Here is a 288,358-nt window from a genome sequence, read left to right on the forward strand (position 1 = left end):
TTAATTCACACTGTTTTTATTTATTAGTAAAACTGTGAAAATAAAAAATGTGTCAGCAGTTTCATTTTTAACTTTCTGCTGAGAGTCCCACAGTGAGCCATTGCCGCATTTATTGTTGCATGCTGCCCTTCATCCCAATATTCCTGCTGGAGCCATTTTTCTATTTTAGTGCTCAAGGTCATTGGGTTGAAACGTCACGATGACGCTGCAGGCCCCCATCCCCCACACACACACCTAACTATACTGCAAATAAAATATGTCTGTACTTCTACTACATACCACTAGAGGACCCTTTTTTTAAATCCCTTTGCTGTTTTTTTTTTTTTTTTTTTTTTTTTTTTATTCAAGTCCTTCTCCCTCCCTCCCGCCCTCCCTGCCTCCCTCCTTCCCTGCCTGCTTTCACTCCCACCTCCTCTACCTCCCTCCGCTGGACTCAAATGCTAGTAACACCGGTAGGTTAGCTATTGTCGCTCTGTCAGCCAAAGACACACAGTAAAAAGGCTTTGATTTCACACCACAGCCACACCAGGAGAGATAACGACAGCGGCTCTATGCGGTATGTAGATAACGGGATGCAGTCAACGTCTGATTCATACAGTATGTGTGTGTGTGTGTGTGTTGGCTTGAAGCCGTTATAAACCTTTACCTGGGAATAACGTGAAGGCGACACATTTAGCTAAATTTCAGATGTAACGCTAAATAAATTGAGATAACGGTCGCGACGCGTAAAGATAGCGACCGTTCAGACTGGGATGTGATGTGGTTTTGTCGATACATCGTTAGAGGCGGCAAATTATTTTCCGTTATGTGACAAACCTGGCATTTTTAATATATATGATGGTTTTAATTTGACGTTAATTACAGGCCTGTTGCGAAAGATCAATTTAAGCTACTGCGATGTCGACATTACCGTTAAGAATCACGTATAATGGTCACGCAGGGTTCGTTAATATGCGTTGTCATATTTTGCCCATCAAACCGTGGAGCTGTTGGGCACAGGTGTAATGGTTATTCATTACCATTATAGAGACAAACACGTCATCTCACGTTTCATGGTTTTACTTGGCTTCTTGGTTTTGGATGAGTAACCGGACCAGTTACCGAATATCCCCCCAGACCCTGTGAGGGGGCCACTGCGGCCGCCCTCTGCCGGCTCCTGCTCAGTAGTGAGGGTGTAACTGTTATCATGTGGGCTGGGATGTTGGTAGTGGAGGGTAAACCCATTTAAACTGTACCCACCTCCTTCTTCCATTGGTAGCTGCTCACCTCAGGCAGGCAGACTCTAGCTAAACATTAACATGCTGTAACTTCTTAGCACAGAATGAAAGACAGGCAATAAATTTCAATAAGATAATTTCGTGGAAGCCATTTTTTATTTTACCCACCTTGCTGTTCTATTTACACCCTCATCTCTGCTGAGGCATCAGACTGCTCAAGATGCACACTTTAGAGGAGGTTTTACTGCTGAGCAAGCTATTGAGGACTTGTAAACTTACAGCAGTGCATTCTTTTAAAGGGACATTTCACCCCTCAAAAATGTCTGTTTGCACCATGCCCCCTAGGTCAGCTATAAAGAGCAACAAAGTCTCTGGAGAGAGGAGGTTGTTGTTGTGAGTGGGTTAGACACAACCCCGAGAGTAAAAGATGTTGGCTACTGACACTTGGGTGCAAATAGCATCTGCCAAATCAAAAATAGATGTTTTGAGTGCTGTATCAGTCTACACTGTTTTGGTGTGAGAAGCCCAATTTTGGAAATTTTGGATGTAGAGATATATTCCTTATCTTGAATATGATAGATGTAGATGACATTCTGCTTGTGATGCTCAGAGCACAAAAAAAAAAAAAAAATTAAAAAATCCACAGCCATGTCTCTTTCCAAAAATCATGACCCGGTTACTCAAGATAATCTACAGACCTTGTTGTGAGCAATTTCATGTCAATCATTTCAGGGTTGGGTAATATGTTGATAGTGTGATGTAAGACTAGATAACAGCTTAGACTTTGAATATTGTTATATTGTGATATGGCGCAAGTGTTGTCTTTTCTTGGTTTTAAAGGCTACATTGCAGTTAAGTGAATTAATTTTCTGAACTCACCAGACTGGTCTAATTCTATTTTTGTTATTCATCCTACCCACATAATAATAACATTCACATTATTGATGATTATTTATCAATAATCCCGCTGTGTTAATATTTTGTGAGGGTGTTTGGTCAAAAACATTGTGATATTTGATTTTCTACATATTGCCAGGCCCTACTGTAGTATACTTTAAGCTACAGCAATGCACCATATTCTAGAAGATCATTATGTTTATACTATTTAAGAATTTACTGTATGTTATTTAAGAGAAAATGTGTATATTGAGATATATATTGTATATCTCAGCATAGCAAGCCATATTGTCTAACATTATTTCACGTAGGAGCTATTTTCTTGCTACTGTCTGCCAATTATATCGTAGATCCACTCATGGATATTAATGGTGGGCTCCTTGACTGAACTGTAACTTCTTGTCTGTGAGTTGATGCACACTTCCTTCTGCATGGCCATGCAGTTGGTAGGTATAGTTAGAGCAGAAAGAAAATAGTCCCTACATGATACCGCTCACAACAAGATCTGTGAAGTATCTTGAATAAACGGGACATGACATGTTGAAAGAGACATTGCATCTAAGTTTTTCAAATGTATTTTTTTTTTGCTACCACAAGCCGAGCGCCATCTAGTCCCATTCTTCTCTGTTTAACTTTCACTTTAAAAGAAATAACTTCTTTCCAGAGTTTCCAGTATTTTGGATAGGTTATGCTGAGGCCAAGCAGTGTAATCAAACATTGCTGCAGCCTTGAAATAATTGATGAGGTGAGTCATTCATGGGTGTACGGTGACATCCTATGCTTTCCATTGGAACTGTTGTACCTTGTGGCTTTCATTCAGTAAAAACATCGTCACTGTGTTAAATATTAATATAATCTGCTAGAAAAAGAAAAAGCTAAAATCCTTGAGCCAAGGACTACTAAATGTCATTGGTATATGTGCACTGAATGGAAATGTTGTATAGTCATGCTGGTGGGAAGATTCTGTGCCGTTGTGTGAAAGTTACCAGTCTGTTAGACCATCCAAAGCCTTACCGTAATCTGTAACCAGATGCTTCAATACTGCATTTGGGTTTCTATCCAAAAAAAAGCAGACACACAGTGGTTTTATTATTTGCTTATCAAGGCCGCAGGAAAGCTGAGAGGGAGGCACAACAGAGGAGATACAAGAGAAAAGCCCTGGGTGACTTTAGAAACTGGGCCACCAGGGATACCTGTGGTGTCAGAGGAGGGACTAAACACTACACCACCTCTCTGAACTGAAGGAGCACTTTTGCCCCTTGAAAGCTGAACTGTTATTTCTGATCTAAGCCAGGTGATTACAACAATGAATCACTGTGCACATTTCATGGTTGCAATATGAACTCGGTGTAGAGGACCTGTAGTGGTGGAAATGCATCCACCATGCCCAGATCATAACTCTCACTCCACTGGTTGTAAATGGAGATTGCGAGAGAGCTTTCATAAGTAGGTATTAGGTTTATAATCCTGATGCTGGAGGGAAGAGGGAAATAGTAATCAGATTTATCTGTGACACCACAAAATTCATCCCTTGTTTCCGCAGTGCTACCAAAAATAGACTGCATCTTATAAATCGGTGTTTTAAAAAAGCGTGATAACAGCATCATAACAGCTGTCAGCTTTACTGTGAAGAACAGTGGATATACAGATGTCAGTATAAAGAATTATTATTTCGAAATAACTGATGCAACAAATATAGATAATATAATATAGTAGACTGAAATTATACCCACAATCCTCCAAAAATGGCTTCAGACAGAATGTGAAAGTGGACAGATTGGGCTGTATATTAGATCTGGTCTTTGTGCTCCTGCAGCTGAGAAAAGTACTTGACATCTGATGAAGGATTGCAGGAACAAACTTGTGTCTGAGATAGTCCTCAATGCAGCTCCCGTGTTGATGGCTTAGAGCTCACAGTTCGTTAATCATACCAGTCCATGTGAGACAGATGGACTGGTGACAACAGCCTGCTCTAAGCTAATGAGGAAGGACCTTTGTGATTTTCCTTTCTTTGCTGTCTTTTCCACTAAAGCCACAGTCACGTGAGAAGAGTGCTGACTATCACAGTGCTTTGCTTTATCACGACAGCCACTCACTTCCTCCTATCAGTCACCCAAATTCACTGTCATGTAGTCAGCTAGACCTTTGCTCTGCTTGGCACTCGGACAGAGAGGTAGTCCAGGACCTGAAAGGTATAAAGTGAATTTTCTCTGGTTATTTGAATGAAAGGAATATAATTTGCATGTTGTTTTGCATAGGAAATTAACTGGTGTGGATTTGTCTCCAGATTTTCCGTATCTCCATGATTATATTTGTCTTTTTGTTATTTTTTTATGATTGAGATGTGCATTAGAGCACATTAGTTGAAGCAACAGGTTACAAGTATGTTTGGAAAGAAAAGCTTCTCATCTTCTCTGTCACTTATTTTATTTTACTCTGTTAGACGTTCCCATTACTCTATCAGATGTTACCAGCTTTTGTCCCAGCAAGTGTTAAATCAAAAATTTCCAAAACTGCACAGCAAGTAATTGATCTTATGAAGTTTAAATCCATAAAGATTCCATAAAGACTCAAGAGCATGTGTTATGAACATTTTATTTATAACCCAACTGGTACTGGATTTCGGGTGCTGATGCTGATAATGATATTAGAGTGGTAAAAAATCTGATATTGATACATCAGCAAATTCTTTTTTTCAAAATGGTATCTGGGCACTGAAAAAGAAAACATTCACTAGTATTTTTAATAACTGTAAATAAAATGTAAACTACAAAGGAAAAGACACGAAATTATATTAATATAGACCGATATAGCTGTGATAAGCCAGTACCAAGCTGAGAATATGGGTTGACCGATATTTTGGTTAGGCTCTAAGAAATAAAAACAATCTGCATCATATTCTGTAAAAAAAATATTGAGCACATATATGCAGATTCTTTTATAGACCAATCCTAGTGTAGGCCTGATATCAGACCAATAATATTGGCCAACCATGATAACTGTCTGGCTTTACTTTTATTTATTGTATTTGTCCACATATTACCTTAGATACATAATACTGCAGTTACATAATAATCTGCTTATTATGCAATATTTGTTTTTAGTTATTATTATTTAATTAACAACTTTTCAGATGAGTCAAAAGTCTTAAGAAATCAACTTTTCAACATCAACATTTATGCTCATTTTTATTTAATATATTATTCTGTTACATGGCACATCATATAACATGTGGTGTCATTCATAAATAGTATGTAAACCTGTATACTGACACACCCTGTACCCCGCCTCTGTGAGATTACATGAACTGGATCATTACATACAATATCTGTAGGCATTTAACATTAAACATGGACTTGTAATTATGTATTTTAAAAGTTTAGGAATTTAATATCCTAAATTCTAGCAAAGGAAGATTGCTTGCTGCTTTACTGATAAGGTTAAATATAAGCGTCCTTGTCAGTAAAACGCTGTTTATTGCCTCATTGCTCAATTTGAAAAGATGACCAAGGGTCAAAAACCGACCTGTTATCTGCCGGTGCCCGGACTCTTAAGCAGCTCTTTAATCAAGTGTGTCCAATAGTTGCCTTAGAGGGGGCTGGGTTAAGTTATAAGGTAAATGTTCTGCATGGCAGCTAAGTTGCACAATCACTGTGTCTATTGTTTACTCATCAGTGCTTATCTCCTCTAGAGGTACAAACTCAAAATATGACCTCTGTGAACGTGTGTGTAAGAGATGATCAAAGTCACTTGTACTTGGTAAAGAATTCACTTTTTTCATGTTTATCAAGTCTAGTCAGCAGTAACGCTTCTCTTTAATAGTTTAGTGTAATGAAAGTGACTTTACATGTTTTCAAGTGATGTTGGGCTTTGGTTATGTGGGATTTAGTGAGAAGAAACACCAGTTCCCCTGCAGTGTGTCCCCTTGTTATTTGTCTCTTGCTATGACAATAAAAGGAATTCCTTGGAGATTTTTGTTGATGAGTGATGCCACTGTGCTGTGGACACTGCACACTGAGGCTGGTTGTTTCCTGACAGACTCTGATTGTCATGACAAGGCAGTGCAGCCAGGCTTTGACTGCGGGTCAAATAAATGTTCTGGTGCTGCAGACACAGATGTATGGTGTGTGGATGAACTGAAGTGGACGAGTAATGCCGCAAGCATGGTAAAGGAGGAGAGAGATGCCAGTTTGATGGGTGACTCATGTTAGACTGCAGTGCGCTTTACAAACGCAGAGCATACATGTATAATCTTCTATAAAAGAAAAACCAGAGTGCTGACTGTGGAGCTCAGGAGGAAGTCAGTGACAGGAAATAGGGAAACAAAAGTAGCATGCAGCACTGTGAGAAGATGGGCTGCTGGGTGAGAAAATGGTGAGGACGATGAGAGGGAGACGAGAGATGGAGGAGGGCTGTGAAGTCGGCTGTGTGAAGCTCCAGGGAGCAGAGAGGAGCACACCCAGCTGACATAGACCAGAGAGGCGACTGAGGCTTGCTGACCTGCTCTGATCCCCCCCCCCCCCCCCCCCCCACCTCCTCTTCTCTCCCACCCTCCTCCACCTCTGGAGCAGCCAGTGAGGGCCTCAAGTCCCCATCCAAACTAAATACTCCAGACCACAGCCATGCAGCATTCATGGCGAGATACAGTCAAACATGCAGGCATGCCGCGCGTTCTCTCTGAAAACGGAATCTGAGGAATTAGTGATACTTCCGTCGAATGAGTGTGTACACAGTTGAACTTCACAAAGAAACACACAAGTCAGCAAAGATGTGAGACGGAAAAGCTGTGTTTGAGAGTCCTGACTCGTGACTGAGAGGGAAATGATGGGGGAGGGCTGGTGAGGAGGAGAGGTGGAGGAGGCGGGTTGCACATGCACAGGCAGGTTGTGATTGGTGGATGGAGGGGGTGGAGAGAATGAAAAGGGGAAATGGGAAGCATCTCCTCACACTGAGGGCATTCTGTACCAGAAATAGAGAGCATCTCTTGGCCACATTAGATATTTTTCATCTGTTTGCTCAAAAATGACTGTTACAGCACCCAGAGGATAGAGATTCTCCTGTATGACTGCAGTTTCACAGTGAAAGAGCTTATGCATAAAACATGAATGTTCAAGGACATGTGTGACGCACAGATGTTCCAGTGGTGACAGATTTGTTTAACAGAAAGTAATCCTTCTACAGTGATCGCTAAAGCTCTATTTTTTAAGAATCTGCCAGCAATATTGCTGAATTATGCTGGTTAGTGATAAACTATTGACACTTAACATGTGCCATTGTCATTACTTAGATATTAATAAGTGACATGCAGAGCATCTTTATTAAATTCTGCTTTTTATTGTTTCCTTAAGAGAAATGTCTACAGCATCCAAGCCAGGAAATAGTGTACTATGTATGTATTATAACAAGACAACAGATGTATATTGGAAAAGCAAAATAATCTACAAACAAAGGTGAAAAACAATAGAATAGAATAATGATGCTGTGCACATATTCTATGATTATGACATGAATAAGGCAAATTTACAGAAGAGAAAATAATAGTTGGTAGTTTGGAGGATAACTCCCATTCCAATGTCTTAGAAAAACCACCTAAGTAGTGCTAATGGCAACTTTGAGCCACTTCAAACATTTAGTGCACACGTCTTTAATACCTTTTGTAATGCTCAAGAGGCATGAACTTGGTTTGATAATATGAATCATACCTATTTTAATAGGCCTATGTCATTTCTAAACATTTCTTTACTCCAGCTTCTAATTTGTGAAGATTTTCATATCTGGGATTGTTTTTTTTGTCTTACTGTTAATACTGTGGCTTTTAAAGAGGCCTGCCTTGCACTTGTCTGTAGTGCACTGTGAGGTGCTTGTTTTAACATGGCTTAGTTTCAACTAGCATAGAGCAGTACTGTGAACTCTTTGCTGGTGTGTTGTCAGTCAGTCATGCCAGACATGCCACCTCACTTGAACCGAGGGCTGTGTTTGGTTTTGTCCAAAGCACACCTGGGAGTAGAGTCAGAAAGTTCTTCTTACTGAGGCCATATAGCTGAAAATGTATCAAGATAAAATGTTTAATTTTACTTCATATTGATAATAAAAAACAGGAGAAAAAATGAGAGAGAAAAAACTTTCATATTGATGAGTTGACCTGTGCTTTTTTTAAATTAACCATTTCACCACCATCTGAACTAATTTTCTCACTCTGCCCTGTTTCTCTTGTGTCACATGTCGAAGGTGCAGCCAAACAACACACCTTTTAAATGATTGGCTGTTGGTGTGTCGCTTATAGCACACTTCATTATCAGGGATATGATTGGCTGAGTATACATTATGTGCTTTCATGGTGGTTTGCATTTAATTTAAACTAAAACTATTGAACGTTTTATCAAACAATTTTCGTATTACTACTGATGAAGTGTTTTCCTGATATACTGTATATCACTATTGTTTTATTGCCCCTCGCCCCTTAAATACCAAACCATTTTAGGATTTATTTTAGGATTTATGTACGCTGACTTTTAGAAAAGCTAAATTTTGGGTGAAAAAATGCTTTTTTTAATGGACAGAAGGATGAAACAGATTGAGAAAGATGCATAGTTAAATTTAACAGCTCAGTGAGGACATACTCTCAGTTTCTGTCAGTGCTAAGACATTTTCTTGATCCTTTGTGGGTTACACGTCATTAGAATGAAGTCCCCACTGATTTTTTAGGTTACACCTCGACACCTCACGCTGGCACTTACTGTCTCGTGTCTCACTTATGATGCAGATCTCTACAGTGCTTTTAGCTATTTATTCAAGAGACTTGCACTTCCAATTTCTGATTACCTCTAGGTCTCACTCCTTTGGACAGAAGTGTCGGCCAAATGGACATAATGTAACAAGACAAGCAAATTAATCACACCACCTTGGGCTTTAGTAAACTGTGATGGATATATAGCCCAGAGACCAAACGAATAATAATTGATGATGAAAATAACTGTTAGTCACAGCCTTACGTAGGCTCTAAGGATTTTTTGGGGTAAACCTAGTATTTGCAGTTTTTGCAGTACAATTTAGGTGCATTAAAAACTAGTCGTGTGGGCCACATTATGAGAGTGTTAAACCTGAACAGGTCCTTTCTGATTTTTTTTTACAGATATCCTCTAACTTGAACTAACAACAACTGCAAGGAGACAAGTGGACAAAGTGTAATCAGACTGCATAATCCCACTTGGAAAGCACCACACTACTATAACAAACACCAAAAGACAAGGACAACCTACTGAGTGTCTAGCTAACTGACAGATTGACACTTTGACCAGCCAGGGCTTGATATAAATGGCTGACAAGCAGATCAGGTAAGGCTGAATGTTAAACAACTATAAATACAGCAGCGGCCTTGTTTTTATCCATTGACATGTCATATTTCATATTTTTTGTCTCTTCCTCTGTGGTTGTCATCCAGTTTGCCTGCCAAATTGATCAATGGGGGGATCGCTGGGCTTATTGGAGTGACCTGTGTGTTTCCCATTGACCTGGCCAAGACTCGCTTGCAAAACCAGCAAAATGGATCTCGCCTTTACACCAGCATGTATGAGAATTCTGTATTTGACTTTTACATATTAGCAGAGTGTTACTCACTGTTGCTTGACTGTAGTCTGAACTAACCAGCAGTGTCACCCACCTGTCATCAGATTCTTAGGCAGCACTTTGACTAACACACCACGTTTTGCATTTGTGTTTCAGGTCAGATTGCCTTATTAAGACCATCCGGTCAGAGGGGTATTTTGGGATGTACAGAGGTAATTTTTCTTCCCTCTCTAGCATATACCTAATTTTTGTCATTTTTAGGTGACATAGGGATCTTTAGGGGGAGATTGCAGGATACATGTTTCACATCACCTGAAAGCTGGGAACCTGAATTAATTTGAGATGCAGCTCAACAATGTGTATGTAGGTTTTTCTAGTCATAAATCTGTATTAAAAAACATTGAGTTTTCTTTGGGCACCTATTCAAAAATGAAATGTTTAGAGTGTATAAGGTCTTAGAACATTATGAAAGTATGTTATGACCATCCCCATGCTCCATCATATCTCATAAATTGTTGCACCAGTGTTGATACCATTTATTACACAGATTTGATGCATAACCTAAACATTTTTAACCACCCGAGAAAAATCCCTCTAAAATACACATTCTGACAATAAGACCATGGGGAACAGCATCATGCTGTGATGTATGTCAGAAACTTTTTACATTTGGAGATTTCCCTAAGAATGATATTTTTCTTCAATTGGATGGCGAGCAGCTCTATTCTGGGGATTGCTCAGAGACCCCATATTGTGAGTATGCAGAGGAAAGCCATATATTCTCTAAATGCCCCAGGTCTCTAGTTCTTGGTTGTGAAGTTTCATGAAGCTATGATTATCTGAGAGGTCACAATGGGTAATTTTATACAGTAAGGTCAAGCTACAAAAATGGTCTCAGTATAATGAAATGTTTATTATGGAGACCAACATCATCACACATGAATATAGTTGGGCTCGTTGAATCCACAAGAGTCTCAGCTTTCCAGTCACACCCAATTTATGTAATGCCACTACTGTTTAGAGACCCCAGTGTGCAGATATATTCAACTAGAATAGGTGAAAATAACACATTTATACTGCATGCACGTTTTTTGCTGCAAACTGTATGACATTAACACAAGCGTGTGTCTGTAAGGAAAGACTTTGTCTACTCACAGAACCAATTTTCATTCAGATATCTTGAAATTAGAAGTCAAGGGACGCGTTGGGAAATTACAAGCCGGTTTTATCCTTGCCGAAATTTAACTTTGAATCATTATTTAGGCATTTTAGCTTCTCCATGACATGCTAGCATGACATGGTTGGTACCAACATATTCCTCCAGTCTTCTAGTTTCATTTAGCCAGTAGCTTTAAAACTGAGCGCACTACAGCCTTTGAAAGTGGACATCCTTGCAGAGTTGAAGAGGTTAACTTTGCCGGGATATCCTTGTGATTAAAATCTGTTGAGCAGTATAGGATTCTTACTCTTCATAGTGAGGGTACAATCATCAAATTACAGGGATCTGTGTCTCTCTGGTACAGACAACTATCTGGAAAACAATCCACAATGGACTGACTCATTCTCTCCCTCCCTTCTCTGTTTCTTCCTTTCTTTGTCTTCTTCTCTGTCCATTTTATCCTTCCAGGAGCGGCAGTGAACTTAACACTAGTCACGCCAGAGAAGGCCATCAAATTGGCTGCCAACGACTTCTTCAGGCATCACCTCTCCAAGGATGGGTGAGGCATGAAAGTGCTGACAGTCTGACTGACATACACACCTACTCTCCTCCTTCACACTCTGATTAGCTGGTGTGTTTACTAATATGTAATCTGACACATTAGCTGTCTGGATTCTCACCAAGCCTCCAGTAAATCCTCCACCATTCTGTCATCTCCTCCAAGTATTTCACAGTGGTTTGTTAAAGGGTTAGTTTTATTTACTGTGGGGTTGCATGAGGTACTTACTGATAGTCAGTGTATTAGATACATTAAATGGTGGCTGACATGCTCGCAGTTTAAAGAAGCATAGAGGAGCACCAGCGTGCTAATCAATGTGCTGCTGTGGACAGGGTCAGCAGCAAAAGCCACCCAAAAAAATCAATATCACATTTTGGCTAAAGAGTTTGGTTGTTTTGGCTTATATAATGGCGGGTTCCTGTTGGAAAAGGCTGTCTGGCAGCAAAGTAAACCCTTTAAAACATTCTAAACATTTTGTACATTTATGCTGATATTGATTTTTTTTTAGGTGGACCTTTTTTAAGTTTCTAAAATACCTTTTGTTGCTGACCTCGTCCACAGCAGTACATTGCTTAGCCTGTGTGTTGGTGCCCCTCCCTGCTACTCCAAACTGGGGCATACTGAATGGTATCTTCTGTAGCTAAAACACTGACAATGGATAAGTACCTCATACAGCCTCACATTTAATAATCCATATTATCCCTGTCTGGTTTAAAAATACAGAGATGCTTGTATGTGTGCCATCAGAAGTCCTGTCTGAGCTCAAGTTACCAAGTAAAATTAGCACACAGCAGTGTTGCAACATTGTCCAACATTAGCATCCATCGTCTGGTGTTGCTGAAATCAAGCGCCATTGTCCCCCATGAGCACTGTCTGCAAAGATAAACCTGAAGGTTTCTGGGACATCTGTCTCCATCTCTATGGTGACAAACATGCCGGCTGATGAATGATTGACTTGTCTGGCCCAGTTGCTCACCTTGTGAATTATTAATCTGCCCTTGTGCCTGACATGTTGATATGGAAGACAAAGATTAGCATCACCAGCACAGGTGGTGACAACTCCTTTTCCAGAAATAAAGTTGTCTGGCTCTCACATGGCATTCTTAGGAATAAGGGTTTCAAAATGGCTCTTCCTGAAAGGCTAAACCATTTGCTTCAGAAGAACCATTTTTTGAAGAAAGGGTTTGTCAAGGGTTCTTTATAAGACTAAGAGTTCCATTAAGAACTATTTTCATCCAAACCTTTTTCAGAAGAAAGAGTGTTCTTACTTGTGTTCTTGTGTTTTTGCCTCATCCGTAGAATAGAATTTGGTTCTCTGTAGAATCCTCAGAAGGCAAGAGCATTATATGTGAAACCATTATTTAAAAAAAGGATATTCTTGTTCATGTTTTCATCTGACCTTGCTGTTCTTCTTCTTCTTTTCCAGAAAACTCACTCTGTTCAAAGAGATGCTGGCTGGGTGCGGGGCAGGTACATGCCAGGTGAGTGAGTGAGGTGCTGCTTTAATTGCATCCTCCTGTTCGCCATCTGGAACTGCTGCCATTGTCAGCTCACGCGCAAACCACTGGGCCTCAGCCATCGCCTCATTTGTCTCTGCCTGCAGCCAGAATTAGCAGAGACCACGTCTAAATGAGATGTGGTAGCTGCAGAAACACGTTCGCAGAGTGTATCTGCAGCTTGTCCCCTGTTATCTGTGATCTGAGCGTGACCTCTAACGTTCCATTTTCATGAATGATTTTTAATCACTGAAATGTTGTCCCGTTAGCAGGCGATACACTGGCAGCTAGATTTGAGTGATCAGATAAGACGCTGTGAGAGTGCTTGGCCATGTGCACTGAGTGAGTGAGTCACAGGGAAATGCCTGTTGTCAATGAGGCCAAAGGCTTCAAGCCCGAGGAACGTGATTAGATTAAGTGTAGCAGACCTTGGATTAAGATTGCAGCTGAGAACATGGCCATCTCACCCTTAATCCAGTTAACTAGTTACTACTGTGTGGATTACAGAGGAAAACAAGAGTTGACATTTAGCTAACGGATGCCAGTAGATTTACACTGGACACGGGTTTTCCCTGACACAGCCACTATGAATCAGTCCTAAACTGTAACTTTATTTAGCTGATTTGTTCACACTGCGCATATGTTGACATTGATTCTTTATCTTGTTTTGCTCCAGGTTATTGTCACAACTCCTATGGAGATGCTGAAAATCCAGCTCCAAGATGCTGGACGAATTGGTAAGAGGAAATGAAATCCAGATGGTGGTTTAGCAAAGAATGAGGAGTGTAACTGGAGAAACAGTGGCCTCATGTGGTCATGCCAGGGATTACAACAGCTTTATGCTGCTTTCTTCCTATTGTTATGAATTCAAAATGTCTGCCCATTTGTCTATTCTTAGCATTGTGTGATTCTAGTAGCTTTATGTGAAACCTGTGTTGTTGTTAAGGTTGTGTTTCTTTTGCTCCCCAGCGGCTCAGAGGAAGCTGATGCCAGAAACTGTGGCAGCAGGTACCGTGGAGACCAAGTCCCCAACAGCCATGCAGCTCACCCGAGATCTACTGAGGGAAAAGGGAATTGCTGGGCTGTATAAAGGCCTTGGTGCCACATTGCTCAGGTAAAAAACATCTAGATAGATTTAGCAACTGGGGCTGGGCAGTATATGAATATTATATCATGATATGAAACTAGATATCATCGATTTTGGGCATCATTATGCTTTGATATGTCATAAGTGTTGTCCTTTCCTGGCTTTAAAAGCTGTCTGTCTTTACCCACGTAGTCATTATATCCCCATTACTGATGATATGTATATATCAAAAATCTCATTATGTTAATATTCTATGAAAGCAGAAATATTCCTTACAATATTGTTGCAATATCAGTTTTACAGGTGTCACATTTTTCCAAATACACGATTCAATTTCACTTTCAATTTTCAGGCCATGATTTAATTTAATTTCCCGATTTAAGTTTTTTGTTCTGTTGGACTATACAGTCTTGATTTGTAAGGTTCAACAGATTAATGGTTTTAAATACTGATATTGAGTGCATCTGATCAAAAATACGGGGATATTTGATTTTGTCCATATTGAGCAGCCCTGTAACCTATTAACTGTAATGAGCTTCACATGACTCACTGTGAACATCTCGTCCTGTTTCTCTCTTTTCGTAGGGATGTTCCTTTCTCCATCATCTACTTCCCCCTTTTTGCCAACCTGAATAACCTGGGCAAAAGAGGCGCAGAGGGGCCTGCTCCTTTCTACGTGTCGTTTATATCAGGCTGCGTTGCGGGGAGCACAGCGGCTGTTGCTGTCAACCCTGTCGATGGTGAGCTGTGGGACGTTAATGCAGCAATGTGTGCACTGCCGTTAGTTGATGTTATATATTCACCGGAGCTCTGTGTGTTGCAGTGATAAAGACTAGACTGCAGTCGCTGAACCGAGGAAGCACAGAAGACACGTACAGTGGAGTGACTGACTGTATCAGGTGACCTCATTATGTCTTCACTGCTGCAGCATGTGTGATGGTGCATGTAGAGTCAAGTCAAAATGTATTTAAGAGTAACAGGAACACTTCATAATAACCACATCACAGGTAATAGTTTATTGTTAACAATTAAATGATATGAAAATAATGTTTACAAAGTTTTACTAATGCTATATTTTATGTCATTTTATCATTAGTTTTGTGTAACTAAAATAATTTGTTTATAAATTAGATATTTTATCAGCTGATACAAGGTGATAACAATTACATTCTCATTACATTAGGAGAGATCTGATAACAAATAATAGCAATAAAGGTTAAAAAGTGTAAAGGTGAACTTTATTGTCACATATGCAGGGTGCAACTTCTCTGCTTTTAACCCATACATTATTAGGAGCAGTGGGCAGCTGCTGTGGAGATGCAACTCCAGATGTTAGCCAGTGCCTTGGTCAGGGGTAATGTCAGGAGAATTAACCTAGACACATGTTTTCGATTTTAGTGGGGATTGTATTGTCTCACTTAGTTTTTGTAAAGTTTAGTTTTTATTTTTATTTCTGTTAAGTAAGATGCTTTTTCATACACAGTTTTAGTTTTTAGTTTAATTTTATATTAGAATTATAATAACCTTCATTCAAATTTGAAGATTTATGCCTTCTATTATTAATACATTATTATTAAATGTTAAAAGGGCCTTAAGGGCCAAAAGTCTTAACAAAACAACGCTCAACTGTCTGTTAACAAGAACAGTTTGCTAATCCCTTAATTATTTACATTTATAGTTAGTAACACAGTCAGTCATATCAGCAGCTGCACCTACTACAATAAAACTCACTTTGTCTCCTCTACAATGTCCGGATTTCTGACGAGAGCTTCTTTGATTATTTGCACAGATTTTTTCATCACTGGTTAAGGATTCACTCTCAACAGGCTCCGTCTTTTCTGCCAACCTGTTTAAATTTTTGATGCATGCACAAACTAAATACAAGTCCTTGGTCCATCTGCCAGGTTCCTCCTGAAACAACACCTCTAGCATTGCCAAAGTCAGGCAGTTTTTATTTGGCACTTAATGCTGTAAAGTCAATTGCCTTTGGGGATAAACAAAGTTGAACTTAAATGTGAACCTGAACTTCAACTACCTATGTTTTGAAAGACAAAATTGGCAACGAAAGCAGCAGGAGGAAAGCCACCATTTGTAATAAATAGTAAACATTGTCATGTATTTATTCTTTTAAATAGTGAAATACTATTAACTAAAGTTTAGTTAACACTCATTTGACCACTTATCAATAATTGTTATTATAAAATGTTAGGTGAAACACCAACACTATATCTACTGGTACATACTGAACTAGTGCTGGTTATGTGTTTCACTTATAATAACAAGCTTTTATTTGCTCTGTAGGAAAATCCTGCGTAATGAGGGTCCATCAGCCTTCCTGAAAGGAGCTTACTGTCGAGCCTTGGTCATTGCACCGCTGTTTGGCATCGCCCAGGTGGTCTACTTCTTGGGCGTGGGTGAATTTATCCTCAGCTTCTTGCCTAAGAGAGACAACTAAGAAGCATTTCCTTTCTGCCTTTCCCTCCCATAATGCATCACACCAATTGCGTGAGGATTCATCTCATTCTGAAGTGAAATTTGTCGATGGGTCAAAGCATGACCAATCACTACATTTTCTTTTAAATTTGTTGTGTTGAATGTTGAAATAGTTTAGGAGAGAGCCTTTGTTTGCCAAGCTGCCTGTGGTGGCACACAAAATTCCAGTAGGCATGCTCATGCTCATCTCTCTGGAAATGAAGCCACAAATATCAGTTGAAGTTTTAATGGAATATTGCTTTATAATTACATTTTATTGCATTTTTGAATATGATTGTTGAATTTTCAAAGTAGATGTACTGCCCTTGGTTGCTGCAATTCTGCAAGCCCCACAGTACCTAATCACAATTAGGTAGTACTAATGTTTAATTATAAACTGTAACTACCATAGCTAAATTAAATGCACATACTTTAATTAGAAATATTTGTTAACATTAGATCTGGTAGAGTATTTACTAAAAATGCTTTTCAAAGAATCCCCCCAGACCTTATGTCTTAAAGGACAAACTACTTAGAGCAAAATCTATGCCTCTGTTTCAGACAAAGACCCAGGAAATGTGTTGATTTGATATGAGCACACTCCCTGTGATCTTTCCTGAGAAGCCACATCCCTTCCTGTAAGTGGTTGTAATGAACTCAGCCATTCAGCTCCGAGCAGACTTTGATTGCCTTGGCTTTTTAAGTAGATCAGGTTCCATCTGATATTTAGTGCTACCACAATGGTTCGACTGTTTTGCCCCCGTGAAAGATGTCTCATGCTTTGTAGTCGCACACCACACTGAAGAAATGGTGTACAACATTCGGGCATTATGCATGACCAAACTACAAGTATACATTGTTTAACGTCCACACCAAATCATAAGAAAAACTGCTTCTATATCATCAAGCATGTTGTACTTATGGCCACGCCCTAATCAGCAATGTCACAGCGGGAGTTTTGCCTCCTGCTGTGATATCACTGATTGTATTGTGGCCAAAACTGTAGTGCGCTTTAACATTTGAGTCCACGGTGAGAGGTGCGGTGGCAGTTTTCTGCCTTGTGTGATTCATTGTGGATTCAGATGGAAGCATCAGCTGTGAACACTAAATGGACTGAAAGTAATTTTAATAGAACTTCAGATTATTAGTAGATATTCAGTAATTATCCTGACAAATGGTCTCACATCACATGTCGAGGCCTCACGACTCACAGTCACCCATTGTGGAGCCATTAAGACCGTAGCTGGGGTAGTTCAAACCCTTATATCCACACATGATTCTTATTGTTTACAGATTTAAATTATTTCTCCGAACTTGAATCCAGTGGCAGGACCCAAAGAGCTAATGAAAAACATTTTTTTCTTTATCAGAAAATTAAACCAATGTGGTTTCAGTGTTCTATGAGTTTTACCAAACATCTCTGCTTGTTTGCTTTCAAGGTTTTGTTTGCTTTAAGCTGCTAGGGAAAGCAGCCCCTGTCGTATCTTGTTTATGCATCACAACACTGAAGCCCTGCCATTGGTTTATCTCACCGGAGATCAAGGTGACTTTGATGTGTATTATCCAATCACATTCCTTCCTCGCTCCCGCTGTTTCAAGAAGCTCGTCAGTTGTACCGTTGCACTGTAGATGTGCAGTGCAACTTCTCAGTGTATTATCATTTGTGGGAGTGAGATCTATTTATCAATATTCTTTTCGATAGGCAGTATGGCACTAAATATTTGTATGTGTTGTTTTTTCTGTGTCAAAGTGTCCACCTTAACTATATTGTACATATGCAGATGATATGGACTTATGTTTTAGGATTTTATTGTTTGTTTTTGTACATGATGGCTTATTTGCACACCTACCTCTCCAGCTCCCCCCTCAGTCCATATTGTGGTGATTTTATGTTATGATGATGTGGACATATCAAATGAAGGAACATGTTTTAATGCAACTAGCATCATTTGAACCTAAATGCAGCATACTGACAGGGTTTTCTATGGTATGCAAACACTAGTGTAGATCTAGGACGTTTTTTTTTGGAGGTGCCATTTTTCCCAAGCTTTTGGTTAAAGGTACAGTGTGTAAGATTTAGGCAGATCTATTGGCAGAATATGAAGAAACTGAATATAATATTCAGAGGTTTGCGTTCATTAGTATATAGTCACCTCAACTAATGAATTGTTGTGTATTTGTTACCTTAGAATGAGTTTTGTAGCCTCTGTAGTTTCTCCTTCACCCAGGGGAGGGTGCGGCAAGCGGTATTCACTTAGCTGTAATCTACAACCTCCCTGCTAGATGCCACTAAATCCTACACACTGGTCTTTTAAGTTGGGTAGGCCTATTGTCCTGTTTCCTACAGTTTTACCAACTAGGACCAAATGAAGCATCAGGTGATGATGATATAGGTATAGTACGTTTTTGTGTATGACCTGTGGCACTAGAGAGACTGTCCTGGAAATGAAATAAAACGCACCCTAGACGAGGCCAGTAGGGACCAGCTGACATCAGACTGTAAATTTAACATCTGTCTTTTTGAATGGTGCTTCTTTCATGAGGTTGCTGCAATATGACGACCAAGGCTGTATCGACTGAATCACATGCTAGCGAATCTCAGCATTATCAATGTCTTAACTGAAAGCCATAGGTCAGGGCGGGGCAAGAGAACTGCTAGACATCGACTGGCACCTCCAGCCATGTTGACAGATGACAGCTGAGCCACAGGAAAATGGCAAAAAAAAGACCTGCCTGCTCATGTGAGCTCGTCTTTATAAAATTCCTGTTGTTTCAACATTCCGATTGCCAGTTCATCTCATATATAAATATATATATGCTGTTATTGTGATGATCATAATGCCTATTTTTGTGTTGTTGAGATTATTGTTATGATTTTTGAACCTTCCCACCCCTCTGCTCCCTCGTTCGTTTTCAGATTTTATTGTCTGTTCTTGGTTGAATCTTGAAAATGTTGTGCAAAGTCATTTTGTTTTACACAGCTGTGAATTTTCACTGACCTTGTGCATTTGGTTCTGTATGTGTGTGTGTGTGTGTGTGTGTGTGCGTGTGTGTGTCTGACTGTGTAGTGCTGTAGTTGATGTGTAGTTGTTAGTGCAACACTGCGGTATTTTTCTCTTTGATTGTCAGACCCCATGCTCTCTTCCCTCTTTCCTTCTACCTGTCACACTCCTCTGCCATGGACTCCCCTCAGCAGCCACACAGCTGGGGGTGCAGCAGGTTACTGCAGAGGAGCTCTAAAACACCAAATGTATGACTGATAGTGTATACAATCAAAGAAAGCACAAAGGATTATTAGGCACAAGAGACCACACGACCCGCTTTGATTATACTCAGACAAGGTCCTTTTCAAAACAGTGTGCTGCTCTGGCAGACGTGGATTAAAGTCTGATTTTTTTCAGTGGAGATGTTGATTGAGATTAACTTTTTCGTCTTGTATGAAAGTTTATCTAATGTCTGTAAAACTTGATCCATAGGGCTGAGACGACAGGATGAGAGACCCATGTGATGGTGTCCACTATGTTAGCCATCAGCAGTTATTCACAAAATGTATATCGCCTACATATTCTAAATGAATCAGATATAAGAATGTAACTTAGATATTATGAGATGTATTATAATTATAGTGAAGAGTTTATTAAGTTTTAATCTAAAGATTTGTGCTTTACACATTCACTGAAAAGTCCATGAACCAGCTCACTGATATGCAATAAGTAGAAGCCACACACAGACACACAATTAAAAGATAAATAAAAAAAATAAAATAAAAAAAAAATCATAACACAACCTGTCACTGACAAAGTCACCCAATGTATGGTGTAACTGGGGACCTTGGAGGCCTTCTGCACTGTAAAATTAAAAGTTGAGAGAACTTAAAAAAAAGTAACGCAACCAGCTGTAAAACCTTGTTTGGACTTTACTCAGCTGAGGGCTGATTTAGAATAAGGTCGACTTAGGTTAAAAAAGTGCACATTGCTATCGTATGTTCGGCAAACTTAACATTGCTATTCAGATCTACTTATGTTTTTAGGTTTACCCAAATTGCACTCTTGAGTTTGTCTAACTTAGCATTCTTTACCTTAAGTTAATCAAACTTAACATGACTATTCAGGTGTGTTGGCTACCTAAATTAACTCAAATTGCTACCTTAAGTTTGTTAAATTTGACATTACTACTCTGATCTACTCATGTAGTAAATTCACTCAAACGTTATCCCTTTGCTATTTTTAATGCAAAGTTGTTAAAGTGTGATTTCAACCTAGAAAAACACAGATTCCAGTCCATCAAATGCAATGATTTAAGTTTTCTTAACTTAAGTATATGAGTAGATCAGAGATAGCACTTTGAGGGAACTTCTTAACCTAACTTCACACAACAAGTTACCCCTTAGTGAAGGCTTTGCAGGTGGTTGCTTTACTTCTTTATGTTTTCTCAGCTTTGCTTTTTTACAGTGTGGGGTCTGAGCTCTCTTTGTGGCCTCTGTTGTCTTCCTCCAAGAGGAATTGTGCATTACAGCACTTTAAAACAAGGACCCACCCACCCCACTGTCCATCTTCAAAGTCTCTCTCTGTGACAAAGAGGGTGTTTATGACTATATGTGTGGTGAATGGCACAGTTGTCCTACACATTGTTGACAATGCAATGAAAAAAAAAAAAGAAATATTGTGTTCCCTGTCACAATTTGCTGTTCAATAAACTGACTGTCCTCAAATCTCTTTGAGTTTTTCTTTTTTTTTCTTACCACGTTCATCTTTGTGTCTGCTTTCAAGGTCTAATAGTCGTCTGACAGAATATAAAACTGAACTTTTTTTTCTCTGTACTAGTGCAGTGAAAAACCAAACAGAAGGGAGATGTTCTGAAGAGTGTGAGGATGACATTGTGGGTCCTCGGGGCAATGAGAACAGCTGAGACTGTTGTGTAGTGATGATTTGTTTTCTCTTAGAGCCACCAGGTGTCAGTGTGGGGTCGCAGGAGAGCTGTAGTCCTGATGGTGGTGGAGGGAGTGGGAAGGGTGGGTGAGCAGCAGTGCTACATACTACAGGTGTATGCCAAGCTCGGGCGGTGTGACAGTAAATCACGCGCTCCAATCCAAATCCCGGCCTATCTTATTGCCACTCATGCAAGTTTGTATCTCGTGCAGCTGTGATAGGGCTTGTATACAGATGTGTCTTTCTTCCTTGTGATCTGCATGGTTTCACTTGATAAATAGGGTGTTTCTGTGTGTTTATAAGTTGCATGATAAGAATATGTAAATGCTGTTTTCTTGTGGATTTCACTGAATGTTTGAGGTTTATAAATCCCTCATGAGAACTGATGTTATGACAGGGGTTTATTCATTATTAATCCCCTGCTGTCTGCTATGTATTCAACATTACTGTTTAGAGCATTAGTTTCAGGGTGCTATTTTGCAGCATAATTACATCATAGACCCTGCACACACACACACACACACACACACACACACACACACACACACACACACACACACACACACACACTGCTCTCTTTCTATACGTCTTTGTCTTTGTACCCAGGTCTTATTTCAGCCAGTGTCAGATATCGTATATTGAATTTGGTGCCTCTTTTGAGAGATTCCTTTCATCAGATGATCTACTCCAGTGTTTACACACACAACAGATTAGCCAAAGGCTCAGTTTACCACAATGACAAGACTTTGAAATATAGAAAATGAGCACCAGCCACTGTTCTTATCCTTATTCAAAACCCTTTCATGTGTCATGACTTAAGCCTCCACCGTGAACTATTCTTAGTCTTTCATGCTTTCTAGCAAGAGGAGGAGAGAAGGTGGAGGAAAAAGGTAGTCTGAGTTGATCTTAAAGGCAGAGGGTGATGGAGAGAGTAAAGGACCATCGATATAAGGAGCAGAGAGCCGGAGGAAGGAAGGGAGGGGATAGTGTTGATGTGTATATAGGTCACTAAATCAATGGGAATCAGGTTTTTGAAGGGGAGAGAAGGGGGTATTTATAGATACCAGTGGAGACAGATGCATCAGTGACAGGCACAATGATGCTGGGAGCACAGGAGGGGAGAAAATCTGGGAATAGACTGTGGTCAAATTAGTCTGCAGAGAATTCTCCTAACAAATGGCAAAAGATTCTCAATAGTGAACAAATAGCACAGAGCGCAGTGCAAAACAAAATATAATCAAATGGAAATCGCTGCAGGATGCTTTGAGCAAATGACCTTCCCAGCTCTATTGACAAAACGCAGGCAAACTGTTACTTGCCGTATCGCAAATGCTCGCAGCATTTGCATCCACAGTACAGCTCTGCTCATATCCTATTGAATTGTAATCTGTGATATCAGAGAGCCACATGATTGAATGGAATATTAGCTTTCTATTTTGCAGGCTTGTAAAGAGAAGCTGCATATTTATTACTCGGGCGCACTGACAGCCACTGAAAGGCTGTGAAGTACAATAAAAACATTACAGACAGAAGACATGGGTGTATTGTGGAGATTTCAGGTCAGAGGTTATTGGTTGATGGGCGTGCACTGTGGGGATTTCCATTTTAATATCATAGATTAATTACACATCCATTTCTACCACATGGCAAAGTGGGGATACTAGTTTTAATAACTGTCATGGCTTATCCCATTTATTTTATAATGTCCCACGCCTCAGTCGAACCAAGAAGTTCCATCACAAATTGGAACAAGAAGGAAAAATAATTGAAGAAATTGTTTTAAATTGCCTTCCGACTGGATTTTTCTAGGACTGAGTCAAGGTCACGGACAAATTGTTCCTTCGGCACTTACTTTCAGGGCTGCTGTGTATGTGTGATGTAAGACAGGCTGAATACTGAGTGGTTAAATAATCTAATTTCTGCATCTAATTTGGAGAGTATTTGCATAAGCAGTCACATCACCTTGCATCAAAAACTGCTGGCAGAGGACATACAATCACTCCTTTAGAGCTCTTAATCTCTGGCCTGTGCCTAATAATGCGGTCAATAAACTCACGCAGGACAGTGTCCTGAATACGAGACCATCTGACCAGCATTTGTATACAGGGTAAGGATATGGATATGCAACAAGGATATGGATATGCAGCAGGTGGGACATGGCTGAAGTGACAGGGCCAGATGGGTTCCTCTTTTCCTCTCCTTATATCAGTGTTTACTGACACGAAAGCAGGATGTTCATGCAATTTTACAAATTGAACCATTAAAGTGTGTAACTCTGAGCACAGGATGGTGTTGCTGTACCTTTCCATTTTTGTCACTTCATAATTCTACTTCATTATGACATCTCAATATTTTTGCTCCACAATTTTTATTTGACATTTTCTGTGGATCATTTTTTCCAACTAATCAGGTCATTGTTTAGTTTACACATTGTCACAGAAAAGTAACAATGTCAACCTGGAGCACAAGATGACATCTTCAATGTCCGTGTTCACTTTAAAATGAAAATGAATGAAATTGAAAACAAATCCTCAGATTGGAGACACTGGAACTAGTCTGTTTTTGGCCCTTTTGACTCGATAAATGATTAATCAATTACCAAAATAGCTGGCAATTAATTTTCTGGTGATCAATTAATCATTTCAGCACTATTTTACATACATGTCATGTGATCATCTCTTACAATATGATGTATTTATATGGGTTTAACTATTCAACAGTGTAATAGGCAGCTAAAAATAGCTCTGCATTGATCAGGTAAGACATTAAAATATTATACTTGCTACTCTTTGATGCATTAATGAATCAGTAATAATAAACCAATACTATATAAGGCTACAGCTTATTCTGTGGTGAGATGTTCATTTTTGTCATATGTTTTGTGACTGTCTATTAAGAAGAATATAGTATATATAATATTATAACATCTGAAAGAACATAATGACGACTTTTACTCCTATGAGATTTGGCTGATGTTATATGGAAGACCATAATGGCCAAAATAAAATAAAATAAATAAATAATACAAACCAAGTCACATATAGTCCATCTGTGCTCTGATGTCAGTCAACCACCAGGCAAAAAGTTGAGCCTATAATATATGGAGGACCATAACCGCCAAAATCAAAACTAGATAAATAACTAAGTAAATACATGGATTAGTAAATAAATGAATCAATAAATAGATTAAGATGCCATTAAAAGAACCATGAAGCATTAATTACTCTATATTATTTGTAGTATTATTCTGTAATATTAGCCTTTGCACCCCCCCCCCAACACTTGTTTCCCTCTTTGTTTGTTTATTTGTTTATTTATTTTTGACTTTGGCAGGTACGGTCCTCCATAACGACAGCCCCCTCATTTGCATTAAAAAAAAGGAAATAAAATAACGGGGGAAAAGCAAAGGGAAAAAAATATGGAAATAAATACATGAGTAAAGTAATTAGGCAAGTAAATAAATACAGAAGCAAATTAAGACAGAAATATCAATTTATGTAATATTTTAGGAATTTATTAATACACATATTCTTATTTTTAAAATAATTTTTGGTGCGTTTAGTCGAGTACTTTGGTACTTATTGGGGTATTTGCACTTTTGCACGCAGGCCAGACTCCTTCTATCACTGAGACTCCCAATTAACCCTTGTAACTCGGGTGTCTAACTCCCAAAGGTGCAACAGCAACATGCAAAACAATGTCTTTAAAATGACAAATGAACGCACACATATAATGAAGAACCACATGTGGCAGAAGACTTCTGCACACAGCAGCTGCAAAAAAGTCACTTTTTTTTCCCCGTTTTGTCCTCGGAGCCACAGTGAAGCGGCGCTTATTAGACGGAGAGAGAGTGAGGGAGAGGAGGGAGGGAGTCAGAGAGAGAGAAGGAGGGAGAGGAGAGGAGAGGAGAGGAGAGAGGGAGGGAGAGAGTGAGTCTCAAACTGGTTAGCCTACCTATCCACTAGGAGGAGAGGAGAGGCTGTTGAGGAGCAACAAAACAATAAACAGCTACTACTACACAGCGCATCAGCAGCGTCAGGAGTTCACGATCCACGCCAACAGGAGTACCCACAAAACACATCATTATTACTGAGACAACAACGCCATCATCACCGTTATTTATTATCAACCTCGGAGTGAAGTCACAGCCATGTATCTGAACAGGGAAGAGGACAATACCAAAGGTAAGAAGAAATCCCCCTGTCACTCTTTGCGAAGGAGCATCCTGACAGTTTCAAGGTGTTTCGTTCCTGACCCGCTGTGACTGCCTCTCATGAAGAGGTGGGGACGCACTGTCACCTCGTTTATTAGCGTGTACAGATATTTATTTGTATTTAAACACAGCTTTGTCTTTGCACCGGTGATGTTATAGTGAAAAGTGTGGGCTGTCATTATGTAATATCAGTGCAGTTAATTGCCTCTAGGAAGGATGCTTATCATTCAGCACAATCCTGCTTTTATTCCAAGCGATTAATTGTGAACCTGTTGTAGGCAGAGACACTTTATCTTATGCATATTTTTGCTGCTTTGCATTGCCAATATTTTGTGCATTTATAATACCTACTTAAGGGCAGTATAACACAAGGTCAAAGCTTCTAGCTACAATGAAACCCAAGTGTATATAGGTTATTTACGCTGCTCCGACATCCTGCAAAAGAAGCACTAAGAGACAGGGCTGCAGCTTGTTGAGATGACCGTGCAGCAGCAGCGGCAGAGGGGTAAAGAGGGTACAAAGGAGGCATATTTGAGTAATCTCTCCCACGTGTTTTTGAGGCGTGATTTCTCCTCTCATCGGGCGCCCAGAAACACTCCAAGACTCGTGTCCCCCCCGCTGCTCACCACGAAGCATAAATAACTCTCTGGGGGCTAAGAGGTAATGCTAATTACCACCTTAAATCTTCAGGTTACACGAGAATAACACCTGCTGCTACCGAGGAGGGGAGGAGAGGAGGGGAGGGAAGGAGAGGGGGGGTGTAAAAGAGCAAAAAGGCAGAGTAGGAGGAGCCATTTTTTTTGTTCATTTCCCTGTGATGTGAGATAATGTGAGCTCACCACACACGGACAACAACATGATAGGAGTGTGCGGGGATGTGTGCGAGCAGCAGCAGCAGCATCCGTGGGAAGGAGAGGAGAGGAGAGGAGAGGATGGGAGAGGACGGTGCATGCAATAAAGCAGCAGCTCCTCTCTATGTGCTGTCAGAAATACAAACGTATCAAGCCCCGAGGAGGAAAAAAAAAAAGCTGCAATAATTCTGTCATTTAAAAAAAAAGTGTTTACACAGTATTTATGTCCAGAAAAGTTATTTTGATGGCTTTTTGTTCTATTCAGGAAGGAAGCTCGGTAAGGTCACTTTAAACTGACCTCCACAGGAGTCATGGACGCCCAGTAGGAAAAGTAAGGGAACAGGAAGGCTTAAATTCCATCTATGATCGGTGCAAGGCATTTTGAGGTGGGATGGCATCCCCGATTAGCAAAATCAGCACAATGCATCCCCCTTGTTAATAGAGACGTTCCGATTCCTCCCCCCGCACACAATACTGACTCCAACACCTTTGAGCATTTTGATACCAGGGCTGAACAGTTTTGAAAAGATATCTAATTGCAGTTATTTTCACTGCAAATGCAAAATGTGGAGGGCCTCCACCCTTAATAAAGAGCCTAGATCTGCTCTGCTTGTCAGAGTTGTTATGTTTTCCCTTGATGCAGTGCTTGTTCATGGTGGGAAAAACTGGGTTTATGAAGAGCACAGCCTGGATGTGCTCTATTTGACAACTGTTTTGAGATAACTGCTGCATTGGTTTGGCTCTATACAAATAAACTTAAACCGAACTGTGCTGAAACAGTTGCAATATGATTGGAGATATTGGGGGGAGTTGATTTTTTATTTTACTTCATTATTCTCATTTTCATTTAAATGATATTAAGATGTTTAAGGTGTGATTTTTGCAGGGTTGTGTACCAAACTAAGAAGTTTACTTAAGTCTGTAGACTATGATGTGTAGGCCAGAACATCCCCGCAGCACAATATTTAATTTAAAATGGTATTTTGACACACATTTCACATGTAACAAAAATTGCGCCATACATGACGTTGCAGGGAAGTCGCAACGTCCCAGTTTGGGCTTTTATAAATAACGTGGTATCAGATCGGTGCAGAGACTAGGGTACTCGCTGATACCAATTCCAGCATTTTAGGCAGTCACGGAGGCATTTTCTAATACAGGTGTTATATTAGAACAACCTTGCTTGTTGCATGCCCTCCCTCTGTCCAGAGAGAGTTAGTCTAGTGTGGCTGACTCACTGATGGTTTATTTGACTGACGTTTGTGAATCTTTGGTCCCGACCACGGCTCTGAAACATCAGCAGTCTAACTGTGCTGTATATGGATGAATCCATGGTGTTGAAGTAGCAGATTTCTAACAGCTAAATTCCACCAGGCGTGGCTGGGCCACATCAGCCGGAGCTGATCGCAGACATTCTACACAATGCTTGTGATTCCATCAGGAGTATCTTGGCGTGTCCAAGAAGTAGCACTCCGCTCCATTTCAAATATGCACTGAGTCTATTTTTGATGGATGCCACATCAGTTAGCAAAGAGCAGATTGAATGGGCAGGAAGTCAGATGCAGATGCAGACTCATGATCATAAAGGCAGACAGAAAAGAAACTATTTAACCACATACCCTGCTTATCCATGGTAGAAGTACAAAGAGCTAATCAACAAAATCTGAGCAAGTAAACATAATCAGTTAAGCAAAACGCTACGTTGCTGAAGTGCTTCTGAAACACTGCCCGTGGGGCTCACAGCTGTGCAGAGGATGGATCAAAACCGTGGCGCAGATGTCCCGTGCTTGGTGGAATCAACTGGTAACACATCAGACTGGTACATGTGGCTGCTTCGCAAAACATCATGGCCACACCCCCTTTCACCACAACTTGCAGGTGAACTAAATGAACTTGGTCCACCTCACTGAACAAATCGTCTCAGACTGTAGATCTACTGTGGCTTCATGTAACGTGATTTCGTTAGTTGGCTTGGTATATGAGCAACTTTTAATGGTTGTGAGTTGTATCTAACTAACAATAGCCTAGCTTTCTCATTTGCTACTACTCATGTTTCAGTCAGGGTATTATAGGTGCTAACTGAACCTCTAATCTGCAAGTTCACCACTAGATGCCACTGAAACCTACACATTGGCCCTTTAAGCAGCTAGCTGTGTTCCAGTAGATGCTAGCTTAGAATTTCACTTTGTAAGTAACAATTTTGCCAGCATACATTTTCTGTTATTTGTCAAGATGACAGAATTGGACATGATTTTATTTGCAGAGTCCACTCACAGCTTAGGGAGGTGAATAAACATCTGAATTCTCATATTTTTAACCAATGACACTGCTTGCAAGCAGCTTTGTACAGAGGTAGCAGTTTTCTTTGGTCGGTGTATCAAGTAGTTGTTGGTCTGTTGGCCCATCACCTGGGTCTAGACAACTTTTACGTGGATTGTCATGAAATAAAGTACAGATGTTCATGTTCTCAGACAAAGACATGATTGAACAGGCTGAATTTTTTGGGGCTTCAGTGGGTCAAACTTTCATTCCCAACACTGACCAAAAACCTGCAAAACTAATGACCTTACGATTAGCCTCAGCAGTCCTACATTCTTAGTGGTAATTAGCAAATGTGCTATACTAAGATGAAAAGGGTCAGTATTCCTTGTCAAGCATCAGCATGCTCATTGTGAGCATGCTAGCACGCTCAAAGCACATTTGTGTGTAAGTGCATCCTCACAGAGCTGCTAGCATGGCTGGTCTTGTTGAAGGTCAAAGAGGGATACAAAGGGAAATACACTGCACTGTGAACGGGATCTCATGATGCAGGAGGTGATGTCGGTTAGTAGCAGGTGTTGGAAGAAGAATCAGGTGTGAACATTAGTATAAATTGAAACCTGCTGTTTGAATTGGTGGTTATTGGCCCAGGCTGAGACTAAAGGCCGTTTTCAAGGATTAATGGACTGCAAGTTAAGTAGTAAAGTTATGACTGGGCTGACTGCTAATGTGTTGTGGCTACTCTTTTAAGTAAGGAAGTCAATACTTGATTGACGCGCCTCTAATTGATTTACGTGAGTGGGTGTTCCTTTCCGCCGGGTGTTTCCCTCGCTGCACTACTGTGGCCTTTAAATTCACACCGCGTTTCAAGGTGGACTGGCAGGGAGAGGCAGAATGGTCTACCAGGGACTTATCGATTATGGCCTCAGAGGATTACAGGGGGGTGAGGACAAACAGGTTGATCATATGTGAGCCTGACAATCACACAAACTGCCAGCTACTGTCAAATAAACATCTGAAATAAGACTGGATGTGAGCTCAGATCAATACTGAACTTAAGAGAAAAGTAGAAAGTAGAAATGGGGGGATTCTGGGGGATAAGTGGCACCCTATTATTGTCTCTTCAGTGTGACGGCTAAATGGTTCGTTATTTATACCCGCTGGAAAACATTCAACAACTATTTAGACTACTTAGTGATGTTCAAAATGCAGCAGTGTTGGCTCCTGCAGGGTTTGATTGTAGACCATTAACGGACAACTTGGGGATGTTCAGACCAGCCAGCCCACTTACAGCCAACTTTTCCCAATTATGGAGAAAATAAGATACGTTAAATATTTAATTCTTTAATGGGGAATGTAATCATCAGATTCAGATCCTGTTGCTGATGGGTGTGGCATTAAACTCTTTATTGTTGCTCTTTGAGACTAAATGCTTTGGGGCAGTTTAAACAGTTTGTCTGACATGCACTGAAAGATGAAGAACTAGTCATGATTTAAACACACAACAGCTGAAAGCCCATGCATGGTGAGTCTGTTAGTTGTTAAATTAAAAGTAAAGAGCGAATTAGAGGTTCTAAGGTATTGGTTCTTATAGAGCAGGGGTTCACAGACTTACCAATCAAAGGTCTGCATCTGATTTTTATTCACGGTGAGAGGTCTGGAACAATTAGCAATAAGAAACAAACATTTAATCAACTCAACTTTTTAGCAACATACATTCACATCAGTCAGTCAAGACAGTCATGATAGTAAAAATACATTAGATCCTAGTGGGAGAAAAGGTGATGTAGCAGCTGTTTAATGTTACCAACAATTTAGTGATCAATAGAAGATGTATTTCAAATAACAAAGTGTTACACTTCATAATAATGTATTGTACTCATACCTGGAGGTTTGGGCTGGGTCTGGACTGACTTGCTGTTCAATCCGCACTTTGAGAGGTTATATCTTTGTAGGCTGGAACTAATTATTGTGTTCAGTATCTGCCAACTATTTTCTCAATCGATTGATTGATCGTTTTAGAGCTGTGACAATCATGAAAACTAGTGTTTTGATAATCAAACGGAAAAAATTCTAAACTCTCTGATTCCAGCTCCTTAAATGTGAATATTTCCTGGTTTCTTTACTCCTTTATGACAGTAAACTGAATGTGTTTGGGTTGTGGACAAAAAACAAACAAACAAAAAAAAAACAAACAAAAAAAAAAAAAAACATAACTTGGAGACACTGATTATATGACATTTTATAGACCAAACAACAAATTGATTAATTGAAAAAAATAATAGACAAATAAATTGACAAAATAATAATTAGTTGCATCCCTAGATATGCAGTTTATTCCCTAAAATGTAAAAAAAAATAGCAACCCTAACCAAGAGCAACAGTCCAAAACCCAAAGGTATTCAGTCCACTGTCATATTGGACAATGAAAAGCAGAAAATTCTCACAACTGAGAAGCTGAAAGCAGCGAAGATTTGGCATTTTTGCTTTAAAAATGTTCTGTTTCATCTTTTCATCTCTACATGTTTGTATCTAGATTACAATCTTAAGTCACTTTAAAGACAGATTTTCTTACATAAACGCCTACTTTATCTCAATTAATCATAATTGTGCTAACTGACCATTTTTTTCTCTTCCTAATTATTAATTACTAGACGTCTGAAGCGGGCTAACAATCATTTTACACCAGTGGATTGGGTTTGTATGTGGCTTACATGTGATAGTATGTGTTTCTCCTTTTCAGCCATCACTGGCAAGTGTGAGAAATCTGTCAGGCAGGCGGCATCATCACCCCGTGCACGAGTAGAGGACCATCCCTACTTGTGAAATGTCTGTGCTGCACATAATGGGGAGATTCATTTCTATCCCCACTTCAGCAGTGTGAATCTCAGCTGCAGCCAGAGACTGAAGAGTTTCTTTCTGTGGTCAACTGAGACACGGTGCAGTTTCCAGCTTGTCAAACAGCGGGGGACCAGTAAATGAAGAGCTTTCCAGCTTCATCTGTTGATGACTGTTTTGATGAACTGACTGTAATAGATTTGTTGGGCGGGAGCTGATGCCTCCATTGATCGAAGGAAGGAAGGATGGTTCAGGTACAGGTTAGGTTTGGGGAGACGTGTTCTGAGAGGGAACCTGTGGTTGACTGACTTCATGTATTATGCATGTAATCACCCTGATCTGTATAACTGACAACAAGAGGTGGATCAGTAATGCGGCTTTATGGCCTCTCGAGGAGCAATGTCACCTCGGGACATTTTCCCCTGTTGTTTTATTGCACAGTCTAGTTCAGTCCAGATCAGTCTAGTGCAGGGTGGTCAGTACAGTGTATAATAATCAGGGTTGGAAGGATTACTTTAAAAGTGTATTCTGATACAAATACCTCTTCAAAAATACAAACTAACACCTGTTTGTACAAACATCTGTTCAGAAATATAGTTAGTGACCCAATTCAAGTATCACAATATTTAAGTAATGTAATTTGACGCTACATCAAATAGATTTTCAGTAGTGAAGCTACTTTAGTGATCAAATAACGCGGTAGCGTCCACAGAAGCTACATTTCCCCACGCATTTCTAAACCCTAAATGCGTCTCATCCATCTGACGTCACGTACCTGCCCTCCTGCTGATGCCCGCCATAGACGAGCTAAGATGGTGACATCAAGTACGCTACTGTCCCAATAGCAGAATGACCGTCCTGTGTCCTCCTGTCCTCGAGAGACTGTACTCCCAAGTCAAAGTTGCTCAGTCCGAACTTGGCGTACTTGATATTGAGAAACGGCTTGTTTGCGCGCGGTGCGCGCAGCAGGAGTCGGTGGCAGAGACGTGTATGTGTGTATGTGAATCGCCATGGCCAAACCTTAACAAGTTCGCGTTACTTAAAGAGTCCTCACAACACAGTTACACGTTCCGGTGTTTACTGTGCAACCCCAAAAGGAAGCTGCTGTCAACATCAAAGACGTCCAATACAAATTTAAGGACACATTCAGGTATTTCCCAAAGTTAACACAACAATCGCTAGCTAAGATAATCATCACAACTCAGTCAGCAAACACCAACAGCTAACATGGCGCTAGCTAGCAACATGTCCTTTGGCAGCAAAGAATAAAACGGGCGCGCGCGCGTGCATGTGTGTGAAGGAACTTTAGGCAGGAAGAGGTAGGAAAAATGAGAAGACAGGAGAAGCTGAAAAGTATAACTTTGGGTTATGTTGCTCAGAAATATTACTTGTGCAGTTTTTTGTACTTCTTTATAAAACCAAATTGTTGTGGTCAATTTAAATAAATAATTTGATATTTGTGTAGATGGCTCCTAATACAGAAAACACAGACAGTCAGATACATAGATACTTTATTTTATGTTTAAAAAAATAGCTTTGATGTAGTTAAGCTACTTTTGTCATTTTATTGTAGCTCAGCTTGCTACATTTCTCTGGTGGGTAGCTTCAGTGTAGTGAAGCTTCATTTAATGTAGAATAACTTGTAGCTTAGCTCACTACATTTTCCAAGTAGCTTGCCCAACACAGGGCAAAAGTTAGCGGTTTGTCTTAATGTTTCTTTAAATGAGATGTCCTTTAATGATAAAAGTATTTTCACAGCTGAATGCATAACTGTTATTGTACTGAAATCTTTTATGATTTAAAGACAAAATAATTTCACTAGAGTCCATGGTAACTGTAAGATTAGCTTTACAAGACTAGAGTGATGCTGTGAGACTTGTTAAGTGCTGTAATGTGTGCAAAAATGTCATTCTGCGAATAATCCCCATTTTCACTAAATGTATTGGTAATCAGATTACCTCTTTTCTGTGACTGTAATGGAATACAGTTACCTTTTTTGTATCCTTATGTAATCCCATCACGTGTAATCCATTGCCCCCCACAGCTGACAATTATACATCCAAAACAATGAAGAAATCAGTGTAGCGCTTCATTGTTTTCTTAGCAGCATAAAGAATTATCCTTCTGTGTGTCGACATTTTGTTATCTCCCTCCTCTTTGTGCAGCTAAGTCTGGAGACAGAGTTTGTGCATCTGGGACAAATTGCCCTAAATTTTTTTGATGTGTGGTCCTGTACTCTGTCTGGCACCCCACACTATCTTCCACTTGAATATGATATATAGTGATACCGTCAGGTTCACTATTGATTTAGGCTGTTGCTGGCCTTGGCTTTGGACTGTAGTTCAAATCTCCAGCCAGGGCTACCAATCTAAATGACGCAAGTTTGGCACGCAGAACCTGCACTAAGAGAGCTCCTTAGAGTTTATTGTTTTGGCATCTAAAAGGGTTTTGATGTGATTAAAAGTGGAGGAATGCCATGAAAGTTAAAAAGATAAACGTTTAAAAAATATATTTATGGACATTTTCCTCTGACTGACTGACTGACCCATTTCTGGATCTCTGAAAGACAATATTGTCCTGTTTTAGCCATGCTAGAGGTGTGGCTCTAGAGATGACCCTCACCCATAGACTGTGAAGTAAACAGTGGACAGAACCTCTGCAACATCACCCGTAAATTTTTGAAAAGCTGTTTTGAAGCTGACAGTGTGGTGGCTCTTGCTGTCACCATCTTGGCAGTGCCAAACCCTGTTAACTCCCAGCTAATGCAAAAATGGGTAAAGAGGTGGAGAATGAGTGGAGCTGAGGTGTCCAACTGAAGTGGGTAGCTAGCAGCTAGCCAACTGTAATGGTACCCATCTGTCATAGGGACCAAAATTGTCAGGCTGTAAGCATGTTTATTTCTGCTGTAAAGTTGAACATTTTAATATAAGATACGGGGATGGACTTGCTTTTGGAGTCAGTCTGAAGTGGCCACTCAAAGAGCTGCAGTTTCGGCACTTCTGCATTGACTTAACTTTTCAGCCCCAGAGGTTGCCCCTTGCCCTAACCCTGTGATCTAGATTGAATTATCTTAACATCTATTGGATGGACTTCCATGTAGGTTTTTACTGACATTTATGTTTATTTTGGTGACCCCATAAAGTTTGAATCAAGTATTGCCAAGTAAAAAATTAATTTGGAAAATTCTTTGGTTTATGACCAAATATCTGCCAAACTAATGACATTCCCATCACCCTTATCTGTACTTTGTTTTTATAGCTAATGAGCAAATGTTAGCATGCTAACATGCTGAACTAAGATGGTGAACATTGTACCTGCTAAACATAAGTATGTTAGCACTGATGATAAGAACATATTAGCATGCTGACAAATCATCACTGTGCTTATGTACAGCCTCATGGAGCCACAAACATGGCTGTAGACCAAGTGTGAACCTACCATGACGACACCCGTTGATTTGTGGACTACTGTTGTTGTGAATTGTTAAGTTCAGCATCACGGAGGTCGTCAGCTTTATTTTTTTGCAACAGGAGCATGCGCAGTAGTCTACTGACGACCTACTACAAGTTGAGCGTTAGTTGGTTTTGGTTGGTCATTGGGTAATGATGGCAACCTGCCTGGCCACACTAAAATATGTTTCTAGGCAGCCACAGCCTGAAGCATACTCTGCTTTATGGTCTGTTTTACTCTAAACAGGACCATAATTAACAAAATAAACATGCTTTATTGAAGAAGACTGGAAAGAAAGCAGTTGAAGCCATAAACTCATCAAACTGTTTGCTGAGGCCATAAATCATGCAACAAAGAGGGTCACTTTGCCATAAGAGTACATACAGTGAGACTTCTTTGTGAAACAAGTGGTTGCCCCGTGCTGGCCATCAGTTACTGTACAGTACAGTACTGTAGTTAATGCCAGGGCTCGCCTCCCCATGTGCAGATACTCCACCAAAGCAAGTTCTCCTGATGCTTTTGCAAGGGAACTGTTCCTGCAACCTGGGCTTTGCACCATGCAAGACCATGTACGTCTGAAAAAAAATGCCTCCATTATGTCCCGAGTTGTGACAGCTCTCAGTGTACGAGCTTGGTGGTGTATCACAATTCTTGGTGGCCTTTGCATCAAAGGATTTTAACTGCTCTGGAAATGAAATGGAAAATGGAGGGAATTTGCGGAGAGTCTTTAACATGGTGTGAAGTGTAAGTGTCAGCAGAAGACTGAGTTCCTAACCTCTTTGTTATTATTGCCCTGTAGAAATTGATGATGTCCTTCTACTTCATGGCTGTTTTACTAATGTGGGATGGGAAATTATTTTGGGGGATTGCTGTGGCAGTCTTGTAATGTCCATGCCTCTCAGAGCAGGATGAATTAAAAAAGGTGCTGGATGCTGGGAGAAAAGGTGTCGCTACGGGTTTTAGCAGCTGCATTCAACAAGTCTATATTTGTGTGATCAAACTTAAAAGGAAGATTACTGGAGATATTCATTCATGATGTTCTCTCTTTTCTCTCCTAATATTGTTTAAAGCGTAAAGCTGCCGCGAGCTATTCTGTTGTCCTGCCAGCCTGCTGTATTGATATCAGATACAGGGTAGATGAAAATGTCACATTTTACTGTAAAGCCTGAATTAAACACAGTGGAGCATCAGATTGGTGAACACAATTGCAGCGGAGACCTTTAGATATGTAAGCTACATAAACTGGCAGAGGAATAACGTAATTGTAGAGAGCGCTTAATCAGCCTGTTTGACATTTAATAGATCACCCCATCACTTGAGCTTAAGTTTATTTAGCTTTGAATGGATAGTCAAATGGTTAACAGCTCCAATTTATTATACAGATGGATGTTGTGAGCTAAGCCATGGAGTCAGAGGAGCAGGCGACAATGCTGAGATGCAGGCAATTAGATGCTTTTGTGGGAACACCTGCAATGAAACAGGGATTTGGACCTGCTGTTTCACTGTTCCTCTGAGAGCGCTCATCATCCTCCCCGATGAAACAGGAAGACGTATCAGCTGATTAGAACAAAGTCTAATCATCAAGCAAATATGCACTGCAAAGAAAGAAAATCACATTTGTAAAGAAAAGAAAATAAATTTGTACTGAATGATTGAAAATATCCCACTTACATAATGTAAAGTTTGTCCTAATGTTATACAAGGTAATGCTAGATATGAGAAGGTTTATGAATTAACACGATTTATTAAATTACACTTTTTTGACCTCACTATAAAGGAGAAATATGTAACACACAGGAATAAATAACTTCTAACTTGTCAGAACCAAATACTCACAGACTTATCAACACGATGGATCATGCATATACTTAGAAATTAACTGGCTCCTCTCCTGTCTTTGGGTTGTGCAGTGGTATAGGGAATGTGCGAGGGCGTTTATTTGTGCTGAGAAGCAATCAGAAAATAACATGACATTGGGTTGTGTTTCCCCAAAAGTTGACTCTGTTTTAATTTTTCTGCTGCACCCTGCTGTTTTTTTTTATCGGCTTCCCCTGCGGTCCCCACCGCCGCAGCATAAATGGACTATCCCCGTTCAAATTAATGACATTTCTGGCGTTTTTGTGACAACGTCTGTTTCTGGCTAGATGCGGCCTCAGGGTACCGCTACAAACATACTTTTCAATGACAGGCAATGAAGAGTCCTACACTGTAAAATGATCAGCTGTAACTGTCAATTGTGTGCCAATGTAAAGCTAAGCCTGTTATCCTGAAAACAAAAACCCACTGCTGTGAAAATACAGACTCTGGAGTTGGAGTTCATTGACTGCTTAATGCCTGTCAGACTCCATTAACATATTGCTAAATTTTTAACTGTTACAAACATCTACTTCTTCTAAAAGATTATTAATATTAGACACTAACTGATTCAGCATAATTCTGTATAAATCTTAGCTTCATGTGAAGGGAATAGAGCGTATGCATGTGCCATTACAGTATGTGGAAGTCACTGTCACACCCGCTGAGTGGCAGCACTAGTGTTCAACTTGATTGTTGCAAAAACACACACAAAAAACCATCTACAGTAAAATTGGAAAGAGCTTTGATTGACTGTACAAACGACTTCAAAAAGAAATCAGAGTTATCTTTTCACAGACTGCCAAAAGCTGAAGAATGAATCACTGCAATTCACAGAAACAACTGGAATCCAGGCACTGAAATGTAGATGTTTTGTGTCAGGTATGCTGCAAGCTTTGGGAAAATCATACCTTTAGTTATGTATGTATTGACTTATGTTATTCATCAATTAAATATTTATTATCTCAAAACTAAAAAAGGTGCATCGTGCATCCTCATTAAAGATATTAGAGCAAACATAAACACGGTTAAATGCGAACATATATATATAAAATAAAATTATCTGTACAGACTTGTCCACATGAAACCAGAATATCCACTGGTGACCTTGTGACTTTAATTTCACCAACAAATCCCACCTTGAAATAGTGTTGTGACCAAGCAACTAGATTTTCGTGCTTGATTTTCTTGGCTTTGTGTCAGGTACATATAAAAGACAGGAAACCCAATTCTTGGCCAGATGTCAGTGTCCATGGACCACTGTTTCTTTGTTGAGTTGTTAAGGATCACTGCTGAATCTAACAGCCTTTCATTTAAGCAGATAATCATTTGTTTTACTCCCAGTTTCACAGTTTCACCTACTAAAGCCAGCCTATTGCAGGATGTTTTGCCACTCAGTGTATACCCTCTGTAAAGTAAAAACAAGCAATGTGCCAAAACAAAAACAGATTTTAAGGACCGGAATGGAACTTAATGGTTGTTGTGTTCTTGTTGTTCTTGGAAAAGCCATCATTTAAAAAAACAGCTTGTTTTCTTAATCTCTGATGACAAATGATGTCATTTTATGATTTAGTCCAGTAAATATATTACAGTTTTCTCCCATAAATTAATAATAGAAGTCCTGTATTCTAATATATACAATAAGACATAACATAGAAATCATGTACCAGACTTGTTGATACAGTTTCAGTGAGCTGCTGGAGTTATTCTTATGTTGGACTCTCCCTCAGCTGACTAGTCTGCGGAGGAGGGGGGGAAAGAAGTCTTTCACTTCTCCTCTCTCTGCCATCTTCTGTCCCTTTCTCCTCTGTGTGCTGGGGAAGAGGAGAAAAAGGACAGCGCCGGTTAACATCAACCAACCCGGCCGGGGGAAGAAAGAGTGATAGAAAGCAAGAGGTAGAGAGGCAGACAATAGAGTGGAGGCGAGCGTGAAAAGATGGAGAGAGCAAGAGAGACAGAGGGAGAGGCAGAAGCACAAGAACAAGCCCTGGAGTGCTAGCCAGTCAAGGTCACACAGAGGAGAGGAGGCCCTGCGTGTATATGTCTATGTGTGTGTGTTTAGAGGGAGAAAACAGTGGGGATGGGAGGCCTACATACTAAAGAATGAAGGGTTAGTGACAGCGGATTGGTTTAGTCTGGGTGGGATGGAAGATTTTATGGGGGAGGGATGAAGAAAGGAGGCAGAGGAGGGAAAGAAAGATGAAAAGAGCTTGTAATATGGCTTCACAACACTTAATATTCTTTTCAATCCTGTATTCATGACAGGAATGTCTTAATAAAGTGTAACTTTTAAGATGTTGGACTTAAAGGAGAAATCTGTAATATAGTTATTTATAAATGATCATAGAATGATTGTGATATGTCAGCAGAGATTAAGGAAACATGCTAAATTGAAATGCTTGTTTCTTCAACTCCAGAGTGTGCATTTTCAGAGCAGCAGGCTTTTGTTTTCAGGATAACAGGCTTAACTTTATATTGACAGACAACTAACAGTCATGAACAGCTGATCGGTTGTCAGTGAAGGACTCGTCGTTGCTTGTAATTGTCAAATTATTATATTGCGCTCATCCTGCGCTCCTGCAGTGTTCCTGCACCCTGCTTGGGCTTCCTCAAGTCTGGAGAGAACAGGGCGGGGGAGAAAATCTACATTATAAATATACATTCTGTGGCTGCAAGTAACTATTTGGACTGCAGTGCTAATTTTGGACACACAGTTGTTAGTTATTCCTCCTTTAAGCTCAGAGGCAGTGCTGGAATATTTCCGTGTTTACAGTATGTTAAATAGGTTTAAATCCTATTTAATATACAATCTATGGTTGAAGTGAGTTGTTTCCCCCTGCCGCCTCCTCCCCATACTCAAGGAAGCAGGAACACTGCAGGAGTGCAAGACAAGCATCATTGTAATGTGACAATAAAAAAGTGACAAGTCCTACACCGTTGATCAGCTGTTTGTAACACTATATACGTATATATAACGCAAAGCCTATTATCCTGAAAACAAAAGTCCACTGCACACATTCTGGTTTTGGAGTTCGGTGACTGCCTGCCAGACTCCATTAACATTTTGCTCAATTTATGCATTATAAACATCTACTCCCTCTAAAAGGTTATTAATGATTTCTTACAACTCATAAGAAGACACCAACTAATTCGGCGAACATTCTGCATTCATTTAAACTATAATTAATGCAAAACAGGCAAACAATAACGCAAGTTACAGGCTGAAATAGAAAATTTGAAGGACACTGCATCTCGCTATTTGGTCTGCAGTAGTAATTTCTGGATGTGTTTGTATGGGTTTGTGTGTATGCATTTGTAATGTTTACAATCATACTGTATCTGTGTATATGTGGAGTGAATTTTTCCATGTATGCTGTTACGTAACTGCCCAGTCCCGTCGTGTTTATCCGTGTTCTCTTTGGAGTCTCTTTCTCTTATTCTCTCTGGTGCTTTTTTCTCACTCTCACCACTCGATGACCTCTGCTGTCTCAATGCAGCTCCCACTTTCAGTAGGTGCCATGATGCATTCTGTTAAGAGCATGTGCTGCGAAGATTAAAAGCAAAAAGCTCTGCAGGTCTATCCTACCACCTTTCTGCGTGCTGAAGGCAAACAGACGAGGGGAGGAAGAAACCGTTAATCCCAGAATCCAGAGAACTTGCGCCAGTTGTGATTAGTGATGGAGAAAAAGGGAGACTATTGCATAATGGATAGCCCGGTGCTTGTCGTCTTAGGATCAAGTGTTTTGAAAGCGGGATTGTGGTTTGCTCAGAACATTCTTTATTCAGTTATCCTAGCAGGATGCAAGGAGTCACTCGGAAATGTGATCACTGCTGTCTCTTCAAACATATTAGCCCTGTTTGCATCTCACACCCAGGAGAGATTACGTGTGTGCGAGCAGTTGCCATAGTGTTTTGGAGCACCAAGGTGCTGATGTGAAAGATCTGAGGTGGCTCGGGTGCTCTGTGACATTATCTCTCTGGAGCAATGGTGTGTGGAGTCGTGATAACGTATGATGACTTTGTTTGCAGGAGGTCAGGAGTTCACCCTGTGGGCGGCCCCCTGAGGTCACGCCCAGGTCTTCGCTGTTATCTTTTCAGATACTCTCTGTCTTAATGCATTCATGCACCGCTGATTGGATTTTATTTTACTTTTTATAGAAATGTCCTTATTCCACACTGTCGCAATCACCACCACTAATCCTCACATTAAACCTCCAGTGGTCACACAATCGCATTCAGTTTAAGACTCCCAGCGAATTCCTGGCAAATTATCCTGTTGACAGACATCATTACCATTCCAGAGAGTAATTAATCTTTCCACACCATGATTTTACACAGATGAAGAGTAATAGCTTCTGAAGTAATGGTTTCAAAGCATATTGGAAGACGCTATAGACTGTAATTTTATTCATCTTAAACACTCCCTGCGGAGCTGACCTGCAGTATATGCTACTGTACAAATGACACTCAATTTATGTATTATTGTACTAGACAGCCGATTGAATAGAGACGGTCCGTTAACTAGAGGAGAGATTCAGGGATGTGATGAGCCAACTGGAATCAAACCAGGGACATTTCTTCTATATTTTATCTTCTTAACCATCATACATTCATAAAGGTGTCCCTACCCTTAGCTTTAACTGAGAGTAAACTGTCTTCAGTCATTAAAGCAATAGCAGAGTGTGCCTTTGCCCTTATTCTTGCCAAGAGTGAAATGAGAGTATTGATATCAGTTTCATATCAGTCTGTCTAGTCTAGATCTGCAGCTGGATATCTTAGCTTAATATAAAGTTTGGAAACAGGGAAAAAACTAATCTGGACATGGACAGATTAACGCGTAATAAATTTGTCTAATTTCTATTTCTAATTTCTAATTTTCTAAAGAAAAACAGAGGTATAAACATGAAAATTTTTCTGTTATACAGCATTTTGTTTGTATTCTTTTGACAGAGTGAGGCAACTATTCCTCCGTTTCCAGTCTTTGGGGCCAATCTTATGCTGACCGAAAGCGCAACTGGAAAGCATGAGGCGCAGTGGATTTAATTTATTCAAGGTGTGTCCAAATCCACCTTTGCTGTCTTGCACCAGGGGCATGAGTGATATTTTGCCCTGCCCCGCCCTTTGTGCTACCAGTGCAAAGCAGGATACACCTATCAGATATGCCCAAGTGCCCTCATTAATTCACAGGCAAGTTTAGGCCGAACATGCAATAAACCAATCAGAAAGTCAGCTCTCATCACTTTTAAGAGGCAGGAGCGCCAGCAGCGCATGCAGTGGTAGCATGATGGTAGATTTACCAGGAGGAAACAAACAGAAAAGTTTTTCAAAGTGAGGAGACAGGTCTCTTGGTTTGAGGAGTGAAAGCATGAAAGTGCGCAATATATGGAGACGGCAGGACAAAACAGCTTCATGTGTACATAGTTTATTTTACATTAACTCCTGCAAAAACCAATACAATAAATGAACTGCAAATGTCATGCAGATATGTTATATATATGTTATATTTTACACTGAAGCATCTTGAAATTGTGTTATTTTATAATTAATTGTTATCATCATCATTATTATGCAGCAGCTCTGCTGGATGAGGAGTGGTGGAGAGAGATGGTGCAGTAGAGAGGGGAGGCGAACTGATCCAATCTAGCTGCAAACCTGCCCGCTCCACTGGTCCACCTGAGCCGAGTGGAGGAGCAGTTATGCGGCTGTCCGTGCTCCGCCTTCTCCTCTCCCACCTAATCCTCATCATCTCCTCCCACCCTCGCTCCTCTGTCCCACAACAAAACAATCAGCTGTGATCCTGTCCCGTGTGCACTTTGCAGGTCAGTTTAGATTTATTAGGCTTTATAATTATAAAATAATTTCTTCTTCCTAAATAGTGAGTTTATCTTTTAAGTCACACGCGCAGGGCTATTTTACATTAATGAAAAGTGTTCTGGGATTGTTGAGACGTGTGTGCGCCTCAGCCAAGTGCGAGACACACGCTTTTAACTTCAATATTTACACTTTATTGCTGATAGAAAATATGTTCAAATAACATTTAACTAATCCACACTCCTGAGTGAGGAAGACAATGACTATAAATGAAGGTGTTTTGTGATTGTGAAGACGTGTGTGTGTTTCGGGACTGGCAATTTAGGGTTGCACTGGCTTGTGTGTCCCAGTAGCTGGGGAGCAAATCAACGTACAGTATCTTGCCCAAGAAGACTTCATCTTCAGCCAGAGGATTGATCTGCCGGCCCTGCGATCTGCCGATGACGCACACTATGGTTGAGCCACAGCCGCCCCAAACTATTCCTTTAAAATGTAAAAAATATCTGGTAAAGGAACAAAGGGAAAAGTGATCTTTTCACCTGTGTTAAGAAAGGTGCGTAGGAGAAAAGGTAACAACTTTTAGTGCAAACATTAGCTCCCACACATTCCCAACACTTAAAAAGCTGAAAAGTGCAGGTATTTTCTTACAAAGTGGATGTTTATGCCGGAGATGCATCACGCTGTTTGTTTGAGTACAGCATGTTCCACAAGTTGATGTGTGTGCTCGAGCGCTAATGTGTGTGATTGTGTGTGTAGCTGCACTGTCTCTTGGTATTTAGCAAAAAGTGTGTGATTTTGTGTGAGCCACCCTGTATCTGGCAAGGTAGTCAGACTGACAGATTGGGCTGTATGAGTGCCATCTCCTCAGCTTGGCTGCGTGAGCGTTTCTCCCTCGTTCCTGCTCCCTCTCTCCTTCCTCACTCCTTCCCTCCCTCCGCCTCATCTTCCTATTACCCTGCTTCAGTGATGACCAGCAGGGTGAGGGATATTTTTCCTTCATTTGCCTTATCTAGCTGGCTGTATAGGTAGGCTCTCTCCCTGGATTAAGCCCACTCACTGTTCCATAACTGTAGCTACAATACCTGATGGATCAGCCGCCCAGGTCTGTCTCCCCTGAGCTCGAGCCGAGGAAGAAGCTGGTGACGGTGTGAGGTTAAAATGCCAGACTGTGTCCTTGCATTACTCTCTTCCATTAGAGCTTTACTCACTTTGTGGCTGCATCGGGACTAGTTAGGAAATAAACAGATCCTGCAGATGAACAGAGCTATTGTTCTGCCGAGCTGAACAGAGGGTGTCTGGGTCACGAATAGGATTCAACACAGTGATTGTGTGGCGACTGTGTGTGTGGGGAGAGTTAACACAAACTGTTTTCACACTCGTGCTTTTACTAGAACTATAGTGACAATAATAGAAAGATAGATTTTCAGCAACAGCTATCAGTATGTCCTTATTTTGGTTAATGCTGTGTACTGAACTTTGATAATTTTATTGCACCAACTGAATTGCTTTGATCATACTGAGTACTGAAAATTGTATGGAAAGCTTAAATAAATAAATAAAAAGAGCTAAATTTGACATTCATAGGCCCTTGAGCAAATGCGAGGAAACGTGTGCATTTGCATAGTGTCATTTTATTATTGCCATAATTAAGAAAAGTTATTATTATTATTATTATTATTATTATTACTTGATCAATCAACTTTTCTATCTTGAAGGATTTGAGATTTGCCAAGACAGAAACAGCAACAACACAAAAGTAATAATAAGTGCAATAAGTAATTTGTAAAGTGATTATAAAACTGCTGCCTGCTTTAGGATGACAGTGTGGAAAAGGGAAATTCATGGTTAATTAACAAGGTTATTTTATTGTTATTGTTATTGTTTATTGTTTTAGTGAGACATTTTAACATTTGAAACAGTTTGCCTCTGACTCCTGCGGACTTCTCCCAGTAAAATAACACTGCTTAACCAGGGCTGGAAGAGTTGAGGCAATAAAATTCAAACTATAAAGTTTGAACCCAAAATTGTGTTTATTTTTATGGATAATGTTGATGTCAAATTCACAAGAATACTGTTGACATGTGATGCCGTATATCTTGTTTTTATAGAATAATATTATGTTACAGACACATAAGGAATTGTTAATATGTCATATTTCTTAAAGGAAGTTAGATATATTTTGGTGTAGTTTGGCTGGCTAGGAGTTTGTTTATATAAAGCATGATAAGGTTGTCTGACGTTGACTGCTGTTAGTGATTGGTTTTTAAAAATGGATTTATAATGTGTGCATCAATTACAGATGCTGACCAATCAAGTTAATTATCAGCTAACTGTGCTCAGTGTCCAACAGCAGTATGCAGTAAATTGTTACTCTTGGTGTGTGTTTATTGGTCACTCACTGCTGACAGTACAGACCATAATGAAAAATTAATAACAGTGCAATATAAACTGAGCTATATAGTGAAAAAGCAGCTTTGTATTGCAGGAAATGTCATTTTCAGGTGAATTAAAGCAAAAACCTCTGCAGGTCTTTCAACTGTGTGCACCCATGGACATGATTACACAGTTATTATGTTTCACATCTGCTTTAGGTGTACCTAACCATTTGGGCCGATGAGATATTTTGAAATTAGCATCTTTTGTTTGTGTGCTGTGCCACTAGGGCTCCTTGTGGAGAATGGGATGAAGGGAGCACAGGGGAGAGGAGGAGGAGCAGGAGGAGGAGCAGGCAGAACAGGGAGCAATGAGCCTAGACAGGAAGGACAGATGATGTGGGAAAACCTGACACAGACAAAAGAAATACACAGTCGCACATCTCTAAAACCAAATATGGATTCACACGACTGATGAGGAAATGGATTGGGGGGCTTGGCGTTCACTAGCTGAACGTTTGGCTCAAGAAAATGCTGACCCCATTTTCGCTGTAACTGAGCACCTGTTATGAACACAAAAAGATCAAATTACCGATGGCAACAGCTGGGAGAGTCTTGTTGTTGTTCTCTCTCCTCCCACTCCATCTCTAAAAAAGATCTGGATTACTGTTTTCGCTGCTCCTCTTGATTCTCCACCAGTCATCTAACTTTTGCCGTTCGCAGGCTTATCATCCTATGTTTGCCTTGGCAGCTGCATGAATTGGTGCAGCTGGAAGAGCACAATGAATTGGATGCAAGCAATTGTGCATGCATGGGAGTGAGCTGAGAGAGCTGAGCTTTGCACTCAGTAGAGCTGAGACGCACCAGATTGGGCTGGCTCGTCCAAGCAGTACATTTCTGATTGGTCTGGGCTACAAAGCTGAAATGTGCCTTTTGTGCCACTGGTCCACAAATCTGACATGCTGTGGAAACCTCTCTCTCTTTTCTCTCACGCTAATGAACAGCCGCGCTTTTTTACGTCCACAGATCATTTTTCATGTGTGCAACATTCATTGATTAATGCCGGACCCGTCTTTGTGATTATGGCTCGCAGGCTTGGGAGGGGCCACTGATACTCTTAATGAGTCATAAAAGCCAAAGAATTATACACTCCAATAGTCTTGACATTGGGCGATATTTCAATATTTGGTCACTCACTCTCGGAGTCTATTTGCACACAGAGCTGGCACTCACTCAAATGCCCTCAGACACACATTTGCACAAGTAAACAGAGAAATCTTGACTTTCCAGTCCCATGATGTGTCCCATGCGCTCAGGATATTTGGGTACAGGCAGGATCCTGCCGCACAGCCCGGAAAAACAAACATGCAGGTCAAACAGAGAGCTCCCAGAATGCACTGTGATTTTGCTCGGCTCACTCACCACCAAAATAAGCATGTTGATTACATAATCAAAACAAGAAGCCTGGATGCCAAAAAACACTATATGGTAATTGTCATGCTATCATTCAGTACGCTGACTCCACACAGCATTCTGCCCGCGGTGATATTCTTTCCGGGTGGTAATGTTTCCGAGCTTCTACGATAAAGGCTCATTTGCACGAACAAGGATTAATTTTTAAACCTGATTCAATTATGGATTAACTTTATTATTATTTTGCACATTTTTTTTAAACTAGCTTAAATAAATTTAACCCTTTAAACCTCAGATTAAATTTAATTCTGTGGCTTCAAAATTTAAAATGTGAGCCAGTATTAACCTTCAAACTTGCACTTGAGGAGGTTTAATTTTTAAAATGGCTAACTTTTTGAGATGGATTTAGCAAGTTCTTTGAAAAAAAAAAAAATTAAGGGACAGACTGAGCTCTATGGATTTGGGCTAACTAGACTAACTAGGTCCTGACAGCACTCAAATTTATTATTTATTTATTTGAACTTGGTGTCAGAAGGCATCAGTACTGTTTAAACTATTTAACTTCAGTTTACATCAGTAAACTTAGATTTTCTAAACTGATATTAGTTTTGAATTGCACAACAGGGCTCTGCTTAATGTGAAATCTGGATTTACTCATTTTAAACCTATTTTTGCTAAACTCTAACTCCAATGTTAGATTAAATTAATCTTTGTTGATGCAGCTTGGTCTAATGGTGCTAAATTATGTTGTCTTATGTGTGATTATCCACTTGATAAGGACAGTGTATTGTTTGCCCACCGGTGACGGTCATCACACACTCAATGAGATGATGGAGGTCTTCACTTGTTAATTGAGCTATCATAGAGGGATAATGCATGCATAGGATGTCATAGAATCTGCCTCTCACACCATCCTCCCCTGGGGTATATCTGTTCCTCCCTCATCTCTGAGTCCAGTGCCCTCTAAAACACACTGCTTAATTACAGAGCAACAGAGGGAGGAGGTGAGGACAAAGTGGGAGAAACGAGAGAAAGCCAGAAATGCGGAAGAAGAGGCTTTGAGCGCGTAGCCTGAGGAGGTAAAATGAACGCATGAGAACAGCTGTGAGAAACTGATGGCGGATAAGGAGGGTGTTCGTAATTAGGATTGTTTTAGAAGTAGCATTTCTTAAAACATTACAGTTAATATTTGATGATGGCTGCACTCTGAGATCCCCTGCTGCACAGGCTCTGACTCTGAGGCAAACACACAATGACTGCACATCAGACATGGCTGAGGATTGACAGGCATGTGGCTCCCAGCTTCTTCCAACAGTCTTCCTCCTTCTTAAAGCGCCTGACAAACCTCATTAAGGACTGTTCACGCGGGCTCTATTGACATGAGACATACCAAGAAAGGGTCATGTATAAAACATGAATCTTCCAAGGTTGTATAGAAGAGCCTATGGATCTATAGTTCTTTGTGCTGTATGCATAAGCTTGTATAACTGTAAACACAGCTGCTTGTGTGATGCAAGTTTGGTATTTACCATCAGACCCTTGTGCTGTATTACACGCTGGTGTCTTAAGGGGAAAAATGATGGGTCCTGCTTTAATAACAGTGGGAATATTATCATTCTGTGCAGACCGATTTTGCAGACACCTCTGTTTCAGTCCAAATCCCAGAGCCACGTTCATCCCCTCTCTTTTACTCCTCTGAAATATTAATATAATGTAATAGGCTATTTGTATTAAATATTTAATTCTGTGTCATATTTGCATCTCATAAACCGCTGGTCAGTATTACTTTGGATTACCTTTGAAATTTTAAAACTTGCAGGACTGGGACAGAATTAGAATGGCAGAGGAGGAGCAGAGGAGAGGAGGTGTAATGTGTAAGAGTGAGCTGGGAATCGCTTCGGGAAGTTCAGTGAAAATGTTTCTTGTGTCCTTTCGGCTGCTCCATTTTCCCCGTCTTCTACTTCTAAACACAGCACGCTCTGCTCAGTCTCCCTCTGTTTATTACCCAGTGTTTGCAGCAGCACTTTGTGTAATGTGCTCCAGACAGATTTGACAGGCTGGACGTGGACCATAAAATACCTCCTGTTAGAGTACTATCTACCGAGAGATCACAAGCCCTGGTACATGGAGTCTGGGAGATTTAGGTATAAAAAATACTGAGGGATGAAATGACGAACGGAGGGCAGCCGAAGCCACACAGAGATTGGAAATAAGGTTGAAGCTTTTACCCTGACCTTAAAATCATAACTTTTTTGAAATATATCAGTGTTTTCACATAGAAACCTTATTAATTTTAAATACACAACACCATAACATTTTGTTTATTCTGACTTTCTCTTTACATTAAAAATATTAGTTAAAAATGCACCAAACACACATAATTATTTGCTGCTCTTATTTATAGGAATAACCTATTCAAGGATTTAATAGGTCTGAGTGGTTATATTGAAGCATGTGTCTGTCTTTATAGTGCTGACCTGAGGTTATTACTGCATGCAGTGAGGGGAAAGGAAAATCCATGGCATGTAGCCATTGGTGTGCTGTTTCAGTGGTTTGAGGGAGTGCTGTTGGACCTTAAGGTGTAATATCAGACCTATCTTATGCACTTGATGCTCCACCTGTTGAAAACTGCTTTGCAGTCTGATTTAGGGATGGAGACCTGCAAGTCTTATTATGCCTGCTCAACCACCTGCACTATTTTGTTGACAGATGTTGCACTCTGCTTTGTTTTATTCATATTCTACAAAATATTTTGCCACACGGCTGGACTGTAAACATATTATCTCTGCCAGGTGTAAGCCAGAGGGAGCTCATACAAAAGGTGGACTGGAGCTACTGTCCACAGCTAATCCCACATACCACTGGTCCAAGCAGCCTGATATATTTTGTGCACATTTATGCTGTAGGACTTCTCCTGGAAAGTATTTTAAATGACTGCACATCCAAAAAAAAAGAAAATGATTGCTCACTCCTCTTAACCGGTTGTGAGGAGCCACAAGCCATGAACAACTGCTATGCTAAAAACAGTGCTATTCTGTTGTAAACCCCAGTTTGGCCTTTGTCATGGCTCAAAAACTACATCCATTGAAAAGGCTGGTCTCATCTTGAACTGGAGCATGTGCTGATTTCCATGGGAAATTCCATGCCTGATATGATTTGATCCACTCAAGTTAGGCAGGATACGAGACGAATAAGCCCCTGTTTTATTAGCTTTGCTGCGATGTCTACTGTACACCTGCACAGTTGTTGTATTGGAGTGTTCAAGGTCCGCTAGTAAGCAAGTGAGATGCTGACTTCAATACAAAAAAAAAAACCCAAAAAACAAAATTACTGTAATTTGATGTATTCTAAACATATTTTCATGAAATTAGGCATGACACTTACTTGTTGGAATTAACATTAAGTTACTGGGTCTGATCTAATCAGCTCTGCCAAAACTGAATAACCACAACTTCCACTGAGACATGGAGGCTCAGACCTATAAATATGTAACATCAAGTGTAATTTTTTTAGGGATTTCAGCATTAATAAGTATCTCTAAAACTGTAGATTTCTATTTCTATTGTTGTAAAGCTGCCTGGTTGCTTGTAATGTTCTAACTAGATGACAGTGTTTAATTGAGAAGTTTGCACTTGAGCGTCCCGTATTTTGTCTTCATTATTTTTATACAGTGAAGTGAGCAGCACTATATCACACATATCAAGTGGGTTAACAAAGAAAAACAAGGGAACCAAAATGCAGGATGGAGGCAGGGTATGTGCAGTTCAATTGATTTTTTTGCAAAAAGTCAAAGTAATAAAAGTCTTATGGGATGGTCTGGCAGGTACAGTTCAATATCAGAGAATCACTCCAAATAAGACAACCAAAACCAAGGGAGAAGGCAAAATTCAGAGTTCATAAAAACCCAGCAGAAAGTCCAAAACTCTAAGGAAAAAACAGAAAACAGAAGGAAAAACAACACTAGGAAAAGTCTTGGACACTTGACGAGAAGATGAAGAAAAACAGGTGCTGAATTACGTCTCCTCTCTTCTCCGTCGACCCAGCAGTCTTTTTCCATCCGCCATCATGAAGGCTCTTCCAATTCCTTAAATATACCTGGAGGAAACAGGAGAGAGGACAGAGGAAAGAAGAGACTATTGGAGGAGCTCAGAGTGAGGGTACACCGGTGTATCCTACACGGAAGTCTTTTTTTAAGAGATGTGTGCTGATTTTATAGTTTTGGCGATTGTCATTCAGCATCATCAGGATGCAGGGAATCAAATTTTGACTGAAAGAAGTTTCTACAGCACTTTAATGCTTCTGATGTGTTTATTTATGTTCTTTGGTGTTGCAAAGAGCTAATGAAGAAATAACTGATGATGAGTATATATATTAGTATTATTAAACTGCAAATGAAAAAAGGATAGCTCTTCTACAGTAATGACTCATTACTGTGAAATCACTGTCACACATTTTTTATTGGACTAATTGGGGAATCGGGTTTCTGTGGACATTCATACCAGTCAGTTTCACAGCTGATACAGCTGTGCAGTTTGTCATAACTGTGTTGCTTCAGACTGACGCTAAGGATCGAGAATTTCTCATTTCGCAGTTTCTCTTCCTCACATCTTTCTCTCATATGCTTGCTGGGTGGGGCTAAGTTGTGAAGAGAGGAAGTGAGTGGAGGAGACGAGGAGATGGATTTTCTGAATGAAAATCACCCGCACTAAATACTCTAGTGAGAGGAGAGGACAAGACGGCAAGATGCAGGTGAGGGCAATCAGGAGGAGGTGAAAACAATCAGTAATCAAAAAAGGAGGGGAAAAGACAGACTGGAAGTAAAGCCCCAGAAACAAGAGCGATGGCAAGAACTAAAAAGCCCGAACCGTGACACATTACGCTATTGTGTGAATCCCACAGAAAACCAAGACCATACTATACAAAAGAACTTTATTAAAAACTTTGCAAATATCTGATGGTTTTATCTCTCAGTTGTGGTGACATTGCAATAGGTGCTTCACCATTTGTTGTGTGGCAGAGATCTGTACTTTACTAAGTGCACTCTTCTAGTTTTAGCATGAGACGCAATTGAAAATGTAGTATCTAGGTAGATTACCGTAATAACTGCATTTCAAGGTCGTATGTGTGTGTTAACCAGCAACAGTTTCATCGTAGTGTTAATGAGGTTTGAAGAAGGTGTCTTTGTTGAACTACATATCATAGTCTTCAGTGTGGATGTATGCAGTCAAATACATCGCCAAAAAAACAAAATATTCCTGCAGACCTGCTTCCTGGCAAAGGTGAATTTCCAGAAAAAAAAATGGGATTCCATTTCCTGGTATTCTAATGGGTATGTCCCAAAGATAAGGGCTGTGTGACCCACCTAAGTGAGGCTCCAAAATGCATCTTGGCTGATCTGATCACCAGCGAGCAGCTCTAAATAAACCTACAGGTGTAATCGCAGCCACACAGCTTTGTGGATCTTCTGAGATTGAATCGCTCAAACAGCATCCAGAGGTGGTCAGTGATGCATGTGACTGAATATTCAATGTAGTGTGAAAGCAAGTGCCTCCTCGACTGCATGCAAGGGCCTTGGGGTTAACGTCAACTTTGTACAACATGCATATAGCACGACAAGTTGTTTGTTTGTGGAAAACAGCGTGGACACTGTTTTGAAGTCGATTGATGGGGGGAGGTACCGAACAGCGTTTTCTTGTCCGTCTCTAGCTCTGTGGCTGAGCACAAATGTGTTTTTCTGTTCGGCAGCGGTTGCAGTTTCCCACAAACAAAATCAACCGTGAGCCAGGAAGCAATGTAGTCACTTTTAGACACATTCTGATGCCAAGTGTGATTTGCAGCTCAAGCTTGACACATTCTGGATGCAGTCGGTCTGAAGAGGGCATGAAACACATGTGGAAGGGCTATTCTCTGACAGGATTATGGGCCACCAGCCACAACAATAAGGCCAAGTAGGATTTGTCACAACCCTGGCCAGCTGGAAAAGATATTAATTATATGTCACATAAAACACTATTGCTCATATCTCACTATCTGTATCAAGAAGCTGTTTCAAATGAGAGAAACTCCACCCAATTTGAAATGAATCACCTAAAGCCATTGCATTACAGGCAAAGGAATCACTCTATACACTAGGAGAGCAATGACAAATTTGAAACTATGAAAATGTATTGGAGAAACACTGTACAAACAGTGCTGCCATTGTAAACAAGAAAAAGTAAAAACTGTTGCAGAGATTGAATTATTTTCATCAGCCCATCAAAACATTATTCCAGCTTTCAAAACTTAGTTTCAAACTTGCAAAACTTCATTTTTTGGATGTGTAGGTTGAAGGTGATTTGGGATGGGGGTTTTTTTGTTCGATTTATTTTGATGATTTTCTCTTGCTGTATTATGAATGTTTCCAATTGTTCTATTGATTTGAGTTGTGTAATGTGAAAACTGGGGCAAAAAGCTGCAATATTCAGGTATTTCACAAAGTGTAGGGCTGCAACTAATGATTAGAAGTGTAGTGTGGATGATTGTGTTCATAAAAGTCCTACAATTTCTAAGTAGTTTAAGTTATTTCATTATTTCCAATGTAAGTCCTGTCCAGTCCAATACATCAGAGTCCTCTGAAACTTCTAAACTGACTAAAATAGTCCCACCAGCAGTTCAAATATGCCCACTGCAAGTTGAAACAGCTATTTTGAATTTTGACAATGTCAGAAATGTATTCAGGATCCTCAGTAACCCTCCAAACCACTGTGTAACAATATTGTCCAACTCAGGCAGTGAGTGAAATATTGTCCATATGGATGATTATGCTAATGAATGCAGTTTGATGCTGATTGTGTAAATATCCCAACATGTGCAAATTAGTATCTGGCAGTTTCTATGCTGATGACCCATACTTTACATTTCTTACATCAAGTTCATAATGCTGACAAGTACACTATAACTCAAAGATAGTCAGTTTACATTTACAGGGGAGTAAAGAAACCAGAAAATATTTACATTTAAGAAGCTGGAATCAGAGAATTTGGACTTTTTTCTTTAAAAATGACTCAAAATAAATTAGTTGACTATTAATATAGTTGGCAGTTGATTCAATAGTTGACAACTAATCGATTTATCCTCTAGCTCTAAAGGGTATCAAGTAAACAGAGAAAAGGGGGCAAGATTTGTAAAGTATTCACTTCTTCTTAATCCTTTTCAAACATGAATTATTTAGCTCTGCTGAACATTTGCTGTTAAGGGAGAAATGTGATATCTCCTCTGATATCTCAGCAGATATTAAGGAAACATGCTTACTTAAAATATTGGCTTCTCTGACAACAACGCTCTAGTCACAGTGTCGTCCTCTGAAATTTCTATTCCAGGCTGGAGAAACTGTTTTTGTTTGCCTGTTTCATGTCAGTTAGAGTTCAAATTAATGCCAAATGTTCACTGAATGAGTAAGTATCTGTTTCTGAGTCATAAGAAATTATTAATAATCTTTCAGAAGGAGCAGATGTTTACACTGGTTAAATTGAGCAAAGTGTGAATGGAGTTTGGCAGTAAGGCAGAAAGTCACTGAGCTCCAACTCCAGAGTGTGTATTTTCAGAGCAGTGCTTTTATTTTCAGGATAACAGGATTAACTTTACATTGACAGACAGCTGACAGAGGAGACGGGGAGGGGGGAACAACTCGCTTCACCAATACGTTATATGTTAAATAAGAATTCAATCTATTTAAGTTACCATTTATGGCTCCAACTCATTATTTGAACTGCAGTACTTATTTCTGGATGCATAATTGCTCCATAAGTTCATTAGTTACTCCAGTTGGTTTTTGTTTTTTAAAATTGTATATATATTTTTTACATTCTAAATAAAATGAAATCTAATCTAAATCTGACCTTCTCAGACTGTAACCTACTTTGCACTCATCACTGCCAGCAACAAAGTACAAAAAGATTCACAATTGTTTTAGGGGGTAAGTCAGTGATATGAGTAATGAGTAAGCCCTGCTCAGTCCTTTTTGGCTCTGCAGACGAGAGCAGGCTAATGAAAAGCCCTGTGCATCTGTAGGCCTGCGTGCCCATGCTGGCTCACTGTCTTCCTCCAGCCAGCCATACGCGTGGTCTCCTCTCCCCCCTCCCCAGCCTTCAGCCTGCCAGCCCCCAACTAGCACAGCCTGGAGGTAGGGCATGCTGGCAGTCCTCTGCGTTTGATTTTTTTTTTTTTTTTTTTCACGTGCTCTGGACTAATCCTATTTTGGGTGCTGCTTTTTGAGTCAAGGTTTGCACAATCTCTCCAGGCCAGATGCAGGAGGAGGAAGGAGTGACACTGCAGACCCCTCCCCCCCTCCAACATATTATTACATCATCTGTTTATGACCACTCAACCGTTCAACCATACATCACCCAGGAACGCTGTGGAAGTGGCACTTGTCATTTCACCAGTCGTTAGAGACAAGGGCACGAGGGTCCAACAGGGAGGCACAAATCTTTGCGTCGCGCTGTATGTGCTGTTCTCCCCCTCTGCTCTTCTTCTCCCCTTTCTCCCCGTTGTCTCAGGTCCCGTTCTCCACGACTGTCAGCCCACACAGGAATCCTCCAGAACAGACTGGTGAATCACCCTGCATCCACAGGCTAAGAACAGCACACAATTACACAAATAGGCATAGACTCATACCCACTCACTCATAAAAATTCCCCCCTGAACCTTACATTTCATCCGTGCATCAATTAGTGTTTTAAAATGGTATAGTGCTAGCCACTTTACGCATATCCATTAGATAACTGTCAGGGATTTGTGTTAAACTAGTCAATTAACTTGTGAATAGCCACTGATTTTCAAACAGAAGTGGTGTGTTTAGGCACAAAATGTCCACAGTGCACTTAAGTGCTTCATACAATATTTATTTTACTTTTCTAACTTAATTGCATACTTTGACTTTCTGCAGTTTTTTTTTTAGTTCACAGTGTCCATGATATAATGTTTGAACCATATTTTTAAACGAGTAGGAGTCTACAGCCATATTGTGAGGCTGTACTCAGACACAGAGGTGCTTTGAGCTGAATGCTAATGTCAGCATGCTAACATGTCCACAATTTGTAGTTTTTTTTGTGTTAGCGTGCTTTTCTAGTTAGCACAAAGTATAACAGGCGCTGATGGAAAGGTCAGTATTTTTGCAGTTGTTTTGTCATAAATTAGTCTGATAACCAGATGAATCTGCAAGTTCATATTTTAATTGTTCTGGCAGATTTGTCTGGCTCCTGGATTGACAAATGTATTGATACCATCAACAATACTTTTTCAATACCATATTGTTTAAAACAATACAATACTAACATTCAATAGTATCAAAAGTACCAAAGCTATGAAAGGAAATTTATGTTGCAGCAAAACCAGACAGTGTTTAGTGACTTTTTCTGTGCCAGCACTGTGTGCAGGTTGTTAATTTTTTATGTGTGCCTTGGACTTTTCTTCTTTATCAAAAGAGCTATCTTGTGGGAGGCATCATTTTTTAAATACTTGTAGGGTATCAAAGTTTAAAATTCTAGTATTGTGACAGTCTGGATCTCAACAGGGCAGTTGCGACCCTTTAAATAATGTTGGGTGCGTTTGATACGATGACCATACAGAGGAGTGCAACCTTATTGGCATTTTCATAAACAACTAGGATGGCTGCAGCTGATGCTGTTGAATCTGCTATCAAACAATATCAGATGGAGTGTTTCCTCGAAAAGAAGAACAAACAACAGCACTTAAAGCTTTTGTTGATAAGAAAGATGTATTTGCTGTACTTTCGACGTTTTGTTCCCCTGATTGGTTTTAGGTCTATCCTTTTGTCCATCTTGCATTCAGAAGCACGTTGGTCTGTGCCTGTTGATGATAGTAATCAAAAAATGACCTGAGAGTTTCCAGGTCATGAAAAGTTTTCACTTTTGTGAACTGCTCTGGCAATGCCGGAATAATCATAGACCAAAGTACATGTATTGAACAAATTGAATTTTAATGCTGCAAGATGAAAAGTTAAGGGATCACCAGAGTTATTACAATTCACCCTGAGGCGAACATCGACATGTCTACCAAATTTCATGTATATCCCTTCAATAGTTAAGATATATCCGTCTGAACCAAACTGAGGAGCTAACTGACTGACTAAAAAATGCCCTCTAGACTTTCTTTACCAAACTGGAGCCAGTTGTAACCAAGCTAAACTAAACTGAACAGGAAAGACTAATCTGGAAAAAAAACTCTGTCCAATACAACTGAACATTATTAGGATGCTGATCTAACAGAACCTCTGTTTGGAAACTGTTCCTGGAGAGCTTTGTGATCTCAAGAGCCCTTCAATTGGCTTAAAGGTCAGGTTGCATACAAATCACACAACCACCCTGTTTGTCCTTTTAGTAATTTAACAGACCTCATAGACACACGGGGCTGAGAGGCTGCCTCTACAGCATCCTTTATTCTTCGCCTACTCCATCTGGCATATTGCACACGACGAGAGTTATAGCTCTCTCGAACAGACTTAATAAATCAACCACGCATCAGGTTAGTTTTTCCTCTTTGTTTTTCATTCCAATCACAATAAATAATGTCCCTAATGCCACTTAGATTGTTTGTGACAACTTAGTTTGCATGTGCCCACGTCAGGCGTCGCCCGGTGAATACAGTCCTCTGAGCTCTCAAGAGGGCAGCAGGTAAATTGAGAAAATGATGGAAAACAACAGACCGACACACTTTTCCCCACTTAATCATATATTTGTAGTAGAAATACCGTGTTGCTCATTATTTCCCTGTCAAAGAAACATTTAAGGTGATCTCCAGTAATAACTTCAATCTCTTCTCTTTCTCTCTTTAATTCCTCTCTAGCTTGAACTCGCACTCCCTCTATTATTTCCCCCTCAGCTACGCCTGCAATAGTTAGCCAAATGACATCCTTGTCATGATGTTAGGGTGATAATGTCAAGTAGGTGTGAGAGCTGTGTGTGTGTCACTCGCTTAATGGCAGCCGCCAAGCCTGCCATTTATTCTCTGCTGCCCTGCCAGCCAGATGGAATCCTTCGCTGTGTTGGCTGACGTGACAAACAGTGACATCCTGCATGAGACCGCAGGTATGGGGCTCGACAGTGAGAGTCCAGACGTGAAAATCCCATTAACATTCTGAATAAAGGATTTAGATCATGGGTCTTCAACAGGGGGTCTGTGACCCCTAGTGGGTCCTCAGAGTTACTGCAGAGGGATCACCAAATTATTGTTTGATAAGTTTTTTGAAAGTTTTTTTTAAAATTTCAATTAAAATATGACTGAAAACACAAATTAAAGGGATAATTCACCAAAAAAAAAAAGAAAATTCAGGCATTATCTACTCACTCCCATGCTGATTGAAGGTCAGGTTTAGTTTCTTTAGTCCACAAAACACTGCAGGAGACGGGCGTTGCAGAATCTCCCAAACAATCGAAGTGCATATGTTACTGGTGGTTTATGTTAGTTATTGTGATTTTTGCACGTTCTGAAACGGATGCTTTTATGGTCAAGATTCATCTTGTAGTTGGCTGGCTTGGATTCAGGCTAAATAAACATTATATAAGGATTTTCTGATGGAATAAATGAATGGGAAATTCTCTTTCTAAACTGGAGCCATTCACTGTTGACCTATATTATAGCCTTTCCCGAATTCGGAGGTGGTATTGACTGCAGCAACAGCCAGCTGTGTGAGTGCTGAGCTCATTTCTGCACAACAGTTGTTATTAATATGCTTGTGAGTAAGAATTAAGACAAGCTATTACAGTATGGAGCAAGGCTAAAATGTCCTCAGGTGCGGTGTAATCGAGTTAATGTAGAAGGAAAATTGCAGGCTGCTCCCAGCAGAAGTGAAGGCCACAAGGACTGTTAGTTAGTGGAAAACTATATTTCCCATGAGCCCTTGACTGTAACCTGCTGCGAGCGAGCAGCTGCATGGCATCGTCAATATGTCTCAGTCTGCTGGGTACTACCCAGCTGTAAATTGTTGACAGTTATACAAGCAAACACATCAATGGGCAGTCAGGCAACAGACAGCAGAGCTGGAGGCCTGTTCGTGATGACCCTGTGCTTATGAAGCTCAGATTATGTTTATACAGAGCTGGCTGTCTAAAAAAGTAAAACTTCATTCTAGGGAACATACAACATATTAAAGGGATTGCTCAAGTTATTTGTAGTGGGGTTGTATGAGGTACTTATGGATAGTTGGTGTATTACCTGGTTGGTACGCCCCCACTTTAAGTAGCAAAGAGGGGCACCAGCACAGAAGCAACAATTCATCATCAACAATTCAATACCAATTTCAGTGTGCACTCAATTTATAGTTATATATATACTTACCTTGCCATCAGACAGACTTTTCCACAGTTATACAGGCCAGATATCACTGTCTCCAAACCAACCAAACTCCACAGGAAAAATCAGCAATTTTACCTTGCAGAACATGAGAGTTACTGGCCTACAGTTGCCTGGATCTGTTAGTTCATGTTATTGTGCGACTTCAGTGGATTCAAACTATCCTTTCAAAACACAAAAATTGCACAATAACACAAACAAACTGACTAATCGAGGAGTTTGATTGTTTTGTAGAGGGAAATGTGCGGCTTATTTAACAATGGTTTCCCGTTAAAAACAGGCTGTCTGACGGCAAAGTAAAGCTGTGAAAATATTCTAAATATAGAGTACACTTAAACAGATTGATTTTTTTTAAAGATGGACCTATTTAAGTCATTAAAATACCTTTGCTGTGTTTGTTTGCTGACCTTTTCCACATTGCTTAGCTTCTATGCAGCTGCTTCTCTCTGCTTCTCCAAACTGGGGATGTGCCGACTTCAGTCTATTGTAGATGCACTGACTCTTAGTAAGTGCCTCATATAATTGTACTGCAAATAATCCAAACTATCCCTTTAAATTTACTCATTAATTATTAAATGTGTTTTTTGGAAGAAGCCCATTGAGTCAGAGGTAGCAGCAGATACATTAAAACGTACAGTAGATGTTATAGGAAATATTTCATTACTTTAATTCGTCCTTCCATTGACATTGGCTGATGCTAATGAGAGTTATTTTCTGTGGTGTCTGTCCAGCTGGAGTCTAAAAGCAGAAGGGTATTTAAATCTCCTCCTCCTGACACTGAGCCAATGTAGTGCCGTCCCCGGGGCTTCTGCTCAGTCCACAGCAGCGGACAGGACAGGATCACTTCGACCATCGTAGAGCTTTACCGTTAATGCACATCCCGCTGACGAGAAAGGTCACCTGGGGAGAACGGTGGTCACTGGAGAGATGGGTTTCACTGCTCTTACTGATGAGAGCAGCGGCCACTGAACAAATATAATGCACCCTGTTGCAGAGTTACTGTGGTCTCCCTCTGCACTCCTACGGGAGTGTAAATTACAGTTGGGTGGCCTGTTGCACATACAAAGACAACACCAGACCCATTATTTCTTCCAAAGTAACCTTTCCGTGTCCCTCACTTAGCTGCCGCACACTTGTATCCTCCCCCTGTCAGCACCCCTGACACCAGTTGTGAGAAGGTTGTGGTCACAGGCGAGGCAGAGTGATCAGTCATCACACCAGCTGAGGGTACAAGTTAGTCAGTGTGAGGATTTCACTCTAGGGAAAGCGAGGGCCACTTGCAGGAAGACATAGGCAGACATACAGACATGCACGGATGGCAGCAGGTCACGTGAGGTCTGCACTTCAGTGGCTTTTTTATGGAGTCTAAAGAGAGACGACTTTGGCTGGGTTGTGGCCAAGTCAATACTCTACCCTCTAGCTGGAGGCTAGGGTTTGCTTTGCCCCGGGTTTTTACTGCCTGGTCTGTCCAGACAGGTAATAAAGTGCTTTTTACAAGCAGTCTTTAATTGAATGAAGGAGGCAAAGGTAGAGGCCTCCAGGTAGTCATGAATCTAAATTAATTCATTTATGAAAAATGGACTATGGCTGGCTTTTCACATGAACTTTGCCCAGTAGATGTGAGTCTGTTTTGGTTGTGAAAATTCATGAGGATGTCTTAAATTAAAGGAATGGGTCAGATTATTTGAAGTGGGGTTGTGCTTGTCCATGGTTAGTGTATTACCTATAATAGATGCAGGTCGGCACTCCCCCACCTCCAGAAGAGAGAGAAGTCCCAGCAAGGATGCTCAGCATTGTGCTGCTTCAAACAGGGTCAGCAGAAAAAATTATTTTAGCCATCTAAAAAGGGGCCTACATAAAAAAATCATTATTGGTCTATGTGTACACTTTATTTAGAATATTTTTGCCACCTTACTTTGCTGTCAGACAGCCTTGTCTGCTCGGAAACAGCCATTACATAAGCCAAATATTGCTTTCTCCAAACTAACCAAACTCCACTGGCAAAGTCAGTCATTTAACCTTGCAGAACACAGGACTTGCTGTTTTACTGCTACCTTGATCAGCTAGTTTGTTTGAATTATTGTGTGATGTCATTGTTTCAGAAGAATAATTTGGATTACCAAAGTCACTCAATAACACAAGATAAACTGAACCACCAGTAGACCAGCAACTCCTGTGTTTTGTGAGATAATATTACTGATTTTGCCTATGGAGTTTGGAGAGAGCGATTTTTGGCTTATATAAAAGCAGCCTCCTGTCATAAAAGGCTGTCTGACGGCAAAGTAAAGTGGTGAAAATATTCTAAATTTAGTGTACACTTAAAGTGATATAATATATTTTAGGTGGATCTTTTTTAGGAGCTTGAAATACCTTTTGTTTCTGACCCTGTCCAGCCTCCGTGCTGGTGGGTGCACTGACGGGCCTCTACTGTAGTTAATAATAACTAATAATAATAGACTATGGATAAGTAACTCATACAACCCCACTTTAAAAAAACACAAAAATCAAACTGAACTATCCCTTGAAGCTCGTTGTGTAGTTGCGTGGTGTTTGATGAGATTTAATGGAGATGCTGGGACTTGCCTGCCTCACTGTCATTTGACTGTCATTTAGCTGTCATTCAATTAAAGTTGCACTTGTCCTGCCAATATTTTAATTACACCCTCAATAATTGTTTTCCCATTTTTGAAGGAGTGAGAATATTTAGGCTAATATTTCTTCGTGAAGAGGAGGACTGGAAATCGGACATTGATACAAAAGTATGCACACACGTACACGCGCGTACACAAACACACATATCATGAATGCATGCAACTCTGCCCTGTATCCTTAGGCAAATACAATTGACTTTGACTTGGATTAGATTTTATAATGCCACCCACATAATACATCTGGAACATCCGAGACCTCTTTGTCTTGGTTGATGTCACCAGCAGTGAGCTGATGATGTGGGCAGATGGGGACTGTAGGCCTGTATGCATATGCACAAGCTTCACAAATTGCTCCTCAATAGCATTACAGTTGAGTCTCTCTTCCCTCACTCCCACTCTGCTTTTTCCTGCACTGTTCTCTCTCCACTTTCTTGGTTTCTTCACATCCCTAAAGCGCGTGTGTTCCCACTCATGTCACTGTGCTTAAGCTGTGTCAAGTGGAAGAATATGTGTGTGTTAGTGTGTGTGTTTGCGTTTTTAAAGCACATGAGATTTATGCACCCTTTTTATTTATTTATTTAATTATTTTCAAAAAGGCTGTCTTCTTTTTTTAGAAAGGCAGTAACTGAAACACAGCTTTTAACATGGATTACCATCTGTGAGGTGATACAGCAATAAATTAGAAGTTATACTCTACAGTGAAGCACAGAGGAGAAGAAGGTGATAGAAAGTGAGCACTGAGGGAATGTATGATGTCAGAGGAGCCAGCCAAGACGTTTGGCACAACACATGAGGCTATTACCATTTTGGGCCTCAATGGAAGATATCCATCCATTCTATCCATTAGCTATACCCGCTTATCATCGAGGGGCACGGGGGGGCTGGAGCCAATCTGAAAGCCTGCTAACACTGGGTGTGAGGCAGGTACACCCTGGACAGGTCGCCAAAACAAGATGTAAACTGGAAGTGGTGGAGGCCCTACTAGTTGGTGAGTCGCTAAACTAGCTGAGAGGTTTGTAACACCAAAACATGTACAGCTGCAGTGATGTTTCATGTGATGATCATGAAAATGATCTGTAGATATAGGCAGGTAATTGGATGAACCATCTGTCTATCATGTCTAACATGGGCTAACTTCAACCAATCAAATCAAACTCTTGCGAAGCCAATTGGGAGAAGAGTGAAAACATCTTTTCCATCAAAACAGCTTTCAGTGCCATTCTTTGCTTTTCTTTAATCGAAGAAATACTCTCCAGTTCTGATATAACTGATGCTATTGCAGGGTCTACGTCAGAGTCTTCAGGAGCTGCCATTGTTTGTTCGGGATGAGTTGCCTCCACAGATGATTCTCACTGTTGTCACACCTAAATCCTTATCTGTAGCTGCCAGTAGTGCCTCCTGATTGGCTGCACCACTTTTAGACATCTTACACTTTTAGACTTAAATCTATAACAACACTTCACCTGTCTTCACAACTCTTCTGCAAATCAGTGTAGAAAGATACATATGGCAGTAGCAGCACTGCACCAACAACACCGTCTGTGTGAGTGTATATTTAAGACAACTCTTGTTTCAGATGGCAAAATCGTGTTTATTGGCTAGAAATGGGTTGACTAACAAGTCAGTCTCTTAATGCTCTTGTCAATTGTGACCGAGGACAGGCTATCATTATTAAAACTGGGTGGAAACACATTGAAAGCATTGTTTCCGGGAAGGCATGCCCTTGAAAAAAAGGTGTAGTAGATTCTTTAGCAGCTGTTCTATCCACTGTTCAAGTAGCTACCTTGCATTTAGAAATCCACAAACAATTAGTAGGCATTGAGCTTTCTCATTGTCTGGTATTTCAAGACTAAGAAATAAGAAGCTGCTTTGTCTACCTCAAAATCAATTACCCTAAGAGATTCAGGTGGTAAATCAGCCATTATCAGCAATTATGAATGCAAAATGCGTAACGCTGAAGTGAAAAGAGGATGGGGATGGGGCTTTGTGAGTGGTAAATTGGAGTAATAATGACTATACTGAAAAGCTGGTTAAAAAAAGGAGGTACGAAGTGTAGTAAAAAGATTCAATGAGGTGCTGTTTTGTTGTTTACAACAAATAAACCAGACTATATAGAGGCAATTTAATGCCCCTGAACCTGGAATAATGTTAGTCATGGTTGAGTTACTTTACAGCTCAAGAGCTCATTACTGAGATGGACACTGGTCTACCTCCAGAGTATGAACAGCCACCATGTGGACTTCAGTCAATAAAGTCAAGGGCATCATTGGGACTGGTGAGTAATAGGTTGTTTGTAGCTGTGTGAGGAAGCCGAGACATCCCAGTAAAGCTCTGGGGCCACTAAATAGGAGAGCCTCATTCAGCTTGACCAGGTTATTGGAATATATAACAGTCATTTGTCCCTGTGTGATACTGATGAAAGTGGGAGGAGTATTCAAGAGGGGAAAGGTGAAGTCTGAAGGGTGTGTGGGGGTTACTCTGTCACAAGGTCAATGATGTCCAAATGATGTCTGAATATTTTGTTTACTCCTGACAGATCTGGCACAATCAAAGCTACCTAGATGGGTAATTAGCTGGTAAACCACGCCAACACGTGTGCGCCAGAAAAATAATACCCAAGCAGGCAGCCTCTTTTAAAGCAGTGTTTTGAAATCATCCGGTGATATATGACTGTAATCCATTATTAATGTGTGTTTGATGCGAGGCAGGGGCACTTACAAATTAGAAAACAACTCAGCCTGTTAGGAGGCAGAGTGTCCTTGGTAAATGTGTTCCTGTGGCTTATATATGAAAGTCATCCATTTCAATCTGACCAGTTAATTCAGTCTTTCTGAGGCGGAGCTGCAGGAGAATGTTATGGCAAAGACACTGATAGATTATGTGATAGATCAAGACCATGCATGCAGAAGTCCAGATCAAAGATGCAGATGTAAAAAAAAGTGTTAGTGATAGAACTCGTTCAATTAGAATTAAAAGTGGATAATATTCATTTACCTCCCAGTGAGATCAAGACATTTAAGAAAAATTGTTCAAAATCATAGATGTTTGAAGTACTGACAGCTTCCCTTTGAAATAGAAGTGCACGAACTGTTACTTTCACCACCTCTTCAAGGGGATCTGTCCGTCCATGTCCAAGACCAAGTGGGAAGTAATCAACTGAAATCAAGACAGAAAGAGTGGAGTTTGAGTTGAAAATACAAAAAAAGGCAAAGTTAACACATTTTAACACATATTTGCTGTTAGCACTGACAAGCTTATGTCAGAGTAAATCCATGTGAATTTATTGTGCTGTTGGATTTGAATGTTCCTGTGCTGTAAATCCTGCTGAGATTCAGGTAAATGTATGTCTTAGTTAATGTCTATTATTGTGTATATGTGTGCTGTAAATCCTGTTGAGATGCAGGTAAATTCAGTTATTGTGCTCATGGCTGCAAGTCTGTACAACGTCCCTGTTCAAATTGTAGGTGTGGATTTCTGGAAACAAGGGCTTCACAAGGTTTATAAAAATATATAATGTGTTAATATCACACAATTTCCAGCAGACTGCATTTTTTTATAAAGGCACCAGACTCTAAGAAAATGAAAATCTGAAGAACAGTAGGTGTCATTCAGACAGAAGTGACTCCCTATATGCCTCTTTAAATATGGTGCAAAGAAAAATTTATTCAGAAATCACATATTCATTTTTATTGCAGTATGTCATTTCGACAGTATTATAAAGCCCTCCTTAATACACATGAAGTTCAGCTATTCAGTCTATGGAGTATCCGACTGTGAGCAGGCTGCTGGTTGTTTTTCACAGACACTCCTGAGTATTTACCATTAGCATACAGTAGATAAGGAAACGGAGAATATATTCTGAAATGTTGGCCAAGGAATTTATGTGGGTATTATATTTGTTGACACTTAAATAATTACATAAAAAATGTCCATGCCAAAGAATATCTATGGTATATTAAAAGGTCATTAATATATTATGAAATGCTTTATGAAATAGTCATAAAAAATTAGTCTGCTGACAGAAACATAATTTGTTGTATTTGTTGTGTTTAAGTCACATTTCATGTAGTATATATTCTGTGGAAATTGCTTATACTGATCATGGTTTTATAGTGATCAACCACTTACATGGATACATGAAATCATGACAGGAAAAAGACAAAAAGAAAAAGTCATGTGGTCTTTCCACTGCAGGAATTTTCCCCAGGGACTAGTAACCTTCAGAGGAACTCAGTACGTTTCCACAGCTGGGACCAGGGTCCAAATTAAATTCCAGGGACATGATTTTACTCCCCAAAAAGTCCCTTGGAGGGTTGTACTTTCCAAAAGTAAGGGATCTTTTGGTACTGACTGGTTGAATACTCACAGCATTTTATGTCAGCCACCAGCTTTCTAAATCTGCAGCTGCCAACCAGTTTGTTTTAATTTTATTGTATCCAGCAGATCACACAAGGCGTGACAGAAGAGGCCTGATGTTGTTGTTGTATAGATGTGCACAAAACATCCCTTACATTAGCTGACTAAGTATAGCCCTCATCTTTGCAGGTCTTTACACTGTGGTGGAAACGGGCTGAAGAAACCTTTTTAGTTCCTTAAAAAGTAGCTCCTGGGACTTAAAAGTGCAGGTACTTCAGGTGGGGTGGAAATGCAGCTACTGAAAAGGGTACTCTCCTCGAGCTGATGATAAACAGCCAAAATGGAGGCAGCGAGATGCAAAGCTACAGTATAAAGTACTGTTCTGTATCAAAGAGTATAATGTAATTTGTACAGTAATTTGACAACAACCATAAAACTGTATTTTAACTCAATACAATTCTGTAAATAATGTAATATGTAATAATAATGTCCTAAATATACATGTCAATTAGATGGCAATCTGCTTGAGAGATAAAGAGAAAGAAAAAAAAGGTTATAACAGTGATCACAGTGATTTGGACCTACATTGTCACTATGAGCAGTTTTCACTTCATATCATTTATACGTTAGAATCAAAAGATTTTGTTCCCTCATGACTATATTACAAATTATCTTTTGTTCCCTCATGACTATATTACAAATTATCTTCAGTTCACTTACACCCTGAGTCTCTACATCTTGTTGGGTTTTATGGGCGATTCACCCATTCAGTGTCAGGGGTGCTAATAAGATGATGGTGCCATTATAGGTGACACCGGGCATGTGTCACATGACGTCTTGTTGGTCCGGCTCCAGCCCGACTGCTTGTCACCGGGCTGAGATGGATCTTATCCCTCATCTGAGAGCAGACAGGATGTGGGTGGCAGTCCTCTTACTCTCGCTGTGAAACAGCCTCTGTGACAGCACAGCAGTGCTGCAGCTGAGCCACGGGGAGCACACAGGGACAGAGAGCCGGCAAAGCTCCCTGTAGCCTACAGGGGATGCAAGAGACACTCACTCTCACACCACAGGTGCTCTCACTCTCCACCTGTCAAAATCTCACTGGCTGCTCCACACATCCCTGTGATTTGCAGCACATGGGGCTCTCGTGTGTGTCCGCTGCAGTTAAAGGACCATGGCAGTTTCTTTTTTTTTTTTTTTTGTCCTTTTACTGCAAATTGAATAAACTCAGCGTTACTTGCACCAATTTCCCAAAGCATACCAGAGCTTTTTAGATGAATGGATGCTCTCTCTACCTTCCAGGGATACATTTGCTTTTGATCCTTGCTGCCAAATTACTTGAGTTGGGTAATCCATCACAGTGAACATTAAGTTTGCTGTATTATTTCTCAAAATTATCTTTGCAGGGTAATATAATGTAAAGTGGAGGTGGCAAGCACTGACATCCAAGAATTGAATGTTTCCTGCCAAACATTCACAAGCTACTAAGGACATTGGATCTTTACAGATTTCTAATATGCTGATATTTTCTAACTGATTTTGGCTGATAGCTGATATATGCACATACTTATTTTCCACCTAACTGTAGAGAACATCATGCCAATTAAATGTGTAGTGTTGAGGGAATGAGATTTGGCTCCTCCTTTCATGACTAATGCGAGAAATCATTGCAAATAGCAAATTTGTTATCCATTTAGGACACTTCAAAAAACATCCACACGACAGACTTACTCATGTTACATAGGCATCATCTTATTGCCAGAAATGTTGGGAGATGATTGTCCATACAAGATACAGTATAAGCAGTACAGTAATAGTACTAGTAGTAGCAAGTACAGTACAGTAATTGTCTGAACATCCTTTTAGCACTTGAAAACACCAACCCCAAAACTGCTCAGCTAAACTAAGGGCTGCTTGGAAAATAGGAAACGTATTCATAAATCTAAGATGAAATGATTAGTTGATTAATCGATTCATCAAAAGAAAATGAATTGCCAACAATTTTGATTAATTGTTTCAGTCAATTGCCGTACAAAGATATCAAACGTTTGTTGATTTCAGTTTGTTAGATGTGAGGATTTGTGGCTTTTATTTGTCATTTATTGTAGCTAATGAAAAATCTTTGGGTTTTGGACTGTTGGTTGGAGAAAAGAAGCATTTTTTTTTCTTTTTTTGGGCACACCACAAGCTGAGTGCCATTTAGCTCCATTATACTGGGGAGAAGGTAGATATCTCCACAGCTGATATCTCCAAAACTCTGTGACTCATACCAAAGAACATTTAGATGGAAAATCACACTGCAGGCCAGGGAAAAATATGTATTTTTGATTTGATTTGATAGTGAACTGTCCCTTTAAAAACTGACTGCAATAATGCAATGTATACTATCCGTAAGGTCTTGTCAAGAAAATTAGCAACTAAAGCCAAACCTTGTGAGTAACCATTGAATCTGTGTATCAAAGAAAATGCATGATTCTGCAACTGTAAATGGATTCATAAAATTATTTTGGAAGACAGTTTAGGAGATACTTGACATTTTCAAAGAACTGCCATGTTTTTGGCCTCTAAGTCAAAAACAAATACCAATGGCCACCCACCAAGTGGTACATTCATTCAGATAGCTGTAGGAACGGCTCACAATGATGTCTGCATGAAGGAGAGAAGTGTCAATCATCTGTTGTACATTCTAGTTGAAATGACGTTCTGTCTCTAGGAAATGCCTATTGAGCCTCTGCAGGCTGTCTGGCTTTGTAACAACAGTAAAGGGGCTAAAACATGCCAGAACAATAGGTCATCCTCTGAGCATGCCACAGCACCTCTGAGCTCACTGCGGGAAACGTCGCCTCATCACTTTATTTGACAATGACATTATTTACCTGGAACCATAGTAATTATTCATTTTATCCACATCTCCCCTCTTGAATCAATTTTACGCTCTTCCCACACAAATCACTTTGTGCGACCGAGCACAGGTGGAATATTTAGTTTGAAGGCATTAAAATGCATGTGCTGTTTACTACCACCCAGCCTTTTGTCTTGAGAAATAACTGTAAAACAAAAGCAATAAACTGCAGCGTAGAGTTCAGCCAGAAGGTAGATGGAAGCAATTTGAAATGCTCAGTATCACAATATAACTGCGAGTAACATTTTGCTGCTGCACACAGACTGCGCCTCAGAGGGGACGGAGTGTAAAGACATCTGAGTGACATCTGAGGATTACCCCAACAGCAGCTCAGTGGCTATAAAGAGGGCAGAACCCAGCCTCCAATACAAGGAGGGGGGCACTTTGAAGTGGCGATTAGGCTGTGAGCTTTGCACCCAGAGCTTCTGCGGCGCTGCCCTCTCCACCTCAGTCAGAGCATAAAGATGCGGCGTGGCAGCTCTGCTGACTGGACACTGCTCCAGTTCCGCCTGTCCAATTAGCAATATCTTCCACCCCTGAGGACTGGTCCCTTTCTGCTTGGCTTAGCTCACTGCATGTGGGCCAGATCACCTACATGTACGGTGCTGCTCTATGTAACCACAGTAAAGCTTGTTGTACTCAGAGCTGCTATGCATTAAGAGCTCTCCAAGCTAAAGACGCTGATATTTTCGGCAAGTTCTGCCTCTGTTTCACCGGAAAACGTCCACATTTAACCTCCTGCACGGCTTGTCTTTGTTGTGCTCTGCCGTGAAAGGGTTTATTGCAAGCTCATTTACACCATCATTGTCACTACTCAACGCAGAACACAGTGCCATTTATTTTCTCTTTTATGTGCATATAAAAGAGATGGTCACTGGAATCTAAAACAAACAAGCGACTTTCAAGTTCAAGAGTGCTCTGACTTCTAAAGGCTTCTGATCAAAGGGTTCAATGGCTTGTTCAGCTCACTTGTCAGTTTTACTGAGTGCTGCCTTTTTAGATGTGATTCATCACCCTCCAATTGGAAGTATTTCTCATCCCTCGCCTAGTGTAAGTCCACAGGAAATGGACAGCAGAGCACTATTTTCTTCCGCATATTTACTTGTTTCCTGTAAAGACGGGGAACTAGAGGAACTTGTATTACATCTTGTTTGTGATCATATCAGCACCGCTGATTATACCTTCATATCTGCAGTGCACTGATCAAGCAGCTGCTAAATCAGTGATGCAGTGTGTACATCTGGGCTTTTATTTTGAAAGGTAATAATGAAAAGGGTGATTAAATAAAGTGCTGTGATTGACTCTGAGTGAAACGACGCAAAGTTGTTATCTTGTTCAGATAATGGAGTCTCTATGTAATATGGTTCACGTGGCATAGTTATACCAGTCAATGTAGTATCAAGGTCCCCTCTCAGGTTTTAATTCACAATAGTTTTTATTAAAATACAATCATTTTAAAGTCACTATACGATATTACTGTATTTTCTATCTGGAAACACCGCTACAGGCAGTGGTCCATTAACCTAGCTGACTCTTCCTGGACTGGGAGGTCCCAGTGAACACAGTGAGACTAGTGTTGAGGACAGAGGACAGAGTTTTGATGACAGCAAACACAGTACAATTGGGGTGAAGTCAGCTAACTTAACTGCATGGCTAACCAACCTAACATAAGTCAGCTATTAGCTACTTTAGCAACAGGTAAATCTATCTTTCCATCAGGAATCTCTGTAAATGACCTCACTGCTGTATTCCCTGTCTGTGACTGAGGCTGTGTTCGGTCTGGCCATGTTTACTAGGAGGCTGCTGAGCCTAATTTTATTTTCCGCTAATGGCAGCTAAGTTAGTGGAAAGTCTGACCCAGAGTTGACGCTGTGCAGCTGGAGGACATGGGAGGGAAAACCAGAAAGCATTTTCTCCAGAAAATGTTTCACTCATATCAGTGAATAAAGTCTTTAAACTTGTTTTTATACAAGTTATAAAGTTGTGCTTTTGTAAAGTAACAGTTGTCAGTCTTGGCCCCAAACCCGTCTGCATGTAGGTAATGTTAGTGTCTGAAGTGGTCCACTGTAAAATACCTTGAATTCTTGAGTTCTATCCTAACCTATCCAATAAGAGGAAAACATGTTTGAATTTTCTGTTATCTTGATATAAAAATACAATGGAGATTGTTCATTTTTGGCATATATTGTTAAATAGGTACACAATATGACTGGGGATGTGATCTAAAAAGATAAAAAAGGCATTTTCATTTCATTTCGGCTTTAAAAATAGTAAATATTACTATGTGACATTAACAATTCTCATTTTACATCCACTTAAATTGTCTCCTTATTCCAGTTTCAGCACACAGACACTGTTTTATCTTTCACCTTCTTAATGCGTCACCTGCTGGAGTATTCAAGCTAAAAGTTTTGTTTTGTTCAAGGGGAAAGATAAATTGAATTTCCTGAGTGCTGTGATAGCCGTGTGTAGTGCAGGCTTCTCTTACTCTAATGTTGCCTCTTTTTCTCCACAGCCATAGTGCTGAAGATTTGCATATCTCTCTAATACTTCAACACAGTGTATTTCCTTTTATTCCTCTGCTTTTCCTGCACACTTTGTTCCTTTGTAGCTCCTATAAAGGAAGTTGGGAAGCAGAATACAGTTGTCCATTACTGAGAGCAGGAACGTGCCGTCTCTCGATGCTGCATTTTTATTTGGAGGCTTTTTACTCCCGTAGCTCTCGTGACTGACACAGATCATAAACCATAGCACCCACCACCCCACCCCTCGACCTTCAGAGGGAACACAGGACGTCTGGCCCTACATCAGCTGATCCACCTGACTCTCCAAGCCCTTCAAAATCAGAACATCCATCACGGAGCCACTTAGCACAGAAGCTAACATACATGCCCTTAGCTGGAGGCCCAAGTCATCTTTCTTTATTTAAGATCCATTGCTTCCCTCGCTGATGTCCTGGTATCTAATGGACTCAACTTTATTGACCTCTCTATGAATATACAGTAGCAGAGTATACTGCCTGTGTCTATTTCTGAACATCTATGAATGCATATATTCATCATTCAGGAGCTGCTGTGTTTCTCTGACCCCCTAATGCTCAGGTTGTACCTTTTTACCATTAGCACCGTCTTTGACTGTAGATAAATAATGGTTGTAACGACTATTACACTGATTATATCTTTACCTTCACGATCAGAACAAGATCAGTCAAGTCGGATTGAGTCTGGGGCAGCTGCTCAAAGTTGTCAGGAGATAAACTCATGTAGTGTTTAAGATGTTTGGGATTCTTATCACCTGTACCACAGTCTGTGGGCAGATTTCCATCAACCGCAGAGTTCGGTTGAGTCCTGCGGGTGGGTCGGAGCACCTGCATGGGAGGGGGTGTTGTGATCCAAACTTGATGAAGACTGTGAACAGTTGGAAAGTGTTTTTTCAGAAAAAAGTGTCATGTCGCTTAGTCTGTTTGCTGATGCATAGAGCAGTTGAGGACATTTTCATTGGGTGAAATGGAAACAATCTGGTTTGTTTGCTCACTCATTCAGGAAGCAGTGTGAACCAACCAATTTCAGCCAATTGTATGGTGACATCCACCCAGCAATCAGTGTATAACTTTTAACAGGACAAAGCTAAGATTCATTAGATAGCTAGCTCCCTGGCACCCTCTTCAACATTCAAATCAAATTCCTCCAGACCTTATATCCGCCTGCCTACTTTGTTTAATTCAGAAATACATCACAATACAGGAGCAAGATATTCTTGTAATGACATTTCATGTGGACTTTAAAAATGGCTGTAAATAATGCAGGTTTCAAACATTTAAGAAAAAGTGGCTTTGCAGATGTTCTCTGAGAGAGGAAACATATTTGGTGAAGAAATACTGAACATAAACAGAATATTTGCTTATAAGAAAACTCCACAGGGCACCTTTACTGTAAGTGTCATTAAATTTCTGGGTTTCTTAAATGGACATGAACATATTTCAGTCACAACTTGTGTTTAAGATGTTTGTCACAGCAGCAGAGTTAGAGTTTGACGTCCAGGTTCCGACCTCATCACTCCCCGCTCATCTTTACAAAGAGATATGATGAACAAATATCTTAATATCTGATGGAGCCTGCAGGTGGATGCTGGGGTGGTGGAGGGCCTGAACAATCAGGTAGCGATACTGATGCAGGGCAGAGGGAGAGATGGGAAAGTTTGCAGTTTAAAATAGACTTCCAAATTGGGAGGCTGTGTTTATCATTATGGAGAATGAGGCCTGTTATGTCTGTGTGCCAGAGCTAAAGTTCACTACCTGAATTAGCTCATCAGTGCACATACACATAAGATTCAATTGTATTCACTTTGGGAAGATTTAGTACAGTAGTGAATTAAACATTATATATGGAAAAAGTTAAGCAAATTTTATGAAATATCAACATATAAATAATAATTTGGCTCCAATAGAGCCAACCTGCTGTTTCTAGATTTTTAATCTGTGGTTATAATGATCCTACCAGCCTGCAAATGACAGGCTGCTGCTTTCCACCTGCTGTCATCTCATCATGCAACTAAATACAGATGGTTGTAGCTCAAAATAGAGGGAATGGTTATATATTTGATATGGAACAATTAATATAGTAAGTTTGCCTAACTAATATGATAAATGTTGCTCATTATCCCAGACCAGATAAACTATGGCATTCTCTCAGTGCCATTTCACTGATCTGTCTGTTCACTGTGGTTTAATTCAGGGAACTCAGATACAGTAAAATTAGCTCTTGAACCATTTCTTTGGCTGTAATTTCTGTGGTTGCCATGGTCACTCTGCGAGCCACGGCTTCAAGTTTAAGAACTTGAACCATCATGAACTCTGAATGTGGCTGCTGCCCTTCTTACCGCAGTCTTTACATAGGAAACAAAGGAGGCGACGGCGACAAGCACTCGCTGTCTGAAAGCAGCTGAAGAGGGACGGCATGAGAAGGCCATTGGCAGGTGAAAAGAAGCAGTTAGTAGCACTTTATTGACAGCAGTTTCCAGCTTCACACAATGATTATATGTTAACCATGCTGCAAAGTTCAATCACCTCCAACCACCTGTAGAGTACACAGAAAAGAAAAGAAAAGAAAAGAAAAGAAAAGAAAAGAAAAGAAAAGAAAAGAAAAAAAGAAACAGTTGGTAAATGCCCTGTCTTGATTATTATAACTCCCTCTTCACCTGTCAATCCCCTCTAGATTGTCTTTGTTTATTCAGCTGCCAGGTTATTAACCAGAACTAGCGGTCCTCTCATGTTACCCCTGTTCTCGCATCCCTCCACTGGCTTCTTGTAAAATATAGAATAAACTATAGGATCATGCACTGCATGAACTTGCCTCCACTTTTACATTTCCAGTCCTCTCAACTACCCCAATCTTCAAATCTTGGCTTTTTATCTGTCTCCTGCTCCAAGTGCACAACAAAAGGTGGCCGTATCTTTGCTGTTTAAGCCCTAATCCTCTGGAACAATCTGCCTAAATCAATCATATTTTCAGAATCATTTTAGGTGTACTCAAGCAAGACATGATCGCTGCAGTCTTGCCCGATGTTACACTATATTTGGTAACCAACTGAATTATGTGACCTGCAGAGATGTACCCAGATTGGGCTGTGACTCGCTGATATACTAAAATGCTGCTTATACATTAACTCACCCACAGTGGTGGACATTCCCTTTTGATTGCTCATGATAATCCCGCCCCCAGCCCCTGATGATGCAGTTCTTATTCTTGGCCCAGCAAAGAGTTGGTGCCGCTCCGGAATCAGTTTTCAGGGCCAAGAGCCGGGTCGCTGGCTCTTGAACTGGTTCAAAATTAGGCTCTGGCTCCGAACCAGCCCTGGAACCATCTCGCTAGAAAAGAGGTAACAGATGTCCAGTAGGCATAGTCAGGTTGTTGGGTATCGAGAACACTCGGGCCTGGTGTTTCCATCACCTTAAGATCACATGACTTGTGCTAGGAGGAGAAAGTAACGGGAGACTCTGCTTCTTCTTTTCCTTTTTATACATACAACACATCATCCTACAATCATCCAGGTGAGGTAAATAAGTCAGACACAAGTTCACTTCAGCTCGGCTCCATCTCTCACTGCAGAGTATACAGTCTGTGTTGCCAATGTCGATTAAGTTCAATCCTTCATTTTGGGAATTTCCATTCAAATTTCAGTGCAAATGCACAAACTAAATGATTCTTTTTATCGGTACAGTCACACTCCAGAAATTGTGTTTTCCTGGGGAAGGGTTGTATAGCAGAAGAAGTAATTATTGTCGACCTGCCAATGGCTTTGCTGAACGTGGTCTCAGGTTTTCTGCATGCGCTTTCTCTTCTCTGACTGCGAGTGGCCTCAGGTGTCACGCTGACTTCAAAACAGCAGTTGAGGCTGAGAGAAGACTGTGGAATACAATGCTGATCCTGTTCTTCTTTTCCATATGAAACACGTTTACCCGCCACTGTTTTCTGCTTTTTGCACTCGTCTGTTCCCAGAGGACATGGCTGAGGTGCAGAATAAAGCCAAGATATGATGGAGGAGAGAGATGAAAAGGCCAGTTGTGACAAGCAAAAGGAAAAGGAACAAGAGACAGCAATTGGGGAAGGAGACAAACCCAGTTGTTATTGAAAAGAAAAGCACGGGTGTTTGTCGGTGTTTGTCACTCAGCTGTGTGAAAATGCATCCTGACACCCGTTTATCACTGTATATTTAGGAATCAGGATTGTTGGAAGGAAATCATGAATTTGAATACATTAGCATCTTCCCCGCTGTGCAAATATCAAAGCTCAGTGAGGCTTTATATTCTCGTCCTCTTAAGTGAAGGCCGCTGAATTGTTTAAATGTGGAGAACGTACAATCTGGAACACAAGGACTTTAGATCCACTTACTGACAGTATCGTAAAACGGCATGTAAACAAACGCAGGTGCAGGTGTGAATGGTCTTACTCACACTCACATAGTGAGACACACACAAGCAGCAATAGATGATGTTTTTTTATGACTGTCTTCCAGAGCCACCGCTCTCACTGGGCATCTACTGATACCCATTAATCATGAGCTCTCTTGTATTGTCAGCCCAGCCTCCCCTCCTATTCCCTCCCCTCCGCTCTCCTCTCCCCCTCCTCCCTTCGCTTTCAGCCTGTCAGTTAACAAGCTGTGACACCATGACAGTGATGTGTGTGCAGCTGAGTGATGCCTGGCTGCAGCTCTTATTGGAAAGGTATTGAAATGCTCCGGCACGGAAGGGGGGGTAGTGATGAGATTGTATTTCTCAGCTCCTTATGACAGAATGTAAATATGGCTGCCTGGCTATTCAATTAGATGTGGCTTTATTTTGGGTCGCCCTCTTTGACAACAGGATTCACTGTAGCAAGAAGCCCATGCTTTTATTTCATCTTTACACACGATGAAGAAAATTTCTGCATGTATGCACAAAAAAAGCATCACTCACTGTGTTTTTTCTGTCTGTTTCTGTGTGTGTGTGTGTGTGTGTGTGTGTGTGTGTGTGTGTGTGTGTGTGTGTGTGTGTGTGCACAGGCTCAGTGTCCCTCAGTGTGTTCCTGGTCTCCCTCGCAGTGACAGTGTGTGCTGTTTGGCTGGTGGCTCTTTGTGGCGTCTGTGGCTGGTGTCAACGCAAGCTGGTGAGTTTACACACACACGCGAACACACAAGCTTCATTAACAGATATATTGTAGCTTCCAGTCACATTTCTTGCCATATTAACATGCTTTAATAATCAGAGAGCCTTAATAAACATTGTCTGCTGTGAGTTTACTCGAAAACAACACTTTAGTGCACTGGAGATGGACAATGTGTGCAAATATTATGAAAATCTGTGCAAATATTATGTGCAATCCTGTTGAGCTGAGATTTTTCTGTTACAAGACAGTTATTAATGAAGACATATTACCAGTGGTATTCAGTATTCAGATCTTTTATTTATTTAAAAGTGCAAACTGGGCTGTCACAATGTCAGATTTTGACCACATAATTATCATGTCAAAAAGAATTCACAATAAGAATATTATCATGATATCTATAGATTTTTTTTAAAATTCATGTTGGTTTATTTATTTATTGTGCATTACACCTAAAGTGCACATGTACATGTACAAAAAGTGCATTTGCACTTAATGGATAGTGAAGAAGAAACCAGATGAAATGATACAAGAGATCCACAAGGGAACACAATAGGTTTAAGAAGCACTGGACTATTTACACATTATCATCATATATGCATTATTAACATGATATCAATATTTAATTTTTGAAATATCACAATTATTGTCAGTATGGGTATATTGCAACCCCCACTCAAGTAAAAAAATACACAAGTACAAGCAGCAAAATGTCCACAAGTATTGCTCAGAAGTAGTTTGTGATTTGTTAATATTTAATAGGGGTATGGCCCAATGGGAGCATGATCATAGAAATATTATGGCAATATACAGGCAGCACTGTGTCTCGATGATCCTCTCAATTCAGTATTTAAAGCATACAGTTTTGTATTATAAATCCAGGATGAACCTGACAGTAGGATGTCTGCTACTTCAGCACCATGGACAGCGCCATACACTTATTAATACACATCACAGTAAAACTACTGATATTTCAGAGGCGTGATTGGACCATAGACTCTTACTTGCACAAACCTCAGTCAGATACAGGATCAATGATTCAGACAGTTCAACTAAATGACTAAAAGAGAGGCGATGGCCGGTTAACAAGGGAGGTACTTCCTCTGCAAAAAAAAACCCTGTGGCACATATATATCGTTATATGTCATATTATTGATTGTTTAGACTGATGCATTAAAGGTTAAGTAGTTCAACTGTTGAAGCTGGTTCAGGTGAAGCCAGTTTTAGCTTCTGTATTTACAGTCCAAAGCTCCCACCACAGGGTCACAAGATAAAACCGGGCAGTTGTGAGACCACTAATGAGAGAGGAGAGAAGAAAAAGAAAAGTTCTGCTACACCAATTTGCATTAATTTTTTGGACTTTGAACTGACTCTTTGCTTTTGGTGAAGCATTGGATAATTTGACCTCTTTGAGCCTCAAACTGTTACTTAAATAAAACCATCTCTGAAGTTTAGAGGGGAAATGTCTCGAGGGTGGAACTGTTAACAATTCACGGACATCTGAAACATGACAAAGGGGCTCTGACTAGACACTGCTTTTATTTAAGGGTTTGCAGACAAAGAGGGTTGGGAGACTTTGGTTTAATCTATCATAATGTACAACTTATTCTCGGTTTTTAATCTGAAAAGTCACTGATTAAAAAGGGTTTTTTTGAAAGGTTATCTTTATTGTCCCATTATGGGAAACATGTTATTATATGTTCGCAAAGATTCACCAAATGATAAAATACAAAAGGACAACATCAACAATAAATCACATAACTAGTTTAGAGAAATTAGAATTCATACCGAGTACAAATATGCCATTGTGTACGTGTCCAAATGTGCTAGAGTAATGTAAGAAATGCAGCCAGAGTGCTAACTGCAACTAAGCACTTTGGATTAAATAAACAGGAAGTGTTTGAGTCCTCTGAACACGTACCTTGAAACATCGGTCTCAGGCCAGTAGCTCACTGTGGACTGGATGGTCCTGGCAATCCAATATAACATTAACCCTACTTTTAGAAATAAAATATTGATATCATATTAATAATACACATATGATAATGTCATGTAAATAATCCAACGCCTCTTAAACCTATTGTATGCTCTTAAATCATTTCCAGTTCTTTCTATTCTTGCTTTGTCTCACTCCTCCAATGCCCCCTCCCATAGATATCATGGTAATATCATGTGTGCGTGTACATTGGTAATATGTCTTCATTAATAACTGTCTTATAACAGAGAGCTCTCAGTTCAACGAGAATGCACATAATATTTGCACACAGTGTCCTTTGTCGTTATCATGAAGTCTTTTAGCCATGATAACTGCGTGTACATTGGTAATATGTCTTCATTAATAACTGTCTTATAACAGAGAGCTCTCAGTTCAACGAGAATGCAGATAATATTTGCACACAGTGTCCTTTGTCATTATCATGAAGTCTTTTGGCCGTGATAACTGTGCAGCCCTACAAGCCTGTTTTCAATGACCAAAAGATGAGCCTGACGCCTCCCTGAGGTTTTACTGGCAATTTTCACAAGACTTCCAAGTTTATTCTTATTGGACGAATTTAGGTTTGCAAACCAAGCAAAAAATTCAGAAGGTTAAAAAAGACTTAATGACACTTCTGTAAAAGAGAGATTGTCTCAGTAGAGTCTTTAAAATGTTAACTATTATTGTATTGCGGTAAAAAGTACAATATTTCCAAGGTAGTCCATTAAAATTGTACCCAAGGACAGTATTTGAGCACTTACTTACTTTCCACCACTGTATATTATAGGGTTGAGCGATACGTTAAAACTTTCCAACTGATGATCATTGCTCAGCTGATGGTGACAGTACAGTCACACAGGTGTTCCCTGGCTGGACTGGGAGATGTGAGCAAGCCGCAAGTTTGCTTTGTTACATGTTGAATTGATATAAAAAATGAACTCACAAAATGTCAAGAGGGGAGATATTCTCACACCTGTTTTCTTTATTAAACAGAAAAGTATAACCAAACACCTTCAGAATTCAAGTTTCTCTCAAGTTTACCATACTAAGACAAGCTTTAATTGCCTTGTTAAGTCTGTCAAACACAGTTCATTCAAACTCGGCAGACAGAAGCAAAATAAAACTCATAAAAACCATCTGGGTCCATCTTTCCACTGTTCTAATAATCACCAACTCTAATTTGGTTGAAATAAAACCATAATTCACCACATTAGATGTGAAAATATTCTGGCTTTACAGATTGTTTTCCACTCACTTGTCCTTCAGCTCAATGGCCGTGTACTGCGCTGTTGTATGGACGTGAGTTTTGGAGCAGCAGATGTCCGTCATACATTTGTCCAGTTGTTCAGCCCTAATATATCACAGTAGAGAAGCAATGGCCTCAGTTACTTCAGTGCCCGCGTGATCACAGCAGCACAGACTCTGAAACTAATGAATGTCTCAGACAGACGCAGCTCCGACATCAGTAAACTGTGCTGATACAGCATCAGTACCAGTCCACTCATTGAGGAGAAACAGAGCACAGATCAGGCAGACTGACCTCTAATAGAGGGCATGTCATTGTGATTATGTGGTATGAAATGTGATTGATTAAAGGGAGGAAACCACTCATTAGGCACACAGAGCTGTACGGCTGACTGCCACCTCACTTGACTGGTTTTTTTTAGATTTGCATGCCTTTAAACTTAATTGATTTCTGATTCATCCTGTGCTTGTACAACTCAGGAACACAGGTCACCTATTTCAAGTTTAATCTTGGCCCCAACTCTTACTTGTCTCAGCCTACCATCGCACTGCTGTGAAACTTATTGCACCACAGATGGCAGGATTTGGCACTGCAGCAGGCTCTGCACACCACATGCCTCTCTACATTATGTCATTTGCGTTGCTTGAATCCCCAGAAGGTGACTGTACCTAGATTACTCGTCAGTGCCGTTAAAACGTATATGAACCGGGGGGGAAATGGTCTGTGCTGAAGTGGGACGGTGGTACACAGTCTTTCTATTGTTTGCTCCGCTGGAACATAGTGTTATATTTGATATTCCACTTTAAAGTAAATGGAGCAGTGAATGACTCCTAGTTTCCTGCTGTGGATTGTGGTAGTTCAGCTTCCAGCACCTTGGAAAGTGCCCGAGGTCCTCTCTCTGGAGCTCTGCTGTAAATGGATCTTATTTCCATCCTGTGACAGTGCAGTGGGCGCTGGATGACGATCTGTTGGCCTTACGACCCTGTGAAGGGCCACTATCAACCACATCCTCACACAAAAGATGATCTTTTGTCTCAGAGGAAATGCATGCATGTCTCATTATTTCCACCCTGCATAAGCGTGGGGCTATCATGCAACAGATTGTGCTTGTCCGCAGCTAATCTTGCATACCACTGGAACTATCAACCTAATATATTTTGTGCACATTTATGACTGTATGCTCAAGCACCTCTCATGGTTGCAGTGAGTCAAGAATTTCTCAAAACCTTGAAAAAACTGATAAAAAAAAAAAAAGTGATACTCACTGCTGAGTCCTCATTTCTTGTAAACAGGTGGTAGAGGCCACAAGTCACAACTGCTAAGCTGAAAACAAGGTTGGGAATGCACAAATAATGCAACAGAAAAAGTTATATCTTTAATCTGAAGTTGCTCATTAGTATTTGGATAAAGTCGGCTCCATGATTACCTTGGCATAAATAAAAAAGGTTGCATCTAACTGAATCAATCACAAATTTAATGCACCAAGATCCCTCCCCTTAACTGAGGGGTATATTTATTTGCTTGTATATCTTTACTGGAGACTTTCTATTTCCAATGCAGTATAGAATATCTCAATTCAGAAAACTTTTTCAGATTTTTTCGGATTTTTCAGTCCCCCTCAGTTAAAGGGTGGTGGTGGTGGTGCTGGGCTTGAGACACTTAAATAAAGACAGAGAGATAGTTGAAAGGTATAGAATGAGAATGTGGAAATGTTTAATTATTTGCCAATATTTAATCCTGTAGATACTTTGTAGGCACAACAATTGAATTTCCAATAAATATTAGGCTGGAAAATAAAACATTTGCCCGATTTAATGTGACTTGCATGCCTATTAAACCACGCCCACTTCTGATCTTCTATCTGAATACAGATACAGAGACAGATTATTTTATTGGTTAAACAGACATACTGTAGATACAAATATAAATAATAATGTCTCTGTGCACCTATTCTGTTGCAGGCCACATTTTGAATTTTTTGTGGCTTTAAAACTGATATCCACAGACAAGTTTTGTTTCATCTTAAATGGGAGAATCTGCAGATTAAATCCATACATACAAGATGATTAAATCCCTGTTTTGCAAGCTTTGCCACCATCCCTGCTATGCATCTGTGCAGTCACTGAACTGGAGATAAATGAGAGATGCAAACTTCTGAACCTGTGCCAGTGATTATCTTAGCTTCATATGACTCCAGTGATGAAACAGATCCACAACCATCAATTTTAAGTCAAGTAGATAAATTTAAAAGAAAAAAGTCCAATTTAGGCAAAGGGTTGACATAGAGATTAAAGTAAATATGTGTCACAGCAGTTCTTCTGAATTTGAGGTCCAGTATTTTTCTCATCTGACAAATATGATCTTGGAAATAGGATGGAAATTAGACTAATTTTAAATTTAGCATTATGATTAAATAAAATAATGAAATATTAAAGAGATAAGTTTTAGATGTTTATATTTGTTAAATGAATTGTGGAATAATCTCAATTAATCAACAAATTAGTTGTTAGATTAGTCAACAAATAGAAAAAAAATAACCTTTGGATGAATCGTTTAAAAAATAATCATGAGGTGCAGCCCTAGTTATAAACCTGAACAACTGAACATAATAGTGGTTACTTGTTGGAATTAAATTTAGTTAGCAGGGGCAATCTAATCAGCTCAATGCCAAACCATTAACCTTCTGAAAAGGTACAACCTCTACCGGGACCTGCAGGCTCCGACCTTTGAATAGGCAACATCAAGTGCAGCTTTCCAGCTTTTGTGAGTTGTAATGTAGATTTTTTTTTTAAATGTAATACACTGTTCTAAAGCTGCCTGGTTGCTTGGAATGTTTGTTAGAAACAAAATCTTTTAAATAATAATGTTTAAAATGAGACGTTTGGAGTCATTGTCAGGGGTGGATCTAGAGAAATAATGGAGGCTTTAAGGGATAGGAAAAAGGATGGATAGATAGATAGATAGATAGATAGATAGATAGATAGATAGATAGATAGATAGATGTGCAAGTTGATGGTGGCATTGCAGTAGATGCTTTATCATCTGTTTCCTGGCGGATATCGGCACTCTACTGAGTGCACTTATCTAATTTTTTTTTCATTGTACAACACCTTACTTCAGGGTGTGTGTGTGTTTCTGTGTATGGTGGTGGGGGGTAACACGGAGTGGCATTAAGATGTTAATTAAGCCCTTTGTACTCTTCGGACCACTTACTTTGGGAAAAATGTCAGCCGCCCACTGGTGTGAAACCACATTAAACAACAGCTGCTTAATGTACAAAATAATAAAGAGTGACTGAGATAAATGGCCGTCATTTCCACGATGATAAACGTGTTATTGACGATGCACTGCACTTTGACAAAGCATAAATACTACTAATCTTGTTAAAAATCACTTTCTCACTATTACATCATCATCTTTAAAGTGTTTTATTTTCTATATGTGACTAACAGCCATGAAGGAGCAGCAGCTATTCAGTCTGTTCGTTTAAAAAAAGTCGTGATACAGACTCTCTCACTTCCCTTGATCTCCTTTATCTCAGTTATTTTCCATGGTAGCCCTATATTCCCTGAACACATGATTAGAATGTATATACAGTATCATTTGCATTTCTGGTTACTTTCAAGTGGGATCCCTTATTATAGATGTATGCTTTACCTTGTGTGCTGTGGGCTGATTTTCTATGCACAAAAATGTTCTCATTAGGTAAAAAGTGCTCCGTGGTTGATGCTCATCTTACATAAAGCCACCATAAGCCAGTCCACATCTAAAACTTTTCATTTTTGATATTTCCAAGTGTACTCTTTGACAGTGTCAGCTTTCATAAGAACAAATGTTTGCCTGAAGCTTCACGTGTCAGTTGCGAGTGGGCCCATGCCAGTTTTGGTTATGATTCATAGGTTAATAGACAAGACATTTTGGGTGAGTGTTGCTTTCGGTGTTTTAGCTTTGGCAACCAGTGCGATGGGTTTTATTTTAAAAGTCCTCATGTGCAGTCATCCTGAAGCCTCCCTCCTGCTTGGCTTTCTGTTATCTAAGCCCCCTGGAAGTACTGCACACTGAATGCTATCATCTCCTTCTGCTGCCTGCGACGTCTGTTTGCTCATTGCTGTTTATAGATGCATCGACATGAAATTTTTAGAATGTGTGCCGAGCCAGTGTTATTTTTATGAGCGACTTCATAGTTATTCACTCACAACAATTATTCATCTGTATTGATTGACTTGGTTATTTTCAAGTTTGTCTATTATGATTTTTATAATTATGGATGACAAAACAAAACAAAGGTAACACTTTGTAATAAGCATGATTAATACATGGTTAATTGATTGTTAATTCAACTAAGTTAAAATTTAATTTAGCTGATAGCCATTTTAATGTTCGTACACAATTAAATTGCAATTAATTGCGTTTACTAATTGGTAGTGATGTTATAATATATGTTATTTTACCCTTAATTTGTAATATAGAATAATTAGCTTATAAATTTTGTAGACTGCTGTATCATAGCTGATAAGAAACAGTCAGAATTACATTCACATTCTGCCATGCCCCCTCAGTTTGGTCTTATGCCCCTCAAAAAATGATCTACCCTGCAGCCACAGTGGCCTTGACGCCCCACCCGTGCTGCCCCAGCTGATTCCTCCATTTTCTCCTCTGCCTCTTTCCTGTCAGTACAGTTTTTAGACACCATTGTACTTTGTTGAGATTCTCAATGGGAAGCATAAAGTGCAACGCTGTGCACAGAGCCGGAGGGGGGTTCAGTTTCGAGCCTGGTGTGAACCTCTGGAAAACCACTGGGCTGTTTAACTGTGATGCAGACTCACAGCAAAGACAGAAAGCTCAAGATGACCACGAGAAATGTTGGCGTGCTATAAACTGTCTTTAATCACGAGGACTGATATTACCATTCTGTGGTGTACACTGCAGACTGGAGACTCTGTTGACAGAGACAAAAAGCTCGATTTGTGTTATATACACTTGTCTCCTTTATGAAATATCTGTGTTTCACTTTGCTGCTGTCCATGCATATTCTCTCTCTATGGAAGCCCATCACTGCCATTATTATCATTATGTAACCCATTATAATGAGGCATTTTCACAAAATAATGACTTAAGATTTTAGAATAATGAAAAACTGAGTTTCTCATTATTTTGAGATACTAATTCATTATATATCACACACTATTTACTATGTTATTATATAAACTGACCTCTGACTGATGACCGTTGTCCCAGTACTTTGCATCAACAAATTGGGAAATTTAAATTAATAAAAATAAAACCATCCTTAAAATGATAATTTCTGTGAATTTAAAATCATTGTTTTATTTGATGCCCTTCTGCCCTGGCATTTGGCCTTTGTGCCATCAAAGAATTGACAACACCAAAGGCCAAGTGATGAAAATTCAGGCCTGGTGTAGTGCATTTCTAAACATTATCTGGATGGCCATGACTGCAGTTGTTGATGTTGATGCTTATAAAACTTAACAATTGCATAGCAATCTTAATAATGATTATTATAAAGTATTACTGAAACAAAATACAAAATAACCCATGGGTCACGTGGTTATTAAGCTGCTGCATTGCGGGGATGATGATTGTCAGCAGGGGCTCATGTTGTAGGTGTTGGGTGGGATTTTCAGATATCAGAGGTGGTGCAGCTAACATCTGTTTGAGCAGCAGTGGCTGTTTGGCATTCAGAAACCCTCTGCTTGCTCCTGTGAGCCCTGTGCTGTTTGATCCGTGACATAGTTGTGAGCGGAGCTGAGATTGGACCTGACTGAGATTCACAGCCTGATCCGATCCCTGTTGGGCTTGTATCAACAATCTTCAGCATTTTGGTTGCATTAACTGGGAGAAGGGAGTTCACGGTTGTTAGGGGGATGATAGTAATTACATCAATCAGAGGAGAGGGAAAATGTGAAAATCAATAATTATAGAATTTCAAAGGAGGATTGTCACAGTCATTGGGAATATTATAATAACAGCACATTATGTGGATCTGAAGCCTTGACCTGTCACATTTAGTGACAGATAGTGTTGGCAGTGCTCCTGGTGATACATAAATTGTATGCCTCTCAGGTTGCATGCCTCACTATGTCAGCAAGGAGAACACAGGTATTTTAAAAAATTGTTTTGACAGATGAACGAATTATCACTTGATGATTTTGCAGCGGACGACCATTTTAATAGTGCACTCCTCTCTAATTATGGTGTGATGTGGGTAATATTGAGCGAGCATGTAGACTCTTGCTGCCTGCTAATTCACAGCAAACAAACACAGCTGGGTGTTGGAAGGCAGCGCACTGCCAACTGAGACAGAGAGAGTGGTAGTTTCACTCTGTCTCCTCTCATGTCTGTATTCTTCAAGAAAACCCTCAGCGTCACCCCGGGCAGTCCAACAACAACACGTCTCCTCTCACTCATCTGCAGCTCTATAGCAAAAAAAAAAAAAAAAAAAAAAAAAAACTGGGTCCCCCTTTAATACGCCCATTATCCTGCCTGTATAAATAACTGAATCAGCAAGTGAACCCATGAATCAGTAGTGCTTATTAGGATAATCTGCAATTAAGTTTGTATAACACATTAAAGATAGCCTGCACAATCTGATCTCTCAGCATATTTTAGCCCTCTTTGTCAACATACTGTAATTACCGTGTGAAGCTTTCGCGACTGTGTTCTAGAACATTATAGAACATCAGTCTCATCACTTTTTTTTAGGGCATCATTAAACACTGATCAAGGTGGTGAGCCATCTTATCCTGGTTGCTGCACCTAGAAACAACAAGTCCTCAAATTAGGTTCCTTCAACCTGTTGTTGTCTGCTTCTCCACCACAACCTCGCTGCTGATGTATGAAAAAGTGACATTTTAACAGGTGTTTTTAAATGTCAGTTTTTTTACATGATGATGCCACATTAAGTGACGGAACAGGAGGGTCAGAACCTCTTCGTCAGTCCATATGTTCCAAAACTGGTTTCTTGCTGCAGATTTTTAAGGATGGTGGCTGAACTAAAATACACAAAGTACTTGACCAATCAGAAATGTTCGCCACTGCAAGCTAGCTCCAAATTTCCTGAACTTGTGGAAAGCACTGTCAGCCAAGCAGGGACTTTTGGGGGTCCCAGTAACTTAAATTAGACCCTGGTCCCGGTGGTTTCTGACCTGACATTACAGCTCTGCCGCAATGCTTGTGATTCCACCAGCAGCGCCTTGGCTGTCTGCTCTGTGGCGAGTCTGTTTTTGACGGATCTTGCATCAGTCAGAGCAGAACAGATCAAGCTCGCAAGAAGTCAGAGACAGAAAAAGCAGAGAGAATCCGGTCAATTTTCAAAATAAAAGACCCCGTGCAGACTTGCGATTGTAAAGGCAGAAAGAAACAAAACTGTTCAACTACACAAAAAGTAGAGTAAGAGGATCAAATCAACAAAATCAGAGCAAGTAAACATAATCACCAAAGTGCTCTGGTGCTTTAACGCTTCTGAAACGCTGCTGGTGGGGGTTGCAGCTCTATGGTGGACGGATCAAAACCACTGTGCTGCCCAGTGGAATCAACCAGTAAGAGATGAAGCCAATGAAACACCTCAAACCTGTATTCTCTCTAATGGCCAGGAGGGTGCAACTCTGGTTGCAACACTGGTTGCAAAAAGATATCCAGTTCTATGTAATCTTATGAGAAAATGACCCATCTTCTTGATTTATTACCTCAGTAAACAGTCTCATAATGACTTTATAATCTCAATCAAAAACATGAAAGTTGTTATAGTGGTCAAATGTAAGATAAAACAATAATACTTTAGTTATAATGCTCATAAAGTAAAATTTTTGAATTTTAGATAAAGAGCAGACTTAATTCCAGGCTTTTTGAGCATCCTCCCTGTGTTTTGGCTATGGCCATTAGTTCCACTCACTACACGCCTGCTCATCTACTGTACAAGACTTTTAATAATGTTTATAATTATTTATATTTATAGCCTGCTCTGTTGGGGTTTGATTGTTTAAAAGTGTTAGTGGATTGTGTGGGTTTTTTTTGGTCCAAGTTGAGACTTGCTGCAGTTCGGGTATGTCTCGTAATTGGTTCATCATATCAGCTGGAGCTATTTTGAACTCATGGCTCAGAGCCAGACGGCACTGAATACTGTAATCGTGTGAAACCCTTTGTCGTATAACAAAAAGACGGCTGGTTTAAATTAGACTCAAGTATTTTCAAGGGTATTTGAGTTGAGGATGAGGGGGGGAAATTGCTCACTTTCCCATTGGTTTGCTTTAACCCTCATTTGGGGTATTGAGCTGATTTTCTTTATTGTTTCTTTGCTTCATGTGCTCAGAGCTGCTGAGCTTTGTTCTGTTCATCACTATGGATCCCTGCAGCCTCCACAACGACTCCCTTGAAGATGGAAGCAGAGTGCTTGTTGTGAATGAGCTGGAGGAAAGGTGTAGAGGAGATGCTTTTGTAATTCCTTCTTTGTGTGTGTGCGTGTGTGTGGATGGAAATGAGGATCCCAGGACTCAGTCAGTCAGTGCCCATCGCCAAGCGTTTGAGTCTTGCCTTGTTTTCACATCCAATCCACTCGGGACCTCCTGTCACTCATTGTTTCTCTCAGCTCACTTTTCGCACCTGTCCCTCCCTCCCCATCTCTTTGTCTCCTGCACTGTCCTTGTTTTGCTCTCCTACCGGCTGCCTCTTTCTTTTTTTTTTCTAAATTTGATTTCTATTTTGGGCTCTCACCCCTCTTTCTGTACTGGACTCTCACTCATCCACTGTGTCTTCCCACCTTCCTGAAAATTTTACGATAGCATTGAATGATACATGAGTTTCCTTTGATAGCTTGTCCTCACTTGACAGAAATTTTGCATCCCCAGAAATTGCCATACATACAATGTGTTTTGCAATGTGTTTCTATACAATTATATTTTTCTTGTATGTGGAGGAGTCTACCTCTTGGGCATGCAGATATTTCGAAGCTATTACGGCAGATTGTATGCATCTTTGTGTTCAAAATCATGACATGTAATTTCATATATTCAGCCAGCCTGTCAAACCAGTGATAACAGCTATCGAATGCCTAAAGCAGGTTATAAACGATCGTGAATGCTCTCTACTGACAAGTTGTGATGTGTTCAGTATATAGACCTTATAAAGAGACCATTTATCCAGGAGTCAGTGTTTCAATTACAAACACTTCTCTTGTATGCAGTTGTTTAACTAGTCGTTCCTGTCTGATCTATGTTTATTCATTTGTTTACCTCTCTATTTCAGCCTAGTGCTGATTATACAATCGATGAGCGGCTTTGTTTCCTTGTGTGTGATGGATATCACTTTCGCTCAGTGGTGCCATTGTGGGCTTTATCATTTTTGCTCAACAGTGCTATTGTCAACTGTGGCTTTGTAACAGGTCCAATAATATCCAAAGCCACAATATCCAAGGTGTGGACTGGAGCTTGAAATCTGTGTTGCCTGGAGCGTATGGAGACAACGTCAGTCTGCCTGTTAGGAGCTGAAGCTCAACATAGGCTTTGGCACAATTTGCATTTCCATACGCTGCTGCTATTTATAAGCTTTGCATGCATCACATAGGTCTGAGTCAGTTCTGTAAGAAACTCATACATAACCTCAGGCTGATGGCTTCTCTGGATAGCTCCATTGGTTTGTGTTCACGAGGACGGGATGAACATAGCTGTTGGCGAGGTTTATAGAAAACTAGTTAGATTAGACGGTGGTCAGAGCACCTCTAGAACAACCTTTACTCTTGGTGCCACAAGGTGCTGATTGGCTGCCAGAGGAGATAATCTGCTTGCTGGCAAACCAGGCCCCACCCATGGGAGATAGAAGGCCTTGCATATTTGATTTGGCATAGACAATTCAAACAGTCACAACATAGAACAGAACAGCATTGAAATCTCTACATAGCCAGCAGGGCTTTTATTTGGTGAATCACTGGAAATTATGAGAAGCTTCCCTTTAGCAACTGTTTTCTTTATTTCATTCATTCCTGATTGTTAAGTTAGCCTGGTTCCAGACCTCTGAATCTCCACTATGTTCTCCATTCATCCCCATTCAAAAATAGGTCTGATGTTGTACCCACTGGTTTCTGTCAGAGCTGAGTTGGCATGATTAGCACATGGGAGAACTGAGTCTTCATGGTTTTCTGTCAGAAAGCCTGTCTGACAGAAAATTTCTGGACAGAATGGTCTCTTTTAATCCAAACCAAGATCTTTCCTTAAATCTAATCAAACTGTGACAAAAAAAACCTCATTATTATAATTTATTTATTTATAATTTATTCTAATTATATATATTTTTAAAAAGCTGAAAATAATAAATCTAAAAGGACACAGGACACAAACCTCGGTTTTCTGGGTGAAACTAATGTGCTTGAACCATTCATCCACCATGACATGTTTCCCACGTGGACTTGCTCTTTATACTATTTCACCCGACTTCCTAAAGCCTTTCTGCCAGAGGCTTCCTGGCTGAGAAGCTTTCTGGAAGAAAGCAGTGCTACCTCAGATTTAATAATGGGGATCTTATCCTTTTACACTGCTAGTTAACTACTTAGCTACATTCATAATAAATAGTAACAGAAAAATTACAACAAGAGAGGATGAGATTGATGCAGCTGCAAGTTGTTGTAAGTCCTCTTACAGAAATAACAGATTTTCTTTGATCAATGTAAAAAAGTGTTAAAGGTGCAGTAACTTATTCTCAGAAAATATACTTTATTGCTGAGTTTCATTTCTAGGTCGTCAAATATTTACATTTTTCAAATGAGACTCAACCATCAGCTACCTTACTGACCTGTGATTGGTCAGTGTCTCCTGTCATGGGCTAGATTTTCTAAAGCCTAAAAACAGAGACAAGAGAAGGAGCAGAAGTCTAGATTTCTCTAAGACCCCTTCAATTTAATTATGTAGCTGGACTTAAAGGTTATTAAGGAACTTTTTCCCAATGATGCCAAAAATAGACTGCCTGCCCCGGCTTTAAATTGATTGCTCTTAGCAAAGGCTACTGCAGCCTCCGTGTCATTTTAAAATGCTGTTTGCAGGACAGATGGGTCACTTGCTACCGTGGGCATTATGAAACAAAATAACAGCCTGCCCAACCAGAAATCAGTGACATGAATACAAAGTCTACCTAAATGAGAGAAGAACAACAAAATATTAATTCAGTCTGAATATTAAGCATATTCTTAGCTTGCTAGCCTGTTGCATTGCATTGCTTATACCATGTTGCTCTTCCTAGTGGGCATTACATACTGTATGTATTGGTAACACATTACTGGCATGAATGGAGAATAAATCATCGTGTTAGTTCATGAATAACAGGCATGCAGCTGTTATCAGCTGTCAGCACACCGATTGAATAATTTCCAATCAGTCACACACCAATCACAGCCCACTCTCACACCAAGGCGGTCTGTTTAAATATGTCTCCTTCCTCACTGATCCCTGCCACACCAAAGCTGCTGACAAAGCTTCGCCCTCACCTTTCAAGTTATATCATAGCTCAAGGTTTAAATGGAATTCATGTTTTGCTTAAGCCCAGTCGTGGCAGGGGTTTGCATTGCATTCCCTGTTCTGGCTTACCCTGCTGCTAGGCTAATCCAGGGAGCATCTAAAGAGCGGAGCCATCAGTACCAGCCATAACTGTATTTCAATCAGGAGATACAAGTGAATTGAATAAAGATAAAGTTTATTGCAAGAGATGATGTGTGATAAGGCCTTGACAAAGTCTTTGGTGCTGACTCTAAAGGGAGATTTGTGGTTGAGGGGCATCTGGCCTGAGCAGCAGCAAGATAAATCCCCCCACGGAGTCCAGACACTGGTGATATTGGTTGAGTGCTCTGGTGAGACTGAGAGGCTGATGAAGCTGATGAAGCTGATGAAGCTGATGAAGCTGCGAAGACTGGGCGGTGATGGGGAGGTGGAGGGGCACACAGAACAGTAGCATGAAGGAGGTAAATGCAGAGAGAAAATCTTATTTGAAAAGACAGACAAAAAGATGAAAGGCTAAGAATGCAGTGGTGTTGCTATGCTGTCGGACATACTGTATGTGACTGAATGGCAGGATGAATGAGAACTATCAGGCTAAGCATGCAAAAGGATAGTCTTCCTAGTGAACTTTTGTCATGGTGTGAAATACAGGGCATCTTGGGGTTTCTGAGATCCCTAAATTGGCACATGAGACCCCCTGAAAACCTCAATAGCAAGTGGTCTCTGTAAAAAAATATTTAAGAAATGTATATGTCACTTGCAACTGTCACTTTGTCTTTTAAAACCTTATAATGTCAAGTATTCATTATTCAAACTGCAAAACATTTATCTGCAAATATGAGAACAGAAAAATATTGTGGTGATTTCTCTTATAATTCCATTTAATACCTGGCGGTTTCTTTTTCCATGAATGGCACTACTGCAAATGCTCTGCAATCCAAAATACGCCCTACAACCTGAAAAGCAGTGGATTTTTTCTGCTTCAGCATCAAGGTTATACTCGGTTAAAATACAGACTCAAATAGAAGTATCATTATAACACTGGATCACCGCCCCCGAGTTACCACCAGGTATTTCATACACTAACTTTCACTATGTATCAGTTTCCATTTGTTGCAATAAATGGTTAAATCTATGACAAGAATGTTCCTGACAGAACGAATGGCATGATCAAAGAGAGAGAAAATACTTAATCATTCGTATTTTGAAATAAGCAAATCAGAACGACACTTTCCGTGACAAAGTAGCTGGAATGAGACCAAAACCTTAAATGTTTCTGGTGTTACAGGGTTGGGTAGCTGAACTCCAGTGAGGTCTTGTGAGGCTTATCATAAAGGCTCATTACAAGAGTAAAGCGGAAGCCTAGTCTGTACATAACAGTCCAGTTTGATCTCCAGTCTCAAGCTCCATGTTCAGCCCCCAACGAACAAGCCCCCCACAGGAAATTGACCTTCAGCCAACTTAAGATCCTTTTGTCCGAGCCAAGCCACGGCGGCAGCTCAGTGTGTTTCCTTCCCACTCATTTTCTGTGATGGAGAATCCTCGCCTATCCTCGATGTGTATCAGAGCATCACTTTCAGGAAAGCATGCGTGGTATTTGGGGGAAGGGGGGCAGCTTTAGACTGATCCCCTCCCTGTCCCACTTGTGGCAAAGTGTCAATAGAGATTACCTGCATTGTGACATGTGTGAAACACCTTCAACTGTAATGAGCTTTTCCAGTAGAATGCGCCCAGCAGACCTCACTTTTCGCAGCCTTTAAATTGCCATTATTTCCATGGTTACAGCAGGTCATGCTCTAGCTATTTGAAATCAGGCTGGTGCAAGAGTTTCTAGAGGCTTCTCTCCAGTACCCAGCGGATTACCTTAAAGAGGCAATTGCCATGTAAATTTCAGGGTGGTGGCGAATGATAATCATAGTCAGAAATGGCTCTCCACAGCAGATTTGATTTGACTTTGATGAGTGTAATCAGGAGACCATCAGGTAAAGGACTGATGGCACAGTGTTCCTGAGATAATGGGAGAGGCATTTACACTTGAAATTAGTATAGCAAAAACACGGCTTCAAAGGACAAATCCAAGCTAACCTTTTGTTTCTCTGCTGTCTCTGTCATCCCCTCCCTCCGCTTGGCTCAAGGGGAAGAGGAATAAGCCAGGAGTGGAAACAGCAGACACTCCAGACTCGGCACGTGGGCGAGGGGAGAAGAAAGCCATCAAGTAAGTGCCTGGTAACTGGTTGGGGTAGAATAATCTGGTGATAATTAACTCTGTTTGGTTCAAACACAAACAAGGCAGAAAATGAATGCTGTTTTATCTCAAAGAAGCACAACAACCTTTGCAAGAGCATGTTTGGACAGACATTAAATGAAAGGTTAGTGATTTAATCAGTATAGATTAAATCAGCATTATCTTACCTGTGAAGCTTTTTGGCTGGATGAGTCTACTCCTGCACTTATCTTATGGCTTGTAAGATAGGTCTCCCTTAAGTGCAGGCCTTTAGCCACGCCTCCGCATTGCTTAAAATGGTGCATGTCGAAGTAAACGGAGGGATGCTTGAGAGCTTTTTGGAGTATAAATGTTTTTTTATCTAACATTTCTTACAGGGCTCAAACTAAGATTAAGGTATTTTCTGTTCTTGATGAAACAAGGCTATAGGTCAGCGCCAGAAAATGTCAGCTTTGTAATGCTAAGTACAATACTTTATTCCACAAAATGCCTTGATTAACCTGCTTCTCTTCTATAGCCTGCTGTTGTCTCGGCTATTTTTGAATGTCTGTGTTTAATTTTCATTTTTAAGCACTAAAAGATGGGCTTTGTGAATGTCTTCTGACTTGAGTCCCTTGCGTTTTCTTTCTCACTGGCTCCAGCAGCATTTGGTGTTCTCTGTTCGGTCATTTCAGCTTCAAACTTCTTCTTCTTCTCTTTGTGCATTGTGCCTTTCTCTCCTGCTCTGTCCCTGACTGTGCTACAGCTCTGACCACTGCTGTGTGATTTGTATGACATCAGTGATTCTGCTCACCTTTTCCTCCTCCTCTTCTACTTTGACTGTCTTGCAATTTATCTCTCTTGCCTTGTGTCTCATGCGTTCATGCGTGCTCACCGCTCACGCCGAGGATGGGGGCCAGACTTCTTAATGTTTACCCAAATGTGTTTTCATCAGTGGTGCCGTGCTAGATGAACAGAATGTAATCATATGCTGTATGTATTCATCAAATTATGACTTCCTCTCTTCTTGCTGCATATCTCCTCTATCTCTCTGTGTCTTTGCTGCAGCACATTGCTTTATGAAAAGCTTTTGTGAATGCCTTCTTCCCCCCTCAGGCTGGCCCCTTTTTTTATTTTTAAATCGGACCACTATGGTGAACTTCAGGTGGAAAAGTAGACAATAATCTGGGCCTGTTTTGTTCAATGCAGCTGTTAGGACCAACCGCTCTTCCTCAAACCAAGCCGTCGCATCATCTCCAAAAGCAGGATGCGACTGGTTGGTTGGTGCCAAGGCTGTCCATAGTTGTGTTGCTCTGACCTGTCTCTCTCTTTGGCCGCAGTGATCTAGACAGAGACTTTTGGAATAACAATGACAGCAGCACAGTGCAGCAGAGGTGGAGCTCCTATCCGCCCAAGGAGTTCGTACTAAACATTTCTCCCTATGCCCCATATGGAGATCCTCGCCTCACACTCAAGTGAGTCTTGGTCCAAGGTTGGTAAGACTCTTCCCCCCGAGCAGGGCTGTAATGAGGCGGGGGCAGTGCCACCCTACCCTTTGTCTTCCCTTTCCTTTCCTTCCATTCCCTTCCATAGACACATATACATGAGACGCCACATTAACCTGAGGATTAGATGTCAACATCACCACCATATTGGTACAGGCAAGACTTACATGTAAACAAATACAAGTAAAGAGGAAAACTAGATTTTTTTCTGGATGAAAAGCACTATAATACTGTTTTTACTAGGGACGTAATAAAATATCAGTACACTTGAGTATCATGATATTATGTATTTTATGTATATGGCATTGTGTTGTGTTCAAGCCCCCAACCACTAGATAGCAGTTTCCTTAGCTATCTCACTGTTCTGATTGAGAAAAACAAGTAAATGAAAGAGTAAACTTTTAATTGTACACATATGATGGTATTTTCTTTATACTATGACATTTTTCCATTTCCATTTCATTAGATTAAAAAGATAGCAATATACAGTAACACTTTGCTTACAGTATCGCAATATAGTGCATTGTGATACGTATCATATTGCCAGATTCATACAGCCTTAGTTTAACCTCCAAAAAAGCAGGTATGTGCAGGTTTTTATTACTAAAAATAGAATAAGATTGACCTTTTTCCCATAGCGAGTAGTGGATGAGTGTCCCTTTCTGTTTATTTCTGCTGTGTGCTGGAAAGCAGAGAAAAAGAGGTTTTTAAAGTCTGTGCATTCAGCTCTCTGTACTTTTGTAGCTTCTAACTGAATCTCTTTGGTTAAAAGTTCAGCTGTACAGGAGTCGTATTAAGTTCCTGCTGATGAAAATCCAACATTCCCTGATTTTGCTGCTTTGTTATAAAAACTTTTAAAATAACAATCTAACAGAGGACTTTTATTGTGAAGAATATATAAGAAATGAAATGTCCACTGCTTTATAGATGCTCAACTTAAGCTTGCAGGTCATCAGCTAAATACACACATTCATGTGGGCGCAAACTCCACTGTTCTGGGCTGATGCGCTGCATCAAACTAAGTCAATCCAAGCAGCACATGTGTAAGAAAAAGGAACAAAAGAATTGCAGAAGAACATAACCGCATCCACCTGGAGGTCATGTTTATGTCACCGATTGGAGCATGAGTCGATAAACACCCATGACTGGTGCAGTGTTATTTAACCTGGGAGTGAATGCTGATTGTAACCTTTCCTCTTGAGGACAAAAGCCAGATGTTTGTGGGGCTTTTTTGTCCAGTTTAAAAGGGGCTTAATATTTAAATTCCTCAGCAGGTTTCAGTGAGTCATTTTTATATTCAAGGGTTCATGAGATAGATTTTTTTTTTTCCTAACTCCTTGAATATATCATGACTCAGTGAATTCAGCTGAGAACTGTAAACATTTAGTGCTTGTTATCCAGAAAAAATGGAAGTTCCTCCCATTTACATGTATTTGTTCACTGGCCAGTCTTCTCCGAAACATTATGGTGGTGATGTTGACATATACCAGCAACAAGCCAAGGCAGTCAATGGGTATATATGGCTGTGTTCCCTTTCCTTCCCTTCCCTCTCCTGCTCCTCACACCATCCCTGTTTTCCAGACATACCATCACCACCACGAGCCACTCATCAAATTGAACCATTGAATGTGGATGTTATAGTGCCTGACAGCTTATTAAATCCACCTAGTTTCATAATCTCAATTATTTTTCTTTTCCTGAGGACCAAATTTTCTCATGAGTAACCGGGGATATTTAGCCAAAGGCACTTTAAAAAAGCCCATTCTATAAATGTCATAGTGTGCAAATATAGACAAACTGCACATTTCTGTGCTTATTATTGTTGTGTAATGTGATTTCCATCAACAATAGTAATAACGACAACAATAACAACCTACCCAATGTTAGCACACCGGAGGGCAGAAATGGTTAGTAATGATTACTCATAATCTGCTTTGGAAATGTGAGTGTAGGAAATGTCATACACGCACATTAAAGCATCCCCACGACGGCAGCCATTTGACTATTACTGCAGCGGCGCGGCAGCACGGCCCCTGTTACAACCTCAGGCTAATTTCTGCCGCTACTCCTCACATCCTGTCACCTTTTAATGAACACACAGGCGCATGTTCAGATGCCCCCCCACTCCCTACAGCCCTGCCGGCCCCACTAACTTCTGATCTCTAACCTCTCACCTCTCTCCCATGGGGTGTAACCATGGAGACGGACAACCCTCGTAGCCTTTTTTCTCCAAAAGACATGTGTATCCTTTAACCCACCTTCTCTGTAATCTGTGTATCTTCCCTGTCCTTTGCTTGCGTGAACTGAAATTGTTGCTCTTGTTGTTGTTGTTGTTGTTGTTATTGTGGAGGGTTGACCGTTAAACCAGGTGCCAGTGTTCACCTGTGGTTTACATCCATCTGTGGCTCCCCATCAACCTAATATCTTAATGTGTACTGCACTAACATTGTAGCACTTGAACTGTGTCTACTGTCTATTGTAATGGGAGATAAGGTTGTTTGTACGTGATGAAATAAAAGTAATTTTTTCACTCACTTGGCACTTGTATCCAATAAAGCAGTAGCAAGGTCATACCTATCTCCCTCCGGGCACCCAGAGGACTCTAAGCCTTAAGACATCCTGCTACCAGGCATCTGTCTGATAAACTGTCTAATAACTGGTCATCTTTAATAGACCTAGCTGTTGAGGATTGTGTGTTAAATTGCCTGGAGAAAGGAGGCAGCGGTGTGCTTATGAAGACGGTGGATATATGGATTACTGTCTGAAAACTCTGCCTGAAGATGATGGCTGCTGATCTCAGGAAACCAGCTTTAGAACCTCTCATGCTCGTGTTCTGAGAAGTCCATTTTTAAACAAACCTTCAAGGTTGTCATTTATTGCCCACAAGGCTGTTTTTCAGCAGCTCCTGTCTTCACAAGTTTTTCCTCTATTAAGTGGTTAAAAAAACGCCCATGGAAGAGCTAAGCTTTCAAATCTTTCTGTCAGAAAGGGCTTTTTAACATGTGATTAATGGCCTGTTTTAACCCAAACCATGATCTTTTATACAACACAAACCGTCCAGTAAGATATGTCGTAGATAACAAAGGGACTTCAAAATGCTTGCAAAAAAAAGAACACGTTATACAGAGAACTCATGAAATATAGATCAATAGACAATAAATATAACATATATTAAATAAGTTAACAAATACTGTGAGGATATGCAAGAAGTAATATAATAAGAAATCATTAGAGAATAACAAAACCAATCAGAGGGATATATAGAATATAATAAAAACTAGAAAAGGATCATCAAACACGTTATCCTCAGTAGTTTATCGACAATGATAAGACTATGAATAATGCGCTTAATGGTTTTAACATTTTTATTGCAATTGTGGGATCTAAACTGGCAGAAGAAATCAATGATCCACTACCTGAGGAGAGGGGGGCTGTTGAGGATCATGGAGATAGACTTCTTTGTCTGAGAGCATGAAAATAAAATCATCAATATTGTATTCAAGTGTAAACATAAAATGTCTACTGACCGGAATGAAATTGATATGAATTTAGTGAACAAAATCATTGATGGTATAGTAAAGCCTCAAACTTAGATCTGTAACTTACCATTAAAAAATGTGTTCATTTCCATGTAAAATTAAAATAGCTAAAGCTTTTTCATAATATAAAGCTGGGCATGAACATCATTTTGGCAATTACAGGCCTGTGTCGCTCTCTAAAATATTGGAAAAGCTCTTTATTGGAAGGCTGGATAATTTCAATGAGAAGCACGCACTGTTGGCAGGCAGTCAGCATGGATTCAAAACAAATCAACATCTCTGGCATTAATAGAGTTAACAGAAGAAATAACCACTTGTATAGGTAATAAACCATATGCAGTAGGAGTGTTTATAAATAAAAAAAAATGCTTTTGATTCCATAGATCATAACATATTATTTGTTGTGTTGAACCGGCTGAAAAGCTGAAACACCATCAGTTTGTGCAGATAGGTGACTGCAAATCTACATGTTTGAATATCACCTGTGGAGTCTCACAGGGGCCAGTATTAGCCCCTATTGTTTGTTCTTTATATTAACAATAGGTATCAAGAATATTTGCATTTGTTTTGTTCACAGACTATATCAATATTTTCTGTTCTTTTTACAGTAGCTTTTGGAGGTGAAAGCCCTTTCTGTCAGAAAGCTTTCTGAGAGACAGATGACACCTACCTTCTTCCATGTGCGTTAAAAACCTTTGAACTTTTCCCTGCAGTTTTTGTAAAATGAGCTGTTTTAATACTAGTGTGCGAGTCAGCAAAACACAATTAACAATTAAAATAAGACAACATTATGAACTTGAGCATTGTGTTTCTGATCAGGAGAGACGGGACGACCTCCTGTATGACTCCAACCAATCATAACCCACTGCGCTGGGAAATCATTTACTGGTTTGGATTCTCTGGAGATTAGCAGCTTTCAATCTCTGTAATGACACTGGGCCTCGTTCATCAGGTTAGGCACCCTGCGCGATCAATCTCCATGTTTAAGAATTTATTGGATTGGAGGTTTAATACTATAATTTTTCAATATTGAGCTTGTTATATATTTGATGTCAGCAAGTGTCATGTCACCGTGGTGACAAAATGGTCCCTGGTGCAATGAACCGTTTTTCAAATTTAGGTATCAAGTTCTGTGATTTATATTTACTGTATATTATACATTATTTGATTAATCTAATGGCTCCGAGATGAATCACTGTCAAAGATTACGTGCCTATATTTCTTTTGTAAATTACTCCTACTGTCAGTGAAGTCCAGTCAGAAACAGGATTAATATCTGAATGCTATATTCCTGTAAATACTCCCAGTGATTCATGGTCCCGTTTATGTTTGTGTTCCTACTCGAGTAAAGACGTTCACCTTGTGCCTGGCTCGATAAATGAGGCCCATGTCTCCCGTGTTGACCGTTGCTTCAGCAGTGTCATCCATGCTGTTGTTGTGATTGATGACTTATCCACATGCACCGTCAGGTCAATTGGTCAGAATTAAATGTGAAAGGTGACCTTCGAAGGGATATGATGCAAGTGTAACAACCCCACCACCACCCCCACCCCATCCCCTCCCCACCTCCCTCCGTCATGATCCCCACACGTGCACACCAGACGTCTTCTGCACCTCCTATTTTGTGTCTCCTGGAGCAGGAGCACAATGCATATTAATGAAATGTAGTCATGTCACCAGAGGGCACTACTGTGCTTTATTTTTGATCATCACTGCTTTCACAGTACACATGACATTTGAGACCAGAAATCTGAGCTGACATCTGCTCTTAAGTATGAGCACTGATTAATTTCTGTAGCTTTTTTGGAGGTCGATATGATTAGATTGCCCTCCTGATCCTCTCTTCTGTGTGGCTCACTACTTCCTGTTGACTGTTATTAACACTAAGTGGTGATCAAATGACAAGCAGGTCTTTAAAAATTGAAATATTGCACACTAAGATCCAAAAATAGAGTGTAATCGATGTTTTACAGGAACAAATGCGCTCGTATTTAACCAAATATCACTTTGGATGACCTCCCAAATGAGTCGATTATTTGCTCATGAGGCTTTTCAGTACAAGCCGTCCTCCCGTTGCCGTCGAATTGCCTTGTGTAGTGGCACATCTCAAGCCCCAAATGCCTAAATGAATGAGAGAATGAGGCCTAAACTACTGGCGTCCACACGCTGTAGCCGCTAGTGAATGCTGGCAGCTGTAGTATTGGTCCTCCAGGCCCAAAGGAGTGACTTCTTGCTGGTTTTCCACCCTCCACAGGCTCTCCTTCTCTACCTCTTCCCCCTCCTCTCCCCCATCCCTCTCTTCCTCCACACTGGGCTCCAGACCTTTTCATCCACCTGCCTGGAAAACTAGACCTGCCCCCCTCACACACTCTACTGATCTGTCTCACTTCCTTAGCTATGTGGTTGCTCAATCTGTTTTCCTCTGTGTGTGTATGTGTGTGTGTGTTTGTGTCTGTCTTTCTCACACTCTTTGGTCTCTTTCTCCTCTGCCTGTCATTACTCTCCTTCTTCTCTTCTGTACCCTCTGTCTGCCGTGGGACCTCCGCTCCCTGTCCCTGTCTCTTAGTGGGGCAGTGTCAGGGGGTCAGAAGGGGGCAGCAACTGGGCATGGGGATGATGGGGGGGGTCCTTATCGCAGTGACAGCGTGAAGAGCATGGTGACAGAGGGAGTGAAGGCCGGGAGGTGGCAGACCGTCCAGGGCCACATGCAGTCTGGAGGACTGAGACCCAGAGAGTGAGTTCAGAACCGACCGGGCAGAAACAAAAGCGAACATTTCAGTCTCATGCAGCAGAAAAAACACATCACTACTATAAAAATCATACAGGAATTTAGTGGAATCAACTAGGGATGCCCAGATCATTTGTTATGAGCAAGATTTATAAAAAAATATGCGAGGGAGATCTGGATTAATGCTGTCTAGTTGCTGTTTGTGAAAACGGATGATGACGTATAAAACCTGAGCCAGTTCTCAGCCGAGTTGGCGTCGTTAAGCAAAACGAGCACTTCACCCCAAACATGATTTCTATTTGAATCTCTCACCCTGCGTTGCTTCCACGTGAAAGTACAATTCATTTAAAAAAGGCTATCCAGACTTCTTAATCAAAACATCTGTTTAAAAACTCTGACACACACCTCGCATAGGATAATACAAGCCTCATTTATCTAGTTGTGTGCTCAATACTTCCAGAAACGGGTAAACTAGTACAACACCACTGTAAACTTCATATGCATGTAACTAAAACAACACACTAAGTTGGTCAATGTAGCTTATACATATATATACATACATATGTATATAATTGGCAATTTGGATCAGCAAACATGATCAGGGCATCCCTAGAATCAAACCTTTTCTCTTTAATGTAAATATACGAGTTTAACTGTATTTATTCAAGTTAATATAACTTGAGTTGAGTCTTTTGAGTTGAACAACTTACTGTACAGTGTACAGTTCAATCAACTTATTAAATTAAATGTCTAAAGAAACATGAGCAACATATTTGTAGACTTCCATTAGCAGTGTTTGAGAGTTAAGTTCTCCTGAGACCCTTTTTTTTTATACATTGAAGAAAACATCATAATGAAAACACTGAGAACAATGATGAGGGTTGGTGCTGAATTCAGTCCCAGCTTGTTTTCTGAGCTGGTTTTTCATCCGCACGACTTATTTTAAAAAAGTTTCTGCCTTGTTGGGTGTTGTTTGCTGTGGGGGAGCAAGGACTGATCCATGGATCCCAAATGGACGTCGGACAGTTAGATGAATGATGAATGTTAGAACCTTTGGTAGCTGCTGAAAGGCTCTCGTACATTTGAAGCAGAGCTAAGAGTCAATTTCCCAACATCGCTGCCATTTTTCTCACTGCACCTGCACACAGTGGCAAACAGAGCAACTGAAATTGCCATGGTGCCAAAATGCATCATGTAAAACATAGCTAGTCAAGCTTATTTCCAGTTCTCCCTGTAAAATGGACAAGCTGTACTGTCCACATTTTCCTAGTGACCTGCAAGTCCATATACTCCACATACTCTGTTTTTTTTTTTTTTAGAAGTTTCGACACACAGGAAGGCACAGATGGTCAAGACAGAATGTTTTTGCCTTTTTAGCATTGCATGATGATTTACTCGTACAGTGGGAGTTGGAATTAAGCAGCATTTCTAAAATTGTACAGTCTATGCCCAGTTTAACACTTCAAATTCAATAAATTCACTGGGAGCAGTTTCACATATTGTCTCTGTGCCAGTGCTGGAACAAAGTAGCTTCAACAGGAGCAGCTGCAGCTGTAAGATCTTTGTGTGAAATGAAGAAATGACTCTTCAAACTGAGAAGACGTAAAAGGAAATCAAACTTGTTTTCCAGTGTGATTGAAGATTAGTTGGGTCAATTTGATATCTTAATTTTATTTAGCTGGTTTTCTTAATTATAAGTGAATTAAAATAAAGTTCATTTGGCTAGAAAAGTTTGTTTTGAATCATTAAATGATTACTTCACCTTTATTTTCAAATTAAGTCAAATTTTAAGGCAACTTGGACACTAACTTGTGTACAGTGATTGCAAGGCACATGTTGTCCTTACCTTAGCTAACCTCTGCAGCAGAAGCATCTATGATTAGATGAATGAATCAGTTCTGAGTATAAACAGGAAGAGTCAGGTCAAGTTCAGCAGGGAGGGAGGTGCAGCTCAAGGTGAGCGTGCGGGCGCAGATCAAGGTGTGAGCACTGGGGAAATGTGAACTCTCGTCATCATGAGAAGATAACAATAGTTACTGGAGCCGTATCACACTGACTCAAACCTTCAGCTGACACAATCGGCCCAGCTGCTCCTGTATAAATCTGCAGGAGAGGATGATTTATTTATGGGAGGAACTGCACAGCCTGCAAGTGTACTTTTAAAAATGCAATACAGAAATAGTCTCATTTTCACACACCAGCCATGCCAACTCGTCTTTTAATTAATATTTAGCCTGAAATATCAGCTGCATGTCGGTTACTGACTGCATGTATCCCTCAGCCATGAGGTATGACATCATTTTTAGGGGTCTATATTCAGCATGTTGTAAATGAGGCAGTTAATTTTCAGTTCTTCATGATTTTTTTGCACCTTCCTTTGGCACCTCGTGTCTGTGATTTCTTCCTCCACAACACATTTACGCTCATCACTACCTCACTCCTCATTCTTCTCCTCTCTTCTCATCTTTCTTTTTGCCCCCTGTCTATAATTGGATTCTATTTTCAGGCTGCTATAAGTGTCTGTGTCTCTTGTGTTTGTGTCTCGCACCCCATTTTCTGCCTCTCCTCCATCGTCACCCTCTGCTCTTATCACTCCCATCGCTCTCTCCATGCAATCACTCCTCTTATTCTCCTTTTTCTTTCTGTTGTTGCCCACTATCTGTTTCATTCCTGCACAACCTCCCTTTTACCTTTTTATCCTTTTATTTGTGACAGTTAAATAAGATGGATAGCACACTAAAAGCCTTATGCAAAGTTGTGTTAGGTGAAGTAATGCAGAGCAGAGTAAACTGATGTGAATAGCTCTCTCATGACCTAATTCTGGTAGTCTGGGTTACACAGCGATCTGAGAGAGAGGAAGATATATTTAGTTGGAGGAAAAAAAATATAAAAAAGATGATACAGGATACTGTAGGGAGAGAAAACACAGGAACGATACACCTGTAAGTAAGTGATGACGTCTAAATAGTATGTGTCACGCACCTTCATGTTGATCTGACACTTTTAAGAAAGGCAAAGAGCCAATTAAACAGCATTAATAAAGGGGAGGAGTGGAAAATGAGACAGAGGGAGGGAGTCATACTGTAGGACTTGGTTGGCTGTTGGGATGTCTCTAGAGGTGCAGCATGTGTTTAAAAAGACTTAGAGAGAAAGGAAGAGAGGCTATCAGAGATGGAAAAAGTTGACTGACGCATAGAGGAAATGGGGATCTCTCATCAGACCAAAAAACCCTCAACTAGAAGGCCGGGAAGCTGCAAAACCACGACCCACACGCCTCGACGAGGTCACGTGGTGCCTGTGCGGACAGTGCACATCCGACCACTGCCTGCGCGAACCACACCCTCACGCAAACCGCACGCTCACACCGCGCAGAAGGTGCACACACATCTGACGCAAGAGTCGCGCGGGGCGAGCTCACAGTCCGCACACTGCTGCCCGCCGCCACCCCAAGAGCAGTACACAGCACACAGCGATCACACAGGCTGCACCTTCTACTGCTATTTCTGCTACTGCTGTTACTGCTGCTGCCTCACGGTGCTCTCTTTCTCTCTCCTCCTCCTCCTATCTCCACCTCCCAATGCTCCTCCCTCCACCTCCTCCTTTACTTCAAACACCACTCTTCTTCCTCCCTCCTCCTCCTCCTCACGATCATCCACTTCCTGTTTGGGTGAACTTTCCTGTATCTATCCTGACGTCAACCTGACTTCTTCTTCCTCCTACTGCCCTGTGCCACCTTGTCTCTTCTACGCCTCCTCTCCTGACCTCACCACTTCTGACTCCTCTTGCCACGGCTCCTCTCCTCCTACATCTTCTTCTTCTTCTCCCGTGTCCTCTGACTCCTTCCTCCCTCCTCATCATCCTGTCCTCTGCCGGCCGTGGCCTTCCTCGCGCTCTCTTTCCTCCCTACTCCTCTGTCCTCCCAGCTTTGGGGATCCAGTCTTATCCTATGCATCCACTCTGGAGCACATCCCCTCAGGGCCGGCCCGGCCCCGGACACTGCTGCGCCAGCAGAGCCTCCAGCAGCCCCTCATCCATCCGCCAGGCCCCGGCCTCGGCAACCCCCCCACCACATCCCAGAGCTTGGGACAATTACACACTGCACCTGGACAGCCTGGGGGAGCAGGCGGGGGTGCTGGGAGAGGAGGGGGAGGTGGTGGCAGTGGTGGTGAGGGTGGGGGTGCAGGTACAAGAGGCGGTCCCCGGGGTGCACGGGGCAGCCCGGCAGGAGCAGGTGCCTCTCGCTATAGGGGAGGCGGAGCAGGAGGGCGCTCGCGTGCCAATCCTGGCAGCTGGGATTACATGATGGATCAGATCCGGAACCGCGGCCTGGACGTCAAGTCTTTCCTGTGAGTCTCTACAACTTTTCCTTCATTTGTTGGTGGAGGCCTTTAGAGCTGCAACGATCAGACCTTTAATCGACAAGTCAATCGAAAGACAACTAATCATGAACTATTTTTTAAGTAATTAGGGATGTAACAATAGAAAAAACTCTTGGTACAATAATCCACAAAAAAAAAGTCCATGATATGGTAATTATCGCAATATCAAAAAAGCATTTTTGTTCATATATTGTTTTTCCTCTCAACTTAAATTGTATTTACTTCTTTAATAAAATAAAATAACAGTATTGGCCATGACCAAAGTATGTGCAAAGAAATTGGCATGAAATGTCTTCTCCATTGAATGTTTGAATTATGTACCGACTATGTTCCACTGCAAAAGATAATACAATACAGTAAAATAAAAATAATAACATAAACATTTATGATATACTGCATGTTGTCACAGTTCTGTACATTATTGAGACATTTTTATTATGATATTTAATATATTGTTACATCATCGTCACATAATTTTTCAAGCAAAAATGTCAGACATTTGCTGACTACAACTTCTCAAATGTAAGAATTTGTTGCTCTTTTTTGTCATTTATGACAGTACCCTAAAAGTTTTTGGGTTTTGGACTGTTGGTTGGACAAAACGAGCAATTTCAAGCTGTAATTTTTGAGCTCTGTTAAATTGTGATGGCCATTTTTCACTATTTTGGTCATTTAGACTAAACAATGAATCGATTAATAGTGAGACTAATCACTAGATTCACTGACAATGACAATAATCATCAGTTGCAGCCCTAGAGTCTTCTGTGAGGTCACTTGCTCAGGCTTCTGTCTCTAACCGTGTCTTAAAGTATATGCTATAGTATGCAGTGTTATTGTATTCATTTGTTTAAGGTATCTCTTTGCTTTAATGTGTAACGTTTAATGTCTTAGAATCTAATGTATATATACGTATGGATATAGACCTACTGTATATATGTTTGTATGTTTCAGTACTGACTAATCTGCCTTTACCTTTATCTCTGTAAAATGTTTTCCTGTGCCTTTTCTTTCGGCTGTTTTCTGTCAGTTTTTATCTGATATCCAGGGAAGGATATTACTTCTGTTTCTCAAAATATGTACAGTGTGCTTGTGTGCATACATGTGTATTATGTCGCTGTGTGTTTTTGTGGTTCACAGCTATATGAGAGTGTGTGTTTGGACCATGTTGCACAACATTTGGTTTAACTCTCACTGTAACACCAGCAAGGAAATATACTATATACAGTTACAAGTACAATCCGTATTATAGCTAATCATGTTAATGTAGGATGATGAACACAGATGAGGAGGCCATAGGTTGACTTATTTGAAAAATCTCTAATAAATGTTAATAAGGATAGAATTATGAATGCAAATAAGATGTTGTTTTCTCGCTCTAAGCCCTGTGTTTGTGCAGGAGATGGATCAACATTTCATCTTATCAAAACATCATAGATCACTCTGTTATTAACAATTATAGATTGTGTTACTAGATTTTATTCTTAGGGGGGAGTGCATGTGATTACTTGATATGTTTTATGATCCTTTCACATCTCAACCGAAACCGAGCGTTGAATGAATTAATATATTGTGAGCAATTATAATTTTCAACATTCGCTCATATTAACAAACAGTGCTGCATCAGTGCACAGCTGAAATTAATTACAAAGCTTCTTATTGAGCAATCTGTTTAACAATAAAATGCATTTCTCCTAATTTTAGAGCGAATGACGTGTGCATGAAAAATGGCAAGGAAGTTGCGACATATTGTAGGTTATTTCTATCCCATTCTGTGATGAATTGTTCAATGTTTACGCTGTATGCTCTGCTAAACAGTAACATCTGTTTGGATGGCATTCAGCCTGTCTGTTGCGATTGTCTTTACTTGTGGTGCTAGTTCATAATATTCATGAGATGCTTTCATAAGAAGTCACAATATATTTTAGATTCACACCGTCCCACTCAATTACATGATGTTATGTCTGAGCTGTCCTTTGGAATGACTGTTAAATATCCTGCTTAGCAGACACACCAGTAGGCCTAATCCCTATTTGCAACCAAAGTGGCACCTCGTTTTCCGGTTTCACTTAAACTTTTATGCTAATAATGTGTCTGCTGGCTGTGCTGCTAGCCTGCTGCAGAGGTGGGAAGTAACCAAGGACAAATACTTTGTTACTGTACATGATTAGAGTTTTTAGGCATCTGTACTTTACTTGAGTATTTATTTTTCTGACTGACTTTTCACTTTTACTCCCTGCATTTTAACACAAATATCTGTACTTTCTACTCCTTGTATTTTCAAAACTTTAGTTTTAATAAATTTAATGGGATTTATAGATTATTTTTATTTTGCATCATTATGCGCCGCCTTCCCAACATCAAGATTGATTTCTGACTAAATGGATGGAACAATAAAACAGAACAAACAATTACTTGGTGTATCCATCAGTACATATCACGGATGACTGATGTAACAAGGTGAAAATGGCAACAAAAATGACGTAAAAGACCTAACAAGATATAAAAACACAAAAGGTAAGTAACAGACATGACAAAACAAAAAAACTACATAAAAGACATAACAAGACAAAAACTATGTGAAAGATGTAATAAAACAAAAATTATGGAGAAGATGTAACAAGACAATAAGTACCTGAAAGACGTGACGAGGTGAAAATGATGTGAAAGATGTAATAAGACAAAAACAAAATTAAAGAGATAAGACATAACAAGATGCAATGAGAAAAAAACTAAGGAAAAGACCTGTCGAACTTGCAAAAAGACAAAAATATGTGAAAAAAAAAGTCAAAACAGACAAAAGTTAAGTAAAAGACAAAAGAGGTAATAAGAACAAAACAATGTAAAAGATGTAACAAGAGAAAAGACATAAGAAAAGGTGAGGTTTGGTCAGCCTTGCACAGAAAGAGTCAGTAGAAATGTCCTTCAGTAGACAACTTTTTACATTTATACTTAGATTACATTTCAGAGCCTGTAGTTTTTTACTTATACTTGAGTAAAGAAGTTGAATCAGTACTTCTACTTTTACTACAGTCTTTTTTTGCACAAGTATCTGTACATCTGCTTGAGTGAAGAGTGTGTGTACTTTTGCCACCTCTGGCCTGCTGATATGTGTGTCACCGTGTGTGCATCACACACGTGTCACTGTGCATCAGTACAAGAACAAGGGTTAAGCAGCTGTGTGTAGATTTGTGTTAACCCTGAAGCATTGATCTTATGTCACCAGCACCATTACGTCCACAACATATTGTCTCTTCAGGCCAGAAGTGGGTGGGTGGGGGGCAGATGTGAAGGAGAGAGAGGGGCGATGAAGGGATGAGGAAGGACACTGCCAAGGTACAACATGTGTTTAATGTCCCTTTGCAGTGAATCCATTTTACAGTAGCTTTCCACCATTGGTTTTTATTTTTTATGTGCGTTAAAGCTTCTCTGGGTGTTTGAGAATGACACAGCTGAACTAATGCCATCGGCTAACTGAGCATTAGCGATGTAGCACATGCCACTACCAAGGTCACTGAGAATATTGCCCATAATAGTCAACTATAGCACTCATCATTTTGATGTGAGATTGAGGTCATTGTTGTATTTCCTTCTGTGCAACAGCAACACCTCATATGATTGATGACAGAGTGGTCCAGTAATAGACATGACCCATTGTTCAAGCCAGTTAATTTCAATCTTGGCCAGATTCCCTCTCTGGGTGAATCATTGCTCAGTGAATGTGTTGATGTGATTGACACAGATATCTAGCCTTTGGAGACGCTTGGCCAAATGGTTTTCATGCTTTTTGGCTTAAAATCAATAATTTATCCTGGTGTCATTAGTGTCTGATCCCACTTTTGCCTCTGCTTCCTTAATGTTCAGTGCATTGATTGAAGTGTTTTACCAATATTCTTGAGTGTAAATGCTCCTACTTAAAGATGATGGGAGAAGAGGGATCCAATTCAGTTTTTTTCTGTAGCCTATAGACCATTGATTCCCAGCCAGCCAGGGGTCTGTGCAGTTTTAATTAATATGGCCTGCTTTAAAAAAAAAAAAAAATCTTCTTATTGAGTAGCTGTACCACGTGACCAAGGAAATGACTTGACTAATCAGTTGAAATAATCAGTTAAAACTAATGGATGAATGGTTGAAGTAGTTGGCCAAAAGTAATGCATAAAAAGTTAAGATGCATAGCCAAAAGTAATAGTTGTTAGTTTAGTAATGAATACATAGCAGACATAGTTAGCTTAAAACAATGGCTAAACTGAAATTAAATTAAAGTTGAAATAAACTGAAAGAAATTGTTGAAATTATTAATAGTTTTGGATAAAAGATTGTAAAACTAAGTTAGAAGTAATGGATAAAAGGTTGAAATAGTGAATGAAAAGTAATGGATAAATGATAGAAATCGTGAGCTAGAAGCAATGGATAAAAGTTTGACACCGTCAGCTAAAAGTAATATAGCGCAGATAAAGGTATTTCAAATTAAAACCTCTATGACTGGTGTGTGAGTGAAGGGGTAGTTAAGTAAATCTGTAAGGAGTATAGGGATAGGTCACACATACAAGGCTGGGAACTACTGGTATAGACGTAAAACAGGGAGATTATGAAACACGTCTTTGTACTGCTGCAAGAAAAGCTTTTGACAGTGCGTAAGAAAGATGAAATTGTGAAGTTTAGGGTGATATCTTTCCACGGCTTGGCAGGCACCGTACTTTCTTAGCGGAGGTATTGTAACACAGTCAGGGGCTTAAGCTATAGAACCGTGGGTGTGGGTGACAGGAGGGAAGCAGTGATGAGGAGGCAGAGCATTAAGAGTAGGGGATCGGGATGAGGGGGGGGGAAGGGGATTTGGAGAGCAGGGGTGTAGCAGAATGGAGGAGATGAAACGAGAAGAGTGCAACACGGAGAGTGAGAGAGCAATGACCCAGAAAACGGTGACACACACCGAGCACCTCAAGACACTGTGTCACTCAAATAGAAACAATTAGTCCAGATCTTCTTAATGAGGCTTAATTAAATCTTAACTCTGGAGAAAGGCGACAGGCATGTTCGATGGGAAAGGTGAATCTGGAGGGAAAGCAGAAGGCAGGTTGAATAACTAGATAAATTACAGAGTGTGTAAATGGTGTGGTTTGTGAGTGTGTGTGTGTGTGTGTACATACAGGCCTGTACATACTTTTTTACATGTGTGGAAGCTGCTGTGCAACCTGCTAAATATCACATCCATTAACAATCATTAACTAATCATCAGCAGTTCCTTTAATTATTTGTTGTCTGTATGATGTGAACACAGGCTGCACCTGTTGTCAGCACCACCTCATTAAGATTATTAAATTATTATTAATTTGGCCTTTCAGGTTAAGGTATCTTCTTGATATCCTTCCCTGGACGAAGTGCTCAGTTCTCCGGTGTTAAGAGTGTGGGGTTAGAAATTTTCACTTCATGACCATTTTCTCTGTGACTGCCTCCTGGATAAAAGGCTGAAATAATTAGCTTAAATTAAGTGATACATTGTTGAAATTGTTTATTTATGGATAAAAAATACAGTGCTAGAAGTAGGCTAATGGATGAAGGTTGTTAAGTGCTTTTATGGTTGATACTTAGCTAAAAGTTGTGGATAAAACTGAAAAAAGTAAGGGAAAAAAGGTTGTAATTGTTAGCTAAAAGTAAAATATTGACATTGTTTTCTAATAGTTATGGATAAAATGTTGAAATAGTTTGCTTAAATTAATTGATAATTTAGTTGGCTTGAATTAGTTTAATGAATAAAAGGTTGCAATAGCTAAAAGCAATGTATAAAAGATTGTTGGTTTCTACTCAGCTAAAAAAAAAAAAAAATTGCTTGAAAGTAAAAGTAATTGATAAACAGTTGAACTAGTTAGCTAAAATAAGTAATTGAAGCCGTCAGCTAATAGTTATAGATAAACGTGTTAAATAGCTTAAATTAATGGATACATTGTTGAAATTGTTTCGTTATGGATAAAAGATTTAATCTCTGCTAGTTAGCTAAAAGTAGGCTAATGGATAAAAGGTTGTATTAGTTGGTTTGAACCAGTGAATAAAGGATTGAAATCAATTTCAATCAGTCATTGATAAAAGGTTGTAGGCTAGTAATAATAAGGGATAAATCAGTGAAGTTGCTTGCCAACAGTTATGGATAAAAGTCTGTACATACATCTTCCATGTGCAGAAGCTTCTGTGCAAGTTGTTAAATATCACATCCTTTAACAATTATTAACTAAACATCAGCAGTTCCTTTGATTATTTGTTGTCTGTATGATGTGAACACTGCACCTGTTGTCAGCACCACTTCATTAACATCATTAGATTATTATTAATTTGGCCTTTCAGGTTAAAGTATCTTCTTAATATCCTTCCCTGGACGAAGTGCTCAGTGCTTGGGTATATGTGTTGTTGCAGATTTTCTCTTTATGACCATTTTCTCTGTGACTGCCTCCTCTGTTTACTCTCATGTGGTCTCTTATTGTCCCGCCGCCTCTCTGCTTTCTGTCCTCGCTGTCACCTGAAATGACCTCTCCTTTCTTCTCTCCCCCTGCACCACACCTTCTTTATGTCCGATTTTCCCTCTCCTTTTGCATCTGTTCTCTTTTCTCGCCTCTCTATTTTTCCGTTATCGTATTTTATTTTAATTTTTTTGTACGTACGGGGAGCCAGTGAAGGGAAGATGGTGGTCCTGGCTTTGGCCATTGGTGTGGCCGAGCAAGATGACTTTGCCAATATCCCTGACCTGCAGGAAACAGCGCAGGCAGCACCACCACCACCAGCAGCAGCCAATCAGGAGCCCCCTCCTGAGAAGAGGTACCGGATAACGTGCGAGAGTGCTTGTTGTATGTGAGAGAATGGAGTGCAAATGAACTGAAAGGATGTGAAGGGTATGATATCGAGGAAAAACAAGAGATGATTTCAGAATCTAGGTAGAGGAGAGTAGTTATGTTTTCTAGTGTTTTTGGTGACTCACCGCTCTTAAGTGCGTTTTGCCACAGACCTGCACCTGAAATAGCACCGGAGCTTGACATTGTTACGGAAATAAAAATGAGAGCTGACTGTGAAACCAAATGTGCAAAAAATGCCTGTAATGCTTAGATGAGTTAAAGAGATAAAGCAATTTGGATGTTAGCTGTAAAGCTGTAATGAGCTCATAAATCACAGCAGTGCGATGCTCACTGGCACACTCTGAGAAATAAAGGTTCCAACTAGAACTACAAAGGGTTCTTTGGCTTGTCCCCATAGAAGAACAATTTTTGGTCTCTGTTAGAACCATTTAGAAAGGGTCTGCTTGGAACACTTTCAGGGAGTTTTACTAACAACTTAAAGGGTTATACTTTAAACTGTGAATGGTTCCACTCAGAGCCCCCTAAAAGAGGTTCTACAGATGAAGGAGGTTCTATTCAGCGCCTTTCCACCTTCTAAGGGTGCCAACTAGAACCCACCCAGTGGTTTGCATCACAAACCTTTTTTATATTCTATGGGTTTAACTAAGATTTTATCTAGAACGCGCTGAAGGGGCTCTATAGAGAACCTTTTTATGGTGTAGTGGTTCTACCTAGAACCCTCTAGGGGGGTTCCATCCAGAACATTTCCACCTCTTAAGGGTGCTAACAAGAATCTGCCCAGGAGGTTCTACTGAGAACCCTTTTACATTCCAAAAGTTTAATTTAGATCCCACCCAAGAGGTTCTACTGAGAACCCTTTTACATTCCAGTGGTTTCATCTAGAACCCACCCAGGGGGTTCTACCAAGAACCCTTTTATATTGTGGTACAAAAAACCCTAGACGAGCCCTTGATGAGGATTTCAGCAGCCTTTGAAGAACTCAAAAATGGTTCTTTGGATGAAAAGGGTTCTTAATGAATCCCTTAGTCTTTCAAAGTCCCTTGATAAATCCTTTCTTCAAAAAAGGGTTCTTCAGAAGCAAATGGTCCTGGTTAGAATGTCAGCCTTTATTTCTAAGAGTGTACTCCAGTCCTTTGTTTTGGTTGTTAGGGCTCAAATTTTCGGCAACTCAAATAAAACAGTGTTTTCTCATGCCAGTGGTCATGACAATTATCTCCTACATTGCAGCGACATTCTCCTCCACCATTTTCATCTCTATTTGTTTGTCTCTTCACTCCTGCTTTACAGAGACCTCCCATTGGTAATTGTCGTATTTCCTTTGTATTTCAATGCTTTTATTATCCCAGTCCTTTCTACTCCTGTGTTCTTTTTTTCCCTCCTGCTCATTAGCTTCCTTCAATCACCCTCTGCTGCTCTGAGAGTCCCGTCTCTGTAGCTCCACCGAGGGCCCAGAGAGCCTCCTCATTATTCCACAACATGGTAGTCACTTACATAAACATGCTGCTAAAAATAAACCTTTTCCTTGCCAGCCACCTTACACACTGGAAGCCAAAATATTTCCGCTCATCTATAAGGATGCACCACACTCACTCCCATCTCCCTGTCTCCCAAAATAATTAGTTTTGCATTCTGTTCAGGAATTGGACCAATTTTTTTGTCGAGCAGTTTAAGACTAACAAATGAGCGCCGTGGCTGTGTGTCATGTGAGCTCAACCACACTGTGTGTTGTGTTGTTCATTTTCGACCATGGATGGTGGCTTTGATTATTTGCGCCAGCATGTAACACAGCGTTTGGTCCAGCCCTAGGCAGATGCGACACACTCGATTTCCTCTGCAGTCCAATTAGGCCATTTTAACCTCACTTTGATTCTGTGACAAATTGGAGACAATTTGGAGATACATAATGTGACGCACACCTTAAAACAAAATGGCAGGGGAGGGCGAACAAATTCTGATTTACTCGTCACACCAATTATTCCTCATTCACAAGTGTTTCATCAATTTGACACATGGTTTAAAACTAGGGCTCTATTACAATACAGATGGTAACTGTTTTCTTATCTAGACGGCACAGCTGTAGTAAGAAACTGCACGTGTGGGCAGTGCAACTGGAGTCATTTGCGGGGTCTTCAGCATGATAGACGTTGCCTTCGCTGAACTAATAAACACATTTATTTATCCTAAAAGTTGCCTTTAGAGCAGACCTGAGCAAAATGCTGCGGGGCTGGATCTGGTCCACTGAAAGGTTTCATGTGACCTGCAATGACATCATGACCACTAATGAAATATTGTAATTAAAATCAAACAAAGATAGTTTAATAAATTAGCTTACCTTTAAATGTCAGAAAGGGCCTGTGGCCAGCAGTTGTTTTAAACCATTATTTGGCCTTTATGACAGGGGGCAGTGCTATGTTCACTGACAATGACAATGAACTGTATCATTTATAATAAACCAGAACGTGCCATACTTCCATGTTGTTTACATTGTTCTTCTACTGTTTCTATACTATTGTTGCAACGAGTGTCTAGCATCACTGATAATAAAAACACTGCAAAAGTGCCCTGGTAGGTAAAAATGATAAACTCACCTCTAGGTTGCCCTTCCAGTGGACAAAATGTGATGAAGTGCCTGCTGTGGTGCCCATCCAAGGGAGAAATTGTGATGTATTGCCCTTTACAGTGCTTTCCAGTGGACAGTATGACTTAAAGCGTCCTCTAGGGTGCTCTTCCAGTGGACAAAATGTGAAAAAGTGCCATTCAGGTTGCCTGACATGCTAGAAAATTAGTTAGCCTCTCTTTTATTTCAGAATGAACAATAATAACCAATAATGATTGGACATTATTCCTTACTTGTGTCTGGCCCACAGCAGCCTGATCAATTTCTCTTGTATGAAAAGTAATTGTCCACCCTACTTTAGAGCTACACTACAGTACATAACACCCAGTGAAAGATTTTTGTCTCTTAGTTTTTCTGTCTTGTTTTAGTCTCGTGCCCCCAAGCATTCTGTGGCCTTTTCCCCAGACTCCACACAGTTACAAACGAGCATGAAAGTATTTTTTTTTGAGTAGGACTGTTTCTTTTGTGAACATCAAAACTATCTGTATTGTTCGGGATTAGTGTGAACCCTGCAGAGCCACAGCGGAGTACAATTTTCTGTGTAATTTGCTGTGCACATTACATCTGGCTTTTCCAGCTCTGGTGTTCACCTGGAAACCTCCTTAAATGGGTTGTGAAATCCACTAATAGGCTAAACAGCAAGCAGGCTGCTCGGTCCAGCACGTAGCCAGGAGCGGGACTCACCTCGATTAATGTTGATTGAGTGCATTGTGGTATTTTATAGATTAACCTGAGGTTCATTTAATATCTTTCAGTCAAAACATAATGACTGGCAGCTTACAATCTGTGAACAATAGAGAAGCAGGAAGTAAAAAAACACCCTCTCTTTAGTCAGGTCCTGTGTGTCTCTCTCCTGACTGTAAACCAATTCCACTTAAGCCACTTATTATTTTGTTTGTTTCATGATAGATTACAAATTCAAATGTCTAATAAATGATTTAGCCACACTTTAATTGGATGCTAAATTTAGAGGCTCAAACAAACATTATAAGTCCACGGTGTATTAGAAATGCAAGGTGTAAGCTTGCTGGGAGTATATCATTCCCCGTGGTGTTAGTGCTGACTTCACAGATGTCTGACCATGATTTAATCAATCACACTCTTGGCATGTTGCTCATTCTAAACGGGGCTCTCGAGCCGGCCGCGAGCTCGAGACAAAGCCACGCTTTCATTCGTCTCCCTGACTCTTCCACACCCCTTGTATAGCCATATCATCGCAGTGTGTGCATTTACATCAAACACGTCCTTCATGGAGCCATCACTCATCTCCATACCTGCATCGCTCATGTTATACTCCATGAATCTATTCAACTAAATTGATCGTCTGGGAAGCGTGTCGCTGGCAGATTATTTCAGCCAAACATGAAGCCTCTGAAGTTAATGCGAAAAGTTTATGTGATTCTCAAATGTTGACGTCATCAGTGCTGACATAAAGGTGAAATCTCTCCACTCGTGATGAATACCGAACTGATATGTGGTGGCTGACATTAATGAAACAACCAGTGGTTAAAAAGTAACTAAGTATATTTACTGGAGCACTTTACTGTTTGACAGGTATAGATAAATAGTTACTGTAGTGATTTTACATAAAAAAACAGATTATTTTTTATAGATTGTTTAAAAATAAACCAGTGGTTCCCAGTGTTTTTGGCTTATGACCCCCCCTGAAGAGCAGATCTCTGTCAGGCAACAGATGGTGAAGCACTTACTGCAATGCCATCACAACTGCCAGATGCAAAGTTTTGAACAGAACAGAATTAAGCTTTTTGTGTGGTATAGCATAGCATATTGAAAATTTTCTTATCTAGATGTATGGAAAGCTTTTAATGAAGTGTTTTTGTGTAGTACAATCTCAGTTGTCTTGAAGATGCAAATAATTGTTTAATTGTATTCAAACTGAGTGTCTTGAGTTCATAAAAATGCAATAAAGAAACAATAAAAAGGACGATAAGGCCAAACTTCTCAGTTTAAACAATTTTATTTATTTAAAACATTTTGTTATTAATTTAAAACATTACAAGCAATCAGGTGACTTTACAACAATGTAATAGATAAAATCTACAGTTTGGGGGAAGGAACTGTACAAAATTTACACTTGATGTTGCCTATTCATAAGTCAGAGCCTGTAGGTCCCAGTGGGAGTTATGGCTGTTGAGAAGGTTAATGGTTTGGCATAAAACTGATTACATCGCCACCAGTAACTGAAATTAATTCCAAATAGTAACCAATATCATGATCAATTTTTCATGTTCATTAAAGACCAAAACATCAAGGTTCTGGCAACGTTCAGAACTGAGTGAGTTACATCAAGTTTGGAGTAAAGTCTGCATCTGCCAGTAAACTTTGTATTTGTTTACTAGTGGACCATACCAATATGGTGACCACAGTGTCTAAATGGAGCTTTGTCATATTTCAGGTATTTATTATCGTTGTTATGGTGCATTTCATTCACCTCGGAGGTTGGAAGTTGCAGGTGGGAATGATGTCACACCCAGGTTGACCACATTCCTGTACAAGAAGTCAGAAAAAAAACTTGATAAATCTGTGTTTTGTGTACACAAACACAAAAGACTGTGTATACGACTGATTGGATGAAAAAATAATGAAAAAGACTTTCCATTTACCCAGTGGGACTGATTTAATGAGCCACAAAAGACAGAAGCGCTAATCAGCAGCTTTCACTACTGTTGATACATGGGGGAGCCATGTTGGATTTTGATGTAGATCTTCTGAGTCGTAAATCCCACTTCAGGAGGTGTTTCAATTGAAATTTAATTGAAAATTTTGCATTTAAAGAAGTATTAAAGGCACAAACAGGAAATATTATCCAATATTTCACCAAAAACAAAGAGAAGTTAAAAAAAAAATACAAATACAAATACATTTGTGTAGCAGAGCTTAATTTTTTCTTCTTTCCACCCCATTTATCATCTCACAACCCCTCAGATTTATCATGTGACCTAACCCTTAAATTGGGAACCACTGGACTAAACTGCGTAACTGGCTCAGCCTCTTCCAGCTACAACAATAAAATGCTGCTTACACACTGTTGCATCAGTATTAACAATGTAGTAATGTCCTGTATTGCTGGTTATTTTGTAAGTACATTTTGCTGGCTATACTTCTGTACTTTAACTTAAGTAGGAGTATAAATGCAGGAATTTTTCATGGTCTCATTGTTATTTTTACTTAATTAAAAGGTCTGTGCTTCTTCCACCACTGAAAACAACAATACTCCCGGCCTCGCACTACAGTTAGCATAAATAATCATGTTAATAGGAGCATATATGTAAAGCACTCGACAAGTAACAACAAAGAGGCTTTTCATTTACCCTTCAGCTGTTTGTTTACGCTTCATTGTTGCTTGGCCATATAGTGGAAGGCAAGCCAGACAAAGACACTACTCTTATCCCCACTGGCCATGAGAAGGTGTTATAGTGCGTGATATTCATTACGCTCCTTCACTGACCTTGTGTGCGCAATCGCTGGATGAAAGTGTGCCACGTGGCCATTTGTTTATGAAGTGACTGACAGTTTCAACTGCACCAGAGAGCCGCTGATAGAGACTTTCAAGCCAAGGTTGACAGAGAGGAGAGGGAGGGAAGGTTAGTGGAGGACCTTGGTTGGATTATAAAGTTGTGTTTTGCTTTGTTTCTGGACCCACACACGCTGAGATGTATATATACTGTAGGTTGTAGATGGTCGGAAGCTTAATTAGGATGTTGGAGTGCCTTGTTAATGCCTCATTGGTCCCCACTCATTCCATTCTGTTGCGATTCAGTGAACCTATACTGTAGGTTCTCCTCCAGTGTTGCTATAAAGAGAAGCCACAATCCCCGAGAGCTTTGAATCTAGATCTCTCTCTGAGCTGCACGCCAACAGGCCAATGAGGACGCCGGTTCGGGACAGAGGAGGCGGGACACATCCTTGTGCTACATTAACATTCAATCCACTTGCCCGTGGTCTTTCAATTATTCATCCATGCATGTTACATCATTCTATGTAAGCCAGTGGAGTTACTTCTTCTTTTAGAATACATCTGCAGATATTGATAAATATAGATGCATACGCTGCCTCGAAGACGGTGATGCGCTCTGCGATTCTCCCTCTGAGTGTCTGTTAATTGCCAAGTGGGCTATATAATATTGCTTCATAATTTATGAGCTTATTACATTGCTTAACTTGACATGAAAGACAGATGCAGCGTATGGCGGTTATGACCTTTTACCTAAATCAATATAAACGGTTGCTTATTTAACGTCATGACTGTGTGTTTGTGCTCTAACTGCATTAGTCGGAGGAGGAGGAGGAGGAGGAGGAGGACGGGTTTAATCTTTATGTGTGTGTGTGTTTTCAGGCTAATGTAATGTCAGGTCATTCTGAGGTCATGCACATGTGTAGGTTTTTAGGTGATAAGTTCAGGTCTTGTTTTCTCAGCTAACAAGAAGAACTACTGTTATAATGCTTCCAGATGATAAAATCTGTTATGTGTGTTGGTACATAAACATGTAAATTGATTATGCTATGCTCGGCTAGTCTGACACAGTGCTCCTCCTGTGACAGGGGCTTTACAGGCCTGGCTAATCAGCGGAGTCTTCAGGGGTTCTGGTTAAGACTGTCCCCGAGGCGTTGACTCCCTGTGGCCACCACGCTCATCCAGGCATCACAAGGGGAATGTTGAGATGCATTCAGCTACGTGCTAAGAGAGGGGGAAAAGTAGATAGCACTAAGGCGGAAAAAAGAAGTCACAAAGAGAGGAGGAGGAGGAGGAGGAGGAGGAGGAGGAGGAGGAGGAGGGAAGTGCATTCATACATACATCCATCCATATGTCAGGGGAGGATGAGAAAAAATTCAGGGTACAAATCCATCTTCGCTCTATGAGAGAAGTAGGAGAGAGTACTTATTGTACCCTGCACATCCATGCGTTATGCAGGGCCGAAGGCAGCACTCTAGCCAGCAGCAGGTACATGCTGGTACACATGCTCATCTCATACATACAGATAGACGGATGGCGGTTGGGGAGATGAGCTATTTGCAGCATTAACCTGGGACCCCTGTGTCCTGCCTCAGAACAGGTGGCACATCTGCAGCAGCCTCCACCTCAGAGGCAATCTTTGAATTTAATCGGCATTCAAAACATTTGGTGTGCTCGTGTTTGGAGTTTCAGCGGATGTTTAAAATGTTTTGATGATTTCACGTTGCTGAAATTCCCTGGAATGATAGGTTAGTTATTTTAATTGAGCTCTGAGACATGAATGCTAAATTGCAGGGAGTATTGGGAGGCCATAAAGGGAAGCAGGGCTCAACTGTTACACAGTGGATAAGGTAGACACTAAGCTCCTCTTTGGATTCCAGAGTAATCATGTTTGCAGTGCTTTACTGTATTGCAGTCAAAAGGGCAACTTCCTACTTGCACAATGTAATGTGACATATATCCGTTTTATAAGCTGCACATCTGTTTACTTCCTTAATGTTACCTTTGCCTCTAAATGTTTAGAGCAAATTATCAAAATTATTAAACAAATTAGTGCTTTGTGACACATTGATGTTATAACATTGAAAAGAGTGTGTCCAGTTGAGCACCGATTGCATCCAGTTACTCACATACCAAATGCAAGCCTAAGCTAATATTGGATCATAATTTTGTGTGCTTGCGGATGAACCTCATTTATGGTTATTAATTTTGAAAAACACCCACTGACAAGTCCCTGACTTAATAGTGGCAGACAATGTCCACTGTGACTCATTTGGAAAGTACCTAGAACCTCAGATTGCCAGCCACCAGTATGTTTGGACTGAGGTGAAATGGTCAAACGTAGGATGAGACTCTTCAGAGCCTCAAAATAGTATAAAAGAAGTGTGTGTCTCTCTATTCAGTCTGACCCCGGGATCAACTTGAGTTTGTTGGTGTTGCTGTCTGGGGGAACACAATAAACTCTTTGCAGCTGACTTTGTTCCTCTCCAGTGAGCTTTATTTTTTGTCATCATTTTTGAATCATCAAGACCTTTGAAATCAAAGTTTTATCAGAGTTTTATTAAGTGTTGTGGCACTGAGCCCAGATCGCTTTGGCCCATTTTCAAGGTTTTTATGTCACAACACTAACTGTAGAAAGTGAAGTAAGCAACTGAAGGATGAAAAATTAGAAGGTTTGGAGGTGAAGGTGATATTATTGTAGCGCTAAAAAGAAGTAAACAGATGTACCGCTTGTAACACGGATGCATCACACCACATTGTCGAGTAGAGAATAGCTGGCCAAGTTAAAAGCAGTATTAGTTAAAAAATCTGAAATACAGCTTCTAATGAAATTTAAATAGACATAAATCAGGCTAAAGATCAACATTTGGCTTCCACTGAATTGTCTTGTGGTTTTCTATTTCCATTTGGAGTTCAGTGAAAGAAGCAGCTACACAGAAGGCAGCGTTTAGCACCTCCCTTGTTGCTTCTTCCTGAAATGGGATTTCAGTAAATGATGCTATTTTAGACTCATTTCCAGTTCCAACGTGCAGGAAGCAATTAGTTAACAGCGAAAGCATCCATATTTATACGTGGCAGCAGCAGCAGAATGTTTGGTCGTAGCCTGAGAAGTGAAGCAGCAGGGATGACTGGCTGACTCCGGTGTGAATGTACATGTGTTTCATGTGGATGATGAGTTACGTAAGCAGCGCCACGCCTCACTGCTGTGGTTCTGACTGTGTATGATCCTGGGAAGAAGTGTGCTGTGGCCCCTGAAGAATGATAGATCTAGTGGGCGGCTATGAAATTGAGCATAGACATTGAAATACATCACTTCATGGTCTCAGGCGAGCGTGTTTGTTTGAGTGTGACATGTTTGCAGAGGGGTGGGGAAAGAATGGAAAAAAAAAAAAAAAGAAACAAGGGGGCTGGGTTGGGCTTTCTTTCTCGCGTCTCTCTCCAGCCTAGAAGTGGAGTGTCTTTCCCCCCTTCCCCCTCTCTTCGAGCTGCTGGCCCTCGGTCAGGTAACAAAAACAGGATAGTATCACAGGACGGTGAAACCCAAAGTGGCCCCGCCTGCCTCCATATGTCTGTTCATGTGAATGTGTGTGTCTGCGAGGCTCTCACCCGTACCTGTCATATATCCTATACCTTTATCTTCTTTGTTCTCAGTGTGTTTGCCTGTTTGCTGCACCCCTCTAAACACACCCTTTCCCCTTGCGCCCACTCCCTACAACCTCTTGTCACACACACCCCAAACCCCCATATGTATGGTCTGTGTTTCTAGAGCCGTTGCTATGCCAACAGCCCACTTTCTGTGCCTTAGCTGTGGGAGACTCTGATCTGAACTGAGTCCACTCTGCCTCCCACTGGTTACTGTAGACAACTGCAGGCTTTAAAGCATCAATTTCCACATCAAACCCCCAAGGGGTCAGACAGGAAAAGCATTGGCACCAGAATGTAGCAGTTGTAGAATTACCATCTGCCTCAATTAATATTGCTTTTTTAGAAATTAAATAAACCAAATCTTCATGTTCAATTTATGATATACTGTATGATGTGCAGGAAGTATCTTATTCTCTGCAACAAATCCGCAGCCCCAGCCGCTTTGTTTAAACAGCCTGGAGGCAGTGCTGGAGCTGGAGGACCACCTCAGGTGCTGTAGAGCAGGGCTGATAGAAAGGCCATTTCCCATAGCCGCACTAGCTACTTACCTGGGAATGCACTGAACCCCTGAATGAAGCATGAAGGAGAATGAATAATTGAAGACGTTCACTCCCCCATTGATAGTTGGGAGGCGGAGGAGGAGGGAGGTGCCGTCCGTTACTTCAAACCCTAAGTCTCTCTCCATGAGCAGATCCTCAGATCTTGAGTTAGTGTGTTTTACCCAGCCTTTTCCTCTCCTCTCAATTTCATTGCCTGCAGTTTAGAGAAGCAAATAAACAAACAAACAGGCCCCTGAAAATGCAATTACCTCCCTTGGCAACTAATACGACTAACACCAATTGATGAATATTCCCTTCCCTTCTCGAAATGGTTAACATCCCTCCTTCCCCCCCGTCTCGCTCTGGTTCCTTTGCTGGTTCAAGTGATTGTCTGTTTGCTTGTCTTGTTTGCTTGCTTTTTCTGTCTGTCTATTTGTCAGTATATTTTCCCCCCCGGTTCTGTCCTTGTCTTCTGCAAAAATGTACACATTATTGCATTCAACATCAATTCTCATCCAAATTTGCTGTTTTTAGCGCCCAAACCATGAAAAAAACAACATACATTCTCTCAGTGAAAAGCTCGACAGAGAATGCTGGCCAGACAGACAGACTTTCTATGGGCTCCTTGTTTTCTGCCTGTCCAAGGCATTGCCTTCACTCTCTGAGTGACACCTACTTGCATATATTATATATGCACATGTAGCCAATGCCAGTTTGTGCTTTGGCCCCTGTGTCCCCCGGTCCACACTTTTAGAGTGTTGCTTAATGGTTGGAAATTCAGGTTAGAGTCAAAATTAACTCATATAATTTATAGTTATTAGTTCATCTCTACCAACGCCCTCTTTTGTGACACTCTAAATGTGCATTTCCTATGTTCTTACTATTTGTCCCTTTTTGTGTTTTCGATGATATTATATTTTTGTATGGTATATCTTCGCCTTATTTCTCTTTCATACTATATTTCATCTTTATTTTGAGCTCTCCACTTAAAGAGCGATCGTTCTTGCTCCTCTTTTTCCTGGTGATCAATTGTATTTATTGTCTTTTTCTTTTCTTCTTTGTGCTCTCTTTCTCCCTTTAGCATGTCCGCTCCCTTTGTCTCCTGTTAGAGATATTGTGTGTGCATAGCTCTTTATTATTTTTTGTCTCTCTTATTTTTCGATACTTATCAGACTGACCAAACTAAGCCTCTCTTGTGTTTCCAGGCTTTCCTTCCTTCATTCCCTATCTTTTCTTGCAGCTCTGTTTTTTCTCTCTATAATGTGCTGGTGTTTGTAACGATCTCACTCTCTGTTTGGTTTTTTGGTTTTTGTAACCTCACTGTTCATGCTATTAATACTTGCTATCTCTTCTTATACAGATAAATAATTTTTTCAGCTTGCTTTTCTATTTCTTACATTCCTTGTTGAACCTTCTATCTTATCTACAGTCTTTATGATTTCTGTCCGGTGTGTGTTTGTGTGTCTGCATCCTCTCTGTGTTTGCTCATTTCTTTTCTTCTTTCTCTACGTGTCTCTGTTCTTGTTTTTCTTCTCTACTTACTGTTTGTTTACTGCCTAACAGTGTTTCAGTGTTCGGCCGCTCCATGTGCCTTGACCAGTCATCTATGGAGTGATGTGTGTCCAATGTGTCACATTGCATTGGCCAGGACTTTTGCATTTGGCTCTTTCTTGTTCTCATTCTTTCTTTAATCTCATAATATTTATTCTCTTTTTAGTTTCTTTTAAATCTTATTTGCTGTTCTTTTTCTTTACTCTTTGTGATTCTTCTTGTTTTCATGATGTATGAACATAGAGGTTTCTCTCCCAGAATGTTTGTCCCACTTTAACGTTATGTTTCCAACAATCCTCATGTGAAGGAACTAAGATTAACATCTATTAACATTTGTACCTAAGTACCAGCTCTGCCATGGGAGATCTCTGCTCTCTCTTTTATGTTTTTCCTAATATTTTTTGTGTTGTTGATTCTTAATAACTGAGAGATTTAAACACACAAACACTTAAAAGCTGTTCAACATCTGTCCTGTTAAACGTCTGGTCGTCTACATGTTGCTATACATGTCTGTCTACTGTCAATATAGTGACGTCATGTTGCTATACATGTCATTATACATGTGTGTCTCTCGTTAATGTCTGTAGAGGGAATACGGGTTGATCTTTAACTCTATGGGGACTGGAGATAATAAATTGGTTTCTATTAATTTAAAATTTAGAGCTTCTGTTTTGTGTTCTGTCTGAAAATGTCTGTTTGTTTACTTGGTGGAGGTAACTTTCTTGTTAGAGACATGGATGTTTGCCACACTGGACATATGTATAGTCATCTCAGATTCCAAGTTTCATCAAACACAACTCACCACATCAAATGTCCTCAGTTCTGGCGCCCACCGTTAATCTGTGGAATCTTTGGCAGATTTTATTTGGCTTCGCTCACGATAGCTAGAGAAAGCAACAATCGTCTCTGAAGCGACATCTATCCAAAGCAAACTTGGACCCAATTGGTTGTCTCAGATAGGCGGTTTTCAAGCGCCAAACAGGTGGAGGTTGGACTCCCCGTGTGCTCAGACATTCTCTCTTTCTGGAGACGAGTTAGCTTCTCAGCACGTGTCCTCGCCGCCTTCCCTGCGGGTCAACCTGTGTTTTTGCTTGCAGGGGCAACAAGCCAGCTAACAGCCCCAAGGGCCAACCCCCTGATGCTGACGGCCACTCCTCCGTCACCGACCTGGCCAACTCTCTCACTGGAGACATGGTGATGGTAAGACTCTCTATTCCACCACACATCCATCCCACTGGTATCTGTATGCTAATGAATCTCAATCTGTACTATACTGCTAAAAGTATGTGGACACATTTGTCTACTCCTAGTTCCAATTAAAGGCTATGTCAGCTCAAAATCTGTTTAAATGTTTTTTATCATTAGTATTGTGTGATGTGTCACCTATACACCAGTATCTGGCCCAACAATGACATAAAAGATTGTTTTGTAAATATTCTCTGGTAATTTTAATTTCCAGAGTTTGCCTTTTTTGGAAAATGATTAGAACTGTTGATGACTCATTCTGCACCGAGGGGCGTGCACTAAATTCCCATCTACTGAAATACTGAAGCAGTGGAGCGTGGAAGGAAAATACATCCATTCACCAGAGCAGACTTCAGTGTTTCTTGGGGCCTGGTCTCACTGTACAAAAGCACATCTTTATAACTTTATTCAGTGATTTGGGTGAAACTGGATCATATTTAAGGAGAAAATATACCCAAAATCGCAAACAGGCCATCCAGCATTAGCTGTCTGGCATATATGCCACTCTACAAATGCAAAATGACATCCTAGAAACTCTTGCGCTTGGAGCAAGACCAGAAAAGATGGCTCGTCTCTCAATACTTCCTGACTTCCTCATGTTATCTGTGGCACCAAGCCACACTGATTCCTCCTAAAAAAGGTGTATAAAGCAAATGTTACTGAAACGGTAGTAAATAGCAAATTTGCTTGGGACTACTTTTTGGCTGTGAATAGTTGGTGATTATGGAGCCAGACTGATGTATGTGGGATTGACTCAAAACAAGCCTATGTGTCCAGGACCATTCATTCAAGTGAAAGAGCTGACACTATTGTTAGATGTCTCTTATTGTCCAAAGAAAATCACAGGAATGTAGCATCCTCTTCTGCTGCAGTGGAAAAAGCCCATTTCTTCCATTTTCTGAGGAAGGTTGCTCCTCTATAAATTCATCCTTTCCATCACAAATATTTCCACACGCTTCTTGAGGCTTAAAAGACCATGTGATGTGATGTGATGTGATTGCGTTTTTACTAGTAATAAACACCATCGCCATCATCATCATCATCATTAGGGACTTCATATCCCTTAAAACTAAACATATTCTTGCCCAGAATGTTTGAATTGTGGGACGTGTCCAAAAAATTTGGGAGTAATTGGCATTCATGTGCCTGCACTGTCTCTAGCACTGCTTTTGGGACTGGGATGGTTTAATTTTAGCGTGGGCTGTGATCAACAAACGGACCACAATTTTCCAACAAAATTTTCTCCACTTTTTTGAGTTTGTGGATGATTGCTGTGTACTCCACAATGAACACCAATCCATCTGTGATACTGAACTTGTTTATGGGTTTTAATAGTTTTTGGCAAAGAAGTGAGCACAGAGGAATAAGATATATCAGGCTTTGGCTACACAGAGAATTTTTAGTAGGATAAATTTGTTGTTGTTTTTAGCTTTTGTTGACAGCATGAAAAAAATATAATTTCTCCAGACTTATTCATGAAAGGAATCACTTCTATAAGTTTTGGACCATTGGGAGACTGAAAAGAAACAGATTACAGTGGCTCAAAGGCTACAATTTATAGATTTTTTTAGTCTTTAGTATGGATCAAGTTCCAAAAACATTGGATTCCAAATGCACTGTAAACAGTTTTTGTCTGTTAAATTCCATGTCGACAGTTTATAAAGCAGGGTTTCTCTTTTTAATATAGAATATTTAACATTTTCAGAATTAAAATGTCTAAAAATGACTAGACAGATGTTATATATTTTGTTGAGTTGTCTGCTTACATTAACCCAAACCAACCAAGTTCAAATTCAGAAAATTACATAATTTTAGTCAGGTAACGGCACATTTATTTTGGGCGCCTGTTGCCAGAACTTCTGGGGAAACACAGGACACATTAGGGTGAGGAAGGAAGTTGCTGAACGTGACTAAACGTAACGTGATTGCAGTGCTGGTTGTATAACCAATAATGAAGACACCAACTCCCATGATCCCCTGCTACTTCTCAATGTCATCAAGCTGCGTCTTTTGTTATTGTTTTGACATGAGAGACCCCTAGCAGCATAAATTACTTGCTGTGCGTCAACAAAACAGATAGGGAGTGCTGCATTGGATCAAAAAAGTATTGTTTGTGATATGAAAATGAAAAATCAGGTGGTTTTCAAGGATACGGCCAGTAGTAAGGGACAAACAATGATTTTCAAGATCAAAATCAGAGTGCCTCAGTTTTTTTCCTGACTGCCAATCATTACCTTGAACTGAACATTACACCCACCAGCAAGCTGGACAGTCATTGTTTGTCTTATTTCTCTCTTACATGCTGTGCATTTAAAGTTGTAATCTCAAAGTGCCTCTTTTCTCAGACTTTAGCTCTGTCCAGAGCTACAGAAGCAGCTGTTTTCACAGGCTGAGTAGTTCACTTCATTATGAGTCAACTGACCTTGAGGTGACAGTTACAGTTTTGTGTGAAAGAACTTCACTAGCCTGCACAGAGTCCTGACCTCAACTCCATCCAACACCTTTGGTGATGAATCAGAATGCCAACTGTGAGCCAGGCTTCATTCCAAAATCAGTGGCTGACATCATTAATGCTCTTGTGGCTGAATGGAAGCAAATCCCCCCCAACAGCTTTACAAAACCTGCAACTGGAATCATATTAATGCCTGTGGTCTTGGAAAGAAATGTCAAAGATACAAAAAATTAATTGAATTCACATTCATGAAACAAAATAAAACAATGTACAGTTATTTACATATATACATATATACATAAGCACCTTTACACACAGGAAATAATTCTCTAGTGTAGTTTTTAAGTTTGCAACAATTTGCAAACAGCAGCAACAATATGGTTGGTATCAGTGTAAACACAGAGTCAACCTCCTGCTGGAGTCTTGCTGTCAGCTCAGAGTGTGATCTGCCCATCAAGTGCTACAGGATGCGGGATGTTGTAGAGCAGGTTTATGTAAAATATGGCCTGAGTTGCATTTTGTCCATTTCATTTTCCTGACTGGAAAGTTCATTCTTGGTTATCATGACTCTTATCCCCACTCACTTCCACTCCTCCTGCAGAGGTCTGCAGCGGTGCGTCCAGCTGATCTGACTGTGTGGTTGAAAGAAGCTGTGTACATTGTTGATTGTCCCAGTATCCACTGCTCTTTTATCTATACCTTGTGCTTGCTTTTCTAGTGCCTATGAGTGTATGAGTGTCACAGATGATGCATATTTCAGCAGTAAAGCCAAAAAAATACATTAAGGTTGCCATAGCAAAAGATATATATGTCCACATACTTTTGGCAATATACTACATGAGGCAATTCATAGCCACCAGGTGGGATTAGTGTTGCCGAGTCATCCTCCATGCACAGGTTGATTTTAGAGCTGCACACGGTAATAACGGAGCCATAATAGAAAAAAACACACACACACACTGGCAGTTCCCACAGTGGCAATCAAGCGAGACAAGCCATCCAAGGTGACTCACACTGTTTGATAAATTAGACTTGGAATATTTCACACTTGCTCTGCCTGTCAGTTCTAAAACCCATATTGACAGAATCTGAGCGAGTGAGGCTTTGTCACTTTGAAATTGAAGCTCTGGCCTGAAGCACTGAAATCAACAGTTTCAGGTGGAGTGTTTGCATTCAGACCAGACAACCAGCCAAGTCTCTTTTAAAGTGTCAGTGGAGGCTCCTGCACAAAGTGGTCTTATGAACTGCCGGTTGTCTTATCTCCTCAAAGTCTTCAAATGCCTTATCCCAATCCATACTTCTGTTAGAGAGAAAACAATAAAAGGCAGAGACAGAGGCACTATTACAAATAAAGGTGCTAGGACCATATAAGGTTCCCCATAGGAAGACCCTTTTGGTTCCTGGTACAACCTTTATGGTAGAACAACTGGAACTCTTTCAAAGGGTTTTACAGAGAACTCAACATAAAGGGTTATACTCAGCTGCGAAAGTTTCTACAGAGAACCCTTCTATGGTGTAATGGTTCCACCCCGAACCATCTCTGGGGCTCTTTCCATAGCCGTATCAAGAACCATTTTATATTCCAGTGGATTCATAGAGAACTCACCCAAGCGGCTCTACTGAGAACCCTTTTATAGGCCAAACATTTAATCTAGAACCCACCCAGGGGGTTCCGCTGAGAAATCTTTTACAATACCAATGTTTAATCTATAACCCCCTCCCACAGGCCCTACTGAAACCCCTTTTATATCCCAAGGGTTTCATCTAGAGCCCACCCAGGGGGTTCTACTGAGAACCCTAGGAGTTCTATGAAGAACCACATTGAGTTCAACACAGAACACAGAACGCATGTGAAGTGAACAGATTAATGGGATTCCAGAAAAATTTTAATATTTGAGGGTAAGGATCTTTTAACATCCAGACTTTCAACAAACCTTGAGGAATTCTTTCTTCCAAAAAGGTTTTTTTTAAAATCTTTTAATGAAAAGGATTCTTAATGGAACTGAAAAAACTTTTCTAGAAAAAAGGACAAGCAAATGGTTCTGGGTGGAACCTCAGTCCTTTTGGAAGAACCATTTTGACACCCTTGTTTTGAACGGTGCAGGTGGAGTCATTGGGATAGAAGAAGTGATGGTAAATACAAGAGCAGAATGCCAACCTTGAGCTTCAGATCTCTCCATGTCCCTCATGCATTGCCCTGTCTCTCTGTCTCCTACTCATTCTGCTTGTCTCTCCATCCCTCTCTCTGTCTATCAGATAGCGGCCTTTTAGTGCACAGCAGTGATAAAGCAGTCTGTGGCTGTGAGAGAGAATGGGTGGTCTTAAGCTCCTCTATCTTCAATCTGAGCACCTCCTGCCTCTTAAGAACATTAGAAAGGAAATAAAACTCTCTCAGTCTTCTTAATGTCAGACCAATCTCTGCCTTTGAGCAGCTGTTTGAGTACGCCGTGATGGAAATGCAGCTCTAAAGTCTCCTCCCCTCACAGCTTCTCTCTGTCACGGTCTGTGTGCACGTGCTCGTATCAAAGAAAGTGTGTGCCCTTGAACTGAACTTAGCATTGAGTGGCTGACGCTGCTGCTGCTTGTGTATGTATTTATTTGCGTTTGTTGTCCCGCAGCTGTCTCCAGGTTCGGAGGATGATGACGGAGAAGGGCCCATCAGCGAGAAGCTGGGCCGGATCCAGTTCAGCATAGGCTACAGCTTCCAGAACACGACCCTCACCGTCAAAGTGCTCAGGGGACAGGAGCTCCCGGCCAAGGACTTCTCCGGCACTTCCGACCCGTTCGTCAAAATCTACCTGCTGCCTGACAAGAAGCACAAGCTGGAGACCAAGGTCAAGAGGAAGAACCTCAACCCCCACTGGAACGAAACCTTCCTGTTTGAGGGTCGGTGATATTTACATTCAGCTGCTCATTAAACAACTGTTGCAAAAGGCGTTTTTCACAGCACCTATAGTTACATGAAATATTTAGGTGAACACGGGTGTTACCAGTGATACTGAGTAATGTTGCATGTCATTTAATGTAGCAGAGCCATTCAAATGAGCCAACATACACAACAGAAGCACCCTGACTCTGACGTGAATGGATCCCTGTGTTTACCCTGTTATTTCATGTCAAAATGACTGCTGTGAAGAAGGTCTGCATGTTTTCTCCTTACATTTTGTCATGCTGCCTTAAAAGATGATTTTTCACACTAAAACCTCTGAAAACTTGGTTTAAAATCCTATGTATATTCCAGTTACACTAAATGTTAATGACTGTACGAGCAGCAGTCAAAATTAAAGTTAAAAATATATTTATATGATTAACAGTTTAACACTGAACACTGAACTTGATAATCTGCTTCATGAGGACTGCATGGGTGTGGTTTTCGTCAGTAACATAAAAAAAACCCAGACTGATATTCTGAAATATTACTTTTACTTTTCTGTTTAATATTTATGATTAAACAATGTCAGTTTTAACAACGTGAACCACAGTTAAAACAGAAATCATAAAAGTACCTTGCATCTCAATAAATCAAAAGAAAAACAAGCCACACTTTCTGTCTTTTAAGGTATTTGATTCAAATATTTCTGAAGCAGTACATGACATTCCCTTTTACCAGCTGAGCCCTGAACACCTTGAACCAGTGAGAACAGTATGTACAAAAGCAGAACTACGGCAAACTCTCAGGGGAAATGACCAAACTATTCAAACTTTTTTTTTTTTTTTTTTTTAAAAAAAGGGGTATTTTCTCAATCAATTTTGCCCTATTTGATGAGTGAGTCTTTCTGTTAGATAAGATTCCCCTTCCCCCCTATATAGGTAGTACATGTATACAATATAGTACACAAATAGTTTGTTTGGAACATAATGTGTCTGATATATGTCTAAAAAAACAACATATGCATTAAAATAAAGAAGGCATCTACTCCCTCTGCTTCATTAAAAATTCCAGACTCTATGACTATGCAATTTTTTTTTTCTGATGCCTGCTATACTACTCTAAAGTCCATTGTCACTGTGTGTACACTGGCAGCTTCATGTTTCTACATCACACTTACATAAGTTGCAAATTGGACCAGGATAGAGAAACAGCGCAATTAAGTCCTGTCCACACTGGAAGGAAAAACAATTCATTGCTCTCAATTGATTTGTATTGCATGAAGGTGACTCCTTGTCATTTCCGTCTGCCAGCAAACAAGAGAAAAATGTCCAAAAGCTGCAGTGTGGTGGGATGAGCAACTAACAGGGTAAAGAACCCAGAACTAAGTATTTTATCAGCTGCTGAAGATGAGGCTAAGAAACCATGATAGCCCCGGTTTAGATCTTTGTTGGGTTAAATAATTACACTTACCAGGTGATCTGATCAGATAGCTGTAAATATCACAGTGGAATCATTTCTCCAAGGAAACCAAGGTCAAGAGAAGAAACACTGAGATATATAGACAATACTGAGTCTGTCAATATAACTTCCCCTCTAATAAACATAGGATAGCTAACTACAGTCCCTCTGCAAGTGTTTCAGCCAACCCTTGGTTGCTTACTGTGGCGCCAATCATTTTCCTCTCTGTTGCACTCTGTCCCTATTGACTTCCAAACTAGTTATGATGTCACAAATCATGCCCGCTGGTCCACCCCTTAAAATCTGATCTTCAGTGAGCACAGAGGACCTGTTCACCTTCAGCGGATGAATGTGAAAACAGTCTTCCAGTGTCAAACTTTGCACATACATCATTCTGCACAGTGAAGCTGAAATATACAACTGTAGGAGCAGGAAGACAAACACTTTTTTGAGTGGTGGGTCTTTAAGCTAAGTTCACCAGCCTCATATTTAACAGACAGATATATGAGACATCAGTCTTTTCATCTAACTCTCCGCCATTTCACTGAAGTTTGTATCATTGTTTTATTAAGCGTGCATGGCAGTGAGAAAGAGTTGTTTCTCTGTGCAACAAAAGCATTGTGGGAGTTGTGTGAAATTTCTCAAACAAGGTGTGAAATTAGAACAATATTTTTGCATTGACAAAACCTCCAGCTCCACAACCTACAGACATTTTCTTAAAAAATAACATTCTTGAGAACTGCAGACTGCAGATGTTTAGTATTAGCCGTGCAGAGAGCAGTGAAGTGTCTCACCACTATATGATCGGAATTAGTTTCATTATGAACATTGTGCTCGGATGACTGCGCAATGGTAAAATAGCCAAAATAATGTCCAAATGGCTCTGACCCTCCAAAATTAGAACAATAGTCGATGCTCTTGAAAAATAAATGAGACAGTCTTTGTGACTGGAGTATAATGATCCCTCTCAGTCATTTGAGAGAGCGCTGGCTTGTCCTGCAGTTTTTGAAAATGCACTTTGGCCTTTGCCAAAGTCCTCCCTGTTAGCTCTGCCCTTTCAGTACTGTCAAGAATATGTTGTAACTTAGCTCTCACCTCAGCTTATGTGTTTCTGTCTCTATTTTTTTTTTTTTTTTTTAGGTTTCCCCTATGAGAAAGTGCGAGAGCGCACTCTATATCTTCAGGTGTTGGACTATGACCGCTTCAGCAGGAATGACCCCATTGGAGAGGTGTCAATCCCCCTTAACAAGGTGGAACTGGGCCAGATAAAGACCTTCTGGAAGGAGCTCAAGCCCTGCAGTGATGGCAGTGTAAGAGAGGGAAGAGGGAGGCCATCTGGCTGAATGATGACAAATGCAGCGTTTTCATTCAGATGTTGTAATTACTGTTTTATTAAAACAAGTGTGAGGGCATTTGTTGACTTCTTTCAGCATGTGAGCTTGATTGACGTAATTTTAGGGTGAGCAACAGGCTCGGCTAAGCCAGTCTGGTCACTGGACCATCTGTGTTAGAGCAGACAAGGCAGTGATGTAAGATTACACAACAAGCTAGTGAGTAATCTGGAGTTTGATATTCCCTGATGAAACATGATATTAGACTGGGTGATTCATACTCCTACTGGGTGTGTTTGTGTGTGTGTGTTCCTCAGGGGAGACGAGGAGACCTGCTGGTGTCTCTCTGCTATAATCCCACTGCCAACACCATCACTGTGAACATCATCAAAGCGCGCAATCTCAAAGCCATGGATATCGGGGGCACCTCAGGTAGAGAATCCACTGTGTTTGTTTAGTCTTTCCTCTGTCTAACCCCATGCTCGCCGGTCTGAAGCCCTCCTCGTGACATTGGAAGCTCTGCGGCTTCACATGCAGCTACGTCTCCACGTTCAAACATTTACTGACCTGTCCGTACAGAGGACGCTGGCCGTCTGGCTCCTGAGCCGGGTCGTGCCGTAGATAGCTGTGGCAGCAAGGTGACATTACATCAAGCCTTCTCTCTTTCCTGTTCTGTATATCTATGAGGATCTTCAGCCTCGCAGCCAAATCTGTGTCAGCTCAGTCTGCTGCGAGATTTTAAAGTATCAGGTCTCTTTTGTAAAATTCCTGCTTCCTGCAGCAGTAGGAGCCACGTCTGTTAGTATTACAGAATATGATAATGCTCCAGAATTGGTAGTACAAATCCCAGGCCCTATTTCCATAAATACTTCCTCATTTGTATGTTTCCTAGCTCAGGGGATAAGTTGACCTTGAGCTCAAACTAGGTATCTGCTTCCCTGCTGCCTTCCCTGACTTTAACAATTAGGAGGGTAATTGCAAACCTGACCCTAAAAATCACCTTGCATGGGCATCTTCATCCTCACGCTCATGTAAACTGCTGAGCTCTGCTTGTGTCCACCTTGCAGATCCATATGTGAAGGTGTGGCTGATGCACAAGGACAAACGTGTAGAGAAGAAGAAGACAGTGACGATGAAGCGCTGTCTGAACCCTGTCTTCAACGAGTCCTTCCCCTTCGACGTGCCCGCTCATGTGCTGAGGGAGACCACCATCATCATCACCGTCATGGACAAGGACAGGCTCAGCCGCAATGATGTTATCGGCAAGGTAGTGTTTCTCGCTGCTTTTTGTGTTGTTGCTCTTGTTTTACAACATATAAGCACCTTCAGTTCCTGGTTATATAAATGTGTCTTTGAAAAACATTGCTGTCCCCAATGTGACCACAGCAACAACAGAAAAGACAGGAAAACCAAATTAGAGGTAAGTGTACACCAGCAGTGGACAAACAAATCAGTGATTCTTGGAGCGACACTGACTTGGTGATCTGTTCAGGAGCCAGTAAAGCAAAAAGTAAGCAAAACTAACTATAGTATTCTTAATCAAGTTTGAACCCACCGTGACATCACCCATTGGTTTGTGGATGACTGTTTTGAGGCCTTGAGTTTGGCATTATGGGGGTCACAATTTTGTTTTTTGCAACCAGAGCATCTGCAGTACCGAAAAGAGTTTGGAGCTGGTGGCCAGTACTTGGTTTTGGTTTGTCTATTCGGCTGGAAAAAACAGTGGCCTGTCTGGCTACAAAGTTACTTGTATTACAGCTAAACACTTTATGCAAGAAATAGGTAATACAGGAGCAGAATCTTGATTCATATTTGACCAACACTGTCTGGTTTGACAGTTTGATCTGAGTTTCATTAGGGCCCTGTGTGTTGCACTGGATGGACTCATTGAGAATGAATTGTCAATAACAGAGTAGCCCCGCCTGAAACCATACCCTGCTTTCTCGTCTATTTTACTCTAAATGGGACCATAATTTAATTTTTAAATGAATATCATTCTGTAAAGAAAAGGACTTCAAACTAGCGATTGAGACCATAAATCAATTAGGAAACAGTTTACTGAGGTCATAAATAAAGAGAAAAGTAGGGTTTTATTGTAATAGGACAATAGGGCTTCTTTTTAAAACTGTCGAGTCGCCTCCTGCTGGTCATGAGAAAGAATGCAGGTTTAAAGCACTTCTGCATTGGCTTCACTCTTCAATCCTGGAAGCTCTGTCCACTATTTACTATTTTCACACAGTATATGTTATTAAATCATAGTGCTAACCGTGTCCTTGTTCGATATTTTGGGAAATGCATGTATACTCATTCACTATCTGGTGAAGACTCTGCCCAAAGGTCACGAAATCCGTCTATCAGTACCTCTAAAACTCACTAATTAACACCTTACGCCTAGTTTGTTGAACCGTGCAAAGCTTGAAGTGTGAAAACAACTAAACTGTTTAACGGGAGGTCATGTGCCGGACTATTTCTTGGCTGGGAGCAGTTGCCTGGCAACCAGTTGAGACACCAGCCAAGAAATAGACTTCATTGATTAAAGCTCTAGCAATGTTACATATTCCATGACTGAAGAGGGTTATAGATTATTTTAGTCTCCATCATCATCCCTTCTCTACTTCTTCTTTTTCTCCTCTCTCAGATCTACCTATCGTGGAAGAGTGGACCAGCGGAGGTGAAGCACTGGAAAGACATGCTCGCTCGGCCGCGTACTAACGTCGCCCAGTGGCACGCTCTCAAGGCCTGATCGCACCGCCCAGCTCCCTCCATGGCCCCTTCCCGTCTCCTACTCCCCCCTCCTACTCCTACTCCTCCTCCTTCCCCTCCTCCCACTCCCGTCCTTATGCACAAGACTGACTTGCTGCCAGGCTGCGAAACACGGGTACAATTAGCCATCTGCTCTCTTAAACCTTTAAACTCTTTTTCTCTCTTCTTTCAAAATTCCTCTCCGACTCCTCTCTTCCTCTTCCTCTTCTTCTTCTTCTTCTGTTCCCTCCTCTTCATTGTCTTAATTTTTTCTGTGCCCCCCCGCCCACTTTGCCAATGGTCCCCCTGTTTCTGACTGTCTGTACGTCTGTCTGTCCTTATGCACTTTGCCTGTGGAGGTCTGATGTTCAGTTTCTTTGTCGACCCCTTGGTTCTGAACTGCACTGCAGCCCCTGACCCATTTAAGGTGCCAGTCCCGTGGGATCACAGAGAATCTTAAGTAACGATCTTAACTCATATAATCCTATTGTATGACTATTCCAGGTACACAATACTATACAGTATGTACTGTATGTACATGTACATATTACTATATTAGGCGTCTAGATTGGCAGAATTCCCCTTATACACATGACTAGTATACAGTATGTTATCCATAGCTTGTCTGCCATCTCTTCATTTGTCTCCTCATCCTTGTCATCCATCTCAAGTGTATAATATCCTCCCTCTTTTTGCTCCAAAATGGTTTAATGTTCAGCTGAAGTTGTCGAAAGCAATCAATACTTGGTTGTGTGATGAGACTGGCTGAACTCGAGATGGAATTGTTGATACTGCTGTCTCTTCTTTTTTCTCCTCCTCCTCCTCTCTGCTCTTCTTTATTTTCCTTATTGTTCCCTCTTTCTCTTCCCCGGCACAATATTAGTGAATTACCACCACCACGAACAACAACCACTTCTTTCTGGACCTTCTCCCCGCCCCTCCACCCCCCTCAGCCCCCCCAACCCGCCCTCCACCCCCTCTTGTCGTCTGTGTGCTGTGGGTGCTGTGCTGTAGCTCCAAACAAAAATAGAGATTAAAAAAATAAATATATAAAACTGAACTTTCCGATGCTGGGAAAGCGGGAACACGATAAACTCGGTGAAATGGATCGCTCCTGATTTTTCCAGACAAAAAAGCCCTGACATGGAGAGAGAAAAAAGAAGATGATGAAGAAAAAAAAAAAAAAACACCCCCAAATGAATCTCCCCGTGATACGATGATGTCATTTTTCACAGCATCACCAACTGAAGAAACCAATTTAAAATCTTCATCCGATGTTAACGATGAAAACAGAAGCAAAAAGTCTGTCTGTTTATCGATGCTATGAATTCTTTGTGCTGCCCTGTGCTCTTGTTTTGTGCTGATGTGGGGGGTCGACCTCCACGGTACGGTGTGCCTGTTGCTGTGCGTCTGTGTGTGTGTGTTCACAGGAGCAACACAATCCAGACTCGGCAGAAATCTTCTTCTCTTTTCTCTTTCTCATCTTGCGCTCTTCTTGCTCTTCTTACTGCCATTGTTTCCCCATCCTCCTTTACTGCCCTGCCTTCTGAACGAGGGCACGGGGAAGTTCTATCTGCACTTTTTGAAAATGTAATAACAATAATAATGATGATGATAGTTTTGATGATGATTATAGTACTGGTGAAAATTAAGGGAGGAGTATCTGGAAGGGTGAGCAGCAGTTGGGGAGAGGAGACATCTGCTCTGTGATTTCAGGGTGTGGAAACCAAGTGGAGGACACAGAGGATGGATGTAGGGCTCTCATCCTCCTCGTTTTGTCCTTCTTTGTTCCCTCAATTTACCTGTGTACATGGATGTGTGTATTTGTGTGTGTGTGTGTGTTTTTATGTCAACTACCAGGCTCCTGGTGGCAATCTGCTTGTGTCTGAAATGTCAGGCATGGATGGAGAGATCAAACTTGTCTGCTTGTCACACGGAGGCCGGCCAGCGCCACAGTGCTGTTACACAGCGTGTTGATCAGCGAGCATGGCCAGAGCTCGGTCACACTTTATTTTACAGTACACTAGTAAGACATTACAAGCTGTACTTTGTATCAAATTAGACATAAACTAAAGCCATGTTCTTTATTAGACATTAAACAAATACAACTAAACCCTAATTAAAAACTATAAACCCAACAGTACACTAATTAGACACGCCAAACCTTAGTTTGTATCAAATTAGATATGTTTATTAGCCAGTATTAGATCCTTTATTAGAGCCTTATTAGGCTTTATTAGAGTATAAATTGATGCATTAAAAGAACTGTACTGTAAATTTAAGTCTATCATGTCCCACTCTTAGTCACTTATTAGACTTTATAGAGGTACTTGAAACTAAAGCATATCGTTGCCAACTGCTACTCTTACTAGGCTTTATTAGCACGTAATTTGTGACAAATTACAACAGCATTGTATTATAAATTAAAGAGAAATCATATATCTACCACTTCCTCATTTAAAAACAATGGGTGACTGCACAGACTTACTGTAATACTGTGGACAGATATTGTTCTTGCTGCCATTGTTCTTGGCTACTCAGCAAATAATATGGGGCCAAGCAAAGAAGGTGTGTCACAAGTAGCAGATATTTACATTTACTTTAGTTTACAGCACAGTTCTGATGTAATGTGTCCCTAATTATCATCTAATTAAGGGTAATAAGGTTCTAATAAAGGGTCTAATAAATGTCTAATGAAGAACAAATTGTTTCCAGATTTTGTGTAATTTAATACCAAGTACAGCTTGTTACATCTTATTAGTGTACTATAAAATAAAGTGTTGCCCAGAGCTCTGAGTCCATGATGTTGGACAGTAGGTGCACATCTGGAAACAGTAAGACAGATGTGTGTTTCAGCTTGAATGCTTTAAGAAAAATAAGATCACAAGGCTGTGTTTTTGTTGCTGTTCGGAGAAACTATGACCGACTGTGTATCACAGACAGTGGGTGTGATATTAGATGATGGTCTGATCTGCCACTGTGAGATACTGTAGAAGCAGATTAGACATTATCTCTTCCCTGAGTGCTTGAGAGCACCACAGAGTGTACTGGTAGCTGCCCTGCTTGTCAGGCACATTCAGCTCAGTTCGATATTTCTGTAGCGTAAATAAAACAGTCATAGAGCAGCAACGTGAATACTGTCAGCCATTAAGAGCTGCTCACACAGACTCTTTCTCGGTGTACTCTTACAGTAACCGCCTGTACATCTGTGTTTTTACATTCATAAAGTCCCTTCAAGCATAATCCTGTCAGCTACTCGGGATTTGTTTTAGCGGAGCGGCTGCTAAATGAGGATCCGCCTTTCAAACATCTCTGCGGTTAGACTGACTTAGCAAGCAAATATAATCACTTGTTTATTTTTTGGGTGAAGCATCACTGCTTCTGTTAATGCAGCATTTTTAGTTCCTACTAACTCTGGCCCCATTAAAATCCATGCCTAACAGACTCTGGGCCCTGTGGCTGTATTACAAAAACTTCCTAACTTGCAGATCCTATCTTTGTTGTTTGGTAACTGTGGTAATTAGGGTTCGGACCTGATTTAGGAAAAAAAAAAAAGCCGTTACAGATGGACGGTTCCTAAGTCAATGTTCCTGTCCTAACTTAAGATAGAAAATGTGTATTATACAAGCATCCTAACTTTCCAAAATCTTGAATAAACTCTCCCAATTAGGACAACTGCTAGGCTGTCCTAACTTTCACTTTTCCTGCTGTAATAGTAGCTAATTACTAACTAGCTTGCAGCATCTAACAGTAGTGTTAACTTACTTGTTTCATCTATATGACTGCTTTTTATTGCTTTTAACAATGAATGCTTAATTCTGCTCACAGAAGTGATCTATATCAGTAGCTAATGGTCGTCTTAACTGACCTGATTGGTCCATATGACTGATCTTTTATTGCTTTTTAACAAAGGATGCTGTTTACAGCAAAGACTGTGTCCACTATCTTCTCTATTAGTCTCTTTTATGTCTTAAGTTGGCATTGTTGTAAATTTCTCAAAAGGAACACCTTTGAATTTCTCTACAGATGTTACCAACACCTGTAACTCCTCTGTCTTTAAATTAAGTACCCTTGTTTTTAACAGTTAGAAAATTGTTTAGCTTTAAAGTTTAAAGTTAGTTAGGATTTACTTCTGTAATATCCAACTGGGAAAAACTGCATCTTAAACTCTTCCTATCTTCGCTTAATACTTAAGATAGGAAGTTTCTGTAAAACAGGCCTTGGATTTGATTTTCTCTTATCATGCTATTTGATATTGTCTCCTGCTTGTTTTGATGTATTATGACAATAACCTGATCAAGATTGAAAGATTGTGTAATTATAGTCTAATCTGCACCAGGTTAGTTTAGTGTGTCTACAAGCTGGTCTGGGCTGCACACTGTGTACTGTGAATGTTCTGGGCAGTGTGCTTTGTGTGAGACTCGGTGCTGGCTGCTGTGAAGCGCTGATCCAGTCCAGCACCCTTCAGAACAATTGGCCAGGCGAGGAACAGGGCCCACTGTTTTGACAGCCACTGCCTGCGGTGTCACAGCACATTACACTCCCATTAGGTCGTCAGAAAGGAGCAATATCTGCTTCCTCGGACCTGGGGGAGTCGCTATTTGTTTGAGGTAATACTCGCTAAGAATAATACAAAACATGGAGCACCCTCATTAGTAACCCTGAACATGATGGACGGGGATAAAGCCTCGTCAGTCAAAATGAGGAAAACAATCAGTGGGCGATCGCCGCTGAAGCTGCGAAATCCAAACGTGGTTTGAATGTGCAGGTGTGCAGGTGATGAGTTGACACAGTACCTCTGCCAGTTCTTTTCACTAAGATTACGTGTTGCTTAAGAAGTGATAAATTGTTGTTCTACAGGGGTTTACAAAGCTTAGTCATCAGTGACCCTGTAAACTGGGGGATATGGCTTTATTTTTAGTAACATGAGGCACAGTGTGATGCATTCATCCTCGAAGGTAGACTGGAGGCTGGAGGGCTACAGGGTTTGGCTTTTAAAATGTACAGCACTGAGTGCTTTGAATACAGACAACATGTAAATGTAAATCTGATGCACAGTAATTTCTATTTTTAGATGTTAGTCCCTAAAGAGGACAGTCATCAAATAATTAGCCGGTGACACAACCTTTGGGCAAAGGCAGGAGGTCACTGAGTTAAGTGTGCAGTGAAATGCTAGAAAACGTGTTTCTTTTTATAATTTAGTACGCATTGTGTTTCGTTGACATTGGCTTTACATCCTCTTTTTTTTGGGTCACACAGACCTAGTTGAACCATTTTCTCTTTCATTTTTAAAGCAGCTAATTGGTGTTTTCTATAACTATGTGAAAACAACGCAACAATGAAAAAGGGGTTACACAAAGTGAATGTCAATTATAACCTGAATCTGCAGCTCCCATCACCTTTACAGAGTTTCATAGCAAGTTCTAGCTCATTGTTAAGCTGTCTGGCAACAACTTCACAGTTTTGGTTCATTCTCACTGTGCACATAGGGTCATTTTTAGTCTCAGCAGGCAGCTGTTTTCTCTAAAAACTCAACCTGCTCAGCACGAAGCAACAGATACAGATACAGCAGACACAGTTAGGGACTAGCTGCTGAGCGTAGTGGAACATCCAGCAGCTAAATAACAAGGTATTTCCCACAGAAGGTGGTGGAGACCAAAAACAGAGCTAAAAGACAGTTGATACTGGACTTAAATGCATCAGCTGGACACACACATGGCTCTAAATTAATGATGAAATATTTTCCTTTTCTTCTGGCCTTAATAAAACCAAATTATGTATTTATATGTAAACATATATAAATATTAAAGTGGTAACTCCTTCTTTTTCCATGAACTGATCTTGCATATTTGACAAAGGTGACAAAATAATGAAAACAACATAAAACCTTTTCATAACAACGTTAACTGAATTATGTCATGTTTTATGTTCCCTATATTAATATTATTTGCCTGAAAGTCATTCACAAACAAAGAAATATATACTACAGTACAGTACAGTAGTAATGTTTGGTCTCTGACAGCCCAAACAAAAGTAATGCACCAACCTCTGTAGCTTAATTTTGAAACAATTAATTAATTAATTCATTCATTCATTCATTCATTGTTTCTGATAAAACAGTATAAAGTATGTTTTTTAGCTATTAAAGAGGACCTGGGCCCCCAAACAAAAGAAATTACAGTCGTTATATTTGCAAAGATTACATCAGTGGGTATCTATCATTTGTCTTAATTTGTCTAAATTTAAAGAGACTAAGTGACTGTGCTCAAGAAAATGGCAAGAAAAAATGTTACTTCAAATATGATTGTACTTTAATAAGATTAAATTGAAGTTAAGTTATTTACTTTTAGAAACTTCAGTGTAACGCAGTGGCATATAATTCATCACAGAGTATCCAGAAAGTTGCACACTCCATAAAATAAACAGAGTCCCAAACATTATGTTCTCTCATCGCCAGCAGTCAAACAGCAGCACTATTAAAATGGATGGTGAGCTCAGAGCCAAACAGTATAAAGGAGAAAGCAATTTCCAAATCCCACTTTTATTATACTGCCACCTGTCTCACACCTCTAAACGTATTGCGTTTTGTTGGCACCAGCCCTGTCAGCAATGACCTTCAACTATCCTGAGCTCATGAATAGAGCATGGCAGTGTTGCAGATGCTCCCAGTCAAGACTTTTTTTCAGACTAACTCCACTTTCTCAGTGTACTTTCTCTCCTTGTGTTCAGCCTCGTCTTTCATCAGTGCCTCATTCCCTGGCGGAGCCAACTGGTCGGTGCAGGTGTGGATAATTACGGTTTGATTAAAAAGGTTTAATTCAAGATCACCGACACAGCCAGCACTGCCCACAACTTTGCCGCTGATTAAAGGCTCTTCAAACTGACTTTGAGTTATCTTAATGAAATTTTTACTCAGTTTATTTGATCTTCCTGTAGTTACTGTTCAACCTGGAGGGTGCTGGGACACTTTATCATTTCTGTTTTCAAGTTTTATGCACATTTCTTTGACAATAGTTAATGCCGACCCCAGAAATGTCAGTCGTTGGGTTCAGACTGAAACATCTCAACAACTATTGGGCTGAATGTTGTTCAGACATTCATGGTCCAACAAAGATCCGCAGACTTTTCCTCTAGTGCCAACATGACCATTTGTAGCTTTTAGTGAAATCTCTCAACGACTGTTGGATGGCCTCCTGTGGATCTTTGTACAGACATTCATTTCCCCCAGAGGATGGATTCTAATAACTCTGGGACAGGACAAAATTATAATTTGTCCAAGACTGTGACCAAAATACCTGCAAAACTTATGACATTCCAGTCAGCCTTGGCTGTATTTTGTGTGTATTTTAGTGCTAATTAGCAAATGCTAGCATGCTAATACTCTAAACTATGGTGGTGAACATGAACTGTGTTCAGGCACCCCGGCGTTCACTCATATAAGAGACAAGAGAAGAGATATAAGAGACATTCAAACTTTTTTTCCTTTTGTTAAAACAATGATTAGTATCAATATTTGTAAAATTGTGACAAAAAGTATTGGTATCATATTAAATCAAAAAAGTTTGCTGGTTTCAGTTTGTTCGTAGTCCGAGTAGTCTTGACCAATCACGTTTGAGCACCTTTGGTTTCATGCAGGTAAACAGCCAATGAGAGCAGCAATTTCGCTTTTTATTAACCTTTTAAAAATCAGTTTCTACTGAGTAGCCTCCAACTCCATTCTCACATCTCAAGTTACTAATCAGACTTTAAACAGTGATTGATATAATAAAGAGGGAGTCTCAGATATTATGGATGTTACACCAAAAGCCCCAAAACACTGGCTTTTGCCCCCAGAAGCTAAATCGTCTCTAGGCAATTGTTGATGGTCTCTGAGATTGTCATGGGCACTACTATTTTTCAGAGCACTACAGTGTACAAACAGTCAGCAGTGCAGTAAATACAGGGCGATTTTGGATGCAGACATAGTAAACATTATACTTGATAAACATCAGCATGTTAGCATGCTGACATTAGCATTTACAAAACCCTGCTGTGCATAAGTACATCCTCACAGAGTCACAGAGCCAGCACATGTCTGGAGACTCTTCTTATCGGTCTGTCCAGCTGGATGTAGTGAAGGGGGAGATCCATCTCCTGGACTTTCATCTTCTCTAAGATGTTTATTCATGGGTGTGTCCCCCCCCAAATTTATCACTGTCACCAGCAGCCTTCCCATCTCTGTTTACTTTCTAAATAACTGAAAGCTTTATTGGCTGAAGGGGTCACACCTGTTTGCCAAGGGATTAGCAAGATATTCTTCTGAGCCTCATGATATTGTTTGTCCTTGTCATACTCCCAGCCCCTTCCTTATTCTGAGACACGAGTCTTTCCTTGATGGATATGGCTTTCTTAAGATGAGCGTCAATGACTCACTCGGTTGGAAAGGTGCCTGCTTCGCTGTAGTTTGTGCAATATTAAATTAAGGGTACACTGTGCTTTATGTCTTGGAGAACTTGAGGTGTGTGTGTGTGTGTGGATTGAAATCAGGCTGTAGTAAGCTCATCCTGGAGGGACTGCAGTTGATGTTTTATTCTGCTGAATCATATTATGATGGCTGAGTCAGCCCAGAAGTCTTCTTGGTCACCTTTGTCATTTGTCCAGTCAGCCTGTGTGTGTGTGTGTGTGTGTGTGTGAGTCTCGCCCTGCGCAGACAGACCTCGCCTCCCCCAACTCACCCTTTCAATTGTTTTAAGCATCTGGTGAAAACCAGTGTGACTCCTCCCAATCAGGGTTCAAGTAAGCATTATTTGAATGGTAACAAAATGAATATGAAAAACAATAATGAGTAATAATATCTTTTTTCTTTCTGTTCACATTTGACTGTTGGTCAGTGTGTATGTATGTGTGTGCTTGGTGTTCTTGTGTTGGGTTTATTTCTTTACAAAAACGTGATAAGAAAATCCTTCTGTTTTTGAAAAACTTTATGTAAATATCGTTGGTGAAAATTAACATTTGTTGTACGCCAAGTTTTCATTTGTCACTTGAAATGATGAAGAAAACAATGATATTCATGAATAACAGTGGTGATGTTGATGATGCTGAAGCTGATTATACCTGCCCTTCTTGAATAAGGGCTTTTGATGTCCGCTGTATTTTTGTTGGAGGTGTCGTGAGGTCGGGGCAAGAGAAACAAAGGGAAGGAGTGATACCCAACACATCCCAGGCCCACTGTAGCAACACTGCCGCATACCTTTTTACCCCCTCCTACACCTCCAGGAAGTACACTGAGCGATGTGTGGCACAAATTGTAGCCGGTGTTCATTATGCCATAAAACATCTTTATATTTTTATTACAAACATGAAACACAGAGGGCTCCTTGGCTGCATTCACCTCCCTGTGGAGCCAGTCTGCCCCGGTCGCTTGGCATCACGTCTCGCCCTGTCTGCTTATAGGCTTGGGGATTTACTGTAATGCCATTGTGTTAGGCAGGATTGGCCCTGTACTGACACTGATGATGCCTTCCTCATTGAATTTGGAGTCATTATGACTCTGCTGGAGGCCATACATGGGGATGGGCATGTATGAAGGAGGGAGTGGATTCCAAGTTGAAGGACGTACACCGTCCGTCCGACCCTGAAAAGATGATTAGCATGCTTGTGATTCAGCCTCTTATTTGGGGCTAGACTCATGGTAAAGCACAACTGACTGCTGTGAACTCGCCACATAATATGCTTGTCTCCTGCCTAGTCAAATATTTGTAAGAACTCTCAAACTCCAGCAAGAAAACCCAGGATTAGTGCAAGATCCAAAGTCTAAACTGCCATATGGCAGACATCAAGGGAATAAGGGTTTTTAAAGTGGCCATATTTTGCTCTTTTTCAAGCTCATACTTTTATTTTGGGTTCCAACTAGAATAGTTTGCATGCTTTCATGTTCAAAAAACGTATTTATTTTTCTCATACTGGCCATAGCTGCAGCACCTCTATTCATTCAGTTTGAAACACTATGTTTTTGCTCCTGTCTCTAAGGGCCTCTGTCCACATAGCATTTTTTTTTCTGAGGACCAGCATCTTTTTTCAGTTGTTCCCAATGATGAGAGAGCATCTGCAGCAGCATGCGGCCATCTAGAGAGTAGCTACTGCGCCAAGTGTGTTTTTTCTAAACACTACACCTTCTAGTTGAAAATCTGTGGACTTTTGAGAAAAGTGCTGCTGTTGTCACCGTTGTTTTTTTCAGGCAGCCAATCATTTACTTGATGGGGACTCATTACCCTGGTAACTAAGAAAATGGAGGAGAGTCTGCCCTTATAAAGGTTTCTGTATTCAGCTCACAGTAGTTTTGTAGCCTCTAACTGATTCTCTGTGGTTTGAACTTCAAATTCTCTCCTGCGTTGCTGTTTGCATCTGCTTTATTTTACTGTTTCTTTTTCACTTTCGGCTGGACAGGAGTCGAGTTAAGTTACTGCTGACAAAAACCCATCATTTCATGATTTTGCTGCTTCATGATAAAAGTCTTTTACATGACAAAGTATTGGGAGATTTTTTTAACCAAAGAAATATGGTTAACAAGAATTTTACAGCTGCTCAAGACGAGTGCGTATCAAGTATGGGTGTAACAGTACATTGATCTAGATCAATATAGCAGTTCAGGCCAATATGAAATTCCCATGAAGGTGGTAATATGATATGATATCGTCTGATATTGATCACAGGGCCCTGAATTGAATTGATTCGAGATCATCATGGCAGACTGCTTTTTGATACCAGTGAATATCACAAAGATGATGTCCAGAGAATCAGTATAATATCAAGTGGTTATGAAACTTGTGATTTACAGCCCTAGTATCAAAGACATACCTTCAAGTGAGCAGCCCAGATGCAAATTCCACCCCTGTGAAGGGCTGACATGCCAAGTCACAGTGTGCTCATTGTGAAAAAAAAAAAATCAGACAAATACACACAACTGGATAATAAAGTGCAATGGGGTGATGCTAGTCTGTGAAACAGTGGCCATATGCATTTTCAAAATATTGTTGTCACAGAAACATTAAAACTCACTTGCACAAGTGTTTTTTTTAACCACACAGATGCTTCATCCCAGGGCTCCAGTGCCTTTCTGCCAGACAAAAAAAAACACTATGTGGACACATGCTGTAAGGCCCCAAGCCCATTCCAAATGTCGCTGCAAACTAGCTGTGCATACTGCAACAAAACAAAGGCTGGATTACAAACGAGGCAAACGAGGCTAAAACAAAATAAAATTATATAAGCCCCATTAAAGGAGCACTATGTAAGACCCTAGCATTCAAAAATGAGTACTGCGAGTTGGAGCCATAGTCAACCATATACAATCCATGGTTGAGTTGTTTCTCCCCGCCCCCTCCTCCCCAGACTCAAAGCTCAGGCAGGCTGCAGGACAAGCAAACATTATGCTTGAACAGTGACAAGCGATGCCAAGTCCTGCACTGTGAGTTGATCAGCTGTTTATAACTGTCAGTTGTCTAACAATGCAAAGAGAAGCTCATTATCCCGAAAACAAAAGCCTACTGCGCTGCACTTAACATATTTCTCAATTTAATCTCTATAAACATCTGTCCCTTCTAAAAGATTATGAATGATTTCTTATGACTCATAAACAGACACTTTACTCATTCAGCAAACATTCGACATTCATTTTAACTCTAATTAACATGAATTAAGCAAATAAAAGCAGACGTTCTGGACCGAAATGGAAATTTCAAAGGCAAACATCCTGGCTGTAGTGTTGCTGTTTGAAAAGCAAGTATTTCAGCTTAGCATGTTTCTTTAATCTCTGATGACATGTCTTGGAAATTTTGTGATTTAATACAGTAAATTACATATTACATATCTCTCCTTCAAAGGACAAAGAAAAAGCCCAAAAGCATAATAGGGCCACTTTAATCATTCAACAAAGGCAAGATAGAATAAGATTGATCTTTCCAAATGGTCAAAATGTGCCCTGTGCCTTTTCAGCAGACATATTTATTCAGTCCACTGCTGCATCCAAAAAATAAAAAGCACAGGGCTGTAGTCCAGTCCATTTTCTCTGCAGGTGTCTGTCCGCCCACTTCCCTGTTTTCAATATGCCATAGCCTCATGAATCTGGCTGGGCCTGCGTGTGTACAGTGCAGGGATAGAGCTTATCGGTTTCATATTAATTTTTAGGACCGTCTCTGCCACAGACATTATATGGTACAGCAGATACTCCCAGCAGCTGTCTGCAGGAAGGACAGTGGATACAGTCCTGCCTTCACTTGTAATACCATCCTTTAGAGGGAGTCCCATGGGGAGATGGAAGATACACACACACACGCACACATCACACACACACACACACACATGCACACACACAATTTGTTTGTCGATGCACTGAAAATAAATTTTGACTCTCTGTCCCTAAATCCAGATCCTTAAAGAATGTGTGTACTTTTCTGTCCTCGCTGGTTGTAAATAGACTTTGTGATTTGGTTAGAGAGCCGTCTCTAACTCCTGCCATAATGTGGACATTTTTAATCAGGTAGGTAATAAGCAATACACTCAATTGATCTAAACGCCATACACCGAAATCTTACTCGCCGAGTCTGACGGTGACTCCTTTGCTTTAATAATGAGGGATGTCGAGGGTAACACTCCTGTTTCTTCACCTCCTTTCTCAGCTTGCCATGGCCCACCTCTTCAACAAAGAGTGCTCTAACTTAAAACACACAATTGTGATGTGTACAATCTAATTTAATGTATTTATTTATGTATTTTTGCCAACTTTGTATAGTGTATAAATATCTATAAATATATGAAAAATGACAGTACTGTATAGATTTTAGCTGCCTGGTAAGGTTAATAGTATATACTTGGTAGACTAAAAGAAAAAGCGTAGAGCTGTTCAAAAGCCAGTCATTGAGAAAATGCTTTCTGTAAAACTGGTGCCACTGGCTCTTTTTATAATCTAGGTTTCGTTTCTGGTTTATTTTTTTATTATTGCCAGTGGGATCCAAAGTGTGTGTTGTTCTTCTTTTCGTCCGTTCGTTTGTTAATCGGTTCGTTTGTTGTTTTATTTTTTTCTTTTCTTGACAAGACACAGCGAGGTTCTGGCAGCCAGGAGAGTGCAGTGGAACGCAGACTGGGACCCTGTGCAGTAGTGTGTGTGTGTGTGTGTGTATGTTAGGTGTGTGTCCGTCCATGGTAGTGCTAGTGCTCTCTGTGCAGTGCCTCCCTCCTCCCTCTCCCTCTCTCTGATGTAGTTTGTCATGTGACGCAGTGTGTGTTAAGGTGCAGGATGACTGTGTTCGCTGAAGCTGGCAGATGCCCTCTCTCCCTCTCTCTGTCTCCTCTTGTCCACTCTGCTTCTTCATTACAACGCCTCATTTTAATCCTCCACCAAGTATAGATTTCCACTTCCTCCGTCCGATTGTTCATTTACTCTTCCATTCAGCTGGTAATGCATACACCACCAGAGTCTAATTTCCCAGTAATCCATGCTTCCTCATCTATCTGCGATCCTTTGTCCATTAGCAGCTCTCATCCGTCACCCTCTACTTTACTGTAGAGCACCTTGTTTTCCCTGCAGACCTCTGTGGACCGGAGAATGATTTAGCACATAAAACTCATCCCTGGTCATACGGTCATGTTTTTATTTCTCTTCATGGTGTTGTACTTGTCGCCGTCTCCTGTATACAACGGGCTCGTTCGAGATGAGCAAGGCCTGCGCAGAATCGATCGCCAGTCATTGCAGCACAGTGCTGGCCGGTTAGATTTGAGTTGCTTTGTGAGCAACAGTAACCTCACAAGATGAAGGTGACCCTTTTTTTTTGCAGTTGCTCTGCAACAACTGCAAGACCCAGGGCATGATGGGAAATGCCACCCTGTCACCTATCAATGAGCTAATTGGCTCTTAGTTTTTGACTGAACTGTAATTTTCTATGTAATTGACCCTTCCTAAGTCCCTCCCTTTCCTCTCTGTGCTCCAATGACAGTTGAGCCAGTTTTCGTCCCTCGAAAAAAAAATATTGTACGTGCTATAATTTTGTTCTCACCCACTAACTGCCTGCACTTAGTTCATTTTTACCCATGCTCCTACCCGTGAATTTTATAAACATTTATGTTTTTTACCCGTTACACAACTTAACCAGCAGGCACCCGACCTTTTGCAGAACTCTACTTCAAACTACAGGTAGCCTACAGATGGATCTAACGGGATGTTAGTATTTCTGTTACTTCCTGTATATTCTTTGAAGTCTGTTACAAACTGCAGCTTCTCGTCATCGCTGCCTGCTGTGGGTACCTGGTCTCGTCTATTTTCCAGGCGAGCTGCGGTTCATCTCGAACGAGCCTGCTCTCTGAAGAGAAGGGCAGCTGCTAGCTCAGCACGCAGAAACACAAAGCAGCCATATTCAGATGTCAAGCACAGACTGTGACTCAAATCTATGTAGTGGCGGCTTCACGGCCGCCCTGTTTGTAGCAAAGAGCAAGAGAATAGCCTTAACGATCGGACCAACTACACAAAAAAAGTATATGTGGGATATGTGCATTTGTAGTGGACTATTATTACCTTCCCCTTCCCACACCAGATTTATTACTCAGTATTCCGATGTGTTGCTTGGTTGCTCTGTACATATCTGTGTAGTACTTCTGTTGATGTCCCTGTATTAGTATAGTAACGGGTTCGTACTGGGCGGCCTCCGCAGACGTCCTCTCCCTCCTGTCTCGTCTCATCTTCCTCAAAAACTTCAAACATTCCATCTTAAATCTCCAGTGAGAAACATTTTAAAGATGATTAGATTTCACACAGCAGAAGGACTGGACGACAGACATTTCCACTGGAGCCATGATAATAACCAAGACGTCTTGTCTGCGTTCACGTCCCTCTGAGAAGCTGACAGTAGACTCAGCGTTAAGACCGTCACACGTGCCTCTCTGCTCCTCCGAACCTGCTCACGCACTGACCTCACCTGGCTCTGACAGGTCAGCGGGTCACCGGCTGGTTTGAGGAGCCACTGACCTCCAGGGGGGTGAGATGAGGGAGGGTGAGGTAGGTGAGGAGGCGGGGAGAGCCCTGGGAGGCGGCAGAGAGGCGTGTCCCTGAGGTCGCATCCTGGGTCAGGAGGGACGGCAGCGAGGGCGTCTCGAGGTCAAACCCAGTAGCACTTTGGTTTTGCGTTCCATGTTTTTTTAGCCTCTCCTGTTTTTTGGCCGAGCGGACTGTGATCTTACTGGTTGATTTTCTCGTTCTCCTCCACCCATCAGTGTTACAGAGTGTGTTGGGTGGATGGAGCCATGGAGCTGAGCTCTGATTTTGTTCCATATTAAAGAATCATTTTTACTACACCTGTGTCCACAGATTCATGGTCTTTATTCCTCAATGTTATGTTTTAAGGTTATTTAACTGGAGATATATTACATGGCCAAAAGTATGTGGACACCAAACATTACACCTGTCTTTAACTGTTCAACATCTCATTCCAAAACCCTGGGTGTTAACATGCTGCTATAACTGATACAATTTATTGATTAATTGATTACCCTTGATTGAGAGAAATTTATGTAAGTCCTTTTTCGCTATGTTAATGGGATGGCTAAATAAAAAGATTCACTACTTTGATCCTGACAAAATAACTCAACAACTATTAACTATTGCCATAAAATTTTGTGCACAAATCAATTTTGCTGGGTAAAAAAATCTGATGTAATTTTAAATCAACTGCACAACAATATCTGTTGAAGAAGACCTACACCCTCTGTAAATATAAGCAGCTCCTTCTAAGGTAGATACTTGTGCATATTATATTCCCATTCTGCCATATTTTGCCCCCAAACCTTTAAGTGGTAATTAACAAGTGTTAGCATGCTATCATGCTAAACCGAACATTATACCTGCTAAACATCAGCACTGTCATCATGTTAATGTTAGCATGGTGATGTTGGTATATTGCAATCAAAGCACTGCTGCACAGAGCCGCCAACATGATGTAGAGTCTAATTCTTGTTAAAGCAAAAATACCAAAAATGTAACAGTTCCAGCTTTTTAAATTTCAATAAATATTAATAATAATAATAATCTTTGCCTTCTATGATAGTATACTGGATACATTTGTGTTGGTCAAACAGAAAAGGCATTGAAATGAGGACTTTAATGGATGATGAAAAAGGTTAGTTACCTTCCTAATAACATAGGAACATTTCTAAAAGAGGCTTTCACTATCACTTTTGAACCTTAAATTTTGCTCCCAATTAGCCACAAATGCAGTAGTGAAGTCGTGCATTGATGTTGACTGATAAGGCTCACAGTTCCAGTTAATCCCAAATATGCTGGATGTGGTTGAGATCAAACCAGTGTGCAGTCAAGTTCTTCTTTACCAAATAGGACAAACCATTTCCATTCGTAAGTTTTTCTAAAAGATCTTTGCATGCTGTAACCTTGTTTCCCTTTACTGGAAGGGAACAAGAAGGCCCCTAGCCCCCCAAAATGGGGAAAGCAGCCCCAAAACAAAATGTGAACAGGTCTGTCCACATATTTGTGGCCATGTGCTGTATCTTGGACACACATACACATGGAGTGTAATTAAACAGCAATATAAATAATTAGAAACTGTAATGACACCGTTATGATTTAACATGTTCCACCATTTACTGATAGAGACGGCAATTTGCAAAGGTTGTTTTTGCTTTTGAGAGCAATTAAAAATGTACAGCGCGGCTCTGCTCTGAGCAACACCATTAGTCAGGATGAAAGTACATGAATCGCTCAGCTACATGCTACACTCTGAAAGCATCTTTCATCCCATTTCCAAGGATGATGACAGATTGTCTCATTAATTAGCTCCTGCTTTGTTCATACAGTTGGGTTCATTTCTGACATCTTGCACTTCAGTTCAACAGCTGTGTTTCAGGTTCAGTTCTGCAGACAAAGAGAGATACTGTAATTGCATAAACATTTCAAGGCAGTGCTTTTGACATCAACATGATAGTTTGTTTTTCTTTAATTTAATCAGTTTTTCATCAAGTTACAAAATAACCTGTCCTGCACATGTCAGGAAATGTACGCGTTTTGACTTTAAATGTCTTATTTTATGCCTGAATCCCCCTCTGGCTCATCACAGTCTGCCTCTTTAGCATTGCACGCACCAAAGCTGACTCGAAATGGAAAAAGATGACAATGCAATTTACTCCAAACCATCCGTGCCAGATTTGCCTATTAAGTACAGAAGTCAAAAAGGAAGCAGGAAGGAGATAAAACTCAGAACAGTGAGGCGGTGAAGCAGAGCGAGCACCTCTGAGACCTGACACACAAAGAAGGGTCTTAGCGCCTGAGCTGTCTCTTTATGTCTCTCCAGATATTAATTCCATGCTATTCTATGGCAGACATAGAATCATATTATTGAACTGACAGAGAAACCCGGAGCAGCACAGTATCAGGAAGCAGACGAGCGGTGAGCCAGCCGAGCTCCTGCAGACAGGGGCCGAGGTTTCGTCCCTCCCTGAACTACAACAGACGGCTGCAGGCAAGCCAAGCGCATCAACTCGACGGGAGACCCTTGCTTGCATCACCTCCGTCTATTTTTAGAAGCACTGCACACACCTTTTTTCATTTAAGCTCCCTCTGTATTCTAAGTGTTATCTCAAGTGCAAACTGTTGCAGGAAGTGCAACATTTTGCCTTTTTTTTTTTTTTTTACAGCATTATTGTGAATTTGATCAAGAATCTGTCCTAAAACTGAGCCAGGTTTTAGCACAGTCATGTTATAAATGTTAAATAATCAGACTGCTGTACTGACGAGATGAACAATCACATGAAGGGCTGCAGGTTTTAATTTCAGAGTACAGCAGGTGCTTCCACTGATCAGTCCCCTCTGTCTGACTGTCTGAAGTTGTTTTAATGAGTGAAACCATCCTTAACAAAGCATACAACATCTGTGTAGAAATAATGAGTCCAGCAGTACAACTCAGATGGTACCATGACTTGTTAGAGTACTACTGATGTAAAATAAATAAATAATAAATAAATAATAGAGGCAACCATATATAGTACATGAACTAATAAATATAATATGCATAAAATATATTAAGGTATATCTAGATGTATTTCTCTGTATTTTAAGCACTGCTAGTATTTTATCAGACATTTGCATTAAATATTTGTCATACTTAGCATATGAATTCCTGAGTGATAGCCAAAAACGTGTTTTGTGTGGTCACAGTGACCTTTGACCTTTAACCATCAAAACATTATTTTTTTGTAGTCTAAAATAAGTTACCTGAATTAGTTAAGTTGGAAAGTTGTATTATGGATGTATTTGTTTTTAAATATCCTCAGACAGAAGAGGTGCGGGTTCTGTTGGATGCATTTCAACAACAACTGGCAGACTGTGCTTCTTTGAAAACATCAAAGGAGATTTGAGTACATTTTTTGTGACAGAGCTGATTTGGAAACTTTGCTGACTATTTTGCATTTTATGCAGTCTTGAAACTGCATGAATAGTTAAGTTAGGAACACATTTGCTCCTGACTTTTAAACATTTAAGGACAATGCAGCATCTGTCTCATTGTTGCACATATGGCAGATGTTCAAATGCAGATTCTGTAAATCCTGTTAAGTTTTCAACAGTTTCTTGATGTAGGGTTTTTTCACAGTTCTGGCTCTTTTCCTTTTAAAGTGCACAAGAATGATTAATTTAAATGTTAAATACATGCATCAGACCACTATAGAGAATTTGAGATTCCCCACCATAGTTTCACAAAAGAGGGGCCCCCAAACAACATTTTGCAGACGACCCCCAAAAAGCTAGACACAACCCTGTTGTTCAGTGTAAAGTCATGAATATGAATATGTAAGATTAACTGCAGATTAGCTGCAGGTCTGTTGACCACACACACACACACACACACACACACACACACACACACACACACACAAGTGATCACATGATCCCCGCCAGGCTTTCATTGTCAGTGAATATTAGGTTAGAAAATACATTTGCCTGACTTGACTTCCAGTATAAGCCACGCCCACTTCCAGTCTTCCATCCAAATACAGATACAGAGAGAAAATTTTCTGTGTTGAATACAGATACAGATAATTACTTCACTGTTCACCTAATAATACAATAATATAAAATTTATATGTAGCAAAAAATGAAATAAAATACTGTGATATGGCATAATATGACATAAAATTGGTAGGAATGTAATATAATCCACTATAGGACGGTGTGTAAGTGTGAATTAATCAGCTTGCTGTATTGCAGAGATGAACAATCAGGTGGAGAGTCTGCAGATTTTCATTTCAAACCGAGTACAGCAGGTGCTTCCACTGATCAGTTCCTCTTCTCTGACTCTGAAGATGTTCTAATAAGTGAAATCATCTGGCGTAATCTTTAGCTGGAATGAAAATAGCTGTGTGGTCTATTCCTGCTGTATGGATCCCTGTGAATTTATAATTAGAAATGCCAATAATGTGCACATTGTGTTTAAGAGAAAAGAAGCAGGAAATGAGACTGTCAGTTTCAATGATGCAGGCGTTTCCCTGTAGTTATTTTTTGGAGAAGATAATGAACAGTTTCCAGGCTTGGCACGACAGCATGTCAAGCAGGAGAGAGGAGACTGTGGGAACGGCAACACAAGCAACAGCTTGGTAAAGATAGGCTCTGCCGAGTCGACCGCCAGCATTGGACAGATGGAGGGAAGAAAGGGAGCAAGAAGTGATGTGACAGAGGTGAAGATGCAGTGTGAGTCCAAGCAAATGAGATGAAAAGAGAAGGACTGGGAAGTGAGAATTAAAGGCAACGTGTGGAAGTGATGTGATCCGCAGGGTGAGCAGGTTGTCATGGAAAAAACGCAGCTAGATATTATAATTTAGGTCCCATCTAATATTGAAAGAGTGGAGAAATCACGCTGTGTTTGAAGGGTTTATTCTGTGTGTTTGAAGCACATGTTTGATCTCTGATACAAAGTGGAGTCTGTGGAGGATCCACTGGATAGAAATCACACTGTTTTACTCCTTTAATTTAACAGAAAAAATACCCCTGTATGGGAGTTAATTAGTAAGAATATGTCTCCATGTCTGTGTCCAGCTCAGACTGTCCTAAATACATCAGGAGGTGGATATCCTCCAGATTAAATAGAGATGCTCATACTGGTGTGTGTGTACAGATGTAAAGATTGTACATGGACATTTTCTCTGACTAACAGCAGCAGATGATAGCTCCCTGTCTGGGATGGACATTTTTATCAAGATGTCATGCAAATCTCAAGCCATCCATCATTTTTTACATAACCTTACATCTTTTCTGGGCTTGACTGGAGTCAGAGCCACTGTGGCATCACACTGCCATCCAATGGACACTTGGAGGAACTGCTTAGTCTGATGAGGATATTTGGTACGAGAGCTGTGCAGCTACAGTTTAATGTGAGACTTCATTATCTCTAGGCGAGGAAATTCACTTGTTAACATGCCACAAGAGACTCAAGTTGAGTCAGTTTCATTTATACATCCCCAAATCAAAAATTTGCCTCAAAAGATCTGCACAGCGTAAGATACACATGCAGAAATAATGAGACTAAATCAGAGGTTTCTCAAAGTGGGAGGCACAACTCCCCACGGGGGCTACAAACCGTCTTTATAAACCGTATGTATACACACATTTAGAAATGAGTATGAAGCTGATGTGAGTATATTTGTTGATGATAACCAGCTAACCACCAGCTGTGATACAGTAGGAAACAACCACCACCAACCTGAGTCAGCTGTAACATCTGAACACCACCTCCTGCCTGTGTGAAAACTAGATATCAAGCAAGCAGAATAATTTAAATAAAAAGTTAAAAGTGCTGATGGATGGTTGAAATGTCCAGCTTCTGATCATCTGTGGTCGCAGCACAGACACAAACTTACTCCAACAACCTACTGAACAAAAGAGAAAAACAAAGCAGGCTGAGACGATCCAAGTTTGTTATGTCTTCTATTACAACAATATTCACTTTTATGTAAATGGTAATGTTTGTATATTTTTATTGGAAACCAGAATCATACAAATACAAAGTACAAAACAGTGTTTCAGAATTGTTTTTCCCTTTTTCTGATGTGTTAAAGCGGAGAAATAAAACACTTTCCTCCAACCCCCACCCACCCCAAAGTCTCACAGAGACAAAGAAATCAAACACATCCAAAAAAAAAAATAAAAAGAAACACTAAATAAATAAATAAAACACACACACACACACACACACACACACACACACACAGAAAATGAGCTAAATAAAATAAAAGAGGGAGGGAAGTACAATAAAAGGGTGTTTAAAATTCTTCAAAAAAGGAATGCACTGAAAGTCAGTCAGGATCCAGAGAGGAAAGAGAATTTACATATCACATAACAGGCTGCCATCTTTTGCAAAACTGAACCTTTCATTTCATATTTCACCTTTTCTAATGACAAAAAAGACTAAACAGAAGTGTAAAATTATATTCAGGCTTGAGGAGTGATGGATTACATGTAACAGGATTATGTAATCTGGATACAAAAACAAGGTAACTGAATTCCATTAAAGTTACAGATAAAAAAAAAATCAGATGCATGTAGTAAAAATGTGGATTATTAGAACGATTACAATTTTTAAATAAAGAGCAACACAGCTGTTAATTCATGATCATGGCTTCTAGTGGAAAAATGCTTCACTGGGTGGAAATTTCACATTTGTTTTTGTCTTTAAATCAATCAGTCATTCAGTCTCGCACACAACAAAACGAGGAACGGCTGGACAAACTAATAAACCAAACAATGAATAAAACACCTGCAGCTGCAATGAATAATCTATTATTAATTGACTATAAAATTAATCTGAAAACATTCTGATAATCAATTAATCATTTTGAGTCATTTCTTTAATTAAAAAAAATATCAGCTTCTTATAGGTGAATATTTTCTGGTTTCTTTACTCCTCTCTGACATTAAACTGAATATCTTTGAGTTGTGGGCAAAACAAGCCATTTGAGGACGTCATTTTGAGCTTTGATCAAAATTTTTCAGCATTTTCTGACATTTTATGGACCAAACTATTTGACTAATTGAAGCAACAACCAACCAATTAATTGATGATGAAAGTATTCATTAGTTGCAGCCCTAAAAAGCACTGTATTAGGTTAAACAGTTTCATCATATACTGAGGTAATCCAAAAGTAACAGAAAGTAATCGAGCTACATTACTTAAATATTGTGATTAAGTTACTGACTACATTGTTGTACTTTTGTAATTTACTTTTGAAGTAACCCTCCCAACCCTGATTATATTCTACTCATAAAATATAGCAAATCAGCATTATATTGTATAAACTGCAGTAGGAATCTCACATTTTCTGCTGCAACATTAAATAATACAGAGGATACCGTCTTATTTTGAAATGATCAACTTGCAGAGGATGTGTGTTAGAAGAGTTAATAAAGCATAGGCTTGCTAAATACAGTAGAAACATTATCTAATATTAAGTATAAGCAGCCAACCTTTCACTCTGGAGTCACTCTCCAGCTGTAATGTTGCTGCCCTGTGCTGAATCTCCTAGCAACAGAGACCTGTTTACCTACAAAACCACCACAGGACAGAGAGGTGAACTAACAACCTGGAGCTGCAGGTATGTCTGGGGAGTAAATACTGATTTCCTCTGCTCGTCTCGGGTAATCTATTTCTGGTGTAAAAAAAAATATCCGTAACTTTACTGCAGTGCTGCAGAGGTTTTCTCCTGACTCAAACAGGATTTGATAAAAGGAGAACTTATTGCATTATTTGATTCGGACTCTGTAATCAGTTTTTCCACAGAGTTCTGTTGGATACAGTTAAACCTAAAGACAAAAGAGTTACTCCTTGTTTGCTGCTTTTATTTGTGGTTACAGCTCTGTGCACATACCCAGAGGATTTTTGAAATCCATCACTGTTGTCAGTGAAGGTTTCCATTACAGAAGTCACAGATGGCTGAGCAGGGGAGGATGGTCATGCCGACTGTGGGAGCAACAGGAGGCAGCAGGGGACGACTGGCCTGCAACACAGTCAAACTCTACAACACTTCTAACAGGGCGTCTTATGGTGAGATACTGCATGATGAGGGGGAAAACTTTTATTTCACATTAAAGGACGAGGTCAAAGAATCTCTGCATGAACAGAAATTACTTTTTGATATGATTCAGTTTCTGAAGGCCGATATTTGTGCCACTGTCTTAGATGCAGGAGGGATGAATTCCTCCTATTCCCTCGGACATCCCAGTGGGTCGGTCTTCACAGCAAATCAGAGACCAGCCATTTATCACAGGCCCAGTTTGGACCTCATTGACATCCCTCAGTATAGGTAAGTGGCGGGGCTGATGAGGGCTCAGGCTCTGCAGGATAAGTGATTGTTAGTCTGTTTTAAAGGTCCTACACAGGTGTTTTCAATGACCCTGTCTGATTAGACCTCTAGTCAGGTGTAAACTGGGTGGAGCTATGCTGGGAATTACATGAATTACCAAAGTCCTTGCACAAATAAGTTTGACTCACAGGATGCATACTACATTCTACCACAATTTTGTGTAACAAACTATTTGACATGTCAGGTTAGGTAGTGATACCTGGACTTTGATACCAGTTCCTGTACAAGACTTTTTTCAATACCAATTTCATGAAATCAATTTTAACAAAAAGAAAATTGCATTACACTACAAGTCCTTAGTTCCATTTTTCAGCTTCCTTTTCCACAGTTTTATAACATAACAACTCTTTAATTCTAAGTTTCAGCCTGTTGGCATTTTTCCACTTAAAGCAGTTTAACAACATAAAAAATAAACCATAACTTGGAGATTTACTCCCAAGTTATTGGCATTTGGTGTCTTCAGTTGGTGCCATAAAAGTGTTGAAGTTTGGTAAAGGCCCTAAATCCCCGTCAATACAGGAAACAACGACCTCCAACCTGGCAACCTAAAGGCAAGTTAGCCTAACCCTTACCCGGTTGTGGTACAAACAAGGTGGCAGCTGTCACCTTTTCTTATGAAGGGATTTAACCATTTTAATGCCAGGGCTCTGGCATGGGAGTGAGACAAACCCCCCAAACTCGTGTTTTCATTCAAAAATATGTTGTTGTTTTGGCAGAAAGTCTGTACCTCCTGGTACAAATTGTGATGTGTTGATATTGGGCTATATAAATAAAACTTGACTTATATTTTTTAGAATGATAATGTGTGGAGACAAAGCTGACACAACATTCATTTGTACATAGTCTCGCTTGCTAAGCAAGGCTATTAAAATAAGCAAAATAAAAGTGTAAATTGTCCCAGCTGTCAGCTTGCCATGCAGATAGTTTTGGTTTTATTTGCAGTTTTTTAACAGCCTTCCCACCCACACAGGTATTTCAGTTATTCTGGATGATTAAACCAGTGTGGGGAATTAAATAGTCAATTTTTTACTGAGATACAGTAATTTGAAATGTCACGGTAAGAAAAGCACATGTAAAATAATCAATGATGGGTGAATTTAGCTGCTTCACTTTCAGCGTCCTGGTATTGTTTGTGCTGCCTCATTGTCACACTGTTATGGCTCACTGGGACATTAAAATAGACGATTTAATGTTATTACTAAAAGTAACACCTGTGCTTTTCCTACTATGACAAGTCAAAATGTCTCCTGTGAGAAAAAGCTCGTGATGGAGTTGATATTTGTTCAGCCTCAGCAGGTGCAACAAAGCTAACAGGAGATACGGTGAACATGTCAACACAGTCCTGAGAAGACGTCTAATCAGGCTAAATGATGTGCAGAGCTTTTGATATGTAGTGGAGAGAGGTTTGATTGTGGAGCTCCTTTTATTGGAAATGTAATAAAATACAACTCAATGTGACTTTTCTCGAAACAATGGGCCTCACTCACCAACTGTTTTAAAGAAGAAATTTTTCTTAAAAACCACTTACACAGTTTTCACAAAGAGTCTGGGATTCACGGATGTTTTCTTAGGTGAGATTTAAACAGAGTCTACAAACATTCAAGAGCACACGGGTTTTGTGCAAAATGATCAGTTATTGTGTTTTCTTCAGTTCCAAAGTTGCATGATATTACAGGATTTAAATAAAAAGATATTGTGTCATTTATAATATTTGATTTTTCATGTTTTACAAAGCATTATGGTCTTTATTGCTTTTAAAAGAAATAATTCATAATCAATCACAAAAATTAATTATTATCTATAGTTCACACTAATCAAGAAAGAAACAAATCACTTAAAAACATACAGAATTAAATTTAACTGAATTAAGTTCAATTCAGTTCAAGACTGAACTGAACTGGGTCTTAAATTAGCTCTCGAGTTTTTAAGCCTCAGTGCTTTTGATACTATAATTAACATTGTTTTAAACACATGATATTCCTGAATTTATTTAGTTGACTGTGAAAGAAATCCAAGTGTGTTGTTTTTATCTCCAGACTCCCGTTGTCTGACAGTTTGATGTCTCAAACTAAACGACACTACCAGCCTCACATCCGGTCTGATTGTTGGAGATATTTGCCAAACGTTGTTAACAAACCCAGAGGGAGCAGCTTCCATCAGCTGAGGAGTCACCTGGAAACAGCCGCTGCAGAGGACAAGGTAACAACACACACCTGAAACATGACAAGTGTCACATCCTGTAGTACATTTCTCATAATCTGTTTTCCTTAATCTCTTCAGACAGAATACCAAAGAGTTTTTGTGCCGCATCCTCTCACAACAACAGGTAAAATTGATAATTGATAATTGATAATTGATAATTTGATAGACAAAACAAAATGAAATGCACAGTCAGAACATTGTGGGGCTTTTACACTGTTGCAGTTCCTCCAGTTTACCTGAATCACGTGACCGTGGGTCCAAAACAAGAAAGTGTTTACACTAGAGGAGCAGACCTCCAACCCATCACATTTCAGGACAGAGGAAGATGCACGGTGAGGACAGTAAATACATCACATGTACAATAATACGGGATGGAAATGGTTCTGAATGGCTCAGTTAGTCTTCAAAGGAGAACCCTTTTGGGACCTTTATTTCTTGGAGCGTATTAATCAAACAGTTGGTTAACCATCATGTGCGGTCTGTCTCTCCCTAAACAACGTCTGTTTTAACTTTTTTGTCTCTCTGTGATGTTCAGGTCGAGCCTCACCAGACTTACAGCTCCGTGACGAAAAGTGACTTCATGCCGCCGTCATTTCTGCAGGTTGACTCACAGAACTTCTCTCACTCTGAACTCTCTTTTGGAAGGATGTAATGCTATTTGACACAGTCTGCGAGGTTTCACAGTGAGTTTCTGTGCTTGTGTTTGAGGGCACTGAGGCGAGGCCGGGCCTGTGCGGCCTTGCTTCACGAGAAACAGGATTCACTCGAGGTACCGCCGCTCCTTTGGCCTGCCCAGTGAGTATTGACCCTGCCTCCCAGTCGGCTGTGGTAGATTTTAATGGTATCATTTTAAATTCTCATCTTTTCTTCTGTTCTTCAAGGCCTCCCTTCTGCCATCACCCCAAACTAAAAGTAATGCACCAACTAAGATGACTACTGGAAAAAAGGTTATATATTTTTATCTTTTTGTTGTTTTGCTTTATCCTTTCTTCATTTTCAACTTTATTTGTCCCTGAAGGGCAATTAGTCTTGCAGCAAGACACTGATACAAGACAATAAAACAGAAAAAGCCTACATGAGGTTCATAAAAGCGTAAAAAGACAGGCAGTGAATGTTGTGGACACTTTCCAATCATAGAATTGCATACAGTACAAGAATGAAGTGCTGAATTTTGGGACTAAACGTAAACAACGCAACCAAACTTTTGGAGTTGGAGTTGTTTAGTGGCTAAATCCAGTCTGTTGTTCCCAGTAACTCTAACATGGCTTCTTATCCAGGTTACTGACCAAAATGTGATGTGGGTGCAAACACTCTATATAGATAAATAAACCACTGATGGATACATATACATAAGTACAATTACAGTTCAACAACCATGTGTAAGCCTTGTGCGTTTTGGAATTGATCACTTTTAAAGCCCATATGGGTCCAGCCCCAAGATGCATAGTTAAAATGACGATTCCTTATAAGCCAGTATGCGGCCTCAGACTTGTGGGCGAGGAACTCCTGGCTGTTCCAAAGTCATGGCTTGAATTTAAAGGTGGCCGTCCTTTTTCCGTCACGGCCCCTCAACTTTGAAACAACCTGCCTGAAGACATAATGGTTGCAGAATCTGTAAATTATTTCTTAAAAAAACATTTTTATAGACTTGCTTTTATGTGATGCTGTCTTTTTAATATATTCTAATCTTTTTATTCTTTTTATTTGTATTTTTTGTAGTGACATTACATGATGTTGCGTTATTACCCATTTCATTCCTTTTATTTATTTATTTATACTGACTAGACAGGATGTCGTCTCTGCATTCTCCTCCTATCTTTATTCATTCTTATTGTCATCTTTTTCTTGTTTTCCTGTTCTTACCTCTTATATTGTTTTGTCTTATTTTTACTGTGTTTGTGTCTTTTGCTTGTGACTTTGTTTCACTTCAGTTTCAGCTTCTGTTTGGCCTCATTCTGTTGGAATGTCACACTCCTGGGTATCCTTTTCTTTTATTTCGTAAACTCTGTTTTTAGAGCTGCTATATAAATAAATTATTATTAAACGTAATAATAAACCAACCAAACTGACACAGTTGGGCAGCATCGTAAGAAATTTTCACATCCCTTATCACCATCCTCATCATCAGAAAAACAACACCATCACTATTCCAGGGAAATAACAGGAGGAACGGACAAGTAGCTGTTGCTTTTTTTACAGAGGGAAATCTGAACCGCGAGCCAGAAAGTAGATCAGAAACTCAGAATGAAGGGGGTGGGCGCTGACCGATGGGATGGATTTAGTCTGTCGCACTACCTGTTTGTTGTACAGGTCAGTGAGTTTGCTTTGCTGGACGCCTTGGATTTTACTGCTGACCTTCGCTATTTTGGAAAGAGCTGTTTTTGGCCTTAACACTGAATTTGTCATATAGGCAGATTATAAACAATGTCCTTACAGACTCAGTGTAGAATTTGTGGGTCATGAGGGTCTCTCAGCTCTCGGAGTTAAAATACAGTTTATTGTTAATCAAACTACCAAGGTACTTATGTGTTTTTACAGCTTCCAACACCTGCCCCTTTCTTGTTGACTGTTGATACTGTTGAGCACGGGTGGAAGTGAAAGAACTAATACCACACTGTTTCCTGTCTGTCAACCACATGACATTTTCATGTTTGTGAATTAGTCTTCTGATGCCAGGCTAAAATATTTAAATTACTTTACATAATGCTGAGCAGTTCAATCCACAGCAGTGCATCATATTCTTAAGATCATCATGTTTTGGTGTCACAGTCCTATGAAAACAACATATCTCTAACAACAAATACAATATTTGCCTCTGAGATGTAGTTAAGTTGAAGTATAAAGCTGCATAAAATGGAAATACAAGTACAAGTACCTTAAATTTGTGCAAGTACAGTACATGAGTGACTGTAATTTGTTACATACCATCACTGCTGCTTTTGAATATTGTTTTTAGTCTGTTTTTGTGTTTTCTAGGAGCTGACAGGGGGGCTTCTCAATGCTCCAAACAACCAGACCTTCCCTCGTGCATCTTTTGATTGTTCACACTTCACTACACATTATAACAGCATGTAAGTGTGTTTAATACGTTCAGGTAATGACAACATTTGTAGCATATTTGATACACAAGTTTCTTAGATCTCTACAACATCGGTATGATCAATACTTGCATGAGACATGTCTTCTGCCCTCTGGTGGATTATCAGTGCACTGCAGCCTGCTTCTTAGTGCAAAATCAAACATGGCTACCTTCACAAAGTGAGTTGCAAGTTTCATTTTAGTGAAACAACCTATATTTATATAATATTTTAATGTTGAAAATGTGTGTATCAAATATAATACAGATTTATTTTTGAGTCCCTCAATCATTATTCTATTGAAACTCATGATACAATCTGCTTTGTTCTTACTACAATCACAAATACACTCTAAAACAAACTGATTAAAGACTGATATGTCATATTAAGATAAATATGGAGTGAAAATTCACATATTGATCAGTTCAGTTTACACACAAGGTGAAATAAAGGTGAAACCAATTGAAATGTGCCAAATTTTTCCAAAAGTAATGAACAACACTTGTTATTGTTGCTAAAATAAAAACTATTGTGATAAATGAATTTTCATAAATGTCTGATGTATCAAATATCAGACATTAGTTGACAAACATCCAGTTAAAAAACAACATTATTTTACAGGTTCTGTCATGGTGCTGATTATGCACATTTGAAATCTCGACACACCTCTGCAGGAACCATCAGTGCAAGAATGGACAGCGGTTTCAGTCGTCGAAATGGACAGGTACACAAACAAACAAACTCCACCCATCATGGCTACTTTTCATTTGACTCACATGAGGTTTCTTTTTATTTCACAGATTCATCTTTAGGGGCTAGACCTTCACACACCTGCACGACAATCACAAAAATAAAACACTGTGCTTCTTGTTAACTCATGACTCTCTTTACTTCACCATAAAGGAGTAAGAACTGTGGATATGTGAGTAAGAACTGTTGCTGTATTACATTTCCTCACGATCAGACCCTGAAAACCTTAATCGCTCCCCTGTGTCTGTGCTGTTTTACAATAGTGCTGTCAAAAAACTGTCTAATTTTCATCTCTTTGTGCAGCCCTTTTTGTGCGAGCTTAAAAGCTGCCAGTCAGACGGTTTGTGTGAAGTGAGTCGTGTGAGAGCAAAAGAGGGAGTGAAGGAGATGATGCATTGTCTTTGACCGTCTCGCCGTCACTGACCTACAGAGAATGAGAGGAGTGTAAACTAATGAGCAAAATAATTACACTCAGACTGAGTACGGCACCGATTCCCATCCACGTCTGCGCTGTGTCAAACTGTTTTGCCACCCACAGCTGTGGAGCGAGCAGCAGAGCACGGACTGAGGAGGAGGAGGAGGAGGAGGATTGGGTTTCTAAAATTATGTGTCATATCCATACCATAATACACCTACTCTGGGCCAACTCTCAGAAACTGCAGTGGTTTTACATTATCAACACAAGTCAAAACACGAGATTGCTCTGTCAAAACATGAGATACATAAAACCGCAGCGAGTGTCAGCAAAGTTCAGACAGTAGATCATGTTTAATTGGCTGCCTGTACTATACGTCTCCCTGAGGTGAGCAGTGAAATAATATATTTCATTGAAATGCTGGATGTGCTCAAGGCTCTACAGGAGGAAAAGCTGGTTTCTTGGTCGTTCCAACACTTTGGTCCAGACTCAAATATTCCACAACTACATACCTTTTTCACCTCAGCCATATCAATTATCCTAATTAACTATCTTACTTACTAATAAATAATTATCTTACTGGCCTGTGATCGTCCAGCGTCTCCCATCACAAGCTAGATTTTCTAAATCCTGAAAACAGAGTGAAGAGGAAGAGGAAGAGGAGAAGTCTTGTTTTCTCTCAGACTGCTTGAGTTTCAGTATGTTGCCTCAACAACTATTGGATGAACTGTCATGAATTTTGATGCAGATGTTCATGGTCTCCTCAGGATGAGATTCTTTAACATTTTCTACAGCAGATTCATCATTCAGCATTTCATTTAGTTCAATATATTATTTTATGATTAAATACCAGCTAAACTAATGACTTACACAAGTATGTCGCCATGCTAGCATTAGCATTTAGTTCAGAAAGCTGCTAGCATGGCTATAGACTCTTGTTAAAGCAAAAAAGTTTTGTTTTATTTAATAATTGCAGTCACTAAATATCTCTGGTCAGACCAAGCCAACCATTTGAAGACGTCACCTCAGGCTCTGGGAAGCTGTGATGAACATTTTTTCACTGTCTTCTCACATTTTAAAGACTAAACAATGAATCTATTAATCAACAATGGTCGACAGATTTAGTGATTGTCAAAATAATAACTGGTTGCAGCTCTACAGAAAGTTAAACAGTCACATATTTGAAAATTAATAAATTAATAAAACTGACTGCTTCTCAAATGGGCTTTTTTGTTTTCTATGATTGAAAACAAGCATTTGAGTTTCATTTCAACTTTGGGAGACAAATATTAAGCGGGGGTCCTCTCCCAGGAAGTTTTCAACATTGCATTGCATCGTGGTGATTTTAATGCATCATTTTGTGTTTTCTTTTTGTATGAATGTTTCATTCATGTGAAGGAAAACCAAAAATTCAGGCACCAGGTGACAATTTAAAATATAAGGGAATATATTGCAATTAGGCTCTCAGGGAAGCAGTTTGCCAAAATAAAGCCCTCTGCTACTTTTATGTTTTTATTGGGACAAATGCGTGTGTTCTAAATACTGAGGGGATTGATAATCAAAATCTGCACATATGATTGAACAGTGAATATCTTTGAATATACACTGTAGACATCAGCTGATGTTGCTAATATTAGGTCACCACAGCTCAAGTAATAAATTAATTCAGAAAATAATCAGCATCTATAATAGAATTATTGTTAATTGCACCCGTAGACAACACAAATACCCTAACATGGTGATTATTGCTTTTTTTTTCATTTAGAAAATTAAGAAAAGTGATCATCAGTCTGAGTCTGTTCTGTTTCTCCAGCACAGACACAAGAGTCAAGACACACTGCCATACGAGTACAAGCATAAATATTTCAGGATTGGGGATAAATATTTCACCCTTTCAATGAGATGTGAGAAAAAGATACGTGGAGGGAAAGAGGATTGGATTACATACGAGCCCCACATGAATAATGAGTGCAGAGATGAGAGGAGAACAAGCTCCCGGCCCGCTTCATGTTAGAGACGGAGGTAGAAAAGGTGTAGACACTGACAAAAAGGAATATACAGAGGTCATGACGGACCACAGTCTCTGACCTTTGAACAAAAATCTCTGGCTTGATGTTTTTTTTGTGTGTGAGTCCATTTCATGTCTGGAGCCTCCCTATGGACTTACCTTTTATGGTGAGGCACCCCAGCTATTCATCGCTCTAATAATCCGGCTCGTCTCCGTCTCTTTCTTGGCACTGACGCTCACAGGACTGCTTACACAACACTGACAAGGGTTGGGGGGTTGTGTTTAGCGTGTCATAAATATTTTGTAAATCTAAATTCAATACACACATTTACATGCGCACACGGACTGGGGTTTATAAAAATAGCAATGAGGCGAGCCGAGGTGCACTGGCAGGCACATAAAACAGACACTGGCCATGAAGTGTGGAAATACTACAGCAGTGTGTCCGTCGTGTAAACAGTGGCTGCTGCCTCCGCTGGCTCCCAATTAAGACATATTTTCACTTAAATGATTGACACTGACTTCATCAGCTGAGTTAATATTTAATAACGGAAGACTTGGTCTCCTGGGTACACTCAGAAACTAAAGTAAAACAGCCATACAGCACACACTGCACACACACACACACACACACACACTCCACCTGAGTCCTGCTCTGATTTGGTCAGTTTGAAGCTGATTGAGATGTCACAGGTGCTGTCAGTTTACAGTTTCATAATGCCTCATTTATTTTCACAGTTAACGATAGATTAAGAATTAGCAGCACAGATAAGAAAGTCCCACGTTCGCCCTGTCATCCACCTCCGTCTGCCTGCAGATCCCATGAGTCTAGATTAGGACTCGACCGAATATTGGATTCAATATTCAGCCTTTTTTTTTGATCCGATGGCGAAATAAATTAATTTAAAAATGTCTGTGGTCACCATTCTGTGGTTCACCTAATGCCCCACTCACAACACAATCTGATTGGTCGAATCTTAAAAAGTTCTACTTAAACTGACATATGCTTAAAAGGATAGTTCAGATTATTTGAGGTGTGGTTGTATGATGTTCTTGTCAGTAGTCAGGGCATTGCCTACAGTAGATGGTGGTCAACACACCCCCAGTTTGAAAAAGCAGAGAGAAGCTCCAGCACGGCAGCTAATCAATGAACTGCTGTGGACAAGATCAGTAACAAAAGGTGTTTTAACCACTTAAAAATGATCAATTTAAAATATTTCATATCAGTTCAAGTGTATGCTAAATTTAGAATATTTTCACAGCTTTGCTTTTCTGACTGGAAACCCCTGTTATGTTAGCAAATATGGCTCTCTCCAAACCAACCACGCTCCATAAGCCAAACAGGTCATTTTACCTCCAAGAACGAGGGAGTTGCTGGTCTTCCGCTGCCTCAGTCTGCTAGTTTGTGTGATCGTGTGACTTTAGTGTTTTCGAAGCATAGTTCACATTCACTGAAGTCACACAAAAATGCAAACAAGCAAACAGGACCAGCAACTCCTCCTGCAAGGTAAAATATCTGATTTTGCCTATGGAGTTTGGTTTGGAGAGAGCGATATTTAACTTACATTACAACAGTTTCTCACTGACTGATGGCAAAGTAAAGTGCTGACAATATTCACAATATAGCGTACACTTGAACTGATATTGATGAGGGTTTTTATTTTTGGATGAATCTTGTTGCTGTCCACAGCAGTACATTGCTTCTGTGCTGGTTCTACCTGTCTGGGCGTTCGCCACTTTCTTTTTTTCTCTAAGTGTGGAAACAGAATATTCTCAGTTTTTAAGCACTTAAAGATGGAATCATCACTGAAGCTAGTCAGATCTAGCCTTTTGTTTTGTTTTTATTGGTCAAATTTACTTAAATGCAATTAAACATTATTTTAATGTTTTATTTTAATATACTTCTATGCTCCTGTAAAGCACTTTGAATTTCCTTGTGTCTGAATGGTGCTGTATAAATAAACTTGCCCTACACTTTTGGTGCAGATGTGCATCTACAGTAGCTGATACACTCAGTATGGATCAGAACCTCCTACAGCTCCACTTCTAGTAATATGAAGTTTATATCGGTCGAGACCTAGTCTGTATGTATGAGGGGTCCTTCATGCCCCTTCATCTTGTCTCCCCGTGTCCTCCAGCTCCTCATACTCATAGTCCATCTGAGCCCTCTCATACTCCAGCTCCTCTCCCTCATACTCAAACCCCTCGCCCTCACAGATCAGCTCCTCCGTCTCATATTCAACCCCCTCCTCGTATTCATATTCAAGCTCAGCTCCGTCATACTCAGTGACTGGCAGCTCCACATACTCTTCCTCCTCTTTCACCTCTTCCTCCTTCACGTCTGCTGCCTCTAAAGTCACCGCAGCTTCGTTTGCCGCCTGTTTGGAGTTGGAGCTGCTGTTCTTCAGGATGCCGTGGATCACCGGCTCCTCTCCTGCCAGAGCCAACTCCTCGGCCTCCTTCTCTGCTTCCGCCTTTCGACGTCTTTCGTTCCTGGCCTCTCGAGCCTCCAAGAACTCTGCAGCGCCTTCCCCGACCACCAGCACCTCATCGCCCACTTTAGGAGGGCCTTCCACTGGGTTGTGGTCGTAGGAGAAGAGCCGCAGAGCGTGGAGACGCTTCAGGCTGGGGAACTCTGTTATCTTGTTGCGGTCCAGGTCCAGAATCTCTAAGTTCTCCATGCGCAGCAGGACTTTGGGAAAAGTGTCAAAGCGGTTTCCATAGAGCCATAATCCCCTCAAAGCCTCCATCTTCCAGAGGTCATGGGGCAGCGTCTTCAGCCGGTTGTCCCCGATTTGAAGGGACTTGAGGTGAGGCAGGTCGTAGAGCTCCCGTGGAAACCGCTGGAAGTAGTTGCTCTCCATCCACAGGCAGCGCAGACTCTGCAGGTTCCTGAGCTCCGGCGGGAGGCTCATCAGACGGTTGCTGCCCAGGTAGAGGCGGGTGAGGTTGGTGAGCTGGCAGACGGCTGGAGGGACGTCCTCCATCTTGTTGAAGTCGAGGGCAAGAATCCGCAGCCCCTGCAGCTGGGAAATGCTGTCCGGTAGAGTGCGCAGGCTGTTTCCACAAACATACAGCTTCTCCAGGTGCATCAGTCCACAAACACGCGACGGCAAACGCTTAAATTTACGATAACTCAAGTCCAGCACGGGATCACCGCTCTCCAACATCTCCTCCACCCCCAGCGGAAGCTCTTCTTCCACCTCCTCCTCCTCTTCTTTCTTCTTCTCTGTGATTTCTGCCTCCTCTCCGTCCATCTTCCCCTCTTCCTCCGCTCCTTCTTCTTCTCCCCCCTCTCCCTTCCTGGAGGAGTTGCCCATGCCGTGGCCTGCAGCCCCTGACTCCTCTGTGAGTCAGGACACAGTCATTTGATGGGGCAGCGTCTGTGACAAGTTAACCCTCAGTCGGGGAGCTGCTGCTGCTGCTGCTGTTCTGTGGCTGAACCCAACGGCTGCAACACTGTAAAAAAAAAAGTTGAGAAAACTCATAATTTCAAGGCAACTGCCCTCACTAGACTTTTTGACTTTTGAATCAAACTCAAACTCAAGTTTTGAAATAAACTAAGCAACGTTTTGCCAACCTAAGGCTGAATACCAAACTTTGATACCTTTATGGCAGAGATCAAATTGCTTCAATACTATTGAGAATTGAAAAATGTCATTTGATTCCAAATTTCGATACCTCATAAGTAAATCTCCAAGTTGTGGTTCTTTTTTTTTTATGTTGTAAAACTGCTTTGAGTGGAAATGCCATGGTTCCTGAAACACAGAACTATAAAACTAGAACTTTTAATCACATTTTAGTAAATAGATTTATGTTTTATGGTATGAAACTGATTTGATTTTAAATAAATGAAATGAAAAGATTGTACCATAATGTGCGATGTAATTTTTATTTTCTTAAATAGATCTTAAAAAATTGGTATTGAAAAAGTATTATCAAAGTCAAGGTATCCCTACTGGTACCATTATTGATTTTTTTTGAACAACAGCCAGCCCTTGATTACCTTTTACTGAGATACATTACTTTTCTTCTTTGGATAAACTTGAACCTTTGAGTTTTACCAAAAACATAAACCTTAGATCACAGTGAACTGTGTTTGTCATTATTTGGGTGCTTGAAAATTAAATGATTTCAAATGAAAATAATAAATTATTAACAAAGGTTGCGGAAATAATCTAAATATTATCAAAACTGCATTATGGCTGAGTGTTATATTCAAATCACAGAAGGTGGAATTTTATGATAAAGGAAAAATAAACAAATTTTGTTTGGTACAGCCCCAACAAATGTCACATCATCATGATTTTTCTGATTAATTTTTTATGTGAGAATGAAAAGTGATAATTCCCACTGATGGCGAATCATGTCGCAATACAACAGCCATATTATAATTCCTCTATCAATTTTTTAATTGCTGGATCAGATTGCTAAATATATAATTAACTAGCCCTTGGTCTGTTAGCATTGTGTTTACAGGTAATTTTATCTTAGGAAATGGATCTAGTTTACTTCACATGCTTAACATAAAATGACATGATAACTCAGTCTGGTTCTCTGACTTCAACGGTCCTTAATCTCATCTTCATCGAATCTTATCTGTCATCCCATCTGTTGTTGTTATAGTACTTGCTGGCTAGGAACAGCAAAATTTAGCAGTTTACCTCAAAAAGTATTTTATTTTTTGCCTTTATATGCAGCATAGCGACAATGCTCGTATAAAATTCAGAAAGACTGACTGATGTGTGATGTACCTTGTTTTTTGGAAATATTACTGATGATATACGGTTTTCCATGGTTTTGTGTTAAAAAATATAAACAAAAATCACAAGTCTATTAGTAAGCATTATTCACTTTCTCTTCAATTAACTTACTACAATTACAATTAAAAAAAATAACTTAACAGGGTTTCTAAAACTCAAACATTTAAGTTTATCTAAATAAGAAAAGTAAATTACCTCAACAAAACATTATTAGTCGGTCGGCCAATACTTCAGAGTTTGAGTTGGGCTCTGAATTAAAAATTCCATTGAAGTAAGTTGCCTTGAAATGTTGCTTTTTCTCAACTTTTTTGTTTTAACAGTGAAACAGCATCATGATCTGGGTCAGTTAACACTCCTGCAGCCATGTTTGTCGGTCAGGTGTCAGCTTGTCCCTTCATCAGAAAACACCAGCAGAAAATATCTAACAAACTGTGGAGTAATAGTAATGATAGTAGTAGTAGTAGTAATAGTAATAGTAGTAGTAATAGTAGTAATAATAGTAATAGTGCTGCTGGTAGTCGAGGCCAACAAAGTAGAGCTGAATTTTGAGCTGAAATTGAATTCTGGCAGTCCTTACCCTTGAACTCCCTCCAGGCTGTTAACAGACAGATAACTGGCAGCTCCGAGGTCACCTGTCCACGTGGTCCAGCCTCTCTGTCAGAACAGGAGAAAAGTGCCACTTTAGGACACTAAATAGTCAGTTTTGTGTCCCTCTGTCTGCCGGGTGTCGGTGGATATCAGCCCACAGTGCGCAGCAGCTCGGTGACCTGGCCGGCGGCAAAGAAAACACAGTTAATGGAAGTCAGTCCACTAGTTAATGCAGCTGCTCCCCATTAGAGGCCGAGGTCCGCCGCAGTTATAATCCGCTGCTGCCGCTGGAGGAAGAAGAAATGAACATTTTTGAGAAGCTGCGGCTGAGTGACAGTCACTCTGCTCCGGATGTTGGCCGCTTCTCTCCATCAGTGAGAAGGTTTACATTCATCTGCTGCCTCCCTCCTCTCTACACCCGCCCTCCTGCCTCTGTAACAGGAACAGAGGGCATCACATCACATGGTCAGTGTGTGTGTGTGTGTGTGTGTGTGTGTGTGTGTGTGTGTGTGTGTGTGTGTGTGTGTGTGTGTGTGCGTGTTAAAAGTTGTTTAGCCTACTAAAAGACAAAACTTTCTCTCCCATTGCTCGCGGTGTTAAAAAGTTATTTTAAAGTTTTTTGGTTTTTTTTAAACTTGCAGGATCAAACATAAACATTTAACCTTTTTGTGATTTATTTATTTATTTACTTCTAAATAATATCTGGTTGCACTTTGCAGTTGTGTTGCCAATGATTTGTTTGTTTGATTGGTTAATTAAGAAACAAGTGAGGAACGAATCAGGAATGACTGGAAGATCCTATATTAATTAATCAACAAGTAATAATTAGTTCATGATTATTTGTGAATCGATAATGCTGAGTAACTACTCAGTACTATGTATCTAATCTCATGTCACTATATCAACATAGTGCATTACTTGATCCTACTATTATTATCTCATATATGCATGTACTGTATATGTATAAAGCTTAGATTGATTTTTTCCATCTAACTAGTTTTTTTTTTACGTTTTGTTTGTTTTGTCAGAATGCATATGACATGCTGTCTTTTTTCCTTTGCTTTTTGCTATTGTCATGTTGTCCTACTGTCTGTCTGTTGTATCCTTCTTTCTATCTGTTATCTCTGTTAAGTCACTGTCTAATGTACAGTGCTGTAATGTCTGCACTAATATAAAAAAAAAAGAAAAGAAAGTTTTAAGTCCTCACTAGTCAAATAAGGCAGACAACTAAAAGTACACTGGTGTAAAGTAGGCCTACGTCTACTTTATATTGTGTACAGTTTGAGGTACTTCAACTTTATTTACTATATTTATTTTACAGTTACTTTGCCGTTTTAATATACAAGTCAGTTTCTAATATATGATTATCTTACAGATTAAACTGTAGGCTGTATAAAATAATCAGAATCCCCACATCAGAATCACAAAGCTCATTGGAAGATACATAGAAGTGGATGGGAAACAGAGGTTCTCCCACCTGTTTTGTATTTTATTCCTGCCACGTGTCATTATTGAATGTTTTATGTTTGTTCTCCATATCATGTGCGATAAAAATCCTTAAAAGATACAGAGGAAGCCACCTCAGCAACATACAACAGTGACACACTGCATAAACGTTAAGACATTATGAATGCTTTCATTTCAATATGATAATATATTGATAAAATGTTTTGCTGATGATTTTTGCACGCATTTACTGAAGTATCATTATGAATGCAGGACTTTTAATGTTGTATTACTACTGTTAGTTACAGTTACTTATGAGTCTGAATACTTCTCCCACTACTGTAAATACATAATCATGATACACTGTAAAAGTCCAGTAATCAACACACAGTCTCCTTGACAGTCCAAAGATGGTAACTGCAGGGCTGGTTTGTATCAAACACAACAGACGTGAGCTTCAGCAGGTTTTTATAGACCAGTTAAAAAGCTGTGACGACAGTCTTCATGTGACTTTCTGCTTTGACACTGAACAGACAGGAAAATAACAAATATAACATGTAAACTGCTTCCAACCTTCACTTTGTCCAACCTGAGACCAGTGCAGTAATTACTTGTGCAGAGGATGGGCATTGTTTAATCTATTTTTATAGTTTTATTGTGGCACTTTATTGATTGTTAAGTTCTTGTTCTGTAAGGAGTCATCAGATAAATATGACGAAGTTAAAGTCTCGCCAAATGCTAATAACCAAGTAAACTTTTTACTTACTTCACTCTCAACCTCAGATAGCTGTTCAGATTGAAATGAATGTGACACCACTAAATATATTCATACACTGTGGCCCAAAATAGCTGCAAAATTTGGATGAGCCCAGAGCAAGTTTTAAGTAAAAGGGCAACAGCAGTTACAGCACAAACTAACTTTAACCAGCGGAGGAATATTCACATCCGCTCCTACTTAACAACACTGTAAAAACTCTCCATTATAACTGCATGACAACAGTGGGGAATAAGAGGTTGAATGTAAGTAAGTACACCTACTCAGGTACTGCATTAAAGTACAGTGTTCAGGTACTCTACTTCTATCATTTAGTACTTTGCACTTCAGTTCCACTACATTTCTTAATTTTTACTAGACTACTACCCAAGAGTCGCACACCGTTATTAAAATACTAAACTTTTTATAGTTCAATTTGTACAAATTGTGAATATTTTACTAAGTCCCAGGTGGAGGAATGTGACATTGTGATACATGCAAAGACTAGTCGTAGTGGTTTATTTTGTGTTGTGTTTAAACTCGCAATCTCTAGACTGCAGGGTGGTTTTCTGTTTTCGCTGTTCTGATTGCATACAAAAGGAAACTCTGTAAAAACGCTAACACATATGGTGGTGTGATCTTTATGCTTAATTTTGCTCAAATTAAATTTTAAAAAGTAAGCAATGTATCACCTTGCTTGCAGAAATGCAAGACATTGAATCGTATCACCTGTATCATGATACGTATCACAACATTCTTTCCACCACACAGCCCTCCATTTTACTCCACTACATTTATTTAGATGTTAATATAAGTGTGGCAGAATAAGATTTTAGAGAAAAAGCATATAATCAATTTTTAAAATATAATGTATTATTAAAGTCCATGACCACCTTGACCAATTACAACATTACAGTGTTGTTTACAAATTAATGAATTGGTAATAATGATCCAATAGTGCAGCAATAAAAATATATTAATAATATAACACTGACCTGCCTGAGTGCTTCTGCTAATTAAGTGCATTTGAGCATTTAAGTGCTACTTTCTTTTTTTTTAACAAATATTAATTTTCCTATGTACAGTCAAATATCATGACATGCATTGTTCCATATTCTTGACCCAAGCACCAACTGTAGGTGAACCAGTTTTCTTCCAGTTAAAAGCAATCACACGTTTTGCCTGCAGTATAGCAAAGTCAATAAATGCATATTCTTTGATTCTCAGCTTGAGATCTGTTGGACGCAGGTGTGGCATTATCATTTTGGAGTTTAACGGAAAGTTCACCGGTAAAATTGTTGTAATTTTATCAAACACCTCCTTCTGGAACAAGTGTTGGGTACATTTGACAGGGGCTGTATAGGTCCTCATCAACCAGTTGTATTGGAGCAGCTTTAAGTTAGTGTTAAGTTAGCCTCCTTACAGACTGTGCTCCAATCTTCATTGGAAATGTCCTCTTTTAAGTCGGTCCTCCATGCATCAAGTTTAGGTCTTGTGAGACCAAGATGCAAGCCAGCTCTATATTAATGAGAACAGAGCATTACTATTACAATTTGTAGTAATAAATTCTTCCAAAGATGACAGTGGAGGAATTACAAATCAATGGTTCTGCATAGAGGATATGAAACGCTTATTAGGGATGTTGTGTATTAAAGATATTTCCTCAAAAGTCATTAGAATCTCTTCCTTATAGAGGTCAGAGGTTAAGTGGTACCTACTACTTATGTAGTTTTACTTGCTCCATTGCTTAATACAGGAAGTTTCACCTGTAATGCAGTATTTCTACATTGTGATTATTGCTATTTTTACTTGAGCAAATGATCTGAATACTTCTTTTTTCATTTGAATTGTATTATAGATTTTAACAGGCACACAAGAATGACAGTAAGACAATACAAGGATGTGGTTGTTATACAGACAAGAGAAGCTTACAGTGTGAAATTATATATTTTTATTATTATTGCATGTGATTTTATTTAATACTTCTTGTCTTCATAGAAACAAATACAAGCACAAAATCTTATTTTTAAAAAACACATCTGCTTTGTTCCAACACACAGAGTTCAAAATAAACTTTTTTGTCCACTGGACAAATGTTCGAATTTTACCAGTCACTAAGATCTGAATACTTCTGACACTGTGTAGTACTGGCAGCAATATGTATTTACATATTTAAGGTCATTGTAGATAAATATCACTTCTAAAATCATGAAAGCATTAATGAGTATTATTGGTTCAGGTGCAGGTGGTGCTTAGACTGAAACTACATGATGTCCTGATATTTACTGTAAAAATGTTTCCATCTGACCTGCAGAAGAGTGGAAAGTTTCCCAAAATGAAAATATTCAAACTACCAATACATGAAAATTCTCTTAAATATATTTGGTTACCCCCCACCTGTGATTTTATTGAGTGCTTGACAATAGCAGACAGGTTTTCTGACTGACAGCCTGTTTTGTTGGATGTGATACTGAAGAAAAGCCTGGAAAAGCTGCTGGGGTCAGATGTGCAGCGCTTCTGTCAGACTGATGAGCTGTGGCAGAAGAAGCGGACAAACAGGGAGACAGGCCGCACGCTGCTTGAGGATAATCCTGTCTGATATGCTGAGGACCAAAAGAGCTGATTTGCAAATTTCTGCATCGCATTGAAACGACCCTGAAATGACACAATGGACTGTAAGCAGCAGACAGACAGACAGAGACCTCAGGCACTGAATGGATGTGACTGCTGAGGTGAACGTGTTGAATGCAGATGAAGCAGTGTATGACCCTGCTGGTCATGGGAAACATATGGAAAGACCAGCTAACAAAGTCTAAAAGAAAACTCAAACAGATGTCGACATTAATGGTCCCTTTTCATCATCTACCAAGAGCAGCTCATTAATAATGAAATATCACATTTGGGTCATTGTTGCATATATTTTTGGATGCAACACAAGAGTGTAATGATGATATCTGCTGTTGCATCCTCAGGGTTAAACAAGGACAAGAAAGGTGTCTGAGTAAAAGAAAACATCTGCACCATCTGCTGGTGGAGGAGAGAACTGCAAAACTATAATGCCTCTCTGTTCATGAATATTATGTTGTTAATGATAAGATAGTAACATGTCATACTGAACTTACCAGTCCCCTTATTTTTGTTTTTAATTAAATGACAACAGTCTCAAAATTAAGTTCTGTAACTGCTGTAGAGCTGCAATGACCAATCAATTATTAATTGATTATTAAATTAGACCAACTATTTACTACTACTACCACTACTACTACTACTACTACTCATAATAATAATATTAATAATAATAATAATAATAATAATAATAATAATAATAATAACTTAATTTATGTAGCACCTTTAAATACAGAGTCAGCTTTCTTTAGATACACGTAGGGGGCGCTCCAAGGAAAAAAGTTTGGGAACCACTGGTCTAGTCTGTCTAATATGAATAAGTAAAAAAGAATGAAATAAGACAACATCACATAATGTCTAATAAATAAGTGCAAATAAAAAGAATAAGATTAAAACATTTTAAAATAAAATAAAATATTTTTTATAATTAATTAATTGCTTTAAGTGTTTTTTGAGGAAAATGTTCAAAATTCTCTCATTACAGCTTCTTAAATTTGAATATTTTCGGGTTTCTTTACCTTCTATGGCAGATAACTGAATATCTTTGGGTTGTGGACAAAACAAGACATTTGAGGACGTTACCTCAGGCTTTGGGAAACAGTGACGGCATTTTTCACCATTTTCTGATATTTTATAGATCAAACAACTATTAATTGATTAATCAAGAAACTAATTAACCAATTAATTGACTATGAAAACAATTTTTATTTGCAGCCCTACAATGCTGACTCTATGCTGTAAAATACAAATAAGACTCTTATAAATATCCTCAAAGTTATGTTTTAAAATTGGCCATTACAGGAACATATTTTGTGAAAAGAGTAAATATTTCCCTTTTTCTTGCAAAATATGCACGGATATTTAACAGTTAGATCTGGTATATATTAATCTGATATATATGAATATATTATATGAACACGTGTTTTGGCTTTTACCTCTCACCAATATGTTCACATTTTTGATTATGTTATGTTACTGTAAAAAAAAAAAATAGAAAAAAAAGATGAAAACTTCCAATGGGGAGGAATATTTTTTATAAGTTCTGTACATGGACTCAGATGGACTTTGGTGGTATACTTGATAAAACGTGATACAGTGACTCCTACAGCCCTGAACCTGTAATTTGTGTCTGCCTAAACATATTAACTAAATTATACATGAAGAATACTGAGTTTGATTGCGTGATGGCTTTCAAATTTGTACTTTTAAACCAATGACAATATCTAGGAATTTACCTTTCTTTTTTGCAGCTTCATGTCTTACTTACAAATATAAACAGAGTTTCTTGCATCTACATGGAAACATCATCAATCAGCTTAAGGAAATTAAGACGCTGTGGCCACAGTCAAAAAAGTGGCCTCACCTCACCTGGTATGCAACACACCTGGCTGCTTTGTCCCTCCTGTATGAACACAGTCCCATTACAGGTGACTGCCTCCCAGTGTTCAAAAAGTGTATTACACCTAAATAAATATAAAGACAAGCACATGGATAAGGGGCTTTGCAAGGGGGGTATGGATGATCCAGAGAGAAATACAGAGTGAAACAAAGTTGAAAGAATATGATTTATGTTCAACAAACAAGAGTTTGCTGATGCTAACCTTTATTTCACTCAGATTGTGGATGAGCCCTGTGATGAAAACATGGATACCCTTCCAGCAGAAAGAAAGATGATAAAGTGCCCTCTGTGGTGCTTTTCTATTGGAGAAAACATGACAGTGTCCTCTAAGGTGCATTCCAGTGCAGACAACACAATGAAGTATCTTTTAGGGTGCACACACACGGTCACACCACACACACACACCCAGTTCAGATGGTGTGCACATGCATGAAAACATGGCTCCAAGCTAAGGATCTACAGTGAAGATTTAGGCTAAAAACATGGTGTAAATTCTGTCTTCCAAGTCAACCTGCCATGTCAGGACTTCAGAAGACTTGGAGAACACCAGACGAGCAGTATTGAGGCATTTTATGTGTTTTTCTCTGTTTTATTTTCCTTTTGGTTACCATCCGCTTCAATTTATGATGCTGTTTTATGGACTGAAACACTAAATCTGACCTTCAAACAGCATAAAGTTGAATAGATAATGGCGCCACATCCTGTTGGACTTAATCTTTGCTTCATGGCACCGCTTGTTCTTTCCTAGCTAGATCCTTGCTTGTGTTGTATCAGCTCTCAAATGTACGTCACTTTGGATAAAAGCATCTGCTAAATGAAACTCGAAGACTGTAAGATTGTAAGATTGTAATTTCTGGGTGAATTATCCCTTTAAGAATTTAGGCACTTGTATTTTACCTGGGTATTTCCATTTTATGCTACTTTATGCTTACTCCACTACATTTTTTAACAAAATGAGTTACTATTACTTTTCAGATTCAGTTTATATATGATGTATTATTGTGGTTTAAAGTTAAAGGCAGTATATAAAGCAGTTAAAACTAGCCATTGCCAGCTGCAACATTAAAGTGATGTACATTAATGCATCAATAATTCATTAATTAATTCATCAATAATGCAGTACTATCATATGTTTTAGTCTGAAATTGGCCATTGTGCATAAGGAGTCGGTTACTTTAATTTTTTTAACATTAGGTAGGTTATTTTGATGTAGATTCTGAATGCAGAGTCTTTTGTACACGTGCTGCACTTCTTTAACCTCTCACAGTGTGTAATGGAGGAAAGTGTAGCAGCGACGTGCTCCCTGTGGCAGACTGTTTCCGTCTGAGCGCACAGACAGACAGTCAGTCAGTCGGCTCTGCTCTGTAATATTCAGATGAGCTGTTTATTGAGCCTATTGCACATCAGCCAGTGGTCCAGGATATACTGTACGCCGATTGGCCCAGAAACCCTCGAATGATCGGCTCGGAATTTGTACTGAATGAGTGGGTGAATGAGTGCGTGAACATATTGGGAAAGACAGAGGATGAATTTGGGGATGTTCACGGTTTAAAATGGATGTGGACGGAACGGGAGCGCACAAAGTGAGCCGGAGTGTTAATGTGACTGAAAGCCGAGGAGAGTAGCCAAAATCTGGAGACTGTAAGTCTGAATTATTCCTCATCATTTTTCATGCAGCGGGCCTGTAGGCTGGACATGCCTGCCACCCGCTATCTGCGATCAATGTTGAATTAATCGATTCTCAGGCGATAAACGATATTCAATAGGCTGATAGTGGTTTAATATGTCTGCTTTGTGTCCTATTTCTACACATTAACCGCATGGACGGCGACTTACTGCACACACGCGTTGCTACATCTGTAATTGAACTGTCTAAAACGCTCATATGGGCTAAATATAGATTATTTCCCGATTTTAATAATCTGATAATGTTCACATGGCCTTTACATGCGCGCTTAATGTCGATCTAGACAAATGATGCCAACTCCATACGTGAAAACCCGCCCTGCTTGAGCAAACAGCCTCCTGCTTGTCGGATTTCATCATGAATTATTAGTGAAGATGTTGCTCTGCTCTTTGTCTGACTTTACTTGTGTTTCAATCAGCTGGGTGGTTAAAGTAAAGAGAGCAACAGGTTAAAAACCTCCTCCTCCGTGGCTGCAGCGGACTGTCAGAGGCGTGTCAGACGAAGCGGATTCACATCCAGGTGTCAAACTTTGTGACTGTCTGACTGGATCCCCAGTGTGCAGGTGGTGGATCCAGGCCAGAGACACGCAGCAGTGAGGATGGGTGGTGGAGGCCAGCTGACGGAGCCAGGAGAACCAGGAGAGCCGGGCAGCAGGAGAGCTGCTGCTGCTGCTGCTGCTGGTGGTGCTGTTTACACCTGGGAGGAAGTGCAGAGCCACTGCAGCAGGAATGATCAGTGGCTGGTCATCAATCGAAAGGTTTACAACGTCACTCAGTGGGCCAAAAGACACCCAGGAGGGTTTCGGGTCATCAGCCACTATGCTGGAGAGGACGCCACGGTAATATCATTCTTAAATTATTATATCATTGACACGTTTCCTGCAAATATAACTGAATTTTGTTGTTGTGGTGTCTACTTTTACTCAAGTACTGCACTTAAGTACAATTTTGAGGTACTTTATGTGAGTATTTCCATCCCATGCTCCTTGATACTTCTACTCCAGTGATGTGTTTTATTCAACTACAGGCACTTTTAAAGGAATACTTCACCCAAAACTGAAAATTCAGACATTATATACTCACTCTCATTTTTAATTTTTATTTTTTAATCCACAAAACACTGCTTGAGTTTCCCAGGAAAACAGCGCTGCAGAATCTCTAAAACAATTTGAGTGAACGATGACCAGTTTTCAAAAGAAAGAAAAAAAAACAGAAAAAACATGAAATGCTTCTATACTGCTCGCCTGATGCACTCCAAGACTCTTAAAGTCCCGACATACCAAGTTGACTTGAAAGACATAATTTACATCATGTTTTTAGCCTAAATCGTCACTACAGATCCTTCACTTGGAGCCACGTTCACCTTGCATGCATTTCCAAGTTCCAGACATCTCTGTGGTTGTGGTGACTGACTTTTTTTGATGATTGCTGTAATTTTGTTTATGTGGTCATCTCTGCTGATATCTGTAAAATTACAACAGAGGAAATCAGAAAGTGCTATATCAACAAAAACACCAGTACACTATTCACCCAGGATTTCACACCAGCTCTGCCTTCAGTCTCTGTCAGTGATCTAGTTAACAGTTTCAGCTCCAACGTTATGAAAGTTATTGACACCATTGCTCCCATGAAGGTCAAAGAGTTTCTCTGGTAAGAAAAAAGGAGGAATGCCACACTGGTAAAGTTCAAAAAAGAGAATATAGAAAAACAGAATGCAGGTGGCAAAAAATAAACTCCAGGTTCATTATGACATCTATAAGGAGAGACTTCACACCTATAACTTGGAGCTAAATGGAGCAACAAAAATAACAATAATGCACTGACCTTATTTACTGTTGTTGACAGAATGACAAACCCATCAGCGTCAGTCCCTCCTGAACTGTTGTCCCCCAAAGCATGCAATGACTTTGATAATTTTTTTAAAGACAAGACAAACAGTCTGCAAAGTCAACACAATAGCTATTTCACCTGTGCCTCATAAGACCACTCTGGTTAATTTGGCACTTTTTTCCCCACCTCTTAGATTATTCAGCTTTGACAGACATCGTCAAAAACCTTGGGCCCACTGCCTGCTGCCTTGACACTCTGCCTACAAGCTTCTGTAAATATGTTTTTAACTGTACAGCATCAGATATACTACAGATCGTCAACAGGTCTCTGCAGTGAGGCCTTTTTCCAACGGCCCTGAAGACCACAGATATTAAACCTTGTTTAAAAAAGTCTAATCTGAATGCCTTAGTAATAAATAACTAAGGGCCATATCAAACCTACCTTTTTTAGGAAAGATCATTGAAAAGATTGTTTTGCAGCAGCTTGATCCCTTCTTGGTTCAAAACAATTTCTTTAATGCCTTTCAGTCTGGATTTTGGGCAAACCACAGCACAGAGACTGCACTTGTAAAGGTTTTAAATGACATTCATCTGAGCAGTGATGCATCATAGATTTTGACACAGCTGACCGTAAGATACTACTTAACAGACTAGAAAAGTGGGTGGGACTTTCTGGCACTGTGCTAAATTGGTATAAATCTTATTTACAATACAGGGAATACTTTGTGTCAATTGGCAATTATGAATCTGTGCGAACAAAATTCAAATGTTTAGTACCTCAAGGGTCCATTCTCGGGCCTCTCCTGTTCAACATCTACATGCTCACTCCCGCTCAGACTATAAAAAATATAATAATGTCTCCAATCATACTTATGTTCATGACACGCAGCTCTATGCAACAGTGTCACTACATGACTGCAGTCCCCTACATCTGCTAAATAAGTGCATTGAAGAATTAAGATTAAAGTCAGTCCTCACCTTGAATCCATGACACTAAAATCTCCAAATCAAGCCAGATATCTTGATGTGGTTCTGGACTCAGACTTAAATTTCAACAGTCACATAAAGATAGTTGCTAAATCAACCTACTACCGCCTTAAAAATATATCAAGAATTAAAAGATTTCTGTCTGAACAAGATACAGAAGAACTTATTCATGCTTGTCTTCACAGGTCTGAGTACAAAATCAATCAGACAGCTGCAGCTCGTCCAGAACGCTGCTGTCAGCGTCCTCATCGACACTAAGAAAGTGGAGCACATTACACCACTGCTTAAATCACTGCACTGGTGTCAATGGATAGAGGATAGTGGTCTCGGGCCTAAATATATCTCTGATTTGCTTGTACGTTATGAAGCACTCAGACCCCTCAGATCATCTTGAACAGATTTACTCAGGACCAAAAAGTGAGGAAGCCTTTAGTTTCTATGCTCCTCACCTGTAGAACAAACTTCCTGAATACCTGAGGTCGGCTGAAACTGTCAACTCATTAGAAACAGGCCTTAAAACGTTACTGTTTAGAGCAGGTTTCCGGTGAAGTAGATACATAACTTCTTGTTGAGATAATCTGTAGCTGTTGTTTTTATATTTGCTTGCTTTTGCTTTTGTTTTTATGTTTTTAAATGCAGTTTCTGTTATGTTTTAACTATGTATTGGCTTGCTTTTAGCCTTTGAGTTTATGATCTCAACTGCAATTTTACTGATACATAAGTATTTTTTTTTTTACTGCACTAACAGGATTTCTCATCTCTGTATTCCAGGAGGCGTTCACTGCTTTTCATCCAGATTTAAAGTTTGCGCAAAAGTTTCTGAAGCCTTTGATGATTGGAGAGCTGGCAGCGACGGAGCCTAGCCAGGACCGGAACAAAAATGTGAGCTCCATTTCAGATTCTTCAAATAAAATCTCACATTATTAATGTAGCGGCTTTTGTCTCTTTAGTGTCAGTGTGACAGGAAGAACACCGTATACAGAAACACCTGAGGAAAAGGAGTAGGTCAAAGCCATTTACAGATCTGTTTTGTTATTCATGAGTCTGACAGTGTTCAGGCACATCGGAGGTTCTGGACACTCATGTTTCATTAGCTGTTAAATAACTCAAACTGCCTTAATGCCTTCTTGTTCTGTTCTGTAGCAAAAACCTTCTCAAATGCTACTAGATCACACATTTCTGTCGGTGCATCATCTTTTGAGCTTCACAGAACGTGTCTTGTTCTCTGCTCTCAGGCAGCGATCATACGGGATTTCCACACTTTGCGAAATCAGGTGGAGCGTGAGGGTCTGTTTGAAGCTCGGCCTCTGTTTTTCTGCCTCCACCTGGGTCACATCCTGCTGCTGGAGGCCCTCGCCTGGCTCATCATCTGGCTTTGGGGAACCAGCTGGACGCTGACGTTTCTGTGCTCCATCATGCTGGCAATTGCTCAGGTAACTCGAATATCATCTTGTCTGTACAAACTACAAGTCATATTCTGCTCCTAATGAATCTTAAAATGCTAACTTCTCCTCTTCTTCTCCTCCAGTCGCAGGCCGGATGGCTGCAGCACGACTTCGGCCACCTGTCTGTCTTCAAGAAGTCCAGCTGGAATCACATGCTGCACAAGTTTGTCATCGGCCATTTAAAGGTAATTTGTATTCTTGATTAGTTTAGTTCATTTAATTTAATTTAAAGGGCTGCATGCAATAACTCTGATCATTTACATGAAATGAGATTTAGCGAGACGCTAATTTCCATCTGTAGTTCTACACCTAACAAGCAGACATGATAAATAAAACTTAAAGTGCAATACAGAATACAATGAATGCACATGCCGTACATAATAAAAACAGTAGGTACACACTGCACAGAACAAAATACAATATGAGACACACAATAACTACCTTACAAAGTGACCAGGTTACCATACCATAATAGAAATAGTAAGCACACACTGTTTAGTGCAAGTACAATATGAAATGTGCAATCACTACATTGCATCTTTATTTTCAGAAAATCATACTCAGATAAAAAAAAATGTTTGTTTTCTTAGGGAGCTTCTGCCAACTGGTGGAACCATCGACATTTCCAGCATCACGCTAAACCCAACATCTTCAGTAAGGACCCCGATGTCAACATGTTGCACGTCTTTGTAGTCGGAACCACTCAACCAGTGGAGGCAAGTCACACGAAGCCGATATTTTCTTTCTTTTCTTAAAACAGCCCTGAAGCATCCAGTACGGTCTAATATTTAAAGGATAGTTTGTGGGGTTGTCTGAGGTACTTATCCATAGTCAGAGTACTGCTTCTAGTAGATGCCGGTCGACACGCCCCCAGTTTGGAGAACCAGAGTAGGAAGCTAAGTCATGAACTACTGTGGACAGGGTCAGCAACAAAACTTATTTTAGTCACCTAAAAATGTCCCACCTAAATAAAATCAATTTTTGATTTAAAGTGTACTTTGTATTTAGAATATTTTCACTGCTTTACCTTCCCATCAGACTGTCGTATCGCTCTCTCCAAATCCACCAGACTGATGGTGTGGGAGTTATTTTGCTACATGTTTTAATTTGATAAATAAGTGCAGTCTGTATTTTGTTTAGTAGTTCATGTAAATGGAGATAAATTTATACATAAATTCCACAATTTGTTAAGTTACAACGTCAATAGTAATTTGTTAAAAGGCAGTTAACCCAGTGTGACCAAGCCACGCGGTTTTCTTACCATAGGACTTTTGCTTATCAGGCAAACTTAACTTTGAATAATAGTGTGCAGAAGTTAAGCCTAATGCAGTTGATGAGCTTCAACTCCCCACAGACAGAAAAAACAGTAATTTTACCTCACAGAACATGGGAACTGCTGGACTACTGCTGCTTCAATAGATTGATTTGTTTGTGTTATTTTGTGACTTCAGGGAATCTGAACTAACCTTTTAAAACAGTCCCACAATAACACTAACCAAGAGGCAACAGTAGACCAGCAACTCCCGTGTTTTGAGAGATAAAATGACTGATTTTGCCCATGAGGTTTGGTTGGCTCAGAGAGAGCGATACTTAAATTATACAACGTTGGTTTTCCATTGGAAAAGGGTGTCTGACAGAAAGGTAAAGCAGTGAAAATATTTGTAATATAGTCTACACTTAACATGATATTGATTTTGTTGCTGACCCCTTCCACAGCAGGACATTACTTAGCTTCCTAAACCAGAACTCCTGCTCCTTCTTCTTCAAGCTTGGGGCACGTCGACCGCCATCTACTGTAGGTAAAACCCGAACTATTGATTTAATCTGTCACCAGATGCTGATTCTAACTCTGTTCTCCTCTCTGTTAACAGTACGGCATAAAAAAGATCAAATATATGCCGTATCACCACCAACACCAGTACTTCCTTCTGGGTATGTCTTTTTGTAGCAATTTTAAAAGAATGAGACTACAAAAAAAAAAAGAAAAACTTTACAGGAGTAATTGTTATCTTTTTCTCTTTAGTTGGACCACCGCTTCTTATTCCAGTTTACTTTCACATTCAGATTATACGAACCATGATTTCCCGCCACGACTGGGTGGTAAGATGCTGTCTTCAGATTTGCTGTTTGATATGTCAGATTATTATTAATATTTCAGCACTGAAGAAGAACAAACATTGCAGTGAAAATGTGGCAGAAGAGATGAATTTCTAGGAGACATAATTTTGATAACAAAAGTATTATATTAATCATGTTAACCTTCTTGTCTTGTGAAGGATCTGGCCTGGTCGATGTCTTACTACCTTCGCTACCTGTGCTGTTATGTGCCGCTGTACGGCCTGTTGGGCTCGGTGGCGCTCATCAGCTTCGTCAGGTAAATAACCTGAGAGAAAGTTACCTCAAAACTGTTTTTAGTAACACTTCAGAACAAGTAAAGCTGCAACAATTAGTTGCTTAACTGAGTAGTCGATCAAAAGAAAATAAGATTCAATAATTAGAATCTAATTTTCTTTTGTCATTTTCAAGCAAAAATGTCAAACATTTGCTGCTTCCAGCTTCTTAGATGTGAAGATTTGCTGATTTTCTTTGTCATATCTTTGTCATTTTTGAGTCCTTTGGTTTTAGACTGTTGGATGAAAGAAGCTATTTCATGGACTAAATAATGAATCAAATATCCGTGAAAATAATCAGCAGTTTGAATGATAACCCAACTCACATAACATATCTTGGATTATAATTAATGGATTGGCTGAGAGTTGTTTGTTGCATGCAGAGTTGCAGGATGCAGGCTTTCAACACTTTTTCTTTGTGATTAATTACAGTTTTTTCTCTAATCATGTGCACACATACCCTAAAACTACCCTAAACTACCCCAAAGTGTTTCACTAAACCTCACATTTTCTCACCAAAATGAAACTTATGCACTCATCAGAACAACATTTATCTTATTTTTACATTTATTCTACAAACTAACACACACTTACAATAATGGTGTGCTGCCTTCGAAAACCACACACACACACACCCACACACACACACACACACACACACACACACACACACACACACACACACACACATATCTCCAGTTCGAAACATATCCTACAGCACATGCCCTGAACACGACACTGACCTTTCTACAACTGGTGTTGTTTTGTTCTGAATGGCAGGTTTTTGGAGAGTCACTGGTTTGTTTGGGTGACTCAGATGAATCATCTGCCGATGGACATCGACCATGAGAAGCACCATGACTGGCTGACCATGCAGGTACCTGATTTATTATGAAACACTCTCCACTGTCACCTGTAGGTGCTGCTGATGGATTACTGTAACTCATCTGTATCATCCTCTGCTTTAGTTACAAGCCACCTGTAACATCGAGAAGTCCTTCTTCAATGACTGGTTCAGCGGACACCTCAACTTCCAAATTGAACACCAGTAAGTCAGTGATTGAGTTCAGCATTAAGGGTCCATCAGACATCTCTGACGGCTCCTGCAGTGCACAGCAATCACCATCAATTTTAATGTAGCCAAACTAATGCAATGTGTCCCTGCAGACAAAACTCCAACTGCGCAGCCAGACACTGCTCAAACATACTGAACTTTATTTTAAAGCCCACCAGAAAGCCAAACTTCTAAATTTTGGTGAAATGTATAAAATTATTTGAATATTTTACTCACTGTAAACATCATACAGAAAACAGTAAAGTATAGCTTAGTTGAAGAGTTGTATCATGCTGATGATATATTAAATATAACAGTGTGGAAGATGATTTTAACAACCCCAAAGCTACATTAAAGGTCCAATGTGTAAAATTTACAGCGGGTTATTGGCAGAATATGAAAATTAACATAGTTTCTTATTATTTATTACGAGTATGACATTCAAACTGACAAACTCAGCTAATCTGCTTCATCACATCAGGAACAATGCACAAAATCTCTCATGTGAAGCGTCTTTAAGGGGAAACAAAACAGAAAACTTCATGTGAGGGATTACATTTCTCATTCTTAAGTGCAATTAATAATTGCAATTCATATATTTGGAGAAATGTAATTGAGATTTTGTGCTTGTAGATCTGAGTAAATATGACCATATTCTGTTGCCTGTAAAAATGAAACCCTACAACTGCAATGAAATTATTTATTGAGAGTGAGGTGACTGAATTTTCATTGGTGGGTGAATTATCTAACTTTAATATCCAATAAGTGGTATATTGGTTTGCACTCAACATGTTAAAGTATTCTGTATGTACTATCAGTTACAAAAGAATAAACACATATCAGTCAGTGCAACAGACAGCGCAGACTGACCTGTTTAAACACTCCAATTAAAAAAGCATGATTGCAGGCATCCTTCACTACATTTGACTGAACTGCAAAGTAATTTAAAACCCAGTTTTTGACTTAAGGGATCCTGTAATGTCTGTTGTTGTTTCCCACCTGTTTGTTTTGTCTCTTAAGTTTGTTTCCCACGATGCCGCGTCACAACTACCACCTGGTGGCCCCGCTGGTCCACGCTCTGTGTGAGAAACACGGGATCCCTTACCAGGTGAAAACGATGTGGCAAGGCCTCGTTGATGTTATCAGGTAAGTCCACTCATAGCAGCAATATTTACTTAATGTAAGGATGACACATGTAGAGGTCAACAAAAGCCATAAGCAAGTAGTTTCTGGTCCAACAAGGCTGCAAACTATGAATTTTAAGTGCAACTGACAGAATAATGAGGGAACAGTTTGTGTAAACGTGCAGAAAAATTCTTACAAGTTTCACAGAATGCATATTTCTCGCTTTAAGTGTGATGGGGCACTTTTCTGATAGATAATTACTATTGATTAACTGATGTTTCAGGTCACTGAAAACCTCAGGGGACCTCTGGCTCGATGCATACCTCCACAAATGACCAGGTTTATTCTCGACACTGAACCTAAAAGGAGCTACGTTTTTCTCCTCTTCTGCATCATCCATTGATTGTATCTGTGTGGTTTTATAATCCAATTGACAGTGTGGGAATGATCTTTTCTTATTGTTGTTGTTATAGTTCAGTCTTTTTACATTCTGTGCAGGATTTCTAGTACTGGCAGGGTTTCCTCTACATTGCCTTACAGTATTTTCAACAACAGTGGTATGGTGTTATAAATACAATTGTGAAAACTGATTGTGAGTAATTTAAAGTGACGTTTTCTTCCTTTATTTATCATGTGATACAGTTTGAACAATAAAAAGATGACAATTAAGCAGACAAATCCTGGGTAACTGAGGATGAAAATGTTCTGCAGTTTAATTTTCTAAACTTCTTTACTTGCATTTCTTGTTCTGATCTTTCGGTATACAATAAAGAAACTGTTTTGACTGTTTCTCCACCTCTGGTATCATTATTATTATTATTATTATTATCCAAGAACACAAGAATTATGTCATATCAAATATTTATCAAGTTTATTTTTTTAATTTTAAACAGTGCATCCCATACTATTTACAACCCCCTGTGATGTTTTGTTAAAATCTTCATTTAATTATTCATATCAGAACAACATAATCTAATATATTTCTGTGTGTTGGTGCAGTTCACACTGCAAAATATCATGCTGCATTAAAACACATTAATGACAGCGTCTCACTATTATTGACAATATTTTCATGCAGGATTATTGACAGTTTCTCTGTGGTGCAAGCTTGCCAGAATGTCTGATTATTTTACTACTTTGAGAGATATTGCAATACGATTCACAACTAGTGGGAATTTTTACATCACAATTGTGTATTACTGAAAAAAAAAATTTAAAATCATGATGATGGGACTTTGAATTTGAATATTGCACTTGGCCATATTACAAATTCGATAATTGTGCAGCCCTAATTAATACCTACTGCTGGTCTGCAGGGATGAATCAGGATGAGATCAGACTACTTCTGATACCTGCTGGGACGACTGACAGAGAGCATGTTTTAGTATTTATCACCCCTGTAAACAGTCATGTGGAAATAATTGGCTATATATCAGAAAAATGTGTCACACATTCTGGCACAGATTTAGATATGCAACAGCTAAAATCTACAGATTTACCAAGTCATTTAGTAAACAGCTGCAATATTGACAATGAGCATAAACTGCATAAACTGCGCTGCTCGTACGTTACATGCTTGTTGTGCATTCACACACACACACACACACCCATTCACACAAAACTGTACATTTTCTTCTTTTCATACAACAAAATGTAATCAGACAATGAAACAAAAGAGACATAATTAGAGAAGAAAACACTTGAATACATACACATTAGCTGATACAAAATAAATATACAATTCAAAATGTGTACAACATGTCAGTATGTTCTGCTGTAGATTGATTTAAGAATCTCCTGCAGTTCGAGAGCGATGAGTGTCTGTTTGGGTCCTGCTGGTTCAGTCTTTGCTGCCCGAGTCGATCCTCTTCTGCCTCTGCTTCATGATCTCCAGCAGCTCTGAGTCTCCGCTCGTCTTCTGCGAATCAAACACAACAACATATTTATTATCTTTTCTCTTTCAACACACTTCAAAGATTCAAAGTCTAGAATGGCCAGGGAGTTGAAAAAGAAGCCATTAAGGACCTTTAAATAATTGGACTGTTATGACATAAAACTGCATAATTCATGCCAACAGACTGATTATGGAGTGCTACTTTTCTTATCTAAGAACAATAAGAGATTTCTCGGAGTGTAAACAAGTGTAATGAAGGCACTCTTTGGGAGGAAACAGAGCAATGATAACACTTGTACAGCGTGTTTCTGTCATTACCAATTTTTTAGAATTTCACTGTGAAATCACCATGTGAATAAGGCTTTTCAACTTTTTGCCAGAAGAGTGTCTTTGAACCTTTCCTCTTTTTGGAGAGTTCAAGGTTCTTTCTTCTTTTCTTTTTGCCCACAAACAGAAAAAAGATCTGTCTGGAGCCAGAACCATGAAATTCTCTGTGTCCCTCAGAGACTCAAGTATATAAAAATTTAGAGGAAAAAACACAGACGCAAAGATGTAGGCTATGGCATACAACATTTTAGTTGATAATATATATATATATATATATATATATATATATATATATATATATATATATATATACATATATTTAAATTTAGTGTATAGGCTAAACAATTTTATAACTGCAGAAAATAAAAATCACTTTAAGTCTATAGCAATTATAAATACATATTAAAATATTAGAAATTTTTTGTCAAAGAGCTGCATGCAGTTCTGGAGCTGCAGGCTGCAGACCTCTGACTTACACTCTTACTGTAACTCCTCATCCAGACAGAGACTTTAAGTGATTTTTGACGCAAAGATCATACATTCCTAAACCACTCTGCTTTGACTTGAGTCAGCACTCATTGCTTTACTTTGGTTTACTCTTTTTTTCCCCTGTGTGAACAGTGTATTTATGCTCAGTGACTGTTTGTTTTAGATCCTCCACACATGCAACAGACACAGACAAAGCAAATTATACATTTGATCAATAACAAAGAGAAAAAATATTTTATAATAAAAATGCACAATGTATAATCTCTGCCACTAGGGGTCTCTCTCAGATTAAAACAATAACAAATGATGTTAAATTGTGTTGGATCACCTTGAATAAATTATGGATTTTTCTGGGTTTGTCAATTGTTGGAAACATTTGGGATAATGTAAGAACACAACTTAACAAAATATATAACATACATACAGTGTTTTTAGACATTTTACTATGGAAATGTTGCATATTAGAAGCTTTAAATTGAAAGACTCATAAGTTTGTCACAAAGTTTATGTTTACAATACTGGTGGTTTAAGATTCACCTAGTGTATATTGTAATTTGGCTCATTATGTCAGTAACATATTGTGTTATGAATGTGTGGAGATGTTAAATTGTTAAATTATCCAGCCTAAACAGTTCTGACCTGAATCCACTGTGCACACACCCACTGTTTGACTACACCTGGATTAATAAGGTGAGCGTGATTCTCTGACAGTCGACAGCAGCTTTTACTGTACGCACCTGAGCGTGTTCACTTGTCTTAACATGCCCAGGTAAAGTCTGAACGTGTGTATTATTCATATCTATTAAAGTCTGTTTCCTTCTTTATGTTTTCAATCAAGTGTGTTCATTCGTGGGTTTAACTTTTTTTGTGTAACACTGAATGACACAGCTCTGTCTGTAACAGGTGTGTGAGCAGTTAGCGTGTGTGACTTACCTCCAGCTCTGCTTTCTGCACGGTGACCTGATAGTAGACACGGCCGCCTTCTTCTCCACACACCGCCTTCAGTTCTTCCTTGTTGAGGGAAAACAGCTGAGCTCCAGTCAGGATCCCCAAACAGTCAACCGTCCTGCACACAAGACAGTCAAACAACTCATTTAGTTGTGGTTAAAGGTTTGGGCGGGCTGCAGAAGATTTTTGTTAAATTGAGAATGTTTCATGACAACTTAAAAACTCCTTGTAATAGCTTTAATAACATTAATTAGGCCTGGATTTCTTTGGGTGTGTCTGTTCAAGAGTCCTGGTGTTGTGCATGTTTGCTTACTGGCACATTTAATGGAACAGACATCATTAAAGTTATTAGTTACTCCAGTCCCTCCCTATGACATGAAAAGGTGTATAACCAGTGTTAAGCAGTAATATACATTACATATACAACATTATCACTTTACCCATTAATATGCAGTATAAAGGATTACAATTTCCAAAGCAGTAATGATATTACAGTTACTAATCCAAGAAACTCTGAGTTAATGAATTACTTCTTGACCTCTGTAGGTTATCTTACGATGACATGTACGTAAGGCAGGTCACGTCAGCTGCTTGCCAAAAAACTAAACCACGGATGGAGGATGAGGGAGATTTATGGAGGCAGGCTTTCATAGGCTGATGTATTGTCATTGCAAACAAAAGCTCTCTGGGTGTTAACAGTTCACTGGATCACCGGTTCAACTTTAGAGCACAACAAGGCTGCCAACAAGATACAAAAATAATATAGCAATATAATGAGTAATGCAACTAATTATTTCTGATACCAAGTAATAATAAATGCCTAATCTAGCAGCTAACAGCTACAGACAGCTGAGGCTCATGGGAACATAATTATTTTTGCAGGTGTTTGACCATAAACCAAATAATTGGACACATTAAAAGACCACTGTGGAGGATTTAGCGGCATCTAGCAGTGAGCTTGCAGATCGCAATCTGCCCTTCCAAGCATGTAGGAGAACCTATGGTGGCTGCGAAACTCGCACAAAATGTGCAAAATGTCCAGAGCACGTGTTTGGTTTGTCCGTTCAGGGCTACTGTAGAAACATACTTAGAAATATAAGATTCTATTTCTGCCATTAAATCCCCTGCACCTCTAAAGTTTATGACCTGCACTACATGAGAAGTCAGGAGGGGATCAACCAAAGTTATTACAATTCATCCGTCTGCGGGCGTGAACGTCAAATTTCAGTTCAACCTTTCCAATATTTGTTGAGATATTTTGCAAATGTTGACCTCATTGTGGAGGAGGAGTCTGAGAGTCATTAAAGTCAACAGGATTCATCTTTGTGGATTTAAAAGCTTATTACAGCACTAAAGAAATACGATGCAAGCCAACCATCAGCTTTTAGTATGGGCATTCTTGACATTTCAGTCATAACTTGAAGGTGTGGGGACGTATTTTGATTTGGTGAATTGATGAACGTCATGGGTGACTTACGGTTTTGAGAAACGTTTTGCGTTGAGCCACACCGTCACCTGCTCTGGGTTTGAGTCGAAGGAGAGCGGTACGTGGCTGGCAGGTGATCGCTCCACATGAAACTTCCTGGGGGGTGGCTGGCGTTTGTTAGCGGTGATCGTCATCAATAACTCGTTGTTCACCTCGTCCATCACTGCAGCACAGAAACACGATGGCAGAAGAACAACTTGTCAGAGCTGCTCTTTAAAAAAACAACACTGACTTTGTTTACGTGTTTGAGTTCACTCACTTTTGTCTTTGGGTCTTCCCTTGTTGAAGCTGTCTCCATGGCTCAGAGAACCGGGAGGTGACGTCCTATAGCCTTGCTGCACACGCACACACACACACGCACAGACACAAACACAAACACAGTTCATGAGAAAGCACCTGCAGCCAGTATTATTCTAAAAACAGGTTTGTCTTTCATCTCACTCTGGTTGATACATTTTTGCCCGCGAGCCAAAAACAAAATATGTGTGTGAAAGTATTCGACAGGAAGAGCAGCTGCATGCAGGAGCTGGTGCAGGGCGTTGGTGAACCTGCATGCAGCCTGAATGTGTGTAGTGTGAGGTTTGGGAGTGTAGGCTTTCAGTGAGGGTGGGAAACATGTTGCTGCACAAAGTCTGGAGTCACAAGTGCAGTAAGTTAGTAGACAGATGTCTCAGACCAGCGTTTGCATGATGCAGCTGCAAATGTTCTTCACTGTTATTTATCCAGGCTTTTTATTTGTTGTGTGCCTCATTACATGTGATTTATGTGTATTATATGTTCTGTGAAAAAAGTTCTCATAACAGTGAGTTCATGTTCCCCATCTTCCACTGCCATACAGACCTAACAACAGTGGCGGCGGTTATTTTGAATTTAGGACAGGTTTGTTCCATCCTAACTTAGGATTTTTTTCAGTTAGGATGGGTTTGTAATAACTAAATTCCTATCCTAAGAAAAGATAGGATTTTTACTGGAATTCTTGAAGAAAACATGTTTCTATGATCCCAAAAATCCTAAATGTCATCCTAAACTGAGAAAAGGAAGGATTTCAAATTTAGGAAGTTTCCGTAATAAGGGCCTGATTACTTATTTATCTCTGGAAAATCTTTTTATCATTACTCCTACGCTCTGTAAACAACGTGTTATCTATTTGTGTCCTATCGTTGTCTGTACTTTTAACCCGGAAGCAATGATTGCTGGCTACAAAACAAATGTATCCGCACGTAGTGCTGAAGAAACCTTGAACCGTCTTTGGTTGGTGATTTCCACTCTGCCTCATTCTGACACCTGCTGACAACACGCCCGAGCTTGTGAGGTTGAGGTAAGGGTAATGACTGTCGGTAAAGTGAGTGAAAGTGATATTGACACATCCTAAACAGTGTACATACAGCTAAAAAAAAACCTCTATTAAAAACACATGTCCTGTGGCTGCATTGCATTCTGGTCTACTGAGTCTGCAGGCAGCAGACTAACTGGTATCTTAACAAGTCAGACAAAAGTGTGAAATGTTTCCTCATATTAAACGATACTTTCTACCATGACCTCACATTGTCTGTGGAAGTGCTGCCAAGCAAACTCAGCCACTAATAGCTGAGTTTTTAATAAAGTTATCAGAAGAGTCTCTTAATCAGAGAGTGTAATGTTACTGCACTGCATGTGTGGCACAGCAGGTCACCTGGCCGTAGACGCCTTCTGGCTCCTCTATCTTCACCACGTCTAGGATGTTAAATGGGACGTAGCCGGCCTGGCCACTGCGATTCCGTAGTTTCCACCACTGTTTGTCATCCTCTATCACCTGCAGGACACATTTCACGTCTCACATCTCACTTCACAGAACTGACAATTGCACTGCAGGACTTTTTAATTTTTATAATTTGTTTACAACAGACATGCATTGTGTTTAGCTTTACATGGGTTCTGCAGATTTCAGTAAATTTATGACTTTTTAAGGGACCATTATGAATGCAATTTAAGACCTATTTCAAAATTTTAAAAATGTTTGTTACTCAGTGCTGACTTAACCAGTGATGCTAACCACAAGTCAAAAGTTAACCTGCTATATGAACAGACTTACACTGATGCTAGCAGCCAATAAAGCTAATAATGATATTGGATAGAAATTTCCATTAAGCATTGCTTTGTTAATTTTTGTACATCAAACTAAAGATTGAAAATTGATCCAAACCTTTCCAACAAGTTTTCTGATATATTTAGATCAGGTGTTAGGTTAAGTCAGTTGTAATTTACTGATTTTTAAAGAACGGTTTGTCGTGACACTTTTTCTTGCCACATTAATGTTAGCTCAGCTGATTAGACTAACCCAAGAGGGCCTTAGACAGTGATTTAGCATAAAACACAACACTGAATCAAAATATCTCATATCAAGCAATGACTTTGTGCCAGAATGAAGTGTATTTCCAGTGTCCGTCCAGTCCAGTTCAGTGTTCAGTCCAGATACTTCCAAGATGGAAATTATATATTTATCAGATATTGTACTTGAGTTTAATTTGTTGTGTTCGGAATTTGAAAAAAAAAAAAAAATGCTGTTTGCATTAGTGCTTATTGGTGCCATGTTACTTTTTTGTAGGTGTTACAGCAAAATACAATGAAATTTATGAAATTTTATTACAATAACTGTCAAAATTGTATTTAGCTAAAGGACCAGTGTGTAATAATTACAGGAATTTATGTAGAGTTAGTTATGTGTTATGTTAGTTATGAGATATATTATATATAAGTATGTTATTTATTATTATCAATCAACGTAAACTCATAATCTATATGTTCCCGTTACTTTAGAAATAGCCATTTATAGTTACATACTGTCGGGTCGACTTACGGAGATCATCATTCTGCGCCGTCTACGGCAGCGCAGAGCGGACAAACTGCACTAACAGTGAGTCTTGGGAAGCCCATGGCGACCTTACGTAGACGCCGCAGCGTAAACACGGAAGTAGACGGGGAGGATAGACGCGGGTGATTGCTGGCAGACCATTTAGCGTTGTGAACCTTGACTGGCACAGTTTTGACAAATGGAGGATCATACATACACTGTACCAGAACAAAAAGCAGCGGACAGTGAATCCCCGTCATCCAAGAAGCGGAGACGCGAAGAAAGTAAACGCAAGCATGACAGGAAACGGCAAAAACACGAATCAACATCGGCATAGCGTTTACACGATGGAAATCGCTGATGGAGGACGTTTTCACAGTGACGCCGAGGTTACCTGTTTTCTGCTGGACAGGTAATTCATCCTACACACATAATTGTAGTTTGTTGTGAGATAGCTTTCGCTCACCATTTTGTCCGCTGACGGCCACCGTACTCTTGTTGAGAGAGGGGCGGTGTCAGAGTTGCAATCTAAGGTTTGAACGCTAGATGCCACCTAAACAAGGCTGGATTTTAAACTACTTGATATGTCTGACTTCACAGAAGACTAGGAAAGGTTTGCAACATCCATGCCAGATGCTAGAATGCACATCTGGATTGAGTTAATGTATAGGGAAACTACGTGATGTGTCTTTATGTTGTTTTTACCTCCAGGATTTCATCCTGCAGCACTGACAGCTCGTTGGCATTCCGTGCTACAAAGTGGTAGCGAATTTTGGCATATTTGCGGGTCTGTGGCATCCCGTTGTAAGAGCTGTTGAGACACATGATATCCTCTCATCACAGTCTGTTTTTGTGTGTGAAACAGACAGAAAGGTGTGTGAAGGACTTCATTACTTACCCATTTGATGAGCCTGAGGACTGAGTTCCATAAAACTGAAAAAACAGACAGGTTGTTCATTGATTTTCAGGGGTTTGGGACCTGTAATGGTCAGTAAATTCACAAATGGTGGCTAAGAGACAAAACATTTACATCTTCAGCTGAGTGTTTTCTGTAGTCGGGGCTGGTGGGAGACCCAAGCGGACCTGTGGGTCCTTCTGTTTCCCATGGAGCCGTCCTGAAGAGCTCCGCCGGCGGCTCCCAACCATTACGAAACTTTGGGTAATAAGGTGGAGCACACTGATCTCTGGGCCACTCTGCCCTGCAGGAAGAGGAGGAGGAGGAGGAGGATGGTCAAGAGGTGACCTTTAAGCTACACATCTGTACAGACAGAGCCTGCAGTAATAATGTTCCCATGCTCAATTGTCCAATTGCTCTAAATGCTCAGGTCAGCACCTTGCATGGCGGCTCGGTGTGTGTGTGTGTGTGTGTGTGTGTGTGTGTGTGTGTGTGTGTGTGTGTGAATGAGGAGCAAACTGTAAAGCACTCTGGATAAAAGCTCTATATGAATGCAGCCATTTCTGTACCGGGGTTTGGTCCATCCATCACCCAGCAGCTCGAAGATGGTCATCTCTTTGGGGGTGAGGTGTCCTCGCAGGAAGTCGACAGCATCTTTGGACAGGTGAGGGGAGATTATTGAGCGCACCAGTTCAGGACTTCCACAGCTCTGAAGCACCTGTGGACACATTCACAAGTTTACTGACTGGCTTCACACAAGTGCTTTTTTTTAACAATATAAGAAGAGACATTTTCATATCTACATATTGCCTACAGGTGTACCATTTATTTTTTTTATATCCATTTTATATTTAATATAATGCCAATATGAAACCTGAATTATATTGCTGTTACTAAATCATTAACAAATATATAAAATATAAAAATGTTTTTTCTGCAATCCTCTTGTTTTCACTCATGAAAACATATCATATCATAATGTTGTCTAACAAAAAGCAGTTGCTCAAGAATTTTGTCATAAACCCCTTTTTAAAATTCGTAAAAAAATGACAAACCAGTGTGACCCATTTCACAAGAGGCCTTATCAATAAATCTTAGAAAGAGTTTATTTGTGCATAAACAAACATTCCTGACCATTTTAACTGTATTTTCTGCATCATCTTACATTATCTCTGCTACTTTTGATCAATTTTCTAATTGAAAAATAATAGAAATTGTGACACCCCTAATGTTTCAGCATTCGGGGATTAATTTAAAAAAATATGAACAGTAAACAAGATGAAAGATCTGACTAAATAAACAGCGTTAAGTTTGATAATTTAAAGTTTTCGATACTGAATGCTCCGGACACATTTTCTCAAACTATATTGAGGTTTGATATTCAGCCCAGTATTCACAGAAGACACCAAACTACACAAACATATTTTTGCTATTTAATCTAAAAACATTTTTTAGAAGGCACGAAAGCAATAAATAAACAGCAGCATTACTAAAATACTGACAGTAAACTTCCTCACTTCCTCTTTTGAATACACTAAAATGTGGACTTAAGGCCTTTTATTTACACTGTAAAACAACTAAAATGACTGTGGAGGTCACTTTGAATATTACTGCTCTGGCTTTATCTCAACCTTATCAAGCAAATCCAATGTGTTCAGAGGTTAGAGCACCATATCAACGCAGAGTCCAATCACAGCTCTGCAGTGTGTTTCTATCCAGCAGTATCGAAGGTGTGGCCCAACACTGCGACTTGAGAAACCAACATTATGTAACTGTGGCTGCACCTGAGTCAGAGCTGAGAGCCACGTCGCTCCAGTCTGGTGAGAGTTTAGCCGAGCGGCAGAGGGTGTGGTGCCATAAAAAATAAAAACATTAAGAGGAATGTCTACTGGAGACAATGCAGACACAAAACTGATTATTATTCTGTGCATTTGAAGGCGACTGTCAGCATTCAAAGGACAGTTTTGATTATTTGAAGTGGTGTTGCATGAGGTATTTATCCATGGTCAGTGTATTACCTACAGTACATGCTGAGAGACGCCCTGTTTGGAGAAGCAGAAGCTGAGCAATGAACTGCTGTGGACAGGGTCAGCAACAAAAATGATTTAGAAATGCTCTTAAAAAGGCTACATTATTATAAATTCCAGGCAGCATTTTCCAACGGGAAACCACCATTATGAAAGCCAAATAAGGCTCTCTCCAAACCAACCAAACTCCAAAGGAAAAATCAGTAATTCTACCTCGCAGAACACAGAAGTTGTTGATCTACTACTGCCTTAGTTGGTTAGTTTGTTTGCTATCATGTGACTTTGCTGAATCCAAACTATCCTTTTATAAAACAGCGATTTCCTGTAAGAAAAGGCTCTCTGACGATAAGGTTAAGCAGTGAAAATATTCCAAATATAGCATACACTTAAGCTAATATTAATTTTTTTAAGTGGACTTTTTTTTTAATGTTTTGCTGCCAACCCTGTTCACAGCAGTTCATTGCTTTGCTTCCATGCTGATACTCCTTTCTGCTTCTCCAACCCCACTTCAAATAATCCAAACTATCCCTTTAACAGAACCCAGTGACATGGAGAACTTATTTAGTGTGGCATGAATTTATACCGTTGACATTCAGAAAAAGTGTTCAAGATGACAGCAGCTCTTCTTACCATCTCCAGAGGGCCGAAGAGGAAGTGAACCAGCTCAGACGCACTTGGATTCTGTATGTGTTTCTTCAGCTTGGCCTGCAGGGGGCGCAGCGACAGATACACAGTGAGAAGGTGATGAAGGGCAGCTGGTGAATGTGATGAACAAGGGAGGTTAGGAGCTGTGATATCTCACCAAGAGGTTTAAGGCCAGCTTCAGTTTCTGCATGCTATCAATGACCTCGGCTTCAGTGGGGGGTTTGGCTCGCAGGGTCAGCATGCCCTCTGTAAACAAGCAGAGCAACAATGACCACACACAGACTCCAGAGTTACCAGCCCAGTTAGCACACAGGACACAACTTTCACTCTTCAGCCAGGGTTCATAAACGTAAAAGTTATTTTTTCCATCTAAGCTTACAACTTACATCTCCATGGAAAAAAAAGATTAGAAGTAACGGTTAGTTAATAAACAGCTTTACCAGTGAAAAGTCACCTTGGTGAGAGAGTGAAAGAAAGAAAAAAGTGCTACATCATGCTTTCTCAACTTGTGACCCAAAAGGTCCTAAAAAAATCTCACAACCCCACAAATCAGAGTTACATAATGTGAATTTGAGTGTGATATTCTGGTACCACTTTACAATAAAAGTAGCTTCATAAATGATTTGTAAGTGGCTTATAATTAGGTCATCATTAGGTTGTAAAGACTTTATAAATTATTAATAAACAATTATAAGCAAGTTATGAAACAGTTTTCATATATTGATGTGGGCTCACTAATTGGCAATATTCAGTAACTGCTACTAATTAATCTCACTAATGAGGTACCACCTTTTATAACTGGCAAAGGAAACCTTATTGTAAAGTGTAAAACCATCCCAAATGAACATTTTTGACTATTACAGTATACTGACTGATTGTGATTAAAGGCAAGTAATTCAGGCAGTCAACACGAGCTGCACTGTTACACATACATGACACGCCTCAGTCTCAACCTGCCAATCTGGCGGTTGATTTAAACTGCAAAAAATGTAAGTCTCTTCCTCTGCCTGCTGCCCTGCATCAGTATCGCTGCCTGTTCTTTTAGCTCCTCAGTATCTCTAAGTAAACATAATCTGCAGGGAGTGATGAGGTCGGAGCGCAGACCCCAACTACGTTCTGCTGCTGTAATAAACATTTAAAGTGTGAGTTGTTTGACTGAAATCTGATGAAGCTGACAGGTAAACATGCTGCTGATGAAGGAGACAAAGTAAACGATGAGATCTGAGGCTTAACAGGACAGATAAATCAGAGCTCACTATTTGGCAAGCAACAGGTCACTGATGCCCTTTTTATCTAATGTGTTGTAACAGCTTATTAATGACCTGTGTTTACAACCTGATTAATAACCAATTTATCAACTATATATAAATCATTTATAGAGGTGGTCTTATTGTAAAGTGGTACCAATATTCATTTAAATTGCATTTTCAGGGGAAGTTCCACGTTTCAATACATCAGTCTTACAAATCCTGATCAACAGGTGCCCCCACATGGGATCCTTAAAGTTGAGAAACTGATTCTCTTGATAGAGAATACACCATTTTCAGCACACCTGTCTCTGTAGTCAGGAACAGCACACATCTGTGTTACTTTTAAAATTTGTTATTATCAAATGATGTGAGGAAAAGTAACACTGCATGTGAGTGTTTGCCTCTGACACGGACAAATTTGTGTTACATGTGCAGTTTGTCTCACTGCACAGGGAACAAGGTGTGTTAAAATAAAAGCACGGCATCACACCACTGGCGGTAAAACATTACTCAGCAATATGTTACAGTAATATTATCACTTTACACAGCAATAATTAGGGAAACTTTTAATCCATTAGTAGGCCAACACTTTTTGTTTCAATCCCTGTAAATATTAAAATAGTTGTGGCTCATCTAATCTGCATCTCATGTCAGCCTCAATGCAGAGTTACACTGAATTTAGCTATCTGATAACAATAAATCAACAATTCTGTGTTTCTAACAGTAATAATATTACATCAGTAATGACAATTGAGTAATGAGTATTGTGTCACTTAAAAGACCCCCAAACTGGCCTGTACTACCACACATGCATCACTGGATGAGAGTCCCGGCTCACAGGACACAGAGAGACACAAACATGTTGATGTGAGCAATATGGTCATATTGTCACTGCACTCGTGGCACCACGTCAGAAGAAGAAAGGGAGACAGACCTGCTGGTCCTTTCTTCTTATTCTTCTTACTCTTGTTGCGATGGTTGAGCTGAGCAAAGGCCTCCGCTGCCTTTTGCAGCCGTGATACAAAAATCTCGATGTCATCCAGGGCGCAGTTGAGGATTTGCTGAGGGAGACAAATGCTGGGCTTTAGCATGAAGCATTTAGCATGATGAGGGGGTGAAAATGAGATGTGTAATGTGATGACAGGTGTCAGAAACACTCACCACATCCTTCTCAATGCGCTGGGCCAGCTTTTCATGTGACTCTGCGTCATTTTGTCCAGAGGCTCTTCTGTCTACATCCACAACACAAAAAAACTCATGCGATTAAACAAAAAGTGCATTAATATGAATGCAACTAATGTATAAGAACATATTTTTGAAAATATGAGCTGTGCATGCGATACTTTATTTATTCAGTGGGGGTTCACAATGCTCTCTTTTTCAGGAACGCCCTGATCACATTCACATAGAGACCCATCTGGAAGGAGCCCAGTGCAACCACAGTCTGACCTGCCAACCACTGAGCAACTCTGCTGGAGTACTGAGGGAGGGACACCTTCACTTTCCCCACCCAGATTCATCCCGCTGGTTAGAGAATTGGTTGCTTCTCAAACTTTTTAGGCCACCACTGCCCCTAATTCACACCTTGTGTGTTCATGGCTGCCACTCGTCCCTTTGCAGCAGGTGGGGGGCCCTTCGGGGCGGACGGGGGGAGGATTGTTTCTCTGTGACGCTTCATCTTCTCCTGGTTCACCCTGGAGGAAGAGGAAGAGGAGGAGGCATTGAATCCTTCAGCATCCAAACATCGAGCTAGATAACTACTATTTACAGGTCAGTGTCATGTCCTTCAGTGTGTTTTTGACTGTGAGAACGTGTGTGCGTGTGTGTGTGCGTGTTGCAGCACTGTTCTCACTTCAGAGTTTGAAGCCTCATTTTCTTCCCATGCTTGTTGTCCCCAATGGCACTGTCTATATCTGCATGGACCATCTCAGCCTGAAGAAAGAGACGACACACGCAGAGTGAAACTCATCACATGCTTGTACAGTTATAGAGTCTATGTCACCTAACAGACACTGTCATTGGAGTTACCCATAGAGTGACTAAGTCATGAACTGTATTCACTGTGTTAATGGCAAGAGACAAATCAGGAAAAATTCTCTTTTAAATTGACAGACAACATATGTGTAATCTGAGACACAGTTCAAATGGAATCAAACAATAATTTGTGTCTTCCCACAAACTACCATTCATGGGACACAACAGAAGTGGCATGATTTAGCAATCTATGATCCATACTTTTGAATCATTTCATCTTTGATCATTTATGTCACAAATCTCTGGCTGCTGCCAGACATTAGATTACAGGGTAGCAGTGTGAACTTTTTAAAACTGCATCTAAAAGCCTACAAACAGGCCTTTGCAATGGCAATATTATGTTGTTTTAGAGCATAGTTTGTCCATTTGTTTTAATGGCATGGATGGTGACGCACTCTGACGCTCATTCTACAGAAGTGTGAAATAAAACAACAACCAAAAGATGATGATATTTTAAATAAATGGAGAGCATTTTACATAGAGCTTTTCTAGTCTATCCACCACTCAAAGCACTTTACAACTTCACGTTACATTCATTGCACACATAATCATGATGACCCGCTCTCCTGATTCACAGATTTAAATTCTCCAACCCTTGTGAGTATGCAGCTATGACGATGAACAGTTTTTTCTCAGCTCTTTCTGCTGTTTTCACAGTAAGTTATAATATTACACCCTATAAATAGACCGACCAAATATCTCTTAACAATGCTGCAAATATGTAAAAGGATACACACAAGCACATTGCCACCAGCAGCAGTGAAATCTGACCTGGAGTTGCAACAACAGCAGCTTGGATTTATGAATGACACAAAGCACAAAGCCAAGCAATCATGTGTGGACAACTAGTGACGCAAGCTGAGACTTACATCAACCTCATCACAGTGGAAGAAGTGGATGTCAGGTTTGTGCTGCTCCTTGTCCTGACACACCAGCAGCAGCACGGAGGGGTATCGTGTCTGATTCAGGACCGTCTGACTCATGTGGATGGTGGAGAGAGGGAAGTTCTCCAACTCCTCCTGCAGGAGCATGACAGAAGAATGGTTATAGAGAAAGAGCAAGATACAATCTGAGTAGGCTAATTCCTCAGTGAGTTTCTACAAATACTCTTCCAAAACATGTGTATGAGGGAGAAATTATAATTAATGAAATGAATTGTTTGACATGTTGGAAAATATATTTATTAGCTTTCTTATCGAGTTAGATCTCAAATCTCATCTGCACAGCAAACATTAAGCTACAGACACAGACAGGTTAGCTTGGCTTGGCACAAAGACCGGAAACAGAGGGTAACAGCTAGCCTGGCTCCATCAGACAGTTACAAAATTCCCCTCTCAGCAGCTCTCAAAATCACAAATTAACATATTTGATGATATTTGATTGTTTAATCCATATAGAAACCAAAGCGTTAAGACAAAAAAAAATGTGTTTTTACAGGGAAAGAGTGAAAACAATCTTCTTATCTAACTCTCAAAAAATAAATGAATTTCTACAAACTATTCCTTTATAAGGTGTTCAGTGTGTCGATTGCCATGATCACAATCAATGTAGGTCAGTAAAATATTCATATTCATATTCCTGTACCAGTTTATCCTGGAGAGGGTCACAAGATCAAGAAAAATATATTAGCATCAATGCAGTGAAGGCCAAGGTATCCTCTATTTTAGCGCCAAAAATCCTACCATTCCCATCATGCAACTTCATAGCTGGGCAAAGCATCAAGATGATTGTGCGTGGAACCAGACCTTTCTCCAGCGCTGTGTGTGTGTATTGCAGGCAGTCTATAAACCCAAGCATCGATCTACCTGGATTATGTCACTTGTATTTTCCCAGACTTGATTATATTTTCACAAGCTGAGTAGTTCTCTAAGTGACTTGTAAATTAACTTAACATTACATGGCATGTATGTTATGCTGTAGATCAAAGACACAAATCAATGAAATGTGGCATTTATTGTATGTTGACATAATCTGATGATGTGCATGATGTGGAGCCATACCTGTGTGTCACAGTCCAGCAGGCTGACCGCCTTATCAGTGACCTGCAGGAGCATCTCCTGGGTCCAGATTTTGTCTTTTGAGTCCAGAAGAACCAGTTTCTTGATGGCATCGTCCACTGTGGCGATAGACTCTGTCTTGTCCATAATGAACGTGGAGAGATGCTGAGGAGAAAACAGTGGATTAAACGGTTAATGAAAAGTGTTTGGCTGTGAGAGGACCATGACCCGGTGTCACTAAAAACAATGGCTGTATGGAAACTAGGAATGTTAAGTAAGTTAACAGTTGTCATTTGAAATTCACATTATTGAATTATGCGTTTCGGTAATACTTAGACTTTTTGGGAAATGTAATTGCTTTCTTGCATAAAGTTCATTTAATATGAAGCTACAGCCAGCAGTCAGTTGGCTTAGCTTAGCTGTCCAAAGTGGTCATAAATTTCAAATACCATCAAGTCTAAAGCTCACTAATAAACACATTAGAGTTTGTTTGTTTACTCTGTAAAAAAAAAACAGAAGTGAAAAAAAACAGCAACAAGCTAAACAGCCACTTGCCAAGCATATTTGGGAAAGTACGTAGGCTAGCTCACCATGAAACCACAACTTGGTTTTACACTTTGTAAGTTTGGAAAATCAGAAAAAGAGTTATAAAGTGTTAAGTAGTGAGCTTTAGAGGTTACGGTAGGCAGATTTCCTTACCTTTGGACCGTCCTAGCCACTTGTCTTCCCCTGTTTACAGTCTGTAAGCTAAACTAAGCTAACTGCCTGCAGACTACAGCTTCCTATTGAACATACAGAATTGAGAGTAGCATCAATCTTCTCATCAAACTCTAAGCAAGAAAACAAATAAGCATATTCCCCCAAATGTTGAACTATTCCTTTAACTATAACTGTACATTTACAGCTATTACCTGCTTGAACACTTATTTCTTATAGTGTCTTCAGCTGACAGCCAGAGACAGCTAGAGACATATTCATGGTGTGGCTAGAGGGTGGCGAATATATAGGCATAATAATCGCAAAGAATCACATTTATCAATATTTGCCCCCAAATGAAGATATTTTATCTCAGAAACGTTACATTATTGTGGCTGGGTTGGCAAGGCATCTTTTAGGAGTGGGGGCTGCCACCCCCCCACGCCACTCCTCAGACCCGTCCTGGTTGACAGCATTAGTAAACTGCGCGAAATTTCTGTTCTATTTTAACTGATCTCAAAACCGTAACATCTGCACCTCCACAGCTTTGTATGCAACTGCTGCCAGCGTGGCAGTTATCTGTGATTACCTGCCGATGGGTGATAATGGGGAGGCGTTTAGAGAAATCCTATCCACTCGGACTTAGGACATGGTTTACCATGTCGCCTGCAGCACGTTTCTGACTCAGCTCCCCACTGCTGCAATCAGAGGCCTGATAGCTTTTTTTTATGACACAATTCCCGTAGGTGAGATGTATTCAAGAGATAAACTAGTATGTCAGCTTTTATCTCTGGGCAAAAGAATAATACATAATAAAATTTACTGTACGTGATTTACTTTATCTCGTTTACACATGACCGATTCAAAATGATAAATTTATATATTTGTTGAACTTAAGTACAGGATTTTCTTTTCCCTTTTTAAGTCTTTTTTGTATTTAGTTTATTTTGTCTACAGTGCAGATTTAAAACTGGTTACAAATGGGAGTCGTTAATGGGGTTTAAAACTGCAGCTTTACCAGAATGCCCCAATGAATTTTGAATTTATAATGTCATTACATTGTGATATGGCATGAGTGTTTCCTGATTTTAAAGGCTTCATTACAGTAAAGTGATGACATTTTCTGAACTTATCAGACTGTTCTACTTGTTCTAGTATTTGCTTTCAACCACTTACTCACTGTATCCACATTACCAATAATTATTTATTAAAAAATCTCATTGTGCTAATATTTTGTGAAAGCACCAATAGTCATCCCAACAATATTGGAGTGATATTGAAATATTTGGTAAAAATATTGTGAATATGAATGTGAATATGCTGACATTGTGATTTGGTACATATCGCCCAGTTCTAATCTATCCTGTTTTTATTCAGCTTATCTGATATCTCTCCAGCCACAAGGCAGGTATACAGGTACCAAATGCATTAGCAACAAAATAATAACAACAATACAGTAATTTATATGAAAAAATAATTAACATTTTCAAATAATACAGAGTCATGATACACAGTGCAATCCATGGGAAACTGTGAACGCCTGGGATCACTCACAGTGAGGTTTCCTATGAACGAAAACTATTAAACATTAACTTTTTATTTTGTTTTAATGGGCACTAATCTCATTTTGAACCTAGTGACTGGGTTTTAAATCTTTTGTCAAGATTACTGTTTCCTTATTGCTTTATTTCTAAAACTATTAAAACACATGAACGTTAAAAACTATTAGTTACATTTTTCAGAGAAACAGAAAGAGAGCAGATCTTACCTCAACATGATACTGCGACGTCTCATGCATGATAAAATTGGAGTTGGAGTATTTTTTCCTCTGTTCTGTTGATGAGAAAAAAACAGCAACATTAAAAGTGAGAAACTGAGAAACCACCAGAAAAGTCCTGCCTGCGATTTCACTGTATCTCCCACTAAGTAAACAGCCAGCTGTGACACAGACCTAGAGTCCACATGTTGCACGTTTCAGCAGAGCGAACAGATGAAATGAAACACTAATGTGAGAGCTGAAAAGACCAGCAGGGCAATAAGGAAGTGACAGGGACACGTAATGGGTGCACGTTTTATTTCATGGGGCAGCTGCAAAAGTGTATTTGACAGTTTCTTTTATAAGGATTTTCTCAGCAAGAAATGCATCAGTGGCCTAATTATTTATGTAATATTCTATATTTTTGCACAGTTTTTAAGTGTCCTTCAAGAGGACCAATAAATCAGAAAGAGAATCTGAGAAGTTAATTATTAAATCCTGGATATGCCCTGTCTCTTGTAATCATAAGTCGGTCAGGTTGGCACCAAGCCACCACCATCTGGAGCACCAATCAGACACACAGATTTACTGCAGAGTCAAAGATCAGTGATGGCTCTTCTCGACAGTACCATGCCCACTTCCTCATCTGTGGCACTGAATTGTAAAATGTTAAACCTCCCAGATAAAACTGCTGTAAATAAAAGTCCACATCAAACTGACCTCAAAAGTTATTGTGATGTTACAGAATCATGCTTAAATAAATACCTCCTCACTAACTCACAGGTTTAATTTGAGCACTGAGAAACTTTCCCTCCAGCAGATGAATGTGGAAACACAGTGAGCATCAAACATTATACAACAAATGTTTAATTTGTGCTCCCCAAGTGGCAAAAAATAATTGCAGGTTGTAAGTCCCCCTCCAGTCAAAATGTGCTTTACTTTGTATTTTTGCCACTTGGGGGGCACAAATTGAACATTTGTTGTATTTATCTTTGTTTTGTCCTTTGTAAAGCAGCCTTGAGTACCATGCAAGGCACTACATAAATCCAAGTTATCATCATTAGTATTATTATCACTATTATTATTGTTATTCAAACATTGTATTTCAGGCCACTTGATGAATGTAAGTCCAATATCGATTGTCTTTTAGCTCTGGTTTTGGTCTCCATCAACCCCTGAGGGAAATATCTGTCTCTTTAGCTGCTACATGCTTCACTGCGTTCACCACAACTAGTTAATAACTGTGTGTCTGCTGTTTGTCGTTGAGCAGGTAGCGCACAGTGAGTTTTTGGAGCTGATTCACTGACAACAGCTGCCTGCTGCCGCCACAGACAACTATGAGATAAGTGAGAGTGAACCAGACCAGTAAAGCTGCAGGCCAGACCTATAAACAATGAGCTGAAACTCACTACGAAGCTCCATACAGTCGACTGATAACCCTCTGTAGTTTTATCACTGTGAATCACCCCTTTCACACTGTCACATTGTTGTCATTTGATGTATTGTTATTGCTATATATTGATTAGAGCTGCTTTATTTAGTCACGCTTGACCTTTAAAAGATAGGAGCATGAGCAGATAAATGTTTTGATGAATTATCTAAATTAATTTGCAGTGGAACAAGAGTCATATAAACGTGATGGTTAACAATTCCTGTAAAAAGATGCCAGTGTATTGTAACTGCACAGTGATCTAATCTCATCTGTAGCCTCCAGTGTACAAGCAGTGGAGTTACTCCAATGTGTAGGGCACGCTGCTGCTTATATTTAAATTAAGTGATTTTACTGAAAACAACTGGACTGCTAAAAAAAAAGAGCAATTAAGTGAGTCGATCACTGTGTAGAGATGAAGTTTACATTCGAACAGGAGGTTACCAGGTGTACATTTAATAGAGGCCATATACTGAACGTCAAAGTACAGTATGTGAGATAAAATCACAGGAGATAGAGGTGCACTCACTGTAAACAAAGCAGCTTAAAAAGTTATTGGAAACATTGTCTCCAGAACACTTTTAAAGTGCGCTCTAAATCATTTTGAGCTGATTCAACTTAAAAATGTAGGTTCACTGTACTTTGGTTGAATAATTAAAGCCTTATTTGAATTTTGTCAAACCAGTTAACTGAACTTGACAGAAAAAGTTACATAAGCTTAAAATTGACCCTTCCTAAGACCCCCCCCCGCTCCCGCTCTCAACTTCCTTTTCTCCTGTTTTCTGTACTTATGCTGCATGCTGAGCTCACATGTGCTGCAAAGAAGTTGTAACATTACAATAAAGCTGAAAATAATGATTTTTTTAAAGACAGAAAGAAAATCTCTGATCCAGACTTCTTAACTGTGAATATTAGTCTAATCTACAAATTGAGAAAATAATTGACTGACTAATCAACTATGAAAATAATCACAGGTTGAATCTCTACACTACAGGAACTTCTTATTTCTTTTCTGTGGCAGCAGACCCAACACACAGCTTATCTACACATTTTATTGCTGACTAATTTTATTGCTGACTAATTTTATTGCTGACTAATTGCTGACACCCCTCATACTCATCACTGTAGGGGCAAAGACAAAGTATGTTGGCATGCGTTGGCTCAAAATGACATTGGTTTCTTGTGATTGGTTAGACAACATTACGGATATAAAAATCTGACTAGACACACATTGAATTTCCATTGTCATTTTATCCACTGATATTATAAAAAATAGATTATAGCCACTTTAAAGTCTAAGAAAGATTTTTTTTAAAGCATTAAAATAACCTGCAATTTGTCATAGAAGATATCAAAAACTGATTTAGACCAGTAAAGGTCTGTTAAAAGTTTGATGACATTTGTAACCGCTGGAACTCACTTGGTGAAATTCCATTTCAATTGTTCACAGCGTTGCGTGTTGGCTGGGCCCTTTGTTTTTGTACTGGCAAATGTTAAATGAGTGTGCCAGTGTGCTCATTGACCTATTTACCACGTGAATAGTCTGCAGGTAACAATTACGGTTAAATGAGAGCATGTTCCTATCAACTACACTGCCAGGTCTCATATCAGGTCTCTCTCTGTCCCCCACCCAACAGAGTCAACATGTTGATGCCACGCAGGTTTTATCTTCTGCAGACATTCAGTCGCATTTCTCTTTATGTTGACTGTGACACAAAAGCTCTGCTGTTTGTTTAACACTCAACAAAATGTGTGTTAAGGCTTGAAAGTACATCCAATATTTGATATTCTCTTATAGATGATTCAGTGAGATGTATACATGTCTGACGGAGCTCTGACTGTTCACTGTACAGCCATGCAACCGCCTCAGTCCAAATGACGCAAGCACGTGTCTTTCCTGTTGCTGCCATTTCCTCTCTGCTGATTCCTTCCTGCTCGTCTCCACACAGGTGAAACACAAGCGTCAGGTGTCGCTCTGAAAGTCGAGCTCGCCCCATGTCTTATTAATGACTGACATTTATGCCAATCAATTCACAGTGCTGCGACAGCTTGCAATAAGAGCCACTTAGCAAGCAGATGGGCAGATCCTCAGGGCTCTCAGGAGTCAATGACCAGTGATAAACATGGCCGCTTGGCACATCATCAGACCAATACATGACCCAGATCAATCAGACAGTCTGACCTCTTTAATAACTGCTCTTTAAACAACCTGACTCAACCCAAAACCAAGACAGTCACATGTTCAAAATATCATGAAACTGTTTACATTTGAACCAATAAAGTCCTGTATCATAACATCAAAAGGCTGAATGAATCCGACACAGAGATAACTCAAACAATAAACCATTGTGCTGACATGAGCTCATGACCTGATTTTTTTTTTTTTTTTATAACTGCAGGGCACACTTTAGATACCGTGCTGCTGTGTCGACATATGGTCATATGTCACGAGTAGGGCTGTGTATTGGAAAGCACCTGATGATACAATACACATCATGACACAGGGGCTATGATTCAGTATATTATAATACTGTATTACTGAATCAATTTCAAAACCCTGACACTAAAACAGCTCCCACCTACAATTCTGGTCTCATTCAGGTCTACGCTTCTTCCCGCTCACTATGCTCTGCCAATGAAACGTGCCTGTTATAACCACCACAACAGGGCACTAAGTCACTAGCTAGACTCTGATGGTGGAACGAGTAATCAAACTCTGTTCGGTCTGCAGAGCTCCTCTCAGTCTTTAACAGAGACTTCCGACCCAGCTATTTCTTGAAAACCTCTGCACTTTATAGACTACAAAACAAAAAAATAAATCAATATAATCAATATAATCAATATAGATAAATAAATAAAAATCTCATGCATCTTATGCAATCCATGCATTGCCTCTTGCCCTGCCTTTAGGCACCTACGTCTTATCAGACTCAAACTTTGCTTTATGGCACTTACTCATGTTGTTTTCTTGTTATCAGCTCTCAGAAGTATGTTGCTTTGGATAAAATCGTCTGCTATATGAAACTGTAAATTGCAGAGCTGCCACGGTTAATTGGTTATTAATCGCTTATAATATGAATTGCCAACTATTTTGTTTGTTTTGTTATTTAAAAAAAATCTCTTACTCCAGCCTCTTAAATGTGAATATTTTCTGTTTTATTTGCTTTGAGTTGTGGGTGTCATTTTGTGATTTAAGACACAATGATCAACATTTTTCAACATTTACTGATATTTTATAGACTAAACAACATTAAAAGAGAAAATGATAAACAGATTCACTAATAATGAAAATAATCATTACAGGAACGACTTGAAGAATAGGTGCAAACATGTGGAATACACAGACGTACGGTTCTGACAGGATTAATTAATCAATTCATCAAGCAAATAATCAACAGATTAATCAACAATAATCGTTAGTGAAAGCCCCGGTAAACTGTAATTGTAAACTGTAAGCAAGGTGATATATTGCTATCTTTTTAAAATCTAATATTAACTGTCACGGTATAAAGAACACACCACCACATCCATAAAATTTGAGTTTAAAAAAGTTTAGTTTTTATGTAGAGCACATAGCAGCATAAACACACATTTTCTGCAATGATCCCTTAAATGTGGTTATAGCAACTACAAGGAGCTTTCGCATTGATTGATTGATTGATTGTGGCGGGCCTGTGGTCAAAACCAGTATGACCACCACAGCTTGGTGTCATAAAGCCACTGAGCCACATTTGGTTTGGAAACGAGTGAAAAGCAACTTTTTGCAAAACCATACTAGTTTCCTTTTTCTCAAACACAGCTGTTTGAAGTAATGTATCTATCTGAGGCTTTATATGATTAATAACTTGTATGTTGATGGTGAAACACAGTAAACTTTGTGTTAGTACTCTCCATATACGCAGGTTACATGTAAGCCTAGTAATGGGAAATGGCTTTTTTCACTTCAGTGGCCGAGCCACTTCTTTCTTAGATTCTCAGTCTCCAAAGTATCACAACACCACACCTCACAGCCTGATTCACCACAGAGTCAAGCTAACATCAAATAAATACACATTTCATTGAGCATTAAGAACAGGTAACACTAAACACAAATAGACACAAGTGAACCTACATAAGCAAGATTGACTGACAGACATTAAGAAGTGGATCTGTTGCGGACATTTAACTGAATTTCATACACACACACACACACACACACAGACATTCAAGAGAAAACAGCCTTTTTCAATGTGAATTTCCACCTGTTGATTCAGCCTCTCACCCCAAACACATTTTACCTGACAGAGACATGCTCCTCAACCGCACACCGAGAAACTCCAGAGAGCTGCTGGAGGGTCTAAAGTCCTCGGAAGATGAGTCTGAAGTGGGACCTCTCTGCTCTGCCTCAAATCTGCTGATAACAGATCAGGTGGGACGACCTGTGCATCATTTGCATCACTGCGTGAATGTAAGTTTTGCATATGGGAGATTGAGCTCAGACTTTTCTGTTGCTCCTCTACATGTTTATTCAGCAAGTACAGAGCAACAGTCATAAATCTATCCAAATATCTCCCACTGTTATTGATGGTAAATAATAGCGTGCACCCTGCTACCTCTGTGTTTCAGGCGGACAGGCATGCTGCTGTCATCCTGCAGTGAGAAGGTAGTGGTGACCATCTGCCACACACAGTGAGGTGAGCCAATGAAAAACAGCCGAGCCTCGTCACACATACAGTGGGATATTTCACAGAGATCACAGGAGCGGTTGCATCCTGTGGATATTTGGACGACTTGCGGCACAAAAATATTTCACAGGCGGCGAGGTGCACAGTCAGATGGTTTGGGAACATCTTGCATCCCTGCAACACCATCATCTGTCATCTGAGGCCGCTCTAAATTTGGAACAGAGCAGCGATGCATGAGAGCAGGTCGTCCTGTCATACCTGGGTGTAGGTTTCTCTCTAGGCCTGTGATATTCCGTACAATGTCGCTCTATGTTGGCAGTGTGGAAGGAGGTGCTGGCACCGACCAGTGAGCTAATGTCTGAGGCCGTGTGGGGAGGACCAAAGGTGAACGAGAGTCCGCCTCTTCCTCTCCACTTTTCAATGTGTCTTTTATTCACCTGCAATACGTGGGCATCCCCACCCTGTTCCAACCACACATTAAAAACAGGCAGGCACGCCCTGCACTCCCTGCTAATATAACATAGCTTATTTCAGCCACAAACACACACCCAAGCACAAGTATGCCACAGCTAAGTGCAATGTCATGTCATGCCATCACTGGATCAGAGTTTCCCCACAGTCCTGCCAGATCAGTGATGCAGCCTGACGACAACGTAGATATAAAAGGAACCCAAAAATAACACAAACACATCCTTCAGTTCAAAGTATGCATGAAAGAATGACAGTCAGTCAACACAGATATACTCTTAGAAATAAAGGTGCTGACTAGAATCGTGAAGATCACAGTGAAGATCTTCGACTTGCCCCCATAGGAGAACCCCTCTTTGGTTTGTGGCAGAATCTTTCAGAGAATTCTACCTAGAACCCAACATAAAGGGTTATGCCTAGAAACTCCTGTGAAAGGTTCCACCCAGAACCCTTTCTGGAGGCTCTACAAAAACCTTTCCAGCTTCTCAGTGTGCTAACAAGAACCCTTCCAAAGGTCTTATCTAGAACCCATCCAGGGGGTTCTACCAAGAGCCCTTTTATATTGGAACGGTTTTACTTTGAACCAACCAAGGAGGATCCACCATAAACCTTTTTATATTCCAGTGATTATCAGGAATTTATCAGGGTCTGCCGAGAACACTTTCATATTCTGGTACCAAGAAGCCCTGACGAGCCCTGGAAAAGTGTTCTTCAAGGGTATCTTCCAGAGTGGTTCTTTGGATGAAAAGGGTTCTTAATGGAACCTTTATTCTTACAAAAAGGCAAACCTCAGCCATTTAGGGAGAACCTTTTTGAACCCTTATGTCTAAGGATAGTCTAGGGCTGCACAACCAATTAAAATATTATGAAAGTGCAATATTCAAGTCATGGAAGGTGTAATTTTTTGAAAGAAGAAAATCTTTGACAAACCAGCATTATAATTAAGTACTGTTGTGTCCCAAAGAAACAACAAAGATCACATCATTGTTTTGTTTTTTTCAGTGAAAATGAAAGCTGTGATACAAAAATGATTTTTCCCACAAATCGTGAATCATATCACAATTGCAGTAACTGTCAAAATAATCCCAATACGCTTTACCATATCGTGCAACCCGGCACCACACAACATGACTACACAGCGCAGACAAATGACAAAAGGCAAGATGCATCTAACAACAAATCCCAGCATGGTATGCAGGCCCGGCACAGAGCTGGAAACTCATGTTGCCTTCAGGAGCCCAGCCTCCTTCCTGTGTCCCTCAGTGTCTGACAGAGGTGTAAGCAGCCTGAGCATGATGGGGTCCCTCAGCAGGACCTTGGCCCCTTCTTATCACTGAGTGTTTGTGTTCTCGGGAGAGGACCGGGATAGGTCAGTGTGGCTGTGAGGCTGCAGTGACGAGCGACAGAATAAGAGTGTTGGATTTCCTCACATTTGAATAGCAAATTGAATAATGTTTTGATTTGAGTCAATTACAGTGCTGAGCCACATACCTTTACAATTTACATTGAGAAGGGTATCAAAGGATAAAGCGGATGTTCAATGTGTGATTTGTTCCTCCTGATGATGTACCCTTTGACCTTTCCTATAACGGTGCCCCAGTAACAGTTGAGTAAACTTGGTATCAGACTCAACTGGCGCATTGGACAACAAAGTTTTCCAGCTTCTGGGTTTACTTCCTGTTTAAACTGCCCACTCAATATGCACAGTAGTGTTTCCTTCCTTACCCCCTGTACTGTCTATGGTTCAAATGGGCCCATAACATGAACGCAGTAAACATGAGCCTGTTTGAATGCATTATATGTTATTTTTACAGGTTCCCTAGCAACATTTTTGAATTATCCTCTAATCTAAGTACTATGAATAAATGATGAAATTTGGTGCACTAGAGAGTTAATGTGGCAGGACTATGAGGGACTGATTCAAGAAAACTACAGTGCACAATATAAAATTGAATAAGTAATAGCAAGCAAGCTTTCATAAAACTATTCCTTGACAAATAAGAGTGTCCAACCTCCTAAATTACAAACAGTAAGCTGTAAACAGTCTGTAGTGACTCATGCCACAGAAAAACTGGCATGTGTAATCACATGTGAAGGGCATCTAAAGGCAAAGTCTTGTAAACAATGAAGTACACCTTTCATGCAGTGACTTACCGTAGAGGGCCTTGGCGCTGATCTTGCTGTCTGATCTGGCCACTCCACTGCAATGACAAGAGGAGACAGGGTTACGCTGTACGCTCTTCATCTTCTCCCCTGCACCTCTGGATGTCACAAACCCTCTGAAAGTCCCACTCTGTCACTTCTCGTGAACACAGGCCCCCAAACTATACGGTGATATACTGAGAGCAGACTGGCCAGCACTGGATGAGATTAGCCTGAGATTCTGAGCATATGGACCAGCCAGGGAGAGAGAGGGAGAGTGGAAAAGGGAGGTGGAGGGGGGTTGGTGTGGGACATGGAGGGAGGCTAGAGCCAGGAACCCAGGCAAAGCAAACAACTCTCAACAGAGCCGCTCTGTGCCCGAGGTCCCTGACCCACACCATCTTCTACATACTGGTTTAGTGATTCTCTGGCGACACAGAAAGGTAAACACGTGTGAGGGGAAGCAGGAATGTGTGCGACACTCACTTGGCCTGCCTCGATGGAGGTCCCGCGGCGCTCATGATTTTAGGCATCCACCTGAAGAAAGAAGACGAGAGTCAGAGAGAGTCAGAGAGGCTGCTGGTGGAGGGGAAAACCACCAAAACAAACACACATTATTTATCTAAGGACCTTTAAAAAGCCTGTTGCATCAGCAGAGGTGGGAGGTAACAAAGTACAAATACTTTGCTACTGTACTTAAAGGCATAATACGTAAATTTTCCCACTAAGCAGTCTCTCTCAAATTAAAACAGTAACGAAAGATGTAGTCTGACGATGACAGGAACGGATCGTGGGATCACTGGCGTTATCTTCACTTTTTAACCACCATAGCTAATGAAAATTTATCTGACATGACGGTAGTAATCATGGATATGGATGAGGTAATATTAAAATTTTATTCACGTTACATTTTGTCACGTGTGTATAACATATCCTGTGTTAACCCAGGTATTTATAACAACTAACAGCTAGGTAGCCACAGCTAGTAGGTACGCACCATTATCCTGATTAAATGATAGATTTCTCTGTGTTTGAACATTGTTGGAAATAGAATATATATAACATGTAAATATGTGACATATGTGTAGCATTTTTAGACATTTTAAAGTGGAAATGTTACATATTATAGCTGCCCACTGCATCAACAGAGGAGAACTCTAATGTACAAATTGTGTTAATACTGTTACTCCACCTATTCATTTTTCTGGGCACTTTTTACTTTTACTCCCTACATTTTAACACAAATATCTACCTACCTACAACCTAAAAGACATAACACAAAACACATGTATGGTGAGCTCTCATATGCAGTCCATGGTATTGAAGCCTAAAAAGCTCTAAGGGTATCTCATTAAGGTTGTAGATTCAGTATGCAAAGCTGAGGCGTAGTCTACTTAACAGCCTGTTCTTCCACTGTGCAGAGCCAGGTGTTGGGCCTGTGCCGCAGCTAGTCTGGGGACTGATCTAACACAATGGCAGACAGCAGGCTGATATGCACTGTGTAATTAGATCCACTCTGCTGAAGACTATATCTGCAATTAATTAATTTGGTTGCGTTTTACACCCAGCCACACTAACTATATGATAATTAGCGCGGCTTCAACAGGGACAAACCAATGTGCAACAGAGTCTAACATCTAAATCTCAGAGATTAACAGGAGCAGGAAACGAAAGAACTAAACTCTCCCACACCTCTCCCTCTGTGCTGAAGACTTGTCTGTCAAGGCATGTAGTGATGTGGTTATGTAATATATATCAGGTCTACAGCACACACTGGAGAGAAACAATTAACGACCCTAACAAGCTGTTACACAACAGAGTGGGCCCTGTCTGGTTCCCCTCATGATCATTGATGGAGTTTATCAGCACACCACATATAATTACTGATAAGTAATCATAAATTAATGGCTAAAGTAAATTGTATTTAACATGGGAGATAATAATCACCTATCACCTGGTGTGACTTCCAGACTACAAGGAGCCATGTATCGCTTTAGGTAACTCATTCAATTTGTATTATTAATTGGTGGCAGGAGGCTGGGATCCTGTGTCAGCAGTAAGCAATGTAAGTGTTCTGCAAGAACAATCCGATATGTGAGAAAGAGTTTCTCCAGTTTTTCTCAGCCACGAACCCTTTACAAGATGGCAAATTTAGCAGGGACCTGATATTGTCTGTTACGTTCACTTTCTATATGTGACAGATATTAGACCTCAAATTCAAGCACTTTTCAATCACTTCCGGGTTGCATTTTCAAGCTTTTCCAGCACCTCACAGCTGTGGTAAATTATATATTTACTTCTTCATCACATGTAACCAAAATTACGTTTTGTGATAGCACCCTACAGCAGAATGGTGGCATATTAAAGGGAAACACAAACACAAAAGTTTCATGTTTCAAAGTGTCATTTGTTTGTAAGTAGACTTGGTATTGTGTACACCCGGGCTATCTACAAAGCAAAACTTTTCAGTCAGGTAGTGATTTATTATGAAAGTAATGCAATTACAATTTCAAGCTATTTTAAAAATCCAAGCGCTTTTCAAAATGTTTTTAAGGATTTCCAGGATGTCAACATAGAATAACCAAAACATACATAACAACACATCAAGAGAGTCTTTCACGCTTAGTGCATACATTAAAAAGTGTCAATTCTGATTATTTTAAATAATATACAACAAAAAATTTAATATGCATATAAAATATAAATAATAGAACATATAAAAAGCCTCATAAAAAGGTGTAGAGCACTCAATAATAGGCCTACTCTGGGCCTATGAAATTGTTTGTGTAAAGGAAATAGTAGAGTTGCATCTTAATCCATTAAATGTCAACTATTAATTTAATCACCAACTATTTTGATCATTGATTCATTGCTTTGAGTCATTTTTAAGGAAAAAGTGTCCTTGATTTCAGCTTCTTAAATGCAAACATTTCTGGTTTCTTAAGAGCTCTGTGTCAGTAAACTAAATATCTTTATGTTGTGGTCAAAAGAAGAAAGATACAGTAATCGGCCTTTTGAACCATTTTTATATCATCCTGACTTAATGATTCTGAAAACTTTTCACAGACCCTCTGGCAGGGTGCTTCCCATAGCAGCTATGGACATTTCAGTATATTAGAGATATTTCCTTGTGACATGCTCTACTTCCCGAGCTATAAAACTGTTTTTGCATAACAAGCAGTACACATGCACAAGGTAAATAACACTGTGTATGACAGTTACAGGTTACAAGTGCAGTCACTCAGGTTTATCTGTCAGCAGATCATAAACATAATCAGCCTCAACAGATAATCGCTTCATAGAAATAAAGTGAGGCTGAATCACAACAACTCTCACAGTCAGGACCAAAGATAATGTTTCTTGTTCAGATACTCACGTGTTGCTACAACAAAATCTTAAATGAGAAATGCAAATGAACAAAGGAAACTGGTCGTATTTACTTTACTAAGTGACTTCCTCTTTCTGTCCTTATCTCTCTGGTCATCTTCTCTCCTCACTATTGTTCTCAGCTCTGGCTCTCCGCCAGGTTTCAGGAGGGAGGTGAGGCCGGAGCAGGACAGGCTGGTGTCATGTGTTGTTAACCTCATGGTAAGAGGCCCTCTGCACACCTCTCCTCCACTCAGCCGAAGGTGCTTATTGTTCAACAGTGACAACCTCTAATTCAGAGATAATTAGATGACACAACTGCACAAAAATAGAAGCGGAGTGTGCAGGGCGCTTATCTTAGGCTTAAAGTCTGCAATGTCTCATATTTAATTCTGCGCCCTTTTCAAAATGACTGATAGTATCTGGCTTATTTGATTTTCATATTTAATGGAATGAGGTTAGACAAGCGCCATATTCATACCGCTTTCAGGGACAATAAATCTTTTGAAAGCAACGAGAGCAACTATGATTTCTTAAGAGTCTCTGCTCAGCTGAGCCTTCCATTAAACAGTGTCATACTTCAAACTTGTGACATCAGTCATGCGGTTTGTGTTAAGGCTGTTAGATATGGCTTATAAATAATACCTCAATATCTGTGGGCTATTCTGCAATATATAAAATATATCTCCATATTGACATTTTCTCTAAAAAACACCGAAGCACATACGTGCTACTCAACAGCGTATAAAGTAGTTTAAATTAGCATAACTTTAAACATCAGCAGTAAAATGCAACATACACATTAACATTAATACAAAAAGATTGTATATAATAGTAAACCACTGATTTAAACCCATCGCCCTGAAGTCATCATAAACAGGTGCAAAATCTCAATGTATCATCAGGCCACATCAGCCTCATTAAAATTTCAAGACTTTATGATTGTCAAACTGCAAAACTCAAAGATATTGTCAGCTTATGTAATGTCTGTGAAAGAAATGTGAGCCTGCTGTGATCTGAGCAGTCTGGACTTTGCTCCACTCTCCTGACTAAGCGTTTTGTAAGAGATAACCGTTATCTGATTTTATGTATTTCAGGCTGAATCACATTGTTCTGCAATGATATCTGGTGATTGTGTTACAGGTGTACTCTGGGTGTACAGGTGCAGTCAGTGTGGAAAGTGTGAGTGCATTCTCTGAATCAGGTTCTCAGAGAACCAACAAAAATCAGGTCAGATTTCACAGGCGTGATCCCCGTTTGTTCACATGTAACCCTCCCAACACACGGAGAACAACCATCTTACACAATTAAAAAAGACTGATCCTCAGAGCAACAAGTATTTCTCCTTTGGTTGTTAATGTGTAGCATGTCATGAGGTTATTCATGAACGTGTTGAACCCAAATGAAAACACATTCCTCTCAGCAGCACAGAGCTAAATACTGTCATTACAGTGTGAGCAACATCAGATTTAACTGTATGGTAACAACATGCAGTTTTCATCAACTTGAATCAAACAGAACATCAGTGACTGAGAATCAAATACCAGATGTTAGTATGTGAATTGATCCAAAGATGAATTGCTGCACAATTTCAGTAGAGCTGAAGGACGTGGTGAAAAATGCTGATGAGTGTTTCTTAAAGCCGAAGATCACATCCTCAAATATCTTCTTTGTCCACAGCCCAAATTTAATGATAAATACTCAACTCCCTGATGTGTCAGAATGGGTATTTCCACGAGGCTCGATCTTGGGGCCTTTGCTTTTTTAACGTATTAAAAATGATTAACATCATGCTAGTCGTCAAATGTACGCTGATGACACAATCATTTATGTATTAGCTAAAATAGCCTTGTGTGGCAGCAGGGGCTTTAAAAATGAAATGGAGTATCTAAATGGCTAAAAAAAAATAATGTAACCCTTAATATTAATATGATAGTGTCAATGTGATTTTCCACAAGAAGGAAACCAAAAGACTTGTTTACAATCAAAACAGATCATGAGGAAACAAAGGAAGTCAGTGATTTCATTGTTTCTTTATAGACTCCTGTTTTAGAATGAGAAGACAATAAATACCCTTTAAAGGGACAATTCGCCACCAAATAAAAAAATACATACTTTTCCTCTGGCCTGTAGTGCTCTTTGGTCACTTATACTGTTGTCATGTGAGTTGCAGAGTTTTGGTGATATGGGCTATTGATGTCTGCTTTAACTCCAGTATAATGGAACTAGATGGCACTAATCCTGTGGCGCTCAAAGCACCATTAGAATACGTTTGAAAAACTCAAAAGCAAATTCATGGGATCTGCTTTCTTTCTGCAGTAGAATCTACCAGAACTGCTTTAGAATTTACCAGAACTACTTTATTTCTTTCTAATAAAAAGAAAGTAGTTCCTATATGAAATTGTTCACAACAAGCTCTGTGAATTGTCTTGAGTAATCGGGTCACGATTTTTGAAAGTGACGCTGGTTTTGAATTTTTCAAATGTACCTTTTGGTGCTTTGTGCATCACAAGCCAACTGCCATCTAGCCCCATTACACTGGAGAAAAGGCAAACATCTCTACTTGTGATATCTCCAAAAACCCTGCAACTCACAGCAGAACAACCTAGATGGATTCCTAGCAGTACAGGCCAGAAGAAAAATATGTATTTTTGTTCTGGGGGCAAACTGTCCCTTTAAGTTGGGAGTGGGGTTGCAAATTGGCTTACTAAAAACCCTACATGCAGCAAATCTGTATCTTGTAATTGTGATCTGCCATATGTTCCTTTTATTATCTCAGACAAATACACTACTTAAAATAAAAATGAATAATGAAAAATAATCAATTAAAAATTGAGTTACTGTCGTAACTGAAAGTGTGTACAATTAAAAAAGCTGGAACTCAGATAATTTTCACTATTTTTGAGAAAATGAGCCATTAATCAGTTATCAAAATAGTCGGTGATTAATCTAATAATTGACAACTAATCAATTAATCGTAATAGCTCTAAATTTTAGTCGGATTTATTACAGCAATTAAACACTTGTTGCTCAAAATCTGTATTACAAAATATTTATAAGGTGCTGACAGTTAAGATATATTGGGAGACATTTCATAATAACATAATAAATCATTAATAATAATTATCTCTATTAACGATTAAGTTAAAGTAATCTCAAACAAACATAAAGTCATAAAAGAGCTCAGAAAATAGCAACCAGGCAACAATCTGCAGAGGAAGACCATATAATACGATCGAAAGCTGCACAACATTCACTCAAGGGATATTTGTCAAGTGGGCCCGTGTTTATCTGTGACGCCGTTAAATAAAGAAAACAAAGACAGAAAAAGTTGTACCCCGTCATTCATATTCACTCACAGTGGTGTTGTCCGGACGGGATGCTCAAGGTGACAAACGTGGTCGAGACTGAAGCATCAGTCTGCCATCACAGCCTCCTGCAGCCGATCAGGACGATAAACTCCACAAACTGTCGATAATTTGTTTGTTTGTTTGTTTGCTGTGAAGCAGAGCAGCTGAAATCCAACACTGTAAAACTGAACAGTTGCCGTCCAGCACAGAGCAGAGCAAGACGTTTTGCTGGCGGCTGTTTCCAGGAACTCGGTGAGTCAGTGAGTCTCTGAGGAGGCACCGCGGGTCGGGAGCAGGTGAGTGACAGCAGAGTCTGCAGGTAACTCAACCTGAGAGGGGCGGAGCTCCACGGACACTAGACTGCATGAGGGTGGGTGGGTCTGGGTCTGTCCCTGTCACCTTTTGTCTTCATGCTGAGAGTTTGGATGCGTGTTGATGCAACTCACGTATCTGTTTCTGCATTACATAAAGTAACCTAACGACAATAGGCTACATATAAGCAGCTGTTGTGTAATAGAAATTAGTTTTCTTTCTTTCTTTAATCATCATGTGAGCCTCTGACTCATATTGGGACCCTTTGTGTGACCCTGACCTCCAGGTTTGGAACCACTGCTGATAATAGATGCAATAAATGCATAATATGCCTGAAAATCATAATATGATTATGTTGCAGTTGATTGCAATATGTGACCGTTTTAGTTAGGGTGGTATATTTTGCATTTCATTTTCACCAACAAAAGATATAAAAATGATGATAATGTGATTTTTGCTGGGTTCTGTACCTAACAAACATGATTTGTAGGCTGTGACATCTCAAACAGTATGTTGCAACACATTTTACCTTTTAGATATTGTGCTTGGCCATATTGTGATTTTGACAACATTTCAAGTAATTGTTCAGCCCTAATGCAGGATAAATCCTATATCAAGCTCTTGAATTGTGGATTTATTTCATTTCCACAGGTTTCCCATTGTTTCGCAAAGTAGTGATCAGGTCTGAACTGGTTGGATTCAGCAGGGTGAATGAAAGAGGAGCAACAGAGTGGAACACTGCCCAGGTTTCAGTGTCACTGGCTGCTAAGAATGACCACTCTTTGTCCAGCTGCAGAGTGCTGTCCCTGCAAAGAAAATCATTAAGGTAATGCAGTTGCCCTCTTTCAGGTATAAGACTGAATGTGACCATCGATGCAACCGCAACAGTTTTTTAAAAAATGAATACATTCCTTATGAAACCAGCAGTGGGAGACTATTTAAAGAGGAGATATGAATGGTTGCACACTAACACACCAGTCTGACTTCCAGTCAGTGAAATGCACAAGTGTTTGTCTGTGTGCTCGGCTGTTGCTCAAGCACAGGTACTCTGAAATGTGATTTGTTTTGAAACTGGTTACTTTGGAAACGTTGGCATTTGGTTTGATAATTAACTTAAGCTGTCAGCACTGAGAAATAACCTGTTTGAAGAATGTGGGTTAGGAAATGACTAATAGTTCCAACACTAAAAAAAAAACTGCTCTGAGATCTTGGTGACGATCAGCACTGATCTGACATCAAATGTGTACAGTTAAAAGTTTAAGGAGCCAAAATAAACTATTAATTCTTAACCTGGAATCATCCGCTGTCACAGTTACAGTTTGTGATTGTAGTACAACTGTGCGCACTTTATAGATCAAGAGTTGTATTGCATAAAATACCCCACAATCTGGAGATTGTTTTGCCTGGATATTTCAAACTATGACACATATACCATGAAATCCACGTTGGATACTCTCCAGTCATGGCATTTTTGAGCTATTTTGAGTGCCACACATGCTTCAGTAACAAAGAATGATGTTATGCCATAGATTTGGTCATATTCTAGCCAAATACTGAGGCCATATATTAAATTATAAGGCATGAGGGCATATTCAGATATCTTATTTAATGTGTATGCAGCACCGGATGGATCTATCTATAAGCATATAAAAAAAAATCTCCACATATGTTCCAGTTATGATCCAGATTTCGGCAAGAATTTAAAAAAGATATCTCTGAATTCTGGGGTATTTTGCACCATAGAAATGGAAGACAAAAAAAAAATCAGTCACTAATCAAATCTTAACCAAAACAATTCTGCCCTCTACTGGATAAAAGATGAACAAATATAAAAATTATTACATTCAGTATGTTTAATATAAATAATCAATAGTAACACAAATATGTTTTCATCTTTGACACATGTAAAAATATACAGAAGGACAGAAGTAAATATTCAGTAAAACAAGACTCTGTTACTCTGTCTCTAAGGCACAGAGGTCTAACTGCAGCAAATCCCTGAGATCCTCACAGCACATTGAAAAGCTAAAATAATAAAATACGAAGCTAAAATACTCAGTTTTTCAACATACATCCTCACATTGTAACACTTAGAAAAATAATAGTCTGAACAAACAGTATTCACATTACAAATAGCCAATATTCAAAGTTATTTAAATTTCTGATTGTACCAAAGAAGTACAGACAGCCTGCAAGTTTTATATGAACTATACCATACAGCACGATGATGAAGAGGAGACTTCTTCATGAATAAACACTGAAAGACACAGAGAAGATAAATAAAAATATGTTATTATATGTCAACATTTCCAAAATTAACCTGGCAAATGACTGCTTGTTTGAGCTAGTTTAGAGATTTTCTTCATCCTGATTTATGAATGTTTTTGATCGAGTTATTAATGTATTTGATTGATTCATTCGTGTATTTCAGCCATCAGCCTTGGTGGCATGAATAAACAATATCCATCCTTTCAGAATAAGGAGTTGGATTATTGTCCTTGTGTCTGTCTTGGGAGGAAAATTTGAGGATGTGACGACATGGTACAAGGTATACAGTATCACTTGAATGAATGCCACGTGTATCAATAATTCAAACAAGTCCTAAAGAGAACCAGGGCTTATTTCAGCCATGAACAAAAGGGGGAACAAAAGAAAAGCTCAGTGCTGTTTGGCATTCCAAAACATAGGTATGAGATGCTAATTGCGTAAACATATCTTGTCAATCAAAGCAAATGGAGCCTAAAATGTAGGACAGTCTCTTCATGTGATAATGAAGTGTGTTATCTGTGTTTGATACCAGATATTGTAATTTACCGACCTGTCTTGTCAATTCATTCTGACATGCAACCACATAAAAAAGACTGTTTGTGATCTCACATGTCACGTAATCCAATAAAAGCTTCTTCATCCATCATGGCTGCTGAGGTTTAATGTAAAATGTCTATGAGAGTGGCACTGACCTGGCCAGTCTGGCTAAAGTGCTGAAAGCCAGGACTCCATCTAGGCCGTAGAGAACGACTAAGATGCTGCTGATGATTGCATCGAGCCTCATCACGTACGTCTGCCACACCAGGAAGTAGACCGTCAGAAGGATAGTTGTTCCTGTTGCAACGAGGTTAGCTAGAACATACCTCTCGCTCTCCGACAGGTTACCCTTCACACCTGCAGACATGAGCCAGGATTAAAGATGGTGGAAGTCAGTTGTCAGATACTGTTGAATTTGTTGTGTTGTTGGAAGATTAAAATTTACAACAGAAGGCCTGTATTACAAATGGGGGTTGTACAGTTTAAAGGACATGGGCAAAAATTGTTCAACCCTATATAGTACCATCTTTAATTTTTAGTCAGCACTATGTTATTGCTGCGTGGTGATAATTTTCAGAGAGTGGATTATTTTGGATATAGGCAATGAATTGGATGTACTCATGAATATAGGCAGAGCACATTTGTTACTTTTCTTTTTTCTGTCTCCATGTCTTAAATGGAAAGGTGGGAATGAATATTTACATGCATGCAGAGCTGCACAGTATGGTAATGAAGTGATTATTCTGATCACTAAAACAAAAACAAAAAAATAAACCAAAAAAAATCACTTCTCTGCAGCATTACAGTACTTCATTATAATGCTGTTTTGTTACACATTTTTCCTTTGTCAAAAACTGTAGCTTATGCAATCTGGATATTGCACTTGGTCAAACTGTGATTTTTATAATAGTTTGATTAATTGTGCAGCCCTACGTATATATATTGACATAAATTATAAATAATGACTGCCTGGAAAGTAAAAGCATGCATGCAAAATTTTGATATGCTTTAGTAAATTGATGGTGAGAAAAAAATACAATATTACAGTCAATCAGCAGAAACTGGCATGGTGCTTTTTTTATATATAGGACTGTAAGATGCTGTGTCAAAAGCGCAGTGATCTGTGCTAAAGTGGTAGCATGCTCACAAGGAAGCCATGCTTATAAGTCGATCATGGTTCAAGATGTGACTCTGCTTTCTCACCACAGAAGAAATGGATGATGTTCAGAGCAGCCAGGAGGAACAACAGACCCACATCACAGGCCAGAGCATCAGCAGGATAAGACAGTAAAAAACCTGACAGAAACACACACATTCACAAGTTCATGATCAAAACACTTGGTGCAATAGAAACGTGGAGCTGTGTAACATGTTGAGCACTCAGCCACTCACTCTTTCTGATGATTAAACCGAGAGTAAACAGGAAATAGAAGACAAAGTAGACTGATGTTATGGTCAGGAGCAGCTGGAAAGTAACAGACGACAGCTGGATACAGAGTTAAGGTGTTTTATCAGTCATCATCACTGACAGAGAGGGACGTCTTTCCTTTTGGAAAGACTTTACTTCAGTCACAGCCCACCCAGGTCAATGAAAAGGATACTACATTGGCTGGTCTTCCTGGAGAGAGACATACACACACAAACTAAATTAACTTATCTTATTTTGAACGTCATTCCATTATCACATTACACCAGAGTAATAACATTAATGTCTGCTCTATTTAAAGTTAACAATAATAATAACTCTCATAGAAATTGAATATAAAAGTGTCTCTATAGCAACCATAGCAACGCGTCCACCTACCTCCGACGGTCATCGCCATTTTGATTTTTTCCTCAGCCTGTCGTGTCGAGAAGGGAACGCCAGACCCGCGAGAAATCTCGCGAGAGTGATAATTTTAACCCAGCTGGGTGCTTTCTCTAGCCCTAACCAAGTGCTTTATCTCTCTAAATCTACAAGATCTGAGCCCCAGTGTTATCCTATTGTAAAAAAAACAAAAAAAACAATTAGATTCTTCCACGTACACGATGAAGAAAAACAGCAAGTCTCGCGATATTTTTGCAAATTAAGGGTTCCCTTCTAGAAACGATCCGTTGTTTCTAACCGAAAAGGTAAACGTCTCTACCTGCTGGCTGGAAGATGAACTACAACATAAGAGCACTGACAAATAATGGGAGAAGTGTACAGATAGCCTAAATATACTCACAATACTGCTTAAAGTGTGTAAGATAAGGGGCCCTATCTGACACTGATTTAGTTCACCCAAAAATTAAAAACTCAGTCATTATCTTCTCACTCTCATGCCAGTTGAAGGTTGGATTTAGTTTTTTAGTCTACAAAACACTGCTGGAGTTTCAAAGGAAAACTGCGTTGCAGAATCTCCCAAACAATGTCAAACCTAAAAAACCCAACAGAATAAAAACATAAAATGACTCCATACTGCTTGTCTGGTGGGATGGTCACAAGTGACCCACCACTATGGTACAACTATCATGGTCGTAACATAGTACTCTATTCGTGGTATTTTTGAAAGTACCATGGTACACACGATGATATGCACAAAGGTACATTACGCAGGCACCGCATGCTGTAGGAAACAAACATAGGAAACAATAGGGTATGTATGGTGCTGTAAAAAATCCCATGGTGCTACAATGGTGTATACTATAGTTAACCGTGGTAAAATATCTCATGGGAATTCCCCCAAGACAAAACCAGCAAAAGGGTGGGACTAAGAGAAAAAAGTGCAATTACAAATCTATCTGTTACTTCAGCACCATGGACAGAACCATGGATTTATCATTACACAGTAGAGTGAGGCTACTGATATTTCAGAGCTATGGTCAGGGCCACAGATTCTAACTTGCACAAAAGGCAGACTACGCTAATATTCGACTACACAGCATCTCTACCTCTGAACTCTCCATCAGTATGGGGTGGAGAGGAGGTGGCAGGTTAACAAGGGGGATCCATTTTGGTTTAGTGTAAATATTTATTTTAACCAGCCGAATGAAAATGGTTGTTAATGTCTGCTGGATTTGTAAATAGGCTAACATGTTTGCCAACGTGTTTGCTGAACAACTTTATAAGGTGATAATATGTTGATGATTTTTTTCCAGCTTGCTCAGCTGCCTCTAAGTGGCCATAAAAATAATGACGTGGAGGTTAATCATCAAGAATAACATCAGGACTCCAGAATTTTTGGTATATCAGGACAAAATTTATCATGTTGCCTAAGCTAGGCCTGTGTACTTTTAAAATGATGACTTCAGCATTACACACAAAAAAATGTTCGCCACTTAGGAGGACATTGTTTGACTTAGTTACATTTATGACCTAAAATGTAATATTTAACCTTGTGAAGACCTGTTAACAGGGTTTATATCCACACAACATGCAAGGTTAGTACAAGTGGTTATACGCTCACTCACACACACACACACACACACACACACACACACACACAGATGCGGTTACAGAGCTATATGAGATAAGAAATATAGAATACCGAAATGAACTGCTTTAACATAGCCAGCTGTTTCATTGTCCCCTGCAGCCTCTATCTGTTTCTCTTTCTTGCTTGTCCTCTGAAACAATCTGCATAGTGTGGCTGGAAGAACGGAGGCGTTGTTTCGGTTGAATGGAGGAAAAGCAGAGGGGTGGAGGGGTGGAGAGGGAGATGCTCCAGCTGTGGGGGAACAAGACAACACAACAGCATCTCACATGTGGTTGAGGGGGGGGGGGGGGTGGGCGTCAAGGCTGCGGGGGCTGCACACAGTGGCATTGTTATAAGGGGGGGTGGGATGCAGCTGATAAGGTTTAGAGAAATGGATCATTCCCTCAAATCCTCCCCTCGGGAAGCCTTGACACAAAACACTCCTGTTGCTGTATGACTGTTTAAACTGGAGGAATTCGCAGAAGACTTTTAAACCACTAAAACAAACTGTAGATCAAAGTTTCACAAATATTTTACACTGCTAGATCAGGGAGAGAGAAAGTAGTTATTTTTAGGACCATGAGTCAGGATAAAACTGAACATGACAGCACATACTGACATTAGATCAAGTTTGCTGGAATGATTTTTTCTTCAGGCCTGTCCATACTGTTTTTATTAAGTGTTTTCATACAATTAAAGCACATTTAAATCTATTTTATTAATTTTTCAATTACTCTCAAATTACAAATTTGTCTTTGAATTTTGGCTTTAAAATATGTTTTAACACGCCCTATCTTTGGAGCCTGTTTTAGGATATAAGAAAAACCTAAATAAGAAAAAAAGGGAGAAATCTCAGGCGGAGCAACAGAAGACGGATCCCTCCTGCAGGATGGAAAGACATGAAATAGATGTCATACAGAACAGACAGAATTAGTAAAATTACAATAGTGAATAATAAGTCTGTTCTGGGTAAAGTAGAGCCTGACCAATGCCAATGTTGATACTGATGCAAGGGAGTAAAAAATCCTATATTGAGATATCTTTATACAGAATATAATATACAAAATATAGAATATATACATAAACAGATTTTTTTTTCCAGTGATCCCTCTTAAGGGGTTAGTGTCAAAACAAATTAAATGGATGCAGGATATTTTACAGTTTAACAATAAACTTGTCCAAAGTTATATCAGGGCACTGAAACAGTATATTTTCACCATTTTGTTAAAACAATTATAAATAACTGTAAATAAAAACGCAGTTAGAGCAAAAGATATGTATATATAAAACCTGAATTTTAAAAAAATATCAAATATACACATAATGCTGCCTATAAAAGCTAACACAAACAATTTGCATTATGTTTTGTTTAAAAAAAAGTTTTCACAGTGGCAACATATACGCTGATACTGATATAGGCTGTGATAGGCCAATACTGGGCTGATGATATCGGTCTGTGGAGCTCTGATTTAAAGTTAGTACACACACAGTTTTAGAGCAGGATACAATATTTTCATTTCAAATATCAAGGCTTCAAGTAGGGCTTCAACTGTTCTTTTCATAATGGATATAATCTGGATTGCTGATTATTTACACTGATAAATCGTTTTATGAAATACCAAAAAGTGAAAAAGGCAACACAACTTGCCAGAGCCCAAAATGATGTCTTTATATCGCTTGATCTGTCAGTATTTTTCATTAACTAACACGAAGAACAGCAGCAAATGTTCATACTTGAGGAGCTGCAACCCACAAAGTTCAGACAATTTTGCTTGAAAAATGTCTGAAAATATAAATCCATAATCAAAGTAATTGTTTAATTGTTGCAGCTCCGTATGCCACGTCTTTGTGACATAAATGGTATTGTTAAAAGGGTGCAAATTTAACTATCAGCCAAGTGCATATTTTACCAGCATTTGGCAGATGGCTGGTATTAAGTTTGGTCCAGAACCGCAGACACGCGTCTTTGTAATAACTTTTTCTTTGTCCGGGAACATTTGCAGCAGCAGCAGCAGCAGCAGCAGCCTGGCGCACATCCCTCACCTGCCTCAGCTCCTCTCCTCCGACTCTGCGCTGCTGCACACATCCTGTCTGAGAGGAGGGAGAGGCGAAGGAGGAAGACAACCAACACAAGAGACTTAGGAGCCAACTTTAGGCAACTTTTCCGTAGACTTTTCTTGTTAAAAGACTTACATTTTTCCTGTCGACTTTTCAATTTTTTTCACGGGATGATGGTATTTTTTGCGCAAGTAAACCAAAGTTTATTATGAAGCTTGCGGGAGCTGAAGTGAAGGTGCGTCTGAAGGAAACTTTTCTGACTTTTGACTCTTTCTTAAATGGATTTTTCGTGGCACCTTGATTTTTAAAAAGTTTTAAAGTTATTCTAGCCTTTGCCACAGCGTCATTGGAGGCGTTTGGCTGAGGGACGTCAATCCAGTGCCAATAAGTTTCCGAACAGGAGGCAGAAGTTCTCCGCATGAAGCGCTGGATTTATGTGAACTGAAACAAGAAGAAGTGCCTGTAAAGAAAATCATCTGGATTCAGCGATGTACATGTGAAAGTTTCCCCGATCCGAATTGATTTCGTTCGGACGAGGGGAGACTTTGATGGATTTTTTATGTGGGACCCGCTAGGATGGACGTGGTAGATGAAACAGAAGCGTTACAGAGATTTTTTGAAGGTAAGAACTGATGATTATTATTGTATATATAAAATAAATGTATTAATACAGATCATTATTAAAAGTCATTATATAGAAAGTTGATATAAGTGCAGAAAGGTGTTTTTTTTATTACTTTAAGATTCGTTTTGACTTCTAAATAATTGTTTTAGTGAAGAAGTAAAATGTGTCCAAGTGTCATCTCTTGTTAATTGTAGTTGTTGCACTGAATGTGCAGCCTGGTTTAAACTATCATGATTCACCACACGTGCCAGGTGGTTAACAATAATAATAGCTATAATATTTGTGACTTTTGGGTGAAGATTTCCCAACATTAACGCACTTCACTCTGTTTTCCACTTCTCCTCTTCCTCTTAAAAACTGGAAGGCAGGAGGGTGAACGGGTGAGGGGAGCAAAAGTGCTGGTGATGGGTAACAGATCAAGTTAAACGGGGAATCCTAAGGAGAAAAAAAAAACGAGGTGGAGGAGGAGGGTGGGGTTGAGGGTTGGAAGGGTGCAGGAATTCAAGTCGAGATAAATGGTGTGTTTTGCAAGGGTACTGTGACACAGTGATGTGTGCGTCTGAGAGACACAGACATGAGCAATGTGACTTTAACCAGTGACAGGTGTAGTGTTGTTCATCAGGCAAAATCATTTCAGAAAAGTGATTAATTTAAGTTTATTGCCATAAAAACAGGTTGATAAAGATACATTATTAAATACTGTGATTTGAAATCATTTCTTCACATATAAAACAAGAATTTCTCCTCTTTTACATCCCTGATTTACCAACCGTTTTTAGTACGTCTGAGCTGAACAGGCACAATTTGAAGGTATTTATGACTTTGTGAAATGTTTTCCATCCATCATATTCCTGTTAGAGCTGCAACAAATAGCTGATTAATCAATTAGTTGTCAACTTGTAAATGTATGGCCAAATACTGTAATATTCAATTACCTGTTTTGTGTAATTTTTTAAAGAAAAAATATCAAAATTCTTCAATTTTATGTGGATATTTTCAAGTTTCCTTAGTACTCTATCACTGTTAAGTGAATATCTTTGGTTTGTAGACAAAACAAGGCATTTTCAGATGTCATCTGGGACTTTGGTAAGACAAATGAATATTTCCAACATTTTCTGACATTTTACAGACCAAGCAACTAATCGATTGATGAGAGAAAATGACAGACAGATTATTCAATAATAGAAATAATCATTAGTTGCAGCCCTAAATTTCATATGTCACAGGCAAGATGATCACATTTTGTCACATTTGTTTGAAAACTTTTTCACACTTTCTCTGATTTAGAGCTCGCCACAGAACATTCACACCTGACTAATAGTTTTTTCTTTAAAGAAACTTAATGTCAAATGTTGCGGGAGAAGTCAAGTGCACATAAAAACACACACCGTGGTTTATTTATAATAAGTTTTCTGCAGAAAGACTCAACACTTGGTTATAGTATACACAGAGTGTTGACTCAAATATACACAGCCATCCATGACTGTCAGAGGTTCCTCGCCATTCTGGCAGGAATTTAGTATGTTTACATTCTTGCTTTGGGAGTAAGAGAGAGTTCTTACTTTGGCTTTATTTCAGCCACTTTTTGCTTGGACTAAAATGTCAACTTGTCCATGAGAAGTACACAGTAGGTGCCGCCTTAAATGCTTATTTTCTTATTTACTTGTTCTTTCTTTTAACTAAGCCTAGCAATATCAAATTCCTGATTTTATCTCCCAGAGCTTGGATTCAGGCTCTGAATTTAAAGGGACACTTCAGCCCCAAATTCAAAATACATATTATTTATATGGCCTGTAGTGCCGTTTATCCATCTATATAGTTTTGGTGTGAGTTACAGAGTTATTAAGATAGAAATGTCTGCATTCCCTTGAATTTCTTGAAAGAGATACTAGTGTCAAATTTTTCAGATGTGGTCTTTGGTGGTTTTGAGAGAAGACAGACATCTCTATGGCTGGTATCTCCAAAACAAGTGCAACTCAAAACAAAACAATCTAGATGGATAAACAGCACTACAAGCCAGAGAAAAAATATGTATTTTTGTTTTGGGGGTGAACTGTCCCTTTAAAAGTAATATAAATAGTAATATATTTGATAATAATCAATTAATTTATCTTGATCTTGCCCTTTACCTGAAGGACACACACACTCACACAGAAGCGCACACATGCTGCACTTTAATGGATTTCAGCACTGATAAACTGTGTTTTAATCGGATTAGTGAAATATGTATACATTCAGACTAATGCACAGTGTACATTCCTGGCATAGCCTCGGTGGCTGTTAAAACACAATGAGGTGAGACTGGTGTTTCTCCTCTCGCTCTCTCTGACTCCATTAGAGTGACAGTGAGCAGACAGGGTGAGGAGGTGAGATACTGCAGACTCAGGGTGGAGAGCCCGGCCTGTTGAGAGAAACCCAGCTAACCCCCTCCAAAACTTGACCTTCTCCTCTCTGACTCACTTAGACAACAAACAGTCGTTCACAGAAACGTGTTCACTCAGACAAAGGGTCGTGACTTTTATTGCTGTTGTGTTACTTCAGGTAGTGTCCCATCCTAAATCAACCAAACACTTGATTAAATGGCGCCCCACACAGTTCGCCCCCAGTTCAAAAATACCTAGATTGTTTTGGTGTGAGTTGTAGAGTTCTGGATATATCGGCTTCAAATATAATTGAACTAGATGGTGCTAAGCTTGTGGTGCTCAAAGCGGCATAAAATATGTCTGGAAAACTCAAAAGGAATATCTCCTTATAGTATTCATGACCCTGTTACTCAAGATAATCCACAGCAGTGGAAGAGCTGCGTTCTATCTACTGTCCAGGATGCAGGATTACTGTACATGCATCTACTCATGGATGAAAGGCTCATTCTTGTGACACCGCAGGATCTAAACATTAATGGTGTCATCCTTGGCTGAGCTGTAACCTCTCATCCATGAGTAGATGCACGCTTTCTTCTACGTGGTGATTCAGTTGGTGGATGTCGTTCGGTTGAAAATAAAAGTGGTTCTTACATGAACCTCATGAAAGGTCATGATTTCTGGAAAGAGACATTGCTGTTGAGTTTTTCCAGTGTATTTTTTTAGTGCCAAATTCCTAGTTCCATTATATTTGAGAGAAGGCAGATATCTCTACAGTCAGTGTCTCCTAAACTTGGCAACTCACACCAAAACAGAGCTTACGTTTTTAAACACGGTCATGCTGATAAGTAGTTTTTGCTGCTGCAATGAATGTGGATCCAGCTGACATTAAATGGCATATAAACTACAATAAGGGTCTACATCCAGGGTAGCAGCTGCAAGGCTGTACTTAGGTACAGCAACGCTTTGGATGAAATACTGACGTCAGAAATAATGTTCTTGATTAAAGCTGGACAGGCAGTTTATCTTGGTGTCACTGGACAAAAGTTAACATAACGTAACATTTAAGCATAAGGTATTTCAGGTGGTCTGAGAGAAAACTAGACTTCTGCTCCTCCTCTTGTCTCTGTTTTAACACTTTAGAAAGACTGGCGAATAGTTGATTTTGTTAGTTGCATTCCCAAGATGCAAGTATTTTACAATCTGGGAATGAAACTCAGTGATTAACCACCTTCGAGCCGCCAGACCAAAGAGTTGATAAGTAGTCTGTCTCCAGAATCACCTACTGGAACTTTAAATTGTTAGCCTATAAAATATCAGAAAAAAATGAATAATTTCAAATGTCTTGTTTTGTCAAACCAAAAGTCCAAAACCCAAAGATATTCTGCACAGTTTACAGCCACATGATAAGACAAAGAAAACCAGCACATTCTCACAGTTGTGAATCTGGAACTGATGTGTTTCTGGCAAATTTGCCAGCTGGAGATTCATTTCGTGTGGATTGACAAAGTGATCGACCAATAAATTGTTTCAACTCTGGTGAAAATGCTAATGTGCTTAAAATGACAATGAGAATGCCAAAATACTGATGTTTAGCAGGTTTAATGTTTACCAACTTGACCTCTTAGCTCAGGTTAATTGCTGCTATTTTAGCACAAAAGAAAGCACAACTGAGGAAATTCATTCATTCATTCGTTAAGACTATTAGTTTTCCAGATATTTGGTCATAAATTAAAGCAGTGGACAAAGTTCTGACCTTATGGTTATTATTAAACTTTAACTGCCAGAAATAAAACTTTGAGCATATTCATCTCCCAACCATTTGATCCAAACCACATTCTTGCTCATTTTCCCTTGAAAGGATGAACAACTCATCACCCATGTAATTATATCAAGATCCTATCCTATTAAGATCCGCTGTACTCCCACAGTAGTTGTGAATCACAGATGCGAAGGCTGTCGTCCATCTTGGAAAAACCTGTGTGAAACAAGTTTAGATGGCTCCTCTGATTTATAGGTGTAGCAGTGAATTGCAGTTAGAGGAATGTATTGTTTTAGAGCAGCCAAGCTTACAGTGCTTATATGAGTAGGTCGTATTTTTCACTTGTTGTGCCTCACTCCCATCGGTGCTGACTGCCAACTGAGTAATCCTCAGCCAGCGGGTGGTGTTGGTGGTTGAACTGGACTTCATGAGATCAATTCATTTGTTTCTGTTCATGTGTGTCAGTGTGTGTAAGGACTTAAAGAAAGGCTGTTGTTGAAAAACAGCTGGTGTGCTGCACCTTAGTGTTGAATGTCATCCTATATTATATTAGTTATTGGCATAGATATAAATAACCCAACTACAGCCATGATGACTGCAAGTGTAGTTAAGAAACAAAAAAGTTTTTATTCATCTAGCTTACTCTCCTGACTGTTTTAATTATAAATTCTTAGCATTATCAGTCAAATAAGTTTTCTTCTTCTTGCTCTGTATATTATTTTTTGTATTCTTTGTATTCTCCTGCCATTTCTTTCACCAAACTAGGGCTGTCCAAAGTGGGGACCATAAGGTTAGATTTGGCCTACTACATATTTCTTGCAAAGAAAAAAATAATCTTTTTTTAATCCTTTCAGACCTGCTGTCTGTTGGCGATGTATCTCTCATATTTGCGCCAGAGTGAAGCTATGTCAATCAACAGCTCAGGCACGTGAAAGCAAAATGAGACGATGTAATCTGTGTTGTGATTTGGAGTTATAGGAACTGGTGCCATATTGGCAAGCTTAGTCCTGCCTGCCTATCCTGTTTTGCCCGGAACTACGTCACAATGTGGAAGCTAGATACTTTTGAAATGCTGTTTCATCTTTGATCTAACCTGAGCATGGCGAGCAGCGTGACACTTTGCTCAGTGAGCCGGTCAGCTAACTAGTGCTTTTGCCATTTTGGATCTTAAATATACAAAACAATATGTGTTTGCTTTTGGCCTGTGGCTAAACCTAAAGTTCCTTTTTTTTAGGGAAAAAGTTTGGTCCCCCCTGCCCTATTCCTCCCCCTTCTTTTTCCTCCTCAATATCTTCTTCATCTTCTTTCATTCTCTCTCTTACACCACCATGCTCTGTGAGTCTGTCTTGCGCTGAGCCTCAAACTCAACCTCACATTCTGGGTGTTTAGGTTTTTTCCAGCCTTGTTCCGTGTCCCGGTCCCAGCCTTGTCACTCCTGTAATCTCCTGAGCCAGGTCCGACGGTGCGACCAGTGCTTGTGTGCGACAAGGGCTGTGTGTGGTAGCCTGGTACAGCCCTTTCTCATGACTGGGAAATAATCCTCATTATAACACTCTCCGAGCCTTTCTCACACACACACACACACACACATTCACACAATATGCACGCGCACGCACACATTTGTTACCCTGATCTGCGTCTCTCAGGTCTGCAGAAGAAAGTCTTTCAGCCCGAGTAGAGAAACATGTGAAAAATAGACAGGAATTGTTCTTCTCATCTTCTGTTTCAGGTGCTTTCATCTCAAGGACATCAACATGCTTTGGCTACGCGCAGGTACTCTGCTACTCTGTCCGCTCGCTCTGCTTCTCTTTAGATGTGATTTATCAGTTCCTACCTGATGAGGGGCTCTCTGTTCGTATTCACCTCTTAATTAATGTCCGTCTCATGGTGATGCTCTTCACTCTGTTCCCTATAACCCTGTCTTGTAAACAAATGGAGATGGTCTATAACTCTCAGTTTATATGTCAGAGCTGTCTAACACTTTGTAGTGTAGATGTGACACATTTCCTTTGATTTATTTGTCTGTATGTGTGTTAAATTGTTCACTGTAGGTAGACTGTGCAGCATCTTGTAGATCAGCCGAGAGATGGTTGGATTCTGTACATTTATTATATCAACATTAATCAGATCTGTTAGCTTGTTTTTAGTTGATTTGTGTGTCAGGGTCTTGTGCTACTGGGAAAAAAACATACAACAGAGAATGTCATTTAAATCAGGCTTAGATGAGAATAATTTTCAAAAGTGCGTTGAGCTTTAGGACATAGACTAATGGCACGTGTTTTTAGACTGTAGACCTGTTATATAACACCTTGAATGGTTATATAGACATCGATTGAATGTATGTTTCAAGCATTTTTAAAATTACTTATCTAAATTGCTGTTAAATCTCTTCATAAGTGTATTCATTGCACATACAATTTATGTATATGTGTTGTGGTTGTGCAGCCAAGTTCATTCAGGTCTTACTGTTTGATAACCACATGGACTTTGTTCCTCCTCTCAACGTGTTTAATTATTAACAAACACATGTGAGCACATACAAATCAAATTTGGAGGCGAAAATTTTATGAAATTGAAGTTCTGCCGAATTGTTTTCATCCTTTACGTTCTTTCGAACTTGTTTTCTTGCCTGTCTGTGGTCTTAATAATAGTTTATACAACTTCTCACAGAGATAATTACATTATATACTATCATTTAAAGAAAAGGAAAAGCTGTGCATTTGATTGACTGATATAAGTCGAACCATGTTTAATGGGCACTCATACACTTGGTCCTCTGTTTGTGTTCATTTTAGATTATTACTCTGCTGACAACCCAGGCATTGAAATGGTGGCGTAACACACACACACACAAGCAAACAAACACACACACATACATGCACGCGTATGCTTACACACATACACACGCACGCTCCCCTCTCAGCCCCTAATCTCTCAAAAGGCCAGTCTGTATCGAAGTTGGACTGACAATCATTTCACTGTTCCTTGTTGGACACAGCTGGACAGAGAAAACATAGAGGGCAGAGAAACTTACACATCCAGTTCACAGCAATCTAAACTTGACTGATTTAGTGATTTGAAAACTTACTTAATTTATCTTTTTATTTTACTTTATCTGCACAAAAATAGCCTTTAATGACAGCGTTACCTATAACTTTACTTTAATCACTACAAAAAGGCAAAAACTCTGTTGTTTGTAGATGGTAGTAATGTGGTGAATCTTCCAGAAAAAAGGCAACAGACACGCTGTTTCTGTTCTCAGTGAACATGTTCATCAGCTGAAAAGTTATAAATGTCTTGGCTAGAAATTATACATTCCAGCATTGCCTTATAATGTTCTCAGAACATTTCTGGATGGTCATGATGTGAAGTTCATTAAAGGGTATGAGGACATTACTTGGTGGACTTTCAGAGAACATATTGGAAATTCACAGAAGATTTGGGGAACCACCCCAGCTTGAAATTGTATGTTACCAGAACATTCTGCTAACCTCCCCTGCTGGTGTAAAGTCAGTGGGGAATGTTCTGTATATCAACTTACATACAGTCCCCATGTGACTAATGCAACATGGGAATGTTCTCTTCATGTCTCAAAATGTCTGCTTTGCAATGTTGTAATGTGACCATAAAATAACTACAATGAACATCCTCTACAACTCATATAGGGAACTTTGAACTGCTGCAATTTCATTACCAAAGTAGGAGATTTCAGTAACATCTTCAGTATTCTGTAAATGTTCTGGATATTCATCACCTTTAGGGAACCTTATCGGGGTTGTAGTACATTTTTATGCTTCAGTGTGTAATTACAATCTTATCTGTTTGCAGAAATGTTAAACATTACGTGTTTATGTGTACTGTTGTTGTACTTGAGATAATACATCTGCATTTTAATTTTTTTTTCTAAATAGTGCAACTATTATACCAATATTTTTCCCGTAACAATGAGAAAACAATGTGACATTGTAAAAGCAGTCATTGGTGGTGATGAAGCTACATTAGCTGCAGCTCTCCAAGGCTTTACGGAGCTTCATAATGAGTTTCAGCTCATTGTTTAGTTGTCTGAACATAGTGGAGCATTTAGCAGCTAAAGAGCCAGATATTTTTGTTTAGATGTCTTGTAGAAACCAAAAACAGAGCTAAAACAGAGGGGTGAATTCACAAAAGGATTGTGCCACTTTTGCGGCCATTAAACCTGTGCAATAAGACAAAAAACATTCTGAAAGGGGTAAAATGTAACCCTAACTGCCAAGCAAGTAGTGTCTTGATGCTCTGATGTTGAACATACTTCATTTAGACAGTATGCATACATACACCAATGCTAAAAGCCATGTTGCCCTCAACTGCAAATGGTAATGGGTGTGTTTGCACTGTAATATTATTAGCACAGTAGCTTTTGTGAAGTGGACATTAGACGGGGCATAAAAGTGCAGGTGATGCACAATTCATAGTGCAATCAGCGGGTGCAGTCCAGTCTTTGCGAGTTTACCCAAGAGTGTCTCACATTCAAATCTAAAAAAAAAAAAAACTGTGCTAACAAGCTCATTATATTAACTTAAAAGATGTCATATGTCAGCTAAAAAAGTACAAAGATATTGAATAGACATGACTGAGTTTTGAAAGAGGACTTGATTTTCAGTGTAGGTCTTGAACTTCTGTCACTCTTGACTTGAACTCAGCTCAGCTTTGACTTCTCTTGGACATAAAGATGTCTTAATTACAGCCCTGTTTCATATTTATTCATATTCTCTCCAAGTTTCCCTTTGTAGTTTTTTCCATTTCCATTTCTATTTCCAGTCCATCCTTGGACATCAAACTTGTACTGAGTCTTTCTTGCCCGCACTCTCCTCAACCTCTATCTACCTACCCTCCCCTCTCTATTTTTTGTTATCAGGCCTGCCAGCTTAAATTTACTGCCTCTTTGGGTGGGGTGCACATCTGGATCTTATTTTACGGGGAACCATCCTGCTTTTCTCCCCCTGCACTGGCATGTATTAAGAGACATTAACCATCTGTGTCTATCGAGCCAAGAAAGCCAGTCAGTATAAACATGCAAGTTTTCTCAAGAAAACTTGACAATGTGAAGATTTCTAATGTTAAACAAACTGAATTTGGCTTATTCTTAATTTGATTGGTTGGAAACAAGTTTGTGGGATTGTTTAAGATGTTGATGTTTATGCTGCTGTGTAGCGTCAACTCTGCATTTGGACGGGATAAAGCATTCCCAAGGTAACATGGTCCATTAAATAATTTGTGGTCAACGGTAGCAATGTGTGGAGAGAAACTGTGACAATAATACTAAAAACTTAGTTTCTGCTGGGTTTCTGATGAAGAGAAAAGTGTTAGAGGAGAACAAAAAAGAGGGAAAAGGAGATTTTTTTCCAATGCTAACAGAAAAATTCCTTGCATTCCCAACTGAGTAGCTGCTTAATCTATCGGAGAAAGAGTGTGTGTGCGTGTGTGTGTATCAGAGAGAAGAAGGAAAAAAAAAAGAAAAGGAGAAAGACTGGGGTTGCCTGCCCACCCACTGTATACCAGGTCCTCACCCTCTGCTTCACCCCCTCCATCCTGCTCCCCCTCTCTTCTCTCACACTCTCTCTGTTTCCAGCATCTGCAGTTTGGGACATCTAGTGACACTTAAAAAAAAGAAAAAGAGAATCACTTTCCTTCATGAAACATCTCAGTTGTTTGCTCTTGAGCAACAGAAAATGCTGGTTTACTCTTTACTAAATTTAGCTATGCATTAGAAAGTGCTTGTGTTCCACATGTTGGTGTTTTAAAGATTAAGTGGGGTCATGTGTTTGGGATTTGTGAGGCTTTGGCTATCAAAGGGTGAAAATGACCCTGGGGTGAGGTAAGGCGAGCTTAGAGAATTATAAAATTATCTGTGCAATATCTTTGTATAAAAATGTTTTAAACCATGTCACACACAGTGAGAAGCAACCTTTGTATTTTGTACTGCAGTGAACAAAGAGATTGTGGACAACACAATCTATTGTTGTCACAATACTGAAATTTTTAACGGTACCTTTTTCATTTTACCATTTTCAATACCACGGGGAAAACTTGACCCAAAACTGAGGGCATGAAGTTTTTGATTTTTATTAAAACTATGATATGTAACAATTCCTCTAAAAATGTTTAAAAACGCAAAACACATTTAATATGTTTTGTTGAGTTGTATACTTACATGATACAAAATGTTTCCAACAGTGGTCAAACCCAGAAAAATCTGCAAATTATTCAAGGCAACAGTCTGTTTCCTGTTAGCCATTGTTAGCCAGCCACTAGTTGCTATAACATCCAGGAAAACACGGGATATGTTGGATAAGTCAGTGAATGTGGAGGGAAGATGGGAATGTGACTAAACATAACGTGAATAAAGCTTTAATATTACCTCGTCCATGAACAAGATTTCTGCCTGAGCCGGATAGATTTTCATGAGTTATGGTGGTTGTTTAAAAGGTATATAACAACGCCAATGATCCCACGCTACGTCATCAAACTACATCTTTTGTTACATTATGTTTCCTATGTCATATTCTTCTAAACCATGTGGCAGAACGTACATATTGTGTGTAAAAGATAAATATAACAATGCTATAAAATGACAACAAGACATCTAAATCTTTTAGAAACATTTGTTTTTTCCTTCTCATTAGATCAGGCCTTTAAAATTAATTTTATCTAATTAATTCATCTTAGAAATTAATTTAAATGAGAGTGAGAAAGAGCAGCTGGTATCAATACATTGATACAGTGAATAATGAATATTGAAACCATTTGAAGTATTCAGAATCAGTATGTATCAATAATTTGATATTTTTTTACAACACTATGTCAAAACCAACATCTCCATTAAAAAATGTATAAAAAGAGCACAGTTCTTAGATTATTCTGAATGTTGCCAACAATGGTCAGAAATCTGGAATTTATTCAAAGTAGCGATGCATTTTCTTGGTAACTGTTAGTTGGTGCAACTTCCTGGGAAACATGGGATATCTCAGATCTGTCAGAGAGTGAGGAAAGAAGTCGGCAAGCATGACTAAACACAATGTGAATAAAACTTTAACTCATTACCTCGTCTGTGAACATGATTCCTGCCTGAGTCATGTCAGAGGGATTTTCATCTGTCATGGTGTTTTTTTATGACTGAAGAAATCAACTCCCTAAATCTCTCACCACGTCCTTTGTTATTGTTTTAATGTGAATCCTAGATACAGAACTTACATACTGCGCATTTAACTGTGAGTGTTTTTGTGATTATATATCATCAAATGCTGTGATTCCAGTCAATATGTTTCACATGTTAGAGGCTGAATCATCAGTTTGTGATCTGTGCTGTTGACTACTAACATATATTTAGACTACTGGTCACTTTTGTATCCTTTACATTCTCATAGAACAAATCAGAGCTCTTCTTTTTACATGATTTTGATGTGTCTGGCAAGAGATTGTGAAATTCTGGAGTATGAATAATAAACTGAGTTTATAATATGTCATTAGATAAGTCTTACAGGGATTGTTACAACATAAGCTTGTGGTGGAACTAGAGCCGCTGTGGCAGTGTGTGTGGAGCTGCTGAAAGATTCCTGTTGCTAATTCCCAGATGCTCTCCATCTCCCCTCTGTGTTCCCGACCCTCCCTTCACCACAGGTCATGATATTACCACTTCTCTGGAGCCAGTCAACATCGACACCAGTATCCTGGAAGAGTACATCAGCAAGGAGGACGATAGCACTGACATGTCAGTAGGGACTCCGCGTCAAACCTGGCAACGTCAAAACAACACGAACCAACCAAATCAGATCATGTTGTTAAAAAGGAATTTGTTTTTTCTGATAAGGCTAATCCCTTTTTTTTTTTTTCTTCTTCTTCTTCTCTCTCCCAGCTGTTTCTCAGAGGTCCACAGCGCCTCAGGACCAAATTACTCATCTCCCCAGGCGGGAGTATCCTCCGCTGGGGGGTTGGTCTGTGGTGTGAGCCCCCCTATTCCATTGCGCCAAGGAGCCCCTCTACCTGGGCCCCCGAACTGTCAGAACGCCTACCCCCCAGGTCCATCCCTGGGCCTCCGACACAACTACTCCTGCCTGGGTCAGCAGCAGCAACAGCAACACCAACAGCAGCAGCAGCAGCAGCAACAGCAGCAACAGCAGGCTCACGTCAAGCCTGAACACAGGGGCCACTACGCTCCAGGGTGAGCACAACACCTCGGGGGGGAGACGGACGGATAGAGGAAATATAGCATGAGGTGGCACTCAGGAATGTTTAAGAAATGTTCAAGACACTCATGCAGCCCACAATTTAAAGCTGGAAAGTAGGAACTTCAATATTTGGTTGATTTTGGAGGCCCCTGTGTACAAAAGTGACAGTGTTTCCACCATAATAACACTAAAGTGTAACATCAAAAATGAAATTACCTGCAGAAAAATCTCATTTGTTTGTCTCAATTGTAAACACATGCTTGTTTCATCTGATTTCGAGGAGAATTTGACCTGGTGGCACACATTAAGAAAAACTACACAAAAACAGCCAATCATCTCACTGGCAGATGTGGCAAAAGTACACACATTCTTTATTCAAGTAGAAGTATAGATACCTGTCTAAAAAAAGAAAAGGAAGAAATACTGATTCAACTTCTTTACTCAACTGAAAGTGAAAAAGTACACGCTCTGAAAGGTACTGTCCTTCTCATTACTTCTTTTACATAGTTCTCCACCTTCTTATGTTTTTTATTATGTGTTTTTCTCTTGTCACGCCTTTTATGTTTTCATCATGTTATGTCTTTTACATAATTTTTTGTCTTGTTATATCTTTTGTGTTTTTTTTTCATCTTGTCACGTCCTTCAGGTGGTTTTTCATCTTGTAACATCTTTGCTATGTGGATTTTCATCTGGTTACATCTGTCATATGTGATATGCACTGATTCATACACCCATGAGTTACTGTCCCGTTCATTTAGGTTGAAATCAGTCTTGAAGTTGAGGATGCAGATGATGATGCAGAATAAAATTAATCAATAATTCCCCTCAAATGCATTAAAACTAAAGCAACAAGCCTGTTTTGAAAATGTAAGGGGAAGAAAGCACAGATATTTGTGTTCAAACTTAGGAAGGAAAACAAACAGTTGGTCTTGTTTGTGTCATATAGAGGCACCAGTATTACATTGAAATTGCTTCATAATTAGTCTTCTGGTAAATCTTCTGGTAATAGCTTTAAACATGAACTCAGGCAGAAGTTGCAGCAGATGACGCAGTATTTTTTTTAAACATGCAACGAAACCAGACACACACCCTACTACAGGTCCATTATGCAATCAATACTTGATTAAGCTTCATTTGTACAAATAAAGCACAAGCTGGCCAAGAGGGTGAGGGAGACTGATAACAGACACAGAGAGTCAAATTACATCCTGCAAAAAAAAAAATCCTGACGCACACAATCTTGTGTAAAGAACGTCTACACTTACTTAGTTTCTCTCTTAAATATAATGGCAGTTTAGAAAACAAGAAGAATAAGGGAAGAAGGGTTTGCCAACTTCAAGCATGGTATTTCTTTAAAAATCTAAGTATTTCTATCATTTGAAAGTCAAATATGACTGTGAATATAACATCTACTGCCTTCTGATTTTTTTTTAGGACACTACCTGAGTCCCCCCCAGACTCCAGCTCAGAGCCGTACTCTCCTCAGCAGGTGAATGGTAAGTAAAACATATTTTTCCTTTCCCTGAAAAAATGTGAAAGAAAGTATGTGGCAGAGAGCACACACACACACACACAAAGAAAAAGAAACCATTCAGCAAACAAAAATGGTGCTTTAATCTGCAGACTGAGTCAGAGGAAGCCGCAGAAGTATTCGTGGCGTATGTGGGTCACAGTCGCCCCTCTGCTTAATCTGTTACTCATCACTTCATTGTTTTTGAACAAAGTGTGAAGACAAACAGACACTGCAGTTCATGTTCATCAATATATTGAATGCAGCAAGTATCTGTCATTTATTAATCATTAGACTACAACAGGCCTATTCAGATGACGGCCCGAGGGCCAAAACCAACCCTTTAAAGACGTCAACCCGGCCCTTTGACCATTTATAAATATGAAGAAGGTATATAATTATGATTTTATTTAAATAACCTGCTCACTTTCAAAGTTTATGAGGTTTTATATTGTTTATTAGAAGAATCGTCATTTTATTTATAGGATAATTGGCATTCATTCATTATGTCTGTTGTTAAGTGCAGAGACAATTATTATTATAAAGTTGTAGCTGAGGCTGTTTAAGCAGAGGGAATTTAGAAAACTCAAACTGAATGAAAAAATGTTAAATGTAAAATAGTGTTAATTAAAATAACAACAAGCTATTTCTAATCTAGGATTTCAAGGCTGCAGTACTTTTATATACATAATGTTTCTTTTACAATGTTGAAAACTAATAATGTGTATGGTTTTATACATTTAAATTCTTAATGTTACAGGACAGACACTGGAAATTCAAAAAGGTAATTGAATTGGCCTGGTTTACATAATTTATCTGAAAAATGGATTTTATCAACTAAATTAAATTTTCTGAACAAGTGCTTTGGCAAAGCATGAGGCGGCGTATCTTTGGCGTGTTTCAACATGCAAGTTGAACAACAACAGTACTCAAAGTCATTATGTACTTCTTGCCGTTCACACACCTGTGTTGGTCCTGCCCATTAGTGAAAAGGTGTGGAATGGTGTTATCTGATGGGCGTCCCTCCAGTCCTCCAGTTTGAAACAATGGAAAGTACCTTTAGCCAAGGTTGGAGGGTAGTAAAATAAACTGCAGATTGAAATGAAGGCAGATCATTCTTGAGGAGAAAAAGCTGCATTTCTATGTTGCTCCTCAGCTGGTTACACCTCTATGCTTTGCCTTCTGGCTGACTCAGCAGCATCCAATAGACAGTGCTGCTGACCTGTATGATTGGGAGTGCTGCACAGTGTGGTAAATGCTAGTTATTTCAGTTACTTTTACTTTATTTTTAAGGCAATTATCTTTTATCTGAACACTCATAGATCAACACATCTCTTTTTGAAGCCAGATTCTAGAAAAGTGTCTATCCTGGTCACTTTGCAATAGTATGTATAATCATGTAAATATTCTGCGTCATCCTCATTGTGTCTTTTAGACCCTCACATGATCAGGACCATGACACCAGAGAACATGTGTCACATGACTCCAACGCCGCCCCTGCCGCCACACGGGCACTATCCCAGCATGCATCGGGACATGTACCTGAAACCTGAGCCCATGATATCACAGTATCCCATTGGTCCAGCCACGAGCGGAAGTGGAGACATGCAGCAGACACAGATGCTCCATCAGCTGCTGCAGCATCCTCAGGGGCAGGAGTGAGTAAAGACAATGTTACAGTAAAGGAAGGAGGGAGGGTACAGTTTGCATGGAACAGAAGGGATGATGGGAAGGGTATGGAAGCCCATCCCCATTGTAAATCCCAATTATGAGACAAAATTCAGACTTTTTATCTCATGATTATGACTTAGAAGGAGTAGTAAATGCATACAATGTTTGACTGTGTTTCCATTTCCTCTCACAGCGGCATCCCTGTCCACCAGGCCAAGAAGAGGAAGCACTCCGACTCTCCCAACAGCACTCTCAATTCCCAAATCCTCACAGGTATCATCAAACAAGAACCAGGTAGGCAGGCATCTTTCTTCTCTTTCTCGCCTCCTCTACCTCACGCTCACCTGCTCTCACCTACCCTTTAACTCTCACACAGATAAAGACTTTTAAAGAACAGTTGCAGACATCCTCAGTAGCCTTCTATCTGTGCTTTAATTGTGTATATTTCAATGTTTTGGTCACAGGTTTAATTCAGGATGCGGACAACGCCTACCTGGACCCAAACTATCAGTGCATTAAGTGGCAGCCTCACCAGCAGAGCAAATGGACACCGCTATATGACGCCAACTGCAAAGAGCTGTGCGTGGAATTTATTTTGGCTTTATTTTGAGGAAAAAAAAACTCAAAGCACCCTGGGGAGAACCAAAAATGAAAGAAGTTATAATTGGTTAAATAAATAATTCAACAAAGTGTATAGTGGGAGTGGCAAAGGAATAGCAGGGTTGCAGAGGTCTACAAATTCCTCAGAGGTGAGATGTGTGGGGGAGTGAACGAGTGCATGGTTTCGGCTTAGAAAGACAACGTGAGGAGGGGTAAAGGGAAAAATTAAGTGTGTACACCTACTTTTGCTTTTGCAATGCCAAAATAGAAAGAAGCATGGATAGGGAGGAAGGTTAAAATGAACTCACAAGACCTCTCAGATATGTTATCAAAACCACCTGGTTGCCCAACACAACTTTCAGCACACTTCGTAAAGGAACAGAGGGTTTTCATTTGTTTTGAATCAGATTTATTAAGTCTTTTAGAAGATATCAGTCCTCAGGGCTATAAAGTAGGGGTCATTAAGGGCCTATACCTATTGCAATGGGGCTTTACCAATGAGGAGATGCTAACATAAAAATGTCTTTACTTTTATTTCAGCATTACAGGAGAATAATGGTGGGGTCAGGAATACCATTTTCCCAACATCGAGTATGCTCCGTCCACATGTGTATCTGTGCTTGGAACTAAAAACTTGTTAAAAGCCCCTTGAAATAGATATATGTGGCCCATTTCTGCCACAAAAAATAATTAAAATTTAAAAAGTCAAAATATTTCTAAAGTGAGTTGAAATTATTGATTATTAATCAGATTCAAATGTCAATTGTGAGACGATGAGTGGAAATTATGAGATAATAATACATAATTATGAGATAAAAAGTTGAAATTATGAGAAAGAGAGTCAATTATAAAGTATTTCATATCTTGTGATTAGCTTGTAATTAAGAGTGTTTATCTCTGGTTGGTAATTCCAACTTTTTTGTTTGTAATTGTGACTTTATCTCATAATATCGCTTTTTCAGTTTCAGCATTTTGTCTCTTAGTTTCATCCTTTTAATAATCTCATAATTATGACTTTGTTATCATCATTATTATGCAGTCATTTGCATGTGTGACCAACAGACATGGAGCTTGTCCCCAACTAATTTTGCATACTACTAGACCAATCAGCCTAAAATTTTTTGTGCACATTCATGAGTAGCATGAACCTTAGTCATCCAAATTAAAAAAACAACAACATGAAAATGAAAATGTTTTTTTAACGGCTCCACGCTGGCGACAGCTGTGGCCAAAGGCATTATGTCTTTGGGTCATCATATTCTTGTGAACGAGATATCTCAGGAACGCCTTGAGGGAATTTCTTTAAAATACAAACGTCCACTGGGACTCAATAAGACTTTAACCTGGAGGAGGTTTGCAATTGACTGGGTGCACACTTCTAGTTCTGACTTTGAGCTTCCTATTCACATTATTCATACGTCACACTCTCTTTCCCTGTCTTTAGTCCGATGCCAACCTACCGTGTCGATGCTGACAAGGGCTTCAACTTCTCCTTGGCTGATGATGCGTTTGTTTGCCAGAAGAAGAACCATTTCCAGGTCACAGTCTACATAGGCATGCTGGGAGATCCCAAGTACATCAAGACGAGTGAAGGCCTGCAGCCAATCGACTGCTTCTATCTCAAACTCAACGGAGTAAAGGTGAGTGAGGGCGAAACAGTGAACATGACATCCACTTGACAGATGATCGTTGGCTCTACAGTGTACTTAGTGTGTGTTTTATTTCTCTCTTTGTTGCTAGGTGGAGGCCATGAATCAGTCTATCAGTGTGGAGCAGTCACAGTCTGATCGCAGCAAGAGACCATTTAAACCAGTGCTGTGAGTCTGAACACTTTTAAGCATAGACGTGTTATTTTTCCTTATTCTATTTCAATATTTTGTCATACTGATGTCCCTAAACAGTATTGGAATAGTATAAATTTGGTCTGACTGGAAAGCTGAGACTCTTGTGGATTCAATAAGTCAGATTGTGTTCATGTGTGATGATGATAGTCATCATAATAGCCATTATATTGTAGTGAGAGCATTTTTTTAAAACTTGACCTCACTGTATAAAATGACGTCTAATGACCTCTATCATACTCACAGCTTCTTTAAGCTTCATAACCAGAGTTTAGAGATCTGGGACATTCAGAGGATGGATGGCTTTCCTAGGTATACTGGCAATAAGAGAAATTCACAGAAGTGCTCCCAATGCAGTTGCCAAAAAACGCAGTTCTTACAGAAATTTCCAAATGTTGAAAGTTTTCAATATGAAATCACAGTATGATTTTTTTCTATAGTGTTCTTCAGGGTCTTGCTCCCTTAACGTGGTGTTTTGAAGGAATTTTTGACAATTTTTTATCAAAATTCAAGTGGTCTAAAATGGTTACATTTTGCACCATATCTGTGTGATAAAGGGTATCAACCCAAAAACTGCAGCAGCAACCTATGAGATATAACTGAGCATGGGAATGGCCATCATAAGCCCCTATACATTCTAAGCTTTCAAAATTCAAATCGGTGCCTAAAGAAAACACATGTTTGTTATAGATTTATGATTGACAAACTTGAGACAGAGTGCTTCAATTAATCTTCAGGTTCCCAGCTTTCAGATGATGTACACCGCTTCTCTGTGGCAGATATCTGTTGACCTGCTATCTCCCCCTAAAGATCTCCTGTAAAAATGACAAAAATGGGTTTATGGTATGGAGGAGTGGACCGGTAAAGGTTAAAAGATCCCTGCTTAATGCACTTCCAATGTAAGTGATGTTGGACAAAATCTACACTCTTTATTTTGTGCAAGAGTGTATTCAGAAGTTTATCTGACGCTAATATGAGGCTTTCAAGTATGAAGTATACAAATAAAGTATAAATCTGCATATTTTTATTTCCCCGGACATTTTTTTTCCATGCTGAACTTTACTCTGATAGAGTACATCTGTGTTTTTTCTCTGCTAAATCTGAGTAAATCTTTTTTATCTACAATGAATGTTTTATGCTGTTGCTTTATTTATCTTATCTTGCCAGTGCATTTTTGATATTGGTTTTGGATTGTTGATGTATATGTGTAAGACAAATCAATAAGACAAATTCAAATCAAAGTTTCACTGAAATGGTAATAAATTCTTGAATCTTGAATCTTTAATCTTAAATCATGTAACAATAGCAACACAAAAGGAAATTCTGTACAGTGTTGTGCCTTGCATCACTTCCATTGAAAGTGCAATAGGAAGGAATCTCTTAGGCCGGAGGTATACTTGTTGTTTAACCATACATTTGCGTTCGCATATGCGTGTCGTTAATTTCTGAGGATGTGCACAACCATCGCTCCAAATGGACGCGGGATATGCGAGGTAGCCACGAAGTGTCGGGATGTGTAGGGGTGCGTACGTATGCAAATGCGTAGTTAAAAGTAAGTATATTTCCAACCTAAATGGCCAGTATGAATGGGGGAAAGATTCCAGCAAGCAGACATGAAAAACTGTGAACCTGTTTCAACTGAAACAGAAACAATATGCAACAGCAGAAGGAGGATTTTTGCATTGTGTATTTATGATTTTATTTCTCCCAGGGTCACCCTGCCCTCCGAGCAGGTCACGAAGGTCACAGTGGGGCGGCTCCACTTCAGTGAGACCACGGCCAATAACATGAGGAAGAAGGGCAAACCAAACCCTGACCAGAGGTGAAAAACACGCCATCACACGTAAACACACAATTCACTGTGGTCCAATCAGAGCTCCAGTAGTCACATCTGCTCCTGATGTTTTTGTCCTGGCAGATATTTCATGCTGGTGGTGGCGCTGCACGCTCAGTCCCACAGTCAGAGCTACACTGTGGCTGCTCAGGTGTCTGAGAGGATCATCGTCAGGGTAACGTCTGGCCATGTCTGTCTGCCTCCTACAACAATCATATCCCTTGTGAATGTGACACCTTTCTCTTGCTCTATTTTACATATTTATTTCATTTTCTCTGCACTTGAAGGTCACTGTGTAGATCTCAACATCTTCTCCACTTTCTGTCTTTCCATTCTGCGTGCGTGTGATCCCCACCACACATATTCTACACTACAATATACACAGCTGAAACAAAGTGTACTGTCGCTGTCCTTTGAAAACCATGTACTTTCAAAACGTCAAACTTTCATAAGCTAAAAAATTGCTTTGTGTTAATGAGTGTTGTTTTTTTAATTATTTAAAATTCTGTATTTACCTTAAGAATAAAGAGAATTTGCTTAACCTATACAAATCTTTGATCCAACAGTTGATGTAAAACATTATAAATCAAATAAAGTCTATAGATACATGTTTTTGTGGACAGCAATGGTATTGTACTTTCTCCAAATGTGTAAAGTGTTGAATTGCAATCTATTGTTACAACTTGAGCTTAACAAGTATTAGAGTTATTTGAAAGCCACACAAACATCATACACAGTTGTGCTTGTTATAGCAAGTGTGCTTATAGACCACAAATTAGTAAATAATGTGATTTACTCAGTAAATTTAAGCAATGCCTAAGCTGTAAGGTTTGAAATGTTAAGTCAGTCTTTTACATCTTGTGTTACAGGACCAGTGTGTAAGATTTAGGAGGATATAATAACAGAATGCGGCAGGAATTAAATACTAACTGTTGTGTTTTCATTACTTTGGGGTGATCAACAGAGGCGGCATTGATGTCGCATTGGTCTTTTGTATTGTGCATCAACTTCACTGCCGCTTCAGTCCAGTCAAGACTTGCCTGTAAACACATACAAGTAAATGGAAAGCTGCAGATTTTCAGCATAAAAAGCACAACATTTTTCAACTGATTTTCATCAGTTGTTTTTATATTCAAGGATTCATGATTTATGTGGAGTATGTTAGAAGAAAATGTTTTCCTACTCCATGTAGATCATGGACTCTTGAATATAACATCATTGAAATTCAGCTAGGAAATGTAAACATTATGGTGATTTTTATCCAGAAAGACAGCAGCTCCTCTGTTTACATGGATTTGTTCCCAGACCAGTTTTGACTGGACCAAAATGGCAGCAACGTTCACATATGATCCAAAGGCCAATGTGGCATCTACATATATATGTCTATGTCCTCTTCCACAGATCTGCCATGTTGAACCGCCATGTTTCAACAGTAGCCTACAATGGACAAACCAAACACTGGTTCTAGATATAGCCTTTCACATTTTTACAATTTACTGTAATAGTTGGTTGCAATATCCAACCTTGCTGCTAGATGCCACTGAATCCTACATGCTGGTCCTTTAAAGGAATAGTTCCATATTTTGGAAAATACACTTATTTGCTATCTTGCCTCATGTCTGTGCAGCTGGTTAGCTTACCTTAGCATACATGGAGAAACAGCTAGCCTGTCTCTGTGCAATACAAAATACAAATACAATACAAAAGAGTCTGGTTGTCTGGTAACCTTCTGGTTGGAACAGGAAGAGTGGCATCAGTCTTGTAATCTAATTTATGGCGAGAAAGACAATAAGCACATTCTCCAAAATGTCAAACTACTCCCATAAAAATATTACATTTATTTTTTGGCATATCCTTCAGAAATGTCTGAACCACTGTTTGCCACCTTTGCCTTTGTCTGTCTGTTACAGGCATCCAACCCAGGCCAGTTTGAAAGTGACAACGAGGTGCTGTGGCAGCGCGGCCAACTGCCAGACTCAGTGTACCACCACGGCAGAGTCGGCATCAACACGGACCGGCCGGATGAGGCCCTGGTCGTCCACGGCAACCTGAAGGTCATGGGCTCCCTGGTACACCCGTCTGACATCAGGGCTAAAGAAAATGTCCAGGAGGTCAGGATGACACTCAGTGTGTATCTGCATGTGTGTGTGAATGTGTACGTTTCAAAACTGTCAGTGTGTGTCATTGTGTGCCTCATGTGCTTGTGTCATCATGAATCATGTCATTCAGATGTCCAGATCAGCAGTTGACTGTGCAGTTTAACTCTGAAGTTTTGTCTTGTCATCATAGTTGATATGAGCCTTTTCATCTGCAACATGAACATCGTGTTTCATACCATCTGCATGCGTGTCATTGTCACTCTGTCTGTGTGTAGGTCGACACCACAGACAATTTGAAACGGATCTCTCAGATGAGGCTCGTCCATTATCAGTACAAGCCTGAGTTCGCTGCCACCGTGGGCATAGAGAACACTGCAGAGACGGGTAACGACTTCATAAGTAACAAGTTCAAATGTTGGACCCCATCATCTCATTTCTCTGTATATCATTGTATCATCTTAATCTCTTAATATTTGATCCATATTTTGCTGAATGTACATTTTATGCAAGTGAGTCCAGTGTTTGCTTTTGCTGCTGATTTTCACTTCAGCACTTGTTATGTCCTCCTGCAGGAGTGATCGCTCAAGAGGTTCAGCAGATCCTGCCTGAAGCAGTGAAGGAGGGGGGTGATGTGGTGTGCGCCAATGGAGAAACTATCCCCAACTTGTTAGTCGTTAACAAGGTACTGAACACACATGAACATACAGGGCACACACACAATAAAAGTTATATCTCTCTGAACCTTCTGCAGTACTCATATGTTACAGAAAGCAGTAATGCTGGATTAAAATAAATAACCAGAACCAAGTAAGGACCAACAAAGTAGAAATAAATACAGATAGAACTAGAGTTAGAAAATAAAATACAAAATAGACAAAAGGGTGTTTAGGTGTGCCTTCGTGATACTCAGATCACTTTACAAAAAGAAAGGGGGTAAGAAAAAAACTAAATAAATAAACAAAAGACAGAAAGTCAATTTAACAAATAATAGTCATACAGGTGTAATCTAGACAATTCAACTTTCCCAACTTTTCAAAAACTTTTCTTGGTGCAGTCTGATAGAAAAACTGATTCTTTCCATCCTATATGTCATAAATAATATTAGTCAAATAGTCAATTGTAAGTATTTCTGGTTTGGGCCACTTTCTAGTGATTGCTTTCCTACCCTAAATACAGGGTCGCTAGTTTAAATCTTATTTCCACTTGAAGAACCTTTTGCAAAACTTAATGAATTTCCTCTTATGATAATGAGTTGCCTCAGAGAACCCACACTGTTTCTAGACAGATTTGGTCCAATAACTCTTTAGAACTGGAGCCATGAAGAACCTGATGAGTTTTTTTCCCCTAACAATTCTCAAGATAAATCAGTATGGAGACTTTTAGTAAAATATTACCCAAGTACTTTATTTACCTTTATTAATTGCTCAATGTAGTGCAAATTGTTATTCAAGCTATGCTGCATCTTCAGATTTGCTGTCCCTCTCATTCCAAAGGAACGTATCTTTATGGAGAACGTGGGAGCAGTGAAGGAGCTGTGTAAGCTGACAGACAACCTGGAAACTCGCATCGACGAACTGGAGCGCTGGAGCCGCAAACTGGCCAAGCTGCGTCGTCTCGACAGCATGAAGAGCACTGTGAGCGGAGGCACTGTCAGGTGAGAACAATGAGCAGAAATCACAGGCTTCAGAGCAAGAGAGAACCTGGTTTGCACAGAAAAGAATTGATACATTACTTTTCTCTTTCTTGTCCTTGTAGCCAATCAGGGAGTTATTTTAGCAGAACAGGAAGCGGCCCACTCAAGAAGAAGACAGTCAAACCTGGGAGCAAGGTCTGTGGTGATAATGATACATTTAACAAACATTTTAAACTGTAATAAAAGTGAACAGCTTGTTTTAGCCCAATAAATAAACAAATATGGGATTGATTATTTCCCTATCATAATATAATGTGCAGAGTCAGTGTTCACTGCTCCTATGTTATTTGAGAAACCCACCAGACTATCTGAAAATGCATTGTCATAATAATAAAAATAATGTTTCTTGTGTTTGTAAAATATATGTTTTTGGCAGGACAGAGACGTAGTTAATGATTTTTGGTCAAATGCAGTGGACTTGGACTCAGGACCTCAGTATTTCTAAAAGCATGGCTATGGCTCTGCAACTTTAATGTAATCTGTGTGTTTAATGCAGAATTCACTCCCGGATCAAGGCTGCATCAGCCAGAGGTTCATGCAGGGAACCATCCTGGCCCTCGTCATCGTCATGGCCTTCAGGTGAGCAAGACGTGTTTGGGTAGGGAGTGGCGGGTAAACAAAAAATTATCCTTATCTATGTAATGACCTGATGGTGATTTATTGGATTTTTTCCCCTCCTCGACAGTGTCATTTCCATGTCTGTCCTTTATGTGCTGACTCTTCACCACAGAGGAGACGTTACAGAGAAAGATGGGTATGTGCCTTTTAGACACTAAAGCTTTACAGTGAAGGAAAACAAATTTCTACTTCTTCATTAATGTCTTTCTATATGATCTTCTTCTGCTCTCTGTAGCCTTGTTCCTTCCTGTGTTCTCTACATCTCTTGGATGCCCATCTTCACTGCCACTGTAACTTTCTGTCCTCCTGTCTGCCCATGGTACGCCTTTCACCACCTGCCTTTTCTTGCTACTTGCTTCACTTTCAGATCTACTCCTTCAGTCTTATCTTTGATTGCTTAGTTGGGTGTTTCTTTTGTCCTGTCTGAAAAGAGATCATGACTCATGTATATCTAAACACCATAAAATTCATTGGGTTTTAATGTATCATTATTTTAACTAAAGCATGCTCTTGATCTGTCGAACTACCATGTGACTGATGCAGGTCCAGAGCCGCACTGGGATCCTCACGCAAGAGTGCATATACTCCACCGTCCACCACCCCTGCACCAGGTAAGTGGGGATGTTAGCTAAGTGACTGACCATACTACCATGTGTAGTGGTTTTGAAAAGAACAGCAGCCTGTGCAGTCTGCCTGAGCTTCGAGTCTAGGAAAGAGGAGGTGGGGGGAAACAACAGGCTTCAGTCATAGATCATATATTAAATAGGGATTCAACCTTGAATTTAATATTACCGTCTATGGGTCCAACTTGCTATTTGGATTCCTGTACATATTTTTGAACGCTAGAGCATTTCTCTTTTAAAAAAAACAAGCTCACTCAGTTCAGATTGTATATTTTACTTCCATCTGATCCTTTCCTCTCATTCTCCTACAAATCCTCCAGCTTGCTGTTCAACTACAGCCATAAACAACCAATCAGCTACAGTTTTGACACTGAGTAACAACCAATCCACACCTGGTAAGTAAATACGAAATACAAGTTTTCCTGTACTGTGCATTTGTCTTCAGTTCAGGTTAATTATTTTCCCTCTCTAGATTTAGGCAGCCTGGTTCCCACATCAAGCACAATTATTAAGAAGGCCAAGTCCAGACTAGTGGAGAAGGACGGACGCGGCAGAAACCGTCTGAGTCACACCTCAGCACCTATGTACTTTGCCAAGTCCAAAAGACCTGCACCTACAGACCTGGACGGAGTGGGAGCGACCAACCGTCTGCCCACGGGTCAGCAGCCGCTGTCACGCAGACAACGCAGCCTAAACATGAAGGGTAAATCCACAAACACAGCCCACACACGGCACTTTCTTCACACACATAATATGAAGTATGCAAACACAGTAAAACCATTTGTTTGTGAACAGCAAACAAAGCTTATCTACATACTGTACACTGGAATGCTTTGGTTACGGAGCTCATACTGTAGTTTTTCTTAATTTTGCAGGAGGAAGGTCAGCTCCCTCTCTCGCTAGTCTACATATCCTGGAGACAAACCAAGAGATCACAGCACAAAGCTGCACAACACCCGAGAGCTGCAGGTACAAACTGAAAAGTTACACTAGTCTTGAGTCGACATTATACAAATGGGTGACAAATTAAATGAAAAGGCAGCATATATTGTCCCGGCGAGGTGAGGGCCCACTACAAGCAGCCAGAACAACTTCACTGCTCCCTGGCATTGATTCTTCAAGAGTGCGAGGGAGCTTGGTTCCCCCTAATGCGACATGAGCTCCCCTGACAACATGATTTGTGATATTTCAGGGGCTCTCTAAAATATTGACCATATGCTATTGTTGCCGTGCATTTCTGTTTTTCTATATATATATTTGGCAATATCATAAACTTTAGTCACTTTAACTCAAAGAAAGAAACAAACTTTCTTAGCTCCACTCAGTCCTACTCATTTCTCTGTTTGTAGTCAGCGTACAGATATTATATATAATTTAAGATATAATACTGTGATGTTTGGTTTTGATACCTGTGTGGAGGTTTGATGTGGTCAATAACTGATCAGTATGATTATTATACTGTATGCATGGTAAAGTTTGCACACTGGGGACCACTGGGGGTCCACTCATTTATTTTAGATTTGTCACTTGTCTGTATTTTTTCGTCCTAAACAATAAATCCATGTCTTGATGCCTAATGCTATTTTTCCTCTGTGTTGACTCTAGTTACACAGTATCGCTCCATGGAAACAGAAATTCCTCCATCTCACAAATCACTTTGCACATGACGTGAGTATACAAACATTAAACTATCAACATAACTACGGGTCTGTAAAGTCCTAAGAATTTAGGTTTCCTGTGAGGAACCATTGGCACAAACTCTAATTTAAATAGAGACATGTTTTAATTGGTATACTTTCAGTCAGAGTTGGGTCTAAATAGTTTGAAATCCTGTTGTCTTGAAATCGTGTTTTTGTAATTAGTATTGCAATCCATTGGATCCCAAAAAAATGTCATCTTATCTGAATACTTTTGGATTATTTTTGCCACAAAAATTCCACAGGTAATTCCACAAATATTTGTTTTTCTTTAAATGTCTCAAACCTTTTTCAAAAAGCCTAGGGTTGTTTTTTCTCCTTCTTCTCCTGGCAAGTGGAGCACTTGTATAAGAAATCCTATATCAGACACACTTTTCAGGAGTTAATAGAGACATGCTATATAAATACATAAAGTTATTATTTTAAATTTGCCATATTTTAAAGACGATAAATCAAAAATATAATATGGGAATCCTTGACACTTAAACTATAATTAATTACTTTTTTCAAATGTAATTTGGGCTAATTATAGCTTTTTATTTTTGTAATCTGATTATGTAATCCTGATGGCATGTAATCTGTTCCTACCCGACTCTGCTTCCAGTTAAATAATCCCCATTAATTGATAAGGTGGCTTAACCAAGACTCTTTAAGTCAGTATGCAGCACTTTATCTGCATGAGATGTAATAAACCACAGAAATGTAAAGCATATTTAATTAATTGCAGGTCCACAACCAGCGTGTGGGTACGACAATGTGGAGCCACCAAGGGACGTTTATGCCCCAACCACACAGAGACAGATCTGTCTGGTGGACAGAGTACATCAACAAAGGTACATCATGATAGACTTAATAATTACCTATCATGTAATCAGAGCATTGGCATTTTAACATTTTTATTTATCAAATTTATTTCTCCCAAGTGCAATTTACTGCCAAACTACGTGTTCACTGATTCATTACATTCTTCATATTTTTCTCCAAGGGCACTCATCACCTGTGGTCAGTGCCCATGCTGTCTTTCCAAGATGTCACCTATCACTTCCGCGTCTCCTTGTCTGTGAGTAATCTTGGCCTCCAAGATATGTGTAGCTGGCAGACGCAGTAGACGTGACTCGTCTGTATTAATTGATCCATTTATTGCACACTGAAGTAAAGTCAGTGATTCATTAATGATTTTTATCTCCACGTTCTTTTCATTGACAGAGCGACGTGAGCTGTGCCACTGAAGGAGAAACCTCATCATACTCTGACTACCATTTTCTCATACAGAGCAGCTGTGTGTGAGCAGGAAGACGACGAGTCCCAGTGCCTTTACAAGACGCCACATTTTTGTCGTGTGGTTCCATTTGTACACTGTTGTCTGATTATTGTACATTATTTTTAAAGATATTCATACAGAACAACCTATATACCATACCACTGTCCCCACTGTCATCCCCTCCACATATGTGTATGCATTAAGACATCTCTTTTTGCTGTGATCACTGGAATTTGAAACACTGTTTTTTTTTGTCTGTCACTGAAAATGTTTTAGATCACTGTAATTGACAACTGTGTTGTGTCACTGTTAACTGTTATTGTGTACTTAACACCCATGAGTTTATAGCTCACGTGATTACTGATCACTATGTCTTCCATACTTATTATAAGCCATAATTACTTTTTAGCAGAAGTTTCAGATTGAAGTCCAGGCTAAGATACTGTAGATGAGGCAGATCTAGAGTACACATTTTAGTTTATTTTTTAATACAGTTAATCTTTATGTACACTGAAACCAGTGTCTATTGAAAACACAAACACTGTCAGCAGTTTTTATACACTGGAGAGAAGATAATTGGCTTCTGCTGAAGGCCTCAGTGAATGGTTGCAGCTCGCACTGGAAATATACCTCAGTAGTGCACACTGGCAAACCCTGAGTCTCTACAGTGGAGCATTGTGTTTGAGGCTGCTGCAGACGACTAGACTGTCTGCTGTCTCCTCACTCAGCATCTGATTAAACACTGTACAGAGCAGGAAATACTCTGCAGTATTTCTATCTCAATTGACTGTAAGTCCCGCCCCTTTTTGGAGCCTAGATCAACTTTCTCCTGTCTAGGCTTGTCTATGATGAAAAGAAAATCAAACTGTGAAGAGGTGTTGCTGGGGGACCTGTAAAAGTTACATATGTTCATTCACATTTTAAGTTAGTTAATTATAGCTAACTAGCTCACCATTTTACATTAATCGAGAGCAAAAAGCTTGTTAGCTAGTGTTATCTGGTGCACTGTCTGAAACTAAATGTCATTGACAACTTTTTTAAAGACTTCACTGACTTATTTTCAGTTTTCAGTGGAACAAAAACTACTTTGGTAATTTTAGGGGGAAAAAAACTACTTAGTAAGTTTAGGAACAGATCGTGGTTTATTTACACAATGAATCCTTTAATGTTAGAAATGGCTCTCTGTCAGTCACAAGCACGCGTCATTGAGGTAACAAGTGCTAGCCAATCACAGCACAGTAGTAGCAGCCAATCACAGTAAAGCACTGTAGTGTGGGACTAAGTGGAACAGTTTTGGGGAAGAAAATAATGCTTTTGTTCTCTAGTAGTTTCTCACCAGCAATCAATTTTCATTAATGTTCTAGCTAGCTAGTTATATATGATACCAAATAGTAGCAAAATACAAATTATCAAGTGTTCACTAATCAGTTATCTAACATGAGTTAACTAATATGATTATATATGTGTTTTTTACAGGTCGCTCAGTAATATTTTTTAACCATACTCAAAATTTGGTTTTGTTTTCAGAGCCTGGCTCATAGCACATCTAAGAACAGGAAAAGAGAGAGCTGAGTTTCATCAGGTACTACACTTGCTCGAGTGTTATTGGAGCAAAGACTCAAAAGTGGGCGGGACTTCAGAAGGGTCAGTTGTGACCTTGAATTAAGCATCAAATTGTTACATTAAATGTTAATACATAAAAGATACTATTACACATATTATCTTTCAGCAGATTCACTGGGTGACTGTTAACAAATCACTGGAAAACAACATGTAGAAACACTGACAGCTTTTAGCATCTGGAAGTGCAAGTCCAATACTGACAATATTTCAAGAAACACTGGAATAGCTTACACTGTATTTTGCTAACTGGACAGAATGCTGGCGAGGCAATAAATGGCATATATCATGTCAGGTGCATGCCCAATCATTTGTCTAAAATGATACATCTCAGCTCAGAGGCAACTCAAATGCTGCTTCAGCTTTGGAAATTGCATTTTAATGGCTCGATCACGAAGCTGAGAGGGAGCTGCATTTATTTATGCACACTCTAGAGATGAAAATGGATACTATACACTGGACTCTTTCACATATTTCTCTGGATGTTTCATTTTTTTTCCCTGTACCTATACAAGTAAGACTATGCAGTGATAACACTTTTAATATAACTGAATTGTATAACGTTTTCTTTTCTATTATCTTTTATTCTCCACTTACTCTCATCACCAGGCTTTTGTTGCGTATGTTTTTTGTTTTTAAATCCATATTCCATATATGTGTCTGTGTTCAGAGAGAAAAAACACAATAGTGTATCTCAAATGTAAAATCAATATTAAATAGGAAAAACAGCCATCAGACAAAGGTTTATGGAATATATCATAATTTGAAGACACTGTAAAATGCTTCTAGTATAATAATTATGACTTCAGTGGGTAGAGTGTACTATTTTAGCTTATTTATAATGCACCAGCTAGCATAATGAAACCACTGTAGCACTTTTTGCACTGTATATATGAACTGCTTTTGCTCTATCCAGTGCACCAGACTGTTTCCATATACTCTGGTAGAACTGCATTACATGTAACTGTATAGCTTCGTTTTGTTACTACCAAGGCTCCTTTTTATCTGATGTGTTTTATCATATTGTTTTTATAGTTGAAATGTTTTTTTGGTTGTTGTATTATCAATAATATATTAACTTTTAGCTAATGAGGCCCAGACATGATTGATAAGCATGAAAACACACACACACAACCACACACATACATTTCTGATTTTAGCACAATTTGTTAAGAGAAAATGCCATAACACTAAGACTCATTGAGTACTTTAATATCACTACTTTATTTTGTTAGCCCATTTTATCGTTGCATTTTCAAAGCATTTTGTCCAAAATATGCTGTAATACTATGAATGCATGAAGTAAATAAATTTGTGATTAAATTTGCTGTTGGGTTTGATTTTCCAGTGTAATACTCTAAATTTCTAAACAAGCATTGTTTCTTGTACCACCAAAGGACTATGCTTTTGTTTCTGACAGTCTGGTGTTGTAATCCTTCTTAGAAATTCTGTACTGTAAAGAACAACAATAACCATAATATGCTTGCTTTATTCAACAAGAAATAGTCTCTGTACCCTGTCCTCAGATCTGGACTGGAAGAAAATCCATGCCGTCTAAAATCTGATTATAGGTAAGACAAAGGAGGTAATTTTTAAAAAATAATTCATTGTTTTTATCCCTCCAAATTATTTATTTTATTTCAAAGTATATATTTTTAAATATAAAAAGGACATTGATGTGATGTGAAAATATATAATATTTATTTTGGTCTTGGTTACTTTTGTTTTCTATGGCAAGATGTCTGTACATTTATTTGCCAAAATGAAGTCAAACAATGCATTAGATCAATACTATGTTCTAAAATAAGAAAGCCATTCATTAATAATTCTGATAAATTATTTTTGTCTGCTCTGGTCCCCTAGGCTTAGTGAGATCTATTTTTATGCTGATGTTATTTGTCAATAAAATCTTAAAAAAAAAAAAAAAAAAAAAAGCTTTATGAGCCGAAAACAAAATGCCCATTAGGTGGCAGCAAAACATTTATTAACAGTCGTTAAAGACTTGGGTAAAGCGGTCCCTGTGTTTAACCTCTCAGGTAGCGGCTAGCTCTTTGCTGCAAAACAAGTCAAGTACATCCAGCTGCAGCCGCAGCCCCCAAATTTCAGCCGCATTGATATAATTTACAGGCTATGGGTGAGAAAATAACCAATCCAGGAGCAAGAGACCAGATTTGTCCGCAGCCTTTGAGAGGGGGAATCCTGACAGGTTAAACTGAGGGTAGTACATTTCGTCTGTACTACGTGAACTCTACGTCGCGTAAAACCAGGAAGTGGTAGTCAGTACGTGGCCTTTTCATCTTGGACGATAGAAATTGGAGCTCCGCATTACCACAAAATGGTAAATTTGTGTACCTTTATCTTGCTTATATAGGCCCAGCTTTATTTTACAATGATATTAGGTTTATCTGTACACGTTATTCACACATTCATCAGCAGAATAAGGCTCTTTCTCTGAACTTAAGCTTTGTGTAGCTGGATATGCAGACTAGCAGTTAGCTTCTCATGTCATATTCACTGATTTAGCCGCTCTATTAAAACTAAATCAGACAATGTTTCTTGCTATTTTGCAACAAAAGGTAAACGCTATAGACTCGGCACAGTGTGTTAATGAGTTAAAGCAGAGATTGATGCTCGTAGAGGTGACGTATAGCTTGTCTAACCTGCTTGTGTCTCTGTTTGCTGTGGCTGCAGGAACTCGAGGCTATGACCAGATACACCAGCCCGGTGAACCCGGCTGTGTTCCCCCACCTCACTGTCGTCCTGCTGGCCATCGGCATGTTCTTCACTGCCTGGTTCTTCGTGTATCCTTCCACTGCTTTTCTACACAATACTGTGTGTGTGGTTAACATGAAAGAATGGGATCATAGCAGAGACCATTAGAGCTTTGCCGTATAGCAACCCGTAATTAAGGATCACATCAGTACCATTGCATGTTATATTTTATTTATATGAGTTGATTTTTTTATTTGACAGGAATAATGCATGTGGACATTATTACATTTAAAGAAAAAAATTCAGCCAATGAAATGTATAATCCGAACTCCTTATCCCTGCTTAGGCTTTCAAGGAATAAAACACAGGATACATCAGTCTAATACAGACATAGATACTATCTTAGACATTCAACCACTACAATCATGAATTGAGACAACACTGACTATAAATGAGTGAATGTGTGATATGTCAACTCATGTCTATCAGTGTTCATAAACTTGCCTTTGTTTGAGCCATATTTTTGCATTGACTTTAAATCAGTTAATGTTTTTTATTTCATATGGCAGGGTACAGATCTGTGGATCTTAAATTGGAAAGGAAGATTGAGAAAAGTGTTATAGTGGTTCCTTTGCTATTATATCTCAAAATATTGTGACTGACTAGATATGAGACTAAATACCTCTATCAGTGTTATGACAACATTGTAGGGATGACTATTTATGCTTTCATAATATAAGTAATATAAGTATAAGAACTCAATGTGAAAGGCACTTAATAGAACGGCTCTAACAGCCTGAGTTACATTGAGTTATGGAACATGGGGACATCTCTACAAAGAAGCATGATCAGGCAAGAAAAAAAGCAGTGAGATGCTCACACAGGTTTTAAACAAACTCCCAGGTTAGACATACTGAGTCTGAAGATACAGTAAAGGCGAATGAGAAAATTTTTTCACGACCTGTCCATTGTGAACATCCAATTGAAACATGACATTTTATGGACTTACCTTATGCTTCAGCTTTGACATATAGAACTTATCACAGATGGGTGTCCACACAGTTTTCCTGTGTAATAGTTTATTGTTACAGATATTTTGGGTCTGTTCACTTCAGTTGTATTTTCACAAAGTGATTGCTAATTTTGGTTAAAGTGCTTCAAGAAATATGAACTACTTTTGCTTCATGCAGCAATTGTTGTCTTAATTAACACTGCAGTGCACATTCAGGATGTCTCAAAATGATGTCTAGAAATGAGTTATTGTCTTTGACATCATTGTGCAGGTCGTGTTGACAGAGATTAATTAAGTCATTTAAAGACACAATCATTGATCACAATGTAATGCAAACAAAAATTGAACTCCATGATTTGACCCAAAAATGGAGTCTGTAATATTTTCACATGCTGTAACAGGTTTATAACAGTTACAGTATGTAAATACAACATGTCCATTTTTAAATTATAGACATATGGTAAACAAAATGCAAATTTTTCATTAAACCCCAATATATAATCTTAACTCACTGTGACTTTTTTCAGCATGGATTTTGTGTAAAGTTATATGTATAATTTATGTCATTTAAGTATGACAGTATACAAAGTATGCCATAATACACTAACACTATGGCCTATTGCAAAATAAGCTACACACCAGGAGGAATTAGACTTAGCAAACGCCTCAGAATTTGACTGTTGGTTGTACTTTTAAAAAAAAACAAAAAAAAACAACTTAACTTTTCATCAGCTATGAGGTGACGTCAACAAAATACACGAGGGACGTCTACAAAGAGCTGCTGATCTCCCTCGTGGCTTCACTTTTCATGGGCTTTGGTGTGTTGTTCTTACTACTCTGGGTTGGCATCTACGTATGAAGGTACATCTAAAATCTTTGTGTCTGTGTCAATAGTGTGTATTTTTCATCACCGAAACAGTTTTGTAGTGGTTAACTTTGCTCCAACTCCCTCGTTTCCTGCAGTTTCGGGTGACTGACTTAAAAGAAAGACACATTCCAGTGGAACCAAGGACATCAAACACAACACAGACTGGATTTAATTGGACTGCACTGACAATATTCTGGGATCATATGGACTCTGATTTTCTTTTCACAAGTAAAGGGGATTTGTACAACTTTTGGTGTCTTTGTTTGTTTGGTCTGATATCTGCAATGATTTAAATATTTAATGGATCTCATAGATTTGATATAGTTATATATAGGGCTGCACAGTTAATTGCAATATTATCAAAATTGCAGTGTGGCCCAGTGCAATATCCATATTGTGGAACCCTGCAATTTTTTGATAAAGGAAAAATGTGTGACAAAATCAATTACTGTAGTGCTGCAGAATCCTGGCCTAAAAACACCTAAAGAAAGCAAACATGCTTGTTTAGAACAGACGTGTTTGTTTCAGTGAAAAAGAAAATTATTAAGCAAAAATGATCATTCCCACTAATTTTATTGCAATTTCAGTCAAAATGGGCTTTTATATTTACTATATTGTGCAGCCCCCGTAATATAAAATGTTTATCAGCAATATTATTTAGATGAGGCCAGAGGTTGACTGGAACTTGACCTGTTGGGTGAGATTAGACGGTTGTTTTGAGACACTTAAGTCTATTTATGGTGTGTTTCAGTTGTGGCGCCTAAAACCTCAATCCCCGATTAATCTTTGTGTTAAAAATAGAGCAGTCTGTTTCACCTTGTCTCCAGGATAATACTGACTAGCCTAGTGATGAAGGATTATAGCGGGATTAGAGAAGGATTATTTAATAAAAAAACAGCGGGAACACAATTCAAAGATCCCCACTCAAAGACAACTGGATTCACATGAAAATTGGCTCGATACAATACAATTAGCCATGTAAACAGCACATACTAACCTTACATAAGGCAAAATAAACCAAAAGGTTGCCAACAAAGCTGTTTCTGCACGTGGTTCTACAAATGGTTCACTAGTACAGATATATATATATATATATATATATATATATATATATATATATAAAAAACCCTGCATCTACAACAGTCATTCCCTGAACTTTTACTTCTGTCTGCAACTCAAATTGATTTACAAAGGCCACATAGATAATCAGAACCAATCCTCATTAGTACAATACTGAACATGTCATAGTTGGCTCTGCTGCCACTGTAAACCATTTAACTGGCTGCCCACTTGGCCATGAAGAGCCAGTAACTGACTTCACCTCATCCTCTTTACCTGTTAGTGAGTTCCAGCAGTGTTTAAACTCAGCCTGTTGATATATGTTTAATAATGTAACAGTCCAAGTGTCCGTTGTAGCTGATAAAAATGATGCACAGTGTTATCAGAAAGGCCTTTCTTCTCAAGTCCTTGCAGGTCTCCGTCATGCCTGTCCCCTCTTCACTGACGAGCTCTGGCGAAGGCGTCACGCAGCCACAGAGAGTCCTCATACAGCCTCGGATCTCCCATGTACTCTGCTGTGCGTTTGTATAAGTAGTAATACAACACTGCCGCTGTTAAGAGAAACACGTGCAGTTACTCAATGACCACAGAGACGACCGAAAATAGATTAGTTGGGGTGGAATTAATCCATTGTGATGGAATTACCTGTTCTCTGGAAAACAAAAAGAGCTTGAAGACCATCTGTCCAAACATAGCGGTCTGACTCCAGCCATCTAAGATTCTAGAAAGAAGGAAATGCTGTCAGGTTTTATGGATCAAACATGTGCACAGTTACTCTGATGCAAGAAACTGGCATTGATTTCATCAATATTTCACTTAGATACATATTTGGGGTTTCTGCGGGTCCTTAAAACTGAATTTTTGGTCTTAAATGTCTTTTATATGACAGGTCTTCAAACTTGATTGTGAAATTAATCTTACTTTGATAAAGCTTAAATTCATTTTTTGGGGGAACATTGTATTGATCACCCTGTAACCACAACAAAACAAAACCAACCCTGAACCAATAATGGTTTAAAATGGCTTTCATAATGGTGTGTGTGTGTGTGTGTGTGTGTGTGTGTGTGTGTGTGTGTGTGTGTGTGTGTGTGTGTGTGTGTGTGTGTGTGTGTGTGTGTATGTGTGTGTGTGTGTGTGTGTGTGTGGAAGCGTACCAGCACCCAGCAGTGGAAGCAGATGCTGAGGGTCAGGTACAGAGCAGAGAATAACAGTAGAGCTCTGAATCTCTCCAGCAGCAGAGACACCAGGCCAACCTGGAACACGTAGGTGTTGAACATCATCAGCAGAATGATGATCACATTGAACAGGATGGCGATGTCTTGAATGCTGTAGACACAAATTTTACTGGCTTAGTTTTTGCATTATTGGTTTCTGATGCAGTGTGTGCCTTGAATTACATACCAATGTAGCAGTATAGTGTAAACAAAATACATGTGAACACAGAGAGAGAGAGAAGGACAGCTGAATATGGACTCTGTTTGGGCACTGACAACTTACAAAAATTAAGGAGCTCTGTCTTGAGTCACTGATTTTGCAACAGTTGAAACCCTGGTGTTGAAGCCAACTGGCTTGATCATAAGGATATGACTTGTTTTCTCTAATGAAGATACCAGTTTGCCAGTGCTGTTTTTAACAGTTTCCAAACAGACTAATGGATACAAAACTAGCCACTAAATAAAAGATGCGAAGAGGATTTATCTCACTAATTTTCAGGAATATATTGTATATTGGAAACAGTAATGTGTTAAAAATGGTTGGTCTAAAAGTTAAAATATTTCTGACATTGGAGCAGTGGAAGAACAGTCTTACAGTTTTAGTCCATCTCTACCAATGAGAGACCCAGCTAACTATTTCATTAGTGATTAATCTATTGCATTTTTAATCAATTGATTGGACATTTCGTTGATAAAATATTAAGAATAATTAGATCAAGATTCCAATTCATAATGCTGTAACCAGACACTAAAATTAACACCATCCACCAGCCAAATGCTGGTAAAATGTGCAAGTGTCTGCTTCTCTCACCGGCCAAGTAAACAATGGTAATCTACTGAGTGGCTGGTGAACAAAAAAGTTAATTTTGCACCTTAGATATAACACATAAACTATATATAGATCATAATTATATGAAATGAAGAAAACAAGTGTTGCAGCCAAACAGTGTTTGGTATACTTGATAATGACTTGAACAAAGTGCTAAATTAAAAATGCAATGACTGGTTGATAAATCAACTAATAGTTGCATTATGTAGCTCACAACTTACATGAAAAGCACTAGTTGGATGACAGGTGCTCCTCTCAGGAGTTCACTGAAGGAATTGACGAAGAGGTCATAGGCCAACAGTGTCAACTGGATCAGCAACACCAGAGAGTAGTTACCAGTCTGGAGCATTTTCAGGGACAGAACTTGTAAACCACCAAACTTCAGAGTCTATTCACCTCCTTGCTTCTAGCTGTTTTTCTTTACACTAGCAAGACACAAGTACTTGATTGTCGTCTACATACTTAAGCACAAAAATTCTGCGGAGGTCTAGAAGCAGAAAGACAGTTGTCCATTCACATAGTCAAAAACTGGTGGCTTCCTCCCTAAATGTTCTTTAAGCTTCCTTTACTCCGGGTTGTCCTTTTGCGCAGAAACATGCTGTTTTGTTGTCATCAGAGGAAAAGTATCTTGGTGATGATTGCAAGCAGTCCAAAATATCCGATTAGATGTTGGAGATCTTCTCATGTGCTGCATGTTGACATCTTTGGTGTGGAAAGTCTCCTCGTCTGTTGCATTTCCTGCAAAAAAAGAAGAGGAAAAACTGTGAAACAACAGACCTTTTGTGGAATATTTTAAAAGAAAGAGCACTGTGATTTTTTCACCTCAGTAACTCATATATTTGCCTTGCAGCCATCTCCACTGCGGATGAAGGAGGTTGCTGTCGTCCTTCGCAGACAGATACATTAGCAGTAAACCTCACCATGTAACGTCAACATGCTCAGGCTGTTACACAGGTGTGCATGGAAAGGTAAAGTCTGGGATTACAGATTAATTTCACCACTCTCTCCTGTTTTGTCGATGTGGTAACGTCAGTGCACTTCCTTTCGTTTTACGCATCTAATCTACCTACAGCGGTAGTCTAACGTTATGTAGTGATGCTGCCTGGAGATAATCTGGGAGACGGATAATAGAATTACTACTGCCTGTTTCACAATCTCACGTCAACAACAACAAATCACTGTGCTGGCACTGCCACAGCTCAGATTTTCAACTTCGAGGAACTCCCTCCAAACAAAGTGTGCTACGTTAACGTCGTTGACCATCACACTAACGTTTGACAAATGTTTAACAAATTCAATGTGACAAACACGTGCTTACCATAAAAACGTCGGAAAAATGAAAATAAGTCACCCAGAGCCAAGGAAAACTAGTAAATTGCTCATATTCCCACATTTAAAGGAAAAACAACGCTGCCCACTCGAAGCGTCCACTCCTGCTTTTCAGCGGTAAATGTCGTGTTTAGACGAGAACGCCAGACACGCAAAAGATCTCGCGAGAGTCATGCAAATTATGAGTTTCCTTCAAACCTAACCCAGAGTTTTGGCCCTAAACCTAAGCAGAGGCATTTACTACGAAGCAAGTTCAACATACCCAAGAAATATTTATTTTAACGATCTTAACCACAGCTTTGTCATGTTATAAAATATAAATCTCGCGAGAGTTGCAAATCGGGGTTCCCATCTAGACATGGCCAGCCATAACGTATGTATTTCCGTAAATTCCATGGTAACGCTCCTTCTTACCGTAATAACGTCTCTATAGGTTCTCGGAATATCCCTCACTGATAATGTTGCCGCAAATATAAACCATTGGCACAGAGACAGTACAGTATGCTTAGGTGTGGTTGTGGTGGCAGCCAATTGTATTTGTTTATTTATTTGCTTGTTTGTCTGTTATTATTTATATATTTCCATATATTTCTAAACGACTCAAAAATTTATTTCAATCTCTAAAAGGACTCTCGAAGGACTCTTAATTATCCACCCCTACAGGTATTTATTATTTGGATTTCTTTTGTTTTGATTGTATTTATTTGTTTATTTTTAAGTTCATGTTACTTGGATTTCTTGGTAAATGTGTTAGTGACGCTGCCTATTTGTTATTTCAGGATTTGAGTGGGGGGGTCACCATCAACAAAGCATCAAAACAAAACAAAAACAGAACACGACAAGCTCACGTACCGTGTAACAATCAATGAAGGTATTCAATAAACATTATTTAAGGTTTTACAAATGTCTGTTGTTTCCACTGCTTTGCTATTTTTCAGGCCGTGTAATGTCCCAATATAACGCCCAACTTCTGATTTGAATTGTTGTATTTGTGGTATCTGTTTTTGTGGTTTCGCCCATTTACATTTGTGAGTGTAATATTTCCCCATACTCTATAAGTGCTACCACTGAGGTGAAAACGATAGTGAGCATTTGGACGGACAGTGGGTGCTTTCAATTTGCGGTCTGCATCAAACATTACGGTAAACTTGGATAGCAGGCGGTCCTTACTGCCACCCAGCGGCTGAAGTCGATACTTGACTGAAGTACTATGAAGTGATCAAAGGTAACTAGTGGACACCTGCGTCCAGTACACCGTGGGTGAGTAGTCAAAGTTTTTATGACTTCGCTGAACTGATATAAAATACAGTATACAGTAAGTCGTTTAGAAATATTAAGGCAGCGTTTTAATTTAGCTTCTCCCCGCTATGGTGCATTAACAACCGACCAACTGTTGTGTTTGTGTGGTTCTTTAATAATTAATGTACATTACTCCACTCTCCTGGTTTTGGTTACCTCAGCTAGCTACATTACCTGGCTCCAAAACTGGTCGCATGAGAGCAGCTCTATTCATATTAAGTTGCTGAGATGTGTTTCAGTCAAACTCTTTAGTAAGCTAAGTCGCAAACGTTATTCTGCATTTCACCACCGTACTGTCTGTTTAACCTGCCGTGTTATCATCCGAGCTGTCACAGCTTGTTCAAGCGACATATGTTTTAACTTAACCCTCAGGCTGAGTGTGGACTTACGTTGACATTTGTCACAGAAAGTGAAGGACAGTTTGTTTGACTGACAGCTTTGTAGCCTACAACATGTTGTAAAACGCCACTTTTCCTGAACGTGAGAGCTGCTCTTGTTAAATAGTGTGTTAGTTAGTTAGGTGTGTAAGTTTATTTGACCTTTGGCGTGGCTGTTGGCTCATTGGGAGTCTGGTTTGACATAAAAAAAAATCCTTAACATATAATGTTTACACAAGACTCTTATCTGTCTTAGCATATCTCTTATGGAATAAGGAAGTTTTGATCTTCATATACCATCAGTATGATGCTTTGCTGGCCATTATCAGTGCGTACTTTTTAGGATTTATGCCCTCATAGATAACATGACTGGGGAGATAGGAAGGAGGGGCAAATTTTATTTCACAGTGACGCAGATTACAGTTCAGTGCGAACCTCAGCCTGATAACCTCCAGATATATATTTCTTTTGCATTGATTTAAAAAGAATAATAATACATGAATTTAGTGAAGTCAACTAATCCTTTCCCATTAATGTAAATACACACATTTTATTAAGTCAATTTAAATTTAAAGTCTTTTGACTTGAAATGATGAGTCAACTCATTAAATCATTTCTAAAGAAATATGATCAGCATACTAGCAGCCTTCCCAGCATGCATTGTTTTAGAGCTAACATTATCCCGGGGCTCTTTTTTTTAACCTTGAAGAAAACTGCTGAAAACCTGTTGTGTAAAATTGTTGAGTCATTATTTAGTTGCTTTTTGTGAGTTGACATAAATGTGATAAATGGACATGTGATATCGTCTGATATCGATCTCAGACAGCTGAATGGATTCTAATTGAAATTGTGTCATAGCAGGCTTTGTGATATTAGCAAATATGTCGTCCAAAGAATTGATATAATATTATATTGTGATGAAACACCACTGTGTTTGTGCAGATGCTGGAACAAAATAGCTCCAATAAACAGCTGTAAAAATCTTTCTGTGACTAAGCAGTCGTTGGTTCAACTTGTTATCTTAAGCTTATTGAACCTGTTTTCACAACTACAACTAAACTAATATCAAGTTCATTTGATTCATTCCAAAATGACCCCAACTTGTATTTTCAAATTTTAAAAATTTAAGGCAGGCCGGACTCCAACTTTTTTCCAAAGTTAAAACAAAGTATATTTTTTTACAGTGTAACAGAAATGCCATCTAATCTTAAGACCAATTCTGTGTGAGGCTTGTATCTTGTCATAAATCACTGTTTTATGAATGTTCATGTAGATACTGCTGGGGCATATTTTCCCTGTAGTTCTTAAGAGTTAAAATGTGTTTGCAATTGTGGTATTTCTGACTGAATGCAAACAACTGCAAATGTTTTATTTGCATCTCCTCTCCCTTGGCTATCCGCCCTCCCTTTAGAGTACACAGTAAATCTTCTCACATGACACCATCCTGGTTTTTCACCCTCCACACATCCTGGTGCACAGTCATGGACACGACCCGCAGTGGCAGAATCACATTCATTTAATCTAAATAAACAGAGGGCAATTGGTTGTGATGTGTGGAGCTACTGTAAAAATGTATGTTTTATCTCATCTAGGAATATTAATATTTTGTGGAGAAATCTGTCAAATTAACATGATCATACTGGATACCTCATAAAACTTTATTGAGTGTAGACATGTCTGACACCTGATCACATCAGCTGTTAGATAATACATATAGTCACAGCTGAGTTTGTTCACCTCATGTTTGACAAGGGAGGGCCTGGAGGGCCAGCTTCTCATTATATCATACAGTACAAGAGAAAACATCCCTATAAAGTGTCTTTAAATTTATTCTGGGTCATCAAAAGAGTCAAGTCAAATTTTATTTACATAGCTCAATGTCACAAATCACAAATAATGCAAGCGTATCAAGGTGATGTAATTTTCTGAACTTACTCTAATGTGTATATATCCAGTACTTAATGACAGACACGTACACCAACTCCCCACTCATACCCGTCTGCCTTTGTGCAGGGATGTCTAAGTGGCTGAACGATGGCGAAGTGCTGGTGGGTCAAGGCAGTGGTGAGGCAGTATCAGTGAGCCCCAGAACACGGGGCCTACCGCCCGGGAGCCCCATGTCGGGCCGGGTACGCAGTCCTCTGGCTTCACCCACCGCCAGAGAGGCGGTGCCAGGAAGCCCACTGGCAGAGACCATGGGCAAGGCCAAGGAGCTGTTTGTGCTGTGTGACAAAGAAGGAAAAGGCTTCATCACAAAGAGGGACATGCAGGTCAGCAGCTGATGTGGTAGAATGACAAAATTTTGCCCGATTATAGAATCTTGAATTCTTCATCTTCTTTTTAGAGGCTACAAGGGGAGCTGCCACTGTCCCCTGAACAGCTGGAGACCGTGTTTGAGAGTCTGGACCGACAGAGCAACGGTTTCCTTACTCCTGTTGAGTTCAACACGGGCCTAGGTGAGTGTCGTGTTTTGACTGATTTGAGAACAGTCTTTAGTGTGATGCCTATGGGGTATGTTGTTCATCTACAAACATCTGTCATCCACTTTAAACAGGGTTTCTGCAGGTCCCTAAAAAGCCTTAAAATCTAAAATTGAATTATCTGAACGATAGACCTGAAAAATGTCAAAATATGATTTTGACAGGTCATAAACATGTATTTATGATGTTGATTTCACTGTTGTAAAGTTGGATTCAACTAGGGCTGCACAATTAATCACAATATTATCGAAATTGCAATATGGGTTGGAATATTGGTTGGTACAGACCACAACAAATATCATATCATCCCAATTTTAATAGTTTTTTTTTGTTGCAGTAAAAATGAAAATTGTAACACAAAATAATCATTCCCATTAATTGTATTGCATATCACTATATTTCAGTCAAAATAATCGAAATATGACTTTTTAACCATATCGTGCAGCCCTAGATTTAACTTCAGTCTTAGTTTTTTGTGTTTATTGGAAAAAATGTTGCTGATCACACTATAACAACTACAAAATGAAACCAACATTAAACCAATAACCTCTAATGCAAACTATGCATGTACTTTTTTCAGTATGGCCATGAAATAGGTGTTAAATTGCATTCATAATGGTCTTAAAAGGTCCTAAAAGTCTTAAATTTAACTCATTGAAACCTGCAGAAACCCTGTCAAACTAATTCGTCTGGTCTTCTCTCTGTCTATGATGCAGGTGAGTTGGTCGGGCTGGAGGACACGACTGAGCAGAGTCAAGACGAAGCAGAAGAGGACATGGACGGGGTGGACTGGTCCCAGGACCCCGCGGCAGATAGATTTGTAAACTTACTGGTGGAGCTGGGTGCTGACAAACTCTTCAAAGAGTAAGATCGCTGTCACAAATGAATGTCCATCAAGACTGCACACTAAGATTTCCCCCCTGACCTTTACTGTAGCAGATATAGTCTCTTTAGGTTTACTTAGCCAAAACTCATGTGGTCTAACACAGAGGTGTTTCAGTTATTTAGCCAACCTTCACTGATTAAATGAGGTGGACAAAATAATAGAAACACCTGTCAGAATAACACAATACAATTCAACAGCACCACAGCCACCAAAATGTCCACGAAGTTGAATCAACATCTCCCTAAATCAGTTTCAACAAAAAACTGGGTAACATTTTATTGTAATCTTATTAATAAATGGTAAATTAATAGTTAATTTAACTTCCACTGTTAAAAAACAATTAAATGATAAAATTGTGATGCTTACTAACTATTAGTAATGCTGTAATTAGTAATCAGATCTGACTAATGGGATCAAAATGTAACTTTAATCAACTCTTATCAGCTACATTTGACCGTTCATTACTAATGGTTGTAAATAGAAACTGGACAGAGCTTCACATAAAAAAAGACAGAAACAGGAATATCATACCATAATTGATGTAAAATAAGATGACGAATAAAACCCTCATGTAAAAATAAAATGAGAAATGAATCTTCACATGGATAAAACCCACTTGAAAATAGTAAAAGTTAAAAAATAATAATAAAGATAAAAATAGAATGCATGAAATACATAACATGAGATGGAAAATAAAACCCATTGTGATAATATAAACAAACTTAAAGTTAAAAATGGAGCATATTGAGTGCATAAAATAAAGGAAAATGCAACATTTTAAAGAAGTGCAGAAGTGTGTATACAACACAAAATGCAAAGCAGAGTCTCAGGCCTGTGTAAGGAAAGTCATAGCTAGTAAAAGCTCAAGTGACGTGATAAGTTTTTAGGTTTCTTTTAAATATATTTAGCAAGCTGGCTATTCCTTATTTAATAGTTATTTTCTATTCCTTACATATCTCTGCTGCTGCAAGGCTGAAATTTCCCTACAGAGATAAACAGCTACCCACCCACCTTCCCTGCCTTTATACAGTTTGAAATGTAAATAAGTGATGTTGTGCTGTTCGAGTTGGATGTCCTCAGTCACTCTAACAGTTTTGTGTTGTGTTGTTTTTCAGTCAGCAGGAGTTTGTTTCTCTGTGGTGCGACCTCCAGAGAGACAGACCAGAGCTGCTCAGTGTCCTCGAAGGCATCTTGGTCCACGCTGTGTCCCATTTACAAGACTCCATCAGAGAGAGAGACAGTCTGGAAAAGGCTCTACGCAGGTCCCAACAGGACCACTCTGTCCTCTGCATGTGGAGCACAGTATACATCATTTATGCCATATTCAACTGTGAGTGTCCAGAATTTTCCAAAATCATTCAACTCAGTTTTTTTTTTTTTTTTTAGACGGGAGAGTGAACATGATCAGGTTGTTCGGTCCATATATGAAGAAATGGAAAGTCAAATCCGAGAGGAGAGGGAGAAACGCCTGGCTCAGGTACAGATTTGTGCTGTTTAGTGCAATTTTTTTTTTCATTCAATAAACATGATCATCATAAAATCATTTAATGGATTTATTGTGAAATCAAGGACAGTATTAGACAGAAGCAGAGAGGGCAGCAACTTGAGGCAGAGCTGAAGATTCGGGAGCAAGAGTTGGAGAATACTCTGACCAAACAGAAAGAGGTAGGTGTTATTTCTGATGTTATTTCTGAAGGGTCTTAGTTTCATGATTGAATGAACAGGATCTGTCTTTGTCCTCAGCTGGAGACCAGAATCCAGCAGCTGAGCTGTGATCAGGCAAACATCAAGGAGCAGAACCAGCAGCTGCAGAGCCTCAACGTGCAGTTACAGGAGCAGGTGGAGAGCAGCAGAGAGCAGCTGCAGGCCGCTCTGGGTCAGCTCAGCCTGCTGCAGATCAACGCCGCCCAGGAACAAGTGGCCAGACAGAGGTGAGGAGCTGACAGCACATAACTGCATACTGGAAATATCCCAGCAGAAATTATAGCATGAAAACTCTGCATATCTTTGAAGTGTGACTAAAACGTGCTTTCTAGTGATTTTATTACAAAATGCATGAGTGCTGTGGTATAAAAAAACAGAATAATAAACACATGGGAGTCATATGATTTTTCTTTTTTCAGTTCCAGTCAAACTAGCTTTTTTTTTTTTTATCATGACCGGAACAAAGCTACCATATCCAATGTGAGATTAAATTAAAAACATTCATAACTTTCCCATGTCTGAAAAGTTCAAAAATAGCCAAATGTAGAGAAAATAAGATTAACATAAACATTCATGTGGACTTGTTTTCTCAGTTGAGCATAAAAATGAATCCCAGGAGTTCATGAAAGGATAAAGGCCTTTTCATACCAGAAGCATTTTCTGCATGTGAATGATTCAGGCAGTCAGTGTAAACTCTCACATCAGCAACAGAATTTCACTGAGCCACATTGCGGCTTTTATTTTTTCTAGATCGAGATCAATTTTTTCCAAAGTTTCAAATCTGGCAATCAAATGGCATGTTGTTAACAATGTCATTTTGAAAACATTCAACATGATGGATCGCTTGTTTCACAGAACTCTGTTTTATATGATGAATTGATTGATTGATTAATTGGTTATTAAGAATTTGACTGATCAAGAGAAATTTAATCAATCAAATAAAGATCTGAAATATTATAGATTATTTTTATGAACGTGCCCCCCATGTTGCCTGAAACTCAAGTACGTATGTTTAATATGCAGGCCTTTACGTCTTTATGTGTTTCTTAGACTGTGGCAGCATGCCAGAGATCAGAGATTATTCAGTATCAGCAATATTTTTGTTTTTTATTAACAATCAATTAATTGATTGTTTCCACTGATCGATTAAAGGCGTTTTAATCTGTGTGTTTAAAGGTGTGCAGTTACAAGGAAGCAATAAACAGAAACTTGTGCCCAAATATTACAAATGTAATATATATGAGATTTTATGCACTTCAAATTATCCACACACATTTTAAGTGCAAGGAGACAAACGGTTAACTTACTACTAGTCCAACACTACTGGCAGTCCGCAGATGGATCAATTAATTGTTAGGTCTTTTTTTCTTGGGTTTTGTTGCCTGTAAGAAAAATATAGAATACCATCAGACCCGCTTTAACAATCTTTTGTTTGCTTCAATGTAGAAATGTGATGAAGGTGTCGAGGAACATGCAGAAAGAGAAGGATAGTCTCTTGAGACAGCTGGAGCTGTTGAGGTAACAAATCAAGTTCTTTTGTCGTGACGATAAAAGAAACTTCCGGATAATATTTGTCTATGAAGACTGAACCTCCTGTGTGTGTACTTTTTCTTGTCTCATGTTTTTTGATTGAACCCCCTCACCGATCTAAACATGGTTGAGCTGGTGTGATGTTGTTTGTTAATGATTTCCTCTCTTTGTGTCAGGGACATGAACAAAAGGCTGCGAGATGAGAAAGATGCCCAACAGTCTCAGAAGAGGGTTAGTCACAACCACTCTGTCCTTCCTTCTCTGCCATTAACTTATTACCTCAGTGAAGACCTTTGCACGCCGTGGACACAGAAGATTTATCCAACCTAAGCTAAGTCATGGAGTGGTGTCACGCTTTATTCCACCCCCTGGACAATGATTATTTATATGGGCAGCTGTTATTGTTTGTGTTGGTTATTGATTGAACTTGTGTTGATGTCATCGACACAGTTTGGGATTATTTGCGATGTCAGCAATGTTTTTTTTTCCGCTCTTGTAGATGTGGACGGTGAAGTGAAGGATTTAGTTGAAAACACATTTATTCTGTTCTGTGTCAACTTGAAGGAAAAACTGTTTTATATGTTTATTAATGAGACTGTACATATTTATGCAGGTGAACTAAAGTGGGTCAGTATTTACCATACTAATAAAGGCCTTTATCACAATTCTTACAGGAGTGCTGATCTCTTAACACGTTCCATTATTTCCCATCCACTTTCTTAAAATCAGTATTCGGCATTTTTGCTGAAGCAGATTTTTTCCAAACAAAGAAAACAAAACATTAATTTGAGAAACTGTATTGACCACAACAGAATGAACACCTGTTGGACACTTCTTGTGTTTTTGTCTTGTCATGGCATTTACAATCAAATGAGAGCATTGCTGATAAATGATTATGATTTTAAACTTATTTTCAGCAGAGTAAATGTCATGATTGGACTGAATTCTTGCTTTTTAAACACACAATACATCTAAAATAATCCGCCTGTGTGAAGCAACTAATATTTCTACAGAAAAGATAGTTACTTTATAATATATATTTTTATGATAAAAAGCATATTATAAAAAAATCTTAATGCTGCTCATCTCTTTTGCCTCACTTTCCACACAAACCTTTTAGCCTCCAAATGTCAGAAAGACTTTGCAGAAGAAAGGGTCAGTCATAGGTAACTACTTACTGCAAGACAAGCCATTGAAAAGGTTTGTATGACTTAAATGCATCTGATATCACTTCATTTATCATCTTTGCAATGAGGAAACAACTAATAATTTTGTGTATTTACTGATTCTAAAGACAGCTGAGCTCATCTGATGAGTTGGAGCAGGACAAAGACAAAGAGGTGACAAATTCATCCAAGAGACGCCAATCGTCAAGTAGAGTCAGGTGTGAGAGTGTTGAACAGGGGCAAACTCAGGTAGGGAACATATTAAATCCCAAATAATCTATCAATTTTATAACAGTTGAAGCAGACAGAGATCTACAATGAGCACAGATTTGTCTTCGGCAAAGATGTGCTTCGTCTTTACCCCAAAAACAGACACTAATATCAAAATGTTAAGTTTGGTGCCTTTACCTGAATTTTAGAGTGAAATTGTCAGTCCTCAACGAGTGTTCAAGGTGGTATTCCTCGGTAACTCAGGAGTGGGTAAGACCTCCTTCATCCAGCACTACTGCACGGGACACTTCCACCATAAAATGAGCTCTACTGTTGGTAAGCGTTTCTTTTGATTATCACTCTATTATTAATACTAATTAATGTGCTTATTAGAGTACACACACCAGACACTTCATTATACTCTACTGTCTAATGTGATCCAATGCAACAGCTTTGAGCGACACTCTCAGAGAAGTATTAATTTGTTTACATGTTTGTTATTGAGGTTACAGTCTTGTTGAACTGAATTGCAAATATAGTTAGTCATCCCATTTGCATAAATTAGAAGGGCAAACTAAATTAAAGTCTAAATTAGAGGGCTGCAACTGATATATACTATTTTCACAATTGATAAATCGTTATTTTCTCAATTAATAGTTGTGTGGTCTATAAAATGGTAGAAAATTGTGAATTGTCTTTCTTTTTTTTTTTTTGCCATTTAAGGTAACATCCTTAAATGTCTAGTTTCACATTATTAAGAAGCTGGAGTCTGTGAATTTTCACTTTCTTTCTTAAAATTGCTCAAATTTCTTAATCAAATCATCAAAATAATTGATTATTAATTGCTAAATTGTTTCAGCTCTACTAAATATTAGAGACATCTGTCAATATAATGCACTCTAGTACAACACCACCCACTATGACCTCGATAATAAACAAATTCTTATTACATTTCTGACAGTGTCAACAAAGACTGAAAACTTGTACGCTTCATGAAAGTAGAATTCATGGCAGAGTTGTTCTATTGGATTGAATTACACTGAAGTGACTGGTGAGTGTAGTGTATTTATCAGTAAAGTATGAAACCTTGCTGCTTCCAGGTTTAGACTTCCAGATGAAGACTTTAACTCTGGGCTCCACCACCATCACCCTGAAGCTGTGGGACACTGCAGGACAGGAGAGGTCAGATGTGCTTTTCTTGTGGCCAAACATATTCCACATACTACTATTTGAGCTGTAGGATTGTTTGTCTTATTGTATTAATGCCTCAGATTTGCTTTTTGTGGGTGTGATTTTCTTTACTTCAGGTTTCGGAGCATCACTGAGCAGTATTACCGTAAAGCTGACGGTATCCTCGCCATGTATGACATAACTGACTCCTCCTCCTTCACCTCTGTTAGAGGATGGATTGACTCTGTGAAGGTAAGCAGGTGTGGATGACGTGGATGAAAAAAAACATGCAAAGCAGTTTGTCCCAGTTTGAATACACATGCATGTAAATGACAATAAGAATCCCAGTAGGCACTTATGTAATTTGAGCGATGAATCTCAACTCTTCTTGTTTTTGTCTGATGTTTATGTAGATAATGTGATAGCTTTCCTCACCACTGATGCATTTTTCAAAGATGTATGATAAATTTAATGACTTTATACTTGACATGATAAAATTTTAAAAAAGACTTGCAACTCAACCTGGACAACAATGACTCCAGACTTCACTTGAGTCATTTTACTTGGAAAAAAACATTAAAAACAAACAGGATGAGGACACTGTCAGCCTTTGCTGTCTGCTAAACAGCCATGTCCTGCATTAGAAAAGTATCCAGTTAAAACAACCAAAGAGTTATTAGAACAACGGCCAAGTGTCAATCAAAGTTACATTCTAATAATAATTGGAAAGAAGACACCACACATTCTTTCTCTAACAAATTAGCATTATGCAAAATATGTGGGTCAAAAAATTACAGACCGAGCGCAACAACTTCCAACTTTGTTCATCATTTGAAGCTGCATTAAGAAGTGCAAGTTGAGGGTCTGTTGTTAAAATGGTAATACATTTGGTGAAGAGAGTATTTAGACTTGTTTTGTACTCGAAACTCAGAGTTTAGGACCTGGAACTTTGGATTTGGTATTTGAATGCAAAGACTTGAACTTGTTAGTGCCATGCAGCACAGTGACTCGGCCTCACCTGTGGTATTTTTTGCGTTAGTCAACACTATTAAGAGTGTATTAATTATAACCTGCTGTGTGTCTCTCCCAGGAGAAGATGAGTGAAGGTGCTGTACTGATGCTGCTGGCGAACAAGTTGGACCTGGCAGACAGTCACAGGAGACAAGTGACAGCAGGGGAGGGGCGGAGACTAGCAGACGTGAGGCACATTTGACTATTCAAACTTGTTTCTACAGTGATTTAATCATAATGCCACCACTAAAGGAAGGACCATTACCTTTTAAATAAAGTGTTTTTTTTACTTCCTGGTTCATATAGCAGCACCAAGCTTTGTTTTACGAGTGCAGTGCCAAAACTGGATTTAACATGGAGGAGCTGATGACTGATCTGATCGGGTATCGTATCTTTTGTCTTTGCTGTGTGTCATTCACATCATCCGAGTCCTGTAAAATGTTTACAATTCCAGGGTTGGTACACTTGTGTTTTTCACTGTAGTCAAAATACACTGTTTCCAGTTTATCAAGCCTGCAGTTTAATACAGCAGACATGTAAAAAAATATATACATTGATAAATGTTTTTGTGATTATATTGGTGTTGATTCAGCTTTATAGTAATTTTTGAAACTGTCATTTGCATGTTGTTGAGTTGCATTGCATTATATTGAGAGGTGTTTCTATTAAGGACTACATCTAACAAATAATCTGCCAATTTATGATTAATCAATGAATTGTTAGGCCTATAAAATGTCACACAATGTGAAAAATTCCCATCAACAACAACAACATCCCAGAGCCTCAGGTGATGTCATCCGATTGTTTTTGCAAAGCAAAACCGAAAGATATTCAGTTTGCAGCCATTTAAAACAGACAAAAGTAACAAATCATCATATTTGGAAAACTGAAATGAGAAAATATTTGGAGTTTTTACTTGGTAAATGACTTAACTGGAAAATTTAGCCCAAAATTAAAACAACATATTTCAGTGTTTCTCAGATTTTTTTCAGTACTTATCTGTGTTCTACATGCATGGATGTGACGACACAGCAGGCTGATAATCAAACAAAAATATTAGGGGAATTACAAATTTTATTTTAATTTACATTTCAGTGATCTCATAGTTTGCGTGGTAAGGTTTTTCATTAGAAATTTTGTAGTCCAGGGTGTCCATAAAGTCTTTACAATTTAACAAATTTATTACAAAGCAATTTTTTTTTTTAATTGTAAAGAGACTTTGTGGACACCCTGTATATTGATTTTATGTCTTTAAATTGATTCATTTTATTTTTTTTACATTTTAGGATGTTCTTCAGTGTAGCACTAGAGGGAGTTTGCGTAGAAACACTGGCACTAGAATCATACTTAAAGAATGTAGGATCTAGATTGATAAATAGCTCTGTGTGGAGGAGGAAAAATACATCTTATTGATGTTGGGGTGAACTGTCCTTTTACTTGAATTTTAAAAATTATTGGCAGACGATTTGTCAGTAACTAATCAAATCAGCTTTTTTTGGACAATTTCTCATATTTAGTCTGCTGTCATTGATATGAAAGGGATGTGGCTGATGTAGCAGGGTGAGCTGTGAAAACTATAAACAGATTTTTTTTTTTTTCCTCACATGTTGTGGTTTCTTCGGCACAACAATTTATCAATTTTCTTTATCTTAGGATGTTGTTATCACAGCATGATCGACAATGTGAAGATGCACTTTTACTGACTGTGGACACTGAAAAAAGACGCTGCTGCACATAAAGACAAGAGGGAAGGAAACTCCCAGGAATCGAAAACACCTTGGTTGATTGGCATCACATTTGTCTTTGTGAGGGACAGTTGGATTATGGGGAATGTTGTTGGTCACTTCATATCATTTCAAAACATAAACAGAACATTTCTCTGAGAACAAGTTTACTGAACAGTATCTGTAAAGTTTGCTTATGTTGTGTGTCTTTAAAATGCATAAAATAAATGCATTTTTGATGTTTCCTTTGTTGTCTGTCTTTTTTTAATCCTTTGAACAATTTGTTGAAGTGTCAGTAGAGCTCATATGCGTGACAAACCAGCTGGGGGCAGCCATGTACTCCTCATAACTCAGCTGCCTGTTGTGCCAAAAGAGGTCAGACGCTCAGACGCTTGGGTAGGAGGCTCGGGGTCTGATGTCAACTGAGAACTTAGTGTTGCAGTTAACCTTCAGAGACAGCAGTGTGTTGACACGGGGGTCGGTGGGATCTGGGAAGACGTTACCCCGATAATCTACATCCTTCAGGGCCCACCAACTAAAATCAGGTAGGAGTATTTTGGTCTCAGCGGAAAGGGAGAGCAGTTTTTCCATGACACAATGAGTTAAAAATAACTCTTGATTCTGACCATTGGGAGATTTTGTTTTGCTGGACAGTCACATGTATGCATGGAGTGTTTTGTCTTATGGCTGGAAAACCATATTACATTTTTCATGTGTTACATATTTTAATGTTTTAGGGTTATTGTATTTTTACTCTTTCATGATTTATTGTTTTATTTAGAAAGAGAGATACTCAGTGATAAAATAAAACAAAATCACGATCTCATGATGCTCTGAGTCACAATTTTTTCTTGAAAAAGTATAGAAAAGGTCAGTTGAGGTCAGGATAAAAACACATTTTACTATTTCTTGAAGTAAAGCATTAAAAGTCAACAGTATATCACTGGCGTGCGAGATCAGGTTAAGTTACTGGGATGGGGACATATATATCTGTCTGCTGGATGCCATGTGACACAAGTTAAGTATGTTTTCCCCACAACATATTTGATTTCATCTCTGAATTCCTCCCATTGCTCTGTTATTTTTGCAAGTTTGAAATGCAGCACATTTAATTTTTAATCTTAAAAAAGAACAGGAGAGTTCATGCGTTAGAACTGCACTCAGTAAATCACCTTTTTAAACCAAACATGGAACTAAAGCAGACTAAAAGAGGAAATTCCCACGTGTCAACCACAACTGACTGGTCTCCATCAGATACAGCACTAACAGGCTTTAGCTGTCATGCGAGTATGAAGATGTGTGATAGTAACCTGCAGTGTCGGAGGGTTTGACCTGCAGTCTGAGCATCTTGTGTTCATTATCTAGACTCAGCTGTGCTATACCTAATCTTCTCCAGAGGAGTTTTTGATTTGGTAATGTTTTCCATGTGTGTTCCTTACAGTTTACAGTGTATTAACGTGTATATTTTTCATTTCAGAATGGAACCTCAAGGTGAAAAAACACACACCTGCGGGACAATTTGTCTAAAATATCTCCTTTTTCTCTTTAACATTCTTTTTTGGGTAAGTTAACAAGGAAGTGTTAAGATTTTTTTCAGTATTTTAGACATCAAAGCCCTCTATTAAGGCTACATTGGATGCTGTTATAATTAATACCATTAAAGTAAATAATTATGTTGATCTTACAGCATTAAACTTATGCTTTGCTTCAGTTGCCATGGAGATTAAAGGACAAAAGTCAACACTTTTTATGCGGATCTCCAGTCAGTGGTGATGGTAAAATGTAGCCAACTGAAGCAATAAAAACCTCAGTGTGTTCAATATTGACTGAGAAAGCTGAGTTATTCTGCTGCAA

General features: G+C 39.5%; 12 protein-coding genes and 1 long non-coding RNA gene across 16 annotated transcripts in view; 9 read left to right on the forward strand and 4 right to left on the reverse strand.

The window, feature by feature from the left end:
• Positions 1-398: 398 nt before the first annotated feature.
• On the forward strand, positions 399-20,335 carry slc25a22a (solute carrier family 25 member 22a). Its single transcript, XM_084733792.1, has 11 exons — positions 399-556; positions 9,247-9,448; positions 9,556-9,681; positions 9,837-9,892; positions 11,308-11,398; positions 12,825-12,879; positions 13,571-13,631; positions 13,864-14,008; positions 14,567-14,721; positions 14,805-14,880; positions 16,283-20,335. Exons 2-11 carry the CDS (start codon positions 9,429-9,431, stop codon positions 16,434-16,436), a joined length of 939 nt encoding a protein of 312 aa, XP_084589918.1. The 5' UTR covers positions 399-556; positions 9,247-9,428; the 3' UTR covers positions 16,437-20,335.
• A 5,009-nt stretch (positions 20,336-25,344) lies between these two features.
• On the forward strand, positions 25,345-138,350 carry syt7a (synaptotagmin VIIa). Of its 2 annotated transcripts, XM_084734725.1 has the most exons (12): positions 25,345-25,565; positions 76,242-76,345; positions 93,194-93,273; positions 94,602-94,736; positions 104,957-105,379; positions 112,070-112,213; positions 125,173-125,275; positions 130,391-130,658; positions 133,243-133,412; positions 133,751-133,865; positions 134,501-134,700; positions 136,072-138,350. In XM_084734725.1, the coding sequence occupies exons 1-12, from the start codon at positions 25,532-25,534 to the stop codon at positions 136,174-136,176; spliced, it is 1,881 nt and encodes a 626-aa protein (XP_084590851.1). In that variant the 5' UTR covers positions 25,345-25,531; the 3' UTR covers positions 136,177-138,350. The 2 variants fall into 2 exon arrangements, with proteins under 2 accessions (XP_084590851.1, XP_084590850.1); XM_084734724.1 differs by lacking the exons at positions 25,345-25,565; positions 76,242-76,345; positions 93,194-93,273; positions 94,602-94,736 and having other exon boundaries at positions 104,147-105,379.
• A 20,699-nt stretch (positions 138,351-159,049) lies between these two features.
• saxo4 (stabilizer of axonemal microtubules 4) lies at positions 159,050-166,553 on the forward strand. The gene is made up of 11 exons (XM_084734585.1): positions 159,050-159,238; positions 159,374-159,497; positions 161,594-161,756; positions 161,838-161,883; positions 161,991-162,091; positions 162,295-162,360; positions 162,468-162,554; positions 162,641-162,706; positions 164,736-164,830; positions 165,458-165,555; positions 165,630-166,553. Exons 1-11 carry the CDS (start codon positions 159,124-159,126, stop codon positions 165,653-165,655), a joined length of 987 nt encoding a protein of 328 aa, XP_084590711.1. The 5' UTR covers positions 159,050-159,123; the 3' UTR covers positions 165,656-166,553.
• A 3,525-nt stretch (positions 166,554-170,078) lies between these two features.
• lrrc10b (leucine rich repeat containing 10B) lies at positions 170,079-171,546 on the reverse strand. The gene has a single exon (XM_084734586.1). The coding sequence runs from the start codon at positions 171,327-171,329 to the stop codon at positions 170,112-170,114; it is 1,218 nt and encodes a 405-aa protein (XP_084590712.1). The 5' UTR covers positions 171,330-171,546; the 3' UTR covers positions 170,079-170,111.
• A 9,937-nt stretch (positions 171,547-181,483) lies between these two features.
• fads2 (fatty acid desaturase 2) lies at positions 181,484-191,396 on the forward strand. The gene is made up of 13 exons (XM_084733393.1): positions 181,484-181,726; positions 182,328-182,610; positions 185,359-185,469; positions 185,823-186,020; positions 186,116-186,217; positions 186,623-186,748; positions 187,904-187,964; positions 188,056-188,132; positions 188,309-188,406; positions 189,203-189,299; positions 189,391-189,470; positions 190,497-190,622; positions 190,885-191,396. The coding sequence occupies exons 2-13, from the start codon at positions 182,371-182,373 to the stop codon at positions 190,934-190,936; spliced, it is 1,368 nt and encodes a 455-aa protein (XP_084589519.1). The 5' UTR covers positions 181,484-181,726; positions 182,328-182,370; the 3' UTR covers positions 190,937-191,396.
• Positions 191,397-192,285: 889 nt separating this feature from the next.
• Positions 192,286-218,810, reverse strand: eps8l2 (EPS8 signaling adaptor L2). The gene is made up of 19 exons (XM_084733396.1): positions 218,591-218,810; positions 209,888-209,952; positions 207,427-207,588; positions 206,296-206,445; positions 205,245-205,324; positions 204,977-205,086; positions 204,554-204,624; positions 204,327-204,453; positions 202,300-202,388; positions 202,128-202,202; positions 200,040-200,188; positions 199,606-199,774; positions 199,474-199,508; positions 199,281-199,386; positions 197,418-197,537; positions 196,005-196,080; positions 195,737-195,908; positions 194,245-194,377; positions 192,286-192,519 (listed from the first exon to the last, which is right to left on the reverse strand). The coding sequence occupies exons 1-19, from the start codon at positions 218,679-218,681 to the stop codon at positions 192,442-192,444; spliced, it is 2,058 nt and encodes a 685-aa protein (XP_084589522.1). The 5' UTR covers positions 218,682-218,810; the 3' UTR covers positions 192,286-192,441.
• A 6,496-nt stretch (positions 218,811-225,306) lies between these two features.
• Positions 225,307-229,722, forward strand: LOC146316612 (uncharacterized). The gene is made up of 3 exons (XR_014771724.1): positions 225,307-225,613; positions 226,258-226,432; positions 229,620-229,722. It is a non-coding gene; the product is annotated as an uncharacterized LOC146316612 (long non-coding RNA).
• LOC146316613 (transmembrane protein 80-like) lies at positions 227,317-230,339 on the reverse strand. Of its 2 annotated transcripts, none has more exons than XM_084733395.1 (4): positions 230,013-230,339; positions 229,615-229,897; positions 228,567-228,768; positions 227,317-227,863 (listed from the first exon to the last, which is right to left on the reverse strand). In XM_084733395.1, exons 2-4 carry the CDS (start codon positions 229,724-229,726, stop codon positions 227,851-227,853), a joined length of 327 nt encoding a protein of 108 aa, XP_084589521.1. In that variant the 5' UTR covers positions 229,727-229,897; positions 230,013-230,339; the 3' UTR covers positions 227,317-227,850. The 2 variants fall into 2 exon arrangements, with proteins under 2 accessions (XP_084589521.1, XP_084589520.1); XM_084733394.1 differs by having other exon boundaries at positions 229,615-230,029; positions 230,216-230,230.
• Positions 230,340-233,789: 3,450 nt separating this feature from the next.
• Positions 233,790-263,241, forward strand: myrf (myelin regulatory factor). Its single transcript, XM_084734142.1, has 26 exons — positions 233,790-234,528; positions 246,310-246,400; positions 246,545-246,850; positions 248,292-248,353; positions 249,803-250,025; positions 250,232-250,332; positions 250,503-250,617; positions 252,083-252,278; positions 252,379-252,455; positions 254,191-254,301; positions 254,398-254,488; positions 256,224-256,424; positions 256,688-256,796; positions 256,985-257,094; positions 257,906-258,066; positions 258,168-258,240; positions 258,602-258,684; positions 258,791-258,859; positions 259,267-259,334; positions 259,667-259,741; positions 259,819-260,049; positions 260,222-260,315; positions 260,952-261,014; positions 261,771-261,876; positions 262,029-262,103; positions 262,250-263,241. Exons 1-26 carry the CDS (start codon positions 234,483-234,485, stop codon positions 262,328-262,330), a joined length of 3,018 nt encoding a protein of 1,005 aa, XP_084590268.1. The 5' UTR covers positions 233,790-234,482; the 3' UTR covers positions 262,331-263,241.
• Positions 263,242-266,132: 2,891 nt separating this feature from the next.
• Positions 266,133-269,600, forward strand: tmem258 (transmembrane protein 258). The gene is made up of 4 exons (XM_084734159.1): positions 266,133-266,262; positions 266,616-266,725; positions 268,381-268,509; positions 268,612-269,600. The coding sequence occupies exons 1-3, from the start codon at positions 266,260-266,262 to the stop codon at positions 268,505-268,507; spliced, it is 240 nt and encodes a 79-aa protein (XP_084590285.1). The 5' UTR covers positions 266,133-266,259; the 3' UTR covers positions 268,508-268,509; positions 268,612-269,600.
• Positions 269,601-269,654: 54 nt separating this feature from the next.
• tmem138 (transmembrane protein 138) lies at positions 269,655-273,093 on the reverse strand. Its single transcript, XM_084734531.1, has 5 exons — positions 272,937-273,093; positions 271,840-272,356; positions 270,730-270,901; positions 270,221-270,296; positions 269,655-270,126 (listed from the first exon to the last, which is right to left on the reverse strand). Exons 2-5 carry the CDS (start codon positions 271,965-271,967, stop codon positions 270,014-270,016), a joined length of 489 nt encoding a protein of 162 aa, XP_084590657.1. The 5' UTR covers positions 271,968-272,356; positions 272,937-273,093; the 3' UTR covers positions 269,655-270,013.
• Positions 272,477-286,748, forward strand: cracr2b (calcium release activated channel regulator 2B). Its single transcript, XM_084734532.1, has 18 exons — positions 272,477-272,586; positions 276,637-276,893; positions 276,968-277,079; positions 277,820-277,967; positions 279,105-279,251; positions 279,376-279,466; positions 279,559-279,654; positions 279,733-279,920; positions 281,140-281,211; positions 281,400-281,454; positions 282,344-282,423; positions 282,518-282,638; positions 282,809-282,935; positions 283,700-283,781; positions 283,907-284,021; positions 284,860-284,967; positions 285,087-285,163; positions 286,434-286,748. The coding sequence occupies exons 1-18, from the start codon at positions 272,553-272,555 to the stop codon at positions 286,516-286,518; spliced, it is 1,995 nt and encodes a 664-aa protein (XP_084590658.1). The 5' UTR covers positions 272,477-272,552; the 3' UTR covers positions 286,519-286,748.
• A 130-nt stretch (positions 286,749-286,878) lies between these two features.
• Positions 286,879-288,358, forward strand: part of cd151 (CD151 molecule) — a 6,199-nt gene continuing 4,719 nt past the window's right edge. Inside the window, exons 1-2 of one of the 2 annotated variants that reach the window (XM_084734529.1) lie at positions 286,879-287,049; positions 287,982-288,066. In XM_084734529.1, the coding sequence (XP_084590655.1) occupies positions 287,983-288,066 (84 nt within the window). In that variant the 5' untranslated portion in view covers positions 286,879-287,049; position 287,982. The remainder of the gene's footprint in view (positions 287,050-287,981; positions 288,067-288,358) is intronic. The other variant, XM_084734528.1, reaches the window with a different exon arrangement.

The sequence above is a fragment of the Lutjanus erythropterus genome, chromosome 13, assembly GCF_056507025.1.
Source record: "Lutjanus erythropterus isolate fLutEry1 chromosome 13, fLutEry1.hap2, whole genome shotgun sequence".
NCBI lineage: Eukaryota > Metazoa > Chordata > Actinopteri > Lutjaniformes > Lutjanidae > Lutjanus > Lutjanus erythropterus.

Excerpts from the sequence above, each read along its gene's own strand:
- slc25a22a (XM_084733792.1), top strand. The coding sequence starts at position 9,429 with ATGGCTGACAAGCAGATCAG. Across the intron at positions 12,880-13,570 it reads GCGGGGCAGGTACATGCCAG|GTTATTGTCACAACTCCTAT; the intron begins GTGAGTGAGTGA and ends GTTTTGCTCCAG. Across the intron at positions 14,722-14,804 it reads TGCTGTCAACCCTGTCGATG|TGATAAAGACTAGACTGCAG; the intron begins GTGAGCTGTGGG and ends TGTGTGTTGCAG.
- syt7a (XM_084734724.1), top strand. The coding sequence starts at position 104,235 with ATGGGGATCTCTCATCAGACCAAAAAACCCTCAACTAGAAGGCCGGGA. Across the intron at positions 105,380-112,069 it reads CTGGACGTCAAGTCTTTCCT|TGAAGGGAAGATGGTGGTCC; the intron begins GTGAGTCTCTAC and ends ACGGGGAGCCAG. Across the intron at positions 112,214-125,172 it reads GAGCCCCCTCCTGAGAAGAG|GGGCAACAAGCCAGCTAACA; the intron begins GTACCGGATAAC and ends TTTTGCTTGCAG.
- saxo4 (XM_084734585.1), top strand. The coding sequence starts at position 159,124 with ATGGCTGAGCAGGGGAGGATGGTCATGCCGACTGTGGGAGCAACAGGA. Across the intron at positions 162,555-162,640 it reads CCGCTCCTTTGGCCTGCCCA|GCCTCCCTTCTGCCATCACC; the intron begins GTGAGTATTGAC and ends CTGTTCTTCAAG. Across the intron at positions 164,831-165,457 it reads ACTACACATTATAACAGCAT|GTTCTGTCATGGTGCTGATT; the intron begins GTAAGTGTGTTT and ends ATTATTTTACAG.
- lrrc10b (XM_084734586.1), bottom strand. The coding sequence starts at position 171,329 with ATGGGCAACTCCTCCAGGAAGGGAGAGGGGGGAGAAGAAGAAGGAGCG.
- fads2 (XM_084733393.1), top strand. The coding sequence starts at position 182,371 with ATGGGTGGTGGAGGCCAGCTGACGGAGCCAGGAGAACCAGGAGAGCCG. Across the intron at positions 188,133-188,308 it reads TTTCCCGCCACGACTGGGTG|GATCTGGCCTGGTCGATGTC; the intron begins GTAAGATGCTGT and ends TGTCTTGTGAAG. Across the intron at positions 190,623-190,884 it reads GGCCTCGTTGATGTTATCAG|GTCACTGAAAACCTCAGGGG; the intron begins GTAAGTCCACTC and ends CTGATGTTTCAG.
- eps8l2 (XM_084733396.1), bottom strand. The coding sequence starts at position 218,681 with ATGAAGAGCGTACAGCGTAACCCTGTCTCCTCTTGTCATTGCAGTGGA. Across the intron at positions 204,625-204,976 it reads GGCAGCCATGAACACACAAG|ACAGAAGAGCCTCTGGACAA; the intron begins GTGTGAATTAGG and ends TTGTGGATGTAG. Across the intron at positions 195,909-196,004 it reads GGGAAGACCCAAAGACAAAA|TGATGGACGAGGTGAACAAC; the intron begins GTGAGTGAACTC and ends TCTGTGCTGCAG.
- LOC146316613 (XM_084733395.1), bottom strand. The coding sequence starts at position 229,726 with ATGTGTGTGTTTCTGTCAGGTTTTTTACTGTCTTATCCTGCTGATGCT. Across the intron at positions 228,769-229,614 it reads CATCATCCATTTCTTCTGTG|GTGTGAAGGGTAACCTGTCG; the intron begins GTGAGAAAGCAG and ends TCATGTCTGCAG.
- myrf (XM_084734142.1), top strand. The coding sequence starts at position 234,483 with ATGGACGTGGTAGATGAAACAGAAGCGTTACAGAGATTTTTTGAAG. Across the intron at positions 259,742-259,818 it reads TAACAACCAATCCACACCTG|ATTTAGGCAGCCTGGTTCCC; the intron begins GTAAGTAAATAC and ends TTCCCTCTCTAG. Across the intron at positions 261,015-261,770 it reads CAAATCACTTTGCACATGAC|GTCCACAACCAGCGTGTGGG; the intron begins GTGAGTATACAA and ends AATTAATTGCAG.
- tmem258 (XM_084734159.1), top strand. Across the intron at positions 266,726-268,380 it reads TTCACTGCCTGGTTCTTCGT|CTATGAGGTGACGTCAACAA; the intron begins GTATCCTTCCAC and ends ACTTTTCATCAG.
- tmem138 (XM_084734531.1), bottom strand. The coding sequence starts at position 271,967 with ATGCTCCAGACTGGTAACTACTCTCTGGTGTTGCTGATCCAGTTGACA. Across the intron at positions 270,902-271,839 it reads ATCCAACTAGTGCTTTTCAT|CATTCAAGACATCGCCATCC; the intron begins GTAAGTTGTGAG and ends TTGTGTCTACAG. Across the intron at positions 270,127-270,220 it reads TTTTGTTTTCCAGAGAACAG|CGGCAGTGTTGTATTACTAC; the intron begins GTAATTCCATCA and ends TTCTCTTAACAG.
- cracr2b (XM_084734532.1), top strand. The coding sequence starts at position 272,553 with ATGCTCAGGCTGTTACACAGGTGTGCATGGAAAG. Across the intron at positions 276,894-276,967 it reads TCACAAAGAGGGACATGCAG|AGGCTACAAGGGGAGCTGCC; the intron begins GTCAGCAGCTGA and ends TCTTCTTTTTAG. Across the intron at positions 279,252-279,375 it reads CTGGAAAAGGCTCTACGCAG|ACGGGAGAGTGAACATGATC; the intron begins GTCCCAACAGGA and ends TTTTTTTTTTAG.